This window comes from Dermacentor andersoni, chromosome 9 (genome assembly GCF_023375885.2).
Source record: "Dermacentor andersoni chromosome 9, qqDerAnde1_hic_scaffold, whole genome shotgun sequence".
Lineage (NCBI taxonomy): Eukaryota > Metazoa > Arthropoda > Arachnida > Ixodida > Ixodidae > Dermacentor > Dermacentor andersoni.
The window spans coordinates 48,465,316-48,747,500 of record NC_092822.1 but is presented as its reverse complement, the minus strand read 5'-3'; the positions used below and the strand labels follow the sequence as shown (position 1 = coordinate 48,747,500).

Here is a 282,185-nt window from a genome sequence, read left to right as displayed (position 1 = left end):
GGCGCAGATAAAGATTGTGTTTCTGTTAATATTTGCGCTGCAGCTAGAGATATATGCTTTGTTTGTCTGACTTGCGTGCAACCTTTCCTTTTATGTGCGATTTCATGTTTCTATCTAAAAATTCTTATTGTTAGTGCGATATGTTTCACTTACAGAAGGAATCGTAGCCCAAACGAACAATACTTTATACCTACAGTTCTTAGGATGAACTTTGTGTTCGAAGTAATGCCTGAATGTCACTTTACCCAGGAATACGCTAGAGGCATTAGCGATAAATTTTACTCAGTGAACAAGCGAGATTAAATAAATGTGGATTGCAATTAGTAGAGCGACCCCTCGACTCATAAATGTAAAATTCCAAGTTGAGTTTCCAACTGCTGATTGCATCTCACACATTCTCCGAGGCCGTTTACGAAAAGATAAGCTGATGTCGTCTGCCCTGCATGCATAAAACTTGAAACAGTTCTTTTGTTGGCGTTTATATAACCGTGGGGACAATTAAAAATTACTGATATATGTTTTCGTCAACCTAAGGAGTTAGCGTTGGCGAACTTATGTTCAGTAAAAGAAGACCGCTAATGAGCGCGTTTCCCGGAGATATAACACTACCCACGGCGTCCCAACTCTGGTAGAGAAGCGGGGGAGGGGAGAGGAGGGGGGTCGAATTAACTGGCCGTGGTGAAAGCTGATCCGCTGCCCTCAGCTGAACCATTTTACGAAATCCACCGTGGAAAGTCGCAAAGTCAAACGCTTATAGGGTTATTATTCATTAAAACTCACATATCGCTTCGGTGATGATACAAACAAGAAAAAAAGAAGGAATAAATGTTCGGAGTTCTCGATGACACATTCGCAACGTATCTAGAGTTCGCTGACCTGTGGTCCCCGCGTGCGTAGATTATCGTCTCCCTCTAATGGGCACGCGCAACGCAAACGAGCTGTAGTCAGCGCAGGGTGAATAATAAAGGAGACTCTCCGGTGGATTCTACATCCCTGTGAAGAGTGTTCTTATGCTTATGTAATCGTTACTGCTGTGTTTCGCCTGGCTCATTTGTCACAGTTCACCGATGTACATTTATCATATATCATCGTTGCAATACCACGAGAATGCTGGCGCAGCAACCCTGCCCGAAAAGAGAGAAATGTGAAGCCTTCCATGCACGTTGCGCCAGGTAAAGAACCTCGTTATACGTAAGAACGGAATGAGAAACGGTGTACCATTCGATCGCTTCGCAGCACTTAATCACAAAACAAGGACATCTGTTCACGGTTTTACTGATGTGAAGGCTACGTAAAGAAAGCACTGAAAAACTGACAGACAGGTAAGAAAGGTTCTGGCTTTTTCTTTAAACATAAAAAAAAAAGGAATACGGTAAGCAATCACGCTGCATGGAACGTGTCATTATTGTACTTTCGAAGTTTTCTGGTTCTCCCCTATCCACTCTTAGAAAATGAAAACCGTGCATCGCAGCAGCAGCCGACAATTATTCTTGCTTAACCATCAGCATCCCCCCTCCCCTTCTTTTCGTTATTTTTTTATATTGATAGCTCTCATGCTGCACGCCTACAACAGGTGTAGTTATTGATCATCTCTTCGCGGTATCATTAGGCGGTGGTCCGATTAACCTTCGGATCCCAAATTTCACGATCTTCGCTGCATGCTTTAGGAGTTACATTTCCTCGCGTCTTTGCTATATTAGTGTTGCAAAAGCATCGCGTTCTGTCGCGAACCTGTCGCGCTGTCTTCGGCTCAGGTTCACTGAACTCTGTAGTTGGCGCTCGACCTCGACGCCCTAACTCTGTGATTTGGCTCGTCGAACTTTCAGACTCATGGGCATTCAGCTGTGTTCTCCAAGCTCTCTGAAAGATTACGTTTCGCGCCGTTCTCTATTCCAGTACATACCGTGTTACGTCGCTTCTCTTCTATCGTTACCGGATCTGCAAGAGCGTCCCGTCAGCAACCTTTATCGTTCTAACCAACGCCAGAATGAGGCAAAAAACTGATGCGCTACCTAGCACTCTGTTTTCCAGTTATTTCTTTAAAATGGCAACAACGCAGAATGTGATTTCGCGAAAATTTCTGCAGTGCACCGGATTCTAATTACCGCGTGTGGCCTCGGGGATGGAGGTCGACGGCTTTGAGTTTCGTAATCCCATGCCTGTGTTACAGAACGCTTACGAAGTTGCCATAATTACCTCCGCGGTGGTTTTCTAACCGTTGACGTGGCCTCGTTAGCATTGTGAAGGCTTTGCGGTGTCTCTACGACAGTGCTCATTACGTGGCGATGTGAGCTTGAGCAGTTCGACCGTGGGTAGGCTAGAATAGTGTAGACGGTGCTCTGACTGTTAGTGACGTAATGGAGGTTCACGTGGGAGTGCTTGCGTAAGTGCTGACATGGTGGCGCAAACAGCCTGAAGACCTCGTTTGGGTGCTAGACGCATATGGAGCGTGCATTCATTCACTCACAGACCTAGGTGTCTTACAAACTGATATAGGGTACCTGCACCAGCATGCGTGCAAAGGTACACCCTTCGATTACACAGGTTATGTGGTCAGTCACGATAGTCGCTAGCTTCTCTAATTACTCGGCAGAGTAGTAATTGATGGCAAAAAAAGAAAAAAAAGCACATTCAGCAATGAAGGCTCAGCTTGAATGTGCAGTCTCATTTCTGTGAAAGAATCGTGGTCAACCACCTGGACAACCATGGCTGCTTTTATTGTTTTGCACAAACGTAGAGTGATGCTGACAGATTTTAACTTATCGGCTCACGAGCTAGTCGTTTGTGGAATGACCTAGATAACCTTCTATCAGCGCGAGATCACGCAAAGTTGTGCGTTAATCTTAAGCATATATATATATATATATATATATATATATATATATATATATATATATATATATATATGCTCCAAAATGAGTGGTTTCGCGTATGCCAGTTTCACCATTGCCGTCGCCTACAGTACTGTTGCCGATATGTCTGTCTTTTTCTTTCCTTGCTTTTTTTTTCGTGAGAACGAGCTTTTCTCAATCGTTTTTTCTACTTCGTACTACTCTTGCCGTTGAGTTAAAATTGCTTTCTTGTTCGTTGTTGCGTTTTTATTTAGGTTTTTTCAACTTTGAATGCTCTTGTTACTCCCTTGCTTTTATTATCTCGTTAAGTTCTTGGATTCGTTCGCATCTTTCTGCACTAATGTACATTTTAGTTTGTTAAGGTGTTATTTCATTTTACTCTTTATGTGCGTATTTATCGTACTGCACGCCTTACACAATGCCGAGGGCTCTATAGGTACTTATATATAAATTGATTAAATAAATAAATAGATATAGCCCTCTTATGATGGAATAAGCAAAATAGCCAGGCATAGACTGGTGTCAGCTGGCACAAGGCAGGTAATTTGACTGAGGATAGAGTGAGATTGTGATGGCGACAACGACGATGATGGCAGACCCCTATTGTCCGGAAGAACGTATTCTATTCCTTCCCAGAGATATTGGTGTATTTGGATACGCATAACACGCACTTACCTGAAACTCGCAAGTATTATCACACTGAGAAATGAAAAACTTCCTCTTATAGGAGGAAGTTATTAATTACAATATTCCGGAAGTTATAGCACGAAAACGCCGCTATTGTAGACAGTGAGTTCCCGGGCACACAACCGCTATTCTTCGTTTGTGGTCTACTATTTCGTCTCTATAAACGCATAAATCACGAACGATTCGAGTTCATTACTACCGTGCTTTACTGCATGATGCAAGAAATCCTTCCCAGCTTGAACCTACGATTTCACGCTCAATCTAGATGTCTCCGCCTTCTCCTCTCTCACACAGACGCTCAGGCGTTACCTGTGTTCTCAGTTTTACATAAACCTAGCAATGTTCAACTGGCAACCAGCCATTAACCTAGGAACTGCACTGAACTGCAGAAATGCCATTTTGACACGAAGTATCCCAGTCTCTTCCCGCGAAATACTTCGTAACTGCTCGAGCAGTCTACTGCCTCAGCCACCACGTTAAGCTGTATTGTTGCCCGAAAACGAAAAATAAAAAAGACGCAGTTTCTCCCGAAAGGTGAAGCATCGCTTGGGATAGCAAATTAACAGACAGTCATATGAACCAAGGATAGCATTTTGGTCGGCCGTATATACTTGTAAATATTCGCTTACTCACTAAGTTAATAAGTATGGTGCCAGCGCGCACAGCAAACATGAACACATCACACTGGATGACTGCAGGCCCTTTTTTGTCAAAACCCTAGCGTGAGGAAACGCGGCAGCAGCAGCGAGCGAAGTGACATTCGGGCTGTCTATCGCTTCAACGCAAAGCGCGCGCCGAGGACACCCAGCCCGCACAAAGCTACGGGCCGCCGGCGCACCTAGACTGTGCTCCCAACGCAGATCCCTCTCAAGATAGGCCGCGCCACCGCGTACACTCGCCACATGCGCAGTTGCAACCGGAGTAGAACGCCACCCTTACCAGCCTCCCCTTCCCCCGACGCCTCGCAACGTTGGGTGCCTCGCGCTGGCAAGACTGTGCTGGGATCGTCGGCTCCCTTAGCACGCTGTCACTCCCACATACAACGTAGGACGCGCCGAGACAGTGTTATCGCCCTTGCACTTATACGGAACCTCACAGCGACGCCGACTGAAGAAATGCCTTTGGAGTGTCCGTATAATTGCTATCGTAATAAATGTCGCACCTTCCTGTGAGGTACAGTGAAGATGCCAGATTCCAACTCGGAAAGGCGAAGAAGTTGTGGTATTCGTTTTATGGTAATTTTTTTAGGTAACAACAGCAACAACATCTCTGGAATGCGACGAAGGGGAATGGAAAAAGAACCCCTCTAGCCGTGCGCCTATTGTTCTGATACAATGGGCATATACTGCCGGAGAGGAATAAAACCATGAAGAGAAAAAGAAAAAAAAAGGTATGGAGTTAATTGGGTTTTCGCCCAGGCAAGTCTAGGCTGAATGACAAGGTTATTTATTTTTCTGTGAGGATGCTTTTTTTGCGATACAGTAAATACAGCGATGCAATGAGCGAAAGTAATTAAACTCGCGCGTAATAGATGGCATCTCATCGTTACCGTTGTACATTTTCTTTCTGGCCATACCGTTCGCTGCACCACGTGCAAGACTCTCGGTAGTGTTTGTTCGTTGTGTATTGCGCCTCCCGCGGCAGTGATCAAAGCGTTTATTGTGTTCCTGTACCTCTCCTTTCAATCTCGACATATTTTTACCCTTTTTTTCCGCTACATTCACTCTGAGCGTTTGCGAGATACCGGTAGATTTCAACGGTCGATCGAATAAAACGAGAATAAAAGTAAAGTAAGCACAAAAAAATAGCACTCCGCTTTTGCCATAAGCCTCCCTTCTTTAGGAAGAGCCAACTTGATGTGGTAGCTCCGTGGCTGTGGAGTTCTGCTGCCGAACACCAGGTCACGGATTCGATGCCCAGCCGCCGCATACCCGCATTTAGATGGAAGCGAGGTGAAATTAAAAAAAAATGCCCATCTGTGTAGTGCCCCCCAGGTGCACGATAAATAACTCAAGGTGGTCGAAATTAACCACAACAACCATCTACGATACGCCGTGACCTCAATGCTCGTATGTTGCTTTGGCGCGTTAAAACCCACGCTTTAATCTGATTTACGATGAGTTTCGAATGAGCCTTTCTTGCGACTGGGGAGGGTCCAGCGGCGGTGTGGTATAAAGTAGTGTTACGTGCTGTATTCGCAAGTGTGCTTTACAAACGGACGTGTTACTTTCACGGTTAATTAAAATGCAATTCAGTGGTATAACGTGTGCCAGAAAGACAATCTGTTTTTGGGGCACGCCGTAGTGAGGCGGACTCCGGACGCACAGCCAATGCGTGGTACGCGAGTGTTCTGGCATTCCGCCCCGATCGGTATGCAGCCACCGGGGTCGGAATCGAACCGGCGACATTGTGCTTACCAGCGCAACGCCATTGCCACTGAGTTACCGTGGCGGATACTTTCACGGCCAGGATGTGCATTGTTTGTTATTAGTGCAATAGCAATTATAAACACAATCCAAGAGGATTTCTGCCGTCGCCGTCGCCGTGATGTTCCACATAAAGTCCAAAATTCATTACATCGTCGCCGCACGCTGTATGCGCTATGTGGGAGTGAAAGTGTGCGAGGGTGAGTCGACGATGGTGGCTCAATCTCTCGCCTGAATGAGGAAGAAGCATGCGGTCTTCCGTCGCGAAAAGGCACTGGGGAGGGGAACGGAGGGGAGTGTTTTACTCCGGCGGGTTCTGCGTATGGCGCGGCTGCGTGGGCCCCATCGTGCAAGCGATCTTCGGTGCGTGCGAGGTGCCAGGGCGAGGACAGAGATGGGGGGGGGGGGGGGAGGGGAGGGCTCTACTTCAGTGGCTGCTGCATATGTTATTGTGAGAGCAAACTGCGATGAGTACAGAGTCTAGGTGCGCGGGTGGCTCAAACCTTCGCGTGCGCGGTGTTCGCGATGCTTAGTTCGCGTTAAAGCGAGAGACAGCGCTAAGGTCAATTCGCTCGCTGCTTCTGCCGCGCTTCCTCGCTCCAGCGTTTCGACAGCGAGTTTCCGCGGTCATCGAGTGAGACGTGTTCATATTTGCTTGTTCGTGCGTGACACTGTGCTTGTTAATTTAGTGACTAAGCGACTGTTTACAAGTTTATACGGCCGCTGAAACGCTGAATCTACTATCCTTACTTCGTATAGCTGCCTACCAATTTCCTATCGCAATCGATACTTCGCTTCTCGAAACTGTGACTTTTTGTTTGTGAGGCTAACTACCGAAATGTTGCGAAGTAAAACGCTAACTGTGAGTGCTGATTAAGTAATTGATGGTGTTCAACATCAAATGCAACACAGGGGTTATGCTTGACGCTACATTGAAGTGCTCCACATTAATTCTGATCCCCTGAAATTTCCAAACGTTCATCCAAAGCGGCATGGTATACATGAACACTTCGGCATTCCTATACCATCTTGATGCGTCCGCCACGCTCTGGAACTGAAACCACTACTTCATGCTGGAGCAGGACGTCATAAGGGAGCCACCAGCGAACGGGATGCTTTGATCGTTTTTGTCAATCGAGATGCCCGTTAGCGGCAGAAGCGAAGGCCGGAACTTGGCGGCACGAATTACTATGTGAAACACTTTCGGGCTGAGGCCTTAACCAGAGATTGCGGTGAGGGCAGTTATGTGGCTGGGAATAATTCATATTTTTTTTTTCCTGTAAGGCGAACAACTTTCTTTGGCTCTTTCGCGTTGTTTTCGTCATCGGTGGTCGAACTGACACTGCCGATACGAATGCGCCGATGCAAATGGACGCTTCTCTCGGGCAACCTGGATCCTACGCAACGCGGCATTTGCAACGGTAAAAATAAATGAGTCGTCAGAGTTAATTGAAGGACTAGGGCTGTTGCAGAGGTTGGGAAAAATGGGCAATGGGGCGCGACAATGCGAAGGTACAACTTCGCTCCGTTTGTAGACACGCCTTCGTAACATTGTCTACGAATTTGTGCGCATTAAGCCAGTAGTGGATAGCACGAGAGTAGCCGCGTATCTGAAGGTTGAGAGAAGCAGAAATGTTGTGATTATGTGGTGGAGCCCTTGTAATGGAATGCCCTTCTCTTCTTCTGCTGTCTTCTCCCGTGTGGCGGTTGCAAGAGAGGGCTCCGACACCGATGCAGATGAAGTAGTTTAACGGATCTGTTCTCGACGGAATTACGCAACGAAAGAACAAACCCTACCTAAATGTCTTCACTGCAAGAAATATACACTTTCAAGCACATCATTCTTTTAACGAAGAGAGCAGGTTTCTAGAGGCGCGGCTGTTCGCTCACATTAACAATAGACGGTTACTGTTTATTTTTTGTTTCTATTTATTTCGCGCAACCTACAGCCCCGAACAGCTTGCAGTGTGCGCGCATTCAAACTTTATTTAGATTCTTCGTATTCGCGCTATACAGTTTTGTCATTACCTCTGCCATCATTTGTATCATTTTCATTTTTTTGTCTTGTGTAATCGGTGTTTCCTTCTCGAGTGACTTTCATCACTCGTTGCTCCTTAGCCCATGGAGAACGGAAATAGAGTAGCAGTAACAGCAAGCTTCTGATCTGTCCACCCGATCCCCCTATCTATAGGTCTATCTATCCACTGCACACGTTTCTGTTCTACCAGCTCAAGCACTGGTATCAATTGTCTTTCGAGTAAACTGTCTACAAAGTGATGCAATCCTGCGTTTCACTTAAGCCCTTAATAAAACAGCGCGATTAGACTAACTGATACGCGTCTTTGACGGTTCCGCATTGTTGATGACCCAGGCGCGAAACACGCTTCAGTGGCTACTTTTCTGCCAACAAGAAAAAGGTCTGTAACTTCTCCATTTTGTCTAATGAGAATTTGAGTGAAGAGAGTATCTGATTCCCTTAGACGTACATTTTCTAGCAGACACACAAAAAAAAGAACGGTTCTTTATAGTGAAACTGCCACTGTGTCATATTTTGCGTATCTTGTCTGGACAATAACAGAAATGATCATTCTGCTCCTCTGTTTGTAACAAATCTTCGTTTGAGTGATACATCCAATGCATAGTGCCTCCTTATTGTTTAAGATTCTCGCATGACTTATAGTCACCGAAAAACCAAGTCAGCATTGATCAAAAATTGCTTCCAGCACGCGTGAGCCATATATCTCATACTACTTTTCACGGATCAAAACCTCTCTGGCCGGCGACAAACGCTGCGACAGGTTTGGCCCGAGTGAGCTTTTCTTTTTTTAAGGAACAAGTGCCGTGTCAACGTTATGTTTGATTTTCTTGCGTCACTCTATATTATTTCAGTTTGTGCGTGATCTCACGTCTTAAATGCTATTACGGGCAGCATACGTCTTGCACTGTAACGACACACTTCATTCGTTTCAAGTTGTTTCGGGTTGCTTTCAATATTTCCTTCGTAAGAGGAGTACTGACAATCTCTTAAGAATTTCGAGAAACGAACACGAGAGGAATAGTAAATGTTCACTTTAGGCGACGCTCTCTTTTTTTTTTAATAACGGTTGTTGACACGTTGATAGATGCGGCTCTACGGTGGACTGCCTTCGCGCACTTTTAATCTCTTGGAGCAGACTTGATATTGCGGTTACTTCGACGCGGCTCCACCGCCACACGTGTCATCTGCCCTAACGCGGCTTTGGCTATGCAATACATCACCCGTGATCAGTCGAGGGCACTCCGACGATGTTTGCCGATAACTTGTTCCGCACACCGACGTAAGTCAGTCCCTCAATTCTCTAGAGATCTCTCTTCGCCACCAGAGGCCACTGATGGCTAACTCGATGATAAACATCTGCGCGCCTTGTAGGCTAAGGGGAAATGACGGGCAGTAACTGGTCCCGTGGCCGTTGCATGAAAATGAGCAAGTCAAATTCGGGTAGGTCGAAGTTGGCCGCCTTGAGAGGCACATAGATCCCTAACCAGCGAGAGTTAGAGGAGAGCGGACCTGTCAGCTGGATGGCGATGGTCTTGTGTACTGTCCCATAAACCTTACTATAGATCGTCTTCTGGAGAATGTAATTTCACGCAGTATTCGAGACGGCTGATCTAGGTGGCGCGTTGACCTTCCTGCTTCTCTCTTCTTCAGGAAAAGGAAACGAAAAAACAAGCAGATATTCAAGTGGTGTCTACAACTTGTGCCTGCGCTTCAATAAACCTCTTCAAGGTGGCAGAAAAACAAGCCCCGATGCTCACCGAGGTGTGTATGCCAAGGACGTGGATGGTTATAGTACGTGAAGTCGAGGAGAGCTGGGGGAGGAGGGGATTTTGCAATTTTGTTTGCACCACGTTGCTGTGGCAAGTACGCATCCTGTACTGCACAAGAACGACGCATACGACCACATTGCTTGCAGGTGAGCTTATTCTGCAGCCTCTATGTTAGTGAGTGGAGCGGCGTGGAGAGAGGGAGGCAGAGTGGGAGAATGGAAGGTATAAGTGCGCCTTGGTAAACTTTCACGTGGCTTCATCTATCAAGAATCAACGAGGCTCTGCAAAACCTATTCCTTAACGTTCAGGACTAGCTGGTGTGACTGTTTGGTTAGGATGGCCATAAAATCGACTTAGAGCTGATCACGAGTTAGCACAAATTCTGTTTGGTGTCATCTCTTTGCGGAATGGAGAGAGGAAGGAAAGGGCTAAAACAAAACACTATTTGAATTGAAGGGACATTAGAAACAACGTTCAGAAAGAAAACCGAGGTGTTTGTGTGAATCTCTCTGTCTAGAAACAACTTGTTCTGTAGCATGCACGAAAATTGTAGTCTCAACATGGTCTTTCGAGTTTCAGTGTGCAGATCGGGCCGGAAAAAGCTCACAGAAATGCTTCCGCGTTCAAGATGCTTTTAAGAGAAATCACAAAACAAAGCTGGCTGCTTCTTGCTAGTACGTTTACTCCTACTGACATCGATAACAACATGGCCAGCTCCTACAGAAGGGAAACAAGCCTACCGCTAGTATTTCCTAATCGTTTCTGTAAACGCAGTGTGAAATAACTTAGTCGTAATTATCAAATCTGAATGTAAGGTATTGGACGAAGTGGTAAGGCACATTAGGCATTGCGGCTCTTGTGTGGCGTTACGTACAAGATGTAGTGCCCGTCAATCTCATTAAAAAGTGAGTGAGTGAGTGAGTGAGTGAGTGAGTGAGTGAGTGAGTGAGTGAGTGAGTGAGTGAGTGAGTGAGTGAGTGAGTGAGTGAGTGAGTGAGTGAGTGAGTGAGTGAGTGAGTGAGTGAGTGAAGAAACTTTGTTGTGAATTTTTTTTTTGCTAAGTAGATGTTTACGGTGAAGTGAAATACAGTAAAGCTTTGAACCATTATATCGGCTGCGGGTTTAGGGACTTTTGGCTACAGTTGTATATTCCACAGCCTCCTGCAGTGTCAGCTACCTCTATAGAAGGCAAAATGCAGAATGCATACTAATTCGGCTCTATTAAGACAAGGTTTTTGCTGTTTCGCCTTAGTATTTCTGATTTGTCATGTCGTTGTGACTCTTTCCCTTGGATACGTTTTCTTTTTCCCCGCAATTTATATTTTTCTATTTCCGCCTTTCTAAGAGGAGGCACGCATTGTGCCCCATTCGGTGGCAGTTGCGAGCCTGCTTGCTTCTTTATTTTCCGCGCTGTCCATTCTAGGTTCTCAAACCAAATATAATTGACAATAAGTCGTATCTATAATAATGCTTGCCTCTGCATAGCGCTTTTCTGCTGCAGAACAACTCAACGGGGCGGTACGAAAATGCCCGCGAAGCAAGGTTTATAACTCTGGTTGTGTTACGCACATGTTGCTTCGTGAAATGCACGCATTGCTCGGAAAGCAATGCGACAGCCTGAAACGAATATACGATTTGCGCACTAGTGGATAGTGCACTCTAAATGTTTTCTCTTTTTTTTTTTTTTGTACGCGCCACGTTGGGATTTCGGGACCACTCCAGACAACGACGAACACAATGCGAGGAATGGCGTAGCCCGGCACGGCAAACGCTTCAGGCATTCGTAGCTTTGTGTGTGGCTATCTAAGTGACGCACTGAAAGTATCTGGCGGTCGAGTGCTGCCCTGAATACGTTCTACGCAGCCGTTATTCGCAAAGTTGCACGAAACATCCACACTTGCCTTAGGCTACCTCAAAATCGTTGGGCAAGATGGAACAATGGCAACAGGAAGTCACCTGGGCGTCCTGGTTAAGCCTCAGTAAGAGAGTAACTATTACGTTGGCCTAAATATTGCCTATGTTTCGTGCCAGAGAAACCACAACGAACTCTTTCGTGCTTATTTTTATATCCCTTGTAAACTTCGCTTGGAACACAATTTCTCACTAAATTATTATTTTTTATTTTTCTTGCAGCATGACCGTGCAAAAGTGCAGTCAGGGAACGCTACGGGTGCGCCGCGTGCTATCTCGGAAAATCTGCACTTGCTCCTTGATTTGCGACTGCACCTAACTGATAGAAGTCCTTGCATGAGAACTAAAGAGGTGGGCACTACACTGCGGAAGCTGACGCGTGGATTACCGCAAGCGGGACTTTTAAGCGTCATACAATTCAACATCTGTCTATTTGGTTTACAGAAATGTGCGCACTATCCTCCGTGCAGATTTCTCTCTCTCTCTTTCTTTTTTTTTTGAAGACATCTGCACTAGGAGTTCTTCACACAGCATGCGTGTTTTGCGTGCAAGGCTCCAGAAAGTGATTACCTGTAAAGAAAAGTTCCTGTCGAATGCTCTAAAGGGCGCCCGAGAAATGCACTGCGATAGCATTTACGAGAAGAAACATCCAACGCCATGGCATGAAAGTAGAAGGCACAAATTCTGGGGCTTGTTTTTTCACACATAGCCGCATTGGTCGCCACGTGTACGATATCTGAAGGACAAGCTCGCCTTGTTTCCTTGCACCTTCAGCATGCATTCCAGCAACACTGGCAGGTGCTGAGTTGAATCCTTGCGTAGACAGTACACATCACTTAGCGAATTTCTCCTTCGATACAGCCTTCCTGCCTTGCAAGACTTTCACCGAGCAAACCTCCGAATCTTGGAAGGAACGCAAGCGAGAATAGTAACGATATGTCTTCGGCTCCGGAGGAATATGTCAGCAATGGATAGACTAACAATCTCTCGCTACCAATTCTACAAATTGCAGGAGTTAAATCGCGCTTGTGTGCGATATGTTGGCAGAGTCGCTGGCACCCTCTTCCCTGCGCGTATCTTTCTGCAGTCATCGGCCTGCTTCCGCTTCTCTACTAGGGGCCTTCTGTGCTTTAACGGCCTCCTTGGAAGTTCTCAACACATCTCATGGTGCTACGAAGTCGTGCTGCCATCTTATTGTGGTGTAGCCGGCAATGTGCACGCAGACTGCGCCCCTGGCGCAGCACACAACACCCCGGAGACACTCCCGATACTCTTCTCTAGGAGTGATGATGAAGCTCTAGTGTCAGATATTGCATGGCGCGCGCAGCGTGGGGTCCGAACTGACACAGAAGAAGACAGCGCACGCCCATTCGCACTTATCATCGTCTGTGTGAGTTTCGCATGCCACGTCAGCTTAACGAACGCGATAGCGCATGTCTACACCGAATTCGTCAACACACGGAAAACGCAAAGCATCTCTAATTTAACATCAAATGTACGAAGGTCACCACTATGCTGCATGTGCGAAGCGCAGGAAGATATAGGCCATCTAATCTGCACTTGCAGGCTATATACGCAAGAAATTGTGTGTAGACAGTTTAGTATGGTTTTAATGCCTGAGCTCAAGGTTCCCCAATTGGCATCCTTTGAGCTAAGACACCTTGACCCATGAATTAGCGCTGTCTGTGCATCTTGGGCAACGAAGGCCCTTTTCCATTTCTTTAGAGCCACTGGTCTCAATGAGACATTGTGGTTGAGTGTTGAGTGCTGTGTTTTTTGTATAGTGTATCTTTGTTGGGAACTGCGCACGTGATTTTCATTTTTCATCATACCAATCTGGAGTGTTGGGCTAGACGTGTCACGTGGGAAACCTCTCCCGGATCGACTAAACCTCTCTCTGTCTTTCCGAAAGGGATTAATTAAGATTAAGCAGCTTATCACTAGCTGTTACACAAAGACACTGTTGCAACCTTTACATAAATAATTAGGTGCACAGTGCCCGAAAGGCATGTGGCATCCCTTCGTTGATGGCAACTTGTCTGGTCACAAAGACACGGCACTGAACGTAAAATTTAGCAACGCAGTGTACCATTCATTCACCCCGGTTCAGTGAGGTTCAGTTTTGTGCTTAGCGATCAGCTGTGAGAGTACTCTTACGACAGAAGAAGCCGCAAACCATTTTCTTTTGATTGTGGCTGTGGGTGATGTCACGCAGTCGTGCATCGTCTAAACTCTTCCGGGAAAACTAGATCAGGGTTAGCGCTGAGCGCTAGATGCCAGGAACTCGAAAAGTCGTATTCAGTATGCGACTGTTGTAAGCACAAACACTTCTTGGTAAGAGCGTATTCCTGGGTAGGAGTTGGGAGTTTGGTTTCACGCATAATTCAGCATCAACGTGGCGTCTACATTTACGAAGTTCAGACGCTTCAGTAAGTGCTGCGCACGCAAGAGCCTTCTTTTTGTTTATTACACGCGTGTTAGCAATGCTCATCGTGCGGTGATACGCGCGAACGTAAGAGAAGACAGACAAATCTCACGGGTCTAGTAACCGGACTCACACTTTGGTCACGGTACCTTAAGCAGTTTCTGCTCGTTGCATTACCCTGGTTAGACTTTGCTATACTGTTTTCGAGTTCGCATCGCCGGTTTCCAGCGAATAATTCTTGTCCTGTTTGTGCTCGGTATAAAACGCGCTGGCGATGCATCTATTCTAGAGAGAATTTACTAAACGTCCTTGTCTTTGGCACGGCATCACTTCATTTGTATTTGTTGTCGTAGGAACTTATCCTTAGATTTGTGTCTTTGAAGTGTGCCTTGAATAAATGTGGGTGCCCATCTGCCCAAACCAATTTTCTCCAATCCGCGGTTTCTTTCCTTTTATTACGCCTGAGCGTACAGCTTTCACTGTGCCTGGGAAGACGCCCTCTCGCGCTTTTGTGCTTGCAAAGTCAATAAATTTTCGCGTCGCTTGCCGTTTAACCAAAGAGCAGAAAACGTCGCTTGTCTTGCAGACTTTGATTGCGGCCTTAAACTATGATTTCTTTCTATTTTAGATTATAGCTTGTAGCATGCGCAGTGATGCGTCGGTTTCCCCCGCTGTAATATTGCGGTGCTTCCTGTGAGATATTGAAAAGTTTAGCGATAAATGACGGGCGGATGGCAACACGAATGATCACGTTATGATCGCGCAAAGTTGATCAGGCGCTGAGATTTCTGGTCTTGCTTGTCGAAGTGATCTCTGAGCAGTATTTTCTGCGACCCACACGAAACCGTATTCCGATCGATGGCGGAGATTGTTGCCACAGAATTTGAACGTAGCGCGTGTTCGAAATTTCAGTATCTTAACTGCATGGGGATAGAGGATTCGATTCAAAACGCGATACTAAATTATTTCAATATCTGACCATGATATTATTATAATGTCCTCTTTTCTGATGGCACACCTCAAAGCGGCTGTTTTATGTCACTATGCCAAAATAAAAAGAAAAGGAATAAAAAAAGCTGCACTGCCCCGTCGTTCTAACCATTAGCCGTTGAATGCTTCGTGCATACTTGAGTGACCAATATACCTGAGTGCTTCATAAAGGATGTACCATCTGAATATGATGTTTTAACAAGTGCGTTTGTTATATCTTCCAGCCAGATATTGCGGCGCCACCGAGTAAACGCTTCGGAGTTCGATGCTAGCAATCATAAATATGAATTTAAAGTTTCTTCCCTTTTTAAACAAAGCCTTTAAGGGGAGTACCACAACGTCTTTTATATGCGGGATTCGGCGTGCGGTGGCGATGCTGTGAATTGCAGCTCCGAATCGTTAGTGCTTCGCAACTCCGAATCGGTCATGTAGGTCATCGGAACGCGAACCATGCGCCCGTATTGGCAGAGCCGCTGTCATACCAGGTGCTTCAAAAAAAAAAAAGCTCTCTTTGCGAACGGCCCTGCGCTTCTTTTGCTGATAGTAGCTGCCGCCTGCTGCTCGTGCATTCTCGCCGAATAGCTTACAGTCGGCTACGACGCGGTGGCGCCATCTAGCAGCCGTGCTTTTCCCACAGCATTTAAAGGTATTGACCCTTCTGGTGAAGCAGTTTGTTCTAGAGAAACGAGATGGCGCTTTCGGCGGCGCGCCGCACGTGGCCTCAGCGACAGTGCAGAAATTCGAAACCGTTACCGCTTCTACCTTGCTTCTGTGCGATAAGCTGTCGGGAATGCAACTTTGTTTTCGCTAAAATATTGTGCTTCAATCATGCTAGATTGAATCATGTGGATAGAAGACGTGGGCAGTAGCTGGCTGCGAAAATAGTCACTGGTATATTAAATGATAGAATGCATCTGCGCGGCGAAGTTCGCCGAGCACTGCTGGAACTGGCCGTACGTGTTGCAGGTACTTCGAGATGTACGGCTTTCCTCGAGGATTGACAATTTGCTCAACCGCCAGTGTTGTATCGCTAACCTTCAAAGAGAGGGCTGCCGCCTCGGAGCGTTGCCAGAAGTGAGTACCGCTCGTTAAACAATGACAAAGGGAGTAGCACCGCTTCGTGTGGTGGTAGGTTTCGCGAACATTATATATGCACACCACCCCAAATGGCACGGAAACTTACGCCAATTCTATCGCCAATTTGTCAAGAATATGTGAATGGCCGCACACTTGAATATATGCGCACTATATATGCACAATCAACGACGGACTACACCGACAGCGCACGAATGGTGGAAGCTGAATGTTTCATAACGGTTCACAAGAATAAGCGAGTCACTTGCGATAATACATCTTTGCTATAAAGTATTAAAATGCACAAAGGGACTACGTTTCAAGCTTTGTGTGTAGAAAGCACAAATGTATCGGAAATGAGCACACCCCCGAGTGATTAGGCAGGAACTGATCAAACAGTGACCGCACTGAGGAACCTCCTATTTTTTGAAGCTCCTGCTTCAAAATATTTGCCAAAGAAAGAACGAAGAGCAAAACGCACTAATCCTTAATCATGAGCTGAAGGTTTGGATAGCTTGGAGTACATATTTAGCCCCGCTATAGAACAAGCGCCACATACGCTGCTCGCGCCGTTTGGACACAGCCTAATAAGCTCCGCAATTGTTTTTACATGTTCTCTCAAGCTGTGGCCAAAGCCTCTTGTCATCCACCCAATCACCATGTACGATATCTCCCGAAAGAGAGGTTTGCTAAGCCGCACCAGCCTCATAGACATACATCGTGAACACGGACACAACGGAGGCAGCTGAGGCAAGCAATGGACGCCTCACCACGGGATCAAACATGGCAGCGCCTAGGGGATCGCTGCGAAAAGGGTCGATGGGAGGGAAGCCGACCTGCGCATGTGGGTCGTTAGCCGCTAGTGCAGAGGGCGAGGGTGCGGCGACGCGAATAGTCACGATGAGACGTGAGAGAGGGCGCCGGAAAGAGATGGCCTCACGTTGCGCATGCGCTGCACCGCGTGGACACCACGTGGACGGTCGTATCTGCGCCTATAAGGGTACCCCAAACAATTGGTGCCGAAAGGCGTGCTCCTAGTTCAGTGCCGTACACCAAAGGGATGGACCGCCCCGAACACTTGTGACTGACCGTTATGTTGCACATATGTGTTTCGTTTGCAAGGCATTGCATTTCCTCTATAATTACCCGAATAAAAAGAAGCATTCGGTTTCACATCGCACTCACATTGGACGAACACAAACACGTGTTTCAGCACTCTTTAAGCGTTCACGGAAAGCTTCGTTGTATATGGGTACAGACAGGGTTCACTGGATCTGCCGCAATTTTCTTTTAGCCGAATCACATTTATAAAATTGCCGCTGACAGAGAGCAGAATTCTAACCCTTCAGCTAAATTACTCGGTGAGGTGGCCCATTACTTCCATTAGAAATAAGAATGTACGTTTGAATAATTGACATAATTACAATGTTACCTTTCTAATTAATTACGTTAAGGCACATACTTCTATTTACGAATCGCAGCCGGTTATTTCCCGACGCGTATCCACTTAGAACGAATTCTCAGGATTGCAACACTTTCTAGATATACATTCCCAATTTGTCCGACGAGGTGCATTTCCGTTCAAAATACTTTTGTGTTTGGATACACAAAACAACATACACATTTCCTTAAATAATTGGTACTAAAGTGCAATATTACCGCAAGTTTGCGGCGCATATCTCAAATCCCGTGCCATTCTCAAATTCGTTCCGAATCAATATGCTTCGCAAGCTCACTTCCTACAATGGTAGGTCGAAATTCTTGCGCTAGAATAATAAATAAAAGCAGGTAATTCGTGTAATTATTGTAATAATTCAGTCAAGCGCTTTGAATATTCGTCGAAGTATTGACCGCCTCGTCGAGTAATTCGGCTCAATATTTACATCTGTGTTACTGCCACGGGCATCCTTTTTTAATTTGTGCAATTCAAAAAAAAAAAAAAAGAAAACACGCACACACCCTAAAGGGAAGAGGACAGAAGTTATATAAGGCCAGATATACCGAATCGTTTGCCGTCTTGGTTAGATATCTGGCTTTGGAAAACCCAAACACGCCAGAGTTATAAAGAGAAAACAACACGAAAAGAGTGTGAGAACTGTTTCGTACAGCTTCGCTGTCTTTGATGTGTCAGATGCTGGGATTGCCGTAGATCCGTGGATGATGTTTTTCTTTTAACAACGTCGCCTACGCTGTCTCTACGTGGGTCCCGTGGGTCGTATCAGTGCACCATGAAAAACACTATGTCTCTCAAGCTACACGTCGGTGGTACACTCTCCTTCCGGAAAGCGGAATTTTTGGACCGTGGTCCCCGCCGACATTATTACTAGTTGATCTAAAAGTGCTAAAGTTTTTTCAATAGCATCAGCATGACTGAAAAACTATAGTCATTGTCAGTTGCCTTCATTGTGTTTGTGCGGACAGATTCTCGTGTCTTCTTTTCTGCTTACGTTTTCTTCTATTTCCTCTTTCTCCAGTGACAGGTAGCCAACTGGGTAATCTCTCTGCGTTTCGTATTTTTTTATTTGTTGTACCGTGGGATACCACAAGGGTTGGTTCTGGCACTGTTATTATTTATTGCGTTCATGACATCTAGTGTCTAAACTAACGTAAGGTTTCTCATTCATGGCAGACGCGCTCACACTGTGGTTCACTCAAAGAGACCTTGAGATACAATGCAAACAACTGCGGAAAGGTCTTGATGTGTTACACGAAAGCGCAGTCGATCAGCTAGACTACAGCTATTGACACATGACACAGAAATCTCGCTACATGCACGTTGCCAACAAACCGGGTCGAAAATCTGTTTGCGATATCGACTTCCATCTCAAGTTTGGCTCATCGCTGATTCCCGAGTCTCAAGAGCTCCAGGTTCTTGGCCTGAAAGTTCACCAGTCGAGGTCTAACGCGAAAGTCGAGCAAGAAGATAAGTAAAACATCCACAGAAACAGTTCACCTGCTTCGCTGAGTTGCGGCACGGATAGCGGGCCGCACACTGACGTGGCTCGTTGCCTCGTGCCCTGCGTCCTGCCGCTTAGCATCACATGTCAAGCGCAGTGCCTACAACCGACTGCTCAACAGTGCGATGAACTTGAGGGTATCATCAGATGTGCCATGAGCGCAATGACAACCCTTCCTCGTCAACGTCTATACCAACGCTCCAAGAGCATGCACAGCTTAACACCATTTCTGATATTGTTCAGCAGTGACAGCAAGCAAGAAAGCTTAAAAGATGTCATGTACCGACACTCGCCGTGCTCCACTCCTATTTCTATTGAGATTGTACCATGACTACGGAACCGTGCAATCGTCTACTGTGGAAGTATACATCACTAACCAATAGCAAGACGAGAAAGCTCCACCGAAGAGTTCAACCTGTTGCAAGAACTGAAAAGACCTTACCTACGGGACGCTGTGTGATGTATACACGGACGCAGCGGCTAACTCAAAAGGAGGAGAAATAGCCATCTCACGTCCTACATGGCCCGTGATTCAAGCCACTCGCAGCTATGCAATGGACTTTGAATTCAGACACCTTATTATTGGAGCTGCTTGCTATAAACGATGCGACAGGAACCCTTGTAAGCTTACCTAACATCAACGAAGCCCACATCTATACCGACAGCCTTCACGTAGTTAAGCATCTGAAACAAGCAACGAAAAAAAATGCGTATGGGGAGCAGACACGCAAAATTCATAATTATGCACGTGTGAACATTACTGTTCATAGAGTGCAGGCACGTGGTCGTGATCCCCAGAATGACGTAGTAGACCGCGTTGCTCACTCTTCATTGACACTCCTAGCTCCACCTCTTCACCCTCCACCCTCTGTGCCACCGCTCTGTTTTCATTGCCCGAAAATCCATCCTCCGGAGTGACAAGCTTCCACTCATGCTCGGGGGTTCCTCCTCCCTTCTTCACAATCTTGCTCGGGTGGAGAAAGGCTCTCTCCGCAGACTTCGAGCCGGGGCCCCCGTTACACCAGCCATCGCTTCCTGTTTGGAGTTAACCACACGAAGGCATTGTCCAGTGTTCGAAGTGCCCGCTTCTGCGTCGTCTGCACTTAAAGATGTGAAATTGAACAGTGATCGAGCTGATGAGAATGAAAGATAGTTCATGGACAACATACTTTAGAAGTCACTATTGCAGTATCTTTAAAAAACGGGCATGCATGCTTATAGTTTGTTCCATACTGACGTTACGCCGCGTGGTAACACAAGCGAAAAAAAATGAAAGTAAATGGACCTGGGCGTGCATTTACCAAAGAGCTTTGAGACACAGATAAGTGACGAAGCTGAAGTGACGTGCAGATTTTGCAGTAAACATAAATGGAAGCTTTCACTTATCACTGCATTACACACATGCCTGGACTCCACCGGATTCTACTTTTTCGAGACCCGCTGCCTTGCAGATAAATATAATCAACACCTTTTCCTGTGCGAAAGAGAGAATAGCATAAACATAATGCTTCATAACTATAATTTTATTCCAAAATCAGAGTCAGTGAATTCAAAAACAACGGAAAAAGAAACTTTTTATGAAGCCTCGCCGAATTGATTTCTTACTTTGGGAAGGTAGGTTGTGTATGAGTCGTCTATCCCAAGATGTCAAATTCGTTCCTCAAGCAACCACGTCGTGCTTATTTATTTATTTATTTATTTATTCAAAATACCTTACAGGCCCGAAGAATGGGCATTGGGTAAGGGAAACAAAATTTTTACACAGTATAAAGAGCAAACAATTCTACAAAACTATACAATTATACAATGCTTTGTTAATAATAATACAACGAAGAGTCAAGTTTACACAAACTCTAAAATTCTAAGATACAAAGAAGAAAAGCATACAGGAAGCAACGCAGACAAGTTTTTTTTTGTTTTAAAGTAAGAAATGAATGTTTATGTCGTGACGGAATTTTTCTTTGTTAGCTTCAGCTACCAGGATATCGGGAAGGTCATTCCACAAGCGGATTACACGTGGAAGCGTAGATGAGTTAAAAGCGTCTGTTTTGCCGTAGATGCGCGTGAAGAAAGATGATTATGCAATCTTCGTGAGGTGAATGAGGAAACTTGCAGAGCTATTGGTGATGGCCTCGGTCCGTGAACGTACTTGTGAAACAGCAATATAAGTGCTACATCACGACGAGTGTTCAAAGACGGAATTGATAGACTGTCTTTAATTTGCGTTATACTTTCGTTCCAGTTGTAATTTTGTGAAATGAACCGAGCGACTCTATTCTGAACTGATTCTAGCATAGTGGTTAAATAAATGTAATGAGGGGACCATATTGAAGAAGCAAATTCAAGTTTAGGGCGAACAAATGTAAGATATGCTAATTTGCGGACATTTGTCGGCGTCTTACTGAGGTTCCGGCGTAAATATTCCAAGGATCGGGAGGCACTTCCGCAGATGTTCTTTATATGTGTAGTCCAGGAAAGGTTTGTTGTCAAGGTTACGCCTAGGTATTTGAAAGAAGTAACTACAGACACAGCATTGTTATTATTATAGTATGAGAAGTGGGAAAGGAAATGTTTACGAGTGAAAGACATTACATTTATCTGGATTAAGCGACATTAGCCAGGTGCTACACCAACTGTTAATAAGGTCAAGATCATTTTGAATTTTTTACGTGGTCATCAGTACTAGCAATTTCTCGGCAAACTACACAATCGTCAGCAAAGATCCGCACATGAGAAGAAATGTTATTCGGTAAGTCGTTAATATATATCAGGAAAAGTAGTGGACCGAGGACACTGCCCTGTGGCACACCAGAGGAAACGTAAGAGAGCGGAACTGCGGTGAAACCACGGTGAACTGCTGCCGATTGGTAAGAAAGTTCCGAATCCAAGATAGCGTTAGTGAATCTAAGGACAACGAAGACAGTTTAGAAATTAGTCGGCAGTGAGCTACGCGATCAAAGGCTTTTGAAAAATCTAAAAACATGCAGTCAGTTTGCAGGTTTTTGTCCAGATTAAAATGTAATTCAGTCGTGAACTCAAATAGTTCCGTGTCACACGATAAACCCTTTCCAAATCCATGTTGGTTTGCGATTGTCCTCTACTGTGACACTATGGGCTACCGAATGGCCAGCTATCTTAAATTTGTAGGTGAATAAAAAGAAACACTGAAAGAGATAGTAATATTTATAGACAAATATAGAAACAGTCTGAAACATTCGTAGCTACTTAGAGTAAAAGAAACTAGCTTGACTTAAAAGTCCATACTAATCGTGCGTATGCACAGTCAGCACATGCATGGCCTGAGACATCCATGAGTAGTCTCTACTTATAACGAAATAGTTCAGTTCACTAGAAATAGCATCTAAATTACTGACGTTGAAAAGTAATATGTCATAAAATTGAGATTAAATGAACCACACGAAAAGACAGAAAGTGTAAATGACGCGGGAGAGTCGTCACAACGTTACTTAGTGGTAAGAATGATGTTCCGGAAGTTATAGTAAAGCACTATTCACAACGAACTAATTAGTACCGACCTACAAGAAAACCGTTTACATGCGTTTAGAGCATCTCGTCGTTCATAAGCACAAGATTAGCGTCCGATTATTTTCTTTGCAGATAATGAGATAATGCAGATACATCAGATGTCAAGACGAACACTGAGTGTATTCGCATAAGGTAACTCTGGGTACCTGATAACGACGCGTTCCACGCAAAACTTAGGGGGGCCACATTGTACGCAGTCTGAAAATGATTGTGCTGAATAGCTGAGAATAAGAACAAACAGGAAACAAAATGGAAGACGGAGCTTTACACATTACAAATTAGAAACTTACATATTGCATTAGAGCCATTTCCATTAGCTGACAGTCTATATAGCCGCAATCTAGTGGCCTAACGACAGGTAATTTTGCTTCGACCTTAGAGGTCTAGGTATAATTTCGTTCAGCCATGAAGGGTCCATTATAAGTCGAGGCACAATATGTGCTTCTTTCGATGAGTCTATTTGACTTTCGCGCATGCACGGCACAACTACCTTTCTCGTATAGAAGCAATTCTATGCCTGCGGGCCTGTTCAGAGCTACGGAACCACTTCCCGTTCCTGTAATGTCAAAGAGTGAGACCTTAATATGCGGATTTCTTTTTCGGCTCTTGCTAAGAGTGACAGCATTTACTCTGCAAATAGAACCAACGGCCACACGCGCGAGCAATGTGCACATTCATTTTGGCTCATTTCGAGCGGCCTCGTAAGGCCTCGTGAAAATGGCATCCGCGCTGAAACATTTAAGGATTGATGAGGTCTGAGAAAGGGTCTGTTCACTCCGAAACAAATTCGGCTGTTCCACTCGGTAAACTCTGTAGGACGAACTGGGTGGCCGTGTAGTTAATGGCAAACATTTGCGTTTTGAGGCGCATCTGTGTTAAAATTGTTAAAACGTGGCCAATTTCTGAGCCAAATCGAGATCTCATGCGAAAGTGTAATGGCCGCCTCGTGCTGACTCATAGGTCGGGAAAGCTTAACCTCAAAAGCGTTGCACTGAAGCACGTTCCCGAAAACACATCATGTTCGCACAGTCTTTTCGGCATATATTACTGAGCGAATTTCTGCCTCGTTTGGAAGGTGTTGGCTATAATAAACATTTGCATACCCTAGAGATATAAAGACGGTTCTGAAGAGTAACGACGAGAACGGTAACGACACTGATGCTTAGCAGCGCGGGTGTCTATTTTTCATCTTGATGGAAGATTGAAACCTTAATTAGCGGTGTGGGAGTTTCGGGAATCTGATAGCTTCAAACATGAAGCAGATTGTTCGGCACAGGGAGGAGTGGCTAATTTTTGCGGCTTTCATAAAGAGTTTCTCCTGAAGAACGTGGGTAAGGGATGCTTAGGATGTGCAACTTCGCCATGCAATTTCCAGGTAACGCTAGTGTGATTGGAAGTATTTAGAAAGTAAATGAGCATGCAGCTGATTTGTAGACATCACCGGAAAATGATTCACTGTGGCTTCATTTATCGTTCCAAAAATAGAATCATGCCTAAGGCGTTCGTTAATTAGACATACGGGTGCATTTCGGTAGGGTTTGGAATACAACACTGGCGTATTCGACTCATTTATGGGTCCCACAGAGCTTCTCAGGTGGAGAAGAGTGGGCACACTGCCTTTGTGTGTTAATGCAGTAATCAGTCAGAATTTTGGTGATCGTACATTTCCACTAGAATTGTTCTTGTTGACATTAATCAAAGTGTGGTGTCTTTAGTTCTTCCAAATCTGATGTAGGATTTGAGGAGGGCTTCCGGACTTACAGTGAGTATATATGAAAACATTTTCATTTCGGCGGGTGTGTCTCATTTTTATCGCGGAAGAATCGCCCCAGGTGGCATATGAATTGTTGTTGGTGTTGTAGTGGAGCACTTTTTGAACGCCATGACTTCTAATATAAAATCATGGAGCCTTGAAACCTTTGCTAACTCTTTAAACATAGCTGGATCATTAGGTGGCTATTGGGGAGTTATTTCATTACTAACAGGTTTCTCTTTAATTTTATGCGTATCTATGAAGCAGTTTGAAGCTAAAGGAGTAATGGCATAAAATTTTAGTCCTTTATTTTTTTTCTTTTCTTTGATGGCCTCGCCCCCGTTATTATATATGAAGCACCCGATTCCCGGAGAGGGCGCCTTCGAATGGGACGATGCTCAATAAGCGCCCCGATTGCAGCGCGTCTTGGGACGTGACGCTGGTGGCTGCATGCGCTCGAGAAACCAGAGGCGGTGGTCACGTGACACCTACGCATCACAGGATTTTGCCCAAGTGCACTGATCAGCCGAAGGGATAAAAGGAGAGAGGAGGTGATGTGAATAGTCCCTGTGAGAACAAAAGCGACAGCAGAAGACCAGACTAAACCCATGTCCAATGCGGAGATGGTCCGAATGAAGTGCAGAATTGACCCACTGTTATCAGCGGGTAAACATTCGAGAGCCGCTAGTGCAGAATAAGGGACAACGGCTGTCTATAAACTGAAAATTTACTCTGAAAATTTGGACTAAATTACGACAATCTGAATAGAAATCAAGTAGAATTCTTAAGGTCGCATAATGAACAACGAAGTTCTGAGTCATTGATAAACTCGCTTGCTTAGCTATACTGCTGAAGAAGGGAAACGGCTTATTTGCCGGCGTGCGGCCAGCTGTCGACGACACAATTGTTGGGCGGCCTTCGACTACCGCATCGAACTGCGGGGCGTGCGAGTCAATGGCTTTCTGCGATGCCACGGGACCACAAGCTCCGATTTGTGTTACCTATCAAGACAGTCATATCGCAACACATTACGATGACTGCACGATCCCTTGCACTGCGCCCCCAGGTTTCTCCAACAATGTCCTCATCCCTCGTACGACGCACGATGTCGGCTAATATGACGGCTCGCTCTACAATACCGAGCAGCATATACGTTCGCAATGCCTTACGCTCGTGTTGTGTAAAACGCGCCGGTGTTCTGCAGTTGTCCCAGGGGAACGTATTCGCGGCTTCAGTGTCTGCAATTTCCCCTCTTCATATTTTTTATTTCAACGATGATCTCGACACCGGCGCGTGGGATTCCTGTTTTGCTGCCATATTGCGTAAGGGATGATATCCTTCCAATTCTATTTATTTCTAATCATCCACCCCTGAAGGATCCACCCCTGTTTTTGTGTGCCGAGGCCTCCTGCAAGTTGATGAGACAGAACAAAAAGAAAATTAAGCATCACAAGAACTTCCTTGAGTACGGCAACGTTCAACCTTCAGAAGTTAAAGTGAACTGCTTCCTGAAGTACCTGGAAGGTCAAATACAACTTCAAAAATCGAAAACTTCTGTGGACCGTTATGGTTTGCCGAATAATGACCGGCAATCTCCCAAATCGACTACAATTTCGTCTCTTCCGAGTTATTTCCGTTGAACCGCTGAAGCGAAAATTTTTCAGCAATTTCCTTTACCTTCGCCGTAATAAGTTACGTTTAGAAAAATGCTCTGCACGGAGAAGTTTCCGAATCCTTTTACGAAACATTAGCTTAACCGAGCGTTCCTGAGTGAATGAAGGCAATTTGCGCAAGCATGGGAGGTGACCGAACATGAACAGGTTAAAGTTGCCGAGTACGGTCGCACGCTAAAATTGCGTGCAACCCTGCGCCGTGATTTATGACAGCAGCGTCAGAAACTGTGCACCAGCCCTGTTAGCCGAGGAATACGTTGCAGGCGCGCCTGGCCATTTCGCTAACCTTCCTACTTCTTTACGGGAAATTTCCGGTAATGTTTAGTAGTTTACCTAAGTACGCCGATTAGATCTGGTAGCAAGACTGTAATTAAAAATGCAACCAAGTACTTTTTTTTTTTGCCTGACGACGCAGTTACCATTTTATTTAGTACCTGTGTTTAGTGAGTTGTTGCTAAGTGTAGACCGCTCCGGTGAAATATTGTATGCCGCAAAGGATGTAAAGTTTCAAAGAAAAAAAAACATGAAAAGGTACGTAATAACAACAGCACTAAACTTGACATACAAAATATACAACATATATGCATAAAAACAAATGTCCTTGAGCAGTAAACAGAATTTAAATGTTTGTGTTGAGGAAAAAATTACGTGCTTTGTTGGTGGCACGCGCTCTGTTCACGAACACGCACAGAACAGCCACGTAGCACGCAATAAAAGAAAAGAGAAGAGGTTATCTAAACAGAAATATGCGCCCATCTTCTTAAAAAAACGAGAAAGAAGAAAGAAAAATGTGTATGCAATGCATTCATGTGATCTAGAGAGAAAGAGAGGGGAATGAAGCAAAATGCAGGGACGGCCATGCAATGGAAAAATGTCCGGTTTCCTACCGTGGACTAAGAATGGGGAAAATAAAGGATGAAGAAATAAAGGGAGTATCAATGATCTGGGAGAGTACAGCGGAAAGTTCAAGAAAGTTCGATCAGACAAGAGGGGGGTGCCCCAAGGGGCTGTTCTGTCTCTGGTCCTATTTAAAATATTGATGAGTTCACTACCACTACCCCAGAATGTTAATCTGTATGTCTATGCAGACAACATCGCATTTTAAGCGACAGCAAGAGACGTCAATTCGCTTCGCCTATTTTTGCTAACGTAGCTTTGTACTCTAGAGACGTGGCTTCACAATCTGCATCTGTCACTTAACGTAAACAAAAGTGCAGCCCTTCGATTTCCGCTTTCCGAGCCGATACAGTTATCATTAGTGTATGATCAGAGAACCATTCCAGAGGTAGAATCGCTTAAGCACTTCGGTATCACATATGACGGAAAACTTAGCTGGCGCTCTCACATAGAAAATATTGCAACGAAGGGGACACGGGCCGTAGGTCTACTACGTAGAATCAGCAACCGGCGTTCTCGTATGCGAAGTGACGCACTAACTATTGTTTATCGTATGTATGTAAGACGGATTCTAAAATTTGGCTGTCTGTGCTTTGTTATACGTAAGTGCAAAATATACGACCACTGGTTCTTTTAGAAAGAGAAGCTCTTCGACTATGTTTAGATCTTCCTAAATTCGTTGCTAATAACGCATTATACCAGGAAGCGCGCCTACCTTCCCTTCACACGCGATTCCGCATGCTTACGGTTCAAACCTACTTAAGAGCTTATGAACCTTCGCTACGACTTGGACAATATGCATTTATCAGTGAACCAAATTCAAATTTTGAGAACGCGTGGTCACTGTTTACTCGCGTTCTCACATAGGAAATGTTGCAACGAAGGTTGTATTTATGCAAGCACAATTACCACTTTAAATGTTCTCCTTAGGGAAACATTCCGCTTGATAGGTCTCCAGGCTAGCTCAAAAATTTAATTTGCAAACATTTTTCCAAGAAATGCAAAATTCCTGCCCCCGACATATTGGAATGGCCGTTTACAAGAACATTTGGATTGCTTCCCAATAAATGTAATAGTGGCTGATATTTCTTCGTGTGAAGCGAAGGCAGGCGTGGGAATCTACTCACCATCCCTCGATTGGTCTTTTTCACTTCGCCTATCAGATTACAGATCAATTTTTCAGGCCGAGCTTGTGGCAATAGTTCTTGCCTTGCGGAAATTACCCTGTCATACTACAAAAGTCATTAGAGAGTTTTAGAATAGGGGCCCCAATAGTTTGGGGCCCCAAAGAGCTTTGCGGGAGTCAGCGTTGGGGCACGCAGGCGTGAAGAGTTTTAGAATAGAGATTTCTGTTTGCGGATAGCGTCTTGCGCTGACAGCGCCACTATAAGGCGTCAAAGAACAGCTATTAGAATTAATTGAATAAAATATACCATTTTATGATAGGACTAGTAATTTTGACTTGCGTGTATTCGAGTTTAATTACAATTTAGAGGTTATTCTGTAAGCAGCAAACAATTAGTTGCGCTTAGTTTTGAGCAAACCAACTTTACGGGCCTTCACCAGCCAATAGCCGTGTTAGGCCTACGAGCCATAAAATCCACAATCGAATTCGGAATCAGCCGCGTCTAATGAATCAATCTTCATAACACACGCTAGTTGAGAGAAAGCGATAATCGCCGTCACTTCTGCTAGCTTGCAAACTTCACGCGTTACCACGAATCGAACCCAGTTTTGTGCTAGGTTAGAGCCATCGTTTCGATGGGTGCCGCCATGTTTGCTGACACAAAGCTTTTGGGGCCGCTATTCGGGCTGCCGCTAAATCGGTGAAATAGCCTTCCCAACGCAAAACCCAAAATCAGTTTGCGTCTTGCGCATGCGCAGTGGCTTCGACGCCATTTCTTTGGGGCCCCAAAACGTTTGGGGCCCCTATTCTAAAACTCTCTATTATTGCCACTGATTGTCTATTTGTAGGCAGCGCACTTAATGCATCAACAAAGTCGACAGCATCGAACACGTTTTATACATTAGCCCCGCCTCGCTTAAATTTAGTTCACTTAGTACGGGTCCCAGGCCACCGAGACATTCATATTATTGAAATAGCCGATTCCTTAGCACGAGCTTCTTTAACAGGTCCGTTGATATCTGTGCTGCCGGCAACTGTGCACATAACTGCAGCCAGATATAGGCAGTTTTCTTTGACCGAAGACAAGAAAGCCCTGTCATTAGGAAAATCTACAGATTTTATGCAGCTAAATTTTCTTCGAACTGACAATGGTGTCCTAACAGGCAATTCGAATGTTCGTTTACAAGGCTGCGTTCCCCGTATTCCAACACTTCATTTTTACTTGCATAGATGTGGTCTGGCGGTATCCACTTTATGTTACCTCTGCGATGAGTCGGAATCTATAGATCATATTTTTATTATTGTGCCGACGGTTTTTCACTCACCTAAAACGATGCCTAGAAATTCCGCTTCAATATCTAGGATTGCCTTTAAGTCAGCACTGTCATACCCTCCCTTCGAGCAACGGTATTAGGATACAGCCACAGGAACGTTTGCCTAGCCGTTTATAATTTTATATGTGACACAGAAAGACTGCCTCAGTAATATTTGGTAGTTTTCAGAATTGATTTACTTCTACTTCAATTTAGGAAATTCAAGAAATTGAAAGCAGAAAATCTTAATCATATTATTATTCAAAATTTCACTTGCTCATTTCTAAGTATATCCTTTACTTTATGTATTTCAGTAACATGTTTTTGTTAGTATTCCTATCAATGCAAGGCTGACTATCGTATTGATCACTACTTTAGCTCATGTATTAACAGCTTATTTTTCATCTTGGGTTATACATTTGATGTCCTTTTTTGTGATGGTATTTATTAACTAATTTATAGTGGGTTTGTGTCATTAATTGAGGCTCCATCATCGTCAGCAGATGTGTAAAATTAAAAACAAAAACACGCTGAATTACGTAGTCGTTTGCACAGATAGTTAACAGAAAGAAGCCCACCAGCTGCCGCGTTATCAGTTCGCGAGGCCACACCTGGATTTTTAGCGCACGATAAGTGTGTATAGCTTGAGGATCGTTCCTTTACTCAAAAGGTGCTAGCACTGTAGTCAGTGTATCGAACGCGTGCATTGCACTTTGAGCGTAGGTAGCGCGCTGGTTGTTTAAAGCTTTATTAACGGCGTCCAATAAGGTACAGATATGACTAGTATATCGACAACTGGCGCCTTATCAGTACGTGTAGTGCGCGTCAATATGAGGGAAGTACACTGCGATTCCCGATAATTGGTACGTACGATAGTGCAGGCCATTCTTCTGAACAGTTAGGATCGTCGGCATCTGTCTGCACTGTGCCCTAAACATGGCTGTGTGCACCACTGTGGTGATACGAAGGATATAAACGTCTCCTTCAAGGTAGTCGTATAGTCTATCGAAAGACTGTCGGTGGTGATGTTGGTGACTGGACCAATTTTGTGGCTTCTTCGGGGGTCGAATTTTCCCTCCCCATGTCTTTTAATATAGCAGACTGGTTTTTTATTTAAAGGTCAATCTTTGGATGCGGCGTCAATGCAACCGTTGGGATCCGAATACCTGAAGACGGTTGCACGGCAGGTGTGTTTTGTATTATTTATCGTACACCAGGCACACGCCATTAAGCTTGCACAAACTACATTGGAGGAAACCGCCATCGCGGAACACATGCCATCCACGTTTGCAAGCTTCAGGCACCTGGGTCAGTGAAGCCCACTCGGAGTACATGCCGAACTATATTCTTCAAACGTGGGTGACTTTTACATAGACCTATACGGGCATGAAAACACGCTTAAATGTAGGTTTCACACCGAATATGTTCCCGAGGAAGCCAATATGCAGGTTGTGAATGCTCCGGGTAGCAGGTTTTATCAGTAGGTCCACTTTCGGTGTATCAGAATCATTTAGGACGCCGGCAGAGGTGACACTATCCTCTGCTAAGTTGCGCGATCACAGTTACAGTACCAGGATTTAGTAACGTTCAAACATTCCTGGTTCTTCCCTAAGATGCACTCATGTGCGTCCTGCACTGTGCTGCACTTTTTTTTCATGGTCATGTGTACCTTTCATTTATCTGGTGATATCCGCCTCCCATCTAAAGCATGTACTTCCACCATCACAATTAACCCCAGTGCGTAAGCGATTGGTACACGTCACTGTAAGTGCTACGAACCGGCACCGGCTCTGATCGGCACCGGCTCGCATGGGATAGCTGTCGACAATATATGTAACCGGTTGTCGCTTTGCTGACCCAGAGCATGGATTTTCCCGTAATGTTCATTAGAGGGAATTCTGTCACTGCGATTATTCAGCCACCATGGAAATGACGGTTTGTGCATGTATCTGTCTGATCTTCATGCTTGTGGCTTCAAACGTTATTGTGGCTTTCTTTGTTACACTTTATGTGCCTTCATTGGCCCAAATATTAAAGCAATGTGATCTTTTTTTTTAATGCAGAAGGCAATGAGAGTCTTCAACCAGGCTTAATCGCTGCTGATTGCATGGCTCCACTTATCCATGCATCGGCAGTGTTTCAATATCGGGCTTCTACGCTAGCGGCTTTGCTTGCCAGTCTTGTCTTCGGACCATTTTAGTTATGTTTGTTTAATTATTTACAACGCAGCACTTTCTTGAAAACGATGAGCTGGCGAAACCACAAACTCGTTTAAAGCTAGGAGGACGAAGTTTAAGCTTATCGGAGTGCCGACCACCACTGCCATGTTGGCTGAACCGCCCTGCTTGCCGCTGCCATAGACACTATAGCGTCGTAGCTGTCTGTAGTCATTGTATGAAACTCTGTGATTTAGAGATAGATGGCTGGTGCGCATTTCCATTTCGGCGACACTTGCCGGGTGGCCGCGTGGTCTCTCGAAGAGGCGATACAAACACGCTGCGTCAGCGCATGCGCGCTGCGTGGCCATGGCGGCCCAGTGGCCATCGCGACGACACAGAATAATGGCCGATGATTAGACGTCGGTGCTATAACACTGAGTCTTGCTTGAAAGGGGAAGCCACGCAGTCAGTTTAGCAGGCGCCTGCAGTTTGGAACGCACGGACCATTCCTGCCAGAGGGTCACGAGCGGAGCGACTCGCCAAAATAAGGATGACGCGTATAGAAGCATCGCAATGCGAAAGAGTGGGTCTGGGTGCCCGCCGCTTGTCTCCAGGTAAGTGGCCCGACAAATGGTTACATATACTGTCGACAGGCATCGGGTGCCCGACCACACTCTCGTCTTGTTTCCAGTCGGTGAGTTTTCGTGGCGCTGCATGATGGTCATGCGGGCCGCTGGCTACCGCGTTAGGGTTCAGTGTGACGGAGGCAGCACCTTTGAGGAAGGCATTGCCTGGTGAGCATCAGAATTTTTGCATTTATTATATGCTCCTCGCACGCCGCCGTCATATGCGTGAGGCTCCAACGTTGTAATAATACAGGCCCTTTGAGACTAAATTATTATTTTCGCAGTAAAAGGTTTATCGCCACGGTTGGGTGTTGTTGCGGTGCCATTTTGTGCGAACCGTTTATGGGTGGCAAAAAAATGGGGAAATGAAAAGGATCGCTACACAAAATAGGCCTATCTGGGAGGCGTCTAGTACATTACTTCTGGAACCGGAATCAAAAATATATTGAGCTTCTGAGCGTGCGCGAAAATGGGATCGCGATCGTACTGGCAAGAGCGGTCGCCAATTTTGTCTACTATATATACGACAGTGTGAACTCGTGCATTTCTGTTGGCAGGCGGTAACAGAAGCGACATCTCGACTGTATTGGGACCGACGTCTGGCACTGGCGATGATATTGCATTAAAAGAAGGAAATCTCGTAGAAGGGAGCATATCAAGAGACACTGAGCAGCACTGATCTGCACCGACATTTGCGCAGCGCCCAAATGTGTAAGTTGCTGTTTTTGAGCGTCATTTTGAAAGAGCTCGCTGATAGCGTCCTTCGCAAGCTGCCACAATGGCACGCTTAGTTTCACTCGCTGCAGAAAGCTCTTGCCAGCTCCTGTGTTCGGCGAACACACTTCGCTGTGTTGAAGTGTTGCAGCGTCGGTAGCAATTTTTAAAAGATAAATATGCAATTATTGAAAGCAGAATTGGTAGCAGAGGAAATATTGGAAGCAGAATCACTTTTTTTTTTATTGGGAAGGTTATAACCCAGTAGAATGTGATGTGTCGTAAAGAGAAAAAGCTAATTTACTATTCTTGCTGAAAAGCTGTTTACGCGTAATGACCGTGCAGTTGTCCATGCCTACCGGCGCATCCTGCCTGTGTCGGTGCCGTCATTTGTTTCTACTCTAACGGACGGAAGTACTGCATCGATGACGACTTCGTCGGATGACGAGAAGAAGGTATTCATACGTACGGTGCCTCGATAGTACCGCTTCTTGCCGTTTAGGAGTGGTGACATGTTCGTCGTTGTGGTACAAACGCAATACATAGCCGCGCTGTTACTGGTAATTGGAATCGGCTGGTATTCCCGTTCACGGCACGCTCAGGCGGCGCAACGTTTCATCGAGTGCGTGCAAAGGTGGAGTGCGCTCTTGCTCATCTGACGAATAAATTGATAGAGCGTGATGGTGCGTCCATTTGGCACGCGGAGGAAGGAAAGAGCGGACGGAGCATACCGCAACGCGATTGAAGCCAAACCTGTCGGCCCAACACGTGATCGCACGTCAAAGTGCGCGGTTGGTTTTAGTGTTCCCGCTCTGCAGTCAGAACCACGGAAGGGCAGCTGAACAAACGCGCGACGAATAAAAGTTACTGGCGTAGCTGCAGGGAACCGAACATTTCAGCGAATCTCGATTCTTGCTCCATTATTTTCAATGCATGAAGTCACGTGTTTGATCACCACTGTGGCTTCACGGAGCCTTCTCTTGCCAAGGCTGGCCGCGTGACGTAATGCCCACTCCAATATTTTTCTTTCCTCCATGATTTGGTGTTTTTTTTTTCAAAAGGATGGAAAGTTGGGCGAGTTGGTACGGTAACATGACACTTCGCGCTACAATCCAAGATCATGTTGGTGTTTTTTGGCGTTGCACAGCTAAGCTGGCCGCGCGTCGCTCGGGTCTTTGGCAGACGCGCGCTCTTGAAGATGCAAAATTAACGCAATTCTCCGTATTTCATTAGCGCTTGATAAGTCAGTGGCAGCTAGACGTTGGTCCTTGAACCATATATAAGTGCTGCCATAACATGCTCCCAGTTCTCACGATCCGTGTTAGTGCCACGTGTAACAGAATCCGGCATATTTCCTCGGTCACCTTTAATTCTACCTCCTTTGTCTTGGATCGTGATGATCGATAATGTTATTGCGGTTGCGATGAATTACTTCATTCGAACAACTTTATTCTAAATGCTGTTTTGAACTATAATGCGCTGTTATTTTGCAAATAATACCTAAAATAGTAATGAAAATAATAAGTTCTGTCTTCTGATTCAGCCATTCCAAATGCGATCGATTCCAAAGGCCATTTTCCTTCCTCGTGCAGCAGTACGCCACCAAAGTGACACTCGGTGCGTTCAAGAGATCAAAGTGAGATTAAAATTGCCCGTGTGACGCGGGTTATTATCTAAGCCTGAATGGTTCGAAGAGATGCGCACCCGGGGACATTTTCTACTCGTTTGACAGTGCAGGGAGATAAACAACGCTTCATCGTGACCATGCAGTGTTGACAGCCCGGGTAGGCTGACGTGCTTTCGGCTGCAGCTACCCACTTAGAATTACCCACTCAGCTTTAAACTACCTTGAACAGAACATAGAAGAGTAGAGAGCACTCGAAGGCGCTACTAGCAACTGAAAGATTTTATTACAACGACGCAAATAAATAGGTCATGGCAGACGTGACGCGTGCTCAAAGTTAGACAACGAATCAAGACGAATTTGTGCCAACTAGCCCAAATTTCACTTCTTATTCAGTACTTATAACCATAATTTATTACGGCGAAAACCCGCCGTAGTCGGTGGCGTGGTCTAACAATGGCACAAAAAAAAAAATGGACGACGGCGCAAAGAGTAATAAGACGTAAAATAAAATACTCGCATTGACGTCAAATTTCTCAGGGAGGTTCCCGTAAACAAAGTAAGTTAATTACATTGAAAAGAAAGACTGGCGCATTTCGGTGTGGGTGGGAATCGAACTGGGACGTCCGGCGTCCGACACGGTCACGCTTGGCCGACACCACGGCGGCTACACGATTCTCATTGACATTTTCAAGGGGCATACTTTGAAGCTGGCGTGAGTGTTGGGGAGCGCTCCCAAAATGAATGCCTATTTGGTGACTCATATTAATTTCGCATGCCTAAATGTACATCAATAAAAAGCAATAATCAAAAATTGCAGTCACTCTCTCTGAAATATTTAACAACGTTCTTATACCGTATACTTCAATATGCGTGCTACCACTAATGAAGTGCTGCTGAAATTGAAGTGGTGGCTTTATGTTTTCTTGTTTACGGGCCTTGAAAATCCATAAAGTCCAGACGACAGATGCGGATGCGGTCGAACAGATAGCTTGGCTTGAAAACAACAGCATGGCTGCATGGGACGTGTTGGCGGAGATCAATAAATAGATTTTACAAGAAAAAAGGCGAGAGCTTCAGTTTGCACTTGATGGTTCGTATTTGGCCCCGTTTCTTGTTTATATGTGTGCTGCTGACCTCAAATTGTAATTAGGTGCTTAAGGAGTATGGCTTCTTTTTCTTGGAGCAGTGATACATCTGCTCTAAAAAATCAATCTCGTAAGATCGCTGTATTCCTTTCCACAGGAAACAAAGAAAAAAAACACTCGCATATTGACATCGGGTTATTGTGAGTGAACTTCTCGGCATCGTATTTTCCATAGCCACTGCACCTGTTACTATTCGAGAAAACAAGTAGTCGTAAGCTAAGGCCGAAGAACGAGAAACAGGTCAGCAGCAGGAGCTTCATGTTCGCTAAAAAGAAAAAAAAAACGCCGTTCCCGGGCTAACATCCTAGGTTGCTGCAATCTAGCCCACGGGAATAACGAGTACGCTCACCTCGCTAATGTAAAAAATTATAATAATGTTAGACAAAATACTGCGAACTGCTGCGCAGGTCACCGCCCACAGACTCCGTGACCCGCTTTTTGTGAGACATAGGTCGCTGTGGGGCTGCTTGCGGGGAGCCGGGGCAGGATCCACCGAAAGCTCGACGTGGCGTTCATGCCAAATCCCGACGGGAGTGTCCGAGTTTTTCTGGCAGCAACACGATGGAAACGTACCTGCGACGCGCCTAAAATCGACAGAGGTTTTCCAAGATTGCCGCGCCGAGCCTTCGATACTTTTCGGTTGCGCCATCGTCTTTTGAACGGGAACGTTCGTTTACTTTTGCCAATGCAGCATCGTTCGGTGTTGCATTTTGCTTTTCTCGGAAACGCCCCCGTTAAGATTGGGTGGTCGTTCGCTGCTTCATTTCTTGATTTTTTTTTCTTGATCTTATTATTGCTCGGTTTCCGAGTCCTCTGCAACATTACTAATTTCTTTACTTTATACATCTGTGTTCTCATTTACCCTAATACTTATCTTCAATAGATCTTGGAGTAATTTAGCGTGCTTAGTCATCCTGTTCCTTCTGGTTTTCATTCTGCCCGCCATTTGCCGCATTTTAAATAAAGCAGTGATCGTCGAAAGATTTCGTTTTCAACAAAACGCAATGCGAAGTGCAGAAGATTCGTTGCATCATTCCCAGGATGCGTGTCAATTGACAGCTGTCTTCGTAAAATTAGGGCAGACAGCGTTAACTCAGTTAATATCAATGCATTAAACAAGTCAACAGTTAAATTGAGCCTTCGTGCTTTTCACATATCTTGTGTTTCTGTTACTTTAGGATCTCTTGATCTTGTGCTTGCTGTTTTGTGGCATGATATAGCTCTTTTTTTAGGTGACGCGGAACAGCTGTGATGAATCTGATGCCCAGTGTCCTCATCTCTTGTCGTTTTTCATAACTTTCTTCTTTATTTATATGACTACAATATTTATAGTTTATTGACTACATAGGCTCCTATGCCACTCATCATTTTCGATGGCTCTTCCAGGCCATCTTGAATGTTATGCGATGAGCATTGCGACCGCTGACAGTATCTGGGAAAGCATTTGTTATTGCTCAAAAAACAAAACGCCACATTTCCCTTTAAGCGGCGCGCCAAAGTCTGAGCGCCTTCATGTCGGTCTGACGTTAGGGATTTCAAAAGTATTTTCTTGTTTTCGAAATCTTTTGGCTTAGGAAAATTTCTCGAAAGCTGGTAGGTTCAATCTTTGGTTCTTTTTAAATGCATAAGCTCAAGTAGACGCTGTGGAAATCTGTGACGTCAAGGCGAGTAGGCGCTGAAACGTCAGCGTGGCGCATAGGCAGACGTATTTTGCTTGCGCCTTTCTGGCTTACTAAGTCACTGTCGGCGGTTAGACTGATCTGCGAGCTATTTCAGGAGCGGTATTCCAGCTCAGACCGCCTAAAGATTTCTTTTTCTGAACGGCCTGTATTTCAAGGTTTGTATGACTGGTTGGGTGAGTGGTGTCTTAGAGGTTCTTGCTGCTGGTGGGATTAGCCTGCCAGAGGCTGTGTCGGCAGCTGTTCCACAGGAACGTCTCTTTCCACCATTCTTAGACAAGTAACGTCGCCATCATATCTGTGTCACGTAGATAGGCGAGCAGAGGGCGCGGAACGTTCTTTCTCATTATTGTCGATTACTTCGGGGATATGCTGCGCACACGCATGTGTGGAGAGCCCCTTGCAAGCACAAATTGCATTGCACCTGACTGACGCACATCTTTGAACGCTTCTTTGCAAGCAGTCAAAACCACTCTTCTGCTCTACATTGAAGCATAGGAAGGGCCTAAATAGATGCTCCTCGTCACCGATTTCCTTGCATTATGTGCATAGCGTGTAGAGGAACCTCGGCCACGTTTGAATGCTCAAGGTGCAGTGTAAGCCTTTATCCCGTTCGTATTCTATAACCGAAAGCGGCTTTCACTCGGATAGGCGCTGGTTTGTTTAAGCGCTCTTGAAAGGCATTGCGATCTTTCACAATGACATGCACCCTAACCCGGGAGAAGCAGCCTGCGCCTAGTACTACTGTCCACGACGCCCCTTATACCGCAGCCTTTTGCGCAACGTGAGTGGACAGTGCAACAGGTCTTGCCTGGCGTTCGCTAAATTCCCGTCCGCTGGTGGCTGTTTGTTTAAAAGCTGCCTACAAAAAGCTGGGAAAAAAACATAACCTCATTGCCTCGGTTTCATTACAATTTCCCTTCCCTACTTCTCAAAGGCGGGCACGTACTGGCTTAAACTGGTTGGCCGCCTCCAACATAGGAACAACCAAGACGAAGGAAAGCTGGCACATGTAAGCATAACTAAGCATTTTTGTGTGTGTGTGTGTGTGTGTGTGCGTGTGCGTGTGCGTGTGTGCGCGCGCGCGCGCGCTCCGAGGGTGTAGAGCCAAGAAAGTGGCTTTCTGAAGTCCGAATTTAAAACAATGGGGAGGCTTCCCAATTACTACAAAGCGCCTGCCGCGACCTTCACAACCAAACGTCGCCAGATCTTCCGAGAAGCTGGCGCCCCTTTCATTGTTTTCGATGTAGAGGGGCCAAAGCGATGAAACTCGACCTCAGCATCGACCTATGAGCGAATCTGTAACCATAATTACTCACCCTAGAGTTCGTTCCAACTCGGAAACAGTCGAGGGGGCGAACGAGGCGTCCGATGCTTTTTTGTTTCAATCTTCCCTATAATTCCGTTTTCTTTCAGCGAGGCACGCAGTCGGATCCTACTCTGTGATTAAAATTTTCAGCTTTTTCTAACCTCATTTTTCTCTCTCGGTTTCGCTCCGAGCTTGCATTCGCAGCAGTGTGTGCGCTTCCCTTTCTTTTTTTTCTCTCCACGCGCAGAGCGCCTGGCGGCCTCTGGTGGCCGGATTGTGTACGAAGCGGGAAAGAAATTCGGGATGTTTCGGGAGCACGTGGAAGGGAACGCTGGAGGAGAGAGAGCGACGGCGGCTGGAAGCTGTTTTTTTTTTTTCTCTCCCCAAGACGGCAGTGGTGGTTCCGACCGAGGAGGGAGAGCGGCACGGTGGCGAATCTTCCCGCCCGAACTCGCATCACTTCGCGCCGACGCTCAGTCGCCCGCAGGCGGTGTTCGAATGCGTGGAGCACGGCCAGTGACTTCGCCCCGTCCCGGATCGCGCTCATCGCGGTCTCACTTAAGCGCGCGTGCTGTGCTTAAGGGAGCGTCGGGAAGCGTCCGCACGTGGCTCTCCCTCGGCGTCATCTCCGGTGCCCGCGAAAGGCCGTTCTGCTGCCTCTCGACTTTGACAACGCCAGTAGCACGTGCGGTTACGATATAGAGTCTCGTTTCTTTCGCGCTTTCGGGACCGCTGTTCCCTAGGAGGTCTGCTGAGCTTGCGTTTAGGGGACCGCCTGGAAAACCTCCCGTTTCCAAAAAAAAGGGTCCGCTGCAGCCCACAAAGGAAGCTACAAGTCTTCGTCTCACGTTTCTAAGAGGCCCCGATTTTCGTGGACAAGTACCCCAGTGACGCTGCAAAAGACGCTCGGGCGGAGCAATCGCCGACCCTCAATCGGCAGGCTAAACTCACCTGTAAGATTCAACACCCCACCACCGCGGGACCTTCTCGGAGCGCTTGACGTGTTGTCGGTCGCCCGATGAACAGTGGTCGAGGACTGTATGCAAGTTGCTAATTTGGACCTCGGTGAGCACTGGATAAAATAAGAAGCTCGGGAAGAAGTTCAGCAAAGCAGTTTCGATTGCTCCTGTTGTCTCCGTTAAACAGGTGAGCGTCCGGTATTTCTAATATCATTGTCGTGCTGTTGTTGAGATCACGATCCCTTTTGTGACATTCTGATGTTATTTTTCAATATACCATCTGCATTAGTTAAAGAGCTGCAATTTACGCGCCAGAATTGGCGGTGGCTCGAAAGACTGGTGTCGCGAAAATCGGAACGTTGCATTTGCAGCTGCTAACAAACTTACGTTGCACTTTTGTAGGGTAGATCTGTATTTTGTAGCCATGTAGCGCCGCATGTCTGCTGTATAACTAGTACAATTCGGGTGTTTATTTTTCGATTGTACAAGATTTTAAGAAATATGGCCTGTGTTCGATAGCAGAATTCTAATCACTGAACTGGATTGCTAAAGAAGGACATTACTTTCAAGAGAAATCGAAATGCATAATCAACTAAATAAGAACGCTTCTCTAATTAAATTATTCACTAATTATTTCATTACAAGTATACTGCAACATACTAATTGTAACCTCTGAGTTTGTAAGGCGCTTCCAGTGTAAATAAACTCTAAAGACGGCACCAGTTTTTAGTTATGCGCCGTCAAACTAGCGGTAAAAGTACAATGTTCCCCTTGTTCTGTTAGCAATACGCAGCTTTATGCGTTGAAGCGCAAGAGAAATTAGACCGCCAGTGTTTGTCGTCTAGAACTTAGGCGCTTAAAGAATGCAAACTTGTGTCATTCGCTTAATTTGTTCCAAGTGGATACTCCCTGACAACTCGCCAGCTACCATTGGTAAATTGCAGTGTCTTTAAGCAATTACTTAAAAAGTGAATTTTCGAAGTTTTGTTGATTAGTTGCCTATGCATTTCGACTTCTCCTGCAAGTTCTGTCTGCCTCTTAGTCTTAGAGTAATTTGGTCCTAGGACTGAAATCGTGTTTTCTGCGATAGGCGACTTTTAAAAAGTCTGTGCAGTAAAAAAAATAGAAATAAACCCCCGGTATACGTGCTTCATATCGTGTAGTTAGGTCACCGCAGTAGTTTCAGTGAAGAATTTAGCCCTCAGTTAAAGGCCATCTTTTTCTATTTAAATGATATATAGAAGAAGTTGGCGCCTTTATGGAGGCATCGGCTACTCCTTGTCACTTAGCAAAGGAAACAAATATGCTCAAAAAGAGCGAATAACATCACATAAAATGACACGCAGCAGAACATCGGATGTATAAACACAATCCATTGCAACAATACATGTATCAGAAAGTATTCTACGCGAGTTCCGCAAACATGTGCATATATAATGTTAAATGTATTGAATGGCCAAAGCACAGAACACAAGTAATTACACATAGCGTAAAGAAAAGACGATCACCATATAAATCAATTTTAAACATAGAAAAACATTTAAATCACTCATTTACCTTATTAGGATAAACTGAAATTGAATATTTCGCCAAAACGTTTGTGTCTTGGAAAAGCTTTTTCAAAGGAAGTGCTCTTTCCCAAGGGACCACTGTTGGCCATGCAACTAGCATGTTTTTTTTTGTTGTTGTTGTTGTGGGTGATCTTCTGTTTAAAAAGAGCAAGTTTGCTTGCGATACACTTCGTGGTGAATCATATTGTATGCACTTAGGTGGATACGATGCACATGTTCGTCTGGATGGCCACAAGGAGACTGCGGAATTGAGACATGTTTTGTCTTGTATAGAAAATGTCGCATAGATGCAGTGCCAAGCCGTAGGCGGCGCACTAATGTATCGAATTTTCTGTTTTCTGTCAAATTCGAAGTAACTGATTGGTTTATACATGAGTCCGTAAAATATAAATCTGCTTTCTTAGACTGCTGATCAAACCAGGTGTTTTTGTTGAGACGACAGGATATCTGCATCGAGAGCGGACGGGTTTCATTGCGCGAAACAGGAAGGTTATTTGCCTCTGCGTTATTGTGCACCAGATTCGCAGCTGTCTCTGCTGAAGTGCTACCAGGAATATTACAGTGTCCGGGTATCCATTGAAATACGATTACGCAATTCGTTTCCCTTGCTTTTGCGTGTTCTTTGAGTGTCTCATAGAATAGCTATAAATGTTTCTTATTGCCTTGTAGTAATGCGAGAGTGGCTTGTGAATCGATAAAGGTAAGCCGTCTTTGGGAATCTTTACTGATGTTATGAAACACAATGCATACACGATGACACATGGTTCTGCCACGGTGGAAGATGTCTCACGGGATAATTTAAGCGCTTGCTCTAGAGCGAAATGTGGACTTACGAATATTGAAGCCCAGGAATTTTTTATATGAACCGTCTGTATACACGTGGTTGTACTGCTAATATAATGAGTAAATTTGGGATAGCGCCAATTGCTGTGCGGCTGCCATGAACACCCCTCTCTTAGATATAACCCCGTTGACCGATAATACTATTTTATGACTTTATAACATCCAAGGAGGGTAACTAATATGGACTTTTCATAATTCAATTATGATGCGTTATGTTCTTCAACAACATCGTGAATACTGATTTTGTTTCGTTCACTAAGCGCAGGTTTAATGGCTTTTCTTCGTGTTAAGACGCGATAAACACGTTGCCAGTTTTCAACCGTTCGTGTGACTGAAAATGATGGATTGACGAGGTTCAGCAATTACCAGAGAACTCGAGGTAGCCTACGGTACCCCAAGACACACTCACAGCCCCCTTGCCAGTAAACGTTGAAGACATTCCTAAGAAGTTTACGATAAACCAAGGGGAATAGATGCCGAATAATCTTTTTTTGTTTTGTTTTACAAGCGCGCTATAAACTTGCAATAGTAAATAAACTGACCGTTACGTTACGAAACCGTTACGTTCCAGCAAACTGATTTACAAGAGGTATGATAAAAAAGTTTGTTTTAATATCTCTATGCGCCCATTCGCGTGCGTGTTTATAGATGTTGGATAATATAAACAGGAGAAGTATTTGGTTTCCTTTATTGTAATGTTCTTCAAGAATTAGGTTGTTCGTTTGATGAAATTTTTTGTACGGGAACGTTTGCGCGTATCAGCAGCACCTTTCGCTCCCCCGATCGGCAGTCTGTTACAAATAAAGAAATAAAAAAAAGCACTGAGCAGGGAATGAAGCGGCATCGCTATTTAGAAACCAGTTCAAGAAGAGCTTGTTATCGATTCACGAACTCTTACTTTCGCAAAAAACGACCTGTTAAAAAAACTTTCGCACTACGACCGTGATGAGAACATGTCTCATGGGCTAATTTATATATAGCGTTGGGCCCACCAGCAAGGGCGAGTGCCGTGCGTCATGCTTAAGGTACTGGGGAATCATGTGCATTTTTCAAAGACTCCTACTATTGAACTGGGAACTCCTCTGGACATTGCGACAAGTACGTCGTGCGCTGTGAAGAATACTTTATGTCAGCACTATCCTCATAGTATGCTGACTACGAGCACGTGTTCTAACTTTTGCGTTATAGTTCTTATTTTCTTTCTTCTTACTAACTGTGCACTTATGCGTGACATGACCCGCCGTGGTTGCTCAGTGGCTATGGTGTTAGACTGCTGAGCACGAGGTCGCGGGATCGAATCCCGGCCACGGCGGCTGCATTTCGATGGGGGCGAAATGCGAAAACACCCGTGTACTTAGATTTAGGCGCACGTTAAAGAACCCCAGGTGGTCGAAATTTCCGGAGTCCCCCACTACGGCGTGCCTCATAATCAGAAAGTGGTTTTGGCACGTAAAACCGCATAATTTAATTTTTTATGCGTGACATGCGCGTACTCGGTGAAAGCGATGGAAGTTGATTATCCCCATCAATACGCCAGAATATTTTCCGTAACCTAGTGAATTAGTCGGAGTGGTGTTCGAAGCTGTACCTGGTGCGCCTCAAATCTAAAGTCAATAAATTCGTTTCGCAAGAACAACAAGGTCACATTGCTTATAGAAAACATATAGTTCGAAAACCAGGATTCTCAAAGGAAGGAATTAATTAATGCTCATTCGAAGTCACAAAGGATTTATGCTGCACAGACATTCTGTGTTTTAATGACTGGCCCTGGGAGGCAGATTTGTAGCCATGTGCTCGCAGATAAAAGTGAAAAGAGGCTACGAATGCTGGAAGAAGGCTGGATGTAAGAGGGGAGAGGGTGAGTCCTGTACACCTAATTTCAACCGCGGTTCGTTGGCATGAAGTAAGTCCTAGGCTATGTCAATTCGTAAAAACAAGTGAGCACCAGCGAACTGTGACAGCGAACAATTTGTTACTGAAAACGGCGCGCCAATGATAAACAACTCTCAGAAACGAAACGCATTCTGCCATACGGCCATGAATACTCATAACACACTATGCAGCCATGTTTGCAGACCCGTAATATTTTTTTAGTTATTTTACACATCTGTGCCGAAAAGTTCGTGGGGCTCTATAACGCAAATTATGCAAAACTTTTTCAGAAAGGCCTTGTTTTTGTTAGACTTCAGGAAAAACCTTATCTAACAAAAGCAAGGATCATTTTTCGTTAAAGGAAAAGTCATCTAGCCTACTCTAGCACAAAGCTACAAAGGAAACCCATACGGTTTTCTCAGAAATAAAACTTCGTGTTGAAAAAAAAAATTCGTCCTGGCCTTCGAATAAAACCGGGAATCAGCGCACTCAATGGACATTCTTTTTTTTTTTGTTTTGTCATAAACGTTCCTTATTACTTGCCGGGCTCCGCAAAACTCACTTGCCTTATGTTTTTGCTCTGTGTTTAGATATTGCATTTCTTCACAGAAAAAGAATCGCAATATGTCCCCGCGCTGTTTCCCACGCGTTGAAGCAGTTATTCAATACGCCGTCTTTTTTTCTGTTTTATTTTATTCATATGTTTGAATGTGCACTCTTATACTATATCCGGCTTTTTTCAGAGATTTGTACAAAAAGAAAAGTCAGACTGTTTTTCGTGTAGCCAAATTAGGGTCACTGTTATGTGCTAAGAATTTCGGACCTTTAGTCTGTGATAACGTCTAGGCTGAGCATTGCAATAGCTTTGTTATTCATGCTTCTTGGTTTCTCGTATACTGCGGATCCTTCCTTACATGATGTTCCGCTTTTTGTTTCTCTTCTGTAAGAATACTGCCTAGCCAACGAACATCGCATGTCAGCGCATTTTGATATACGTGAAGCACTTAAACTTTCTCTAGATATCTGATTTAAAGGAATTTGCTCTTCTGAAGCTCTATAGAAGCTATCAAGAAAGAACGTGAATATGGGGATCATAATCAAGCATGACATCTATTATAGGCGCTAAGGCTATTGATTAGACCGCATTCTTCATTACGACGTTGTTCAGAAGACAACTTTGGACAGCGTGTGCTCATACCTATAAATCTATTATATATAACAGTGCACAAAAAACAAAAGTTGTTCTTGTTGCCTCAGTTTGCATAACAACAAATTGTCCAAAATAAATGAGGAACCACAAAGCGGTGCCTGCCTCGTTGTCATACTTAAAAAAGTAACAAGTAAGGCAAAATATAGTGAAATATGGCGGCCACGATACAGCTAAATAGTTATTTCTGGGCAGTTGATATATTTTTTGGGTGTTCGTGCGTTAAATATACGATGGGAGGGGCCGCATATATAACTGCACACTGTCGGCACATTGTTCAGAATTTTTGCTCCTTGGGTAACCCTAACTTGGGCAATGTGCACTACGGGAAAACCCGTTTCAAACTTTCATAAGAGAGAGAGAGAGACAAACGAAGAGGGAAAGGTAGAGAGGTTAACCAAGGACGTGGCCGGTTGGCCACCCTACACTTGGGGAGGGGAAAGGGAATAATGGATAAGGAGAGAAAAGAAATATAATTGTCAGGCACTCACAGTCAGTCGCAGAAAAATCTCCACTATCACAAGCGTTCATACAATCCAGTGTCCTTCAAGAAACGCAGAAGGGCTTTTCTGACCTTTTGCAGGCAAGAACACAAGGCCATAGCCTGAGGATCTCTTCTTCTGAGAGCGATCTGTTGTCTGGCAGGTTGAGTTTCGCTTGTAAAGAACGTCGTTGACTGTCAGAGGATGGGTAGTGACACAGAAGATGCTCTAGAGTCTCATCGCATCCGCACAAATTGCACGCCGCACTGTTGGCCACTCCTATCAGGAATGAATAAGAATTTGTAAGCGCGACGCCCAACCACATGCGGCACAGCAAAGTTGCTTCGCGACGGGAGAGTCCAGGTGGCAGGCGAAGTCCCAAGTCAGGGTCGAGAGAGTGCAAGCGTGAGCTGGTGAAACCCGAAGAATTGCATCGTAGAAGTGTGATGTGGCGAGCAAGTGATTTAAATTGTCGCGCATTATCAGTTCGCACAGAATTCTCCCGCGACCTCAAGCTCTGGACGACTTCGATGTAGAAACAGCGCTTTGAAGGAACGACGTTGTTGTGGAGGCGAGCGAAGATCCTGAAGAGTTCTCCACATGGGGGATAACGGCTTGCGAGGGTTCAGCGATTCGCAGGAGCTTTTCCATCATTGATCCTGGAGTTTGTTCATCTCAAGCTGAACTTTCTTCTGAATGCGTCGGGTTTCTCGCAGGTCATAAATGGACTTAGTACGCTAATATCGTCGTCTCTCGGTTGGCCGGCGGATCATCCGATGTCTCTCCAATTCTTGCTCGAAATCTGTGCGTCTTGAAGATGTTGCAAACGTCCGCGTAAAAGCCTGCAGATCTTGTACGACCATGTCTTCGAGGGGCATGGAATGATCATGTCTGCACTTTTTCGCGATCGAAATTTGGTACGCTTGCCAGTCTAGCTTTCTTGAGAGCACAGAATAAGGAGAACTGTCAAGGCCTCTGATAGTCATGTACGTAGAAATATGGTCCCTACCATGAGTTTCAATGTCTGTGAACCATTGAACTTTGGAACTTAAACTATGCGACACTGATGACAAGTCCAAGCAGCTGCTGTCACTCCTCGGAGATACGTTGGGCTGCCATCGTTCAAAACTCTTAGTCCAGGCTCGGCAGCGAGATCAACGAGGTTCGTGCCTCGTTGATTTGTCCTGAGGCTTCCCCACAGTAGATGATGGGCGTTAAAGACACCTATGGTTATCCAAGTGCCGGGAGTTTTTGTGAGTATGTCCTTTAGTCTGTGTCGATCAAGTCGACGCGATAGGGATATGTGGGATCCCATGTGTGTGAATTAAGCTTTCTTCTTTTTAACACGGAGACACACGTACTGATTATAGTAGTGAGGCTGCACTATTTGGTGAACATACGTGAGCTCCTTGCGCATACACACAACTTCACTACGTTAAATGCATGACGAAGAAAAAAGTGATTCGTAGCCCGACAGTCTAACTGTGTTTGAATAATGAGGCTCACAAATTATGATAATGGGGAACTTGTTCTCAAAAACAAAGTGCCGAAATTCTGACCTCCGTGACTGCAGACCTGTGGCATTCCATCGAAGTATGGATACACACTTGACTTGGTCCCGGAAATGCCTCAGTGTTTGTGGATTGCAAGCCACCTTGTTACTGTAGACCAGCAAGTACTGGCTCAAGGGAATCCTGAACTTGCAGTGCGCATTTAGCTGATAGCGTTTGCATAGTATTGAGGAGTGCTCGGATAACACTCACCAGCGACCCCAGCATAGCAATGACCCGCACATCTTGCGCAGCTTGATTATCTGTTGTCAAAGTTGCGCTAGGCGGTAGTCAATTCTGTCGCTTGCGGATAGGTGTGCCTGTTGTAGTGCAAGCCAAGCAGCGTCAGATTCGTTCCGAGTCTCGACATTCTTCTTGTCTTGAAGCTGTCGGGTGCTTGGCGGCGTTGGTGGTGTTGGCGGCGTAAGGAAACGCTCTGGAGGCAAAACAACACTTTTTTCTTTCTTGGAAGTGCGCCGTCGAAGGGAACGGCGTCTTTTAATAGTCGTTATAGCTTCCTTCCGTGACGAGCCGTCTTCTACCATTTGTCTGAAGATTATTTTCTCCTTCTTGATTAGTGGGCAGTTCTTTGATGAGGGATCATGATTTCCATTGCAGTTCCTGCATTTCAGGGTAGTCGCCTTGCAAGATTTTGCTGTGTGGGGTTCGGCGCAGCGCGGGCAAGCTGGCTTGTTGTTACGCATGTTACTCACGTGGCCCATTCTCAGACACTTGTGGCGTTGAAGGGACCTGGGAATATAGACTCGAACGTCGTGACGAAAAATACCAAACTTCACATAAGATGGAAGGCAGTCGCCCTTGAAGATCACCTTGACACAACGGGAGTTGCCTATTGGGCAAACTTGCAGTACGTCCGTAGCGTCAGTAGCTGGTGTAACCAGGACAGGTAGGTCAGCATTCAGTATAGAGATGTCGACATCATATATGACGCTCGTTGTCGTGCCTCTGTCCTGCGGAATCTAAGATCTCACTCTGATGTCGCCAAGCTCCGTAACAGTTCGAATTGTACGCAAGTGGCCGCGTGCTCGACGTCTATGGCCAGGATGTTCTTACAGGGGTTAATTCAAGTGCTTTTTGTCTCATTCGGCACGAGAGATTCAAGTCGTGCCGAGATTACTTGTTGATTCATGCTTCTCAGGTTGCCTGAAGAATCAGCGGGAACAAATAGTACAGTGTTGTGCGGCGGACCACAGGAAGCCTTCGCTGTTGACGTACTTGCTGGCGAAGACCCACCGGGGATAATCCTCTTTGCCTTGCGCTTCGCCACAGGGACGAAGTCGTCGTCGCTGTCATCGCTACTCACCGTGTACACTTCAGTGCTGTCACTGGTGGTGTCATCTCGGCTGTTCCGCTTCCTTGAAGCCGACGTTGAAGGCAATGCCATGTCGCGCTGCTCTCCAGGCATCCTAAATGTGCGTGGCTTGCTTTGGACAGGAACCACTGCATACTGCCTAGCCTGAGCACGGCCCTATTGTGCATACGTACGTTGCTGTTCCCCTTGCCACTCATCATGTTTACGCTGCTCTTCGGGAGTCCTAACGCTGCGTGGCCATTTCATAGTCCTATGAGAACACAAATGAACTCAGTTGCTAGGCAGGTTCGTCTTTTATCTACGAAAGTGTGGTTACGTTACTTCCTGCTTCATATGCTACAGTTGCCGCTTAATTCCTGGTAACTGCTGCTAATGCAGCCGTAATATCTAGCTGGAAACGCTTGCGGCGAACGCTGTGGGCGAAGGAGAGCTTTATGCTTCATTTTATTGTGCGGTCGCCGCAGGGCATGCGTTGCCGCCGCCGTGGATGCACGGAACCTGGCGTCATCTGGTGGTGCCACAGGGAACCCAGCGGAACACGGCGCGCTCCCTCCCGCGTTGATTGGTTGAGCTTTTGCCCGCGGACACCACAAAAGCATTGGGAGTAGACGTACACAGCTTTGCTTTTATATGATACTGCCTCCAGAACAGGCGTCGTAAATAAAGTTTCTTAGTAATATGAAAAACATTTCGTGTACAGCCGAATAGGGAGGACCATATTAAAGCCGCAATATCAAGCAATCCATTGGAGGCGTAGTTCGTACAAAGTCTGATACGGTTGTGCCTTGACTATGGAGCCACAGTGTATAACTCTGCTACGCCTAGTGCCTTGAAGACGCTAGGCTCGATTCACAACTTGGGTATCCGTCTTGCTACAGTTGCTTTCAGGAATAGTCCTCTGCAAAGTATGTTCGTTGAATCCAACGAATGGCCTCTATATCTCCAAAAGACATGCTCAAATTTCTCCTACGCCCTGAAAGTTAAATCAGATATTCAGCATCCATGTCATTCTGATACTTGCAACATGTCCACTATCAGGCTGTTCCATAACCACCCAGCCATTCAGCCTCCTGTCCATCCTGTTGGAAGCATTGTCATAAAGAGCAGGGGTCCCTGCTCTAGATTACCCTAGCGGCTCCTACTCGGCTTCCACCACCTTGGGAGTAGGGGACTTTTCAGTATGACATCTCTGTCATAGAAGTATCTGAACGAGCGCCTGAGGCACATATATATTCACATTTCCTTGAAGTTCAGGAAAAGTATTCTTGTGCTGAATTTTAGGGAGATGCTTCGAAGCGTCCTGCTGGTGTTACTTACGCAGCCCTCGCACCGTGATTTTCAACATCTGAGGCACTAAACCCAGGCACACTATCTTTACAGCAGAAACACACGCTATGCTCTTCGCTATTCAACACATAAGGCTCACAAATATCGCTAAGGCGATTGTGTTCACAGATTCATTAAGTGTTGTCAGAGCCCTAACAAGCCTACGAAAACACAACTTCGTTTTTAATGAACTGTCCAGCTTGTTGTGCTTTGCATATATGTGCAAACAAGTGATTGTCCTTTGCTGGGTGCTTGGCCACAAAGGCATAAAAGGCAACGTAGCAGCTGACGGAAAAGTTACGTCAGTAAATTATGCGCTCAGCTAGAAATATCCCCACGCATGAGACAGACCTAAAATCTTTTCTGCGCTCTAGGCTGATGAACCATTGGCAGGGATAATTGGATACTTAAGTATGGAATAAGCTACACATGATCAAACCAAAACTAGGCAACCGGGCAAGTGAGAACACACCACGGAACAACACTCGTAATTTTTGTGATCACTGAAAGAGCAAAGGTGTAGAAAAGTTATTGTTTGCCCCCCCACGACAACCCAGTGCCTGTGGCGTTGCGCTGCTCAAGGTCGAGGTCGGGAGTTCGATTCCAGCTGGAGCTGCCATATTAAGATGGAGGTGGAATGCAAAAACGCTCACGTGCCGTGCATTGGGCGCAGGATAAAAAACCGCGCCGGTGGTGAACTAATAAGCCCTCCATCCCCCGTCATACGACGTAACTCATGATCAGATAGTAGTTTTGGTACGCTGAAACCGCAGAAAGGATTTGAAAGTCATGTTCTGTCCTCTAAGCTCAGTAGCAAACTACATCGCGCGGGACGCTCAACTAGAAGGTTTCTCTTGTTAGGCCTAAAAAGCTCAAAGCATAACGTCGGATTCGTACAATTTTAGCCAGACGCTCCTGACCAGTGCGCAGTGAACTAGCAGCATGGAACTAGTCGCACTTGCAACATTGAACACTTAACAGCACGTAAAGCGGTATTGGTACTGAATTTTATGTGAACACAGTTATTCTCAAATGCGTACGAGACAATATTGCGAGTGTCTAAACGAGGTTTGTACCTGCGTACTCATCTGTGCTGTTACAGAATAATTTCTGCTGCCACACTCAACATTCGCATGTAGTGTTCCTCCTCTGTCTACGTGGGTTGATAATGATGATAAATAATGATCGCCATCAGCAACAAGCACATAAAATACGATTGTGCTGCGCCTTCCTCCTCATCCTTTACCTGCTTTCTTTTTTTTTTTTTGCCCTTTTAAGGACAGAATTTCTATTTGCTGCTGTTTCCATGCTTCTCTATTTAGATCTTGTGTATGTCCATGAAATAATAACTCGCATCAATTGCGTTCATTGTAAAAGCTGCTTGTGTTAAATTTTCTAGCGTTGGGGTTTCGACGTGTCTTCGATTATCAGCCGGCGCTGAATGAGAGCCGAAAATTACGCTTCCAGCTTTCAGTATGAGACACCGACAACAATAATCGCGGTTTATCCTAGGTTTTTCGTAATTCAGGTATGTATTTATTTTATGTTTAGCTTTATGTATTTTCTGGCTTTATGTTTATTTATTATTTTGTGTTTTAAGTTTGGTGCTACAGATTACCTTCTGGAAGCAATGTCTGTGTGGTCATCACGAAGGCGTAGCCGAGCCGAAGTCGATCCTTCGGCCGTCATGTTATTTCCCAGTTTGTCTCAGCTTCTGGAGGGTTTTTTTCCCCCAGTTCAGCATTCTCTTTCTAGATATGCGACGCTTCCAAAACACTAAAGGAAAATAGAACGCTATGATCACTGTAATTTCATAGCGCCCGGCTATTTATTATTTTGAACCAAAATGGCCTCCTATTGACGCCACCGGAGAACTGCAATGAAGAGAAGGCAAGAAGGCTTCTAAATATTTCTTGCTTATTGTGCATTTTTTAAAGAAATCGCCTTGGCAACGTCAGTGGTAACATTACTAGCTCAGCCCACGTTTCTACATTTCGTTGACAAAAAATAGTAAACTTTGTCGCTCTTTAGTACAAGAACGTTGGACGTAAATGGTTGCTACGTGCTCGCACTAGGTAATTCTGTGAACCTTTCCGACATCGCTATGGCTAGAGGTTAAACGCTTCCATGAACTTTCTTCAAAGCAGTATTTCTTTTCCCGTGGTCTGCTTCAAGTTTCGATAGCTGGCTGACACCAGGATGAAATATGGAAAAGGCTCCTTGGAGTGAGTAGAGAAAAGGATTGTGAAATATGAAGCTTCGAAACCGACACCAGAGACCATTGTGTTTACGTTGACTTGGATTACCTCTTGTCAAAGCTGACAAGACTACATTGTAGCTCCAGCTTTTTCTTTTCAGACTGGTATAGAAGTTCGGGAATGGTCGTAACTTGACGGAGGATTGTAACAGAGAGAGAAAAAACGTTTATTTTTACGCCAATGTCTGGCGCTCTGAAAGCTGTAAAGGCAACTAGCGTTTATTGCTCTTTTTTGGCGTCCATACGGCGGTAACCTTCAACTTGGCGCTGGTTATGGTTACCTCGTTTACTAAAGCCAGCATGATTGACTGAAGACTCGCTGGTGGTGAGCCATTATTGGCCGTTTGCCGACCCACCTCGGTGATGTGATGGCGCAGGAGGTCAAAACCTCGCCTCTTTGTTGTTTATTTTTTATTGCTTTTTGGCATTCTAGGAGCGACATCACGTACCAGAGTGTTAAGAGTGCCTTTTTTTTTGTTAATGTTTCATAAATACTTCTTTTCGACTTGAAAACGGCACGATTATGACCACTGCTTGTTACTTATGTATGTACAAACGCTGTAACGTTTGTAAAGGTGCATGTAATGGTTATTTTTTGTTTAGCCATTAGGTAGCGTGAACCGAGGTAACAAGGGCGTTATGAACATTTGCGGGGACGACACCAACACAAGTTCAGTGCCAGGCGTCATGTTTTCAAATTATGTTTCATGATAGCTGGCACCACAGTTACGCGTTGTTGGCTCCCGGAAATTTTAATTGGGGTCGTCTAAACTCTAGGTATTTCATTACTTTAGGCCTCGTAGTAGCATCGTTTAGGTCAACCACTGCAATTTATAGCATATAACCGCAGTTTAAAGCAGAGCGTCGACTACTTATAACCTTAAAGTTTGCACTTCTTTGAAAGCTAACGTCTGTATATCTAAGTACGACCTACGATGGCAACGCGAATGCAGGTTCACATTTAATATGTTGCATGAAAAAAAGAAACGCAGCATTGCTTCCACACCGAGGGTGTTTGTTTATTTATCTTTATTTGGTTATCACACATAAAAAACAATCGCAGAGAAGAAGGGAGCTGGCTGGTAACTTTAGAGTAAAGAAAGGCGTTTTAAACCACTGCTGTCACCCGGCTTTCGCCGCAATTCACATACTTCACGTCCGTACAAAGCACACTGTTTTTCTTTTTTTTGAGACCATTCTCAGTTTCCGCAGTAGTGGTAGGCGCAAATCATGCCCAACGTCTAGTTTGTGCTGGCGCAGTGTAGGGCTTTATGAAGTTAACTTTCTTAACTTTTAAATCCCTGAACGGCAGCTCGTGCTAGCCGCAGTTTCTTCCGTTCCTTTCCCTTTTTAAGCCTACACAGCTGCGCCACTTTGACGGCACTCAAACCCAAGAGGACACGGCTAAGCCTACTAGAGATTGCCAGGCACCTGCCCACTCTGTTGGCTTACGTGCACCTGAGCTGCGCGAGAAACACCTTCAACAACGGATCCAGTTGTTGGTCGCGGTGGGGCTATATATACATCCAATAAAGCGCGAAGCGGGAGCTCTGCGTTTATACAAAGCTCTCCCCACGGCAAACTGCATTAGGTTAGGTGGAGTTTGCGCGTAAAATCCTGTTACACGTACCTTGGCCTTCAGTGAGAGAAATCTGGTTGCAGCTTATGCTGTCTGCTCTTGTTTACAAGCTAGGCACCATGAGCCAAGAGAGCGAATTAGCATCAGGACAAGCGAAATAAATAAATGTTATTCCCGGGAGCGGCAGTCGTTTAGTAAGAAGAAAAATACGATTTTAGCCAGCTAGTATACCTAAGAAGATAAGATGGTGCGCGGTAAATTCGTCATCCTTGTTCCTCTTTTTTTTTTTTCATCGAGAAAAAGCCCTCCATTTCGCTCCCCATAGGACGTTGCCCTTTCGTTTTGCCAAGTGTTTTCGTGCGAAGCAATTGCAAAACGCTAAGCAAAACGCTAAGCTAAAAAAGCAAAACGCTAAGCTTTGCGTTTATACAAAGCTCTCCCCACGGCAAACTGCATTAGGTTAGGTGGAGTTTGTCATCCCCCCCCTCCCGTTGGCACCTGGGCATTGAAAACGTCACAAAAGTAATTTAGCTTGGTGTGGAGCTAGCACCACGTCTTAGCACACCTTTGCTAAAGCGCTTCCTGTTGAGTATGCGAAGAAATTGTGCAATTTAGTAAAGTACATCTACCTTAGACGCTTATATTGACTATGCATTCGCCTATGTTCTGGTGTCTCGTCACCCGACGTAGTGTACGGTGGAATGAATCTGTTTCAGAAGGACAATCTTAGTCTATAGCTGCACACGCGTACAGTATAAGGAAATGATACGTAGCTTATCCTAAAGTAAATAAAGAAATCTGCTTCTTGAAATAAATGCCAAGGAAAGCTGTTTTGCAGGAACTAGAAGTGAGGGTTGGAGGGGGAGGGGGGAAGAAGCATCCTGGCAGTAAAACGTCCACTAAACGAAGAAGGCGCGATAGGCGGCAGGCGCTGATTCCATGTTTGGCTAGCCGACCATCAGTGCACCGACATTTCGAAGGTTCAATCCTCACTGTTAACGTTATTTTGCTGTTCGTGAAACAACAGTCAGTCGGTAAACAACATTTGTTATATGCACGGTAAGCTTTCGAAGACCGTTTCTCCCACTGGCGCCTAAAAATAATGTTTCAATGATGCGCTCGATATCGTCGAGTAGTATCTTCCAAAGAAGCGGCAATGTATACTATACGACCAACTTATTAGTTTTCTTTTCCCCGAGCTCTCAAGCGGAAACTTGTTCGCTTTCCTTTTCGTTCTGGTCTGCCTCACATCTTACACGAAGCCCAATACGCGAGAAGGCAATATTGAGGTAGAATAGCAGCTTGGGCTTGTTGGTTTTCCATCCTGCTAGTAACAGCGCAAAATGTAGACAAGGGACGAGACAAGAAGACACCACAAGCGCTGACTTTCAACAACGTTTATTCCAAAAGAAACACGGCTTCTTATAAACATTGCCCTCACGTGTCGCAGTCACGTGATCACACATCATGTGAAACAAGCACTTTTTTTCTCCTTTTATACACTCAAGATAGCGGTTGCACGTGCAAAAGCTCAAGTTCTTTTTTTGTCAGTAACAAGGACGGCGTGCTAACGCATTGGTCACGAAGTCTAGTAATCTCGGCCGCCTCAATTATCTCCCGGACCAGCTGGTCATTGTGTTTCTTCAGCACTTCACAGCGTCTAAATTCTGCGGCGCAATCTTTTGAGGGGCAATCCCTGATATGTATGCCAAGATTCCTGTTAGCCTGCTCGACGCTAAGTTTGTGTTCCTTCAGTCTCTCATTTGTGCATCTAGAAGTTTGCCCTACATACCTTTTTCCACATTTCAGAGGTATTGAATACACAACGGCTTCCGTGCACTCCACAAAACGATTCTGGTGATTAGTCGTGCACCCTTCCTGGTTTGTTTATAAGAAGCCGTGTTTCTTTTGGAATAAACGTTGTTGAAAGTCAGCGCTTGTGGTGTCTTCTTGTCTCGTCCCTTGTCTACATTTTGCGCTGTTACTAGCAGGAATATTGAGGTGCGGCATGGGGCGTGTGAGTAAGCAAAGTGAGAATTCAAGAAGCTACAGAAGGGCAGAGACAGGGAAAGCCGGGGAAGTTGCACCCCTGCCATCGGTGTCGAAAGAAGCGTGCGAATGACAGTTTATGCCTCGGTCGAGAAACATACGCGAGAGAGCCGGAAAGATCTCTCGATATACGAGGGGAATTTCATATCATTTTAGGCCGATAGGCCACGAGACATGCATACAGTCAAATTGTAAAGTTATGCTTCTGGTGACATGTTAGCTCTACGTCTGCGAGTCGTCTGTCGTACCGAACTCTCTGAGGCGGGTGCGTATCAAGGCAAGATTTATCTGAAATGTAGCGTAGAAATTCTTCAAATAGAGCTCTGTACAGCTGAAACAAAACACACAGATGTGCCCCTTGTTTTCCCGCACATGAATCTCAGTGCATGGGCAACCAACGACAATTTCTTTTGTCGTTGGGCACGCGCAATGTGGACCGGACGAGAGATTTTCAACGGTTATTTCCCCCAAGAGTCGATTGTTGCTTCAAAGATAGACATCTGCGGGAACAATGCTATTTGCTGTGCCTACACCAGCTACTGCTTGCGGTGCCAGTTGCTAGTGCTATTATTTTGATTTACGTTGAGGATTAGCGTCATTCCGCGTTCACTTCTTGATTAGGCATTTCATTTGCTGGTTAGGCTAGGTCTATCATAACTTTATATTTGTTGTAAGCGTTCAATTTGTGTTCCGCATCTCGGATTCTTTCTTTTTTAGATACTAATTAGAAATTTATCATGGAACTTGCCAGAACTGCTGGAATATAATTTAGAACGTTCAAAGCACACTCGTTTTGTGCCATAGTTTCCTACAAAAATAACTAGAGCAAAATGCGGCGCTAGTGTCTAACGGGCGCAGGAAGCATGGAGGTTGAGCCAGCCTGTGAATGAAGGGCAATACATGGATGTGCCTCGACTTCGTCCTTCTGGCTTCAAACGGAGTTGCGACTTTGCAAGCGGATCATTTTTAACGAATAATCGCGTTCTGGTGGACTAATTCCCTATTTTTATGCTTGGGTACAGAGACTCATCACCGAACTTACCCAACTGCTTGCCTACTGATTTGCGCGGATTTGTCAATGCAGTTAGAGGAGGCGGGAGTATGTTAGCCACTGTTTGACGCAGCCATTGATAGCAGGGGAACAGCACAACGCACTCCCTGTTGACCGGCTTTCCTGAAGGCCCGTCGGGTGGTAGATAATGACGAGCTGCAGAAACCGCTGCTTGACTTACGCAATCTCTTGCGTGCATATGAGCGTGGAGTTTTCGATGAGATAGAGAGCGGTGGGGGTGGGTGAGCAACTCCTCGAACCAGCTGTCGATAGCAGGCAACCCTGCAACGCAGTTCCCGGGGACCGGCACTCTCAGAGGAGGGCGCATTCATTGACAATGAGGTACTGCTGAAATCATTACTCCTTGGCTTCTACAGTGGCTCGACTAAATATCGCGCCATCACCGATTAGGAGTGCCGTGCCCATCATTCGTTGAGAATATCTTAGGCGGGCCTAGACATTACTACGCAGTGTTAGATAATGGTAAACATATTTAACGGGCCATATTTTGCATACGGATACCCTTGTACAATTCTATTTAATTCCAATCAGCCGCGCCACCTAGTACCCGATCCCAGTGATAGCGGTTTGGCTTATGACGATGGATGAAAGAACTGGAAAAAATCATCTATAAAAGAATGTGACTCCAGCTCTCCTTTTGGTGACAGCTCTAGATTGTCGGTAGTAGGGCGCGGTCATTGCTTAAGGGCGAGTTCTGCGTCGAAGCAACGCCTTCACTGCTGCACCATGGTGCAGACAACGTAGACAAGTTGCAACTTGTCTACGTTAATAAGGAGATGCAATGTGAGGCACCGACCAAGCTATGACTTAGTGGCAGCTGTCACTCGTATTGACCACACACTAAACATCTTAACATAGTTGTGGGCGTATGAAGGCGGCCTAATTTTTCTAATGGCTAGCACCCTCACCTTTCAGTAGGACATTGGAATCGTCGATCGGGTCAAATAATTGGGTGCATTCTTGTGGCTCAATAAACAGGTTGGCAGCTGCCACAGAAGACACGATAGGCGCATAGCATGAACTTCTATATTTTGTTGTTGTGAAGCCCTCATGCCAGATATTTCAGCGCCCACCATGCGGTCAGTGTTACTACACTGTTTTGTACTATGCCTTCTGTCACCTCTGGTAAACTTTGAGGTTGCTGTTGCGCAGAAATGCATATCAATATTTGCGGCCTTAATGGTAAAAGTGTTAGCAACTGGACAAACATGTCCCTTTAAAAGCTTAAAAAATATTTTAAAGTGCTAACTGTGGTAAGCGAGCAGCGCAAGCATTGTCGAGAAAGTTTCTGCGGGTATAACAGCCGGCAGCTAACATGATGACAACAAACGCACTTGTTCCACTGACCTGCTATTGACCTGCGGTTGGAACCGACTACGCAGCGTACTACTCCCATGCCTCAGACAAGTTTGCTCGCAACGTACGCCGTTTCTATCTTCAAAGCGAAGCTAAGCATTGTCGATGAATTATGTAATTTTTCTGAAGCAAACCAAAAGAATTGCATTACAGCTGATGTAACTTAAGTTTCTTCGTGTATTTGGAGAAACGTTGCTGACATAATACCCTGTGGTGCATGTATTTGCATGTATATGTATATGCATATGTATGTATATGCATATGTATGTATATGCATATGTATGCATATGTATGTAAATGTATATACATGCATTTGCATGTATTAAAGACTGGTCCGCAGACTTCGACGCAGCGTTGACCCGCCAGTGGATGTCAATAAATTAAGTGAAAATATTTCTCTTTTCAGAATGGATTGTGTTGTACATTTTCAAAGCATATCTTGTAAAGCTTCTCAGCATCATATTGCTTGCAGGGAATGCTGCTGCAGAATTTTTCTTTTTTTAATTTACCACAGCACCAACAAAAACGACAAGCTGCAATAATGGCACACGGAACACCGGAAATAATCGTTCGATATGAAACTTCTTCCCCGCATGAATCAAGCTTGAATAATACGTAGTTTAAAAAATACGGATGGCAATAAATGACAATCTTCTCCAATCAATTGAGCTCTGTAGAATTCCGTTGATCAATATGACAAAATATCTTTCAATTTATCGGTGTCACATGGCATAAAGCGCTTTTATTGGTGTCGTAAGAGAAGGGCGTAGTTAAGGCCCAAGTAATGTCGTTTGAAAGCTCGTAACCGGTAGGGACAGTGACTAAATAAGTGGGAAGGCACTTGCGTATCTCTCTTCCATACTCACGTGTACCGGTTAGCTAGCTAAACCAGCCATTCAATTTCTTCTCCCGGAGATAACAGTTTGTTGTGTGCGCGCGAAACCAAGCACGCGTGTTATCGCGTGCTGTCTGCGCATGCTCTCTGCCCGGCTATCTCTTATCGGGTAGCCCGTGCTGGTTTTAAAAGACCGCTCGCACGGGCCCACCGCGCGCAGTATGTAACCTGTTGGCTGCCTGTCAAGTAACAGGAATAAACGTTCTTTCGACGCTACGTCTACGCCGCCCAGTTCTTGGATGCCAGACATGACATATTGGCGACGAGGATGGGATGACCGCCGTACGGAATTCGCAGTGTGAAGAACCTGGCCTCTGTGTAAAAGCTTCCCGCCACGAAGATTTCCCTGCGGTGAAATTCCTGAAACTGGCATCACGGCAGCCGAAACTTCCAAGTGAGTCATGAGTCACATCGGCCACATTGAACCTTTCGACGAGACCACGAGTGACTGGCGCTCGTACGAGGAAAGGTTGAAAGCCTATCTTTTGGTCAACGATGTTCCAGCAGCAAAGAAGGTTCCTGCGTTCCTGAGTCTCATCGGCGCGAAGACCTACGCGCTGCTCAAGTCGCTGACGGCACCGGACGCACCGTCGTCACGAGAGTTTGACAATCTCCTGAAACTCCTGAGCGATCACCTGGCACCGCAGTCGTCTGTCATCGCAGAGCGTGCTAAATTTTACAAGCGGTCACAGCGAAGCGGTGAGTCCATTACCGAATTTGTCGCGGAACTTCGAAGGCTGGTGCAGAGTTGCGAATTTGGAAGTTTCTTGGATGAAGCGCTCCGGGACTGTTTCGTTTGCGGCCTGCTCCGCGAGGACATTCAGCGTGTGTTGTTCACGGAAGACAAAAAGCTAACCTTCCAAAAGGCCGTAGATAGAGCTCTTGCCATGGAAACCGCAACGATTAGCGCGGCGTTCACGCATAACAGCGCATCCCCGGCGTACGAAGTGAATAAGGTTCGAGGCGAAAAGCAGTCTGTGATGTCGGCAAGCTGCTTCCGTTGCGGGTCACCCAATCACTCTAGCGAAGCATGCCCTCATATCGGCGATACATGTTACAATTGTAACCGAAAAGGGCATATTCAACGCGCCTGCAGGAAAGGAAAGAAAGCTAGGGAGGCAAAGCTCCGGAAACGTGTGAAGATGCTCACGTCCGTCCGAAACGAGTCGTCTGTCTCACTTAAATCATTCAACGCAGACCCATTTACTGTACCCGTGAACGTTGACGGTGTCCTACTGACGATGGAGCTTGACACCGGCGCAGCCGTATCCGTCATATCATGGCGCGAATTCCAGAGGTTGTTTCCACGTAAGCGACTTCAGCCAGCATCGTTAAAGCTGCGCACGTATACTGGGGCCATAGTAAAACCGAAGGGTCTGGCGAAAGTCGTCGTGCGCCACAACGACCAGTGCGTGGAGCTTCCCCTGTACGTCGTGGACTCTACAGGACCGGCACTCCTCGGCAGAGAATGGTTGCAAGATATTCGTTTGGATTGGAAGAACCTAGTTTTTTTTAATCACCTTGGTCTCTCTCGAGAAATATCAAAGCACTGGCAAGAAAAGCTGGAAGCCATGCTAGAAAGCCATTCCGAACTTTTCAAGGATGAGCTAGGTACCATCACGGAAGAGCAGGCCGAGCTTGTCCTTCGCGAAGGGTCACAGCCGAAGTTTGTAAAGGCAAGAAGCGTTCCCTTTGCTCTGCAACGTGCAGTAGAAGCGGAACTTGTGAAAATGGAGAAGCTTGGCATCATAACGCCTGTTGCTACAAGCGAATACGCAACGCCCTTGGTACCGGTAATGAAGAGGGATGGAAGCCTCCGACTGTGTGGCGATTATAAAACCACCGTCAATCCCTGTCTAGAAGTAGACCGCTACCCGCTACCTCGGATAGATGACCTTCTCGCAGCGCTTGCAGGAGGGGAGGAATTTTCGAAGATTGACCTGAGTAGGGCCTACCAGCAGGTAGTTATGGCGGAAGGCTCCCGGAAACTACTGACGATAAACACGCATAAGGGCTTGTATACTATGAACCGTCTGGCTTTCGGCATTTCGTCCGCCCCAAGCATATTTCAAAGAATTATGGACAACATGCTGAAAGGGTTGGAAGGAGTCAGTTGCTACCTTGACGACATCCTGGTCACAGGCAAGACCAAGCGAGAGCACTTCCGTAACTTGGAAGCCGTCTTGTCAAGATTGCAGGAACGCGGTGTGCGCATCCGGCGCGATAAGTGCTCGTTCTTTCAACGAGAGCTCCGTTATCTGGGCCACGTCATCAACGCCGAGGGTGTTTGCGCATCGCCTGAAAAGGTACTGGCACTACTAAATGCGCCTGCTCCAAAAGACAAGCAGCAACTGCAGTCATTCCTTGGGATGGTCAATTATTACGGCAAGTTTGTTCAGCGTCTCTCGACTTCGGCACAGCCGTTGTACAGGCTGCTAAAGCAAACAACGGAGTGGACGTGGGATGCGTCATGCCAGCTTGCTTTCACGGAGATAAAAGCAGCTATGGCTTCCCCTCCAGTTCTTGCCCATTATGATCCGAAGCGACCGCTTCAACTTGCCTGCGACGCATCTCAGTACGGTATAGGCGCAGTTCTTTCGCAGAAAATGATAAATGGATCAGTTCGACCGGTTGCCTACGCATCCCGCACCTTGTCAAGTGCCGAAAAGAACTACAGTCAGATCGAGAAAGAAGCCCTTGCCCTCGTATTCGGCGTAAAGAAGTTTCACTTCTACGTCTACGGTAGGTTCTTCACGCTTGTGACTGACCATAAACCACTGCAAACAATTCTCGGCCCGAAAACAGGCATTCCTGCGATGGCAGCTGCCCGCATGCAGCGTTGGGCGCTGACGCTGTCAGCCTACAACTATGCTCTTGAATTCAAGAAATCTTCCGATAATGCGGAAGCAGACTGTTTATCGCGCTTGCCGCTCGACAGCAGCGAAAAGCAATCAGAAGAAGAAAGCGAAATTTTTTATTCGCTTCGTTTGGAAACGCTGCCTGTCACAGGCCAAGACATCGCTCGTGAAACGAGGCGTGATCCATTACTAAGCAAGGTACTGAACTTCACAAGTGCTGGCTGGCCGTCGCATGTCGCTGAGAAGGAGTTGAAACATTTCTTCGACAAGCGTTTGGAGCTCACAGTTCATCAAGGGTGTTTAATGTACGGCATGAGAGTAGTTGTGCCTTCAAAACACCGAGCCTTCTTGCTTGAGGAACTTCATCAGGGTCATCCCGGTATCGTAAGATGCAAAGAACTCGCGAGGAGCTACGTCTGGTGGCCTGGTATCGACGCGGACCTAGAGCAACACGTGAAGAAATGTGCAGAGTGTCAACAGCAACGGAACGAACCAGCACCGGCTCCGCTTCATCCATGGTCATGGCCGACTTCGCCGTGGCAAAGAGTTCACTTGGATTTTGCTGGACCCATGAAAGACAAAATGTTCCTTGTTGCTGTGGACGCACACTCAAAATGGCCGGAAGTTTATGTCATGCAGAGGACTACGGCGTACCACACAATTCAGTGTCTCCAAGACCTGTTCTCGCGTTTTGGCGTACCCGAGACCATCGTGACCGACAACGGACCACAGTTCGTTTCCGAAGAATTCAAGAGCTTCGTCAAAGGCTTCGGTGGTCGTCATATCGTGAGTGCAGCGTACCATCCAAGCACGAATGGCCTTGCGGAGAGATTTGTACAGACAATGAAATCTGCGTTGCGGAAAGGACGACCCCAAGACTCCTTGCAGGCAACCTTACAGACGTTCCTGGTGACGTACCGCAACACGCCGCATGCGACTACAAGAGAAACTCCAGCAAACCTTTTCATAGGTAGACGACTGCGCACGAGACTCGACGCAGTCAAGCCTTCTGTCGGGGGAAGAGTGGCTCAACAACAGCTCTCCGATATGGTGCGACGCAAGGCACGTGAGCGACTTTTCAACATCAATGATGAGGTCCTCGTGAGGAATTACAGAGGTCCTGAGAAATGGGTCCCTGGCACTATCATTCAGCAGTCTGGCCCCGTTTCATACAAGGTTCGCGTTAGAACGAATCATGGGGTGCTCATTTGGCGTCGTCATCAAGACCAGCTACTGCTCAGCATCGACAGCTCAAAGCAGAGCATCACGGAAGATTTTATTCCAGACTTCAGGGATCCTGAGAGCGCCAACGAGCCATTTCCAGCTGCGGCCCCTGCGACAACGACCGACCCTCCAGGGGAGCGACGCTATCCACAGAGGGACCGGCGACCTCCTGACAGATATCAGCCATAGCATTAGTTGCATTGTATAATGTGGCAAAAGGACTTTGTGCTCATTAGGAGGAAGGAGATGTTGTGTGCGCGCGAAACCAAGCACGCGTGTTATCGCGTGCTGTCTGCGCATGCTCTCTGCCCGGCTATCTCTTATCGGGTAGCCCGTGCTGGTTTTAAAAGACCGCTCGCACGGGCCCACCGCGCGCAGTATGTAACCTGTTGGCTGCCTGTCAAGTAACAGGAATAAACGTTCTTTCGACGCTACGTCTACGCCGCCCAGTTCTTGGATGCCAGACATGACACAGTTGACATCTTTGCGTTCGAAAGCCTTTCAGCGTGCGCCTTGCTTCCCAAGTACGCATCTACGCTGTTGTGTGCACAATATGAAAAAAAAAACCATGCTCTGTCTTATCCATTGTCGGCGCCGCATGTAGAATCATTAGCGACTAAGTGCACTAAGAACAAGTATGTGCGTGGTTCCATCTTCATAAAAACTAACGCAAGCGCTGTCTGCGATTCGCTTTCTCCGCCGCGAAAGTACACCATTATCACTTCGATCGTTACAACGAGTAGAAAAGATCGCGCGCCTGCCAAGCAGGAAACGTTTTTCACACAAAAACAAAACAAGAAATGTCTCGTAAATGCTGGCCCTGAACATTTTTTTCGTAGTGAGCGTTTGTTCCCCAAGTTGTCGTACTTCAGCTGTCTGGGGAATGTGCAGCACTCACTTTCAGTCCAGTAGGAGTAAACACTGGTTCTGAATGAACACATATCCACTCACTGTGTACCAAAAAAAAAACGTAAAGAGCTTTTGGCCTGTTTCCCGACGGCACCCTCTATTACACAACCAGGAAATGAACAGAGTGAGTCGTTAGGCGCCAGCCCGCTGTGGGACGGCAACCTTTCAGAAACGGAGCGTTCACCGCTGCTTCTGCTCCAGGTTAGTTACCTGAATCGTTCTTCTTGCCTGAAGAGGAGCAACCACTGTCATTCTTTGGTGTCGTGCCCCAGCGGGCTGCCACTTGTTATCAAACGCTGTAAGCATTTGTTGGGATTGCTCGTATGTCGGGTACGCTTACTTCATTCTAGAGATGTTGAACTAAATCCTGGTCCCAGGGACCTAGGTACAAACTTGAGATTGCTGTGACGCATCAGAACCGGTCATGAGGAAATCCTAAAGGACCTGCGAGCACTGAAAAGTTGGCAGGCATCTGTCGACGATCAGCTGAAGCAGTTATCTGTCAGGCCTTGGGACTGTTGAGGGCGATCTTGTATCGATTAGAAGTTCTGTGAATAAACCGTCAACAGAGTCTCCTGAAAAATCCCATGATATATGTAGAGAGCTAAAACAATATAGATACGTTGTGAGGACGCCGAACATAGACTTCGGTGGCGTAATTTATTCTTCTTTGGCATCCCTGATTATCTAAACTAATCATGGTGATCATCTGAACCAAAGCAGAGTATAATACCATTAACCGTGATTTACAATGCTTCTCATCTAGCTTTGTCGCAACTTTTTCTCAGCGATCAATCAACGAAAACTGGTGCCCTTTTAAAGAAACACTACTAGGTCCAATAAATCAATACTTGCCTCACATCTCATATCGAACTAACTGTTCCAAACCATGGTTCAATAAAGCTTTAAATGGGTTAAAAAGACAAAAAGGAAAAGTTTATATGGGCAGCCAAGAGTGGCAACACGATAGATTTGTGTAATGAACATAAAGCCGGTGAAAAAGACCTACTGCAGTTCCCTTCGTCAAGCTAAGCGCAAATTCTCCTCCTGTGACCTCCATTCATTCGTAAAAGATAATGCTAAGAAGTTCTGCAAAACCATCTCTCCTTCAAACAGCACTGACACTCCCACACTTCCGGATAACGCTGGTCTTCCTATTCCACAAGATCACTGCTTATCTTTTTTTAACGACTACTTCATATCCACGTTCACAAAGGAAGACCATTCTGGCATCTGTGGCATATTGATGCCACAGATGCCAGACTTTGATTACCGGTATATCACTCCTATCACCGTAACAGCCGCTGTAATCGCTGCTTTGATTACCAATCTCAACTGATAGACTAGTTATGAATAGGATGCCATTAACATTAAGATCCTAAAACATAAATTAGTCCTTTCCAGTACTATACTTAGTCATATGTTTCAGCAGTCACTGCCAACAGGGGAGCTATTGAATGATTGGAAAGTCGTCAAAATAATTCGAATCTTCAAGTGAGGTGACAAGAGTGATGACTGTCCCATATTACTAACTAGCCTTCCCTGCAAGTTACTCGAACACATCATGTTTACCAATGTAGTTCACCACTTAGGAAGCAACTTTTTTTTTAGACATCAGCATGAATTCAGGAAAGGCCGTTCTTGTGAGGCACATGTAATCGAATTCACTATTTCTTTTTTTCAAACTGTGGACGACAATGCTCAGACTGATTCAATATTCATGAATTTGTCTGAAGCGTTTGACCACGTTGCAAATTGTGCTCTGATTTCTAGAATCTCTTGCTTAAGCCTTGATGAACCAGCAATTTCTTGGATAAGAAACAATTATCATTTCGAAAGCAATCCCTTGTTCTTGAGCAGTGCTCTTCCCTTTTCAGTAACGTAACACCAGGCGTACCGCAAAGAAGCGTCCTTGGGCCCTTACTCTTTCTGATTTTCATCAATGACTGGCTATTAAAGATTACATCCAGTGTTCGAATATTCGCGGATGACTCCGTTATTCATCATCAAATCATCTCCCTTGCTGGCCAGATGGCTCTTCAATACGACCTTCAATGTGTCACCAACTGGTGCTTCGATTAGCTAATGACCCAGAACGCTAAAAAATTCAAACTAATGAAATTTACTCGCAAACATTCCCAATACAATTTCAGTTATCCACTTGAAGAGTATCTGGTTACCCTGGAAGCATAGCGCGGAAAGGACGATCGACAAAGAATAGACAAATCATACAGAATAGTCGATCGTCCTTTCCGCGCTATGCTTGCAGTGTAACCATGTATTACTAACCAGCCAAAGCCTATACTCTTCTGAATAGTATCGTCGCTTTCGCATCTTCATAAAAGTAACTTACCATTCTTCTAACAGCGAGCCTTTCATGGTGTTTGCACATTAAAAAATAACGGCTCAAGCATCGTGCACTCTCTGATATCTAAAACGTAACCTTCGCAGCGCTCATTACCTCACCAGAAAGATTGCCTATCAAACATTACGGTAACCCCAGCTGCAATTCGCAGCTTCTAAACGGTCACTTCACCATGTATATCTAATCTACCTTCTTGAGTCGATCCGAAACCACGCTGCAGTTTTCACTGCCAGAAATTATAGCCCATTTTCGAGCGTGACTAACATCAGGTTGTCGGTGTCAGTTTCATCTTTGGAATCACACACGAAGCTAGCGTTGCTTTGTCTTCTGCACAAGATCATGCATAATGTACAGAAGCAAGGTTTGGGTACGGGCTAGTTGGTATTCCGTGGTAGCAATCGTCACTTACACCGCATACATACAAGCGAATACAAGCGCATAATGTACAGCCGTCTACTTTCCACTCGCTCGTCCCTCCCGCACATCTCGACAGCAATCATCTCAGTTTCCAGCGGATCTTCGCTCACGTCAATGCATTCAAACGGTCTTCTTTGCCACGTGTCATTGCGCTTTGGAATGGTCTTCGTGATAACATCGCTAACATTAACGGTCCAGCAACGTTCAGACAAAAAAAAAATATCAGTGCAATATTTGCCTTACTTAGCTAACAACCAGAGAGAGAGAAAGAGAAAGAGAAACGAGAAGGCAAAGTTAGGGAGTTTAACCAAAGACTGGCCCAGTTGACTACCTCACTCTTGGGGCGGGGAAAGGGGAAGAATATACAATAAGCAGAGTGAAGAAAAATAATGCAGAGTCAGTCGTTCGCAGGGTCAGTCGAAGAGGAATGTCCGCTGTCATAACAACCAGCATTTATTTTAGTTCTTAAGTTATTCATTATGTGTTTATGTAAGCAACTGTGCTAAGTTTATTCCTTTACTGTATACTGATCAGCTCACAACTGTCAGTTTACCTTAATTTGTTTTATTTATTTCACGTTCTTTGTTTATTCTTAGGCTCTCGTTTTTTTCTCACATTTCTGTAAGTGCGTAACATGTATTTTGCTCCACAAATGTTGTTACCTGTACCACCCTCCTACCGCAATACTCCTCCTGCAGCCTGTGCAGTATATGTAGAAATATTAAGAAAATAAAAAAGCCCTGAACATACATGATAACTGTTTAGCGCATTAAAGCAAAAAAAAAAAAAACATACAGATACAACGCGTACTTTTGAATCGGCGTAAAACGAAGCATTCCTGAAGCGAATAATGAAATTATGTAAATTTGACCATTTCATTCCTGTGTCTTTGGCGTAAGGGAAACTGTTGCACACACATATTCTCTTACGCACCAGTGTCATACGCAATGTGACAACTCCTACATTGGCTGGTGTTTCTTCAGTTCTTATTTGTTTGAACTGTACCAACCGGACATGGACAATCTTAGGTCATGAGTTTATATTCCATAAAAGAGGAATCATCATCATCATTATTAACAACATGCTGTGATCATATCAAAGAGGTAGTTTGCGTTGGCACTATATAAATGTACGTGCGATCGTGGCCTAATGGAAGTAGGTAAAGGAAGGTTCAAATGCTTGCTTGATTACAAGACTTGTGCTCTCGATGTCGTGTATTCGTCGCAAGGAGAATATTTAGCTATTATTATCTTTAGTACTGAGTAATGTTGTAGATAACAAGGCTAGCAGCCTGAACACCTAGAACGGTACTAAATGTTGTAGTGCTGTCCCGCGCGCGAGCTATTCGGCAGCACTGCAGCAGCAAGCAGCCAGGGTCAGGAATATTATTGCTCTAAACAGGACTATCCGGGAGATTTCGCAAAGAAAGCTTGGCAACAAATGCGAAATGTGGGCCCGCATTCAGGAAAGCTTCCGAAAATGGCATCTGCCACGGCATGGATATCGCCGCTCTGGTGCTCTCGCTGTCAGGCTTATCGTTATGGTAAGTGGCGGGCGCCCAAGCACCAGCTGATGAAACTCGCTAACGCAAAAGAAGATTTACGGGCGCGGGCGTTGGATCTTAAATGCGTAGGTTTTTCTATGTTTACCCAACTAGAGAACCCTCCGTCCTGTAAGGCGATCGCTTTCAAGATGGAGACCGCAGCACCGAGCGACTTTACCTTCGTGTTGCCTGTCGCTTTCACGCGAATGAAGCGGCGACAACACTGCGCTCACGAGGGTCTCAGCACACGCCGCATCTTGCCCCTTTCACAAATCGCTTTTATGGTATGGGCCCGCACGTCTCTCTTGTTCGATGTCCTAAACCGATGTCCTATTATGCTGACTCAAGATTGGGCATACAATTCTGTTATTATTTTCTATTATTTTTTATTATTTCTGGAAAAATAAAAAATAAAAAGATATGGTACTCATTTTTTTGCTGACCGGTGGTGATCCTCCTACGTGTAGTTTTGGTGAGAAGTTGCCGGCCCTCCATGTTTTGATAGAATGTCAGGAAACAGAACTTCAGCGTAAAAAGTACTCTCCTTAGCCTACAGACATCACCGTCCTCTTGATCCAGCAGTGTTTATTGGTAGACTCGATTTTTGACATTAAATCAGTTTTAAGCTTTTTGCATGAAGTTAGCACGGGCACCACGTCATCAGCTGAGGAGATCGCAGCTCGACCTCTCACTGGAGGCTGCTGCTGCGATGGTATTTCTTGATATAGCGCGTGCCTCCACACCCTTGCGTTTAAGGACGGCAGGAAGTAGTGCTATTGGCGCTCTTATTTTAGTTCATCATTTTTATAGCTTACCTTTTATGCGCGTAGCGCACCTCATATGTCATCGTCATAGTTTTAATCAGATGTAGCATATTTTACGCTATTTAGAGCGAATCCACTATAACAGCCATGTCACAAATACTGTTTTTGATTGACCACACTATCGACTACATCACACCATCTGTTGGGGCTATTTGGCCATCATTGGCCCTTGCGCCATGAAAACCTACACATCATCATTACGAGAAGTGCGATAAGAACTTTTGCTGGCTCCTACGTAAAAGTGAGCGTCGATCATTTGATCTTTCAGAAGGTACACATATGTAAGAAAAAGCAAAATGTGTCAATAGATCTCTCTTCTTAACAACAGAGATAGAGCTTTGTCAGAGACAAACGACCAGCATTGGGAGGGAAATAAAGTTTGGTGAAGATAGATTACCGCGTTCGGGATCCATCTACATGAAGCATCTCCATCTCCATCTACATGTGTCGAGGCCGTGCATTACGGAGTTTCTATGCTGGAACAAGAGCCGAAAGGAAGACGCCACTTCGGTGATAACTGGAGCCGATGGTGTACGACAAAAGTAAGAAATAAACAGCGTAAATAAACTTAAAATAAATGAAAAGAGGAATGATGTCTTTGCAATCAGAAATGCATTTGGGCCAGACCTTTGTCCCGTCGCTTGCCTTTTGGTCTGAGTATCGGAAGTGCTTCCCGCATTATGCTTCTTCAGCCATTTCGCTCAGTCGGCGCTGACGTGCTCCGTCCTTTTTGTTTTTTATCCGTCACCTCTCCGTGTCAACACTCCAACCCGCGGCGGTATCGGCACGAGTACGAATCTATCACTAGCTTGGATACCGCGTAGCCAACGAGCAGGTGTTTTAGTGCAGGTAGAGTTGTGGCTGATTTGTTCGTTGTTACGGCGTGTTACACTTGTCGCTTGAATGAAATCTGGCGAAGACTGGATATTTATGCGAGATATGTTGGATAGATTTATGGAGTGTTAATGATGAGCAATGTGGGAAAGGAAGCAGGGTGAACGGGAATAGATAACGTGCTACCGTGACGGATCAGATCCGTACTCGCTGTTGTTGTTAATGCCCCATACCTGTTTTGACGTGCATTAAACTCTACCTCGCTTGATAAGAGGCGCTCCAATGGAGCTATTATCGAAAGCTTTTCGCAAGGCTGTAGGTTTGCTTGCAGCAAGCAACAGTCCTCCAACAGTCCTCCGAAGCAAAGGAGGAGTCCTTTGCTTCGGTCAGTGCTACACCGGTCGTGCAAGACAGTTTTAAAGCTATATTCGAAAAAATAAGTATCTAATTGTGATAATAATTTATCCCCCTAGGCGCACGCTTATGCCCGTAAGAAATCTTAGTCCTTGTCCCTTGTTTTCGTTTGAGGTAGCTGCTTTAATGTAAAGGGTTAAAAAGAATTTAAACAAATCGATGTGACTCTGCATGGGGCAGGAAGTCAAGTAAGCCTCTGAAAAAGACTCATCTCGAATGCACGTGCTAGTTAGAATGCAGCAGAATGTAGTTGAATCCAGCAGGCTAGTCACAGCGGAGGCCAGACCGTCTGAGCAAGCGCTCTCGAATACGTGGTGTGCCTGGGGAACTCCACAGTAGTTGGTGCGCTCCGGTGTGTGTCTGGCGGCAGGGTCGCACATAGTCCTATACGGACCTTCTGTCTTCCACGGCTTTTGAAGCGCAGCCGAAGTTCCCGAAGACCACTTCTAAAATATACTGCCCATCATTTGAAAATGAAAGACAAGAACTCTGCACAGCTCTCAACCAGTTAGATAGAAAACCGTTCACCTTGAACAAGATCTTGGGACCATGGCCTCGCATATCGCAGCTACAAAAGGCCACAAAAGCGCTGCTGCGATATTTGAAAGATACAGGGTTGAGTCAGCGTCTGTGATCCGGACTGAGTGACTGAACGATATCCCCGGTGGACTTTCTCTTCTTTCTTTAATCTTTCCGTCCCCGTTTCCCTTTCCCCAGTGTAGGGTAGCCAACCGGGCTCAGTCCTGGTTAACCTCCCTACCTTTCATTTATCATTTGCTCTCTCTCTCTCTCTACTATTACATCTAGGCAAAGATTTTTAAAAACTTTGTCATTTGTGAAGGGGCGATTCTCCAGTTTTTCGAGCGAGGTCGCGAGCACTTTTCTTGACACATTGTGACGGGGACAGTCCCAGAGGAGGTACCAGTAAATTATGCATCTTGTTCCTGCTTTCCTTCTCCACTCTTAAAGCTCCCGAGTTGCACACCCGACACTGAAGCAATGCCTAGAAGGCCTGCGCATCCTTTAGTAAGATTCGGTGAAGACCATTGCAAGGTGAAAAGATTTAAGCTGTCTTGCAATATTTTCTCAATTGTCGAACTGAATGCGAACTACCGGGAATGTCTCCGTTCATTTACCTACGAAAGATGTTCTCATTGAAGTATAGTTCAGGTGTGTAACGAAAAAGATGCAGATCACACGCACGTGGCAATTGGTTTGAGAGGGAGAGAGAGACAAAAGGGGAGGAAGGACAGGGAGGTAAGCCAGTGTAAGTACCGGCTGGCTACCTTGTACTGGGGAAGGGGGCAAAGGGAATAAAATAACAGAATCGAAGGGTATGTAGAAAGATTCACACAATAATGTGCTGCTAAGCGCTACAACATTCAAGGACGGTCGCACAATTCGCAATCCCTTAAAAGCTTTTTTCATTTATGAAGGGGCGATTGTCCAGTTTTTCGAGCCAGGTCGCCAGCACATTTCTTGACACATTGTAACGGGGACCGTCACAGAGGAAGTGCTCGATGGTCTCCTCGCAGCCGCAGGCGTCACAAGTAGGGCTGTCGGCCGTTCGAACGCGGAAGCAATAAGCATTCCTGAATGCCACGCCGAGCCGTAGGCGGCACAGAGATGTTCTCATGGGTTAGCGGCGCGAAATGACGCATTACGACAAAAAAGTGGGCCGCAGATTTCAGCGACGAATGCTTCACTCAGTCAACGTGGTGGACCTTGCAGAGCAATTGGAAGTTTTATTCATCACTAAAACGGTGTTGAATCACAAGACGCACACTATGTTCTGGAAATTCGCCACAGCGCCACAGTACGATGAGATAATCAAGCGCTGCAAATTCTGGCGACGGCGCGTTAGCCAGCTTCTAGATTCATCATCAGCTGGAAAGTGCGCGTGCTCACCTTTCCTAAGTAAATTGTTGCTACGTGCTGCTGCTAAATCACGAAGCTTGTCAATGCGCTCGCTTGCATGGCGGAAATTCGTAAGGGTGTTCCATTCCTTCTTTTAATCCCTGATCCCCTCTCCCCGTGCAAGGTAGCAGCCGGATTCCCGTCGGGTTAACCTCCCTGCCTTTCTTTATTTCTCTCTCCCCCCCCCCTCTCTCTCTCTCTCTATCTATTTCTCTGTATCTCTCCCGTTCTCCGTTTTATTGCGCCTTTTAAGGCGTGCGTTCGTGGCATCTAATGGTTAGAGGATCGGACTACTGCTCTGGAGCACCGGGTGCGGAACTAAGCATCGTACATTTAATGATTTTCTTTGGCTCTTTGTCCCGTTTTCGTGGTTGGTGGTCGGAATCCCGCCGGAAGGGATTCCTGTTCTCGCGTACCGACTTGAGCAGCACGGTCGCCCCCAACAATAAATATATAAGGTGAAATTATCTTCGATGCGCGCGTATAGTGTTCACGACCTCCCGAATTCTGTGTACGCCATTTCCAAACACAAAATAAATCTTTGGTCAAGTTTTATTGCAAATGAAGTGCTCTTCCGGAGGTCCTGAATATAGTCAATGGACGACGATGTGAAGGTTCAGCTTCCTTCCGTTCAAAACATGCTTTCGGGATGTCGTCGTACTGTGGCGCTTTAGATGCAGTGGTGGAGCGCTGGAGAAGGATCGCCTTCCTATAGCGCACTCTAACGCGGGGCTTTTAGAGTGCGAGCTGCCACGAGGAAAGAGTACGGCGAAGTGGACCGAGGCGTACGAGCCGAGCGTTTCAAAGAGCTGGCTGGCCTTGGAACGGTGGAAACATGCGCGCCTAGGGGTTTATTCCTGGAACGCATTACAGCGCACAATGACAGACGAATTCCTTTCAAGCTCCCAGGATATCAGGTATCAGGTAGATTCCCAGCTCATATGTATTTCTGTGAGCACATTAGTAGCTTTAGAGACGTAATTGAAGCGCGCTGTTGTCCTCCGATATAGCTGACAAGCGTGGAACTACTGGTATCCTTTAAAACTTATTAAATCGCTATGTCAGTCTCGATGTCATGCGGGCTTTAGGTACAACCTCTCTGAGAAGTCTATTATTTCGTCTTCACTTGCAAACACTCTTGCATACGTTATTTAGTTCCCGATTTGTGGAAATCTGCCAATAAAGAAATGGAAAGTCGCAGTTTCGCCCGGAAGGTGAAGCATCGATTGCGATAGCAAATTAGTACACAGCTATACGAAGTAAGGATAGCAGTTTTATCGGTCGTGTACAAACTTGGAATCATTCGCTTACTAATTCAATTAACAAGCATGGTATCACGCGCGTGCGCACGAGCGAACATGAACACATCACACTCGACGAGCGCGCACAGTCTCTGTCAAAACGCTGACGTGAGCAAGCGTGGCAGCAACAGCGAACGAAGTCACCTTCGTGCGGTCTTTCTCTTCAGCGCAAGAGCGGCGAGAACATAGCGAGCACAAAGGTATGAGCCGTTTGCAGATCCCTTTCAATATATGGCACTCGCGACTGTGCAACTTACGCACTTGTTGGCGGAGTCGAAGCTGCCCCCTCCCCTGCCCCCCCGCTCCCTCTCGCGCTGCCTACCCGCTTTGTTCCACATAGGGCGCGCGAGATCGAGCCGCGATCGTCTATTCCCCTTGCGCCCGGCGGGCTCTGTACACGTCGCGGATGGCTTTCAAGACGCAGCAAACCGGCCGGGCGCATGACCCGCCCGGAGGAAAACGTGCTCCCCCCTCCCTCCCTACCCTCCCCCCGGAGCGCTACACGTGAAGGAGACGGCGCGCTTCCTCTCTTTTGTATGCGAGGTTGAGCTGCGATTGCCGGCTCACCCTCACAAGCTTTCATCACACATAGAGAGAAGGGCACGCGGCGCGCGGCGACGATTTTATTGCCCTTGGACATTATGCGGAACCTTACGGCGACGGCGGCGACAGGAATGCGCTTGGAGTCTCCGTATAATTGTTACCGCCATGAAAGTGATCGAGCACCCGGCTGCTATGCTCGACGGAGGAGGCTCGCTTCCTACATCGCTCAGATGTTTTATTTTTCTTAAAACGAGGCGATAGAGCAATCTACGTACCTGGCGCAAAGTATCGAGAGTTAGGAGAAGAGTGCTGCGCATTAAAAAAGTTCACGCAAAATCCTTCGGGAGTTGTCGAATACGCGAAAGCATTGTGCCACTTGCTCATCTACACACAGCCCGGTGTCATTATCAGGGTAATGACACTTGATCTGACCAGTCGAAACCCTTATGAACCCTCATTGGTCGTTATCAACGTTATCAAACATGATACGACCCTCGTGCACTCTCTTTATCAACCTGGATGTCAAGAAGCTGTTGCGAAACCACCACCACCACTATATCTATTACGGGTGGTACGTAATGCTTTAATGGTGGTTCGGATGATTTCTTTAGCTTGTTCTTTATTGAACCGTATGCTGTTCTGTGTGTTGTATGGGTGATTTCAGTGAATGTATGTACTGGTCGCTTCATTTTTCTGAGCGCTTGCAGCCTCTGCCTTGCGTGGATTTGCGCAATTGCATTTTTCGCTTCCTTACGGCGATATGAGTCGTCGCTTAAGGGGGTATGAGCCATTCATTGACTTACGTGACGGACAAATTTCTCGTTGGATAGGCATAGAAATGCTTACGCATTTAAAAGTTCTCTATCTAAACCTGTCCGTAAGGGAAAATTCCAACCAATCGAGATGGCGGGTATATCACTCCGGAACGCGACCAGCCCATAGCGAAGAGCACTTAGGAACGAAAGAATTCGTGAATTCGGTTCTAGGTACGCAGGGCCAAGCGATAAACCTTGCCATTGAGTCCGGATGCTTTTGATCGCGCGCGCTGCTTATATACAAGTTTATTTTGGCGTTGCAAGGTTGTTAGTTACCGCTTGAGCTATTCACTACGTAGTGCTTACCCGCCGTGGTTGCTCAGTGGCTATGGTGTTGGGCTGCTGAGCACGAGGTCGCGGGATCGAATCCCGGCCACGGCGGCCGCATTTCGATGGGGGCGAAATGCGAAAACACCCGTGTGCTTAGATTTAGGTGCACGTTAAAGAACCCCAGGTCGTCTAAATTTCCGGAGTCCTCCACTACGGCGTGCCTCATAATCAGAAAGTGGTTTTGGCACGTAAAACCCCATAATTTAATTTTTTACGTAACGCTTAGCCAAACGTTACAACGCACGGTATTGGCGCGTGGGAAGCGCGCCATCGTCTCTCCACATCGTCGCGATATGTCTTTCAATAACGCCGTATTTCACGCTTGCTATCCTCCGCCCCTGCTTCATTATGCAACATGTTTGTGACGATCATGAATATTTAGAGCGCCCGAACGATGCTGTAAGAAAATGTGTTTTTATAAGCTTGCAAGGTTTTGGGCTTTCAACATATGTGCATTCAAGTTTGAACGCTCGTAGCTTACTACAGTCATACCAAAGGCAATTGCAATTTACAACGACGCGATTGGAACCCTTATTTTGAATGTATAAGGAAAATCTCACATCTCTAACCATAACTTCCCTTAGAAGATGCCAATTTCGCGAAGTTGGCAGAATGTTGTTTTGTAATCGATGTAAATCTAAAAAGTAAGTATTAAATAGCGAACAATACTTTTCTTTTGATAAGTAGATAATAATATTTTAAAATTTTGAAGTATCACCACGATATCACCTAACGCGTGCACTATCAAATTTGACCGCAACGACAGCATATGCAAGCTCTCTTCTCCACGTTCTCTCACTTTGACTACTTGCAATTCGATGAAATCGTTCATGGCCAAAAGAATTTCGACTTGGTTAATATCGGTCATTCGGTAAGGACGTATAAAACTATTGAACAAACAGAAGAGGTCGACCAGCCGCACTTATCTGAAACCACCTTATAGATAACTGGGCCTCTACGCTAGAGTTGTACCGCTGCCTCCCGCGCATGTTTAATTAATTGACGTCAAGTGCAGTTCGGCCAGTATTACGTCACATTTAGTATAAACGTATTCTCACTTGCTCAATAGGTGCCTACAGGGCCTCCAGATAAATCGGTTGCCGTGGCAACCTTTTTTGATCCGGAGAAGCAGAGCAGCCACTCCCGGCGAGATATAGGTTTGTTTGTCGCCAGCTCGACAATGTGTCGTAAACTTGCCTTGTTTCGAAAGAGGCAATGCCTTCCTAAGCACTCGCTTGTTTTCACTCAGTCGAAAGGTTTGGACAGAGGGGCAAAAAAAAAAAAAAAAAAAGCAAACGGATAACACGTCAGTGACTATTACTCGTATGCAAAGTTGGTTTATTTGTTCTTTGCCACTCATCCTAAATTCCTAACATGGAGTCGTATTTCCTTAGGATATTGAAAAAAAAAAAATAAGACTGCGTTGAATTTTCCTTTAGTCGCACAGTTTATCGTACGATGCCCCACCGGCCTTATCGCTGGTATCGGTCGCTCGACACGACGGACCGGAAAATAATGAGCAAGAGAGAAAAAAATATACAAATTGCAAAATGTGGGCTTTATATATGAATGTATATATCTGAAGGTATTTACATTTCAACGTATATAGGGATGTTATACTAGACTTCTGGAAGTATTTCATTATCATTGTTATATGTTGTTTCTTTATGCCTGCGATTTTGGGAAAGGAGGCCCTATATCTTGCCCAATTTCTCATATTTTGCACTTATTATAATTCAGGGGGCATTTAGTTATCCCTACGTAGATTATTGCGACAGCACTGCAACCACCGCGCTCTGCTTACACCTTACGCCACTACGCAAGGTCGTGGGTGCGACGCCCACCGAAGGTCTAGGATTCGGGTCCCCCCCCCAAAGAAAGGTGGTTGGTTCGAGTGACTCAATTACCGCTACCCTAATTCTCAGTGCCTTAATTAACTTCGCCTTATTTAACGCCAAAGGTCGTTGGTTCATCTCCCAGCAAAGTTCGAGGGCGTGACTCCGACCAAAAGTCGTGGGTTCGACTCCTCCCAAAGGTTATCGGTTCGAGTGCCTTAATGAACTATACCTTAATTAGATGTGCCTTAATTAATTTCGGTTTAATTAACAACAAATTCCGCGGGTTCGACTCCCACCAAGGTTCGGGACTTCGTAGCCTTAATTAACACGAAAGGTGGGGCGTTCTACTCCCACCGAAGGTCAAGGGTTCATAGCCATTTTGAGCCATTCTTTGTTCACGCCGACAACGCCGAATTTTCCGCCTCGTGAGAATGGAAATATGTTTGAAGGTTTTAAGGCATTATTGAAAAATATTTGAATACAGGAAAGTATATGGTAAATATTAGTACAGAAGGAAGCCCCAGAGTTTAAACTGTCGAGGGGACCCCCTGGGCTAAGTACAAAACATAATTACATACAGACAGGCAGTGGTGTTGCAGATCAGTGAAACAGTATTATCAAAGATAAATAACTAGAATGCATAACTTCATTAGAACATCATTATACAGAGTGGCGGGAAATCGCCATTTTTGTCTCTGAACGATGCGCACTCTTGATGAGCAAGTGATCCTTGTGTCCTCTTTTCATACTGCGTATTTATCTCGCTGTTCTTTACGTAGGCACTATCTCGGAAAAGATTCTAAAAAAAAAATAACAAAGATTTGCAGGACGCCTAAGCTTCACCATTAACAGTGGAACACGATAGATTTCAAGGATCCCTGACTGCTTGTCACGCTTCCCAGCGACCGCAGTTTTCTTGCAGTGTGCGGAGGCAAACGCAATGATGATGCTGCAAGGAACCGAGCAGGTAGCGGCACTCGCAAAAGGGGTTTGTGTTTGAGCTTCTGCGTATAACAGAATTCCGTTTTATTGCATATTCTCATTAAACTCAAACGCTGTCGTGTCTGTAGGTTGTGTTTAGGTCGTACTTTACGCTTTTTCTGACGTACTTTGAGGAGTTCAATTAGCCTAGTAACGAATCTGCGCGCCACGCGGAGGGCGTGTGTGGCTGTGGTGAGGAGTGATTTTTCGCCGAGCGATGTCCGACGCCGACAACCAATTTTTGCGACGTGGGGCCCTTAACGCTGTCGCGTTAATAACGCGAAAAGGACGTATAGCTGAACTGAACTTCTGCGGGAAGTTTTCGCGTCTTGTTCGGCTGTACTGTGGTGCTGCTAACGCGTAGCCTTATTAGAGGAATCGTGTCCATTGCTCCTCTAGTTTGCGTTTCACCGTTGTTGCTTTCTTTTTTTCCAGCAGAGCGTAAGATAGAAAATGGCGCCGTTTTGGGCATGCAATAAAATGAGATTGGATCATTTTTTTCTTGCACACTTGCATACGCACAAGCGATGTCTTCCCCGAAACTACGGGTCCAAAAATTGCCATAATGCAGTGATTTCTACGGAAGGACGCACCAGGTCATTGACCCTTCACATGAATGCTTTATAAATCACGCAAAACAGTGCCGGCCGAGGAGCAACACCGACCGGGGTCCGCATTCAGAGGTTTTCTTCCATAACTGTTGTTTACCCCTTGGCAGCAGCGTTTGCTAATAATCTCTGCAGCATCAAGATTGGCTGAAATTTTCACTTACGAATAATTCTAGTGTAAGAGGTTTTTGAGAGCACAGACTAGGGAGCAGAGCTCACAAAGTACTTTTTTTTTTCTTTAGTGCTCGTTGCCAATGCTATACCGGCTTCGCTAATCATATTGTCGAGGAATTATTTTCAAAAAATTTCTTTTCAATAAGTCCAGCATCAGGATAGGCTGACATTTTCTGTTACGAACAATTCTAACGTAAGGCTTTCTTTTTGTGAACCCGCACCGAGGAGCCGAGTTCGCAAAGCTTTTGCTTCGTAGGTACTCTTTTTCATTGTTCTGCCGCCTTCGCATAGCAATAATGTGTTCCCTATCACGTTCGGCTTACATCGGCTCTTACGAAGTGTTCTAGGGTAACAAAAATTTTTTTCGACAGAGATCCAAATGACTAAAACAGATCTTGCTTCGGTATATTCGTGCGGGCACTTCCACGGATCATTACTTGTTGTGAACACTGTGGAATGCTTCGTAATTAAATTCTCACTGACTGCAGAACACAACGTAAGAAGATACTTTTATTAATGCCTGTGAGAGAAATAAGTGCCCGATTTCACAAAGCCATTGCATCGTAAGTGCTCCTTAATATTAGCCGGCTGCCTTAGGTAATATTATCTTCGACATGGCGCTTGGCACTTGTATCTGTTCTTATGAACATTTTTTTGCGTAAGAACATCTTGTTAATATGGTCCAGGGATGCGACAAACGTGCGTTTGTGTTCAAAATTACATTAGCCATTTTACTTGACATGCATGGACAAGTACGTCATTCGCGTACTTTGAAATGGCTCTGCAATCCTCCTCCCCAAATTAATGAATTCACTAAAGCACCAGGTATTCACTAAAGCACGCGCCGGTGCAGTCCTTGATTACAACGCGTGGATGACTTCTTTTTTTTTTCGGTGGCGCCCAGATTCATAAATCCGATGTGCACCACCGCGTGTTACATGTCAATAAGTGTCGTAAGGACAGGTCATTGCACTTGGCTATTGCTCAAACTCCGAGCCAAATAATTTAGCCACTTCTTACCTTGTTCCCGCGTGTCATAAAAAGAAACGCATAAATTACAGTGCTGCAAACAGCTCCGGTCAGCCAACTTGAATTTCGTCAGCGCAAAATGGCTGAATCAAGGCGTTCTTTTTTGTAGCTAACAGATTTAAAAAAAAAAAAGAACACCAGTGGCATGTAGCAGAAATTTTATCTTCTTGAGCTTGATTACCCTAAGAGACTGACAGTTTAGTTTTGCACGCAAAATTGAAATGTACATTTGACACATTAATAAGTTTTCATTATTTACATTTTAAATGAATTACCTTATAGCACGTGCTGCACTTTTGTGATTTGTAGCAGGTGAAATCGCAAGTCACGTTCCCTTGTAACAAATTTTGAAGATGTCGCTAGAATCGCGATAGTGCGTGTTCTTTTGTTTTTTTGTCCTGATAGATAAGCAACTCAATTATTATCCACCGACAGAATAGAGCATTACTTTCAGCGTTTTCTGTGGGTACGCGCCTTCCATTGTAAACTTGAACGTACGCAAATTGCAGTGGTAACAATCTTAGAAATCTTATTGGGAGAGAGAAGGAGAGAAAAGCAAAAGACAGACGGGGAGGTTAACCAGAGATTATCTCCGGTTGGCTACCCTGTACCGAGTAAGGGGCAAAAGAACGCGATAGGTGCGAGAGAGAAAAAGAATTAAAAAAGAAATCATACACACACGCACACGCACACATACACACGATACAGAACTGTTTCTGTGGGCACTGCCACGCTGTCTGCAAAGGCGTTCCTAGTCCTACGCAGTGTCACCGTCCAGTCCTACGCCACACAGTGTAGTGCCACAATTTGTCACAAAGTACCGTGTCTTTTAAGTACCGCAGCAACGCATTCATAGTGGATCACGCTGATGGTCGCGTAGGGCAGTTTCCAAGCATGTTGTTTTGCGTTGTTGGACGCTTATCCAGTTTGTCTAGGGTGGCTGAAAGGACTGCTCTTTGCGGGTTGAAACGAGGGCACTCACTAAGAAGGCGCGCGATTGTTTCATTGCACCCGCAGAAGTCACAAACTGGGCTGCTTGCCATTCCAATAAGAAAGGAGTACGCATTTGAAGATGCTACTCGAAGCAATAGACGGACTAGAAGGGTGTAGTTACGTCGTGGAAGGTCGTGCGGAATACAGAGCTGTAAATTAGGGTCCAGGTTATGAAGGCGCGCACTTGTGAATTCGGATGAATTTTATTGAGCTAATGTTAGGTCACGCGCAAGTGCGGAAAGTTTTTTCGCTGCGTCGGCTTTCGAAATAGGAATGACAACGCAGTTGACGCCCTCATGGGCATACCGGACAGCTGCGTCCGCTTGATAATTGCCATTTATGCCACAATTCTTATTCTTATTCAGAATTATTATTCAACATTGTATTAACCGCAGCATCGCAGCACGCTATGGCCCACTGTGTAGAATGTACCGTTGCGCGAGGCTCTCTGACTGGTACCTCACTGGAATGCTTGCTACACATATAGCAGCGCCTGCGGTTTTTCGCCTGTGAGTACATCTTCATTCGTATCGAACGTATAGTTTCGGAGAATTCAACCTTTGTAGACGTCACGGTGGCTTGCGCAAAATATGAAGGAGCTATTCTAGAATAGCTCAGGGATTTGCATTTACGGCGAAGGCGTATTTCCCCAGGCCACATGAGCAAGGTAGCTGCGTGCTCTACAGCAACCTGCGCCGGCGCTGCTGCGTTATTGTACTTATCGCTTCTTTCGACGCTTCCATCGATCGGCGTGCATGGTAGGCAAAAATAAAAATAAAATGGGTGATCCCCATGGCGCATTTTTGGTTTCACCGGATGAAGGAACTGTGTTGGTCCTCTTGCTCTGCAATGTAGTACGTGTGCACGGGGACTCACGTGTCCTACCTCTGTATCGAGCGTCAGGGCGGGTGCTCTTTGGGCTGTTGCAAGCAGGTGCAGTATGGAAAGGCTCGAATTATCTGGCAGTTTCTTGCGAGCTCCAGCCATAGTGTCCAAAGGATCGTTGCGGAGCTCCGACGCGTTTCCCTGGTAATGTCTACACCATCGTCCAAATGTACTGAGATAGAACATGGTTTTTGTAACGATGACCACGGTATTGCCCTCATCCTGTACACATGGGAGACGGATATGTAGCGCCTCTGCGCTTTCGCGCTTGGTGGTCAATAGGGGTGATCAATGCCAAAATATGCGTAAGAAGATAAATAAACATACTACATTTAAGGTTTGGAATAGAGAAGTATATTTTATGTAGTTGAGCAGGACCTCAAGTAAATACTCAGGTAAACTCACTGAGTGGCTTGAACAAGCACTGTATGCCCAGCCCTCTTAATAGTCAAGTCTATTTTTCTTTTTCTTCTAAATTGTTACACGCTTTGAAATTCCTCTGTTTGCTGTTAATCGTTTAATTTCGGCGTGATTACGAATATTCGGGTACTTGACTGCAGGCACAGTCCACCTCGATTGTAATTTTCTTTTCTGGCCTTTTGTCCAAATTAGATAGCATGACTTTTTTTAAGGCGAGGCCTGTCTTATGTGGGACCATACGTCACCATAATGATAACTGATAAAGGGTGACGCCCTTACCGTTAGGACCTTACAAGATTTTATAGAGGACAAAAATGGAGCTCTAACTAAACGTACGACGACAAAAGACGTAGTTGAAGACTATGTAATCATTATGACAGCCTTGGACGCCCATAAATATCCGACAATATAATTTCACAGGCACAGACATGAAACTTCATTTAATGTAATTTTATGTCGCCTGTAACAGCTGCCATCAGTTTTACTTGCAAGAAAAACTCGGCAAACAAGATTCCATATTTGGTTCCCACCAACAATTTGACCAAACCACTTAAACGTGAGGGTGTTAGCCATGTGGCAACGAAACACCTCTTATACATCCATAAGTGTGTAAAAATGCCTAGAGTGATAGCAAGAAATAATTTGACAGGTAAGAGGAACATTTTTATTCAGTGTCTTCTCTGGCCTACTAATGTACAGCATACGCGGTGTCCCAGCTGTGGTTCCCTAGGCTTGGGAAGAAAAGTTATTCAAATCCAAAGCCCGTTCTGAACTCATGTAAAGCGAAGCTCCGGCGACGTAGTTAACAAAGTGCTATACAAATAAATGCAATGCATCCCAGTTGTGTTTCTTTTCTCTATATGCAACGCGTATGTTCACGCCATGTTTATGTTACCCGCCGTGGTTGCTTACTGGCTATGATGCTCAGCTGCTAAGCACGAGATCGCGGGATCTAATCCCAGCCACGGCGGCCGCATTTCGATGCGGGATAAATGCGAAAATACCGATGTACTTAGATCTAGGTGCACGTTAAGGAACCCCAGGGGGTCCACATTTCCGGAGACCCCCACTGCGGCGTGCCTCATAATCAGAAAGTGGTTTTGGCACGTAAAACTCCATAATTTGATTATGTTTGATCGGCTACTCGGTTCACGAGCTATGCCAAAGATGCGAACATCATATCAAGCGGATGCCCAGTGCAGACGTCGATGTAGCGAAGGCACTATTACGAAGGCGATGTGTGATGCTTGTCGAGGAAGTAATAGGGATGAAAGGTGTGCGAGAAGTACGACACCGGCCTAAATTTAGAACGCTGGGCAAAGGCGACTCCAAGCATCGGCTTGGTGTTGCCATCGTCGCTCTCCAACTAGACAGAGCCTTATCAGCTTTAATGAGGTAAAGCATATAGTTTTTCGTCGCAGAGTGCTTTGTGAACGGAGTTCCAGTGCGTTCGACACCACCCCTACAGCGCTGCCACGTTGGTGTGGGAGAAAATTGCGGCGTGGGAAAACCCTTAAACTTAGAGATTGAAAAGTTCATGCCCACGGTGCCGCATTCAATTCCGCTATTACGTTGAAAAGGAGGTGAGCTTGCTGGCGCTACTTTGTCGGTCAGCATACTCGGATTAAGTACGGTCGTTTGCTGGCGCTATCATTCGGCAAGCCTTTTCTGACGGATAGGTGTTCTTATCGAAACGTTTGGCAGCCTTTCTGACGCACGTTATCCCCGATTATAACCTCTACGCCACAGAATACATGCCATAATTAGCTAAAACATAAAAAAGAGAAATCCTATGAATTTATAGATTAGTGATTTTTGCTTTCTTGTGCGCATCTTGAGAAGATCTAGCTCAAGGATCGGAATTGTGGTATCTGCTCAGAAGCTTTCTTAAAATTTCGTTGCAGTCTCAAAATGAAACACCCTGTACAGCGTCAACACCGTTGTGTACGACGTGCGCAATGGAGGAGAGTGTGCTGGTGAAAGTGGCAGGAAATAAGACAACGAACCCCTCCTGAAAATAGAAACACCCTGGGCTGTCCAACATCTTATAAAGGTCTCCGGGTCAGGTCCATTGCTAAAACCAAAAAAGTTATCGGAATAGACTGCTTTACAAATCAATCGTGCAGCCTGAGTCAAGTGTAAAAAAATCTGAAGCGCCGAGTGAGCTGATGAGTTTCTGCAGAAAGACCATTGCAAAAAAAAAAAAAAAAAAAAAAAAAAGAAAGCATCGCTGCTTTCACGCGATGAAGTCAATCGCAGGAGAAACCGAAAAGCATGATTTAGGAGTTCACAGGTTTTAAACACCGGTTCAGGACTGACACATTTTGAAAGTGATTCTGACAGTCGCTACTGATAGCGGGCTCACGGAGCAAGACGACACTATTTTTTGCGGACACATTGATCTCACTGGTAGCAGGCTTCTTGTTTCAGTCCTTCCTTCTTTATTCTTTTTTTACATTTTATATCATCTTGTAGGATGACTTTCATGAATGAAAATGGGAGTTTATGTGTGCCTGCCCATCGATTTCAGCCCCAGACGCATTATAAAAGTTGTCGTTCGTTTCTAATATATTATTTTTCTCGGTAAGCCCATGTAACTTGCACACAACTGTTCCTGTACTAATTTACTTATGAATAAAATTGAACTGACTGGCGGATTCATTCATTCGTTCCCACTGTCTCTGCCAGTGTTGGTCACTTAGTGAGAAAGTGGCTAAATTCAGTGAGTTTCCTCACTTTGACGACAACTTTGCCTCTTTTGTACCTTAGCGACTTTCTTTAAAGGCGTAAATATCTACGGTAAAAATATTCAAGAGACCTCGTCTAGGTTCAGTGCTTCCCCGTCATTGTATATGCTAAGGGTTATACGTAAGCCTCCGAGTCCCTATCCGCAATAAGCACTTAAGCCAAAATTGTTCGTAAGAAGAAACTCCAACCAATCGCAATGCTGGCTATATTATAGCTCACTTACGAACGAATGGCTTTGTAAATTTCGGACCCCCATTTTTCAGCTTAAGACAGCGCGAAAACTGGCGAGAAACAATGCGGAAAATGAGGAGCAAATGTGAACGGAAATTTCCACGCTGTTTCAAGCATAAAGATTGCAGATTAGCTAGGCAGCGCAAATTAAATTGCTATGTGCCCCTCCGTCGGAAGCTAATGCTGAAGACATAGCGAAGAGCTTAATGAGCCATGTAGATGCAAAAAAAAAAAAAAAAAAATAAAGACCCCTTTCATGGCACAGCACAGTCGTAAGGTATGATGCCGTTATGGAAAATCACGGTTGTTCTCCCGTTTCTTTTATTAAAAAGGAAAGCTAAAAGCAAATAAAGTATTAAAAAAGAAAAACTCAGCAAGTCATCATCGAGACCTTAATCATTATTTAGCCAGTTTTCGCAAAGGTCTTGACTATTCTGGGCCCAGATCTGGCGCCCTTCTGCAGTAGAAGTTACCAGTACTGGTTAACGCTGCCACTCGGAAATGTACTCAGCAAGACTCTCGTATGCTTGCCTTTGCGTGCATCTCTAAGCCATCTAGCTGATTCGATGGCACGGCATGTTCTTACTGTACGCTGTTCATGTGACGACGAAAACTCAAAATATGCCCCGATGTACCGGTTATCTTCAGGCCCACTGGCGGAGAATCCCCATACATGCGCGCAGTCTTTTGAGATGCGTTCCATCTATTGCCGCGAATATTATGCGCATCTATTCATCTAGCTGTGAGGAACGCTTCGCGCACATTTGACGCCCTTCCTATGGCTTCGACTCTGAAGGAAGCCATTTGCGAGCGTGAGCAGCTTAAGGTCATCCAGCTGACTCCACGAAAATGCGCAGTACAAACCGAAGGCGCACTAATATAGTGGTGCTGATCCGCGGAAAGAAGTAGTTCCAGATTGGATATATTCATACCGAACCTGACTTCTCCGAACAGCACGCCGACATACTGTAAGAAGTACAAGTTTGAATAAGGCACCGAATTCGTGGCCCGGACTAGCTATGGATTCTGATTTGCGGGGTGCCGAAAATGATTACCTAAAGTAGGTCGAGTTAGCGTCATTCATTTCATTTGCGACCGCAGTGATTCTTTTCTCCACGTGATGCTTTGAAAATAGCGAGGAACTCAGACACGATCGAGGCAACAAGACGTTGGCATCATCTTCACCCGAAAAGCAAGTGCATTGAAATGATCGACTTTGGCTCCAAGTTCTCACCTATATGTTCTATTTGAATGTCAAGGGAGCCGCTCCCCTCAACTCGATCTATTACTGTGTGAAATATTTGAAAGGACTCGGTGACGTCCACAAGTGTACCGGGCTGAACTGTTCTACCAACTGTAGCGGCTGAGAATGTGGTTTCATTCAAAGCTTGATCAAAAGATGATGTCTAAAGAACCTTGATGCGTTCTCAACTGTCAGAAAAAAACAAGAGGTCACCACCCCAAGAAAATTTTTTTCGGAGGGGGGGTGAAGGTTTTGCTTGCTGATTAAGCTGAAGACGGAGATTTATTAGAACCTATTGTTACTTCTTGGCGCACAGTCTCCCGTTAGGGGCACATTTAATTATTGAAGGTTTAATTAGCTAGTCCTTTCTTTAGTTTCTAGACTCCTGTCAAAAAATGACTCAATGCGAACTGCTCGCGAGAACTGGTTCCTTCTATTGCAACATATTAAACGTACCAATACGTTCTGGCGGAAATGCAGAATCTAGACGCCCGCGAAACTCACTGACTGAATGAACCTATTTTCCTTTTTTCATGCAGAATGGAAACAAAAACTAAAGGTTGTATGGCCTGACGAAGTCTTCTGCGCGTATCTACAACAATTCTGCATGCTTGCCCTATGCAACACAGCAATCACACACAGACGTGCCAGTGCCCGAATCCAGGAAATTTATTTAAAAATAAAATATGTCTACAAAAACCTGACGCATCACACTAATGAAGTGTCTTGTTTGAGCTAGCTGGTCACATATATTTAAACTCATGCACAGCTGCATGTGGAAATATTATGTTGCGCAGTCTCCGCCTCAGCTGCAATGTGAAACAAGTCAATTGTCTGCAGTGCATGGTGTCACCAGCGTGTTTCATAAGTTTTCAAAATCACCCGCAGGTGCCATTTAATTCTGTTTACTGAAAATACAGGTTTCCCAAAATTTTCTGCTCCCTCTGAATCCTAATGAAAAAGAACGACATGCAGGAGGCAGAATGGGTTATCAATCTACGTTAGTAAGATCTTGATGAGGGCTAGTTGGTTCATACTTAGAACTGAGGTGAAACAGCGCGAAAAAGACGAGGACACAAGGAAACAAATACCTTTTCCAGCATGCCTATGCTGAAAGAGGTATAAATGTCCGGTGAATTTCAAATAAACTTCCAGTTGGCAGTCAGCGCTTGTCTGTGGTATTTGTTTCCTTGTGTCCTCGTCTTTTTCGCGCTGTTTCACCTCAGTTCTATCAATCTACGATTTCGGTGAGTACTGTCATGCCTCTAAATACGCACTCTGCGCTTCCATTCTGACAAATACTTCCCGTGCGGCAATTAAAACCACTAAATTCGCTTGCACTGCGCTTGGAAAATAGCGAGCCACCACAAAAACCTTGCTAGTTACAAATGAATACTGTCAAAAATGAGTACGTATCTGAAAAGAAGCCACCAAAAATGAAGATGCTGCCGATGTCAAAAAGCACGCAGACATCTGTTTCGCGAATTCTCTTACAAGCACACTAAACGGACGCTGATGTGTTCAGGGTTACGTGTGAGCACCTAAGCATATCTAATCACTTCTTTTGAATCAGCATCATAATCACCTGAAGTGTAACGAATTGTGAAGTTTCACCTGCCAAAATCACGCTGTGACTATGAGGCACGGCGTAGTCCTGTTTCGTTATGAGCACCACGGGATCTTTGACACGCGCTCATTGCATGACATGTGGGCGTTTTTTGCATTTCGCCCCCATCGAAATGCGATAGCCACCACCGGAGTTTCATCCCGCGACCTCGTACTTAGCAGCGCAACATCATAACCGCTAATCCACCATGGCGGGTGTCACCACCTGTCATAAGTTTTCATATAAACAATCTAGCTGTCATCCTATGTCACACATTTATGAATAATATATCATTACCTGAGCCATGCACCCCCAACTTCTTTAGTGCCCTTCAAAGGACTATCTTATAACTATTAGCATATTCATACTTTTGACCGGAAACTCTCCCAGAACCATGCAAAACCCGTCAACATAAGCTGAGGCGCTTTTTGGGCAGCGATTGCCCTTGCTCCTTTGAGAAACGTCAATCATCATCAAAGACATTTGGCTTACGTTAATATACCTCAGAGGACCGGTGTAATCTCAACGCTCTTACGACGCACTAAGCGTGTTTAATGTATTTCAGTTTCAATTATTTTCGTGAGTGCGCGTGACTTTGAAAACTTCTTTCGATGCCCAATGCCATGCACACAGCACCCAAAATATATATACATAGTAGCAAGCGTAATATGCAAGGCTGACCTATAGAGGGCGTCTTCGACGCAGTTCAACGCAGCGCTCTCTTAGCAATTCATTAACCGCAAGCGACCGAGATGATGGATGGTGCGCCACGTATAATTAGATGAAGCGAGAACCAGCTTGACAGTGACCCGAATACAGCTCCCTCTGGCTGCAAGCCAAACTGGGGCGTCGTTCCTGCACTATAAGCGATGCATCGCTGGAGAAAACTCGAGCACGCTCGCCTCAATAAATTGAGCGTCCCTACATTGGCCCACAGATGGATGTTGCTCCTTCGCCGCTGAGAGCACCACAAAGTTCATTTCCTTCGCAACGTTGGCTAGGAAGTCATACATAAGATTCTCGAGGTTGAGGATCCGTTATTGAAACAGCATTCGCCCTGTAGAACGAGCAGTCGGAGAATTCAAGCCAACCTCTGTAGCTAGGGGGACAGCGCGTTCTATAGCCAAAACTTATTGAAGAAACGCTCGTTGTGCCAAAAACGACTCAAGAGGATTCTCCGCGAAAAAAAAAAAAAATCCTTGGAGCGCGACTACGTTCTTGGCAAGCTCAGAAAACGACAATGTGCATTGCTTCAGTTGAAATCCATCAACCTGAGTGACCTACTGTAGAAGTCTCTGTGTGCAAGTCCGTGTGAACTCGCCCTCAGTGCTCTCCAGTCAGTCTGTCGGTCTCTTACTCGTCTTCTCCTTGCGTAGGTTAGCCAACAAAACGTGCGTTTTGTTCGCCTCGCTCAATTTCTTCCTCCTTCTCTCTCTCTCTGATTACCAGTGTTTCTAATACTGCTACGACCCAAATAATTTCGTCGTGTACAACACTTGGGTAAAGCGTCCTAACTTCAGTTAGTGCTAATAGGCGTTATTAAAAGAAACATCGATTTAGTGACGCTATCGATACGCTCCTCACGCTACGCTTCCACTCTGTCTAAATTTTACATTACGACTGGCCGCTAAGAGCGCCTGCGAGCATGGCCCGCGTGATGCGGAGACTATATATATATATATATATATATATATATATATATATATATATATATATATATATATATATATTCGTGACTCTACCTAACAGGCAGACAAAGATCCATATTTGCCTAATTGCCACAGCTAGGCTCCTGTTCCTTCGCAGTATGGTTGCAGAGCCTAATCAACGAAATCGCGGTGGAACCCAGTAGGTTCAGTCGATATTTGAGAAAATGCTGGCAGACGCTCACTCACTGGCCGACTGCGAGCTAGCGACTTACATTGAACTGAATGGGGCCCGGTATAGAGATCAGCATTGAGGCCTGCCACATACCTACTGCAAACGAGCACAGGCGTTTGCGCAACGCGCTCTATTTCATCCGAGCAGTTGTGATGCAGTTAACGTCGCGATACGAGCACCCGTATTTGCATTGAGAGGGTAGAGTGAGCGGAAGCTTTAATATTGAATGTTCCATTGTCGTTGGTTAGGTTGCGAGTCTCTATAGCCCTTGAACGACAACGAGGCATTAAAAGTGTAAATAATATCTGCAATAGTTTTTAAGGTTTATCGGCTATTCTTTTGTAATCTGTCGCGTACGGACTTGGTCCAGCGCTGCCGAATTACGTAAGTGACCAAAGCCAAAACCCACCATTGACCCGTTGCAATGATTGCGGGAGGACGTCATACTTACAGACCAACAGTGATTCGTGTGACCAACACTATTTCGTAGGAAGTCAGGCAGGAGTACAAAAAAAAAAGGGGGGGGGAAGCGAAGCTGAGGGGAAAAGTGTCTCTGGAAAAAAATAGGGCAGATAGACCTCCATTTTCTTTTATGTTATCGTCGTTTCACGGTATAAGTTTGTTCGGGAGTGGTAATTGGAATACTCTGCCCCGTTATAGCTTTCCTGAATGTCGTTGTACTTTTTTTTTCCAATTCTAATCTCATGGTACACCGCTGTATATTAGGCAAGCCACAGCATGCTTACGCGCATTTCAGTGCTTATAATGACACAAGGTACGATTTAATATGTGGCTGCTAATGCAAACTGAAACAACAGGGAAAGTTATATAGGATTTTCTAGGCCAATTCAAGCCTAATTGCTTTAAACGGTTGACGCGCGTATAAAGGTAGATTCGTGTCTAAGTGCCAGTACGCCAATAAGCCAATCTGCATTACGCCAATAAGCCTGTAGCTACAACAAAAAGTACGGACATGTGCTCGAAATGCTATAATGACGGCTTCATGCAGTGACCTGTCCCCGTTCTTAATGTTTAGTCTATTTGTTTTAGTGCGACAGCAGTTAAGTGGCCGCAACTGTGTTTGCCTTGCGCGTCCGTCCGTCCCATCCGTGCGTCCATTGCGTTATGCTGACGAAGACTGCTTTCGTCATCGGCGATACATAACGATAATTTTTTTGTCCCCCAAAGCTTCGCCATTTCTGCAACGGGAAGAGAAAAAAAATTATTCTCTAGAACAGACATTTTTAGCTCTTTCAGGGAAACTAAGTTCTTGATCCGTTAATTTTCCTTCATTTCTTCCTTTAAATTTTTTACTAATTTTAGTAGCAATTCTTCTGAATTGACTTGTTCATCGCAAGAAACAACATGGACCACAGAGAAACACACGCGGACAATTTTCGTTGCGCATGCGTATTCTCGTTCGCGTTTACATCGGGTTCAGTAAATATTCACTTGAGAGTCAGCGCTGTCCGTGTGCGCTTCTCGGTTGTCCGTGTTGTCTATTGCGCTGAGCAAGTCGATTCAAAGTTGGACCAACTTGTCTCGATTAGTTTCGATTCATCTTTGAATCGACTTGTTATTTGTGATTGCAATTTCCCACTACCATCCGAATTTCGGCCAATCCCCCACTGTGGGTGTGCGTCATCATAGAACGGAAACGAAGTGAAACGGAAGCGCGTCCACTGAGATTTGAACCCACGCTTGTGAACCAATGTGCATTTGGGAGTTGGGAGTTGAGCGCGCGAAGCATTCAGCTATCGCGCAACTTCTTTTTGTTTATTACGTGTGAGTGAAATATCCTATAAAAAAAAAGAATAAGGGACTACTGAAATTGAAGGTGGCTCCAAATAACACACAATGAAAAATTCACACAAGCAAATGCAAGCGTACTCTCAATAAATGGAGTGCAGCGCCGGTTATTCAATGGCGCACATACTGTGAACGTAAGCCACCGATTGCGGGAAGAACAACGGAGTGCTTCGCGGTGTTTCAGCATGAAGGAAGGAAGGAAAGAGAAAAGCAGAAGGCAGGGAGGTTAACCAGAGTAACGTCCGGTTGGCTACCCTACACCGGGGGAATGGGAAAGGGGAAAACAAAGGTGACAGGGAGAGAGAGGAGGGAAGGAAAGAAGGAAATTAGCGGTGAGTTCGCTGGTGCGTGTGTGCTAATAGTAATTACACTAATAGTCGTCCTCAAATTTTTTTTCAGCGTGCCTGTCGCGCATTTGGCTGCTCCAAAGGCTGTACAGGCCAAGTAATGTGAACGTTCGTGTGGTGCAGTGTGAAAGTGAAAATTTACCAATTGTACAATATAGAGAATTTATTTAGATCATTAATTGCTTATCAAAATGTCCTTAAATAGCAATATTTCAAGAAAATCAAGTAGCGAGTTTGCAACTACGTCCCTGCGAAATTAAAAACGATATCGCAATTCTATTAGTCCTCTTAAAGTGAACACACTTTATGTAGGCTACGCAGCTCTGTAATACACCACTAAGTTTAGCGGAGTCTGTCCAAAACCGCCGTAAGCACTTGCATTTTCAATGAATCTGTAAATTTCTATATCAAAGTGATCCGCTTTAGACGCTTTAGCAGATACAGTTTTCCGATATACGCTATGCTTCACTAGTGCGGAGTCATGAATGTGCAACCCTAGGGTTCCATTTCTGTTTGCTTATGTACGACAGTTTTTAGAGCGCAGCTTTTAGGCGCCCATGCCTGCGACGAGCGTTGGCGTAGGCCTCGGCGTAACCAAGTGAACGAGCTCGGCGAAGAATGAAAGAGCGAACGCGGAACCCAGCGGTGGATGAAAGACGCGAGATGGAAAGCTGAGGAGGATGGTATGGCGAAAGCGAAAAGCGTATTGAGGCGACGATGGCTACGAGATGGCGCCAGAGTAGTAGCGCGCGTCGTTCTAGGATGTCTATCGTTGGCGACAGCTGTGAGTGGCGTCCGCGCTTCACCCACGTGCTGCCTCTCGCAATCTACGAGGTAGTAGCGCCGCACTTCACTCTGTTTGCAACGTGCCGCATGAGACAGATTGTCCACGCAGGCAATATATCCCGAAATCAAGACACGTATAGTGCTGCGTTTAAATATCGAAGTATGGAGTATATCGTTAGCGTCGGCGAATTTTCGCGAGAGAGCCATAGATACTTAATCAAAATTATGTTAATGCATTCGGTAGAACTATGCTTTCTTGCTTAAACGCAACAAACTTCATTCCGATTGGTTCAGGGGTTATGTAGTGATAATATTTCTGGGCTTTAAACTCATTTGAAAAGCGGAAGTCACAGTTAGCCCTGCAAGCACGCAATGAGATAACAATTTAAGCTGTACTCTCGAAATTTCAGCTTCTCCCAATCAATTTTAACGCTTTTAGCGATGTTCTCGCTTGAAGGTTAAACTTCATCAACACTGAGGTGAATGCGAGTTGATCATTGCGCCGCCTGGAACTTGAGGAAGTGCAAGAGAGACAGAACTATACGAAGGTTGTCAGCGATAAACTTAGCTACACCAACATTCAAAAATTCTCGTTGTATTCGCAAAAGCTTAGGTTAATATTTGCTTACTGTGGAATTAGTATACGAAAAGTACGTACTCCACACTTATATACCTTCTCAGACGTTAAATCGGGCGATATTATCTCGGTGCGCAGTAGGTACTTGGGCAGACATGATGACATTCCACCAATTGCCACTCATTAGGTATTAATGTGCCTGTTGTCTTGAGAATCACAATCGGATCGCTCGTGTATCGCCGCGGGCGAGAAAACTACAAGTGAAACCACCATGCTTGTTGGCTCAAACCGTTCGTATGTTAATAAGAAAAGTGGTTCTTTGAAGTGTTATTGTAGATTAGTACAGTTAACGTATTTCTTTTGTCATGTGTAGCTGTTTAAACCACGGCTACACATTGCACGATTGAGAAAAAAGAATAGTAGAGAAAACTACTTGCAAGGAGAGAGTCAGTGCCCACCCTCAAGCCCAATTTTAGACTTGCGAATCTTGAAAACCAAGACAACCTTCTCCTAACGGCAGCAGTAACAGCAGCAGTCCTAACAAGATTCATTCATATTTCAGGATCTTTATGGCTACGCCGGCAACGGAAAGGAATATGCGCCCCATTGCTTCAGTACAACGTTGTTCTTTGCCACCCCTGGGACGTTTACAGCCTACCATAAACTTAACGAATACGCCCTGCTGATGTGCCAAATCCAATCTTGCGTACGCTCGTGTTTTTCTCTCCTTCAATTATTGCAGCAAAGTTTAGCTTGGCAGCAGGGAAGGAGAGAACTTACATACGACAGCAGCTCGTTACTCTTTCCACATTCAAATGAGCCAATGTGGCGCGGGAATTCTCTCTGACGCATATTGTTAAACTGCGAACCTTGACGTGAAGCTTAATTTCTTATTGCACTGGCGCTGGCATTGCGTGCCCTCTACGACCGAGGCGTATTCTCGCGATGTCACTAAAGAGCGTCGCTTGTGCCGCCGTGATTATCATTCCAATCGCGCATAGCTCTCATTACGTACGTAGCTTCATTTACTGCGCAAGTTGGTCGCGAATGTGGGATTTGCACGGAATGGGACTAAAGCCGCAAAATGCAAAAGGATGACGCGCATGCGCGCCTAGTAACTTATAATGTAATCTTGGTTCTTTCCTAGAGTTCGCCTTTCAGCCATTTCGCGCGTCGTATGTATAAACTTGACGCCCTCTGTCGGAGGTCCGTGAAATCGAAACAAACGCATCTCCTGCCAAGGCCATTTGCGTTTGAAATTGCGAGCTTGCGTGCTGCGTAAGCAAACGCGCTTAATAATACGTTGTTTCTCCAGTCTTTTTTTTTTTTTTTTTTGATAACGCCACTTGGAATTTGCAAGCGCCGGCCAAGAGGGCATGCGGCTTCTGGAGCCAATTTTCATTACTTTTCGCAAGAAAACATAGGCAACAGATAAAGTCAATCTGACTCGAAAGAAAGTCTAATTCGATTAAATGAACTCTTTTCGTAGTCACTGCCCGCGTCCCGCTAAATTGGGCGGCATCTGCAGGATAATGAGGCGTCGCCAGAAATCTCTTCCGGTCATCACGTTCTTCGTGGCCGTCGTATTAGCAACGCCATTTCTCCGTTTAGTTACCGTTGTCGACGCTTAGCAGACATATGGGAAAATTGGGTGTCCACGGTTTTATCTCCAAAGCGGACTGGACACTGCGGCTGCTGCCGACTTTTCTCCTCTGCAAACTTGGACAAAGCCCGAGCAACGGAACTGGTTGGGACGGACGTGTCCAGATTAGCGAGTCTTGCTTCAGCAATGCATTCTGACGAAGCGCAGGTCTCACGCATTGTGAGCCCCGAAAATGCGTTATTCGTGGGACCGTTGTTAAAAGTCAGAGCTATTATAAAGATTGTGTGTCCGACTGGACGCGATGCCCGAAAAGGCGCCATCAAAGATACGGACCAAAAGCGACCTCTGCCATTTCGTAGCGATGCCTTTTCTGATGCACTTTCCTTTTCGCACTTTCCGCGCATCGTCAGTGCATGGTTCGACGCTCCGCCCACATTATCAACGGGATCAGCTGACCGTGAACAGTGCATGAGTCGCATAGAATCGAGAGGAAGGTCATCGCTGCATTAAGACGTGCCTGCTAAGCGTTTACCCACGTACATCGGACAAAGTGATATATTGAACAGATATTTCCTATGAAGGCATTTTCATTTTCGATTTACACACATTGCGCCGTACAACCGTTAAAACCAACGACACCCAAGTGTGAGATAAGACACGAACTGTTTTCATGAAAGTGCCTGCTGGCTTTATAACAGTTATCGTCAAAACGGTCGATTGCCCATTATAAGCCCTAATGAAACCACTGGTTTTCTTGTCCCTAACCAAAACCCAATCTACATGAGAGACGTTATAGTGGAAGAATGCTCCGGATTAATTTTCATTACTTGCAGTTCCTTAACGTGCACCTAAATCCATGTACAGTATAGCGTTCTCGCATTCCTCGTCATACGAATGTGGCTGCCGTGGCCGGTATTCAAACCGGGGACCTCGTGCTTAGCAGCAGATCTCCTTAGTCGCTGAACTATACGACGGGGGTCATAGTATATGCCCGCTGCACAAACTAGACTCGGTAATGCGCTAGTGTACTAGTGCGCTTTAATTCGGCCGAAATATTTTACAAATGTCATGCCATGAACGCCCAATTCGTCTGTGTTACGAATACGTTGCTGGACATACGAATACCCGATAAATATATATTTAGACAAACGTCACAGCTCCGAGAATTCTGATGACGAAAATTACTAAATGAGCTGCGAATTTATCGGTCCTAACTTCAGCGGTGCAATAATAGAAGCACAGCAGCACCTCTTGTGTTTCGCGAGAATTTCCATGTTCTTTCGTGCTAAATTTATATGACCATAGACAGAAAAAAAGAAAAAAAAGGTGGAAGCCGCTTCTTGGCATAGCTTAAGCTGCAGTGGCATTTGTTGAAGCCCTATTTGACCCTGACCTTAAGGTTCCCCCAGTTGCAACATAACTCTTACTGACAAAGCTACAGTAGTGAACAAAAAGATATGACATTTCGAATTTTGGCTCCTTCGAGCTAAGCTAAGCATAAAGTTGGTACTTCATTATGCCACACCTCTAGCCTGTGGAATAGTCTCTTGAATACGCACTGCCACTTTACGTTATTCACACAAGACAGCCCGCCCACCACGCAAAAAAAAATTAAAATAAAAAAAAGCTTGCGTATTCCAAGAACGTTTCCCGAGAAAATTGTATACGTCAACGAGTTGGCGCTAGTGAGAAAAAATTTTAACAACTGTAGATGTCAGCCATGTAAAACGGTTGGCGTGCTACTGCAGGTTTCATATATCCCCAGAAATCAAAGAAGGAGATTGAAAAAAAACGCACGCACATTTAATGACGGACAAACTTGGAAATGTCGGCATCAGTCAGCAACATGAAATGAATGAAGTGGTAACTGGAGCTTCATGCCACAGTCAATAAAGAAAATCAAGTCTATCTCGGTCGCTTTAGCTACAACAGCGTACACCATGTTTGATGTTATCAAAAAATAAATAAACAGCAACTAATAGCTTAGAAGCATGGGTGATGAATTTTTCACCGGAAACCGTAATATCCGATCCTTCTGTTCACTATTCTATATTCATAGTATGCAGTACAAAAAGACGAAGACTATCAAAGATGGGACAAAACGTCCCTTCTGCATTGGACATTTTACTTATATTTCGCATGTGTGCGTAAAAAGATGCGTAATATATATACAAACTTCACAGGAGCAATATTTATGCTTTATAACACCTATAGCATGTGGCATACATAATACATTCTATTATACACTCTTAAAAAAGGTCGTTGTTGCTCCTACTTATTTTCGCTCCATTATCTTATCTAGGTATAACTGCACTTGGCAATGGTAGAGTTAATAACTATTACTAGTAAGTCTCAGCTAGGAAATACATGAGGGCTGGTTCGATATATGCGTTAGAGCCTAGAAACTTAGCATCCGGTTGTGCTAACTGCGTTTCAAATTGCTAGCGGAGACTCACTAGCGACTGTTTATTCAGTAATGTTGCTAACTCTACCGTTACCGAGTGCACTTATACGAAGGTGGCAAATAATGGGATAATGAGTAGTAATTATACCGTCCATTTTTGCCAGTGTATTATCATATCCTAATACAATAGACTTCTGCGCTGCATTCCAGTAATTTATATTTACACTCGGTATTATACATATATATCATAACAACTCTGTTGAATATTAAGAAACGAGGCGCCGGTTTGAGGGAAGCGCGATGCAGAAGGAGGACGAATTAGAATGATTACTCAGCCCTTGGCGAGCAAAGACTTGTTCGGACGCTAAGGCCTTTGGCCTTCGTTTGTTATATTTTTGGCGCCGTGAAAGCCAGTAATCGCCATTTCGCGAACACGATGACTTCGACCAAGCGTCTTCAGAAAGTGAGTGCAACAATCAGGGCTAGCCCCTCTCAATATCTTACGCTCCTGACAGAACTGCCGCAGAAACCCGATTCCGAAGCGTGCGAAGTAAACAGGTAGGTTGACTTTTCGAAAGTGCAAGGAAGCTGAGTTCCGCCAGCTTGAGATCCTCGTTATACCTGAAAACGACACTGTAGAAAACAAACTTGTGGTTGGACTGCAGCGTGTGGGAAGCTTTATGTTATCTCTCATGACCAGTTCGTCTTGGAACGGGCGGCAGCAGTCTGCCAAGCTCAGCGAACCGTCTACTAGGGAACAGTCAAACTACCAGGGACAGTTCGATTACTACCAGCCAGAGTTGTAACGGCAAGCTTGCTGGTGTCTCAAGGCCCCCAGGTTACACTGTAAAATAACTTACACGCTTAAAGGTGAATAGGGGTGTAAGTTTGTACACAATTCACACCCTTGCATTCAAAAAGGGTGCAAATGTGCTAATTATACACTTATTTACACCATTATTTACTGTAAACGCGTAAATTATTTTGCAGCGTAGAGAACCGCGTCACTGGTCAGTCATACTGCCCAGGCTTCAGGTGCCAAAAATTGTGGGATCACTGCACGCAGTGCGACGATTCACCAAAACCTCGAGTTACCACAAATAGAAAAAAAGTTCGAATATCGACGTATCTGGCGGGAGCTGCTAAACGAGCGATTTAAGTAGATCAGACTGGCCAACGGCAACCTCAACGTTGTTATAGTGCCTAGAAAATATAACGTTGCCCTCAAGGTTCAAGAGTCGACCACGTTGCGGTCAATCAGCGATCGTTTGTTGCGGTGCCTCTCCTCCTGATGCTTCATCTCCGCTGTTAAATTGCAGGAGTCAGACGGGATTCTCTCTTACTATACGCACCACAGTTTCTCTGCTGTTCTCTGCTGTTATACAAGGACATCCATGTGGGAGAGGTTTCTGCTCGTTTAAAGCCACAGACACGTCGGTCCATGGTGAACATGTAGCTTTAAACCCTGCCGGCCTACCGCTCCAGGTTCGTGAATCAGTGGCGCACATGCAATCGTCGACTTCTGCGCGCTCTTCTACTGGGCCTCCTCCACGAATGTTGAAGATAGGCCCAGTGCAGTCGAAACTGTCCATCTCGAAGCTGTCCTGATGTTGGAGAGAACTTTTTCTCTTTCAGTGGCGTTTCCGATCTTTCTGATGAAATTATGGGACCCCTTCAGAGGGAGGCGGTCTACCGGTGCACCATTCATTCTCGGCCTGCTATCACAGCTCTAAGAATTTCTTCCGAGGTCTTGTCTTCTTTTGGTTGTTGTTTTCTTTTTCACCTAATAAGTGTCCTCTTGTGTCAATTCAATTCAAACGTTCTTTCTCTTGCGCATGCATGTTCTGTTGTCGATTCGGTCCGGCTTTTCTTCGCTTCTTCGGGAAAACATTCTCCACGCCTTACGCACAGCTTTCGCGCCTAGCATATCCGAAACGATTGATATCGAATCTTCTTTTGGGCATTGTTCCTCTCGTTCTTGCAGAAGTAAGCTTGGAGACTTTCTGGAGCTTCTTCGCTAGTGGCCAAAGAAACGTAATTCGTTTTTATCTTGTCGGCCTCTTGCAGAGGCGTCCCATTTGATTTTTTTTTTCTTTTTCGATTCCCCTTTTTTATGCATTACATGGACTATTCGGTAAATTCGCAGGAATAACTGGCTCCTCGATGACCGTCAGAAAACCACCGTAAATATCTTCACAGCATTCAACGCAGTCGTGGGTCAATGAACATGGAAATGAGTCTTGTCTCCCGCGCTCCCTCAAATTACGCTAATCTGATCACAGTGTGTCCGTAGCACTTACAATCAGGTCCTTTCTGAATGCGGGCGCTGAAGTCACCTTATCTGACGGAGCCGCCATGATCTCCGTAGGAGTGCTGTTACTTCTGAATTCAGTTACGCTTGCCGGCGTTTCGTAACTATTAACGCACATTGAGGGACTTCTAGAGACAACTGCTGTAGTGCACGGCATATCTTTCATACACATTTACAATACAGCTTTTGCGTAACAAATCTCCAGCCTGAACTTATTGGGTTTTTCTATATCGATCTCGAGTAGGTCAATATCTGGCTCATGCCAAGTCCGTTTGTCTATGTAGATAAGAGCGGCCTCTTCTGACTGTAAAGCTGGTTAGCCGTTGGTGAGTGCAGATATTTTGGGTATGGCGATTGGTCTCCATAATCAACCTTCGAGTCTCTATACGTAATATTCCACGAGAGCAATGTAGAATCTTGATATCTTGATTTTCGGTTCCTTTAGGGGTCACATCAACGGTAAAAATTGAATCAAGCGCTGTGGGGAATCCTTTGCAGTCATTAATGTCTTCGTATGGTGAATGCCATCGTGTATCTGTAGGCATAACACAGGTATATTCCATCATCGTTCCTTTTGATGGGTACTTGTCACAAATCTCTTCATTCCAGAGTTGCGATCCTGGAAATCGTCATTTTTATTGTGCTGTGACACACCCAGATTCAATGTCATAGTCACTTCGATGGCTATACCTATACAGCGCAGATATCGTGGCACAACTTCTTCCTCCTGAACTTGCGAGCCTCAAAGTTATCACCGAAGTGAAAATCTCGTGGATAATTGGGCATACCGTATCTGCATGATTCTATCACGCCCTCGAAAGTAACGCGCAGATATTTTACCCCTCAAATATAAAAAAAAGTAACTTGGTGCCGAACTTGGTGCGCACACCAAGTAACGAAACCTGAGTCGACATGTAAAGTGTTGAAACGATCTTATGTAACATACAAAAGCACACAGACACGCACACGGCTGAATCATAGGGGCTAGTCGTTGTGGAAGTCCGACGACACCTACTTTTCGCTGTCTGCCGATCACAGAAAGTCACCTTCAGTTCTATATAACGTATTAAAAGTTACTTTGCCGCTGCCAATTGCTGACTCATGTCTCGGGAACGCCTAACACAGGTGACCCTGCCTGGTACCCGCCGTGGTTGCTCAATGGCTATGGTGTTGGGGTGCAGCGCACGAGGTCGCGGGATCGAATTCCGGTCACGGCAGCCGCATTGCCATGGGGTCGAAAACACCAGTGTACTTAGATTTAGGTGCACGTTAAAAAACCCCAGGTCTCAGAAATTTCCGTAGCCCTCCACTACGGGGTGCCTCATAATCAGAAAGCGGTTTTGGCACGTGAAATTCCAAAATTTATTTTAATTTTCAACCCTGCTTGATTAGCCTGTTCTTCTGCCAGAAGGATCGCCTTACGCTTCAAGGTTACCTCGTAATGAAAACGTCTTTTTTTTTTTTTTCATTCTGCCACTGCACTACATCCACAAAAGGCGGTTGAGCATAAGCGCTGCAACGGGCGTACAGCAATGTGGAAAATGGCGACCGCAAATCAAGGCTTAAAACAACAACGTCTGTTCGATGGCAGAGTGGCTAGCTACCTTGCAATGAGCTTCTTTTTTTTTAGTGAGTATCTGCATTCTTTTTTTATTTTCAGTGGAAATAGCTATGATTGTAATGCGCAGGTGAATTTGAACGCACCTTTTTTTTCGAAAACTAAGTGACCTTCCACTCTGTGAAGAAGGATGACCAGCGAAGCTGTGTATGGGGGCCCCTTAATGGCGAACTGCACCTCCACCGCGGGTCGGCCCAGCATTGCACTATCTTTGGGATTTTTTTCTACACGCGGGCACATTGTGGGGAAAGTAGCACTTGACAACTTTGCTGTAAAAAAATAAATAAATACATAACATGCGCGTTAGAATCGTGCAAATGTGGTACGATTGGCTGCTTCTAGGGCTGGGCTGACGCGATGTTTCTCGCGAAGCTCTGTTGCTCTGTGGACATTCCAGCCTTGCTAACAACCTTGTGCCATCGTGCTGAAGGAAAACGTCTGAACGGAGCCGAAGTAAATGGAAGATGCTCCTACCTAGCGTACCTCCAGATGACGCCTGCATCCACGTCGATGCATGGAGTAGCAGTTCTGGCCTCAGTCTCAGCCGCAGTCCCACCGCAGTCACACACACGATTTCTGGCACCAAATTGAAAAGAAAAACCGAGATGAACGCGATGGCTGCGCCAGTTATCTTCCTTTAGTTGAACTCTTGCCTAAAGATGATGTTACGTGTGCCAGACGCGGATGCCGTCATGTTCTATTATTCTCATCTACCACGATGAAAAGTTTTCGCAATACCAAATTACTGTTCGCCACTGAAATGTTTAGGACTCACAGTAAGAGAAATGAAGCGTTCTATTAACTGACTTAAGGCCAAGTCCAATATTGCCAAAACAGCATTACGATATATATAGTACTGTTCATGAAAGCACCAACTTATCGTGGTATCACATACATTACTAGCGAAGGCGATCGCCAAAGGGAGACTGCCCTTACCGACAAATGTCTTTCCCAGTTTTGCCTCCATGCAGTTTCCACTTGGTGTCGCTGTAACCCTCAGCGGGCAAATTATATTTTGCGAGTGTGACGTTCGACGCAACAGAAAAAATAACGATATCTCGTGCATGGCATAGAGAGCCCCTAATTCATTTTCCGTAGGTACGCAGACTGAATCGGAACATTTTAATGGAGCCTCACGGGTACCATGCTCAGAAATTGATCAGCGGCTTTTTACAGCGCATTGAAAGAGTCGAGTGATTTCATGGGTGATTTCATTTATCGTTACTCTTGTAACCATGCTGGCGGGACTCCTAAAGTTCAATACGCTTGCTTGGTTTCCCGAAAAGTTTTCTCTGTTTGTGCAAAAAAGAAAAGAAATAAAGTCATTTGCGCCTATTGACGTTGTTTGACAGATATGTTTCCAAAATTTCACGATATGACTCCGTCTCTCGGTCCGACGACATCCTTATGTGGTGGCGCTCATCTTCAGAGACGAATAATGAAGCATCTGGTGGCTATGACGAGCGCCGGCGCCTGTGCCAAATGATCACTTTTTCGCGTTCTTCGCGTTCTAGGTTCACCAGTGCCCCGAATGTATGTCGATGACCATAGCAAGCGCACGAGCAAACGATCCGCAAGAAAGAACCTCCGACAGTCTAGCGAGATGGTAGCCGTCCTTACGAGAGCTAAAGGAGAAAAAAGAAAACGTGGCAGCTGAACGAGCAAGAAAAGTTAATTCAGTTAGACACACGATTAACGGATGGCGCCCCACTCAGTTGCGTTCGGGTGTGTGTGGCTGGAGCTACAGCTGTATATTTTGCCAGCATCTATATATGTCTATTATCGCCACCTGAGCGCAGAGAAACCTCCACTCAGGTCTGGCATACATTCCAATCTGCTGGTTTTCAGCGAACAGTGAGATTCTCTGTTTTTTATCGGCTGTTGCAGCAAACCTTGTGTTCAGGACGATGACATTACCGCACTTGATGGCGTCCATGTAATAGGCTTCCGAGTGACCTAACGTGTAGCAAGACATTTCTTTTTTTTTTTCTGGCCCTTGCAAAGTGCAGGCGCCTCTATTTATCTGCAGGCGTGGTAGCCTTGTGGCTACGACGTTTCGCTGCTCAGCTCGAGGTTGCGGGTACAATCCCAGTCTTCGCGGCCGTATTTCGGCTGGGACGAAATGCAAAAGCCATCGTTTACTTAGATTTAGGTGTGCATTGAAGAACCTCTGATGGTCAAAATTAATCCGGGACCTCCGCACTACGGCGTGCCTCATAATCAGAATGTGTGCGTGTTTTTTGTTTACAGCGAAGCTGTTTATGCGGACCCTGAGCCGTAGTTGTCGGACTTCCCTAAAAGGGCCCATGTGACCCAGCGGGAAAGAAAAAGAAGACTTCAACAGGGGGAAAGGGGTTGGGCGACCCCTTTCTCCCTACGCGAATCTTATACAGTTGTCACACGGTGCATGTTCGGCGACCGAGACAGATTGGCATGCAATTTAACGACGATTGATTCCCTCGCGAAAGAAACAAATGTTATGCTGGCGGTTTGCGGCCAACGAACAGCGCCCAGCGATTGAAACGCGATACTAGGAGCGCGTGGAGGCCGACACTTCATGCTGGCGCAAGAAGTGCCGGCAGCCACGTCAATCGTCAAGTCAATGCAACCAATCGTCAAAACGATTGCAGCGCCCGCATCTCCAGTGGTTAGCCTTGCGCCTTATATACAGAGCTCTGGATTAGTGGTCCCGCACATTCCGTCCCAGCTACAACTTGGGAAGACCACGAGTAGTGCGTACTCTTGAGGAAGAAGAAGCTGCCTACCGCGAGCGTCAGCGAAAGTTGGCTCGTGAACCGGCTCGTCGTTATAGGGCTGACCCGAAGCTGCGCGCCAGAGATGATAAGTTAAAACGGCATCGCCTGGAGGCCGAACCCGAAGTGCGCGCCCGAGATTCGGTGTATCTAATACAGCTTCGCTGTTCGACCATCTTCACGGACTGGAAGGGGCGGTGATTTTGGAACGTAGAACCCCAGTAACTTTCTTTTTTTAATCTGCGGGGAATGTTCATACTTTCACCTGCACATCAACAATTTTCCAAGGAGAGTGAAACAATGTAAACTAAAGACGGGGATGTTATTTCGGTTGTACCCAGTTTGAGATCATAAAGGAGAAAGATGGCAGGAAAGAAAAAAAAACAACATGCATGTAACGGAATGAAACGTTATGCGCACGCCCACCACAGCGTTCTTCATATTCAAAGGAAGTCACATAGCCCAGCCGTCTTTACAAAACTGCAACAGGGCTCTGCTGGCTGTCTGTGCAGATGACGGCCGAGTCCAAGGTCCCAATATGTTTTCTTCTGCGCACGGTCTCTCGTTAAGTGGGCATGAAGTATCAGACAAGGTGTATTTTTTAACATAAAACGGTGGGAAGTAGAAGACAAGCGGTATGGTCTCGTCGCAATCAAGAAAGCCGCCCTACGCACCGTCGATACCCCTGATGCGAGAACGGCAGGCGTTCTTGACAATGTAAATTTCTCAGGCACTACAAAAAAAAAAAAAGTCTGCAAGGTGCGAATCTTCTAGCAGTAAAAACTAGGCTTGTGTAAACTATCTTGCACCGTGGTACGTTTACATACCTGTATTTTTATGGAATCTTCGGCTGGTCGTTTTGGAGTGCTCGAGACAGCTCTCGCGAGAAACGCTTCCTTCGGTTCGTTGAAAGAGAGAGCGCCTTGCGTTCAGCTTGTTCGCTTTGATCGCTCTCCTACAGCGTCGAGGGTTCTCATGCACTCCGTGCCTTCTCGTCGTGGCAGTCGTAGAGACCGACAGGATTTGCGGTCACGTGATCGCGGGGCAACGCCGCGTCGGGTGCCAGGGCGGAGGGCGGGCATGTGAGGTTGCAAGCCCAAAGGTCTGTATCGACACGATGCGTGCGGTTTTCACCCTACGCCCGCTGCTGGAGGCCACGTGATCTGCTCGGTGCAGGAGGCGCAGAACAATTGGGATGAGAAAGCGAGGAGCAGCACGGAATGATCGCTTTTGTACAAGCACCTTCCCTCCCCTCATTCGGCGTTCGTCATAACGCCAGCGCTGTGATTACTAGTGCTCGTGGTCATCGAAGGAAACGCATCCACGTGTGCGATTGTGTGCGAGAAACCCCACTTTATTTAGTAAGGCAAATTTCACCGCCCGCAAAACTCTTAACCATACTTCGTGTAAGAGCCAAACACTTTGCCATCTCTATCGATGATTTGCATTCCGGGCGAAAAGGCGACTTTATTTTTTATTCTCAAACTTCTCGGATCAAATTTTGTCCGCCTCACCATTGATTTTTTTTTTACTTGATTAAGGACGTGAGCAATATCCAGCTATACATCAAATCTAGTATGAGCAGCGCAGGGGTATGGTACGTGCAGCAGTATCGATTTTAGCATAACCACTCTCGTAACGCATCATATGAATATTTAAAGCACAAGCGCGATCCACTGCGAGCGTCTATCTGCCACGCAATCAATATTAATGACTTCGTAAACGCGAACGGTTCTAGATGCAGCCGGCGGCATGTTTATAAAGCACTAACCATGACACGGTTGGATATAAAGCGCGCTGCTGTAAGCGCGTACTCGGGAGTGAAGTGGAGCGTACTCGCCAATATAATAAAACAAACCAATTAGAAGGCTAGTGGACGACCATAAGAGAGAGGACGAAGGCATGTGTTAGTCTGCAATCTTCTTAGTGTGTCTAAGAGCGTTGTTAGTACACTGCCCACAAAAACGCGCATACGAGCATCGTGTGTATAGAGAACGTGTCGAAGCTAGATATTCACTTGTTTGAAACAACCCAGACAGTTCACAGGCCCTTGTCGAGAACCTACGCTGGGAAAGGTATTAGTTTGCTTGCTAACACCAAGAGGCAAATTTCTTCGAACACGCCGATTGTTCTCGAACCGTCGCCTCATTCTCGACGCTTACATGAAGCCGCAAAAGCCATTGCGCCTTTCCCGCTATTGTGCAGGCTTACTCTCCTGCCTCTGCATAGCGGTGGCTTTTACGAAGGCTTGCTCCTCCCTTAGAGGAATGGCGCAGCCTTCCATATCTGACTCTCACAACTATAAAGAGGCAATCGAGTCCGTTTAGAGCTAGTGTCGTCGTTATACCGTCGAACACGATATATATATATATATATATATATATATATATATATATACTTTTTCGTTTTGGCTAAACAGGCTCGATGGTCGGTACACCGTTTTCCGAGTCCAATATTCTTGAACTATGGGTCTCCTGCACCGCAGGCTTTAATCGCAGTGTGGGCAGCTTGTGACGTTGACTTTAGTGGACTGTCCCACGTGTTCGCTCTGCCACGGCCCGGGTAGAAGGTGTTTTTCTTCTTTAATCCCCTTCCCCTGCATAGCGTAACAAACTGGGCGCGCATCTGTTGGAACTCCGCACCTTTCCTCTTTCTCCCTCTGTCTGTTCGTTCGTCAAGTATTGTCGCACAGAGAAATACTGGTTATTGTGGGAGGCCAGGCTCGACCACGCCACCACCATGAGCCGCGCCATGACCTCAACCGTCTAAACATTGCAATGTGCACGTTCCGACTACGGCACAACAGTGGCGTGGGTAACCGGCTTCGACCAATCCAAGCACGAGATTAACAATGCTGCGAAAAAATAAAGTAAGACACGTGAGATCCTTAACGACGAAACTCCCATTCGCGTCACCGCAATGGAATAAGTAATGTAGTCGAAGCGACTTGATCAGGCGCCCCCGCCAGCGCTTATTAACAAACGACTTTGGAGGGCTGCCTACGTTATTGCGCTTGCAACAAAAGGTTGTAAAGCTTTACGCTAACGCATAGCAGGAAAGACAGTTGTTCAACAAATACGGCCGCTCCACAAACGTCCTTTCCGTAGTGGAAAATTTGTACGGAGATCCTGACTCACACGCCATGCATACGCTAGTTTTTTTTTGGCAACAGCATGCCCATGGATTGTTTGCGTCCTGCCCCATGCACGTCGACCATTTTGTATTGTACATTTCAGAATCGATTACTCGTCTTCTACACGTGTATGGCTTTGCAGTACGTGTGAAGAAACCCTTGTCTACTGTATTTTGCCTTATGCTGTTTCACTGGATAGTTTTTTTTTATTTTCGTGTCTCTCTATGTGTGTGTTGTGTGTGCGTTTGTGTGTGCTCATATGTGTGTCTTTATTTGCATGGGTGGGTGGGGGCGTGCGTGCCTGTGTGTGATGAAAAGAGGAAGGAGCTCGCCGCTATGTTGCTGTACCAGTTTCTGGTGTTTGTTTAGACCTGTTCGTCCATTTATTTCTTTTCTTTCCTTTTTTCTTTTTGCTCCTGCCCGTTCTTGTCACGCTAACGATTTCAGCCTGGTGTCTTTCTATTCTGAACTATAAAATATTCTGTATTCAATTAGTCTAGAACTAAGACGCCTAATTGTTCTTCCACGTATAGCACACGCTTCAAGTTTTAAAAAGGCCCGTAAAGAGCAGAGTTTGTTCTTTGATGCGAATATATCGAGAAATCTTGTCACCGCCCCTAAACTTATGACTCGCAATACGCAGAGAACAGCTGTGTCACGCTGTTTACCCACTGAAACAATCCAATAAATATTTCTTATTTTCGATAGCAAAATAAAGCAAATTTCGAAATAAAGAAAATTACTTGTTCGCAGCCATTAGCTGGCAGCCTTCCCTAAATTATTTCGACACTGTGATTGGCCGATATGTGTTTGTGTACGCTCTGATCAATCATGAAAGCTTGTTTATAAACACAGGTGAACGTGTTCCCGACTGTTTTTCTTTTTTTTTTGCGCGTCTTTTCCATGTTAAACAATAAATTTTTATGGTACCCAATGCTTTGTTCTTCCTTTTCTTCAGTGCAATGAAAAGCTTACCGATAAGTATCCAATTATACAGTGGTAACGCGGAAAACGCAGTAGAAAGGTAGAAAATTCCTATCAGAATTTTTTTCAATATGCCGTGAGGATCTAGAGTCCTACGTTGAAGCGCGCTGGCAGCAGTGATACCTGAGCGCGATAACGATTATATGCGCCATTATTTATGTGAAACACGAGAGAAGTGCGGGTCTAGCTATAAGAAAGAATTATTTCGTTTATCAAGGCCGACGTTTGGCGGTTTTATGTGTGTTTCTTTTAATACTGATTTCTATAATTAGGGTGGTTACTTAGGCTAGTTGGTAATTCATGATCAAAAATAACGTACAGCGCAAAGGACAAGGACAGCGATAGACGACATACACAGCGCTGTATATGCGACATACAGCGCTGTGTATGTCGTCTATCGCTGTCCTTGTCCTTTGCGCTGTACGTTATTTTTTATTATTTCTATAATATTAGCTACGTGATTACCTGGTTTCGTGTCCAACTGCTTTGGTCATATATACAAGCCAAAGCTTTTCCTTACTTTTTTTTTATTTAGCCACACCGTATAGTAGTGCACCCTTAGCTCTGCACCTAGGCTCTCGATTGCCCGAGGTGTACAGTAGCGCCCCCTGCACTCCTGTCCTCAATTGCGAGGGTTGCAAGGCAAGGTGTAGCCCCGGTACAGTGCACCCTCGAACCTTGCACCAAGTGGGTGCACCCTGGCGCACCACAAACAGCACCTGCTGCACTTTTTTTTTTCGTTTGTGTTATGTGCGTTTTCTATATCCAACAGACCTACCTTCTAGTGCTGTTCCCCCCATCTATGGCACGGTTATACCAATGGCATTTAGTTTCTCGCAGAGGGACGACAGATCTCGGAGTACTCGCTCCTAAATTGGCACGCGTATACAAAAGCGCTCATCTGAGTCGCCATGCAGTGAGAGATGACACGGCTCTGCCGTTCCACTCGATACCGCGAACTTGGTGCCTCATGTTGGCGTGGACATTTTCTTACTTAACACTACGCGTATATAGAATAAAGCGCAACTGCATATGTAATGCGAGAACTAGGATTTTAAACGGTAACTATGCGGCACTTGATAACAGCCAACGTTAAGTGTACAGCGTTCTCATTTCACCAGTCTCCACGCGCCAAGATTTCACTAACATTTCGCGAGTCTTTCTTTTGCCTTTTGCGACTTTCTGTGACAATTTAAAAGTGTAATTTTCATTTACACTGCCAACGACGCGCCTGTTTCTACGGCTTTAAATCGCGGCCTTTTCTTTTTGCACTAATAAGTCGTGACGCCATCTGGGCGGCTGTCCCTCCTTTTCATATATTCAGAGGTATCGTAAAGGCATCTGTTTTATAAACCATTAAACTTCACGAACAAAATGTGAATCTTTGTTGAGTTGATTTCTGTAGAATGCCTGTCGTCTCGCAAAAGGAACAAAATTTTGTGTTGACGCGAAGGGACTGCTCTTGCCGTAGCACCAATATATTATATATGTTTACGAGGGAAAGAACTCTGCTGCGACATTTGGGATTGGCTTTGCTGAGACGACCGGGAGGCAGGGGGCCACTACTGAAATTGGTGTCACTTTATACAACAGAAGTTTCGGCCATAGCGACGGCTTTGCGATCGAAATTACGACAGAACAGGCTTTCAGTTTCAGTTTATTATTCTTTATATACAATTAATTGGGAACAGACAATACACAGACGAGACCTAAGAGGTGTTTCCTTTAATGCTTTTAACCATGTACGGTCAGCATAAGTTCAAATAAGAGCAAGAAACCACACATCGGGCCTGCTGCTACGCTTTGTTGCAATGAACTGCGGCAGGTAATCCCTCCGTGGTTCTAGGCATTGCGTAGCCTCAAACGTATTCAAATTGTAGCCTGCAATTGATCAATGTTGCAAACACAGGCGATTATGCAAACGCAACGTAGCATGGTAGTCATTTTCGACTAGCTTGCATTTCAATTTAAGCTCACATAGTAGACAATGTGATTTTATAGTATACCAGCAAATGTCATCGGTGGTAATCTAATCAACGGTGAGAGTCCAGTGTAGCCAGATACACAATAGCAAGGAGTTTTAAGATTGTCCGTAAGCTTATTACTCTTAACGGAATACCAGTTTACCGAGCCGTGGACAGTAGTGGCACCTCTGGTAGGGACATCTTATCACACTTTGTGCAACTACAATGCGTTTGAAAAGTTTTCGTGTGGCGCGATGTTCTCAGCGAAGGAACATAATAAAACGATGGCACGGTAACGATAATGTCCCTACCAAAGTTTTACACTGTCAGTTAAGTAGAATATAGTGAGCCACTGGCAGGATTAGCTTTGTGAGGTCTCTGGTTAAACTCATTGTCACGAGGTGTCGCTACCAGCATTTTGTTGCTACCATTTACGTCATCGGTAACCCGGCGTTCTGCAAAAGTGTCATACTTTCACGGGCAAGCTAGAACTCGGAATAATTGCATCACCGCGACACCAACACCATCGCCTCCTTGAAAAGTAGGCACAGGAGTTCTGTCTTTGTAACCTGATCCTTCCTCTCTTTTGTGTTTCTTTAAAATTTGTATGTGTTATCACGCCAGATAATATTATTTAGCCTTTCAGTCATGATGTCCACATTTCTGGGTACTAATATTTTTTAGCCAATTGTGTCCAGTAGCGGCTAGCAAATAAGAATGCAACCTGAGCAGGGGACTCTTGAACCCACTGCTTACCGAATGTGACTCTAGTTCACTGCAGACGTTTGAGAGCTGCTTCACGTGACCACTTTAATAAAGACACGATGCTATGTTTTACGGGTTGTTTGACGTGCCGCATGCCACAAGTAACGGTGAAGGGGTAGTTGCTTTTTTTTCGTTCCTCGTTATGCCTTCCGCACACAATTAACCTTTTTACGTGTGGTTTGGGCTGCCGGTGATTTACATATTTTTAATTTAATTAAATGCGACATTATTGACTGTACTGTATGTCCAATTTTATATTATGTAATTAGGAGGACTCACTATGAAGTGAAAAAAAAAAAGATCTTCCCTCCATCTTTGCTTCTTTCGCTGTAGTCGGAAGCATCTTGGAATAAAATGTTTTTACTTTGACACATTTATTGAGAGTGCACTGTACAAGCTGCTTAGTGGCTATTACGTTGCTCTGCTGACCTCGAGGTCGTGGGTTCAATCCCTGCCTCGTCTGCCGCACAAAATTTAGGTGCACTTTAAAGAAACCAACGTGTTCGAAATTAAACCTGAGTGCGCCACTACACGACATACCTCGTAAGTGGATCGGGGTTTTGAAAAGTAAAACGCCCCAATGTATATTTTCTTTACTGCATCGTTATTTGAGAGGGCGAAGGTGATAATAAAACAGGCTTTGCCGCTATCCATTCTGATTGAAAATGAGAGCAAATAATTTTCTTTTGTCCACGAATCATTGCACTGTAAACAGATTTTCGCCATTAAGGCTTCGTAATGCAAGAACATTTGAACTATAGCTTACACCCTGACGTTCGTAGTGAGTTTAACGGTGTGAGTTATAGACAGCACACTCTTTAGAGTGCAATTTTTTTTTATCGCACTAGTTAAAAGATTCTTATCATTATGCTTCACACCTTGTGTGTCCAGAGCGCCGCAGTTGTGGGGCCAATGGAACCGGTCAGCGGTTAGCATCGCTATGAGATGCTTGCGTGCCGCCCTGCTCCAATGTATGCTCTGCCTCAGCATGGAACTAACCAGGTAGGTTTTGCTCTCGTTTTTTTTTTCTATGCCTCTTTCTTAAGAATTAAATGCATATTTCACACTGTGAAAGATAAAGGCTTCATGCATTGAGCCTTGCTGCATACTGCTTTTAGCGTCTGCCGAAGATCAGTGTATAAATTATGTTTCTACCGCCGTTATTGTTTGCTTCTTGTCATTGTCGCTAAAGCCGGCCCTTTGCTAAGGATCTGTTGGCTTTTATGACCCCGGGTCTTGCGCATTACAGTCAAATTGCCTGCTGCGTCATAAATGTTTCACGTATCATTGCATGATTTGTGACAACTGATAATTACAACGTCTTCACTGAATTAAGGCACATCAGAATCTGTGTTGGTTGTTGCAAAGGAAACAGATTGTTGCAAAACAAGAAAACAAAATCTCATGTGACGGTAGAGTGGGACACGTTGGTCCTTATAGCGTGCAACCTATTCCAATCTGTTTTTATAACAGGCTCATAACATCACATTTACCCAACCGCCTACGCATGCATCGGGCACTAAACCACAGCGTTGTTTGAAAAGCCCAATCAAACGCGCTCTTCATTTATAAGAGGTAACTCGTTTGCTTTTAATGCGAGTGGCGTTGCCTACACTGACCCTTGGCAAGAAACTAGACCATAGTCGACCATATCCACCTCGCCGTTATGATTGTTCAGTGCCGTTAGAAATAACAGTTTTATATTTCATCCAACCATAACAACTGAAATTAGAAACAATGGCGATAGGGCTAAGGTGACGTTGGACTACCTATTTCCCTCGCTTCAGTGGCTTAGAAATGTTTACCAAAAATAAATGCAAGACGCAATGAAGAAAGGTGTAAGTAGAGATCGACACTTACACCAGGAAACCTTGAATTCCTTCATCTACTTGGATGCTCTGGAGAAAGCCTCACTTGTAGCCATCCTAGCCGTTGTGTGAAGGTTAAATTCAATTCTTTCGTTTTAATGAGTGCAGAATAATTTGTCTACTCATCTCTCGACCTTCTTAGCTTTACCTCCCCCCCCCCCCCCCCCCCCAATTTTTCTGGCTCTAGCCTTAGCAAACGAGTACTACCTTTGCGATCTTATTGCCGGGGAAGCGAGAATTGAGGGAAGGGTCAGTCTCGATGGCACCTTTGGACAAAGGGAAATACGTTGGTCAGTGCCCCTTCTCCAAACGTTGGTCTCACGTTTAGCCTTCCTATGCTCACCCATTGCTGATGACTTGATGTATCCGAAGCTGCGAAGTGGCGGGTTCAAACCCCTTCTGGTGTATCTTGTGAACCGACTACCGGTGAAACCGTGATTACGTGCAGATGTACTTCGCGTCTCTGTGTGCATCGCACAATTAGCCGCACGGCGAACTGCCTTGGATGTCATAGATAATAGTGAAGACTGTTCTACACGGTGTCATTTTGATTGCGTCTGAAGAGTGGAATCTCGGCAGAACAACGCCCGTGGCATTTGGGTAAGAGACATTTGGGGTGGGAACAGGTGACTTGATGTGTCGATCCTCCTGTGAACCTTTTGTCTGGTTTCAATTTCGCGGTCAATTCTTTAACCATAGAGCAATGCGTCTGAAAGCGCTTTCCAACAAAAAAAAAAGTATTGAAACGAGCAAAAGCTTCCTTATCACGAATCGTAGTATAAGATTGTTTTATGTTTCGAAAGCGCGGAAATGTCTTTAATTTGATACTTACAATGGGCCAAGATTTTTGAATCATGTATTATGTGGCGAACTGACATGGTATGTTCATATTTAAAAGACGGCCCAAAGTAAAAGGGGAGTGCTTCGTCTGCTAGCTGCAGTATCCTTCTTTTTTTCACTGACGTAATTATCCACCTGCCATAACCGTGGCTTGTTTCATTGCAGGCAAGAACCTTTAGACTTCGAATCAATTCTGCCCGAGAATCCAACCGAGTACGACAGCCTTGATCCTCCAAAGGAAAACGGTGAGGCTTAGTGCTGTTATATTTACCCCCTTTAGCAATATTCACACGGTACTCGAACTTCCATAAGAAAAACTTAATTTCCTCTGACAACTGCGTATCTAGTAAAACGATAAGGGAAAACACGGGGAACGCGGGAGATGGAAATTCAAGGCGATGAGCAAAACGAGAACAAGGTGAAAGCAGGAGCTTTCACCTTGTTCTCGTTTTGCTCATCGTAGTAAAAAGATAAGAAGCTCAAATCTTAGGCTTTCATTATTGGAGGAGCCTAAGCGTATGTGGGAGGATCGCGGTGTTACTGTTATGGAACGCAAATTCAATTGACTCTGGCATTGGCCCACGTGGCGCTAATGTTGTGAATTGGAAGGCCCTATGGCGATAGAAACGCTCTTCCAGCTTTAGATATGCACAGAAAAAAATGGCAAACAGTGAAACCTTATTCTAAAGCATCACAAAAGAATTTATGCAAATCAACCGGCACCATAAAACATTTGTTCACTGCATAATTCAATAAAAAAAGTTTCCGTGTGTCGGTTCAGTGTCGCACTTGTTCCGAAAGATCGGCGCATGCATCTTAGAACTGTGTTCTTAACAGCCGCTTCTGTGATCGGCGGCTTCACGCCGCTGTGTTCACACAACACCACCTAGATAGCGCAAGACCTTTCACTCCGATCCATGACGTCATCCTAGTGGCCCGACTGCCATGGAATCTAGGTGCTCCCGAGTAAGCAACAGTGATTTTGACGTCACCGCTTTCGTCACGCCAGCCTTGGCAATGGAAATTTCGGGCCACTAGCATGGCGTCATGGATCGGAGTGAACAGGCCTTGCGCTATCTGGGTGGTGTTGGTTCATGGGGCATTTGGTGCCTCTGCCGCGATTTCTTATCGCGCTTATAGTGGGCGTGGCAGAGGTAGCTCAAGTAGCCGGACGAGAATGAAAGTTGGGCGCCTGCTTCGCCACTTTAGCAACTCTAATCGTGAATTGCTGCGAAATGCTGTGATTTGATGTCGCCGTTTGCATGACATTGAATTCATAGCATTTCATACGCTTGCGTGGCACTGCATTTTGTTGCTCGTTGTACATTATTAGGTACGGCCCACCGACACCGTGAACACGTCATTACAGGGTATTGGGGTACAATAATTCTGTCTTCTTAAAGTGTTTATAGTGTTTCTCACTATCCTGCGACTAGGGAAATAGCCCGCACAATAGCTCGGAACTACGACTGCTGCTGCTTTAATAAAAACAAGCTTTCATTGAGAGGTATTCTCAACCATGAGATTGCTTCGCGAATGCTTATGTTCCATCTTATTCTCCTTTTGCTTGGTGAACAATCGAATGTTAGTTTTAAAAAAAAAGAATAATAGCTATATCCAAGAAATTTACTAGAAAGAATTTTCTCGCAAGCTTGGAATTGAATCCCTTCCCTTGTATATCTCTGCTTGTTCGTTCGCTTTCTATTCACTTCGATCGATTTTTGTCTTTGGTGCTTCCTTGAACTTTATTGTGGGAATGCGAAATTCCAACACGGTAATTACATTTCTCTCTGTAAGACGAAAATTTGGTAGCCACCAGTACAACATTTTGCAGTCACAACAGCGTTGTGTCCTATAATGCGAGCACAATTTTTTCTTTCACACAAAGGTGATTGGTGCTGATTGTTTTCACGGTGACGGCGGCGAACCGCATGCTTCTGCAATAGATTACAAATAACAAGAAAGCAGAAGGTACTACGAAGTTAAAAAGAACAATCTTTCCACGCCCAAGACTGATGAAACGATGGACAACTTGTTTTATTCTCTTCTCAAATGCTCTCGTGGTTGTCCTCCATTTCAGGGTTTGGGGAGTGCTAAATAGAATTTTTGTCACGGTCACAAGTGCGCCCATCTCACAGCCTTACTAAAACATTGTGGAAGATTTTGCAAGCGATGACAAAAATTATTCAGTTTATCGCAGGTTTTTTTACAAAAAGATGATACTTCGCAATCCCACATTTGCATGACAGGAGTGCTTGTCATTTCTTTCATTTGCTCTGCCAAGACTGCTTGACAAGTACACGATTTCCCGACGCGGTTTCGATCAATTATGTCAACGTCAATTTTTACGCACCTTTTGCGTTTTCCACATTGCCACTCTCGACATGACTCTGTCTCTCCCATGCGCAGGAAAGCCTACTGTAGTCAGCTTCCACGTGACGGTGCTCAGCTTGGATTCCATCGACGAAGGATCAATGGTGAGTCAGTTGTTGCTAAGGGGTCACAGGACGACGGAGACGGTGTGGCGGACAGTGAAAGAGCAAGGGAGACATCAACCTGGAGCCAACATATTGACGAAAAGACGTTCGTGAGGTTGGCAGCTACTGTGCTTGGAAGCGCTTGTGCCGCTCACCCTCTTCCCAAGTGCGACTCCTAAACGCTAAAAGCCTAGGTGTAAACGCTGGCTTCAGGCTGGTGCTTTTCTTGTATGCACACTTGCTGCTTGCGCCTGGAGGTAGAGCGAGCTATGTTAACACTGCTACGGAAAGCAGCTGTAGCCCTTGCGAACACTAATCGCCTTGCGGGAACGTTGGCTCAAGGCTAAGGCTTTGCTAAAAGAAAACAAGAAGCATCCTTTTTTTCTCGACCTTTTAGAGGACTACGTACCCAATATTTTCAACGAGAACATTGACATGCTGACATGCTGCTTTGCATAAGGAATCAAAGAAATCCAGAATAGGGGCGCCAAGATGAACCTAAGATACTAGGTAACGTTAGCGGACTGTGGAAATCATGTCCATCCGGTACTAAATATGATATATCTAGTTACAGTATGTGGGGCACTCAAGTATATTGTTTGTGTTCCATTGCCTCTAAGCTGCCCCAGTTATAACTGTAGGTTTCAGTGGTGCGCCCAATGCGAGATGGGTAATTGTTCCTCAATGCTACACTAAGTACAATGTCTCTGACGGGCGAGGAAGTGGTCAACAAAGCGATTGCGAAAGAATGTTTTGTCGTCTATCGTTACGCTTCCAAACAATAATTAAAACGTTTAGACGCCTTAAGCCAGTCACTTGGTTCACCTTAATAAAAGAGAAATCGACATGAAGAAATATGCACCAAATCAAAACTTATTTACTCTGTGCTTTATGAGTACTGAATCGAGAATGCGCAAGGTGTCATCTTATTGCCTTGACTATACTTCTAGGAAGTCAGCAGCGTTTTGGAATAACGTAACGTTGAGACATTTGTCAGCAGGTAAGCACGATTCCTAACTGAAGGAGATAAGACATAACTTTGAAAAGCCGTGCTGACACGGTGATGCAGACCCCTTTGTTAGACCTATCGGCGCAATACATCTGCTTAGTTACAAAGAGAAAGCAAATAGGTGCTAAGGTTGGACAATCGAACCAGCATGCACTTTATTGGCAAACTGATTTCGCGAGTGTGCCCGATGTAGCTCAGGAATCCCTGCACGGTGCACAGCTCAATCGGGACGGGCACAATGGACGAACTAGTAGATCAGCTTGTCGTCCTCCATCAGACACCTCATAACCCGCAGAGCTCAATAACACCCATGCCTGTCACCTAGCTTTATTTCGATAGCAATGACAGGGACAGTCCAGGTGAATGCCCGCCGTCTTCATTGTCGTCGGCGTCACCACGGGTTTCGTATAATCCTTGTTCCCCTGCTAAAATTGCGATAAGACCCTACGCGACCGGTGCACCGGATGCTGTAGGTGTTAGGGAACGCGCGCGGGGGCGAGCCGAGAAGGATGATGCCTTGATGTGCTGCGTCTTCGCTCTTGCTCAATGTTGCGCGCGCAAGGAAGGGGTGGCGAAAGAGGGGCGGGGGGCGGGATCAGCGCACGGTAACGTCATAAATCGCACACTATGGGGGAGGAAAGAGGGGAGAAGGGGGCATTTCTTTGCAGTGCATGCCATGGTTTAGCGTGGCCCCGCGATAGAGAGAGAGCGTAAACTTTATTTTCAAATCAATAAGATTTGAGTCCGGCGTCTTTTTAGTGGGTCCGGCCACCCGCCGCGGACGAGGTTCGGAAACCTTGTCTCGAAGCGGCTTTCTCGGCTCGCTGGACGGCCCAGAGTTGTGCTTTCAGGTTGGAGCAGAGCAGTGCGGTCTTGCAGCGCGAGCGGATGCTGGCGGAAGAAGAGACGGAGGTGTCGGCACTGCCAGACTTGTTTGTTAAGTGCTGACATTCTCCCGCGAGAACATTAGTTTTCGAAACGCGTTGAAGCAAGGGGCAGCCCGAAGCGTTCGCTCCCTGCTGGCGGTGCTCCTCATGGTGCCAGCGTTGGGACAATAAGTGTTCGTGGTCATCGCGTAAGCTGTGTTCATGTCTACCTGTGCGTGCGTAACACCGTGGCTCTTAATTTATTTATTAGGCAAATACTAACTTCAATTTATACGGCATATAACGCTACGTGTACATGTATAATATTGCTATCAATGTCTCACCCTTCGGGCTAAATTGCGACTTCCTATTTTTGTCGAGGTACCGAAGATGATTCTTTAATCAATAAAAGAACAGAGTAACAATGCAAATCTTTTCTTGTATCCTCATTAGGAAAAGAAATAGAAAAGGAAGCAAATACACCGATTAACAAGTCGCTGAACAAAAATTCTGCGTTATCTGTACCTAACGCTTTACTGTGTGTATCGCTGTGGCGGGGCGACAAAAGGAAGTCGAATCTTTTTTCGAGTGCGAGTCGCGTACGTCACGCTGACGTACCGAATATGGAACTTGGACAGTGTGGTGGCGTCAGTGGTTCGATTTTGTGTTGGTACACGCAAAAAAAATTCTTCCTCCTTTCCCGTTTACCACGCAGACGTACGTGGCGGACATCTTCATGTCACAGACGTGGCGCGACCACCGGTTGCGGCTACCACGGAACATGACGGCCAAGTACCGCCTGCTTCCCGTCAGCTGGTTGCAGCGAATGTGGAGACCCGACACGTTCTTCAAGAACGCCAAGGGCGTCACTTTTCAAGAAATGACCATCCCCAACCACTACATATGGCTCTACGCGGACAGGCGCATCCTGTACATGGTCAAGTGAGTGCGCAACGACTTTTGTCATTATCGTGACGATAATGACAAACACTCTACTACGATAACATAGCAACGATGGTGCTGGGTGGAGCCGTATTACGCTATCGATTAGACGGTCATCAATGTATTTGTGCGAGTCATCGAATATAAAGCTTTTTTTGGGCTTGCGTGGCCGCGCGAACGTTTTACACATGAAGTAAAAATTTTCAACGTCGTTCTCAGGCGGATAAAGAAGAAAACACACAAAAGGCGAACCACACAAAGCCATTCCTTCTGCAAATGTATTTATGGTATACTTTCAGCTACTGTTTCGTTGAGCCACTTGCAGAAATGAACAATCGAGTGGACGGCCCCGCAGGGGCGTCTGCGTGAACAGGCGTTTGGTGTGTTGCGACACCACGTACCCGAGCACACGAGGTTTGGGCTCTCCCGCGGCTAACTGTGCGCGGCTTAACTGTGTCTGGGCAAAAGTGGATCCTGGGGTTTGTGCAAATGCCGAGTGTTCGGGCTTTGAGGCCCCCCGACGGAGGCAACCCACCTCTTTGGCCTCCGCTTCACGTAGACGGCGCCCCTGGGCTGACACACCCAGGGGAAATCGGCTGGTCGCCTTTTTCTGCCCCCCCCCCCCCCTCCAAACTTTTTTCTTTCCTGTATGCTTTCTCAGCTGTCCTATCTTGTTTTCTCTTCTGTTACTTCTACATTTGCGTAGGCGGCTTGGCTTAACCTTGTCTATGTGCCATCTCTTGGGTATGTTATATTAGGTTACAGTTGCAATGCACGGCTGGCGTCTGCAGCCTTACACGTTAAGGGCTACAGCGTCCCCCCAGTTGGGCTCCGTGGTCGGTGGCCGTAATTGCCGCCGAAATAGACCGAACTATTATGGGAACACCTGCATTTCCACGTTTACTTGATCGTCACCCTGAAAAGAGGGGGCGCACCGATTAAATTCTAATCCTTTTCAAACCAAAACAAATTTTCCCCCGATTTCAAGTTGCACTGAGCGCAAAAACTGAAAACCCAGCTAGAACCGTATCCCCATTTCTTGTCGCAAAAGGCTTGACTGATGCTGTTGGCCCAGGTTATAAGGTCACCAAAATGGCGAGCGGGGACCTCCTACTTGAGATCCGTGGTAAATTACAGCACAATAAAATAAACAAAATTGTGGCATTTGGAGATATACCTGTTACCGTTTCACCTCACCGGCCTAAATACAGCACGCGAAGCAGTGTCTGATGCAGATCTGATCGACTTGTCTGAGACAGAACTATTGGAAGGCTGGAGAGAGCAAAATGTAACCTACGTACAGCGCACCATTATCAGACGAGAAAATAATGAAATTCCTACAAAGCACCTGATCCTCACCTTTGCCACTTGTGATTTCCTCAAACCATAGAAAATGGATGTACAAAGGTAGCTGAAAGACCACACATCCCTTAACCCAGAAGATTCTCCCAATGTGAAAGATTTGGCCACGGCTCGCAGAGTTGCCGTGGTAGACTCACATATGCGAAATATGAAGTCCAAGGTCACGCCTCAGACAAGTGTGAAGCGACACGTCGCTGTGTAAAATGTGATGGTGAACATCCAGCATACTCCCGATCTTGTTCCAACTGGAAAAAAATTGTTACTCTAAAAGTACATGAGAACATCTCTTTCAAGGAAGCACGTAAAAGGTACTCGCCATTCCATACCACAGCGTATGCCGATGCGACGCATCAAGGGGCAGCGCCGCACCAGCTTGTGCAACCAGCCCGCCCCACGCACAGCGAGCCGTTGGCTTTCGCCCCCCCCCCCCCCCCCCGCTCCCGTGGTGGTAGCAGTCAAATCTGCTCCACCCACGAAGACACAGAGGCCGGCTACCTCAAGTACCTCGGGCCTCAAGACCACGCCTCACAAGGCAAGGTCAGACAAACGAACTAGCAGTCCGCAAAAGCGGGCATCCAATGCCTCCCAGGAGGCAATGGACACAACACCAGTACGTTTGGTGCCGAAAAGCTGGCGTGGCTCTCTCGAGCGCGCCAAAACAAACAAGAAACCCATAACGGATCCAGACGACAGTCCTGGTAATTGAAGTACAGAACCACACACCTGAACAAATAACATTTCTCTTTGCAACAAAATGGCGCTACAAATTATTCATTAATATGCCCGTGGCATATTAAACAACTTATATGACAACAATTAAATAATACAAGAATTTAGCCCTAGGCTGTGCTGTGTTCAAGAAACATACTTGAAAACATCAAATGCAAATTTCTTAACACACCGCACATTATCCCGCAAAGACTCGACATGGCCACTATAGCTCAGAGGTCAGTTCCTTGCCAACACCATCACCATCAAATTAATTTAGAGTCAGTAGCAGTTCGAGCAATTCTGTTCGACACGCTGGTTACGGTCTGTTAACTCTACGTACTACCTGAACATCGTTTGCAACTTAAGGAACTTGAAATACTTGTCGATCAGCTCCCTGGGCCATTTATTTTACCCGGTGATGCGAACGTCCATAATACGCTGCGGGGCGACTCACGCTGCGATGCAAGAAGGCATACTGTAGAAGACTTCCTTTTATGTTCCGGTGAGGTTTTGCTGAATAAAAAGGAACCCACCTTCTATAGAGCCACCCATGTCATATTCTTCAATAGACATAACCATAGCGTCTCCATCTCTAATGCCGTACCTTGATTGGAAGGTCCTAAAAAAACCGCGGAAATGACCACTTCCCTATTCTCTTAAATTTAACTAAAGGAGCTGATTGCCCTCCACAGGTTCCTCGATTAAAAGCCAACCCGTCGAATTGAGAACTCTTTAAAAAACATTACGTGTTTGCAGTGGGATGATTTGGTTTCTTTAAACATAGATGATGCTGTGGTATATTTCACAGGTTTTATTATTGACGCCGCTGAGAAATGCATAATGCAAGCTAACGGACTTGGTAATAAGCGTCATGTACCTTGGTGGAACGACGAATGTAAAGAGGCATGGAAAAAACAAAGTAAAGCTTGGGGCCAGCTTCGTGAATCTCCAAGTGCGGAGAACCTCAATAATTTCAAGCAGGCGAAATCACAGGGCAGCGGACCACGTCGACGTGCTAAGCGAGAAATCCGGGAAAGGTATATATGTAGTTTCAATTCTTATAAAGATGAGGGTAAGGTGTGGAACAGGGTGAACAAATTAATAGGCAGGAAAGCACAACCGCTTCTTTTATTAAACGCTCAAGGCGACACCATGAAAGATCAGGCAGATTTCCTGGGCGAGCATTTTCTAGTGTATTTCTAGTGTATTTCTAGAAGTATTTCTAGTGCATCACACTACGCGCCAACTTTCCTAAAGCTCAAGGAACGCATAGAGAGAGAGCGTCTTGAACGAAAGTGCCCAGCAGGTGACCCTTACAACCGTCCGTTTAGTCTCGCTGAACTCAAGGCTTTTCTTGCAACAACTCAGCACCAGGTGGGGACCGCATAATGTATGCAATGATCAAGAATGTGCACCCATAAACATCAAACACACTTCTGTCTCTCTACAATACCATGTGGATATCTGGGCATATTCCGTTCTCATGGAAAGAAACGATTGTCATCCCAATTCATAAACAAAGAAAAGACCATGCATTGGCCACCAGTTATAGGCCAATAGCACTAATAAGCTGTATCTGCAAGTTATATGAAAAAAGGGTCAATCGGCATCTGATTTCCTGGAAATCAACCATCTGCTTGACCCACTTCAATGTGGTTTCAGAGAAGGTAGGTCAACGATAGACCACCTTTTTTGCGTTGAGGCGAACATTAGCGATGCTTACATGCACAAACAATTCTTTCTCTCTAGATTTCTCGACTTGGAGAAAGCCTATATCAAAACATGGTGATTCGGAACATATGAGACCTATCTGCGATAGGCGTACGCGGCAACATCTTAAACATGATAGAAAATTACTTGCCGAACCGCACGTTCCTCGTTAGAGTGGGCAATGCCCTGTCCAGACACTTCACTCAAGAGGCTAGTGTGCCACAAGGGGGCGTGCTTCGTTGCACCCTCTTCATTGTGAAAATGAATTCCCTCCACAGAGCCATTCCCTTTTCAATGTTTTATTCAATATATGTGGATGATGTGCAGCTGGGATTTAAGTACTGTAACCTTGTAGTCTGTGAGCGCCAAGCCCAACTCGGACTGAAAAAAAGTCTCAAAATGGGCAAATGAAAATGGCTTTAAGCTAATCTCCCTTAAAAGCTCCTGTGTACTTTTTTTCTAGAAAGAGAGGCTTTATACAAGATCCTCATATAATGCTGCATGGACAACACATACCACTCAACACTGAACATAATTTTTTAGGCATTATACTGGACTCAAAAACTAACCTTCATTCCTCATATCAAGTACCTGAAAGCTAAATGCTTGAAAACAATGAACAACCTGAAAATACTGTCGCACATAACATGGGGAAGTGACAGGACATGCCTCATGAACCTCTACAGGAGCCTTGTACGATCGCGGTTAGACTACGGTGCCGTAGTGTATCATTCTGCTACCCCCAGTGCCCTCAAGATGCTGGACCCTGTACATCATCTTGGTATCCTCCTTGCCACCGGTCCCTTTACGACAAGTCCGATTGAAAGCCTCTATGTTGAATCAAATGAACGTAACCTTCATATGCAGCTGCCATATTATACTTATGTTTTCTGAAAGTACGTGCTAACACAAACCAGCCTTGTTATGCCACCATTAACGATACGACCTCAACGACGCTCTTTCATAACAAACCTAGAGCCAGAGAGCTATTCTCGCTTCGTGTGAGAAAGCTGACCAAGGATGTGGATGTTCTTATTCATGAAAATAGTTTGATGACTTCTGCTAAGCCGTTTCCGCCGTGGTTGCGGCACAACATTGACTACGACATGTCCGTTGTGGAGGTAACGAAGCAGGCTCCAGAGGCTCATATTCATATGCATTTCCTAGAATTGCAGTTTAAATACTCGTGTCCAGAATATTACACAGATGCGTCTAAATCGCATGCTGGCATGTCGTATGCAGCCGTCAGCCCTTCCTTCTCGGAGTCCGATGTTCTTCACCTTCAAACAAGCATCTTTACAGCTGAGGCGTATGCACTATGGTCGGCTGCAAAACACATCAAGCAGCCAAATCTGCGTAAGACGGTCGTATACACAGATTCATTAAGCGTTGTAAAAACATTGATGTCGTGCTGTAACCACTAAAATTGAGTAATTGTAGATATTTTCTCTCTGCATTGTACTATTTATGCCTCAGACCAGCATGTAACATTATGCTGGGTGCCTGGACACAGATGTATTGAGGGTAACGTCCTGGCAGACCGAACTGCTCCCTCCTCAGATACGAAAGCTTGCAACGTAACCGTAGCTGTTCAGTCATACGGAAAAAAACTGAGAACCTACTGTGAGAATAGGTGGGACGCTGCAATCGTCAATAAACTCACGTAGTTAAGCCACATTTAGGATACTGGCCATCACTGACCAAATTCAGACGAACTGATGTCCTGTTCTGTCGTCTCAGAATAGGGCACACTTATGGTACGCATAGTTTTTTGTTGACTGGCGGTCAACATCCAACGTGTAGTAGATGTGGGGAGACACTCAGTGTTCAGCATGCCTTCCTAGAATGTTGTGAATGTTGTGTGCTGTGAATGTTGCGAAATATATGCAGCGTATACCACTTGGCACAGTTTCTAGGCCGAGAACCACTATTCGACATGAAATTTATTTTAGCCTTTTTAAAGGACATTGATACGCTCCACGTTTTCTGTCCAACAAACTCGTAACATGGCCTCTTGTGATAGGTCTCTGTAGCGATGTCAACCTTTGCTATAGCACGTGCCTCCGGGCCCTTGTACTCAAGGGACCCATTGAGGCTGTTGTGCTACCAGTCATCAGCAATCACCTTGTCCATTTTTATAGATATAACGCTATCACAACCTTGTTGCACATCCTGCACTCATAGCATACGCCACCTCAGTCATTTTCATATTTTTATTCCTTATATACTTTAAGCAATTTAAAGGTCTTAATTTTAGACCTCTATATAGCCACGTCAAATGAGCCATTAGTCCATTGAGTACTCATCATTGCTGCCTTGGCGCTCTTTGGCCACACTTGGCCCTTGCGTCATTAAACACTATATGTCATCATCAAGGGATGGAGTTCTTTTCTATTTGTGGTCACTTCACACGGCGACTGAAGCAAGCGCTCCGTCCTTTGTGGCTTTTAGTCGCTCCGTCATCGTCTCGGCTAGGCACACCAACCCGGCGGGTTTTGGTTAGCCGACATTACAAAGCATTTTTTTTTTTACTTTAACTTCTCCTTCGGCTCCGTAGAGTCGCGCCAATAGTTTCTGCCGCAGAGACAGATGGTACAAAAGGAGAAATAATGGAGGCCCACTCTGGCAACACTCTTGTGGCGCTGAGAGATGGGGGGCATTTTCAGAAAGTCTCGTCCTCGGTGAGCACTACATTAGCCGCGAAACATTAACTGGCTTAGCCGACCGCGATAGCTGCTTCCACGGGGGCCACGTATGGTGGACGGCATTCTGCGGCTTGCTTCTGGCGCACCATAGTGAGCATATTGTTGCGAGACTGGCATTCCAGAAAGCGAGTGCGTTGGTTTTATACGTTCTCGCAATGCTGAGGAATTCACCCGGCTGACAAGCGTGCGGGGACGTTCCGACAAGCATACTACTGTCGCGACGGAGGAAGCGAAAGGCAGGTGTGTGTTGTGCGAGCACGAATTTGCGTATTTATGCGCATGATATTGCTCAGCGCCATTGCAACGGGGATTTAGTTGCCGAGGAATGCCCACAGAGGCATGTCGCGGGAGAAGTGTTTTTGCGCCGAGAATTCGCAGTAATTGCCCTGTTTTTGCGCCGAGAATTCGCTGTGCCACCGGTTCGCCCCGCAAACGCTTACACGCCCGAGCACAATAGCTGAAAGTATACAAGAGGTTTAAATTTCTTTTAGTTTTCGTTTCTTCTACTTTTTTTGCACACTCTTCAAACCAGCATTCAGTGGGTGTTATATGAACGCTGCTTTGAACCTTCACCACACGGAGGGCCCGAGAAGCCGGGCATTTTATGACAGCAAATACGAAATGAAAGATAAATGCATACGTACAAATAGACGCAGCCGCAACTCTTCCATATTCTCTTCGTGATCCGCAGGTACTAACATCTTTGCCATGTTGACATGTGAGCGGACAGTGATGAAACGGGCCAGTTCAACCGCGCACGGTCATTGTTTTATTTTTTTTTCAATCGTGAACGTGTATTATATTATTATATGAATATTCAGGTGGCCGTGGTAACGTTCAAAGTTTCACTCGCACCAACACATTACAGATCTACTTTTCAGTAAGGCAAGCAAATAAATAAATTTTGGGGATTTACGCGCCAGAACCACGTTCTGTTTATGAGGCACGTGGCAGCGGGATACTCCGGGTAATTTCTAACCAGCTGGGGTTCTTTAATGTGCACCCAGTGCATGGCACGCGAGCGTTTTTTGCATTCCGCCGTCATCAGAATGTGACCGCCGCGGCCGGGACCTCACGGCGCAAGAAGAAATTTTGTAACATCTGATGAAAAATTACTTTTCAAATGTTTGAATTATCAAAGTACATACTGACGTCCAAGGCCTTTCCTCTTCTCTTTTCGTCGTTTAAAATACCTTTTGGTGATTTTTATAGCATATACGCCCATGAAATAAGCATCGGTAGTGCATTTCCGTTAAACTTGCGCAGAACTAAATCATGACACGTCTGAACGTGAGGTCGCTGATTCGATTCTGGCCGCGGTGGCCGCATTTTGATCGCAGCTAGATGCAAAAAATGTCGTGTATACTTAGATGTAGGAGGAGGAAAGAGAAAAGCGGAAGGCATGGAGGTTAACCAGAATAACGTCCGGTTGGCTACCCTACGCCGGGAGAATAGGAAAGGGGAAAACAAAGATGGCAGGGAAAGAGAGGAGGGAAGGAGAGAAAAAAATTCGCGATGAACTTATCATCCTCATCCTCATCAGCCTTGTTGCGCCCACTGCGGCGCAAAGGCGTCTCCCATACTTCTCCAACTACCCCGGTCATGTACTAATTGTGGCTATGTTATCCCTGCAAACTTCTTAATCTCATCCGCCCACCTAATTTTCTGCCGCTCCCTGCTACGCTTCCCTTCCCTTGGAATCCAGTCCGTAACCCCTAATGACCATCGGTTAGCTTCCCTCCTCATTACATGTCCTGCCCATGCCCATTTCTTTTTCTTGATTTCAACTAAGATGTCATTACCTCGCGTTTGTTCCCTCACCAAATCTGCTATTTTCTTATCCCTTAACATTACACCTCTCATTCTTCTTTCGATAGCTCGTTGCGCCGTCCTCAATTTAAGTAGAACCCTTTTCGTAAGCCTCCAAGTTTCTGCCCCGTACGTGAGTACTGGTAAGACACAGCTGTTATACACTTTTCTCTTGAGGGATAATGGCAACCTGCTGTCCATGGTCTGAGAATGCCTGCCAAACGCACCCCAGCCCATTGTTATTCTTCGGATTATTTCCCTGTCATGATCCGGATCCGCGGTCACTACCTGTCCTAAGTAGATGTATTCTCTTGCCACTTCCAGTGCCTCGCTACCTATCGTAAACTGCTGTTCTCTTCCAAGACTGTTAAACATTACTTTAGTTTACTGCAGATTAATTTTTAGACCCACCCTTCTGCTTTGCCTCTCCAGGTCAGTGAGCATGCATTGCAGTTGGTCCCCTGAGTTATTAGGCAAGGCAATATCATCAGCGAATCGCAAGTTACGAAGGTATTCTCCATTAACTCTTATCCCCAATTTTTCCCAATCCAGGTCTCTGAATACCTCCTGTAAATACGCTGTGAATAACATTGGAGAGATCGTATCTCCCTGCCGGACGCCTTTCTTTATTGGGATTTTGTTGCTGTCTTTATTTCGCTGACGAGTGTGGTCTAATAGAAATTCCATTAATAGTCACGGACGTTCGCACAAGCCCGTCGTCCTCAAGAAGCAGAAAAGCGCCTTAACCGCTTTATGGGCCGGCGAGCAATGGGGGCAGTGTTCCAGCAGCACCTGCACAGAAAGCGGCCAACTGTCCAGTTTTTGGAGAGTGTTAGCAAGTTCTTGTCTTTCTGGGGCACATCCTGGAGAGTGGCACAGCAGGTGGTCGACATTTCTTTTGGGGCCCCAGACCTCGCATGCTGCGTTGTCGGTCGCTCCAATTAATGTAGAGTATGCCTTTGTGAATGCAACTCCTAACCAAAGGCGATAAAGAAGCGTAGCTTCACGTCGAGATATAGGTGCGCGTTAAAGAACCCCGCGTGTTCAAATTTATTCTGGAGTCGCTCGCCCAGCTGCGTGCCTGATAATCAGGTAGTAGTTTTCGCACGTAAAAGCCACAGCATTAACTTTATTTGTTCATTAAACGTAATTCTCGCATGTAAAGGCTCCAGAATTTTTTATTTGTTCATTAAACATCTATTTGTGGTGTTCCTTTTTTCTAGATTGCGCAAATGAAGACACATTCAATCACGTGTGGGAGGGGGGCGCGAAGAAGTACAGGTTTATTTAGGGCGGCCATTCATGTCGCAGGTGTATCTCGGGAGCGACGAACACCGCGGCCGCCCAGGTCGAGCGCGCTGCCAAGTTCTTTACTTGGCTACCTGCACGTGAACCCATCTTCATCTTCGCCTGCTTTGGAGGCGACAATCGCGCCGCTACATGGCGCCGCGCCTAATGCAAAGCGCGATTGAAGTAAAGTCCAGTGGTAAAGTCCAGGTAAAGTGTGCACATGGTGTCGTCGTTTGTAGTGCCGGGTTCACGCAATCCGAGAGAGATCTACTAGGCAGCACTGGCAGCGTAGGCTGTGAGTGAGGCGCATACAGGATGATACCGTAGTGTGAAATCGCGACCTGTCGCAGGTTCTCGTAGATGCCCGGGCCTGTAAAAGTCAAAGCTCCAAAAGTAGACCGTCTGGCAGCTCGGAACTTGCGTGGAGATAGTGCAAGTGTTAGTCACCCATGCTGTTGACTTAGAAGTGATTCTCGAGCTAAAGAAACCAGACGGCAGAGCTGCTCCGGCAAAACTTTGGCAGGCCATGTTTCCGCGGCAGGTGTGGCCACATAACATCGAAATGCTGGCTTGCTGCAGCTTGAGGTGAAATTTCGAATCCCGACAACATCAGGGTTGCGGGGGTCACTGAAGGCATCGCGAAGGTTGTGCTCGTGGCGTCGCCGTGCCTGCGAGAGTGAAATTTGCGCCTAGTGGAGCCGGTGGGAGAGCCTCTGTATCGGCGATGAGTGAGGTGGCCCAGAACGGAAAGCGGACAGCTTTCGGAAGCGCGCAAGGAAGGAAATGGTGGGCCGCAGAATAGCCGAAAGCGCTTACGTTTCGCCCAGTGAATTCCTTGGAAAGTGTCATCGCGCAACTGCCTTTAAGGTGGGGAGGAGGCTCCCGAACCGAGTAGAGGTCTGTTGCTGGTGTCGGCGGGTGCTGACAGTCGGGACAGGTGGACGCAGGTGATATGACATGGGACGACAAGACGCGGAATGACGCGACGGTTCACATGGCGGGAGCGTTCGTGACTGAGCGCCAGCTGGAGGAGACTTGAGTGGTCGAAGGGACGTATACTCGCGGACAACTTTTTGTGGGGTGAAAGGAAAGCTACGGAGGCAAAGCGCGCACAAGTGAGAGCGCTTCTGAAAAGAGTTCCACGTTTTCCTCCACGTTAGTTTAACATGGGGAAGAAAAAAACATAAACACCTTATTAGAAACAGTTAGACAAGACAGAACACACCTTCGAGTGAGAAAGTTTGCTTATTTCACGGCTTTTCCCTTCCGCGTCTGCGCAAACGCGAAACCGTTGCACGGGGAAGCTGCATCGATTCAGCGTCTGTTCGAGCAACTAAAAGCACTGTCAACGTTGCCGGACTACTTGGCGCCGCAACACTTGTGCAGCAGCCACGCTTTCCCTTCGTTGCCACAGAAAGTTGTCCGCGATTATAGTGAGCAAGGACGGCTGCCCGCAAGCCCTCGTAGAAGTCGGGCTCGGGGGTTGACAGCCGGAGCCTGGAACGCTGCCTTAGCCTGGAACCTTGTTGAGAAGGAAATGGCTGTCCAGCTGGATGAACCAGATGTCTGGCATGTCGATGTGGAATTGCCGGGCAGCCTACATTCACAGGACGTCTGCCGGACCACGCGAAGCCACGTCACTACTCGCCTTGGTAGAGTCGATGCGCTGACGCTGGCATGGCTGGGCTCGGCGATTCTGTGTCACGAAATTGTGGAAAGCAGCGTGAAGACGAAGTCGCCGTAGCCACGGTTTATTTAGGCAGCCAGCCACGTCGCAGTGGGATCTCGAGGACGACCGACACCACGGCTGCTCAGGTTGAAAGCGCTAGCGTGTTCTGTTCTCGCGCTACGTGCACCTGAGCACATCTTCTTCGCCTGCTTTGAAAGCGACAGTCGCTCCGCTACACATCGAATGAATGCCGTAAGCAAGGGCATTCCCAGTGGCGCCCAGAAAAGCTTCTTGTATATGATATGCTTGTTTATAACTACAAAAGTGTAGTAAAATTTCCTCTTCATCTGCGTTTTGTTGCGTTGATTGGGATTATTTTGTGCCTGCTAATACAACGAGCACACTGCGCCGGAAAACCACATAATGGTTGCTAAGAACTTGAATCGTTTACGCAAGGCCTTTCACCACTGATCCACGCCGTACCGCAATTTCCACTGCCAGTCAAGCTCCACAACCACAATAGGCGCATGTTTGAAATGTTTCCTAAAGCTGATTGCGAACGCGGTCACTTACTGTTGTCACTGAGTCAATATTGACCTAGGCCAGAAGCGCGGAGCTCAACATTACCCAATCATTTAGGAAATTCTGATGTTTTTCACCCGTTTTGTTCAAGCTGCATGTTTGTGCAAACTCCCCTGAACTGGACAATCGGAGTCAAGTCACGAAGGCGTGTTGGGTACAGGCAGCACATTTAAAAATAAAAAAGAAACACACAGCTATCAGTCTCATCTTTGTCCATCCGTTCGACAAAATCAGCCTAGTAGGCTTTCCATGCACCAATACATATCCGTAGTCTAAGGTCACGTTTCCTCCCTACTGTAATTCAGCTTTTTTCGCACTACTCTTTTCACTCACGTACAATGTTGGCATGCATTGTTGTGGTAAAATACACTTCAGTCAAAACATAAGAAAACTCCAGAAAGACACAAATGAGCTCCTACTGGATTAACTATTGATTTATCTCGCTTCGTAGCGGAACAAAACCTCAGTAATGTGCTTACCTAATGATACATTTGCGTCAGAAGAGTGAACACTTCTTTTAAGATCTTCACAGTATATGCACTGCAGGCCCTCTTCCCTGAAACATTTGGTTTTTCTGTATGTGATTCTTTGGATGGTTTTGGCTTAGTTGAAAATGTACCAACTCTCCAGCACTTAGCCTTGTTGCGTCAAAATTCTTCTTCTCTGGACTGAGTTATATGTGAGAAAGTTCTAGCCCTGACTACCCTTTTGGTTATTTTCCCGATATTACATCTTAAAGCGTAGTAATACATATGTAATACAGCACCAGAAGCTCTGCCACTTTTACTTGACATGTATGTCCAGAACTGCTTACCGAGCTAAACTGTTGCGTAACTCATCGTGACTGTATCCTTCGTTTCCAATGCATTTTTTTTCTCCACATTTCTGTTTTTGTCTCGCTATATCCTAAGCCACTTGATATGAGAATTAGTTGCATTAGTATCTTCTTGTGACTTGTTCGGCCTCGTTTATAGTTTTTTTCTTTTCATTATCATGCGGTTTGCTGCATGAGCACTACGCGTGGCTTTTGTAGTACAAAACATCCTTCCCTCAACCCCCCCCCCCATCCTCGACTCTCTTTTTCCTATTGCTCATAAAGGCGTTTAGCGAATCATACCACATATAGATATCCCTCAGCTAAAGAAAATATGCCTGCGCCTGTATTCTCAGAAACACCCTTACGATAGAATCCTTACGCTAGAAGAGCAAATTCGAGCCAATCCTGATGTTAAGCACTCGCCCAATGGCAAATGTCAATTGGGAACAAAAACGTTTTGTGCTTACCGAGCCCTGAGTTTTCGCTGCGATTATTCCTAGTGTTCATCACCCTCTCGTGAAGCTAAGGTGTCGTCCTCCATTTGTTCCTTCATGGCGGCACGTTCGCTTCACGAAATATCGCGCAAACATCTCAGCATTTCACAAGTGAACTCCATTTCAGTTCGGCCGATCCTATTTTTTTTTTTCTTTTGAATTGCGAAACACCCCCTCTGCCTGTTTCATTATGAACAAAGACCTCTTTGCCGTGTGCAGGTTGACCCTGTTGCTGTCATGCGCAATGAAGTTCGAGACCTACCCTCACGACACCCAGATATGTACGATGAAGATTGAGAGCAGTAAGTATACGCTTGACAGCATAGCGCGATAAGGTTTGTTCAACCGACTAAGTGACAAGAAATGCCGAGCTGTTCAGCTATCGAATGGTCAATGGCTGTGTTACACGACATGTGAGTATTGTTAAAGATTTCCACAGTGGCATATTTCGGAGCACGCCAGCGCCACATACCCGATGTCTTTCATACGTTTCCTTGGGCTAGCTGGTTGTGGCACATAAGGTGCGTGTGCTCGCGCTTTGCGTACTTGCGGTACTGTTGGTTTGACACAGGTAGGTCTTGAGCTTATGGTGGCAGACCGATAAGCCACTATCTTAGCCCTTTCCCATCCGAGATATTTCCAAGGCTGCAGCAAAAAAAAGCAAACCAAATAGATGAAGAAAGAAAACAAGAGCGCCCATGGCATTGTCTTAACGTGGTGCTGTTGCCTGTGCTATTTTGACTAGTAAGTTGATGTTCAACAATCTAGCTGAAATTAGCACTCTTGTGCAGAAAAGAAGTTCAGGACAGGACTTATGTCTATTTATCAAAGGTATTTATTTCTCCTCTGAAGCACTGGAAATATCTCTGGTGTCAGAGCTACATTTAGCTGGGCTTTCTGAATTAGTCCTAGTTGGACAAGGAGGACGGTTGCAGAGGTTTGGCCTCCATGTAAGTCCACGCAAAATGAATGAGGATATTGCAAGGGAGCATTGCTGGATTACAGTTAAATGGCGACAGATCATACCCAGTTTACTGGAATGTCGTTGCCGTTCAATAATTCTGTAACTAATAGTAGTAGATGGATTTTTTTTTTTTTTGTCGTTCGGTTGTAAGGTCATCGTATAAGTGGATGTCAATTGGGTATGCTTCATTCGCTCGCGAAGGCAACCTTGAAACGCGGAATGCTAAATCGCGCCTACTCGTGAAGCGAGGCTAAACCCGGGTGATCACGCACAACGATTGGCTCGAAAATACACTCCGATTTCATTTACAGTAGAGGTACTGTATGGGAAGCATACACACTAACCCTATCACGAAGTAAAATGGAGCGGCTCCTCTCGATTCAAAAAGACAGCGTGCCTCGAAAATGGTGATTCCTACACCAGAAGACGTTGGTTAAGTAACACAATTTCTTCCTGTGAAGCGCCCGATGAACATATATAACATCTCTTAAACTGTAGGCGAACGTTCAGGCTGCCGTGAAATGCTGTCAAGAAAATTGCAGATCCCTGATGTAAGACTGCTGCTCTAGAAAAACAAAAGAACTCTTGGGTGCGGTGTCAACGGAAACATCACGGCGGGCAACGCATGCATTGGCAGAGTTTCTCTAAGAAACGGCAGTGCCAGAAAATTAGAGGTCGAAAATAATTTTGTAGGCGTTGGACTTTTTATTACATTTATTGACACTTATTCAGACATGTGCATTTATGTCTGCTATACACCTGAGGCTCCGCTGAGCCCGTAACTATATTCATCGATGTGTTCTTGTATGTTCAACGCTTATTGTGAGTTCTTATATTTGTGTGCATTGCGTGCTGCGGTGGTCTTCGTATTTGTCTTTTTCTTCACCTTCTTTTTTTGCCTTCTTTCACAGGGACTGCTTTGGGCTTGCGTTGCGGCTTGCGAACTGGGATAGTGAAATTGTGGCTCTCCTTTTACGACGGGTGAACTATTCGCGAGGCTATTCGCGTTCTTGAGTAGTGCTTTCTGTGCCGCTATAGCTTTCGTCTTCTCGGGGCGTTTCTATTTCTTTTGCACGTCAAAGCAGGGGAGTAACCGGCGCCATTACGAGGTGCCAACATCTCCTTGCATCCATTTAATGTAATAAACAAATACGCCTTCACTCCAGTGCATACGTATCGACGCTGATAGCTCACAGCATTTTCTACCAAGGAGGGAGAGCGGCACAGAAGTAATTCGAATTAGGTAGGAACAGCGCCAACTAAGATGATCACGAGAAAGAGCACGACACAGGACAAGCGAGAAGTAATGCTAGTAAATATAGGGGGTTCACCAGAAGTATAGTTCTCGTTAGCTATTCTGCGCTGTTGGAGCGTCTAAGGAGTGTTAAGAGTTACCCAGTAATCGCAATGTTGTGTCAATGAAGTGCCGGGATCTATTCAATTTCGAGGTGATGATGCCGCCTACATTTCTGAGTCGAGGTCAACTATGAATAAAGAAACGTTTTAAAATACGAGGTTAACATTATGCTTTCTATTATCAGCGGCCTGTGTTAAGATCCCGTGTTAAGCCATTAGTCCCTGCGCTGTAGATAATTGTTATGGCAGCGAAGCACCCGTGATTGTTCATGCCGTGGTCATCGAATATATACTGATCCGAATTTATCGATGCACTTCACGGGCTGGAAATGCAGCCGTACATTATTGATCTACTTTTGCTTTCACAACGTCACCAGAGTTAAATAAGGATAGAGACGAACATATCTACAGGTTTAACGAACAGAGCACCCGTGATCGTGTTACTGTATGGTGCCTGCACCTGATCTTTTGCAACTTCACATAAAACTCATGTGCCATCATACCAATACGGCTATACGCGTATTTACTTCCCAGGTCTTTATCTACTTTTCTCCTATGTTGATTTGCAGTTTTTTATAGATTATTCTTGCCACAATTATGCGCTTTAATGAGCTCAGGTTGTGTACATTTATCTGCTACATTTTTGTACCATCTTCGATGTCATATGGTTCTATGGTGCTCTTCGCATCGGAAAGTATATTTTTAAGGTCACTGTGTCAAAGGTGCTTTATTTCCTTGCTAAGTTATGTCTCCCACTCCAGTTGACAGCTTTTTTCAAAAGGCTAGCAGTAGTGTAGAAGTAAATAAAGCAAATAGGTTTGACATAGGAGCGCTTACTTCAGCGAGCTTCATCCTGTCGAAAAGAATCAATCTCTGTAAGTTGTTTTATCTGTCAAGAGCATTGGATCCATTGGTTATACTAAGAATCACAATACCCCATGAGTGTTTAAAAACGTGCGCGCGAAAGAATATTTATTGTGGCTTAGAGAGCACACCGGCCAATCCCGCATTTAAAGCCGATAAAAGGACGACGAACAAAAATATATAAGTGCTGGTAGGACAAAACGATATTTAAATCTTGTTTTTTTTTTGTATTGACCCGTCACTATAGTATATTGACATACGGGCTTATCGTTTCCAAATAACCGATAACACTTCCTTCCGTCCAGCTTCGCATCGTGATCCCTGCGTACACGTCGTCGGCGACAGCCGGTGTCGTGAGCAGTAAATGTGTATAGAGCGGTAACGATTTATGTCGCGGCCGCTGTCCTATGAGTAGCGCACTTTATGTGCGGAATAGAAAACAGAAGAAGCTGCTGAGTGCAGTGGAGTCATTCACGTCGCGGCCAGATTCAAAATATGTGGCTCATGCTTTTTGCTCGCTGACCATCACTTCGCAGTCTCGTACACGACCGACGACCTGGTGTTCGCATGGGAGGACGAAGTGCCCCTCGTTGTGGACGAATCCATCGAGCTGCCCCAGCATAACTTGGTCTCGACAACAATGGGCGACTGCACGCAGCTTTACTCGACCGGTATGCTCTTATTCTTTTTTATACGTCGCTAATCCGCTAAGGTTTCGGCGCGTTGTCCCCAGGCGAACACCCTACAGTAGTGTCACGTGGTAGTGACGGTGAAGAAAGCAGCAATACGGTGGAATACAAAACTAGCTTTTATTGGGCGAACCTGTGCCCACAAAAACAGGCTACACTTATAGCACAACGATAGCGGCGAACACGGTCTGCGATCGTCGGAAATCTGATCAGCGAGTCAAGCGCGTCGGCTTTTATAGAGCAGTCGTCGAATGTTCCAGACTAATCGTTCGGACCCGCGTACCTTCCACAAAGTTCTACACCATTCGCGTTACACGATGAAATCAGATAACACAACGTTCGGCGACAACAGATAGCCGGGTAGAAGTATCGACAACTTTCCAGAAACTTCGGATACATGCAGGCGCGTCCCGCGCTGTGCGATTACATTTCTTAGGTGGCGAAACGTGGTCGCCCGACAAAGATAAGTACACGTGTCAATACCCCCTCTTAAAAAGCATCGTCCCGATGCTACAAATATAAGAGAGCGAAACACAAAAGGACCCTTATTAAACATAAGTAACAAAACAACGAAAAGAAATCAAGTCCAAAGGTCAGTTACGCGAAGTCCGAAAGTTCGTCAACGCTGGTGGTACGGCTTGAGTCGCACAACGTGGACAATTTCAGGTCGTGAGCGGCGCCGCTGTGACAGCGAAATGCCGTCTGGCACGACCTCATAGTCCAGTGCGCCAATACGTCGGATGATCTTGTACGGTCCGAAATAGCGACGCAAGAGCTTCTCGCTCAGTCCTCGTCGGCGTATTGGGGTCCAAACCCAAACACGGTCACCGGGCTGGTACTCGACAAAGCGTCGTCGGAGGTTGTAGTGTCGGCTGTCGGTCCTCTGTTGGTTCTTGATCCGCAGGCGGGCGAGCTGTCGGGCTTCTTCGGCGCGCTGGAGATGGCTAGCGACGTCAACATTCTCTTCGTCAGTGACGTGGGGCAGCATGGCGTCGAGCGTCGTCGTCGGGTTCCTGCCGTAAACCAGCTTAAACGGCGTGATCTGTGTTGTTTCTTGCACCGCCGTGTTGTAAGCGAAGGTTACATACGGCAGGACCGCGTCCCACGTCTTGTGCTCGACGTCGACGTACATTGCTAGCATGTCGGCGAGGGTCTTGTTGAGGCGCTCCGTGAGACCATTCGTCTGCGGATGGTAGGCAGTTGTCCTCCTGTGGTTTGTCTGGCTGTACTGCAGAATGGCCTGGGTGAGCTCTGCTGTAAAAGCCGTTCCCCTGTCGGTGATGAGGACTTCTGGAGCACCATGTCGCAGCACGATGTTCTCGACGAAAAATTTCGCCACTTCGGCTGCGCTGCCTTTTCGTAGAGCTTTAGTTTCAGCAAAGCGGGTGAGATAGTCCGTCGCCACGACGATCCACTTATTCCCGGATGTTGACATCGGAAACGGCCCCAACAAATCCATCCCAATCTGCTGGAATGGTCGGCGAGGAGGTTCGATCGGCTGTAGTAATCCTGCTGGCCTTGTCGGTGGTGTCTTGCGTCGTTGACAGTCTCGGCATGTCTTGAGGTAACGGGCGACGTCGGCGGTCAGACGCGGCCAGTAATACCTTTCCTGTATTCTCGACAGCGTCCGGGAGAATCCGAGGTGCCCAGTGGTTGGATCGTCGTGTAGGGCGTGCAGTATCTCTGGACGCAGCGCTGACGGTACAACAAGGAGGTAGCTGGCGCGGACTGGTGAGAAGTTCTTCTTCACGAGTAGGTTGTTTTGAAGCGTGAACGAAGATAATCCGCGCTTAAATGCCCTAGGGACAACATCGGTGTGCCCTTCCAAATACTCGACTAGGCCTTTTAGCTCCGGGTCCCCTCGTTGTTGTTCGGCGAAGTCTTCCGCGCTTATTATGCCAAGAAAGGCGTCGTCATCCTCGTCATCTTGCGGCGGTGGGTCAATGGGGGCGCGTGATAGGCAATCGGCATCTGAGTGTTTTCTTCCGGACTTGTATGTTACAGTGATGTCGTATTCTTGTAGTCTGAGGCTCCACCGCGCCAGCCGTCCTGAAGGGTCCTTTAAGTTAGCTAGCCAACACAACGCGTGGTGGTCGCTGACGACTTTGAATGGCCTGCCATAGAGGTAAGGGCGGAATTTAGCTGTAGCCCAAATGATGGCGAGGCATTCCTTTTCAGTCGTAGAATAATTGCTTTCCGCTTTTGACAGCGACCGGCTAGCATACGATATCACCCGTTCAAGTCCTTCTTTCCTCTGGACTAGGACGGCACCGAGGCCTAGGCTACTGGCGTCAGTGTGGATTTCGGTATCGGCGTCCTCGTCGAAGTGTGCAAGTACCGGCGGCGACTGCATGAGTCGTTTGAGTTCTTGAAATGCCTTGGCCTGCGGCGTTTCCCACATGAACTCGACATCACATTTGGTTAGATGTGTTAGCGGCTCCGCGAGGCGTGAAAAGTCCTTGACAAAGCGCCTATAGTAGGCACACATGCCAAGGAATCTGCGTACTGCCTTCTTGTCGGTTGGCTGCGGGAACATTGCGATGGCAGCTGTCTTCTGTGGGTCGGGGCGTACTCCTGATTTGCTGATGACGTGGCCTAGGAACAAAAGCTCATCGTAAGCGAATCGACACTTTTCCGGCTTCAGAGTGAGCCCTGATGACTTGATGGCCTCTAGTACTGTCGCAAGCCGCCTCAGGTGATCGTCGAAATTTCCGGCGAAGACGACGACGTCATCCAAGTAAACGAGACAGGTCTGCCACTTCAAACCTGCTAAAACTGTGTCCATCACGCGCTGGAACGTTGCAGGAGCCGAGCACAGTCCGAATGGCATAACCTTGAACTCGTAGAGGCCGTCTGGGGTGACGAAGGCCGTCTTTTCGCGATCTCTTTCGTCGACTTCTATTTGCCAATAGCCAGACTTGAGGTCCATTGACGAGAAGTATTTAGCGTTGCAGAGCCGATCCAGTGCGTCGTCTATCCGTGGGAGGGGGTATACGTCCTTCTTCGTGATCTTGTTCAGACGACGATAATCGACGCAGAAACGCAGGGTTCCGTCCTTTTTTTTCACCAAGACTACAGGAGATGCCCACGGGCTTTTGGACGGCTGGATGATGTCGTCGCGCAGCATTTCGTCGACTTGGTGCCTTATAGCTTCACGTTCTCGCGTCGAAACTCGGTATGGGCTCTGGCGGAGAGGTCGAGCGCCCTCTTCGGTTATTATGCGATGCTTTGCGACTGGGGTTTGTCGAATCCTCGATGACGTCGAAAAGCACTCTTTGTATCGTCGAAGTAGACTTCTGAGCTGTTGTTGCTTAATCGTGGGGAGACTTGGATTTATGTCGAAGTCTGGCTCGGGAACTACGGTCGTCGGGGTAGATGCGGCAGAATCCGAGAGGACAAACGCATTGCTGTTTTCCAGAATTTCCTCGATGTATGCGATCGTCGTGCCCTTGTTGATGTGCTTGAACTCCTGGCTGAAGTTTGTCAGCAACACTTTCGTGTGTCCTCCGTGCAGTCGAGCGATCCCTCTTGCGACGCAAATTTCACGGTCTAGCAGTAGACGTTGGTCGCCTTCGATGACGCCTTCTACGTCAGCGGGTGTTTCGGTGCCGACCGAAATAAAAATGCTGGAGCGAGGCGGGATGCTCACTTGATGTTCGAGCACACTCAAGGCGTGGTGACTACGAGGGCTCTCCGGCGGTATCGCATTATCTTCCGACAGCGTTATTGACTTCGACTTCAGGTCGATGACTGCGCCGTGTTGGTTGAGGAAGTCCATGCCGAGAATGACGTCTCGTGAACACTGTTGGAGGATAACGAAGGTGACAGGGTAAGTCCGGTCGTGGATGGTAATTCTTGCCGTGCACATTCCTGTCGGCGTAATCAGGTGTCCTCCAGCGGTCCGAATTTGAGGGCCTTCCCATGCAGTCTTAACCTTCTTCAACTGGACGGCGATGTGCCCACTCATGACTGAGTAATCGGCGCCTGTGTCGACTAAGGCGGTGACTGCGTGGCCATCTAGAAGCACGTCGAGGTCGGTGGTTCTTTGTCTTGCGTTGCAGTTGTGTCTTGGCGTCGGATCACGGCTGCGTCGTGTTGAACTGAAGCTGGTACGTCGCGTCGTCAAGTCGTCTTTCGTCGGTGTAGTCTTGGCTTCCTGACTTCCTCGGGACGGCGGCGTGTCGTTATTATGTCGTCGAGATGGTTTCTTCGGCGTCTTCGTCGGCGGCGGAGGATCTTCGTCAGTTCGACGAACAGCAACCGCACCTCCATCGGTTGCTGCTTTTAGTTTTCCGGATATGGGCTCGCTGACCGGCCCCGGGCTGGGCCAGTGTATGGTCGGCGCTGCGGCGAGAGGTAGCGGCCTGGTGATGGCGAACGCGACGGTCGTCGAGAGCTCCACTGAGTAGCGGCGAGGTAGTCGGCGATATCGCGAGGGCGTTCACCTTGCTGCGGGCGCGGAGCATTGACGGCGAAACCTCGCAGTCCCATCTCCCGGTATGGGCATCGGCGATAAACATGGCCGGCTTCTCCGCAGTGATAGCAGAGCGGGCGGTGGTCGGGGGCTCGCCAAATGTCCGTCTTCCTCGCGTAGGTGCGCTGGGCGATGGGTGGGCGTGCTGGCGGCGGCGGCGGCGGACGACGGAATTGCGTCGTTGCAGGGCCCTGGCGTGGTCGCGGAGGGGGACCTTCACGGCGTGCGACGGCGGCGTATGTCATCGCTTCTGGCTGGGGCTGCGGTAATTGTGGTTGCAGCTCGGGAACTCCAAGCGATCGGTGCACCTCTTCTTTGACGATGTCGGCGATCGAAGCCACTTGGGGCTGCGACGAAGGCAGGACCTTGCGCAGTTCTTCACGCACAATGGCCCTGATTGTCTCCTGAAGGTCGCCGGAATCCAGTCCTTGGATGGCGTACTGCGGCGTGAGCCCCTGGCGGTTATATTGCCGGGTGCGCATCTCCAGAGTTTTCTCGATCGTCGATGCTTCTGCAGAAAACTCAGCTACGGTCTTCGGCGGGTTACGAATAAGTCCTGCGAAAAGTTCTTGTTTGACGCCCCGCATCAGGAAGCGGACTTTTTTCTCCTCTGACATTTCCGGGTCGGCGTGCCGGAAAAGGCGGGCCATCTCCTCCGTGAAGATCGCGATCGTCTCGTTTGGTAGCTGCACTCTGGTTTCTAGTAGTGCTTGGGCTCGCTCTTTTCGCACGACGCTTGTAAACGTTTGCAAGAAGCCGCTTCGGAACAGGTCCCACGTTGTTAAGGTGGCTTCTCGATTCTCGAACCAGGTCCTGGCGGCGTCTTCCAGTGCGAAATAGACATGCCGCAGCTTGTCGCCGCTGTCCCAACCGTTAAACGTAGCGACCCTCTCATACGTCTCGAGCCAGGTTTCCGGGTCCTCGAATGTTGATCCGCGGAACGTCGGAGCTTCCCTGGGCTGCTGCAGCACGATGGGGGACGCTGGGGCTGCCATTGGGGTTGCCTTGTCCACGATCTTCTTGGTCTTCTCAGGTAGAAGTCCGTGCTCCGGGGGCAGCTGTTGAAGACGGCGGCTTGCTCGATGCTCCGGGACTACGTTGGTGTTCTCTTTGCGGTCCGGGCTTGGATCACGGCTTGTCGGGGGCGTCCGGTACATGAAAGAAAAGCACCTCCACCAGATGTCACGTGGTAGTGACGGTGAAGAAAGCAGCAATACGGTGGAATACAAAACTAGCTTTTATTGGGCGAACCTGTGCCCACAAAAACAGGCTACACTTATAGCACAACGATAGCGGCGAACACGGTCTGCGATCGTCGGAAATCTGATCAGCGAGTCAAGCGCGTCGGCTTTTATAGAGCAGTCGTCGAATGTTCCAGACTAATCGTTCGGACCCGCGTACCTTCCACAAAGTTCTACACCATTCGCGTTACACGATGAAATCAGATAACACAACGTTCGGCGACAACAGATAGCCGGGTAGAAGTATCGACAACTTTCCAGAAACTTCGGATACATGCAGGCGCGTCCCGCGCTGTGCGATTACATTTCTTAGGTGGCGAAACGTGGTCGCCCGATAAAGATAAGTACACGTGTCAGTAGAAAACGCGTCATTCTGAAGCGACAGCCCATGTTGCATTTTCTTGATTGTTCGCGAATGCATTGATTTCTCCTTGTATGGTAAGAGGAACCCGGTTATATATTCAGTTGTTTTTGGCTCTCGATGCTTACAGTTGAAGGTGTTGTTTTTGTTTTATGCCTTCCAAACATCTCGGCCTTCACGGGTAAGGAGATCCAGCAATGTTGCACACATGTGGAGAACAAAATAGGTTCTACTGGTTCTTACGAAAAACCATATTTTGGTACAAGATGATTAAGCCTGTATACGTCAAAGCGTTTGTCGCAGTGCTGCATAGTTTCTTAACGTATGTTCTCTACGATATCTCAGTAAGAGCAGTGAAAGTTGTAGCAGTCCATATAACGTTCTAAGGGGTCACTGCTAAATGGGGCAACTGGCATCAAAGGAAATAATTTTTCTCCTTCGCCAATGACTGCTGTTAACGCTTTAACTGGAAAAATAGGAACTGACTGATGTAGAACGTTTTTATTGCTTTATTTCTTCTTGATATTGTTCAAATACTTATCAAATGAAATATGAAGGGGTTTCTCTGAAAACTAAGTGCGCTACAGCGCGTCGAAAATATTGCTGACCAGCTGGTTAGAGGCAAATGTATGGTCTGAAACTTAAGGTTGGTACTTGCTTTGACAAGGTAAATGTGTGTTCTGTTAGCTTTCTTAAACAAAATTTGAAAAAAAGAAACTCATATTACAGATAATAGGACAACCACATCCACTAAGACGATAGTGACGAGGTCTTCGAGCTTTGCCACCAAAACATCTGTTGCTGCTCACGTTCAACATTTTTGTGATTATCACTGTTCAGAAGGTGCATAAATTAAAGTAAATTTAAGATTTGATGTTGTATAGCGTATGCAGATATTTTTGTAAGGTCAACAATATTGTTGAACTGCTAACTTAAAGGGCAACTCGGTGATTTTTCGATATCCGCTGATCGTAATAAAATTTAGAATATGCGCTCCCTTTTGCAACCTCATTATCTGTGCCAAATAATAAGGCTGCAAGTCATTTAGTTTTCGTGAAAATGAAGTTTAAAGATTGGTTGCGTTCCCGACCCGTGACTTTTTACTGGCCACCCTGTGTTTGTGACGTCAGAGACTACACAGCCACTGTCGCTGAAATCGCCGCCGTCTAGTTGGGGAAATATGTAAAAGCTCCCTGTGCCGTCAGGAGACATCATGAGCTTCGCTTCTTTGGCGTTAGCACTACGTGTACTGCGTGTTTAGCACGCGTTCTGCATGTTTACATTTTGGTAGTGTGGGATCTGACGTCATCGGCTCATCGCGACATCACACAAAGCAGCTACCCGTTTCGGTTTCGGTATATCGTTTATTTGACATTTAAAATTATTGATCAGTTTCTAAGCAAGCTGAAGCACCCTACCGGTGACAGGACTGTCAGTGCCATTCGAAAATGACAATAGCCTAATACGGTTAAAAAAACGCCGGAGTTACCCTTTCAAGGGTTAAAAAGTGATCACTAGTGTTGATTAGCTGATGTGAAATACCAGAACATAATGAAGAAAACATACTTTGCATTGTACATTTACTGATTCTTTTATTACTCGCCCTGCGACACGTGTTACGGGATTCCCACGTTCACATCAAATTAAATGCTTGCACTGCATAGTCCCCCTCTAACTCCCCCCCTTCCCCTTTCGCAGGCAACTTCACCTGCATCCAGCTAGTGTTCACGCTCAAGCGACGGCTGGGTTACTACATGTTCCACACGTACATTCCAACCTGCCTCATTGTCATCATGTCCTGGATCTCTTTCTGGATTAAGCCCGAGGCTGTGCCAGCCAGGGTCACCCTGTGCGTCACCAGCCTGCTCACGCTGTCCACGCAGCATGCCCAGTCACAGAAGTCCCTTCCGCCGGTGTCCTACATAAAGGCCATCGACATCTTCATGTCCTCCTGTACAGTGTTCGTGTTCGCCTCGCTCATGGAGTACGCGCTCGTCAACATCCTGATGGGGGAGACGGAGGGCGACGAAGGGGCTCGTCGCAGGAGCATCCGGAACGTCGTCATCTCGCCGCGAATGTCGGTGAGTGTTACGAGAAATGGTTGAAAGAGGGCAAAATACGCGACGACTAGAGCCGGCGCAAACGTTTCAGTGAGAGTGTCTTCGTCGGGCAAGCAACTGCTTTTGCTACACTGCGTTTCACTCGTCGCCGTGAGGACGGCAAATTTCTTTGCCACGACGTTGGCTCCAGCCACAGATTCCTCGGTTGGCCACTGTCGATGACTTCGTTTCCATCTTTTTATCTTTTTAAATCTTTGTCTTGTACGGTTAGCTTTGTTGTATTGGGGAATTGGGAAACTATATATATATATATATATAGTGAGATACTACTGTGAAACATCTTATCCAAGAGCCAAGGCAGCAGCACTTGGGGGCAAGTGTGCGCCTGCTTTTATTTCGCAGTATCTTTAAGGGCACTGGTTCTTTCATGGCTTTATTTCTTATGCAGGTGTCACACGAACACTTTTAATTACAATCGATCTCGGTTAGACTCGATCATGTTTGAGTGCCACCATGTGACTCCCATACTATGATGATTTTTTTATTGCCTTGCTTAATTCCGCTACGCGATGTTACTATAATGACACGCTTACATTGTTGTCTCTTTCTCGCATTATTTTACGCATTAGACTTCTTGCCGCGTATCACGTCCACTATTACTTTTCTGGTACTGATTTTTACAATTTTATTCTTGGTACATCATTGTGTAAATTTCCTGAAACTACGGAGCGGTACGTTTTTTTTGCTTGTTTTGCGATTTTTTCTGCGATTTTCAGTGGCTTCCACCGCAAATTTGCAAGAACGCGAGTAGTGTTACTGGAAACTCTCACATCACCATGCAACGAAATTCTAATAATATTTCAGCGACTTTTAAAGGGCCCCTGAAACGGTTCGGACTAATTTTGTAGGCGCGTAGGATACAGCTAAAGTTAGTCATTCGCACCACACTTTGTGTGAAACGTGCCATATTAAAAAAAGCTACGGACGATTATAAGTTACCCTCCTCCATAGTCATGCATTTTCCCCTCAACTCGTTGGCCGAGTGATCGGGGTTAAGCTCCGCCTTGACTGGTTCTGCGTCATGATGGCACGTCGTGTCGTCGGCTTCCGGTTCTCTAGGAGCGAGCGCGCGAAGCCTCTCCAAACTCTTCGCCAGCTGCCAGGCAGTCGACCCCAAGCGAGAGCTATCGAAGCCGCGTGCGCTGCGAGCATTCTGTCGCAGCGCCGAACGTGTCCGGTATTCCTGTAACCACAGGCGAGCTGGGCATTTCGACAGAACGGTGGAGACATAAAATCAAGCTGATGAAGGAACTTCAGCGTAGACGTCGGTCTCCACGGTCCAGCCACCCGTTGACGCAGAGCTTGACCAGTCAAACAAAGAGCTAATATTGATCTAACCAAGTTTAAACATCTTAAACATTTACAAAAACAACGTGTTAACGATTACACTCCTGCGAAAAATTTACGTCAGCAGCAAAGAATACATTTCGTTGCTGCTACTGTGTGTGGTTGAGCTCTGTGCCACCAGGTGGTTGCACTGTGCAGACCATTCACATTTGCGCTTCTGTTCATCCCGTTAACGACACGGTCAAACGGCCAGGCCCAGTTCCCTTGCGCTTGCGTTTGCCCTAATACCAGACTCCCGAAACCTTATGGCGTTAGTAATATTCTGAGGTAAAGTGACGGCCACCAACGCGCTAATTCTGGCACCGATCGGATAGCGACAGTCAGATGGGCTGCAACCACTCCGCTCGTCAGCTGCCTTGCAGAGGGACACGATGTCGCAGCTTGATATATTGTCAGTCGCTACGTTTGCAGTCCACAACGCAACAATGTCTAATCATAGGGCTCGCGAAAGGACTCAGACCAACTCTGACCGCGGAGCTCTCGTCAAAATGGACAGCCAATCGGATAGTTCGCCCTACTGACATCAATTAGGGGATTTACGTCATATGGGTAGGGGCGGCTCAAAATTCCGCCGAGAAGTGTGCTGCGATTGGCAGCGATGTACATTTCTAAAACTTTATAATAAATTAAACGCTTTATGCGGAGCACTTAGATGCGTCAATGAATGATCACTCTAATGGTTAATCTAAATTAATGATTACTCTAACGACTCAGTACGTTTCTACAATATCGTGAAAATCGTTTCAGGGTCCCTTTAAGGAATTCGAGGTGATGGGAATTTATCTCGAGGCCGTGCTGGTTCCTTTCTCGTACTCTTTCTCCCTACTGTATCATTGAAACGGGAAATCCTGTCCAGCAATAATACCGTCATTCAGCCAGCCATTGGTAATTTGATATAACGAACGCGTGGGACATTGCTACATTTGGTGCGGCCACAGACCGAATTTGATGAGTGCGTTAATGATGCCACAGTTACGAAGTAAAGAATAACACTAAGCACCACGATGGTCTACAAACAATACAAATTACTGCATTCTCATTTGCAGGAGAACAACGCTCTGCCCAACGGAACCAAAGTTCCGAAGCCGCCCGAAACAATTGCCGGAGAGTGCCGGCAGAGGGCAATGCTTGTCGACAAGATCAGTCGCATCGTGTTCCCGACATCGTTCGTCCTGCTGAACTGCGTCTATTGGTCTCTGTACATCGACTCCTGAGGAGCGCGCTCCAGCGACACACTTGTCGTGGTCGCGCCGCTTCACAATGGCCTCCATCACTTGACACCAACCGACCTCATCCGGGCAGATCCCGGTGCCGTTGGCCCGCGCTGAAATAACGGATGAAACCGAAGAACCACTCGTAGGAAATTGCCACGAGATATCTGTATGCCTGCTCGTAGCTGTTTTCAGCCGCAGTAACAGAGCGTATTTCGACATCCTCTTCTTGATATTTTCCCGCAAACTGTACATAGCAAAACGAACGCGGTAATCGCCTTATGATGCTGTGAAAGTGTTAAATACGCGTGCCTGTGTGACTGAGAAACTTTGTTCATGGTGCTCGCAGACGGCTCGGTGATGGGATTTTTCGGTGAATGAGAAGACATGTCTTTCTTTGGATTCGTCATTGAGGAAAGAAGCACTTCGACAGCCAGCTTTTCTTGCATCTCTTTTGAGACTGCTGTGAAAACGTGCCGGTATGTTCTTTTACGGACGCCTTACTATTTGGCGTTTACAGCAATGTCGGCGGTACAATTTTTAGGACTGTATAAGTGGAACTTACTTTGTAGAGTAAAGTGTTTTGTTGTGAAACGTCGAATAAGTGCACAACTTGAGCCTCCACTCTCGAAGCAGCATAAATAACCTTCGCTCCCAACAGTAATACCATTAAGAAACATCTCCCTTTTTAAACAATATCTGCAGGCATTTTTCTCGGCTTATCATTAGATGACTCCCGAGAGCCAAACCTAATCGAAGGCGAAGATTATTTGAGATTTATTTCAGCTTTTTGTGTCCTTCGTGTTCGTCTCGAGCTGTGTGTCTTACGTAATGTAGTGTTTTTGTGAAAGTGCAACAATGTGAACACGTCCTTCGTCCTCTAACGCATAGTTCACTGCGCGCTCTGGCTGACCTGTTAACGGTGTGTGAATATTATTCATATTGCTAAGAATCAAATGCAGTGTTATTTAACTCAAAACAAGCGCAGCAGACTCATTTCAACTAAAACCCTGGTTGGGTACGCATGAGGACCCACGCGCAATTGATGTCCGCCGTGCAAGCTGGAATGGCGCCAGCTACTGTTGTTATTGACAGGGGTGCGAACTTTCCCTTTACTTGAGCTGTTGTGGGTCCACTGGGTCTACATTTCGGCACACATTTCCCTCCACATTTTTGTTTGCATGGGAAGCGCACCAATCTCTGGCGCTCTTGCTTCTACCTCAACGTTTGTGTGTTGTCCTAAAAATAATTACTCAGGTTGTGCACACTCATTCTGCTTGCTTTGAAAGTTCCTGCATTACGGCGACAACGGAACATCGCTGCTTCACTTGACCGTCAGGTTTTTTATTGTTGTACGCATCACTGCAGCAAATGTAGAAAAATTTCGCAGTTTAGGCTCGTCAAAAGAGAATTCCTCCTGGAGAACATTTCAATTTTACGGTAAAATCAATTTTTATTTTTCTTCATGACCAGAAGGCTATTTCTTTCTCCAACTGCGCCACAGTAAGGGATAGAGCGCTTTCCAAGTGCATTTCTTTTAGCATTTAAGCTGCCAATATGACACTTTTCTATTTATTTGGAAACGCTAACGACCAAGAGCGTGCATCCTTATTCAAGATGCTCAGCTGAGCTCCAGAACATTTGCGTCGCACATCACACATCTCTTGCTGGCCCGATACAGAAGTCAGCTTGCCTACACTTTGGGTTTTGTTGCCCTATATATAGAGATGACGCCGAGAAACTGACAACTGGGGAGAGAATGCATACGCTGGATGTGCAGAAGTCGTTAGGAAAGCGGCTGTATGTTGACATACATATTTAAATATCCTTTGCGATGGCTTTTGGGTGGCCTTTAGGGGGCCTTCGTCAGAAACAGCACTGAAGCACGGGCAGAAACACGCTCTCTCGTTTCTGTAGTTTTTCTTTATGAAGTCGGTGACACAGAAATCAGAAACAGGTATATTATGACATTTCACGAGGAGTTAGTCTATAGCAATTCTGCCCCGTTCGCTCTAGCAGGAAAATGTACTTCGTCACACGCCCTTATGACTTTTGCGGGTCCACGCCTTTTAGCACGTGTTGACCTATTTTGTTTTAATATCCTGAATGACGACTAAATTAATGACGTTGCTTAGTCTTTCTCGTGTGGGAATAACTACGAGTGTAAAAGATGATGATATATCGAAGTTTTAGTAGGGCTAAACTTCAATCCGGTCTACTGCGATAAGCAGTATTGAGTCATCAAACCATGTCGGCGTTTCAGTGAATCGAGTACTCCGTTGCTCTCGTAGATGCTCACTCGCCTTCACGGTGATGTCACACCCGACGCCACAGTGAGCAAGTCTGCCTGGCGTGGAAAGCTAGTGCGCAGGGCTTTGCATGCGGTGGCACTGACTACAACACTGAATGAGTCGTTCAACTTGCACGCTCTAGTCAGCTTGTCTTTGGTGGAGCAGTGGTGACTCTACCTAAGAGACGAAAGTTAATAGGGTCTAATAAAGCGGAGGCATGGTCTATCACATCAGCTTAGCGAGGGTGAAGATAGCTGAGACGTGCCATGGTGCTAGGAAGGAACGGGCGGGTTCTTCTCGAAAATGCCTCACAATGCTTGCGCATCGTTGAGGCTGGCTCGGAAGGTGAGTCGTGTCAGTATTCGGACTTACTAGGGTGTGAGGAAGATAGGAACTCGTAGCCCAATGGATAGGATTGCTGTAGCGCTACTCAGGATGTCGAGGAGAGATTATGCTATAAAGGAATCGTCTAAAGTACGTGCTGAGGTGTGGCACTGAAAAGTTGAAAACGTGGCAAATGGCTCAATATTTTTCTGAGTATGTCGCTGTTTCTTCAGCAAGCACATACCATGCATGAATAGTATACCCTATATGGTAAGAAACCAGGTTTGGTGCATGCTTCTCTCAAGAAAAAGCAGTGGTGAAATATCCTCAGACTGATTTTTATCCCCACGAGTCAGCGGAGAAGTGGCCAAGCAAATGTGTGAATATTGTTGATTAAGGTTCACAAACCTCACTGTTGTGTTCTTTTGACACCAATGGTTGAAAGTTCAAGCAACAGTATTCCCGATGCCGCTCGTAAAGGCACATCTCGTTACTGGTGTGCTTAGGAGGACACATATGCAGTATTCATTTGTTTACGACTTGAGCCCTAGATATTTTGAAATAATTTCTCTAATGTAGGTTCTTAGCGCTGCCAGACAGTAAAATACTCTTCTGAATATAAGGAACCAGTGATTGAGAACTGAATACGTTTGTCATTAAAGGGTGAGCAATCAGGAAGTTCTCATTTCAAAATGGGAAATAGAGCAATATACAAAGCGCTTAGACCATAGCTGTTCTGCAGGGTTGTCACATTATAGGTTGAATGTTCATTTGCAGACTATACTACAAATTTAGTTATTGTGCAACCATAAAATTTCCATTCAGAGGTTGTGTATGGCGAACGGTGTTGCAGGAAACATTGGAAGTACGAATACTTCGGGGTGCCTTGTGTGTTAGCAGCCATTGAATATTTTTCGCTTGTGCGCAGTATATCTAATACTTATCACGGAATTTAGTAGTTGACGCCACTCTTTACCTGGAAATGTAGTCAGTTTACAGGATTATATAGTAACTTAGTTTTTACCATCGTGCCGTATGAAATCTTTGAAATTGTGTTATTATATATAAGAAAGCAGTGGTAATGACACTTTTCTTTCTTCCTAGCCCAGCTACTCTGTAGTCTTCTTAGAACTGGACTTATGTGGCTTCGATGCTCCTTACCGCACAGTCACATGACATGGTGAATTCGCCTACAAGTACATATCTAGTTCCATTCTCAAAATGAATACAAATACGCCTAAATGCGATAGCATCAATTCCTTCGTAAAACAATGCTATATCTCGTAGCGGGCACCGCTGTGCTTTCATCCGTGTTTAAATTTTAATATTAAACTTCCTGCATCAAATTTCACCAAGTAGATTTTCTTGACGTACTCAATAATAGCGAGAACCGTAATTGCCTTTCTTGTTTTTCCCTGCACATTATATCCTTTCTTACCTCCCTTGAATCTCATTAACCTAAACATGCCTTAAGTCTCAGAAATAGTCCTTTCAGGTTCTTCACTTCATAATCTTCTATTTAGTGAAACACTACGTAGAAATGGCTGTGCGCATCAATATATATTTAACGGTACCAGCAATACCTTAGACAGTGAAAACAGCGTACGTTTGCGTGCTGCTGAGGTATTTATTCAAGGTATGAACCAAGCGCACAATAAGAATATTTCTATTTTTCTGAGAAGCACAATCTTGGTGTAGGTGAGAAGTTAACAATCCCTCAATGGACATACACTTTGATCTTATATATGTCTGCTGCGTTTTTCTTTTCAGTACAAAACATTTTCTTGTGAAAAGCGCTAATAAATGCCTGTTCTTCAACTAATCTTGTCTCCTGTTCACTTGAAGTTTTCTTTTTTAAATAATTGATGGGCAATTAATTGAATCGTCAGCATTGATATAACTTCACATCACAAAGACAACGTTCTACACACAAAATGCACATAGTGTAAGAAAATCGAGCATAAAGCAGTCCAGCTTGGCTTGACAGGCTCCCTCTTCACCAGAAGACGTATACAGAAAGCCGTGTACCGAAACTTCTGAATAGTTAGAAGTAACAGCTTGGTGTTTCGCATCATAGAACACACAAAAATACAAGAAAAGAAGAATCACCGCGCAAACAGCAGCGCAGCGCTGCTAGTTTGATGTCCCATGGCCGGTCGTCACGTGGATTTGGCCGCCATAACCTGCACAGCCCCGCCAGGAGTTTGGCCCGGTGGCACCGCGGACCAGGTAGGTGACCCACTGGACTAGGTAGCAGCCCGAACACGTGAGTTTGTCCAGTATGACGGCCCTGGGAAAGGCGCCTGGGCAGACGAGGTAGTCGCCCACGCTCGCCCGCAGCACCGGTCTGGGAGTGCAACCCACAGGGTGCGGACAAGCGAACCACGTAGCCGCTCGCTCAAACCAACCTAGGTCCGACCTGAAGCAGCAGGGATGGGTGCCCGATCGGACAGGTTGGCGCCCGTGGCCAGCCGCAGGACTGAGTTGGCGCGAGGCTTGTTCTGACCGAAACCATTGCGCCTCATTTTCCGCCGATCCAACCTTGTCGCGCGCACTTCTCGCACGCAGTGTCGCCGGGCACCACCACAAGAACCTCTTCCTCTTTGGACTCCATCCTGTCGCGTTCCCTCGTGGTCTCGTGTCCGGCGCAATCGTCCCTGCTGGTCACAAGTAGTAATTACGTTAAAGAAGACAAGTGAAGCAGAAAATGAATATATCATGCAGATCCGAAGACTTGCGGGAATCCTTGTAAACAAAGCTTTCTCTAGTGTTTGCGTTATTTGACGGTAATTGGCGGTAATTGGTGGTAGGGGCGGTGATGTTGACGGTGAATGTTTAAGTCATTGAGCGCTTGGTACAATACGAGAGCGGTGAGGTGAAGTGCCCCTTGCATGCACCACTTGCGTTTCTTTTTCCACGTGGTACACAGAACACAGAGCGAGACGTGTTTGCTTGAGGCCGTGTTGTGGGCCATTGTTCCCATAGCCTGCGAGTGGCTTAGCACCGTCATTGCCTCACAAGGGGCATCGCATCCTGTCAGAAGTGTTAAACTTTGATTTACACATGGAGCTTTACGTGCCAAAGTGGGCGACTCCGGATTGATTCTGACCCGAGTTCCGTAACGCGCACTTGTATCTAAATACACGATCGTTTTTATGTACACTTTGCCTCTGTCTAAATGCAGCCCCCTCGGTCGGGCTCGAACCCGCGACCTAGAGCAACATCATAATAACTACGATACAGCGTCGATTATAGAAGTGTCGTTTTATTGGGCGGCCGCTTTGGTCGTGTCGTCTTGATGCTGCAGCGCTTTCTGCGGCTATGCCTCTGCACGCCCTGCGTCAGTTGTACGCTGGACAAGTTTGCTCGATGTTCATTTTTCAGACGCCACACCTTGAACTGCATTTTATAGACTCAGTCCTCATGTGTTCCTCATCTGTTGCCACGTGCAGTATAGTAACCTTTCCTTTATTGAAGAGGCCTAAAGCGACGCATGCCTCTCCCCCACGCTATGTAGGCAAGCTGCCACGAGAGAAAAAAAAAGGAACGGGAAAGTTGTTCACTCGATTCGCTTCTACGTTGGTGAATGAATGGGCAGGACATCCGGTTCTATGCATTGTCTGCCTCCTCTCTCTACTCCATCTCCAGACTGTTGAGCGTGGGCCCAAATGCAAGCGCTGCTACTTCCTCGATGCTTGTGCGGGGAGAGGAGATTCTGGCGACTCCCAGAGGGCTCCACAGGGTATTGCGGCTACGCTCTCCCCACACAAAGCATGCCTCTTACACTCGGCTCCTCTCCCGCACTGTTACCATGTGCGCTCAGCCGCATCCCGACACGGCGTGCAAGGCAGTCAGACCAGCGTCAGCAGCACTGGAAACTCAAAGAAATAGACAAAGAACATGTCACTTCGAGAATCTTGAAGTTCACGTACAGGCACACTGTGCACCCAATTTTATTATTAAGCTCCATTAGACTATTAGTGAAGGTGAAGTGGATGGAAGAAATTAAGTAGTTGAGATTATGTTCGAGAAGATTTGCCCATGCATGCACTGAAGCAGTGGACGTCTGCTTTCGCCCGTATGCAGCATTCGTTTACAAAAAAAAAAAAAAAATACTTTATCAAATCTTCTGTCACCGCATCCTAAGCAAACGTTACACCATTTTTCGATGTATAATAGTCCTTACTGAGAGTAATTTTCGAAGTTATACCCCGCAGATCTATCTCACAATAGCGCAATAACCATCGGATACTGGCCACTGGAAAGGGAAAGCACGGGATGGTGTCTCTCCGTGCTTCTGACTCACATTCTCACAAACGTGCTTTGGGATGAAGAAGAGTAAAATCAAGATCGTTCTCCCCTTACCCGCCCTTCACCCTGTCTGTAGCTAGCTTTTTTCCCCTTTCATAGTATTTTTTTCTGAGTAGATCCTAAAACAACGATTTGTGAAACCCGAAGTATCTTTGACAAGGATTAATGGGGTCGAAACATGAGAAGTGATTACACGGGAGTGCTGCCGCCGACTCTTTTAATGAGATTCCTTGCGATTTGCAGCTCTGCAAGTTTCTTGAAGCTTTCTTTCATGTATACACTTTCTCAGAATCCCGAGCGAATTCGTGTACTATGTTCAGAGTACCTGGCTCAGTTTCAAGTGTTCCGGCAGAGCGTAGATGCTTAACCCTGCCTGAGGCAATAAGAAACGCTGCGTTATAGCTAGCCAGAGCTAGCAGTAACAAAAAAAATTATGGGGTTTTACGTGCCAAAACCACTTTCTGATTATGAGGCACGCCGTAGTGGAGGACTCCGGAAATTTTGACCACCTGGGGTTCTTTAACGTGCACCTAAATCTAAGTACACGGGTGTTTTCGCATTTCGCCCGAAATGCGAAATGCATCGAAATGCGGCCGCCGTGGCCGGGATGCGATCCCGCGGCCTCGTGCTCAGCAGCCCAACACCATAGCCACTGAACAACCACGGCGGGTGGAGCTAGCAGTAGATTCTCAGAATTATTGCGTCGAAGGCTATGGTGGGAAATAGGACGACGGTAGTATTCCGGCTCCATGAGCTAGCCAGATCGCGTGGAACCCACGATTCGAATGAAAAGATGTTGTTGCGTAACTTTTTGCACGAGGCACCTCGGGGCATTCGAGTCTCTGGGACCAGGCGCTATTTATAGCGTCTCTCTTTCATCCCACGCAATGCGCCGGCACGGACGGCAATAACGTCGCTGCCCACTTCGCCGTAGTGCATATTATTTAACTCGGAATTCCAGGGCTATGGAGTGCCAAACTTTGCTGCGCAATGTGGAGGGTGAATGCCCAGCACCCAAGGCCTATGCCAGCATCTGTAGGGGATCTGCTCAATATTGTCAGATAACAATGACAAGTTTGGCTTTGATAATAGCAAGTGCAACTTTCCCTGTGAAAACGTACCGACGCGCATGGCAAGCTTTGCGAAGGAGCAACATTCTCGCTTTGCATTAAATGGCTTGTTGGAACACTGGTGATACTGAAGAGAGCATACCATGTTTGGTATGCTCTTCCCAAGTTTTTATTTGGTACACCACTGGTTCTTCATCAACTTTTTTTTTAATTTTTGTGCTAACAATTTAGAACCCTACGAACTTATGACAATTTACTGGAGAGCTCACGTGCTCATTTGTCTTGGTTAGTGAACATGGAAACTTGTCATATCATAGTAGTGCTAGAAACAGAGCGTCTTACTCTGAAAGACATAAATATCGAAAGAGCCAGGAGGTCAGATGGTGCGCTACTAAATTTGGAACTCGGCATTGCTTTGCGTATGATTTCTTATATCCTGGGAAACCACCGCGCTAACTGAGTAGATATGACGTTTTGGTTCTTGATATCAAGGTCACTGGTGCGATTCCCGATCGCGGTGGCTGCAGTTAGCGGGGGGATGGGGAAAATTGCAATAACACTCGCGTACGTAGGACTAGGTGTGCTTTAAAGAACCCCAAGGGCTCAAAATTAATCGAATGCCGTCCACCCCGGATTTTCTCATATCCCCAGAGTTTCTTTGGGACCTTAAAAACCGTGAATCAATAAGTCAACCAGTTGACCTAACCGTCAGTCAGTCAATCAGTTCACCAATTATTTTGCGCTCACGAGAAAAGAAAATGCTAGTTGTTCACATGGGTAAAGGGTGAATGATGTGTGCGGACAAAATCAAGACAGCGACAAGAAATTGAAATATTCCTAAAGATTACATTGCCATACACTGTTCTTGCTTAAAGAAGTGAACGACTTTTGAAGGACGCAGGGAAACACCTATAGCGAAGGGAACAGGCGAACAGCAAACATAGCTCCTTCCCAATGCCCTCAGCGCGAGTATTGGTAATGTTGCGAAGAAATCACAGATGTTTTCGCTGTGCTAGTTTTTTCTAACATGGCCCCTACTTGCCAGGAGTCAATAACAGCGGTTGTCCGCCGTCACGGACAGCCGCCCGATCTTGTATGGGAGCACACTACGGTGTGCTCTGGACCCCACGGGCCCGCAACCCATGGGAAGATGAAAGCTATAACCAGGGCGGTCGGCCCTTTAGTTCTAGCTTTGATCTCGCGCTACACTTTCGGGGCCCTAGAGATCCTGCGCCGCCCACACTATCATAATCTCAGGTGGTCTCCTGAGGCCTCCGCATGCCGGTATGTTTATTTTTTCTCCAGCTAGGATAGCAAACGAGCTCCTAGCAATATTAGCGTTACATGTAAAGGGCATATCCATACAGCGACTAATTCCCAAGGTACAAACCTGCCTGCAAGGTATTCTGCGCCGTGTGCTTTCCCTTCCTTCCGTGCGGCGGCGCCCCAGTAGTCAACTTGACCGGGTAGCTTAGATAAGCATGCAAATTGAGAGCAAAGGCTAAGAAAGCTTCGTTTGAAGAAAAGCGGCTTGTTGTGCAGCGAAACCGCCATTGCTGATGGACAGCGTATTCTTCCGAGTGTGACTGTTTGGTATGGTTACTGTGGTATTTTAGTAAAACGACGAAGAGGGGTCCCCACTAGAGGGCCGAAACAAGCAGACGTGCGTTATATTGGCTCCCGCTTTTTGACACATTTTAGGGTGTCCAATTCATCGCACGTCTCGGCTAACGGCCTGTCACGACTCGGCAAGTTTCATTGGATCGATTGAGACCACTACAGACCCTGTAAGGACATTCTTGGACAACTTACGGACCATCCAATAGCCCAAGCGACACGGCGGGCCCAGCCCTAAAGGCGCATAGCCGGCGCCATAGGTTCTCGACCTACACGCTAAGCGTAGGCGCGGTGGGAACCCCGCAGACGTCCGCGGTTCGTCGGGCTCATTGATCGAGTCGAGGCTTCACATCACCGACACCATGCGCTAATCTCCAACCAAAGAAATTCCAGACCCCCGTCCCGTTCACGGCGAAGCTGTTTATGCAGACCATGTGCCGTCGTTGTCGGACTTCGGTAAAACTATCATCATCAGCAATGACTCTAGCGTCGTCGTGGTCTTCCACAGCTGCCTCGCTGGCACGCCTCAGCGCTAGCGCACGAACGCGCTCCTGCCACTGCCCCCACGTTCGTCGCCGCCGTCGTCGACTTCTTCCACAGCTGGCTCAGTTGCCGCTCGTGAATCCAGCGCAGAATTTCACTTCTGTCGTCGTTATGGGGAGGCCACGTTTACGGGGTATGAGTATACTGTACGAGTATATTATAGTGATGGGTGACTTAAATGCAAATGGGGAAAAAGCAGGCTGGTGGACAAGCAATTGGCAACTACGGCATCAATTCTAGGAACACTAGAGGAGAGATGCTGGTAGAATCCGCGCAAAGGAATAAGTTGCGAATAATGGACGCCTTCTTCAGGAAGCGTAGCAACAGAAAGCGGACCTGGAAAGCCCCAGTGGTGAAAAAATGAATTGAAATAGATTTCATACTTTCGGCCAATCCTAGCATTGTGCAGAATGTAGAAGTATTAGGTAGGGTAAAGTGCAGTGATCATAGGTAGGTGATATCTCGGATTCACCTGAATTTGAAGAGAGAAACAGTAAAATTGGTCTGGAGGAAAGAGGCCAACCTAGACGCAGTAAGAGTAAAAGTAGATCAATTCTGTCTGTTACTTGCAGACAAATATGCAGCCTTAGAACAGTGAGATGAAGATGACATAAAGGTAATAAATGAAACCATGACTAGGCTGGCTTCAGAAGCAGCAATTAAAGTGACAGGTGTGGCACCAAGGCAAACAGTAGGTAAGCTCTCCCAACTAACAGAGTACCTAATAAAGAAAGGACAAAGAATGAAAGTGTAAGCTCAAGAGGAAAGATAGAATTCGGGGAACGGACAAAACTGATCAACAAGCACAAAATAATGAATATACAAAATTATAACGCGGGAAAGACTGGGGAAGCAGTGAAAAATGGACACAGCATGAAATCAGTGACAAGGAAACTACTCAGAGGACAAACCAAGATGTATGCACTGAAAGATAAGCAGGGTAATAGCATCAGCTATGTCAAGGGTATCGTGAAAGCAGTGGAAGAATTCTATACTGACCTATGCAGTACCGAGAGAAGGCACGACACCTCCATTCTAAGCAGTAATGAACAGGTTGAATAGACTCCTTCTATAGGTAGCGACGAAGTTAGAAGAGCCTTGCAAGACACGAAATGGGAAAAGTGGCAGGAGAAGATGTAATAACAGTCGATTTAATTAAAGATGGATTAGACATCTTGCTTGAAAAGCTGGTGGCTGTCTATACGAAGTGTCTATCGAATTCAAGGGTCGCAGAGAAATGGAAGAATGGAAACATTATACTAATTCACAAAAAGGGAGACGTTAAAGAATTGAAAAATTATAGGGCCCATAAGCTTACTACCAATACTATATAAAATATTCACCAAGATAATTTCCAACAGAATAAGGGCAACACTGGGCTTTAGCCAACCAAGGGAACAGGCTGGCTTCAGGAACGAATGCTCTACAATGGATTATATCTCTGTCATTATTCGGCTAATCGAGGAGGAGGAGGAAAAACTTTATTTGCTCTAATTGGTTAGAAATTAGCGGTGGCATATGTGGTCGGCCATCTTCACAGTCTTCCACCCAATCTGCGCAGGGTCAACGCCCCTAATCCAGGGCATCACTGAGGGTGGCTACTCGGTGAGCGTGCCTTACTAGTCCATGCTGGACTTTCGGGTCGCTATTGGAGAGCACCCTCTCCCACTGCCCCGCACTCGGCTCTTTTATTTGAAGAAATTGTTGATTGTGAACGCCATCCCCATGTAATGTGATATAAGGTGGGCTTGAGTTGCACCAGGGGCAAATGTCTCTATTCTGGGTGGGAAACATCTTGCTTAGTGTGTTTAGATTTGGGTGTGTTCCTGTTTGCAGCCTCCTCCAAGAGGTTGCTTCATGCTGATTTAGTCTCTTGTGGGGTGGAGGGTATTTGATTCGGACCCCCTTATAGTAATTCAGAATGTCAGAGTAGCTTGGGTCGACTGGTACAGGTTCCTCAGGGTTGGTGCTTGTGGCCGCTCGATTTGTGTAATCTCAAGCTGCCTTGTCCGCCCTTAGGTTCCCTTCTATTCCAGCGTGTCCCGTTACCCAGAAAATCGTATGCCTGACTTTGTTGTTAGCCCTGCAGGTAATCGAGTAATCCGCAGAGAACAAGGAGCCTCTTTATGTGCCTTTCATAGATTACTCAAAGGCATTCATTCAGTAGAGATACCAGTAGCCATAGTGGCATTACGTAATCAGTGAGTACAGGAGGCTTACGTAAATATCTTCAGCGATTCTACAGCTACCTTAATCATCCACAAGCAAAGTAGGAAGATACCTAAAAAGAAATGGGTCAGACAAGAAGACACAATCTCTCCAATGCTATTCACTGTGTGCTTGGAAGATGTATTCAAGCTTTTAAACTGGGAAGACTTAGGAGTGAGGATCAACAGCAAATATAAAATGGCAACCTTCGGTTCGCAGATGACATTTTCTTGTTCGCCAACACTTGGGATGAGTTACGACAAATGATTCAGGACCTTAGCAGAGAAAGTGTAAAACTAGGGTTGAAGATTGGTATGCAAAAGACACAGATAATGATCAATAGCCTGGCAAGGGCACGCGAGTTCAGGATCGCCAGTCAGCCTCCAGTGTCCGTGAAGGAGTATGTTTACTTAGGTCAAGTACTTACAGGGGACCCTGATCGTGTGAAGGAAATTCACCGAAGAATGAAAATTGCTTGGAGCGCATACAGCACGCATTATGAGATCCTGATTAGAAGCTTACCATTATAATTGAAAAGAAAAGTGTACCATCAGTGCAACATATGGGGTAGAAACTTGGAGACTGACAAAGAAGCTCGAGAAAAAGTTAAGGACCGCGCGAAGAGCGACGGAACGAGGAATGTTAGGCATAATGTTAGGAGACAGAAAGAGAGTTGTTAGGATCCGAGATCAAAGCGCGTCAGCCGATATTAGAATTGATATTAAGAGAAAAAAATGGAGCTGGGCAGATCAAGTAATGCATTGGTTAGAAAACTGGTGGACCATTATGATTACAAAATGGGTTCCAAGAGAAGCGAAGCACAGTCTAGGACTGCAGAAGATAAGGTGCAGCCAAGAAATTAGGAAATTCGCAGGCGCTAGTTGGAATCGGTTGGCGCAAGACAGGGTAATTAGTGATTGCAGGGAGAGGCCTTCGTCCTGAAGCGGACGTAATATAGGCTGATAATGATGAGCCATTGCTTAAGGGAGCATGAAACATTCACTGTTTTAAGTAATGGACAAGTTCAATTTTGAAGCAATTTAATTTACCAGAATCGCAAGCGGCAATGCCGAGCGGATGATACTAACCATGCAACCGAGCAAACTCGAGACATCATGCGAAACTGACAACGGTGGACTGCGGGTGTACATTGACTGACGTTCTTCTCGCCATCGCAGCCGAATGTGCGTGTAACCTCATTAAGGAACACGAAGACGCCAATCGTCAAACGAATCCAACCAACCATCAAAACAATTCCAGCGCCCGCATCCCCAGTGCTGGGCCTTGCACCCAATATGCGGAACTTTAGATTAGTGCTTACGCACATTCATTTCTAGCTACAACTATGGTAAAACCACGAGTAGTGGATACTCCTGAGGAAAAAGTTGCCTACCGCAATCGTGAGTGAGAGTTGGCTCGTGAACGGGCTCGTCTTCGTAGGGCCTGCCTCCCGCGCAAGAAAATAGCACTCCTTAAGCATGCGCACCACGTGAAGCACGCAAAAGCGAAAATGAGGTGAAAGAATGGTGAAACAAAAGATTTACAATATAGACTGCTTGCGAAGTTTGACTTGCATGGTGTAACACTAGGTGTAACTAACACAGCTTCGCTGTTAGACCACCTCCACGGAGTGGACGGGACGCTGATTTTTTTTTTTTTTTTGCCGAGCTCTCGCTTTAGGCACGACAGCGGTAATGAGCGTTGACGGCTCACTAGCTGCACCCCACTCTCCCAACATGAGAACGCCGCTGGCAAGTGATGACATGGAGGCGTCCCCGTCTTATCGATCTCATCCGGAAGACTGCCCCTGGGTTATAGTGCAATACCAACGGCGCCCATAGGAATCGGTTCTTCTCGAAAAAGCTCATTTCTCCTCGACCAGCCTTCGCACGCCACCGATCCCACGCCACATGCCACGGGAAGCTGCCCTTTCACAACCGCCACGATTCCCATAGACTACTACATGGTAATCTTCCGACCCCTATCCGGCCTCCACCTAGGGCTGTAAGCCAGTCCACCGGACTGCCCCCGACAGAGACAGACCATTCCCCCTACGCCTCCCTTCGGACCAAAATATCGCGGTGGTTAGTAAATCCAGTTAACATATTGCGCTCTCCATCTCAAAAATCGTTCACCTTCGCATGGAAGTGACGGATTTCTCTGTCTGCGTATATCACCGCCCCCGATAACTCCTGCGATGGAATCATAACCACGCCGCATCAGGGCACCAGCACTACGGAGCTGCTCGACCACCTCGTCGCGCCCGGTCACACGATCCTCCAGGCGCAAATGATGGAGCGGGCGAATAGATCCTTGGTTACTTTTGCTGGACTACACGTGCCGCACTACGTCCGATACTATGGAGCGGATATCGCTGCAACATTTACCGGGTACAGAGCACGTGTACACGGTCTTGATACAGCAGGGCCAAGGAGCCGACATGTGTCCGACACCGGAAACTCGCCACTGTGAGACCTCTGTGTCGCTGGCAGCCCAACACCGGAGTACGTTTTCAAGCCACACTGTCAATCCTGAGGTGGAGACCATCTAATTACGTACACCAACTGCACGTCCCACAACAACCCAATGCCGAACAATGACTGGCTGCGCTGCGCAACTCAGCAGGACCAAACAGCCAAGAATACATAATCAGGGTCGGCCCCACCGCCCACTCCAAAGAGGCAATCGCGGTTCCGATGCGGCGCAGCCTGCCAGTGCGAAGGTGCCACGCTCTGCTAACATAAAGATAGTGCCAGCTCCTAAGGCGCAGACCGAACACGGCAAGCTTCAAATCACTAAGCAAGGACTTGTGGACCCTCGGTTGGACTACGCGGCCCCCGCAACTCCTACCTTCACCCATTCACCCTTCACCATTCACCGTTCACAAACAAAAAACACTAGTCACGTCACAGCCACTTGATCACACTCACTGGTCAAGTACCGTCCGCGCTGCATGCGCAGTGAGATACAGCACGCTATTGCCATTGCACGTGAACAGCTCTGAAAAGAAATGCAAACCATGATTACTGAAGCCGTCACCACCATTCGCATCACGCCGATCGAACAAACAGTCGTAGAAATCATGGGCCGCATCAACAGATGCAGCAGATCGTGACAAAGTTCAAAGAATAAAATTTCCACGCGCCATCCACAACGCCCGGCAAACGAAAACATCCCTACACACATACCCTTTCAACCTAAAAGAATTATGGCTATGAATATAACTAAGATCAACTCGCGATATGGGGGTTCAGCACAAGTGGGACTCCCTGCAGCAGTTTGTTGCAACGTGGCCAAACGCACCCGATGTAATCCTCCCCCAAGAAACACATTCCCCTCCCATTCTCACCACTTTTCAAGCCTATAGCTACTATATCAGCACAGTAGGGCGTTTGTAGGCCCCGCAAACCGACATCATTTGACAAACTTCTACCCACCACCCTCACCTCATGTATCGACATGGCGATGGAACATGTCATCCTTAAACGCCTATACCTCTAAGCCAACCGCACACGCAATACGGCTTTCGCCCCCATCTTTCCAGCCAGGATGTTCTGGTCCAGTAAAGGAGGACATCGCGGACGCACCCCAGCGGGCGAGGACTAAGGCGATGCCAACACTATACCTTATCCGGGGACGCTATGGTCGACGCTCTTGGTGCCGGCCATAGAGTTTCATACAGTAATAACGAGAGGGAACTCTGACGCTGCAGTCGTTGCACCACCATGGGCATGATGGGAAGTACATGGATTTGTCTGAACTTCGCGCTTGTGGATTCAGACGACCTTGTGGCTTTTCATATTACGCAATATAAATATAATTGTCGTACCTTCCGCGCAAGCTATACCCTACGATGTGCAGAAGACGCCACGAACACGAGCAGTTGCTATTAATTGCAATCATTGAGTTTGTCCAGGTGGCTAAATCAAAACGTGCCAAGCTTCTCAAGGCACTGGCATGCCTGCGATAAATTCATAAGTGCGTTTCATTCGCTTCTCGATACATGTGTCCGTCCCTTCCGCAATCTTTTTGCAAAACCCACACAGTTTTAATTCCAAAAAGTGCAGATAAGGAGAAACTGCGTTCTGTTGAAAGCTACCGACCAATCACATTGTCAAATGTGGATTATAAAATTTTTGCAAAAGTTTTATTGAATAGATTGCAATTTGCGATGTCAATTCTCATTGGTTCCCATCAGACGTGTGGAATTAGGGGCCGATCCATTCAAACCAACATACATATCGCCCGTACACTCCTTCAATACTGTTACGGTTCCACTGAGCAGCTTGCAATGCTCCAGGTAGACCTTGCTAAAGCTTTTGATCGTGTCAGTCACTCCTATTTATTTACTCTTCTGGAGCATGCCAATGTTGGCTCCGTTGTGCTTAAAGGCGTTAAGCTTTGTTATACGTGTTGTACTACTCGTTTAGTTATTAATGGCCAACTCTCTAAACCCGTTTCCATTTGCTCTTCGCTAAAACAAGGATGCCCTATGTCCCCATTACTATTCGCCCTTTATCTGGAACCGCTATGCTTAAGTGTTATTCAGTCGAGTTACATCCATGGCTTCAATATACTGGGTCATGAAGTAAAAGTCTTAGCTTATGCAGATGATTTAGCGTTCTTCTGCACGGATAAGTCGAGTGTTGAAAAGGTAGTATCAACAATAGAGGAATTTGGCAGCGTATCAGGAGCACGAATGAACTCCGCAAAAAGCTTAGGCTTATGGTTTGGCTCATGGTGCTATACACCAGAACAGTTTGCAGGCGTTAATTGGACCGGTGTCCCGCCAAAGTATCTCGGCGTGCCGCTAGACGCATATAAATTAAGCGCACACTATTGGAAAGAACAAGTTTCGGCCCTGCAAAGTTACGCCCAGACATTCGTTCCACACCGACTTTCTATTTTTGGGAAAGCCGAGGCCTGCAATAAGTTCTTGGCAACAAAAATTTACTATGTATTGCAAGTTATACATTGTGCCAGGCTCTACATCCAACGCTTTCACCGAATCTTTGCAACCTTCGTATGGTCTTCAACTTTTGAGCCCATGAGGCGAGACAATATTTTCAGGCCCGTTAGTGAAGGTGGGCTGGGTTTAGTGCATCTTTATGTGCGGCAAATAGTGTCTCGTTTCTTCTTTTTTCGCGATACATCGCATCCTATACTTCGGTCATTCATGCAAGTCACACTTGTTAATGCGTTACCCGACTTAATTGTTTCTTCGAATTTTTCTTCGCGTTTATGCTTGTGGGGATTCATGCAAGAAGTTTACTTGGCGATTCGTTTCCTGACAGTTCGGTTTTCCACTGAATACTTGTACTCTGCGTCGCGTAAAACGTTATACAAAGATCTACTGTGCATGCTTTTTCCGCCTCCATTTTACCGATCACTATACATTCAATGGCCAGGTCACGATGTTCTAAAGCGAGTTCGTAAAATGTATGTATCCCCTTGCTGCAAAACGTTCTTTTATAAACTTCATAGTGAAACCATACCGGTTAAAACATGGCTACAGAAAAAGGGTATCTTTGTCTCTTCTGTTAACTGTCGCCTTTGTGACGTGCCAGAGACGATTGAACATTGTTTTATTAGCTGCACTGACGCCATACTATTTTGGGATGTCCTCCAACGGACTTTACAAAAAGACTTTGACATCAACGCTCATACTGTGCGATACCTGCTGCCGACCGCTGATAATAGTGCCCCTTTTGATATGTTTTTTCTGATCGGAATGCACAGTTTGTGGAAAACGCGAATGATGGACAGAAACGCCGAAACGGTTGTACCTACAAGGGTGAATTTCATCCAAATGACCCTACACCTAAAGCAGGTTTATGATGAACTTGATACCCAGCCGGACTGGTACCCCATTTTGGTGAGGTGCCTATCCTTACCACCCTTCTAAAGTGGAACCACATTTCTACCCACAGTATGCACGATGCCTTTTCTCTGAGTGACTGTCAGTGTGCTCTCCATTCTCTGACTATGCACAACTGGTGAATATCGGGTTCTTGCTACTGTAATAAATACCATGAAAGAAAGAAAAAAAAAAAAAGTGTCCGTGGCTTAATGGTTACAATACAAGGCTACTGTGCCAGAGTTCTTGTGTTCGAATCCTGCTGCCGGACAATATTAATGCTGTTTATTTAATTGTTTGTTACGTAGTAGACTGTTGAAAATGACCACTTTCCAAAGTAGCAATGCCTTTTCAAGCCAAAAAGACCAAGTTCACGCAAATCCATGTGCATCCCTCAATTCCCATGCTGGTACAACCGCTCTCACTGCAGCTCCCGAAGACACAAGCCCCATAGTTTCTATTATTTCTATGGGCTATAGGCTTACCGTTTTTTTCATTTTTTCCGAGAAAGTTATTCGGTGGAGATTCGTTTATTTGTCGCGTAAATGGGCGTCAGCGCCTGCGCGCGGGATGATATAAGCAAACAACCAGCGCTCCCGGCGCTAGTTATTTTACCTGGCTAAAACGATTATTTTCATGGGCTATTTTTAAAATTTTTTTTTTAAATTTTAGCGGGAAAATTATTCCTTGCCAAATCGTTCATTTATCGCGTTAAGCGGCATCTACGCATTACCTGGAACTGATATATGCGGAGAACAGGCGCATTAGGGACACTTTATTTTTCGTCGGAAAAACGATATTTTCATGGGCTATAGGCTTACCATTTTTTCAATTTTAGGCGGAAAATTATTCTTTGCCAAATCCTTCAATTATCGCGTTAAACGGCTTCTGCACATTCCCTGGGACTGATATATGCGGAGAACCGGCGCATTAGGGACACTTTATTTTTCGTCGGAAAAACGATACTTTCATGGGCTATACGCTTACCATTTTTTCAATTTTAGGCGGAAAATTATTCTTTGCCAAATCGTTCTTTTATCGCGTTAAACGGCATCTGCGCATCACCTGGGACTGATATATGCGGAGAACCGGCGCATCAGGGACACTTTATTTTTCGTCAGAAAAACGATATTTTCATGGGCTATATAGGCTTACCATTTTTTCAATTTTAGGCGGAAAATTATTCTTTGCCAAAACGTTCAATTATCGCGTTCAACGGCTTCTACGCATTCACTGGGACTGATATATGCGGAGAACCGGCGCATTAGGGACACTTTATTTTTCGTCGGAAAAAGTATATTTTCATGGGCTATAGGCTTACCATTTTTTCAATTTTAGGCGGAAAATTATTCTTTGCCAAATCCTTCAATTATCGCGTTAAACGGCATCTGCACATTCCCTGGAACTGATATATGCGGAAAACCGGCGCATTAGGGACACATTATTTTTCGTCGGAAAAACGATATTTTCATGGGCTATATAGGCTTACCATTTTTTCAATTTTAGGCGGAAAATTATTCTTTGCCGAAACGTTCAATTATCGCGTTAAACGGCTTCTACGCATTCCCTGGGACTGATATATGCGGAGAACCTGCGCATTAGGGACACTTTATTTTTCCTCGGAAAAACGATATTTTCATTGGCTATTGGCTTACCATTTTTTCAATTTTAGGCGAAAAATTATTCTTTGCCTAATCGTTCTTTTATCGCGTAAAACGGCATCTGCGCATCACCTGGGACTGATATATGCGGAAAACCGGCGCATTAGGGACATTTTATTTTTCGTTTAAAAAACGATATTTTCATGGGCTACAGGCTTACCATTTTTTCAATTTTAGGCGGAAAATTATTCTTTGCCAAATCGTTCTTTTATTGCGTTAAACGGCATCTACGCATTCCCTGTGACTAATATATGCGGAGAACCGGCGCATTAGGGACACTTTATTTTTCGTCGGAAAAACGATACTTTCATGGGCTATACGCTTACCATTTTTTCAATTTTAGGCGGAAAATTATTCTTTGCCAAATCGTTCTTTTATCGCGTTAAACGGCATCTGCTCATCACCTGGGACTGATTTAGGCGGAGAACCGGCGCATTAGGGACACTTTATTTTTCGTCGGAAAAACTAGATTTTCATGGGCTATAGGCTTACCATTTTTTCAATTTTAGGCGGAAAATTATTCTTTGCCAAATCCTTCAATTATCGCGTTAAACGGCATCTGCGCATCACCTGGGACAAATATATGCGGAGAACCGGCGCATTAGGGAACTTTATTTTTCGTCGGAAAAACGATATTTTCATGGGCTATAGGCTTAGCATTTTTTCAATTTTAGGCGGAAAATTTTTCTTTGCCAAATCGTTCAATTATCGCGTTAAACGGCTTCTGCGCATTCCCTGGGAGTGATATATGCGGAGAACCGGCGCATTAGGGACACTTTATTTTTCGTCGGAAAAACGATATTTTCATTGGCTATAGGCTTAGCATTTTTTCAATTTTAGGCGGAAAATTTTTCTTTGCCAAATCGTTCAATTATCGCGTTAAACGGCTTCTGCGCATTCCCTGGGACTGATATATGCGGAGAACCGGCGCATTAGGGACACTTTATTTTTCGTCGGAAAAACGATACTTTCATGGGCTATACGCTTACCATTTTTTCAATTTTAGGCGGAAAATTATTCTTTGCCAAATCGTTCTTTTATCGCGTTAAACGGCATCTGCTCATCACCTGGCACTGATTTAGGCGGAGAACCGGCGCATTAGGGACACTTTATTTTTCGTCGGAAAAACGATATTTTCATTGGCTATAGGCTTAGCATTTTTTCAATTTTAGGCGGAAAGCTATTCTTTGCCAAATCCTTCAATTATCGCGTTAAACGGCTTCTACGCATTCACTGGGACTGGTATATGCGGAGAACCGGCGCATTAGGGACACTTTATTTTTCGGCGGAAAAACGATATTTTCATGGGCTATAGGCTTAGCATTTTTTCAATTTTAGGCAGAAAATTATTCTTTGCCAAATCGTTCATATATCGCGTTAAACGGCATCTGCACATTCCCTGGAACTGATATATGCGGAAAACCGGCGCATTAGGGACACTTTATTTTTCGTCGGAAAAACGATATTTTCATGGGCTATAGGCTTAGCATTTTTTCAATTTTAGGCGGAAAATTATTCTTTGCCTAATCGTTATTTTATCGCGTTAAACGGCATCTGCGCATCACCTGGGACTGATATATGCGGAAAACCGCCGCATTAGGGACACTTTATTTTTCGTCGGAAAAACGATATTTTCATGGGCTATAGGCTTAGCATTTTTTCAATTTTAGGCAGAAAATTATTCTTTGCCAAATCGTTCATTTATCGCGTTAAACGGCATCTGCGCATTCCCTGGAACTGGTATATGCGGAAAACCGGCGCATTAGGGACACTTTATTTTTCGTCGGAAAAACGATATTTTCATGGGCTATAGGCTTAGCATTTTTTCAATTTTAGGCGGAAAATTATTCTTTGCCTAATCGTTATTTTATCGCGTTAAACGGCATCTGCGCATCACCTGGGACTGATATATGCGGAAAACCGCCGCATTAGGGACACTTTATTTTTCGTCGGAAAAACGATATTTTCATGGGCTATAGGCTTAGCATTTTTTCAATTTTAGGCAGAAAATTATTCTTTGCCAAATCGTTCATTTATCGCGTTAAACGGCATCTGCGCATTCCCTGGAACTGGTATATGCGGAAAACCGGCGCATTAGGGACACTTTATTTTTCGTCGGAAAAACGATATTTTCATGGGCTATAGGCTTAGCATTTTTTCAATTTTAGGCGGAAAATTATTCTTTGCCTAATCGTTCTTTTATCGCGTTAAACGGCCTCTGCGCATCACTTGGGACTGATATATGCGGAGAACCGGCGCATTAGGGACACTTTATTTTTCGTTAGAAAAACGATATTTTCATGGGCTATAGGCTTAGCATTTTTTCAATTTTAGGCGGAAAATTATTCTTTGCCTTATCGTTCTTTTATCGCGTTAAACGGCATCTGCGCATCACCTGGGACTGATATATGCGGAAAACCGGCGCATTAGGGACATTTTATTTTTCGTTTAAAAAACGATATTTTCATGGGCTACAGGCTTACCATTTCTTCAATTTTAGGCGGAAAATTATTCTTTGCCAAATCGTTCTTTTATTGCGTTAAACGGCATCTACGCATTCCCTGTGACTAATATATGCGGAGAACCGGCGCATTAGGGACACTTTTATTTTCGTCGGAAAAACGATATTTTCATGGGCTATAGGCTTACCATTTTTTCAATTTTAGGCGGAAAATTATTCTTTGCCAAATCCTTCAATTATCGCGTTAAACGGCATCTGCGCATCACCTGGGACTGATATATGCGGAGAACCGGCAAATTAGGGACACTTTATTTTTCGTTGGAAAAATAAATATTTTCATGGGCTATAGGCTTACCATTTTTTCAATTTTAGGCGGAAAATTAGTTTTTGCCAAATCGTTCATTTATCGCGTTAAACGGCTTCTACGCTTTCCCTGGGACTGATATATGCGGAGAACCTGCACATTAGGGACACTTTATTTTTCGTCGGAAAAACGATATTTTCATGCGCTATAGGCTTAGCATTTTTTCAATTTTAGGCAGAAAATTATTCCTTGCCAAATCCTTCAAGTATCGCGTTAAACGGCTTCTACGCATTCACTGGGACTGATATATGCGGAGAACCGGCGCATTAGGGACACTTTATTTTTCCTCGGAAAAACGATATTTTCATTGGCTATTGGCTTAGCATTTTTTCAATTTTAGGCGGAAAATTATTCTTTGCCTTATCGTTCTTTTATCGCGTTAAACGGCATCTGCGAATCACTTGGGACTGAAACATGCGGAGAACCGGCGCATTAGGGAGACTTTAGTTTTCGTTGGAAAAACGATATTTTCATGGGCTATAGGCTTACCATTTTTTCAATTTTAGGCGAAAAATTATTCTTTGCCTAATCGTTCTTTTATCGCGTAAAACGGCATCTGCGCATCACCTGGGACTGATATATGCGGAAAACCGGCGCATTAGGGACATTTTATTTTTCGTTTAAAAAACGATATTTTCATGGGCTACAGGCTTACCATTTTTTCAATTTTAGGCGGAAAATTATTCTTTGCCAAATCGTTCTTTAATTGCGTTAAACGGCATCTACGCATTCCATGGGACTAATATATGCGGAGAACCGGCGCATTAGGGACACTTTATTTTTCGTCGCAAAAACGATATTTTCATGGGCTATAGGCTTACCATTTTTTCAATTTTAGGCGGAAAATTATTCTTTGCCAAATCGTTCTTTTATCGCGTTAAACGGCATCTGCGCATCACCTGGGACTGATATAGGCGGAGAACCGGCGCATTAGGGAGACTTTATTTTTCGTCGGAAAAACGATATTTTCATGGGCTATAGGCTTACATTTTTTCAATTTTAGGCGAAAAATTATTCTTTGCCTAATCGTTCTTTTCTTGCGTTAAACGGCATCTACGCATTCCCTGGGACTAATATATGCGGAGAACCGGCGCATTAGGGAAACTTTATTTTTCGTCGGGAAAACGATATTTTCATGGGCTATAGGCTTACCATTTTTTCAATTTTAGGCGGAAAATTATTCTTTGCCAAATCGCTTTTATCGCGTTAAACGGCATCTGCGCATCACCTGGGACTGATATATGCGGAGAACCGGCGCATTAGGGACACTTTATTTTTCGTCAGAAAAACTATATTTTCATGGGCTATAGGCTAACCATTTTTTCAATTTTAGGCGGAAAATTATTCTTTGCCAAAACGTTCAATTATCGCGATAAACGGCTTCTACGGATTCCCTGGGACTGATATATGCGGAGAACCGGCGCATTAGGGACACTTTATTTTTCGTCGGAAAAACGATATTTTCATGCGCTATAGGCTTAGCATTTTTTCAATTTTAGGCGGAAAATTATTCTTTGCCAAAACGTTCAATTATCGCGATAAACGGCTTCTACGGATTCCCTGGGACTGATATATGCGGAGAACCGGCGCATTACGGACACTTTATTTTTCTGCGGAAAAACGATATTTTCATGGGCTATAGGCTTACCATTTCTTCAATTTTAGGCGGAAAATTATTCTTTGCCAAAACGTTCAATTATCGCGATAAACGGCTTCTACGGATTCCCTGGGACTGATATATGCGGAGAACCGGCGCATTAGGGACACTTTATTTTTCGTCGGAAAAACGATATTTTCATGCGCATAGGCTTAGCATTTTTTCAATTTTAGGCGGAAAATTATTCTTTGCCAAAACGTTCAATTATCGCGATAAACGGCTTCTACGGATTCCCTGGGACTGATATATGCGGAGAACGGGCGCATTAGGGACACTTTATTTTTCGGCGGAAAAACGATATTTTCATGGGCTATAGGCTTAGCATTTTTTCAATTTTAGGCAGAAAATTATTCTTTGCGAAATCGTTCATATATCGCGTTAAACGGCATCTGCACATTCCCTGGAACTAATATATGCGGAAAACCGGCGCTTTAGGGACACTTTATTTTTCGTCGGAAAAACGATATTTTCATGGGCTATAGGCTTACCATTTTTTCAATTTTAGGCGAAAAATTATTCTTTGCCTAATCGTTATTTTATCGCGTTAAACGGCATCTGCGCATCACCTGGGACTGATATATGCGGAAAACCGGCGACTTAGGGACACTTTATTTTTCGTCGGAAAAACGATATTTTCATGGGCTATAGGCTTAGCATTTTTTCAATTTTAGGCAGAAAATTATTCTTTGCCAAATCGTTCATTTATCGCGGTAAACGGCATCTGCGCATTCCCTGGAACTGCTATGTGCGGAAAACCGGCGCATTAGGGACACTTTATTTTTCGTCGGAAAAACGATATTTTCATGGGCTATAGGCTTAGCATTTTTTCAATTTTAGGCGGAAAATTATTCTTTGCCAAATCGTTCATTTATCGCGTTAAACGTCTTCTGCGCATTCCCTGGGACTGATATATGCGGAGAACCGGCGCATTAGGGACACCTTATTTTGCGTCGGAAAAACGATATTTTCATGTGCTATAGGCTTACCATTTTTTCGATTTTAGGCGGAAAATTATTCTTTGCGAAATTGTTCTTTTATGGCGTTAAACGGCATCTGCGCATTCCCTGGAACTGATATATGCGGAAAACCGGCGCATTAGGGAAACTTCATTTTTCGTCGGAAAAACGATATTTTCATGGGCTTACCGATATAGGCTTACCATTTTTTCAATATTAGGCGAAAAATTATTCTTTGAGTAATCGTGCTTTTATCGCGTTAAACGGCATCTGCGCATCACCTGGGACTGATATATGCAGAGAACCGGCAAATTAGGGACATTTAATTTTTCGTTGGAAAAACAATATTTTCATGGGCTATAAGGCTTACCATTTTTTCAGTTTTAGGCGGAAAATTATTCTTTGCCAAATCGTTCATTTATCGTGTTAAACGGCTTCTGAGCATTCCCTGGGACTGATATATGCGGAGAACCGGTGCATTAGGCAGACTTTATTTCTCGTCGGAAAAACGATATTTTCATGGGCTATAGGCTTACCATTTTTTCAATTTTAGGCGGAAAATTAGTCTTTGCCAAATCGTTTATTTATCGCGTTAAACGGCATCGGCGCATTCCCTGGGACTGTTATATGCGGAGAACCGGCGCATTAGGGACACTTTATTTTTCGTCGGAAAAACGATATTTTCATGGGCTATAGGCTTAGCATTTTTTCAATTTTAGGCGGAAAATCATTCTTTGTCTTATCGTTCTTTTATCGCGTTAAACGGCATCTGCGCATCACATGGGACTGATATATGCGGAGAACCGGCGCATTAGGGACACTTTATTTTTCGTCGGAAAAACGATATTTTCATGGGCTGTAGGCTTACCATTTTTTCAATTTTAGGCGGAAAATTATTCTTTGCCTTATCGTTCTTTTATCGAGGTTAAACGGCATCTGCGCATCACTTGGGACTGATATATTCGGAGAACCGGTGCATTAGGGACACTTTATTTTTCGTCGGAAAAACGATATTTTCATGTGCTATAGGCTTACCATTTTTTCGATTTTAGGCGGAAAATTATTCTTTGCGAAATTGTTCTTTTATGGCGTTAAACGGCATCTACGTATTCCCTGGGACTAATATATGCGGAGAACCGGCGCATTAGGGACACTTTATTTTTCGTCGGGAAAACGATATTTTCATGGGCTATAGGCTTACCAATTTTTCAATTTTAGGCGGAAAATTATTCTTTGCCAAATCGCTTTTATCGCGTTAAACGGCATCTGCGCATCACCTGGGACTGATATATGCGGAGAACCGGCGCATTAGGGAAACTTCATTTTTCGTCGGAAAAACGATATTTTCATGGGCTTACCGATATAGGCTTACCATTTTTTCAATATTAGGCGAAAAATTATTCTTTGAGTAATCGTGCTTTTATCGCGTTAAACGGCATCTGCGCATCACCTGGGACTGATATATGCAGAGAACCGGCAAATTAGGGACATTTAATTTTTCGTTGGAAAAACAATATTTTCATGGGCTATATAGGCTTACCATTTTTTCAGTTTTAGGCGGAAAATTATTCTTTGCCAAATCGTTCATTTATCGTGTTAAACGGCTTCTGCGCATTCCCTGGGACTGATATATGCGGAGAACCGGCGCATTAGGGAGACTTTATTTCTCGTCGGAAAAACGATATTTTCATGGGCTATAGGCTTACCATTTTTTCAATTTTAGGCGGAAAATTAGTCTTTGCCAAATCGTTTATTTATCGCGTTAAACGGCATCGGCGCATTCCCTGGGACTGTTATATGCGGAGAACCGGCGCATTAGGGACACTTTATTTTTCGTCGGAAAAACGATATTTTCATGGGCTATAGGCTTAGCATTTTTTCAATTTTAGGCGGAAAATTATTCTTTGTCTTATCGTTCTTTTATCGCGTTAAACGGCATCTGCGCATCACATGGGACTGATATATGCGGAGAACCGGCGCATTAGGGACACTTTATTTTTCGTCGGAAAAACGATATTTTCATGGGCTGTAGGCTTACCATTTTTTCAATTTTAGGCGGAAAATTATTCTTTGCCTTATCGTTCTTTTATCGAGGTTAAACGGCATCTGCGCATCACTTGGGACTGATATATGCGGAGAACCGGTGCATTAGGGACACTTTATTTTTCTGCGGAAAAACGATATTTTCATGGGCTATAAGCTTAGCATTTTTTCAATTTTAGGCAGAAAATTATTCTTTGCCAAATCGTTCATTTATCGCGTTAAACGGCATCTGCACATTCCCTGGAACTGATATATGCGGAAAACTGGCGCATTAGGGACACATTATTTTTCGTCGGAAAAACGATATTTTCATGGGCTATTGGCTTACCATTTTTTCAATTTTAGGCGGAAAATTATTCTTTACCGAAACGTTCAATTATCGCGTTAAACGGCTTCTACGCATTCCCTGGGACTGATATATGCGGAGAACCTGCGCATTAGGGACACTTTATTTTTCCTCGGAAAAACGATATTTTCATTGGCTATTGGCTTAGCATTTTTTCAATTTTAGGCGGAAAATTATTCTTTGCCTTATCGTTCTTTTATCGCGTTAAACGGCATCTGCGAATCACTTGGGACTGAAACATGCGGAAAACCGGCGCATTAGGGAGACTTTATTTTTCGTCGGAAAAACGATATTTTCATGGGAAGCCTTACCATTTTTTCAATTTTAGGCGAAAAATTATTCTTTGCCTAATCGTTCTTTTATCGCGTAAAACGGCATCTGCGCATCACCTGGGACTGATATATGCGGAAAACCGGCGCATTAGGGACATTTTATTTTTCGTTTAAAAAACGATATTTTCATGGGCTACAGGCTTACCATTTTTTCAATTTTAGGCGGAAAATTATTCTTTGCCAAATCGTTCTTTTATTGCGTTAAACGGCATCTACGCATTCCCTGTGACTAATATATGCGGAGAACCGGCGCATTAGGGACACTTTATTTTTCGTCGGAAAAACGATACTTTCATGGGCTATACGCTTACCATTTTTTCAATTTTAGGCGGAAAATTATTCTTTGCCAAATCGTTCTTTTATCGCGTTAAACGGCATCTGCTCATCACCTGGGACTGATTTAGGCGGAGAACCGGCGCATTAGGGACACCTTATTTTTCGTCGGAAAAACTAGATTTTCATGGGCTATAGGCTTACCATTTTTTCAATTTTAGGCGGAAAATTATTCTTTGCCAAATCCTTCAATTATCGCGTTAAACGGCATCTGCGCATCACCTGGGACAAATATATGCGGAGAACCGGCGCATTAGGGACACTTTATTTTTCGTCGGAAAAACGATATTTTCATGGGCTATAGGCTTAGCATTTTTTCAATTTTAGGCGGAAAATTTTTCTTTGCCAAATCGTTCAATTATCGCGTTAAACGGCTTCTGCGCATTCCCTGGGAGTGATATATGCGGAGAACCGGCGCATTAGGGACACTTTATTTTTCGTCGGAAAAACGATATTTTCATTGGCTATGGGCTTAGCATTTTTTCAATTTTAGGCGGAAAATTTTTCTTTGCCAAATCGTTCAATTATCGCGTTAAACGGCTTCTGCGCATTCCCTGGGACTGATATATGCGGAGAACCGGCGCATTAGGGACACTTTATTTTTCGTCGGAAAAACGATATTTTCATTGGCAATAGACTTAGCATTTTTTCAATTTTAGGCGGAAAACTATTCTTTGCCAAATCCTTCAATTATCGCGTTAAACGGCTTCTACGCATTCACTTGGGACTGATATATGCGGAGAACCGGCGCATTAGGGACACTTTATTTTTCGTTAGAAAAACGATATTTTCATGGGCTATAGGCTTAGCATTTTTTCAATTTTAGGCGGAAAATTATTCTTTGCCTTATCGTTCTTTTATCGCGTTAAACGGAATCTGCGCATCACCTGGGACTGATATATGCGGAAAACCGGCGCATTAGGGACATTTTATTTTTCGTTTAAAAAACGATATTTTCATGGGCTACAGGCTTACCATTTTTTCAATTTTAGGCGGAAAATTATTCTTTGCCAAATCGTTCTTTTATTGCGTTAAACGGCATCTACGCATTCCCTGTGACTAATATATGCGGAGAACCGGCGCATTAGGGACACTTTATTTTTCGTTGGAAAAACAATATTTTCATGGGCTATAGGCTTACCATTTTTTCAATTTTAGGCGGAAAATTATTCTTTGCCAAATCGTTCTTTTATCGCGTTAAACGGCATCTGCTCATCACCTGGGACTGATTTAGGCGGAGAACCGGCGCATTAGGGACACTTTATTTTTCGTCGGAAAAACTAGATTTTCATGGGCATAGGCTTACCATTTTTTCAATTTTAGGCGGAAAATTATTCTTTGCCAAATCCTTCAATTATCGCGTTAAACGGCATCTGCGCATCACATGGGACAAATATATGCGCAGAACCGGCAAATTAGGGACACTTTATTTTTCGTTGGAAAAATAAATATTTTCTATAGGCTTACCATTTTTTCAATTTTAGGCGGAAAATTAGTCTTTGCCAAATCGTTTATTTATCGCGTTAAACGGCATCTGCGCATTCCCTGGGACTGTTATATGCGGAGAACCGGCGCATTAGGGACACTTTATTTTTCGTCGGAAAAACGATATTTTCATGGGCTATAGGCTTAGCATTTTTTCAATTTTAGGCGGAAAATTTTTCTTTGCCAAATCGTTCAATTATCGCGTTAAACGGCTTCTGCGCATTCCCTGGGACTGATATATGCGGAGAACCGGCGCATTAGGGACACTTTATTTTTCGTCGGAAAAACGATATTTTCATTGGCTATAGGCTTAGCATTTTTTCAATTTTAGGCGGAAAATTTTTCTTTGCCAAATCGTTCAATTATCGCGTTAAACGGCTTCTGCGCATTCCCTGGGACTGATATATGCGGAGAACCGGCGCATTAGGGACACTTTATTTTTCGTCGGAAAAACGATATTTTCATTGGCTATAGACTTAGCATTTTTTCAATTTTAGGCGGAAAACTATTCTTTGCCAAATCCTTCAATTATCGCGTTAAACGGCTTCTACGCATTCACTGGGACTGGTATATGCGGAGAACCGGCGCATTAGGGACACTTTATTTTTCGGCGGAAAAACGATATTTTCGTGGGCTATAGGCTTAGCATTTTTTCAATTTTAGGCGGACAATTATTCTTTGCCTAATCGTTCTTTTATCGCGTTAAACGGCATCTGCGCATCACCTGGGACTGATATATGCGGAGAACCGGCAAATTAGGGACACTTTATTTTTCGTTGGAAAAATAAATATTTTCATGGGCTATAGGCTTACCATTTTTTCAATTATAGGCGGAAAATTAGTCTTTGCCAAATCGTTTATTTATCGCGTTAAACGGCATCGGCGCATTTCCTGGGACTGTTATATGCGGAGAACCGGCGCATTAGGGACACTTTATTTTTCGTCGGAAAAACGATATTTTCATGGGCTGTAGGCTTACCATTTTTTCAATTTTAGGCGGAAAATTATTCTTTGCCTAATCGTTCTTTTATCGCGTTAAACGGCATCTGCGCATCACCTGGGACTGATATATGCGGAGAACCGGCAAATTAGGGACACTTTATTTTTCGTTGGAAAAATAAATATTTTCTTGGGCTATAGGCTTACCATTTTTTCAATTTTAGGCGGAAAATTAGTCTTTGCCAAATCGTTTATTTATCGCGTTAAACGGCATCGGCGCATTTCCTGGAACTGTTATATGCGGAGAACCGGCGCATTAGGGACACTTTATTTTTCGTCGGAAAAACGATATTTTCATGGGCTATAGGCTTAGCATTTTTTCGAATTTAGGCGGAAAATTTTTCGTTGCCAAATCGTTCAATTATCGCGTTAAACGGCTTCTGCGCATTCCCTGGGACTGATATATGCGGAGAACCGGCGCATTAAGGACACTTTATTTTTCGTCGGAAAAACGATATTTTCATGGGCTATAGGCTTCGCATTTTTTCAATTTTAGGCGGAAAATTATTCTTTGCCTTATCGTTCTTTTATCGCGTTAAACGGCATCTGCGCATCACATGGGACTGATATATGCGGAGAACCGGCGCATTAGGGACACTTTATTTTTCGTCGGAAAAACGATATTTTCATGGGCTGTAGGCTTACCATTTTTTCAATTTTAGGCGGAAAATTATTCTTTGCCTTATCGTTCTTTTATCGCGTTAAACGGCATCTGCGCATCACTTGGGACTGATATATGCGGAGAACCGGTGCATTAGGGACACTTTATTTTTCGTCGGAAAAACGATATTTTCATGGGCTATAGGCTTAGCATTTTTTCAATTTTAGGCAGAAAATTATTCTTTGCCAAATCGTTCATATATCGCGTTAAACGGCATCTGCACATTCCCTGGAACTGATATATGCGGAAAACCGGCGCATTAGGGACACTTTATTTTTCGTCGGGAAAACGATATTTTCATGGGCTATAGGCTTACCATTTTTTCAATTTTAGGCGGAAAATTATTCTTTGCCAAATCGCTTTTATCGCGTTAAACGGCATCTGCGCATCACCTGGGACTGATATATGCGCAGAACCGGCGCATTAGGGACACTTTATTTTTCGTCGGAAAAACGATATTTTCATAATTTTCATGCGCTATAGGCTTAGCATTTTTTCAATTTTAGGCAGAAAATTATTCTTTGCCAAATCCTTCAATTATCGCGTTAAACGGCTTCTACGCATTCACTGGGACTGGTATATGCGGAGAACCGGCGCATTAGGGACACTTTATTTTTCGGCGGAAAAACGATATTTTCATGGGCTATAGGCTTAGCATTTTTTCAATTTTAGGCAGAAAATTATTCTTTGCCAAATCGTTCATATATCGCGTTAAACGGCATCTGCACATTCCCTGGAACTGATATATGCGGAAAACCGGCGCATTAGGGACACTTTATTTTTCGTCGGAAAAACGATATTTTCATGGGCTTATAGGCTTACCATTTTTTCAATTTTAGGCGAAAAATTATTCTTTGCCTAATCGTTATTTTATCGCGTTAAACGGCATCTGCGCATTCATTGGAACTGCTATATGCGGAAAACCGGCGCATTAGGGACACTTTATTTTTCGTCGGAAAAACGATATTTTCATGGGCTTACCGATATAGGCTTACCTTTTTTTCAATATTAGGCGAAAAATTATTTTGAGTAATCGTGCTTTTATCGCGTTAAACGGCATCTGCGCATCACCTGGGACTGATATATGCAGAGAACCGGCAAATTAGGGACATTTAATTTTTCGTTGGAAAAACAATATTTTCATGAGCTATAGGCTTACCATTTTTTCAATTTTAGGCGGAAAATTTTTCTTTGCCAAATCGTTCATTTATCGGGTTAAACGGCTTCTGCGCATTCCCTGGGACTGATATATGCGGAGAACCGGCGCATTAGGGAGACTTTATTTCTCGTCGGAAAAACGATATTTTTATGGGCCATAGGCTTGCCGTTTTTTCAATTTTAGGCGGAAAATAATTCTTTGCCAAATCGTTCAATTATCGCGTTAAACGGCTTCTACGCATTCCCTGGGACTGATATATGCGGAGAACCGGCGCATTAGGGACACTGTATTTTTCGTCGGAAAAACGATATTTTCATGGGTTATAGGCTTAGCATTTTTTCAATTTTAGGCAGAAAATTATTCTTTGCCAAATCGTTCTTTTATCGCGTTAAACGGCATCTGCGCATCACTTGGGACTGATATATGCGGAGAACCGGCGCATTAGGGACACTTTATTTTTCGTCGGAAAAACGATATTTTCGTGGGCTATAGGCTTAGCATTTTTTCAATTTTAGGCGGAAAATTATTCTTTGCCTAATCGTTCTTTTATCGCGTTAAACGGCATCTGCGCATCACCTGGGACTGATATATGCGGAGAACCGGCAAATTAGGGACACTTTATTTTTCGTTGGAAAAATAAATATTTTCATGGGCTATAGGCTTACCATTTTTTCAATTTTAGGCGGAAAATTAGTCTTTGCCAAATCGTTTATTTATCGCGTTAAACGGCATCGGCGCATTTCCTGGGACTGTTATATGCGGAGAACCGGCGCATTAGGGACACTTTATTTTTCGTCGGAAAAACGATATTTTCATGGGCTATAGGCTTACCATTTTTTCAATTTTAGGCGGAAAATTATTCTTTGCCTAATCGTTCTTTTATCGCGTTAAACGGCATCTGCGCATCACCTGGGACTGATATATGCGGAGAACCGGCAAATTAGGGACACTTTATTTTTCGTTGGAAAAATAAATATTTTCTTGGGCTATAGGCTTACCATTTTTTCAATTTTAGGCGGAAAATTAGTCTTTGCCAAATCGTTTATTTATCGCGTTAAACGGCATCGGCGCATTTCCTGGGACTGTTATATGCGGAGAACCGGCGCATTAGGGACACTTTATTTTTCGTCAGAAAAACGATATTTTCATGGGCTATAGGCTTAGCATTTTTTCGAATTTAGGCGGAAAATTTTTCGTTGCCAAATCGTTTATTTATCGCGGTAAACGGCATTGGCGCATTTCCTGGGACTGTTATATGCGGAGAACCGGCGCATTAGGGACACTTTATTTTTCGTCGGAAAAACGATATTTTCATGGGCTATAGGCTTACCATTTTTTCAATTTTAGGCGGAAAATTATTCTTTGCCTAATCGTTCTTTTATCGCGTTAAACGGCATCTGCGCATCACCTGGGACTGATATATGCGGAGAACCGGCAAATTAGGGACACTTTATTTTTCGTTGGAAAAATAAATATTTTCTTGGGCTATAGGCTTACCATTTTTTCAATTTTAGGCGGAAAATTAGTCTTTGCCAAATCGTTTATTTATCGCGTTAAACGGCATCGGCGCATTTCCTGGGACTGTTATATGCGGAGAACCGGCGCATTAGGGACACTTTATTTTTCGTCGGAAAAACGATATTTTCATGGGCTATAGGCTTAGCATTTTTTCGAATTTAGGCGGAAAATTTTTCGTTGCCAAATCGTTCAATTATCGCGTTAAACGGCTTCTGCGCATTCCCTGGGACTGATATATGCGGAGAACCGGCGCATTAAGGACACTTTATTTTTCGTCGGAAAAACGATATTTTCATGGGCTATAGGCTTCGCATTTTTTCAATTTTAGGCGGAAAATTATTCTTTGCCTTATCGTTCTTTTATCGCGTTAAACGGCATCTGCGCATCACATGGGACTGATATATGCGGAGAACCGGCGCATTAGGGACACTTTATTTTTCGTCGGAAAAACGATATTTTCATGGGCTGTAGGCTTACCATTTTTTCAATTTTAGGCGGAAAATTATTCTTTGCCTTATCGTTCTTTTATCGCGTTAAACGGCATCTGCGCATCACTTGGGACTGATATATGCGGAGAACCGGTGCATTAGGGACACTTTATTTTTCGTCGGAAAAACGATATTTTCATGGGCTATAGGCTTACCATTTTTTCAATTTTAGGCGGAAAATTATTCTTTGCCAAATCGTTCTTTTATCGCGTTAAACGGCATCTGCTCATCACCTGGGACTGATTTAGGCGGAGAACCGGCGCATTAGGGACACTTTATTTTTCGTCGGAAAAACTAGATTTTCATGGGCATAGGCTTACCATTTTTTCAATTTTAGGCGGAAAATTATTCTTTGCCAAATCCTTCAATTATCGCGTTAAACGGCATCTGCGCATCACATGGGACAAATATATGCGCAGAACCGGCAAATTAGGGACACTTTATTTTTCGTTGGAAAAATAAATATTTTCTATAGGCTTACCATTTTTTCAATTTTAGGCGGAAAATTAGTCTGCCAAATCGTTTATTTATCGCGTTAAACGGCATCTGCGCATTCCCTGGGACTGTTATATGCGGAGAACCGGCGCATTAGGGACACTTTATTTTTCGTCGGAAAAACGATATTTTCATGGGCTATAGGCTTAGCATTTTTTCAATTTTAGGCGGAAAATTTTTCTTTGCCAAATCGTTCAATTATCGCGTTAAACGGCTTCTGCGCATTCCCTGGGACTGATATATGCGGAGAACCGGCGCATTAGGGACACTTTATTTTTCGTCGGAAAAACGATATTTTCATTGGCTATAGACTTAGCATTTTTTCAATTTTAGGCGGAAAACTATTCTTTGCCAAATCCTTCAATTATCGCGTTAAACGGCTTCTACGCATTCACTGGGACTGGTATATGCGGAGAACCGGCGCATTAGGGACACTTTATTTTTCGGCGGAAAAACGATATTTTCATGGGCTATAGGCTTAGCATTTTTTCAATTTTAGGCAGAAAATTATTCTTTGCCAAATCGTTCATATATCGCGTTAAACGGCATCTGCACATTCCCTGGAACTGATATATGCGGAAAACCGGCGCATTAGGGACACTTTATTTTTCGTCGGGAAAACGATATTTTCATGGGCTATAGGCTTACCATTTTTTCAATTTTAGGCGGAAAATTATTCTTTGCCAAATCGCTTTTATCGCGTTAAACGGCATCTGCGCATCACCTGGGACTGATATATGCGGAGAACCGGCGCATTAGGGACACTTTATTTTTCGTCGGAAAAACGATATTTTCATAATTTTCATGCGCTATAGGCTTAGCATTTTTTCAATTTTAGGCAGAAAATTATTCTTTGCCAAATCCTTCAATTATCGCGTTAAACGGCTTCTACGCATTCACTGGGACTGGTATATGCGGAGAACCGGCGCATTAGGGACACTTTATTTTTCGGCGGAAAAACGATATTTTCATGGGCTATAGGCTTAGCATTTTTTCAATTTTAGGCAGAAAATTATTCTTTGCCAAATCGTTCAATTATCGCGTTAAACGGCTTCTACGCATTCCCTGGGACTGATATATGCGGAGAACCGGCGCATTAGGGACACTGTATTTTTCGTCGGAAAAACGATATTTTCATGGGTTATAGGCTTAGCATTTTTTCAATTTTAGGCGAAAAATTATTCTTTGCCTAATCGTTATTTTATCGCGTTAAACGGCATCTGCGCATTCATTGGAACTGCTATATGCGGAAAACCGGCGCATTAGGGACACTTTATTTTTCGTCGGAAAAACGATATTTTCATGGGCTTACCGATATAGGCTTACCTTTTTTTCAATATTAGGCGAAAAATTATTTTGAGTAATCGTGCTTTTATCGCGTTAAACGGCATCTGCGCATCACCTGGGACTGATATATGCAGAGAACCGGCAAATTAGGGACATTTAATTTTTCGTTGGAAAAACAATATTTTCATGGGCTATAGGCTTACCATTTTTTCAATTTTAGGCGGAAAATTTTTCTTTGCCAAATCGTTCATTTATCGGGTTAAACGGCTTCTGCGCATTCCCTGGGACTGATATATGCGGAGAACCGGCGCATTAGGGAGACTTTATTTCTCGTCGGAAAAACGATATTTTTATGGGCCATAGGCTTGCCGTTATTTCAATTTTAGGCGGAAAATAATTCTTTGCCAAATCGTTCAATTATCGCGTTAAACGGCTTCTACGCATTCCCTGGGACTGATATATGCGGAGAACCGGCGCATTAGGGACACTGTATTTTTCGTCGGAAAAACGATATTTTCATGGGTTATAGGCTTAGCATTTTTTCAATTTTAGGCAGAAAATTATTCTTTGCCATATCGTTCTTTTATCGCGTTAAACGGCATCTGCGCATCACTTGGGACTGATATATGCGGAGAACCGGCGCATTAGGGACACTTTATTTTTCGTCGGAAAAACGATATTTTCGTGGGCTATAGGCTTAGCATTTTTTCAATTTTAGGCGGAAAATTATTCTTTGCCTAATCGTTCTTTTATCGCGTTAAACGGCATCTGCGCATCACCTGGGACTGATATATGCGGAGAACCGGCAAATTAGGGACACTTTATTTTTCGTTGGAAAAATAAATATTTTCATGGGCTATAGGCTTACCATTTTTTCAATTTTAGGCGGAAAATTAGTCTTTGCCAAATCGTTTATTTATCGCGTTAAACGGCATCGGCGCATTTCCTGGGACTGTTATATGCGGAGAACCGGCGCATTAGGGACACTTTATTTTTCGTCGGAAAAACGATATTTTCATGGGCTATAGGCTTACCATTTTTTCAATTTTAGGCGGAAAATTATTCTTTGCCTAATCGTTCTTTTATCGCGTTAAACGGCATCTGCGCATCACCTGGGACTGATATATGCGGAGAACCGGCAAATTAGGGACACTTTATTTTTCGTTGGAAAAATAAATATTTTCTTGGGCTATAGGCTTACCATTTTTTCAATTTTAGGCGGAAAATTAGTCTTTGCCAAATCGTTTATTTATCGCGTTAAACGGCATCGGCGCATTTCCTGGGACTGTTATATGCGGAGAACCGGCGCATTAGGGACACTTTATTTTTCGTCGGAAAAACGATATTTTCATGGGCTATAGGCTTAGCATTTTATCGAATTTAGGCGGAAAATTTTTCGTTGCCAAATCGTTCAATTATCGTGTTAAACGGCTTCTGCGCATTCCCTGGGACTGATATATGCGGAGAACCGGCGCATTAAGGACACTTTATTTTTCGTCGGAAAAACGATATTTTCATGGGCTATAGGCTTCGCATTTTTTCAATTTTAGGCGGAAAATTATTCTTTGCCTTATCGTTCTTTTATCGCGTTAAACGGCATCTGCGCATCACATGGGACTGATATATGCGGAGAACCGGCGCATTAGGGACACTTTATTTTTCGTCGGAAAAACGATATTTTCATGGGCTGTAGGCTTACCATTTTTTCAATTTTAGGCGGAAAATTATTCTTTGCCTTATCGTTCTTTTATCGCGTTAAACGGCATCTGCGCATCACTTGGGACTGATATATGCGGAGAACCGGTGCATTAGGGACACTTTATTTTTCGTCGGAAAAACGATATTTTCATGGGCTATAGGCTTACCATTTTTTCGATTTTAGGCGGAAAATTATTCTTTGCGAAATTGTTCTTTTATGGCGATAAACGGCATCTACGTATTCCCTGGGACTAATATATACGGAGAACCGGCGCATTAGGGACACTTTATTTTTCGTCGGAAAAACGATATTTTCATGGGCTTAGCATTTTTTCAATTTTAGGCGGAAAATTATTCTTTGCCAAATCATTCATTTATCGCGTTAAACGGTATCTGCGCATTCCCTGGAACTGATTTATGCGGAGAACCAGCGCATTAGGGACTCTTTATTTTTCGTCGGAAAAACGATATTTTCATGGTCTATAGGCTTAGCATTTTTTAATTTTAGGCGGAAAATTATTATTTGCCAAATCGTTCTTTTATCGCGTTAAACGGCATCTGCGCATTCCCTGGAACTGATATATGCGGAGAACCGGCGCATTAGGGATACTTTATTTTTCGTCGGAAAAACGATATTTTCATGGGCTATAGGCTTATCGTTTTTTCAATTTTAGGCGGAAAATTATTGTTTGCCAAATCGTTCATTTATCGCGTTTAACGGCATCTGCACATTCCCTGGGACTGATATATGCGGAGAACCAGCGCATTACAGACACCCTTTTTTTATCCGATAAACTACATTGTCATGGGCTAGAGGCTTACCGTCTTTTCGTTTTTCCGAGAAAATTATTCTGTGCTGGTTCTTTTATTTATCGCGTAAAGAGGCGTCAGTGCATACGTGCGAAGTGATGTAAGCGAAGAACCAGCGCTTTCGAGCCAAATCATGTTACCTGGCTGAAACGATTATTTTCATTGGTTATAGCCTTACAGTTTTTTTTCGTTTTCCCCATAGAATCAATCTGTGCCTATTTGTTTATTTATCGCGTAAATTTGCGTCAGCGGTTCCGTGGGCAGTGATTGATACCAAGAACCAGCACTTTCGGTAGGAATTATTTTACGTGGCTGAGACGACATTTCCACGGGCTTACCGTTTTTTTTATTATTTCATATTCCGATTGCTTTGACTTTGTTGCGGGCCGTCCTGGGGAAGAGGAACTCCTTTCAATGCCGGCATCTCTCAGGAACTACGTTTTGGAAAGCGGGGGGAGAGAGAGAGACATGCAGTGCGGCTTTGCGAGTGCAGCTTGTACTGAATTCATGAGTTGTCATGGAGTACCGATTGTTTCTTTGTTTTATCAGGGGTGCCATAGTTTCTGGAAGTTCGTGCAGGATAGTGAAACTTGTGTTGTCGTCGTAGCGGCGTCGGAGCTGCATTGACTCAGCTGTTCGTCACCGTTTCTGGATGATGCTACTTACCTAGCTTGTTCTGATGATAATAATGCTGACGATGACAACGACGTTGACAATTTTTGTTTCTAGTGCCGTTACAGCCTTAGTCCAGCGCGTTTTATTAACACATCTCCAGCTGAATTTCAGTCCTTATTTTGCAGCGAAGCTGTACGTACCTCTACCGTCCAAGGAAATTTTCGTGTCATTGTTGGCGCGTTAAGCAAATTTGCCCAGTCGTGGGCCGATCCCGGAGAAGGTGCAAAGCCGGGTCGACCCGCAGCGGAGGTGAACCAGGCATTAAGCAGTCCCCATACATGGTCCAATCCCTAAGATATTGCAATACCAGCCGGACCTGCGGCGGAGGTGAAGCAGGTGTTAAGCATTCCCCATACGTGGGCCGGTCCCTAAGATTGTGCGATGCCCGGCAGAACCGCGGCGGAGGTGCAGTTCGCCATTGGGGCCAACATACACAGCTTCGCTGGTCATGCTTCTTCACAGAGTGGAAGAGCACTGAGGTTGTTTGAGTTAATTACTCGCTCGCTTGCGCTGAAACCTTTACGGGAGATGCCATTTCGCTTTCGCTTGTGTAGTAGTCCAATTTCGCATTTGTGCGGCTGAGGGTTGTCGTCTTTCGGGCGGTTCATTTACATTTCAGGTGCAATGTTTGCATAAAATCGGAGCAGCTTCCTAAACAGAACGGAACGGTGAAATTGGTTCGCTCTTTATCCGCAGATCATCAAAGTGCTGATGCCTGTTCAGTTTAAAAGTGTACCGACTGCAGAGAATACAGCTACGATTTCAGCCTCCAGTTTTTTTAGCAATATTGCCGAAGGGTGAAAATAAAAATACAATAAACAGCAAGCTTCAGCGGCTTGCACAGGTGTGAATTCTATAATTGAAACAACAGTGACTCCTCCGACACAACGCCTCAACATTGTGCAGAACTCGTCCATTCCTCTGCTTTGTCCATGGCACATTAGTGGCCTTGTCTCACGGATACAAACCCCGTAATCACTGCTCTGTTAGTAAGTTACGATCCCATGTAATGTGCATTACTAATGCAGGAGTGTCACAGAAGCAACAAAAAGGCCGTTTCATAAAACACGGCACACAATGTTGAAATGGGAAGTATGTTAACCAGCACAGACATTGCGGCACAACAGTCCTTCGTAAAACAGGTCGATGCGGACTGCCGAGACCAGTGGAGCCCTGGACTAAAGGGGCTCTGACCATACCTCGAAAACACTTTTAAACAATGAACGTTTCTCTCTCTTTCTCTTTCTTCTAATACGCATGCGTATTTAACAGTACTAGTGTTGACGTAGTAAGCAATGCTTGCTTTTCTTATTTTATCTTTTCCTTTTTTCTTGCAAGTATGAGGAAAGTCTGACACGGGCTTAAGTGTTCATTTTGCGTTAGTCTCTTTTTTTTAATGAATGAATGAATGAATGTATGAATGATGTTTTAATATTAATAGACAACATATAGTACAAGGCAGTAATATACAGGAGGAAGTCCCGAGGTCAAAACTGTAATGGGACCTCCTGTACAGCGTGTAAGTAAAAATATCAACAACAACAGTTGTAACAAATAGTGTAAAATATTCAAGAGATAACAAACTTAGTATTATTTTAGGTTTGGCAGTACTAAACAAATCAGCTGCAGACATGCTAGTAAAAAGTAATAATTATTATTACATTTGACTAATTACAGACCTAAAACACCATTATGAAAGTAAATAGATAATGAGGCCTAACCAATTGAACTTTAATTTGTGTTGCGTAACCAAATGTACATTCGGAGGGGAAAATATACTTGTCTAAGTGGTTGTAGATGATAAAATGTGGTCTTTTAGTTGTTTAAATTGAAACAATTTGCATGACTTGATAGTAGGAGGTAGTGTGTTCCAGAAGGAAACGGACGAAAAATGGACACTCTGCTTACTATAATTTGTGCGAACCATGGGAAGAGTAAAGTTATTGCTTAGTGCAAATCGCGTAAGATTAGTATTCATTAGACAAGACTGAGGTATCAGACTGTTGCGGTAAGCGTTATTTAGTTGTCGATATAAAAACGTACCAAGACCAAAGTTAATAAGCTCGTCCACAGTAAGAATATTATAGTTATGTAATAAGTATTTGGAATTGAAAATGGTTAGGACCTAAATGTTTAGTCTTACAGTCAGTGGAGGTGCAGTAGGGCCAGGAAAGACGCAAGAAATTAAAGCTTGGTAGCGATACTTCCTCGCAGAACCCTGAATTGCTCATGATGACGTCATAGATTGAGAGATCATCTTCTCGGGGATATTTATGTTTATTGGTAAGCAAGAACTACATTGCCTCCTGAAGCAACCTCAGACTCGAACTGACATCGTTCGGTAAATTCAGCATAAATAAAGTGGGGGTAGGCTCAAAGAAAGGGAAATAGTGAAATTCGTGAGAGCAGCGGGACTGCAAGTGAAAATAGACGTTTTGACTTCAGTTCCTTCATCGTAATAACCTGTCATCAGTCGCCAAGTAAACAAAATAATCAGGATGCAAGAATGCCTTAAAGAAAGTGTAAATTAAATAAATAATTGAATGCTGGAAAACAGACTTTAAATGGTTGCAGTTATCACACGACACAGAAATTGGCCATGCTCTAAATTGCCCTTTCTTGGTTAGTGTCCCCTCCGAGTTTGGTTGTGGAAAGGACAGCGTCGTTTACTATTGCTGCCCATCGAAAAGGTATCCCTACAAAATAAACACTACCAAGAAATGGACATAAGAAAACACCTTAGGCACCTGCCGCTTTTACACGACACAGGCAATGGTGAAGCTTTAAACTGCACGTTCCTGGTTTTCCCTCAGTCTTATTCGGGTAAGGGCAACGTTGCCGGGGGTAAGGTACCGCTGGACATTCGAAGATAGCCGCGAAATGAGAGAAGTTCCTCGCCGGTACGTTGCATAGGTGTGACGCCTGGGGGTATTCCTTAGCACAGAACCCGATGCAGGCAACGACAGAGAAGAGCTTTTCCTCGCTCGCGGACTCCAAGGTCGGCAACATCGGAGGCCTCGCCCACTCGGAGTGCAGGTCAGCGAACTCTTCCGCGACCTTGGCGACGAGCGCGAGGGGAGCCAGAGCGAAGTCCCGGGCCCTAATTTGCGAGGCAATTCAGCCACGAGTGGTCCAGGTGAGACGACTCTGCCAGGGCCGCCGCTAGGTTTAGGCCCAGCCCACCGTCGCTGAGCGCGGGAGGCATGTCTAAGCCGCGGGAGCAACCAAGTTAGCAGAACTCCACTCTTCCCGCTCCTGCTGACCTTTAGAGAGCACAAAGAAAAGAATATAAAGAAATCTTCACAACGTAGCCTTCAAGATATTGACGCAAGTGCTGCGGATTTCTAAGGGCACGCCAGCAAACATAAGGTTTCCTGCCAAATTACAGGAGGCAACTCCAGCGCTGAACTTATTCAGCTGCCCGTGAAATGATGGCCCGAACTTGGATTTGTCTAATCGTGTTTGTGGCTTCAGACTTCCATGCGGCTTTATTTCTTTCACTTTACCTTCTCAAATCTCCAAGCCCACGCCGTGGTGGCTTAGTGGTTACGACGTTGCGCTGCTAAGCGCAATGTCGCGGGCTCGATACACGGGCGTGGGCGGCAGCATTTACATGAAGGTGAACCGCAGAAATGCTCGTGTACCGTCCATCGGGGGGTGCAAACTAAGGAACCTCAGATGGCCAACATCATTCCGGAGGCGTACCGCATAATCAAATCGGGGTCTTGGCAAGTGAAACTGTAGAATTAGGAGAAAATAATGTTAAAAATTTTGAGGAAATTACATGTGCCTAGGCGTATTAGGCACTAAGCTTTTTTGCACTAGCATAGTCATTGCAAACTTTGCATCTATTATGCAACATTATGTTGAAAACTATCAAGCTCCCAAGCCACAAAGCCCTTTGAAGCCAGAGCGACAAATTTTAAGCAAGCCCATGTACTACTACGTAACGTTCTATGCTCGATGAACCGCTTCATTTAGAGCTACCGCCGACGCAACAGTAGCAGAGTTCGTTTTAATACTTTTAGTCGGTTCAGTATTCCAACTATAGTTTCCTGTATATTTACACCTTTTTCAGTCTCTCCGCAGTGCATGAGAACCAGGTGTTAAATTAAATTGTCGGGTTTTACACGCCAAAACCACTTTCTAATTATGAGGCACGCCGTAGTGGTGGACTCCAGAAATTTCGACCACCTGGGGTTCTTTAACGTGCACCTAAATCTAAGCACACGGGTGTTTTCACATTTCGCCCCCATCGAAAGGCGGCCGCCGTGGCCGGGACTCGATCCCGCGACCTCGTGCTCAGCAGCCCAACACAAGTAACTGAGCAACCACTGCGGGTCGAGAACCAGGTGTCTATTGCGGCGGCACTAAACCCGACACCACAATATTTCTTGTTGATAGAGAATGGACAACTTTCGTCATGCACTGCTACCACTTTGCTTTCACATAATATTTCAAAAAAATAGAGTGGACGTGACCTAACAAGGCCCGGTGATCTATGTCTTACTACCGGGAAAGTGCCACCCTCTAGGTAGCTTTCGGTTTTGGCATCACTAGACAAGAATTGAAAAAAAAAATGCGGAAAGATACAACCGGTTCATCCCAGCTACGACGTTTCTAGCTGAAAACATTACAGGGGAATCTGGCATTAATGCCTGTGTTTGTGCCTAGCACGGCAGATAGGCCGGCACGCAAGAAGCACAAAATTTGCATAACGCCATAGAATATATCGTAAACGCGAGTGGATAAGGACAGGCGATACAGCATTTATCCTGTGTCCTGGTCTGCTTATATTTCTCTCATTTCTGTTTCTATATATAGTCTGTTTCTATATATAGCATAGCTCCCCCAGCTAGCTGTCCAGTTCAAAATGGATATACAAGTGACAGACACAAATGTGTCTTTCTGACTAGTTTTTGGCCTGCGTGTCGTCTTCGCGCTGTATATAACCAATCACCTACTAGCACAACGAGTGTCTTACCAACTTTACTCATGAATCCCCAGCATCAGATTTCCTTCCATTCGTATTATTGAAACTGTAATTCTTTTATCAGCTCTTTCGAGATTGGCTGGCGTGAGGTGCACGTTAAACATTTCGGAGGTCATGCTTCAACTAACCTGTGCTTTTTAGCTTTGCGGAGGGTGCATAGGGTAGGTAAACACGGCGTCTTCGTGGGCGATGCTGAATATCTCCTTGCTTTGTATCCGGGACACCGTGGTCAGATACATCTCAACGGAAGGCCGTTGCTGCTTCGATGTCTCGTGCAGCGGGAGTTCACCACAGAAGGTGTCTGAATGGCTCCCCATAGATGAAGCTGACGTTGCTGCACAGGCCGCATCACCATTCAATAATTCAGAAGTTTGTTTAACCACGGGAAGTTTTATTTAATTAAATATACGCAACGGACGGACAGCTTTGGTGGTCATCCATAGAACCAATATTTATTAGGGTTGTTGCTTCTAAGAGAAAGGTTGTAAGCGGCGACTGGCTGTTGGGAGACTTTTCTTAGGCCTTCGATCTTTTCCCTACATATAAAGTCAGAATATTTTTGCAGAATGAACGTGACACCATGCGCACACATGTAGTAAAACTAATAAATATCGCTATGAAGCCAACGCTTCTCATGTCACTTTCTTCCGTGTGTCCACATCCGTTATCTCTCTCTCCCTGCGCAGGGTAACAACCTGCCCATGTTGTCATACTGGGGAAGTATAGTGGGAGGTTACAATCGCGTCCCCGACAGCGGACAAAATGCAAGAGCAAACCAACACGTTTGCCACATTCTGTATGAGGGCGTGCACCGTGCTCATAGGCTAAAGCCGCTCTCAGGAACAAGTATCGACCACTTGCGATAGCAAGGGAATGAGCGAAGCGAGCCGGTGTGTAAGATGTTATTGAAAACCGAGACGCTTTCTCAATCCCGAACCCGTCTTTTTGTTTTTATTCATTTCTTCTTTGTACGTTTTTCGCAAAATCAGTCGTATGAGATCTATCTTCTCACGGTGATCAGCTTCCCTTCAAATGTCGGAAGATCGGCTTTAAAAATGGCGCAGTTTCTCTGTAAAGGTGAAGCATTGATCGAGATAGCAAGTCACTAGATGGACAGCTATACAAAGTCAGGATATTGGCTTTGTCGGTCTGATGAACTTCTAAACATTCGCTCACTAACTCAATAAATAAAAATGATGTCACACGCGCACAATTAACATGAACACATATCACTCAACGACCGCGTCAACTCGCTGACAAATCGCTGGACCGAGGAAGCGTGGAAGCAGCAGCGAGCGAATCGACCTTAGTGCTGCCTCTCGCTTCAATGGGAACTAACCGTCGAAAACACAGCGCACACGAAGGTATGAGCCATTGCGCCCCCAGACTCTGTACTCATCGCCGATTGCTTTCAAGATACGGCCCGCGCAGCCTCGCCATACGCAGCAGCCGTCGGAGTAGAACACGCGCCGTCCTCTTTTCACGGTGCCTTGCGCGCAACGGAAGACGGCGCGCTTACGTCCTACTTTCACTCGCATATACAACCCCAAAGAAAAAAAGATAGACACATGTCATAGGTGCTAGTGACAGTGCCTATGTTTCTTTTGTTTGTGTTTGTGTTGCGCTGCTTTGGGTCCCCAATTAGAAAAGCTTTCTTGCCAGCTTCAACGGCCTAGCACTGGAGGAAGCCACTGATTAAGCCTTGCGCAGATGTCAATAATGCCGTCGGCCTAATTTAGCCTAAACATGTTCGTCTCTCACGAACGAGCACACAAATGATGGAGCTACGTCTACACTACAGAGAGAGGGTCGCTGTACGTAATCTTGTCGAGCACATGGTCGTTCTTTGCTTTAGCAAGGCGCCACATGATCCGTGTCAATTTGCTCTTGCACCCGCCGTGGTTGCTCAGTGGCTGTGGTGTTGGGCTGCTGAGCACGAGGTCGCGAGATCGAATCCCGGCCATGGCGGCCGCATTTCGATGGGGGCGAAATGTGAAAACACCCGTGTACTCAGATTAAGGTGAACGTTAAAGAACCCCAGGTGGTCGAAATTTCCGGAGTCCTCCACTATGGTGTGCCTCATAGTCAGAAAGTGGTTTGGCACGTAAAACCCCATAATTTCTTTTATTTCCTCTTGCGCTGACCTAGGTATGAGCCGTTCGGCGATTTTTGTCGAGAGCTTGCTGGTCTAGCATTTAACTCCTTATTTTGCTTTTTTATGGCAGCAAACCTTCGTAATCTTAGCAGCCGAGATATATCGTATTTTAGTAGTTTCTTTCCAGCTCTCATGATTTGCTTTTACAATTGAGCTATGGTTGGCGCATCATTATCTCACTTGCTCTTGCCCCATTAAACCCTACATAGCTATAGTTTTACTATTTAGCATTGCTTCCTTTAAGCCGCAGGGGCGGCGTTCGCAGCTTAGCGCTACATTAATGTGGATGACAACTTTCGTTTGGTTTCATCAATCAAGCTCCACCCCGCAAGCTGCTGCACAATTCATTCATTCAGTGGCGGCTGTCAAACAACTTTGTTTCGCATTATCGCAAGATCTCCTGGCTACCGCATTCTTGAATGTGGCACCCAGGCAGCTAGGCTTGTTTGCTTGTACGAAGTAGGCCTATAAATAAGATGTCAAACCCAAAATGCTCACTTTCGATCCGCCAGCGAACCAAGCTGTCGCACAAGCTATCATGTGACGAAGCCAGACAGCTTCGATGCAGCCATCCTGGCTGCCACAAAGTCTTCTTACGCCATCATGGCAGGATGTCCAACGGCCGTCTCGCGCACGATATCAGCTTCCGGTGATGGAATCGCCGAAAGAATTGAGCAGGTTTGCAGTGAAAGGTCGACGATGGCGTAATACAGGCCTGGGACCTCCTCGGGCTACACCGACGAAAGCGTGAGCATGGTCTGCTCCGAGGTCACGATACGTTGCACGATGTTGTCCATGCTGCGCAAGCCGTTCGCACTGGCGTCCGTCACGTTCTCCTGCGAAAATAAAAATACACTCAGCGACAATTTTCATCGTAGCATCATGACTAAGTTTTCTTTTTCTTCCTTTGGCGAGGCTTGGGGAGCGGGATAGTTCGTAATCCATGAATAGAGTTGAAACATGCGATGGCGCAGGGAACAGGTTGGTTATATCCGGTTCCCTGTCCCCTGTGCCATTTTGCTCTCCTCTAATCATCCTTTGGTGCATTTAAAACACCTTAAGTGAAGCGCGTTTCACCTTGTCGCCAGGCAACGATTTACAAATTATATATGGTACAAGCACTGCTTGCAAAGCAGTTATTATCCCAGATATTTATAGAAGCTCACCTAAATGACACCAAACGCTCTGCAGAAAGCTAGTCATTCAATTCAAGTACAACATAGCCAATGTCTATAAATGTGATGCAAATATTAATGATGAAAAAGAACACCTTGTTTAGCTCACACTCCGGCGCAGTGGCTGATTGAGTGCTTGATCCAAATTATTCATAATTGTTTTTATGAAAGTTCAAGGGGAGGCAAGAACTTGTGGCATGCATGCCGCACTTTTGCATGCATGTCAGAGGAAAATGTTACGTATTTCTCAGTATAGTAAGTGCTACTAAACCAGGCATAAAACAATGTAGACGTGGTCTACTTATGTATTAGGGTTTACAAATATTATGCGCGAGCAATGCACGAAACCTAAGTATTCACTGAAAAAAAGGCTTAGCTTGTTAGAAATTTGTAAAAGCGACACACAAAATCGTCCACAGGGATCTAAATAGCGATTTGTTTGTTGCACCCCCCGGAGGCAAAGAGGTACGCGACGCTTAGGGATGTTTACGTGCATGGTATATATTAGCACGTGCCGTTGCACGTGGTAAAGCCTCCTCTTAAGAATTTATCACTCAGAACTCAGCGCAAATGAAACCAACACGTGCGTGTGCCAGTTTTCCAGTTTTATAACCGCGATACCATGCTACTCTTATGTAATAAGCTCTGCCAACTGACTACACAGCGCGTAATGCACGGATTCTCGGAGGCCCATTCGGGCAAGTTAATTCCACCGTTCCTGCCTGTGCGTCTGTCTTGGTGCTCTGGAACGTGCGGAGGCGTCCAATCCACGTACATGGGTAACCATGACAGCGACGTATTTCCGGACAAATCCGGCGTAAGTCTCGGTAGCGGATCATGTGATCCCTGTACGTGGCGCCAATTTTGCAGGTCCGGCCGTGGGCTCGGGGACACCAAGGGCGGGCCGTGCAGTAGCGTCCACGTTGGGTGACGTTGCAGGTTCCACAGTATCTGCGTGCGGATTGATCAGTGTTGTCCGTTAGTTTTTTCACACCTACTGCCAATGCTAACAGGGATTATATATTACAGCAAGGGCACGCGCCTGACACATTACACAAAATTAAGTCAGCGAGTTAGTACAAAAAGTAATCGAGTTTGTAGTATTAGTTGAACTTAAACCGACGGGAATTACCTATGGTAAAACGCAGAAGAAACGATATGAAACAGTAACACGAAACCTAATAAACATCTAATGCATAAGCGCATATGTCACAAGATAGGCTTACAGTTCACCTCTTGTAAGCATGTAATTTGTTTTAAGTTAACGATAACCCCGCCGTCTTACATCACTGCTACCCGGGCTTGTATCCAACAGATGCCTGTAAAGCTCGCGGACAGAGAGCAACGCTGCGACACATGCTCTGGTTATGTGCCGGCAACCACGGTAATGAACACCTCCGTTCGCGACGCGTCCGTAATTGCGGCCGTTGCCACAGTACGGGAAGCCTCGAGATCGCTTCTTCCCGACGCCGCCTCGGCTGTGGGAGCCGCCGGGGACCTTCTCCATCGGCGTCGCCGCCGCTGGGAGGCGGCTCTCAAAAGTTCAGAGTTGGCAGACCAGCTCTGGGCCGTCCGGCAAGCCGAAGACGCCGCCCGAGTCCAAGGACTTCGAGCCGCCACCTGAGGCCAGCACAACAAAAACTGGCGGACCATTCATTGATAAAGTTTCTTCTTCTTCTAACCATAGGAAATTATCTAACTTGTTACTAGTTAGATGTGTATGAAAACAATTCCATTCCCATATAGCAATTGGAAAGAAGAGTATTTGGAGGAATCAGTGATAAAACCGCATTGCTATAGAGTTCGGCAATGTTTGAAGAGTTGATGATGTGCGGCGTTTATTGGCGCAAGGACCACATGTGGCCCATGTTCAAAGGGAAATTGTCTAGGTTCTCAGATGTGCATCCAGAACGATCTATGTTAAGGCGATTCTGAAAACCTTATTACGTCACTTTTACGCGTGTGAATTTAGCACGACTACTTATAGCGGGAAGATCCAGAAGCTTCCCTTAAAGAAATTGACAGTCACTATGCGAAAGCGAGTAAAGGCGAAAGCTTGCGCGCTCAAGAGACATTCATTAAGTTACTTGACATTCTTATTGGAATGCGCTATTTCTTATTGTTTTCTCACACCATAGGTCGTTGATTCGAGCGTCTTAATTGACGCTACCCTAATTAACTGTACCTTAATTAACTTCTGCCTAATTAGCACCAATTCTCACGGATACGAGTGCCATAACTACCTCTATATTAATTACCTTTTCATTAATTAACTTAGCCTTAAAACCAAAGGCACTGGCTTTGATTCCCACATATGCCTGACGTTCTGACTCCCACCGGAGGTAGCAGTTTCGAATGCCTGAATTAAGACTATATTAATTAACTTTGCCTTTTTGGCATGATCAACGGCACCGGAGCCAGCTGTGCAAGGAGACGACGACGAACGCGCGAGCAGTGGCATGAGTGCGTCTGTGCGAGAGGCGAGCTCGCATGACTTTCTGTACCGCACGCTGCGTCTTCAAAGCCACCGTCTGATGAGGCATGTAAGGCTTTCGCCTTAATAAGTATAGAGAGCTGCCGGGACGCAGGTAATCTGCAATCTGCAGGGGCGTCATCGCTTGCACCGTGGCACTTCCCTGTAACATAATTTACGCCCTTAAACTGAAAGAAGACTAAATCTGTATATAACTCACACCCTTACACCCAAAAAGGGTGCAATAGTGTGAGTTATAGACCAATTTGCACCTTTGTTTGCTTTTAAGGACGTAAATTATTTTACAATGTTCCCATGAATGTCGTGCTCTGGGCTGAAAAAGCGTCGATCAACGCACAGGGCCCGAAGGGAACAGCCTCCCGACATACTGGCAAAGTTGTCGCGGAAGCAAATTTATGTTTCTGCCGTGTGCCAGCGAGAGGAAGTGCCAGCAGAATACTCGACAGAGAGAGTGATTATGAAGATGAAGTAGCGCTACTTTCTGCAACGCCCACCTGCTGCACAGTTGGTCGCTCTCGCTTTTACGCAAAGAAACTTGTTGCCATGCGAACCCGCACACGCACCATCCATCTGCATCCACCCTATGTCTGCCATAAAGGCAGAATTACGCTAGAGCCACCCAGCGCCGCAAGCCGCAGCGCACACGTGCGGTGGTACGAAAAATCGCACATGTCTGAACACTTGTGCACAAATTTCGCTTTACACTGTGTGTGGTTTACACTGGGCACACAGTGTAAACCGAAATTTGGGCACAAGTGTTCGACATGCGCGATTTCTCGCACCACCGCACGCGTGCGGTGCGGCTTGCGGCAATGGGCGGCTCGAGCATAAACCGGCATTAAGGAAGTGGAGTGGAGATTTTGCCAAGACTTTGCGAGTTGTATTCTTTACGTCGGTGGCACATTGGGTATACAGCATATATCCGCACCAATGGGGCGGGTCTCCGCTCTCAATCTAAACTCCAGATTTTTTTACATTCCAACACATCTCAAATGAGGTTGGACAGAAACCTACCGACCGGAAGGTTTAATGGTAACAGGCAAACAAGGTTTCGCCATTAGGCTTCGTACTCACACGTGGGGCTGTCGCTCGGGTGAGCGAGCGATATCGCTCGCAAAATGCTTCGGGGCATTGGGCGCTCGCCGTGAAAGCTGCCTACACGCGCATATTCCGTTCTCGTTTGTCGGCGAGATCTGTGCACATCTAGCGGGCGTAGCTGTGTGTGGCGTTTCGGCCAAGCCGAAGTTACATATTCGAGCGCAGTTACGTCCGTACGGAACACTCGGCTCGCCGACAAAGGCGGACGGAAGGTGTTGCGAGTGCGCAGCCCTCCAGCGACACGATAAATAAGAAGATAAGTGATAGGTGCACGAGTGATAAGAGGAAACTACGCCCATTTACAACCCAAGAATTCAGCAGAGGCTTCGCCCATATAACCGTACTGCATATGTTCTCCGTGCATCGGCGCTCCGTAACGTACAGCTCCCAACTGGCACCAATATTTAAAGGACTTTGTCTCCGCCATGACGCCACGGAAATTAGCTATCTTAAGTGGCGGACACGAATATACAAATGATCACTTTGCTCAACTGTTGTGTAGATATGACTACATCATTAGGTTGGCACCGACTATACACATCAAAGAAGAATTTTTTTGGGAAGGAAAGCGACAATTATGAGCGGAATAAAAGATATCACTTGCTTTGACGTTGTAGTACGAGTCCAGTTCGAGGACCCTCGTCACAGGGACCTCGACACGTTCGGCGAATCCCAGGCCCACGTCCTTAATGAAAGCGATCAAGGCGTTGGCGCAGTAGTCCATGGAAGTTTTGAGGCACTCACCGTACAGCACCGCTGCCTTCATCACCGAGCTTGACAACGCAGGCATGCTATTGACTACGCCTCCGAGAAAAGGTGAAACCTGCGGCCTGCGTTCCAAAATGCGCATCATGAGTAAAAACAGTGGCACTATAAATTCGTGTAACCGCAAATTGATATGTAATCTACTGTGAACGCAACAAGAGAAAATAATTTTAGAAATGCAGTCCAAAGCGTATCACACGGGAAATATTTGGAGCGCTTGAAGAGCCTGTATAGTTTCAGATAGTATAGATATGAAGGAGCAGACGTGCAAATTTCAATTATGAGCGGACAGGTCACAAAAGCTTGCAAAAGCAGACGTTTTCGACAGCAAAAAAAAAAGGGGGGGGGGGGGCGAGAAAAGGCTACCATCACTGCTCGCCGGAAATGATGCCAAATCAAGAAATTTCAGAACTATTGCGGTTATGAGACATGACCTCCGATACCGGAAGGGGCGAATCTCAGAGGTCGTGATCTCGGTTATGCGTCATAACTGTCAAGCACTCAGTACCTGCGGCGGCTGTTAACGTGCCAGCTAGAGACCGCCAATAAATAAATTGTAGAATTACCAGTTAAGCTTGCATACAGCTTTGCCAAGATTTGTTGGATAATATATACTACTCGTCCTTAACCAAGTTAACAATAAGGTTCTCTTGCCATTGGCCGTTCAGAATAACGTTCACAAATCACTGCGGGTCATTATAGGTTGACGCTAAGCGCCCTCCAAGTAAATGCATAGCAAGAACGTTTGCGCCACCACGGCCTCCCGAGATCGTCGAAATTCACCGCGCGCTCTGTCAACTCTTGCAGGTCATGGTAACACGAAAGCAAGAGCTGTTACGCCCACTGCTTGTACCGCGGTTTAGCTGTTTCATTGCGCGTACGTCGCAGATCACGTGCCTAAGTACACAGCTTTCGATAAGGCACCAAAGAAAGAGTAAAAGTCGAGCCCATGAAACGCACCACAACTTGTGGGGACGGCGGCTGTAATGGCCGTGCTTTGCTACGATCCGGAGCATTGAGCGCACATGCGCCGATAACAGTGCCACCTGGGAATGGCCCGCGCTGATAAAGGACGGTCGTTGCAGCCACGCCGAGCAGACGTATGCGCAGAAGCCGTCGCATGGGTCGTCATTGCCCACCGTCTCCTGCCGAGAATAGAAAGACCAAGATGACCAATGCTGCGAAGCAAGCTGGTCTACACGGTCGTCCGCTTCAGCCTTTTAGCTCCCAAATTTTCTTTCTCTCTTTCTTCCTTTCTTTTCTTCTTTCTTCCTTTCTTTCCTTCATACTTTCTTTCCTCCCTTCTTTCTGTCTTTCCTTCCTTCCTTCTTTCCTTCCTTCCTTCTTTCTTTTCTTACTTCCTTCTTTTCTTACTTCCTTCTTTCCTTCCTTCCTTCCTCGTTTCCTTCTTTCTTCGTTCTTTCTTTCTGGTTAGTTAGCTTATACTGCCAGCTAACATATCAAAACAGGAATGTCCGTGGTGGGGAACAAGATAAAATAGCCATAGCAAAGTCGTCTTGTAAAAAAATTCAAGGGGCACTTAGTTATCCTTGCGTGGATGAATGCGAAAGCAGTGTGACCACCGCGCGATGCTTAGACACTGTGCCGCAACGCAAGGTCATGGGTTCGACTCTCACCAACGGTGGAGGGTTCGTAGCCTTTGTGTACCATCGTGTTGTCACGCCGCAAACGCCTTATGTTCTGCCTCATGAGCAGTTTAATGCTTTTGCATTTAAAAATATTACGTATATAGTATAGCTTCAATACGTTAAAGCGCACAGAAAATGCCAAATTAACGCACTGCAAATGAAGATGACAGTACATTCGTGGACAAGAAGCTTACTACAGCAAGACAATTTGAAGGCATATTTACACGAAAAGTTTCACTCACACAATATTAAATGTAACAGGTAAGCTTCCAATTTTGTTACGTTATTGTGCATTATATCAGGTGGCCAGCCTGTTCTACGCATCCACAGTTCTTACAAGAACAAATTGTTTATCAGGTTTTGTTCAATATTTTAAAAGTGTCGTGTGCTTCGAGTGCTTTGTAAGAGGCTGTGTTAAATATCTTAAAATGCTTAGCTTGACATTGCCGAAAAGAAATGTGTGAATTTTTTTTTTACCTAGGCAGCTTACTACCCACAACATACATGTGCAAAAACAAACTCATTGTTAGGCTGTCGCTTGCAATCAATGAATACTTCGAGAAAAAGTCTTTGCTTTCGTCTTAATCAAAGTCTGCCATAATCGCTACACGCGTATGTAAACCAGAAAATTATACGTGAGAATCCGCAAGACCAGCACTTACCGATGGCGTGCATGATTATTATTTCGTCCACACATACCCGTGTTAAATGTCACATCGGCCAAATTGTCGCCTCAAAGTTGAAGCCGAGTAGTAGTACGACATGGTTTATGGAACCCTAGGGTGTGTGCGCGCGCGCGCGCACACACGCACACACACACACACCCACACCCACACCCACACCCACACACACACACCCCCACACACACACACACCCCCCCACACACACACACACCCCCCCCCCACACACACACACACACACACACACACACACACACACACACACACACACACACACACACACACACACACACATGCCGGCCGCGGCGGCCGCAATTCGATGGGGGCGAAATGCGAAAACCGCCGTGTACTTACATTATGGTGCACGTTAAAGAACCCCAGGTGGTCGAAATTTCCGGAGTCCTCATACTGCGTGCCTCATAATCAGAAAGTAGTTTTGGCCCCTTAAACACCATAATTTAATTTTAATATATATGTCTACAAATATATATATATATATATACTGGCAGCACCTAAGCTGCCTGCTTCGATCCTAACTCCACCCACACTGCTTGCTCCCCGTCACGACAGCAAGAAATGAATAATACCATCAGTCATCGCTAAGCCTGGTTTTACGCCGAGGACAAAATATAAGCTGTACTGATAAGTGGTGCAGCGTGACACAGGGCGGAAGGACGACAAATGGACGCGCAGAGTCCGCGACTGGGGCGTCGTCGCAGCCGGTATCGCTAACGATAAAACGGTAACGATATATGTTGAAACACTCTCATCCTTCTATTTTGTTTCGCGCATGCACTACTTGCCGCTATGAAAAGCCAAATATAGCCCAATCCGGCACACTTATAAATCCTGTTTTGGCGCTATTATGCCGATCGGTTGCTTGTTTGACGCCGCTAGGCCTATAGGGACGGCATGGAGATGGAAGAGTTATCTCAATTTCCACCTATCCGATGGCGCCACATGACTGTGCAATGTCGATCAAGGTCAAAAAACGGAGACGTATAACAGCAAAGTTCGCAATAGTGGATCAGAAAATTTGGTTGTGGGAGTTCATGGTCTTTTTTTTTTCTTTTTTCTTTTTTTCTTTTTTAACCGAGGCAGGACATTTGGCAGTATATTAGGAAGAGCTTGGTGGCACAACCCACCGCCCCGTTCCGAAGGGGACGCTCATAGCATCCATCCATTCATCCATCCGTCGGCGTTGCCGCAAACGTTTTAGGTACTTACCTTTTTTTTAGAAAAGCTCATAAAGGGACTTTATTGCTAATATTGTAGTAAACAAGTTTATTCTATGTTTGTATGGTAGAGCTTAGGGCCACCAGGTGACGCGGCTAACCCGGCTGCTCTAGGGTGCCTCGATGTCCTCCTCGCCCGCCGCTCCGTTCAGGGTGGAGACATCCTTTGACGGCGCCGGTGCCGCCAGAACCGGTTCGTTCTAGCCACCGCCGCCATGTTCATGCCCGCCGCGCGCGCTGCACGGAGCAGGTGGTAGGACGTTGCTGCGACGAGTTCGCTGGGTGTCGTCGGCACAAAATGCCCGGCTGCTGCGTGCCGTTGTGCAGTAATCACTCGAGGAATGGTTGGCGAATGTTTCAGTTCCCAAGAGATACAAAAAGAAGAATTTTGTGGACTGCAAGGATCAAGCGGGACAAATGGCAGCCCACGAACACCTCGTGCATATGCAGTGTGAGTACTGAGGCGCTTCGTGGGAATTATTTTTCCGACGTGGACTTTCTTAAGCGCTAGTGATGATCGAAGTAGATTGCGTATAATGTTTCCTGGTAGTTAACATTGGGCTGACAAGTAGATTACCAGTTAAGCAAACTAGTAGCAGTAACATTAAAGTGTTTACAAAAAATAACATCTTGACTGTCCCCGTCATGTTCCGAAAACCTATGTGCGCGTCTGTGTTGTTTATGGCGTGGTGTGTTGCGCGTTCGTTGATGTTTTTCAGCTTTTCGGTGCTGCATGCGAATCAATTTGAGTCGTTCCTCTCGCCCTTCCGGACGGTGCAGGACAACCAGGAAAAAGCTGGTTGGAAAAAAATGGTGCGCCCAAAGTTCGACAGTGTTCTGGCAGCCTGTAGTATAACCATTGCTAATTAACGTTACTTGGACGTTACTCGCACGTGTGGAATTGTTTGCATAACATAATAGTGCGGTTTTAAATGTAGCAGCTGCAGTAAAGTTCGGAAAATGTTTAGGAACGTACGAAACACAGCAATTGTAGGCGTGTGAACATTGGTCATATCTTGCGAAAAAAATAAATTTTACGACTTTCTATGAACGCGCAGGCTCATTTCGAAGAGGACAGCTTCGAGCAAAACAGAGCAGACGGATGGAAAAAACTAAAGCCAAATGCGGTGCCGACAGTGTTTTCCTTCAGACGTAAGTTGTTCAATTTTTCAGCGTGTTCCATTTTCATCTCTCGGTAGGAGGTGGGGGAGGGGTCGTTCTTAAGCTGTTGCTACGTAACATATATATATATATATATATATATATATATATATATATATATATATATATATATATATATATATATATATATATATATATATATTATATATATATATAAATTAGTGACCCTGACCTAAAATGACATTTTGTCGCTCTACAGGAGTTCTAAGCGTGTAACGAATGTAACAAGCGGTGCTTTCGACAGAAAAGTGAAAAGACATTAAGAAAGTCGTTCGTGGCATGTACCGCTGTTGCATAATGCTGTTTATGGGATGCATTTTGATGATATCCTTTCATTTCGCAGCTTTGCCTCGTCACAGAAAGGCACCAAAGGATAGGACCGGACCCGCTGTCCTCTCGGCCCTACTTGAAGATCAACACGACATAGCCACTGATGATCATGAAGCTGCGATGGACCCAATGTCGTCACCAGGCAGGTTTGAGCTGACTCAAGGACAGAATTGCAGCCCACACGACGCCAGCTCAAGTGCACTGGTAACAGACGAAGCAGGTCTGCAAGTCTCAGCCAGTGGAATGAATGCCGGGGCCTCTGACCTGCAGTCTGCTTGTACCTCTTGCGCAGAATTAAGTAAGCAGCTCGCAGACCTGACACGAAAATACTGCGAACTTCAAGAATTGCATACCCAGGCAAACTCAACAATCCAAGGTCTCCGAAAAAAAGTTAAGAAGCTCGAAGGTAACATTGAAACATTCGGAAAGAACATCAAGTTCCTTAACGAAGACCAAATACAGGCACTGTCGCGCAATAGCAACAAAGGGAGTACTTGGTCTCTGCAAAGTGTTAAGCAAGCACTTCAAATTAAATTTTCATGCGGGACGTCCGGCTATGAAACCTTAAGGAAACTCGGGTACCCGCTGCCAACTAACAGAACTCTGGCGCGTCGCCTACAGGCACTCAGTTTTCTGCCCGGTATCCTGACTGACGTGATCGACCTGCTAAAAACGAAAGCGGAGGGTATGCAAGACATTGAAAAAGACTGTGTTCTGCTACTAGACGAGATGGAGATTGCCAGGGGCTATGAGCTTGATCGCGCTGAAGATGTTGTTCTTGGGGGAACAACTTTACCTGCAAAGCCGGATGAACCTGCCCACCATGCCTTGGTGTTCATGATAGGGGGTCTTAACCGGCGGTGGAAACAAGTGATTGCCTATCACTTTACTGAAAGGAGCATAGACGGCCTTATTCTCAAAGACTACATATTGAATATCGTGAAAGTTTGCGCAGATATCTCCCTGAGGATCCGCGTCGTCACTTCGGATATGGGTTCTTCCAACAGGGCAATGTGGCGTGAATTTCGCTTCTCTAGCCACAGGAACTCCAACACCATATGCTCGATACCACATCCTTGTCTAGAAGACAAAGAACTCTTCTTCACTGCAGATGCTGCACACGTACTTAAGAATATCAGGGGCCAACTTTTGAGTTCTGTCGTTTTCACCATTAGTGATGCAACCAAGTGTCAACATGACCTACCCTCAAGGGAAGTAAAACTTGAGCACGTGCGCGCAGTGGTAGACTTTGACAAAAAACGGGAGCTGAAAGTCGCGCCAAAGCTCTCGGACATCCACGTGTCGAACGGGCATTTTACGAAGATGAAGGTGGGAGTGGCCGTTCAGTTTTTTCGAGAAGCTCCTGCCGGGATTCGGTACTTGATAAAGCAGAAGATCTTGGATCCGGAGGCGGAAACTACAGCGTGGTTTTTAGAGCTTGTCTTTAAGTGGTATGCTCTTATGTCATCACGACACCCATCAACTGCCTTGAGTCTTGAACACATGGACAAATATCACGCAGCCATAGACGTATTGTGCTTGGCGTCTGAGACCATTCGGGGAACAAACATGGGGAGCACATCCCAATGGAAGCCCTCACAGGCGGGTTTCTTGATAGCCACATCTGTGATCATTCGCCTGCAGGATGTCCTTCTAAGAAGTGAAGGCTACAAGTTCTTCCTCACGAGCCGATTGCTCCAGGACTGCTTGGAAAATCTATTTTCGGTTATACGTCTCAGGAAGCCTGTTCCAAGCGCCTACGATGTGAAGTGTGCGTTGAAGCTTGTTTGTGTCAGCCAATTCTTCCACACACCGTCAACGACTAGCTACGATGTCGATGACGCACAGTACCTGATCGACCTGCTGTCGGCAGGTATGCAAGAACAAACGGCAGCCGAGATTGAAGCTATCGATGACTCGGAGATCCCCTTTGTCGAAGAGGTAACATCAGCTGAGTGCGAGATTTTGTTTCATATCGGTGGGTTTCTTATAAAAGGGATCCTCAAATCTATTGGCCACTGCGAGCAGTGCAAGCCCGCATTGTTAGGCTCAAGCAGCAGTGAGCATGCGTACTTGACGTCCCTCAAGGAATACGTCTCTGAAGGCAGCAACCTTCATTACCCAAGCGATGCAGTCATGCTGGTTCTTAAATCTTGCGAGGAACATTTTAATGGTATCACCGCCTGGACGGAAAGCGTTTTCACCATGAAATCTCCTTTGAAGGCTGTAACCGCATACTTGACAAAGATGTTGCGGTGGGGCGTAACGTGCGCCTGTCAGGAACACAAAGAAACAGTGGAAAAGCTCCTTGTGTCAAACTACGCGAGACTGAGGCTGCGTGTGCACCTGCGTCAAGCCGCGGCAACGGGACTTGACGGGCATGCAAGCAAGACGTGTGCAGGAGTGAGCCTACAGTGAACACTGAAATTAAATTTTAATGCATATCGCCAGAATTCAAAAACTTTCGTTTCATTTGTGTTACTCTTTTAATATAGTTTTCATTCATGTGTTTATTCTTACTTTGCTGTGCGTGCTGATTTTTCACCTTATGTCTGTACAAGGTATCCGCTTTTTTTCCAACTTATCAAACTGAGCTGCAAGCTGACATTCTAATTTATTTTGTTCAAGTTAATTCAAGGCTTCATTGTAGTTTCTGGTCATTGGTCTGAGATCTACGAAAGACCTGTGGCAATTGACACCTCCTGACAGCTGACATAATAAAAACCTGCATGGCGACCCAAACATCGTGACCGAAATCACGTATCTACTCGTCACTTATTGACCTCGTTTTTTTACCGCCGGCATCTTCTTATGCAATAGGAATTTCCAGGGCTGCATACCAACATGCTCACAAGCAACACAGGCTCACGGCGTAACTCTTCGCGAAGAACAGAAATGCAGGCAGCGTAGCAATTTTTGCATTCCTCTATGAACGCTTGTGTTTAACGGATCATTTCCCACTGTAAAACAAAGGGATTCCCGCGCAACTTAATTTCTGTATTTACAGTTCGTAAACAAAACACGCCAGGACGCTGATCAATGGTTGCAACGCGTTTTACGAGGGTACTTCCAGACGACAGCATTAAAACGACACTAAATAGAAACAGGAAGTTGAGCAGGCATAAAAGAGGGACCCTAGGGAAGGCGCACATATTTTTTCGGTGCAAAAATATTTCTTAATAGTAGAGAAATTCGTAATCGAAGTAATCAAACAAGCGCATTGCTTCCGTCAAACCGCTCATCCACACGCGCGCCAACAACGCGCCGCTCGCAGCGGGCAAGAACATGGCGGACGCCGTAGCAGACGACGCACTTGTCTCCACCCTGAACGGAGCGGCGGGCGAGGAGGACATCGAGGCACCCTAGGCTGCTCTAAGGGCATTGGGGTGCTCGAATGCCGTTAAAAAAAAAATTGAGCCACCTGCTCCTTCTGCGCCGGCGTCGGCTCCCCCTACGCGGTGCTGAATTAGCAGATGCTCTCCGAAGATGCTCTCGGCGCGACCCTGTTCAACTCTAAGTAAGCTACCAGAACACGAAGCCTAAAGTAATATCAACGGTCGGCACTCTTTGTCGGCATCGGGGATCGCTTTCGAGGTACGATCCGCGTGGCGGTGGCGCCACCCGAGTACGTTTGGTCGGTTCATAACGAAGTTCAGTGTTTGACGGAAGCACGTCTGGTCGGGATGAAACATGATGAAAAGGCAGGCAAAAACCCACGACACTATGCCGACCAAAGTGAAATTAAAATGAAAAGACGTTTCGGCTCCCACACGGGAGTCTTGTTCACAGATAAAAGAAAATAATTTTTTACCTGTGAACGTTCAGAAAAAAAAAGAATTTTCTTTTACCTGTGAACAAGGCTCCCGTGTGGGAGTCGAAACGTCTTCTTTTCTTTTAAATTTTACTTTGGTCGGCGTAGTGCCCCGGGTTTTTGTCTACCTTTTCCCCGCGGTTCATAACGGTTCGACACAGATTGATAAGTCGCAAAAGAGCGATAACGGTTTATAATGATCGGAACGTCATCAGCGCTCCTGCTTGCCTGCGTACCGTCACCGCTTCGTAACGTACGGCGATACACTAAAAAGGTGCTGTGCGCATACATTAAGGCGAAACAAAGACAATGCCATGTAATGTATTAATCAGTCGACAAAAAGCACCTGCGTTTGAAGGCGACCTGATTGAAGTCGGGCACGCAATTTGCAAATGAACGCAGCGCGAACATGCGGCGCTTAAGAGAGCAAAAAACTAACGAAGCCGCGTACAAGTGGCAGCATATGGAATTATTGATGAGCGAAGAATCGCCCGCTTACCTCAGAGAGCCTGGACCATCGCGATGGGTTGAAATCAGCCCGGCTGATTCCGTCTGTCGCGTCTCGCTTGGGAGATGGAATACGGAACAGTCGATTGCCGTCTCTTTCACTTGTGCTGCAGCCGAAGGCACAACAACGCGGCATCGCGAACATGGAACAACGCTACAAAAGCACAAAGGAGGCACGAAACGTCGAGTCTGCGTACACCGCTCGCAACTTTTGGCACCACGATAGCGGCGTATGCAAAAACAAGCAAGAAAAAAAGCGCGTGATGGCGTCCGGCCAATGGGAATGCCAAGCGTCGGAGGAAAGCGCAGGAGAGGGGGACGGCGGCAATCTTGGAAGGATGGCCCTACTTTTGTTTTTATTGAGGGGTTTTACACTGCTCCCTACCTACCTGGCAAAACCCCAAATGAGGCATTGCAAGGGGGGCTGGGTTGTGCCTCGTTTAAGGTCAAAAAAGCGCAGAGCACAAATAGTTTTCAAGGACGACTCAGGAACATGGATGAAAAGAAACGGGCGGCTAAAGTGCGCAAGTATCTGCAACTAAAAAGAGCGCACTGATAATGGAGGAAGAGGTCAAGGAAGTTGAGAACCAAATACAGGGTAATTTAGGGTAACCTAAAGTGTAAACAGACAACCAGGAGGAATCAAAAAGAAAGAAAGAAAAACAGAGATAGTGAACTGGATGAAAAGAATGGAAACGAAAAAAGACCGTGCGAATTTACAAGAATAATAAAAAAAGAAATTCGAAAGGAAAATTTGTACGTTAACGCGAAGAGAATTGCCTTGCTCTTTGAGGCTCGAGCGGGTTGCCCAAGGACACAAACATACAACAGCAAATATTTGCAATTATATGAGACATGTGTATGCTGGAAAAAAAATTTATATATATATACACGGAGACCACTGAGTGCATCCCAATGGAATGCGAAGGGATACACCCAGCGAGACCAGCGTGCACCTTCCAGACGCGCTTGGATATAAAGTGGACTGAAGCATCAACCGGTCAAAAGTCACGACAAGCAAGAGACTTTTAGGGTATTAGTGGGGAAAAAAGCAGGGAAGAGATTGATACGACCGGATCGTGTACTGGCATAGGTAGCGGAAGAAGCTAGACAGAGAAATCTTGAAGAAAGAAAGAGATTAAGGAGGTGTATACAAAAATGCTACGATGGAAAATATGTATTGCATACCCGACCAAATCAAGCAGGCAAGGGCTATTTGTCCTGGCCCGTTTTAAAGGTGCTGCCAATCAATCATCAACCCATCATCGTTCCTCCGGTTTACGCCTCCAGTAATCCGGCACTCCGCCAACAGTAAGAAGTTTGCGGACAAATTAAACTCTCTGCGGTTAGGCACACCTGTCTCAGCACAGCAGCATAAAAACGCTCAGCTAGTAACAATTAAGATGTGTAACTGGGGATATTTTTATCACGTAAGTAGGCGGAATAACATCGGCGACATATTGGCCGCGTTCACATTGGAGTTCTCGTTCTTTGCGACGATATATTCATTGGCACCCGCCAACTCTCAAGAAATGCGCTGACGAGTCGCTGTACTCTCAGGCTCACTCATACTCAGACAGACCCGTAATTCTTAGTCTGAGTCAGCACAGCTTGAATGGACTATTGGTGAGCCTGAGTTCTAGTTAGCACTGCTGAGTAGAACTTTCATGAGTGCGAGTTCGAACAAGCCTTGAACAAGAAATGTAATTCCTGAGTGATTCTGAGACAGGTTCATTTATTTGGGCTAGTCATGGCTTGGCCCCTACAGGTTACCCCGCATATTCTTCAATCACCACCTGAGGAATTTTCAGTGCAGCACTAAACATTGCCATCCCGTTCAATGCTTCTACCTTCGGGCGAAACTGCACAATCTTTAGCTTCGAAGGACAACTGCCAACAAACTTTTCAACCACGTATAAAGCATCGTTTCGGAGAACGTAGATACAGACCAGCCTTCTTGCAAAATTTCACGTTTCAGAAAAGTATTAGATGCGTCAAGAAATGCTTGCAAAAATGGGCGTTTTCGAGACAGAAACTTAATAAAACGCTGCCATTTCCTCTCACCGGAAGTGACGCATGATTTATATCGCTTGACTCCTTGGCATGATTTCCGGTATCAAGCATCGCAAGCGGCTGCCCGCGCGGCGCTTAAAATATTTCGGACGCGACGGGCTGGAACTCACGTCACAGCAGCTAATTATCAGGTGCACGCGCGGTCAGCCTAAGCGTTATAAAACGCTGATGATTAGAAAATTAGGCAGTTTCCAGCTCTACAGCTTTGTCAAGATTGCTTAAACAGCATACAGGGTGATAATTTTCTAAGCTTTATGAAATCTATAAAAATAGGAGATAGTATAATTCTAGTCATCTAGCTAGATTACTCAGACAGGCGGGCATTACTTGCACGAGAGATCAAAACACATATTCAACTAGCTAAAAAATTCATTACTTACCTCCTTAAATTATTACATTACGGCACATATCGCAATTTACGAATTGTAGCCTGTGAGCCTGCAAGGCGTGTCAATTTGGAATGATTTTCCGGAATGACGCCACTTTAGAAACATGCGCCATCAAACTTGCCACGCAATGCACTGTTGTACCGCTTTTTTTTTAACACAATGGTCTTTTATGCATTGCAACACAAAGGTAACTTGAATGCCCGTGTATTTCGTTCAAGACTCTTGGGAATAGTATCTTGAAGCTAGCAACATCCTGGAAATTCATTTCCAGTGGATAGTCTTGCAAGCTCACCGGCTAAAATTCGTAAATTCCAATGTGTGCTGTAAAGCAATTAATTAAGGTAATTAGTCAACTTTTGTTTTTTAGTTGAACATACGTTTCTATTTCTCATACTATAGTAATGTGCGCCTCTTCGAATATTCCAGATCAAGGAGATGAATTACGCTATCTGCCTAAGGCAATTTTTAAATATTCCCTAAAATTTAGAAATGATCCCCTGTATAGCGCTCATTTATCACTAATTCAGCCTAAGTGAAATGTTGGAGTGAGCCTTAAAACGCTTCGCTCTAAAGCTGCGGCAATCCAAATAACGTTTCTAGTAATTCCCAAAGGCACATACTTGAACTGAGTAATACCGTCACAGGGTTTGAATTGTAAAATGCCAGACGCGTTTCAGAAGCGTTTGAAAACTCCAAGAAAATGAGGTGTGAGGTAAACATGCATGAGATGCTTGTTCACACAGCGATGATAATTAGGGTTGAAGCAATCTTTCCTAACTTCTCTCAAAGATTTTGAAATAAGGTGTCTTGCTATCTTCGGAAAAAAAAATACTTGAGGAGTTTGATATACAAAGAAATCATTCAGTTAAAACGAGTATTTTGAGAAAGCTGTAGAAAAACCTTGAATGACTGTTGTTGCTAAAACAATAGAGGTCTGCAATGGAACTCTTGAATAATTGGTTTACGTGGTGGCAGTCTTTTTTCTTCCTTTATTTCCTAAAAAGAAGACAACGTTTCGACTAAATGTTGTGCAAGGATACCCATGCTGAGTTGAGTGTTATCTTAAAACGAACACCCGGCGTGGTTGCTTAGTGACTATGGTGTTGGGCTGGTAAGCACGAGGTCACGAGATCGAATCCCGGCTACGAGGGCCGTTGTTCGAAGGCGGTGAAATGCGAAAACACGAGTGCACATAGGTTTAGGTGCACGTTAAAGAACCCCACGTGGGTAAAATTTCCAGAGTCCTCCACTACGGCATGCCTCATAATAAGATCGTGGTTTCTCGCGCAAAACGCCATCACTTAATATTAAAGTGAGAGCTTTCTTTCAGAAGCCTGTCGGACTTTACTGGCAGAGACTTCAGTGGGCTCATGCTGTTAACTAGCATGATAGCTGACACACACAGGTCGACAGCTCCGAGAGGTCGACAAATTGGATCATGAGTCGACTCGAAGGGGGTTTAAAAAAAGATTCTAATTGCGATATCAATTATACGGACACTTTTCGCATTTCTGCCATCGGCGTCGCCGTGAGGTTCCGTATAATGTCCAAAGCCATAACACTATACCCGCGCGTCCTACGCTGTATGTGCAAGTGAAATCGTGCGAGCGTATATAGACGAAGATGGCGGCTTAATCTCACCCGCGCGAAAGGGAGGACATCGGGGAGGAAGCGCACAGTCTTCTGTGGCGGGCGAGACATGCGACGTTGCGAGGCATATGGGGGAAGGGAGGGAGGGTGACGGCGTTCTACTCCGGCTGCAACTGCGTGTGTGGCGGCTGCCAGCGGTCGCGCTGCCGTATCTTAGAGCGATCAGCGTTGGGGGCAGAGTCTAGGTGCGTCGGCGGCCCGTAGCTTTGTGTGTGCTGTGCGTTCTCGGCGCTCAGTGTGCACTGAAGCGATAGATCACTTCGCTTGCTGCTGCTGCCGCGTTTCCTCACGCCAGCGTTTTGACAGCGAGTGTCCGCGCTCATCGAGCGTAAAGTGTTTCTGTTTGCTGTGCGCGCTGACACCATGCTTGTTAATTTAGTCACCAGGCGAATGTTTACAATTTGGTACGGCCGATACAAGTACTATCTTTAGTTGATTAAATTATGGGGTTTTACGTGCCAGAACCACTTTCTCATTATGAGGCACGCCTTAGTGGGGAACTCCGGAAGTTTCAACCACCTGGGTTTCATTAACGTGCACCTAATTCTAAGAACACAGGTGTTTTCGCATTTTGACCCCATCGAAATGCAACCGCCATGACCGGGATTCAATACCGCGACCTTGTGCTTAGCAGCCCAAAAACATAGCCACTAAGCAACCTCGGCGGGCACTATCCTTACTTCGTAGGGTTGTCTGCAAATTTGCTGTCGCATTCGATGCTTTGCCTTTCGGGTGAAACTGCGATTTGGTCGCAGTTTCGCGACCTCATTGGTCTACTCACACCGTGAGCTTGAGTGAGCCCGGCTGAGTAGAATTCTGATAGGAAAACAAGAACGAGGGTTAAGTATTAATTTCAACACTTATAGTTGAGCCAGAAAAATGAAATTATATATATATATATATATATATATATATATATATATATATATATATATACAACATTAAGGGACACTAAAGCGAAACAATAAATCAGCTAGACTAATAAAGCATTGTTTGAAAACGCTGCAGGCAGTCACCTCACAATAATAGTTTGATTATTAAATGAGAAAATGAAGGTCGAAGTATGAGTATTTGAATTTCGCGCCGAAATCCCGACGTTGGTACGACAGTGTGACGTCAGGGATACTGAAGTATGTTTTCGCATTTGGGCCACGTTAGCTGAGTTAAAGTTCCCGAAACATACTATGCTTAATATTTGGTCCGTTTAGAACTCAATGTAGTCAATCTGTACCGCTGTATAAGTAAGTAGGCCCTAGAAGATGCCATCAAAATTCATGAGGTCACAGCTACCAGGTGCGAGAACTTCAAGGAGGCGTTGCCACCAATCTTTCGTTGTTGCGTTTTTTTCTGGCTTATCAAGCGTCTTATTGTGGTAAGACTGGTGTTTTAGTGCCGCTGAAAGGTAATTTACTGACCCAGATGAAGCCATTTTTCTCTTTAGTGTCCCTTTAACATTACCTCAATGTTCACAAAATTTAAAGGTTGTGCCTTGTACAGTTGTTTCAGTACTCAGTGAAATGTCAATAACGGAAGTATGGCACAGTTCAACCATTGATTGATAATTTTTAGAGCGCAGCACTTAGGCGCCCGTTCCTGCGGCTAGCGTCGACTTAACTGAACGAACAAGCATTGCGAAGGATACAGAGCGAACGCGGAGCGCAGCTGTGGGTGAAAGACGGCGATAGCAGGGCGAGCGCGAAGAGGAAAGCGGAGGAGGAGGGTATGGCGAAGACGTCACAAGAAAAGCGTAATACCGCGCAAGACAGGCTCTGCGGCAATGATGGCTACGAGATGGCACATGTTCCCACCGCGCCTGCAAAATGCGATTTCGTTAGCTATTCTACTAATGCCAGGGCCGCGTGCTAAATCTTGCTCCTCTCGTAAAAAAGGCCCACTGCGCTCCGGAGTACTTGCATGTGTCATTTAATGCAAAGCCACAATCAACTTACACACATTTATTTATTTTTCAGTATCACTGATTACCTGATCTTTAGATTCGCCAAATATGTAGAAAATGTATTTTTGTGTCCACTGAGAACACTTGGAGAAACACATGCAACGCATAAAGAAAAACAGAAAAAAAACGAGAGTTCAATCAATATTTTTCCAGCATCTAATTGAGCCAGAAACATGATTTTGCGACAAATTTCGCACAATATAACCCTCATTTTATTGAATATAAAGTTTGTGTCACGCGAAGTTCTTTCGGGACATCGAAAAAACTATGTTTATAACGGGTGCGTTGTATTTTCTAAACGTTTATTAAGAATGTTTTTCGCAGAAGCTTTATTTAGTCCCCAGGCGTTTCACGTCGCACACTGATTTGCTATAATATGAAAATCCAGTTTGCTAGCTTTACCTTCCCGGCACGTGTTGATATGTCAGGGCAATGTGGTAAATTTGGCACCTCTCATAAAATGCAGTCATTGCATGCGCGGTGGAGCACGTGTATGCCCATTTTATTCCAAAGGCCACAATTAACCAACGCACTTTGAGCCTTGCTGAAGCATAACTCATAACGTGACCCTTACTTTCGGAAAATATAAACGAGGTGCTTGTTTAATTCACCGAGTACACCGGAGAAACCAAGTAGAAACAGTTTATGATGCATAAAAATAGCGGAAAAACAAGCGTTCAGCAATTATTTGCAGCGCTTCTAATTAAGCCAGGAACGAGAAAATTTCGCGAGACAATAAGCCTACCATTTCTGGTCAGCGAAATTGAAGTTTGTGTCTTGTACAGTTTCTTGAAGATTCTAGGAAATATTCCGGATAATGGCAGTATCTCACTCAAACGATTGAGTAGGTAACGTCATACAATCGCTGTAGTTACCACACAATTTAAACATTAAGCTCCCGTCATTTACAACATGCATCCTACTTCAATTAAACATAAAACCCTGGCTCGAACAGCTCATCAAGGAGAAGGGGAAAGCACATGACTAACCGTATAACGTACAAAAAGCATATGACTAACCAACATACTTCAAATTTTCGGTACACGTCACTTGTAAAGGGGCTGCCATTTAATATAAATATAAAAGGTCTGCTGCTTTTGTTCCTCGCAGCAAAGAAGCAAAACTTCTTAAGCGTTTCATATCACGCCTCTAAACATGCTGACAATGAAGGTTTGGCACTTTTCATTTAACCGCTAATTGGGACCCAAGCTACAAATTTTCCTTGCGTATATCCACTAACCTTTCCCACATTTACTTAAAACCTAAACTTCGTGAATGATAGCTTCTTTAGCATACCGTGAGAACTGCCATATAACAATTTTGAGCGCTTCTAGTCGCATTAGTAGATTCGCTTCAAAAATATTTGTGCAAGTGAGCTTTAGGGAGTTCAGTTTATTATTTTTCTTTACCTAAGGCTGTGCATGCATTCAAGTAAGCCCCAGTGTTTTCATGACAAAACCACGATCTTATTACGAAGCATGCCATGGTGGGTGGCCTCGGATTATTTTTGTCCGTCAGGGGGGTTATTTAACGTGCACCGAATGCAAGGTACACACACGTTTTTCGCATTCCGATGGAATCGAACCCGTGACATCGAGAGCTCAGTGAGGCAGCGCGGAAGCTAGTGGGCTACCATGTCGGATATCTTATGTTTGTTGCGTATATGTTAAACGTTCTAGGGTATATTTGATGTGTATGCACGTACAGAACAAACACAGACAGTATGCTTTACGTGGGCAAATATCGGGACTGCGACAAAGCTTCCACAAAATACATGAAACACACTTCCGTGTCCCTTCGCTTCGCGCAGCTGTAGCATCACAAACACCCGCACTGTAGCTAAACAACGACGATTTACTACAGCGAACAACGCCGCATTGACAGCGCACTCACAGCTGCAGTGCGGGCGTGACTACGCAAAACCTCAGTGGCGCGCAACAGCTGCATCACATCACATTTCTATATACACAGTGCCAAATAGGCCATCCTCTCATTTGCAGATCGATTAACGCTGCAGTGGGCAGGATTGAAGAAAAAAAATTGCACCGTACTCACTTTGAAAGCCCGATTCGGCTGGTACCAATACTGCAAACCCACACACACGCTTGCTCCAGAGTTATTTTAATGTACAGTCGCAGACAAAATGATGCGGGATCTGCGACCGCGTGCCAAACAACATTCTTGCGACTTTTAGCGAAGCAAGCGCCTTCTTTAGAGAAACTGCATTGCACATGCGTGCCCTTTCATGCTGGCGTGCCTGCCGTTGGGCCCATTTCTTATCAGTGTGCTGTCGGTATTGCGATTATTGGAGAAGATTACGCTAGGGGGAGCAGTGCCGTTCTCCGGCATCAGGGTGCGTAGTGCATTGTCACACATCGCAATCTGCCGAAACAAACACTGATCTTCTAGTGTAATCTTCTGCAATGATCGCAATTCCAATAGCAGGCTGGAAAGAAATGGGCCTACTGGTAGGCACTGCAGCATGGAAGGGCTGCACATGCGCAACGCCATCTTTTGAAAGAAGGCGCTTGCTTCGTTAAAGGTCGCAAGAATGCAGTTTAGCACGTGGTCGCCGATCCCGAAATATTTTCTCCACGACTGTACATAACGACCATGTGGTACGCCATGGACTTACTCTGCAGGCTTCTTTTCACACAAAGCAATGACATCAACTTACAAAACACCAGCAAAAGATACCTGCAAACAAGCGACGCAGCCCACCATGCCTCTGCCATTTTGCAAAATGGTTGACCGGATGTTTGCACCCCATAGCAGCTTCCGCGCTTATTCTATCCTCCGTTCTCTCGTAAATCAGCGTTCTGATTGGCTTCCGACAAGCAATGATTTTCGTCCGGTGACGAAAGGTGGTCTGAGACCAATCGGCGCGACGTGTTTTTTCGTTTTTTTCAGTTGTACGACGTATTTACCTGTCGGCGATCTTGTCACCGAACGAAAGTCCCCCAGTGTGAGCTGGTGGCGTCGTAGGACAGTGACACTCCTAGGCATAATCATATGTTCTTTATGAAGCTGTACAACATTCCCAAAACATGGTTATAGGAGCGCGACAATCTGTTACGAGCAGATTCACCGTCAAGTTAGCAACAAAACTCGTGGAAAACTCATCCTTGTCATGTCAACTGACACAGCAACGCCTCCTAGGTAGCCCAAGGCCGGTGCACTGCGCCATGCTACATTACGTTCAAACGGTTCTGTTCTAACACTTCTTGCCCGACTGCCACAGATTATAATGGAGATGCCCCCGAGTACGCCGCTGTGATTTTGACACTTGAGGTACAAGGAGCATTAGGTCACAAAGCAGAGTGAACAGGCCTGTTATCTAGGAAGCGTTGCGACAGACTGAGTGCATCGGACAAAGTAAACAGGTGTAAGACTGATAACGCTTTCAAGCTGACTGGCAAGAACAATGGAAAATAAGCCAGCTTCATCGATTGCACCGCCTGTGCGTACATTTCTACGAGAACAGCATGTGCCCAGGCCTCCCTATTTTTCAACCTGTATGCGATGCACGCAAACACGGGGATTAATCTTGCAAGTACTTCGCAATAAAAGATCATCGCAAACAGTTGTGCGAGGGGCAGTATAGGTGTTGGCAAGGAAATTCACTGACCTTGAGCAGCTTTGCGGCCAGGCGGCTGGTGGTCGCGTCGGAAAGCGGTGCCGCGGCACGTACCCGTCGTACGTCAGGAGACAGCACCATCGGGGGTAAACAAATTGTCCGTCTAGCGCCCGTCAGCACCAGGGCGTCGGTGGCCAGCACAAGGGCGGTCAGTAGGACCAGCCCCCAAAAGGGCCAGGAGGGTCTGCTGATGAAGACTCAGGTGAGGGCTCCGTCAGGCGAAAGTCTATGTTTGCTGTCCGGTGACAAAGTAACAAAACTCGTCATAAGAAAAATGCGGTCAAATTTTTTTTCGGCGCTGCATTACGGGGAAAAAATTGATATCGACAGATGTATGCATATGCCCAGTGGCAAGTATAAAGAACAACTTCACCTGTAAGCGAGCCAATTAAGGGGATACCAAGTGTACACGGTGGTCCTTTTTGAAAAGGAACACGCGAGCCCGCGGCCCGCGCTCGGCGGATGCTGCTTAGAGCGCCAGTAAGTGGCAGCAAGGAGACGCCCGTCAGCTTGTGGCGTCATCTATTGGCGGCCAGAATAACCAGGCAAGGCCGATAAGCAAGCGCCTGCTAGAATTTGGTAAAAGACATCTTGGAAAAAAAGGTAAGCCCAAGAACATGTCCGTATAGCTAGGCCCACTAGCTTCTCTGGCGAGCGTTGGTTTGGTACATACATTACTTTCCATGCTAATGCACTTGCTGACACTGGTTCACACGATGAATAAATCGATTTGTGTAGACTGACCTTTTTGGAAAGAAAGGTAAACCCAAAAACATGGCCGTACAGCCAGGCCTACTAACTTCTCTGGAAAGCGTTGGTTCGGTACATACATCACTTTCCACGCTAACGCACGTGCTAACACTGGTTCACACGATGAATAAACACCCGATTTGCGCAGATAGACATTCGTAGAAGAAAGGGCAGGCCTATAGCCTAACAAGATGTCCACACAACCAAGTTCACTCGATTCTCTGGAAAGCCTTGGTTGGGAGCACAATTCGCTCTCGATGATAACACACGTGCTAACACCGATTGACACGATGAATAAACCGATTATTTACTTTCAGGAAAAAAAACGGTAAGCTCTTAACCCAATATCATGTCCGCACAGCCAGGTCCACTAACTTCCCTGGAAAGCTTTGGAATGACACATAAATCACTTTCACGTGCTAACACTGGTTAACATGATGAATAAACCGATTTGCGCAGAGTGAGTTTAATTAAGGCAAAATGAGACATCCCCCCCAACGTAGCAATTGCTACAAAGAAAACGTAAACGGGTTCTTCGAAAGAAAAGCCTCGCAGTTGAAGAAAAATTCATCTTGGTCCGGGAATCGAACCCGGGACCATCACTGTTCCGGGGACGCCGCTCTACCACCTGAGCTAACCAGGTGGCTAGCCTATGGCAGGGCGAAGACGAATTTGTCAACAACTCGAAGCAAAGGTGAGAGTTTGACGTATTAGTTCTGCGGAAATCCGCAAGGTGGAGAGAAGTAATTAACTAAGAGAAAATGGGACATCCAGCCAATCGTAGAAATTTCTACAAAGAAAACCCAAACGGGTTCGTCGAAAGAAAAAGCCTCGCAGTTGAAGAAAAATTCGTCTTGGTCCGGGACTCGAACCCGGGACCACCACGTTTCCGGGGAAGCCGGAAAGTTGGTTGACAACTGGAGTTCTTGACAAATTCGACTTCGCCGTGCCATCAGCTAGCCACCTGGATAGCTCAGATAGTAGAGCAGCTGCCCCGGAAAGGTAGTGGTCCCGGGTTTGAGTCCCGGACCAAGACGAATTTTTCTTCAACCGCGAGGCTTTTTGTTCGAGGAACACGTTTGGGTTTTCTTTGTAGCAATTGCTACGATTGGGTGGATGTCTCATTTTCCCGTAATTATTTACTTCTCTCCACCTTGCGGGTTTCCACACAAGTATTACGCCAGATTGACTTTAGTAGAAGAAAAGGGTAAGCCCACAGCCCAATAAAATGTCCACACAGCCAGGTCCACTAACATGTCTGGAAAGCGTTCGTTCAGTGCGTACCTCACTTTCCATGCGAATGTACGTGCTAACGCCGCTTCACACGATGAACAGAACGATTTCAGAAGATTGACTTTCGGGGGAAAAGAAAGGGTAAGTCTACGGCCCAATAATATACCCGCGCCACCAGGTTCGCTGACGTCTCCGGAAAGCCTCGGCATCGCACCTTCGTCCTTCAGCCCAACCACCTGATGCTCTAACCATTACGCCACAACGCCCGTTTCTTTCAACGGTGCCAACTCCAACTATAGCATTTGAGACGATCGCCGCGTGTGCCACATTGCATGGCCCCGGTACGCATGAGCACACGAGCGTGCTAGTTTCCTTTACGCTAAACACGAAGGAATGATATTGGAACATTTGTAGCATTTGATTAACCACCTCACGAAAGCGTCGCTTCGCATTGATTCCAAGCTTGTGCATTGCACCTAGGTAATTCGTCTAGGACACTCTGTATAGTGAATGGGAGCTGCTCTATCGAGGCAGCACCATCGAAAGTACACGGTTACCGTATTCCCGAATAACCTCGCGCGGACGTTCACATATATATATATCAAACGCAGATCGCGTGGGTGCTTCCAATGAATCGCTGACGCGTTCGGAATTCTCGTTCGAATCAGGCTTTCGAAGAAGAAGACGTCACACTTTGGCCACACAAAGATAAGCTCAGGCTAAAAAAAGAAAAGTAAACGTCCAAAAGGAGGCAAGCCCTGCCGAGTCGCTTAGGTTGCCACTGCTTCTAACTTCAGACATATAGTTCAGAAATTCTTCGTTCCTTTTTCTATCGTGGCTAAGCGTATGCGCTTTGAAGTCTCGCTGCGTCTTTGACTCACTTCTACCTCTGAATTCCATGAGCAGCGCGCTTATTCCTTTGACTTCTTTGCTTACCGTCTTACGACTGGCGCAGAAAGACGAGGCAGAATAACCCCGATGGCTAGAAATAGGCTCATGTGCTGCATATAGGAACCAGCAGTGAAACTTCAAGTGCAGACAGCACGGCCGTGACACACAGCATACAGCAAGCGGAGTGAACAGGTTTCGCTATCATATGCTGCAATTTTGCGGCGGTAAATTCACCGTTCATCTTGACGCACATATGTCTAGCTTCTGACCTGACTGGAAACCGGCGAGGCATACAATGCATAGGAGCACGCAGGCTTCTCGGAACTGAGCGGGGAAAGCTACGTCGGGGGCCAGCAAGCGTTGGTAGGTGTGCAGCTGCTTTTGATCAATTTGTCCGGTCATTTCCGTGGCCTTCCTGGCGGATGGCGTCAGCGTAATATTTTTACACACCTTAAACTGCAGGGCCGCTTCCCTGTCGGTGCTCGTTTCATATTTCCTTTAGCAGTTTGAATATCGACATAACAATGAACCTCGATATAACAAAGTCAATGAAGTCGGCGATTTTCGTCGTTGCGTCAAAATTTTGTTGTATTGAAATCACGTATAAGGACACTTCGTTATATTGAAGTTCTAAATACATGGTGTTTACATAGCGCAACATCTTCCCTCTGAGAAGCTTTTGCAAATGCTTCCGCACAAGCACGCATAGTCTAGTGTTAAGTGTTAACAAATTTCAGCTGAGAAAACACTTGCCGAATTGTTTAATTTAGCTGCATATACCTTATTCAGTCTTAAGAACCCCACCATATGAGCTATGTCTAATAAAAAAATAAGCGCATCGACCTCGTTAAGCCTAACGAAATAGTTAAGATTCCAATTAAAATCAAGAATCGAAATTCTTCCCGCACGCAATGCTTTACGTATAGGCTGCCGATTGACTTTGGCCGAGCACATGCATTGAGCAACAGAACGAAAGCGGTATTTCCTTTGCCTACGCGTAGGAGCGGAGCGGGCCACAGAGGAAAGCCACTGCAGCAACGTAGTGTCTATGCGGCGTTCTGCTGTTGAGAAACAGGTCCCGGGCTCAATTAAAGATAATGTCTAGCTTGACGCAGGTGCATTCCTCATCTTCATACCACAAGTTTTATAGCCATTGTTGTGACTTAGGGCTGGAGTACGAGAGACGGACTCTCTGAGCAGACGAAGAGGAAACAAAAAGTTTTACACAATCTGTACAGATATGGTCGAAGATAGTGCACACGTAGCGGCAAGAGCGCACCAGACCGACGGGGCAGCTGGTGGCGACTGTCTCCGCGCGTCTCATGCAACTAGGCATGCACAACACCCTATCAGAGGTGATCGAGGCCCAACGAGTGGCTCAAATAATTCGACTATCATCATCGCGAGCGGGGAGACGCATTCTCGAATCCGTTGGATGCGGTCACCAGGAAATCACGGAGCGCAACGTGACCCTATCACCCATGGTCCGAGATACGTTCAAGGTAGATCCCATGCCACGTAACGTCCACCCTCAATACAATGTAGGGCGCCGGGTAGCCAGGGCTCGTTCCCTGTTAAAAGCGGCTGCTGCCACTCCGAATCTGGCATGTTTCGTTGACGCCGCCCAGTACGAGTGCTCTGATCACTATGCCGTAGTTTCGGTTGACTTCAATGGCACTCTGATTAATTCAGCATCCGTGCGGAAGGTTTCTTCAACAGTAGCCGAGCAGGTTGCTATAGCTATAGCACTGAAGGACCCTCTACGTTCCAATATCTATACAGACTCCAGATCGGCAGCCCGAGCTTTCGCCTCCGGCTCGATCTCAAAGGAGGCGGCGGCCATCCTCGGCAGTGCGGGGGCTGCTGGTTTTCATAGCATCAAATGGTTCCCGGCCCATATGGGAATCAATGTACACTCTGAGCTTGTTAACGCCAATGAGTTGGCCCATGACTGTGCGCGAGGTCTTACACACCGCGGCGGTTCAGGTGGACTCACGGGCGGCGACTTAGGGCTGTACAGAGATTCGCTTCTCACCTTCCATGAAATCTTGAAACATTATCAACTTGCTCGGCGGGCCTTTCCGCTACCACACCCTAAACTTAATAGACCACAATCGTCGTCGTTTCGCATGCTTCAAACGGGGTCATTTCCCTCCAGGGGCAGATTCAGTCACTTCGCGCCTAATGTAGAACCCCACTGTCCAGACTGTGGGGAGGCGTACTGCTCCTTGTCCCATATGCTCTGGCAATGCCCTGCGTTACGCAGCTCATCGCTAACCACTCTAACCGACTGGGAGGCAGCCCTTAAGAGCGGCGACCTCTCAGAGCAACTACGGGCTGTCCAGAGGGCCTGCGACAGGGCGGAGGACCACGATCTTCCGACCCCGACGTGGGTGCGGCCCGCGACGGCTACGGGGAATCCCTGAAAAGGGAGGTACCCTAACGCCGGTTCCTCAGGACCATTAATAAAGTTCTTTGTCTGTCTGTCTGTCTGTCTCTCCTAAAAATGGGCCGGTTCTGCCTTAAATCCCTTTGGCGACGCGCCGTCGGCTGGAACGAGGCGGGGTGAGTGCTGACATCACCCGCGTCGCATTCCTTTTTCGTCGCGGTAGAAGTCCCGGTGTGGCATACCACCGGACTACACGGGAGGGGGTCAGCAATTCCATGGAACTTTCAAGGCTATCACCGTAGTTGTCTTGGTGCTGCGCGCCATCAGACTCCTCTGTCCGACTCAAGGGAAGGGGGGGGGGGGACGTCCTTCGCCTCGATGACAGGCATGCAGTGTGGCGCAACACTACATGGGGGTAATGTCCTGAAGTCCACGAGGTCACAGCGTTGTAGTACAGCCAGCAATATGAAAGACTATGCGCTCGCTAGATCCACCTATCTCCAGCAGCCACGGTAAGCTACAAATAGGGTTACAAAATAGCACATGACTTAATGTGAAGACTGCTTATTTCCTAGTCTCCACAGGCACGTTCATTCAGATTTCACCTAGAATTTTCCACACCGAAGGTTCAGGCAGCATAAGTACGGTTCTCATAAACCAATACAAAGACACTGATTCACACTAACAAAACGTGTTCAATGTTCTTCTAGTATTTACAGCTCGCTACACACGAGTAGTTGCCATTGGCAAATGTTCCGACATGATTCCCCCAGAACTCGATCTGGTTTCTAACTGTAGGTAGCACTGCCTTTAGAAATATCAAACTTCGCCTTTTGTGATGTCAGTGGGCGTGTATAGCACTGACAGCACAGCCACACAACCCAATGCTGAAATCAACGCATAATTTCAAATTAAATAATGAGGTTTAACGACCGGAAGCTACAAGGTAGCCTCCAATGAGTGGCGCGGTACAGTTGATGGCTCAGGAATAATTTTTGACCACCTCAAGGTTCTAAACATGCACCCAAAGCACAGTACATCGCCATTCTTTTTTTTTTCTTTTGCCTTTAACCCCTCACCCAAACCCCCACGTCTGAATATGGCCACCACGACAGAGGAAATCAAGCCCGCAACTTCGCACTCCGTAGCGCTACGTCACGGCTACTACACTCCATGCCGCCCGCAAGGTTCTTACGAAAGAGAAGAGAAGTATCAAGAAGTATTGATGCTACCATGCTCGGTGCAAGAACAGCATGGGCGAAAGTGATCGTGTTACGCCCGCCACCTAACAAGCTACAGAGACTTCAGGGAACGCGAGAAGCTAGCTGCGGTCATGGGTGCTACCGTGTTCGTCGCCGCAAATTTGCAGCGAGAGTGGCGACCGCACGCTAAGTGCATTGCGGATGTGCGCGAAACCGGAGTCAAAATACATATCGCGACGGCATGGATGGAAACATGGACTTCTCTCTAGGTTATACCTTGCGGCCAGTGAGGAGAGGCGGAAACAAGGCGACGGCAGCTGGCCACCGATAGCTGCACACATTCGCGAAGGGCTCACGCAACTGACCTTATTACGAATCCTTCACGGCTCCGACAGGGTACTCATCTTTCGCGGCCGACGTTGGGCCCGATGCCTTCCTTCCACGCTCGGTCCGCTAATGCAGCTCACACCCCGCCTTATACAACCTAGTTCTTATCAAACTTCGTTATTTCGTCGTTACTTCCTGCTGCATTTTTCTTTGACGGCAGGCGTCATGGAAATAAAAATGCGCACAAAAAACCCCGGATTGTTTCTTTCATGTGCTCGGCTGCTAAAGCAGCGCAACTACATAACCACGATGAAAAAAAATATCGTCTGCTAAATGTATTATGCGGGAAGACGACGCGAATTGATTGGATACGCTGGCAGCCAGTGAGAGCTTTCCTTTTTTTTTTTGTTTGTGGATGCGTGCGTGCGTGAGTCCGTGGATGTACGCTAGCAGCTCTTTTTGTCAGCGTGCAAACTTCAGAACATCTTGCCCTTCTTTCGAGATCACTACACACTATCATATGTATTTAAACACTACTACATGCCTACATACAGTCACCTAAATGAAGAAGAAAATGTTCATCATTCCGCCAGAACTTCGTTTGTAAATCGCCACTGACAGCTCGAGCCGAGTGTCGTTGATGGGATTGACCACGTCGGCCTGTCTGGAACGCTTCTTTGAAGTCTCGACCGGAAAACAGACAAAACAAAAATGTCAAGCGAGAACCCAAGTCCTCTATATACGGCGCAAGCTACGGTGGCCGAGTGTTCATATATAGGTTACCGCGTTCTTCCAGGAATTCTGCTGGTCTCTTCTTTGTTTTCGCCCACTGGAGAAAGCGTACGGCTCGGCTTCCCAAAGCAACAGTCGATCAAGCGTTAGCACATGACAGTTGTGTGCAGTGCCGCCAGGCAAGGGAATGCGGGAATAGACTAGGGGTGCTTATATACTGAAATTTGCGAATCGATTGAAAGACGAATATATGAAGAAAAAAAGTTATCGCCAAATGTCCAATCAAATAACGAACATCTTGTGGTTGGAAAACCCCCCAAAAATATTTATATGTGAAGTTCGCGTAGAGTACGTTTGGTTAAAAAATAAGTAGAGAGAAAGAGAAATACTTGCACATGCCAGCAATGTCATTCGTAATTAGACGTCAGGGCAGGTAAGAAATTTGCAAATCATAAACAACCGCTTTCGTTTAGCTGCGACCGGCGCACAAAAGCATATATAAAGAAGGAACGTCATATTACCAGATGGACGTGCAGTGCTGTGTTTGAGGGGGAACAGAAGAGTGATACTACAGCACCACACATCGTTTCAAAGGGATGCAAACATGGTGAGAATATTGAAATAATAAATTGAAACAAATTCTCACATAGGTTGCCCAAAACCTAGTCATTATTTATTTATTTATTTATTTATTTATTTATTTATTTATTTATTTATTTATTTATTTATTTATTTGTTTATTTATTTATAAAGGGAATTTAGTAAGGGGGTGTAGTTATTACAATCAAAACACACGCAAACTCGTAAGGAACAGGTTTACGAAGCAAGTGAACAAGGAAAAGCAGCGCTGCAAGATAACTTGGAAAAACACCTCGCAAAATGAACAACCACAAAAAAAGAATGGTTCCAAAGCAAGAGAACAACGCAGCACAGCAGCACAATTCAACGCAGTTTCAAGGATGCACAACAGTATACGTTCGCGCTTTAAGCACTAAAAGAGAGTTTCACTGCAAGTGAAGAAAAAGCAACACATCGCAAAAGAAACAAAGGAAAAACTGTTACAGTGCCACTGCAAGAAAATGTACCTCAAACTCGTGGCGCAACGCATTGAGATTATTATCAGAGGCAGTATCAATCGGGAAGACCATTCCACATGCGAATAGCTCGTGTAAGTGCGGATGTGTTGAAAGCATTCGTGTTGCCAAATATGCGCGCGAAGCTGATGTGGTAATGCAGCCTCCGTGACGTGTAAAGTGACGTGTAAATGTAAATGTAAGTTTAAATGAAGTGGCGTGTAAATGACGCGTAAATCTTGAACGCCCCGCTCAAGATTTAACGGGGATATTTTATTGCTGTGGACTTACTTGAAACAGGAATTGGAGAGAGATTTGATGGCGAATGGCCAATTCTTGAAGGGAATGATAGAGCTTGAACTGAGTCACTTGAATGAATGTCATAGTTGCTTGTGATGTGACGGACGGCTTGGTTCGGAACTACTTCAAGCATGTTAATTTGATAATGAGCGGAATGTGACCAAACAGATGTAGCACATTCGGGTTGTGAGAGGACGAAAGTTAGATGGTATAATTTGCGAACATTAATTTAAGTGACAGTGACCGAGGTTGCGGCGTCAATACCCTAGTGTTTTTGAGGCTTACGCGCAGGCAGCAGTGATTACATCAAATCAGGAGAAGCCTGGTTTAAGGTAAACACCGAGGTATTTATTTATAAGCAGGTGCCGGGGACAACTGGTCACCTTGTATGGGGTAGGAAAAAAATTTCAAACGTGATGCTTACGTCCAAAAGAAATAATTTTACATTTGTAAGTATGTAGGGTCATCAGCCAGGTGTTACACCAGTTAGAGATAATGTTAAGGTCATCTTTAAGGATAAGGCAGTCGTCGGTACCCCTTATTATGTCACTTTATTACACTTTATAAATATTCTAATATGTTATGATACGTTATTTGGCAAGTCATTCATGTAGATGGAGAAAAGTAGAGGGCCTAGAACACTGCCCTGTGAGAGGAAGAAGAATTATTAACCCGCGCGGACTGTTTGAGAAGGGAAAGGAAATTCAGAAACCATGACAAAGTATGTAAATGTACTCGAAGGGCAGATAATTTAGAAATAAGTCGGCGATGGGCGACACAATCGAAAGCTTTGGCAAAATTAGGAAAGATGCAATTTGTCCGTACGCCACTGTTTAGGTTGTATTGAAAGTCAGTGGTGAGTTCCAGTAGGTGTGTTTCGCATGACAAGCCCTCCCTGAATCCATACTGGTTTGGAAAGAACAATTTGTTAGCCTCCAGGTGACTGTAGACGTGGGAGGCGATTATATGCTCAAGAAGTTTGCAGCAGATGCATGTGAGCGATATCGAACGGTAGCGTTCAGGCGAATTCTTATTTCCGTATTTAAAGGTAAGTAGTACTTCAGGAACTTTCCAGTCGTCTGACAGTTGTCCGGGCAACAGTGCCTGTCGAAATATGGGGTATAACATAGTGCTAGATATGAAAAGGGCATTTTTTAGCGTTTTGGAGCCAGTATCATTGATACCGGCTCATGAAGATGCCTTAGGCTACTTAATTTGACATTCAATGTCATCTACCATGATTTCGGTGGGCATCATGTACTGGTAGTTGCGTTCAGAGACATATGACATGTCGGAATTATCATCCCGAGTGAATACAAATGCGAAAAATCAACCAAAATTATCATAACACTCTTAATAGTAAAGAGGAAGGTTGTTTTCATTCAGTTATGATACCTGGTTAGAACCTTGGTCAGGGGATGTCAAGCGCCACAATGTCTTTGTATTATTTTGCAAAAAGGAAGTCAAGTGGTTGTGGAAATATTTATTTTTTGCATTCGATATCGCAGAACAGTAATTGGTCAAGCGCTGTATCCTTCCAACGCAGGTGTACCAGCGGGCTTCGCGTTATAGCACAAGCTTTTTTTTTCTTTTTTCTTGTTTCTGTGTTCACGAAAGGAGTTGGGAAACCATGGGTATGATTTATCCTTAACAACTGGGACAATTGCGATTGTGATAATTATTATCATATCTCTTGAATTTATTGCGCAGAAGTTATCTGCCCCATGCGTTCATCAGTCTAGTACCCCTGGTGCATGAACTGCAGCTATACTGCTGCAGAATCATTCGGAACAGTATTCGCATCCATCTTGACTAAAGAAATGTGCGCAAAGAAATAGGAAGACGAATTAAGAAAGCACTTTGGACACACCGGCGCGCATTCTTTTGTCCTCGTAGTTCTCTCCGCTCAACTACCTTTAATCAAGATGTAGCAACAAAGCCACATTGTCATTTTTGTCATATTGATCGTTCCGTCTCCCTCGAGACCCCAATAGGTGTTTTTATTGATAATACATTATAAAGAAACAAATATTCGCCAACTTCAAATCATGAATTGTCGAATCGAATGTGAATTGAAGTTGATTCGTATAAAAAATCTCCAATATTCTTCATCGTGTAGAAAAAGAATGGTATACGTACTTAAGGCAGGCCTGGACGGTTACGAACGTAACCCCGTCACCCCCGTTTTTTTTATGTAATACCACAATTAGATGATGAAACTAGAAGATAGAAAGTAGCTCTCTCCTTACTTTTCTTGCCGTACAATCCGTTGCTATTGGTCTAAATAGAGAAATGAAGGTGCATCATAGTATGTAAGGTTGGCATCTTAGTGTTGCATCTTGTATTTGCATGTAAACTCTTGATATTGCGCAATTCTCGGTTTTCTTTCTCATTTGGCATGGCGACGCGATGGTCACATTTAATTGATGACAATTTTCAGAAAAGATAACGGCAATAATGCGTTTCAGCTACTTCCATGCATTTGTACATGCATCTGAGTTCACATCCAGCATAAAGGTTTTACGCAATCGCTTCCGATATGAGTTCGAAACAGAATTAAAGGCAAGGTAGCAAAATGGGTACCAATGAAGTCGACAAATTCATGTCAAGCAATGCCGGTGGTTGGGAAGAAAGCACTGGCTGTGCAACTTATCGCACTATATAACTCATAACGTAGGAACGCTGGAACTACCGAGTTCGAATCGAGTGCTACTATTTCAAATCGAGTTGTGTCAATTCAGAGAATATTCCATTCCTTCGAGTATTTTCGTTACGTTGATGCAATTGTGACCTAAATTACGGAGTTGCCGTGATTACTAAAGCATCTCTTCTGATTCACGTAGCCCGTCAACCGCTTCAAGCAGCCGATGTAAGCCAAGCCAGTGAAAATGGTTGCCTTTAACTTCTTGCTCGTTTATGTGCTGATGTGCCGTCAAATGGACTGCTAAAGGAAATGGCACCACATGTATCAAAAATAAAGAAAAGCACCGTTCAGTAGTGTTATAGAGCATTATATTATACTACTATTATACTTCTTGAAGCATAAAATATATCTTTCGGGCTTCCAAGCAATACTCGAAGCGTGCCCTAATATATTTTTTTCTAAATACATGCTTAGTCTACTATATGAAGGTTTTCACCTTTGGAAGGCCCTTACCTAGAAGCAAGCTATTGACAAACGTAGAGGTGCCGCTACGATGCAGAGCGTTGTCACAGGTTAGGCAACTACTTCATTAATGAGCAAAGAAGCAACAGCGGCTTTCCCAGCACTACACGGTAAGCCTTGGCTCGGAGAACAAATAGGATTCAGTAAATCTTGCCGTGGCGCTTCTGTCAGCCGTCAAAGCCAAGGGGCTGCGATGCGGCGAAGAGGCGTTTCCAAGAGGCCCTTGTTTATCGCCACGCGTTTCCTTAAGATGACACAACATTGTTTTCGTAATGGAGGCCATGCATCTTCTTACGTGGGAAAGGGTTCGGCCGAAGGAAATCCGGTGCCAAAATGAGTGAGCGCTAAGAGGCGAGACTGAGAGAGGTGCTTTCGCTGCAAGATGTCACTGTATACGATGCGCAGGATTCCACTCAGACAACCTCGTCTCCCGATTAATGCGTTCATGATCACGATGATGATATGCGGTGTTTTGTGGGGCAAGGGCTAAATATGACCGAAGAGCGGCAGGCTAGCGTTACATGAGCTCTAAACGTAGCGATGAATTACGAGAGTTATATATCACGTGGCTGTATAAAGAGGCCTTAGGAAACAGTCGCTGTAAAGCTCGTAAAATGTGTTTGTAACAAGACAGTGGCAATTACTAATGAAGCGTATGAGCGTAAAAGGGACATTGTGAGAAGATGAGCTGATCTACTAAAGTATGCCGCGTGATGTGGCATACTTTGGCATGCATTCGCATTAAAACACATGGAACGGAAAAAGTCATACCTGCTCATAAAAATTGCACGGGGGCACCCCCGTCCGGTTCTTGTCATATAGTTTCCTATTAAAATTACTAGGGGAAACTCTGCCATTGCGATCATTATGATAACATGACAACGATTGTTAGCCCACAGATTTGTCGGATGTTCTTGTGGATTTGTTTAGTATACTTCATCCGCCTGTACAGGCCTATACATTTCGAAGCAGTTCTATTTTTCTTTACGCAGAAAGGCTGTTATTAAGACTCCGCGCGCTCGCGTGACTACCGCGAATTCTTGCAAATCTAAATAAAATATTTCTTTTTCAAGATTCCCAAGCCGCTTGAACTCAGTACGGCAAAGTTCGGGCAAATCCACCTGCTAGAGAAATAAAATTTCAGCTGTGTTAAGGAATTATCCTTCTACAATATCGCAAAAGCCACTCTAAGCCCAAAAGTTGCTTAGTAAGCACGAAAGAAATCGCAAATACAAAAGACACGTCGCGACAGGCCTAGAAGTTTCCGCACCAGCGCACCGTGACGTAACTAATAAAAAAGGTGCTTGATGTGGCCCTGGGTAAATCTTTAGTAGTATAACTGGCCTATATTGTATTCTAAAAAAAAGCAATAGAGCAAACTTGACAAGTTTCGAAAAATTTTACTTATCTAAATTGAGAAAAAAAAATATATTTTGAGATCTCTAACGTCACATTGACATATAAGCTCCGAAGTTTGGGCGCGAAATACGAAAACCTGAACTTTCACCCTTGCTTTGTCTTCTAATTATCGACCTGCTCCTGCGAAATTAACAAAAGCAGAGCTATCCAACAACGCTCTACCAATTATTATATATTCATAGTTTCGTTTTGGAGTGCTCTTAAGCGTCATGATTGCTTCTCTCGTAAATACACATCGTGGTGGTTATTGCGTTGCGCTGCTATAGGCACGAGGTCGCGGGGGAGATTTCTACCGGGGCGGCCGCATCTTAATGGAGGCCAAATGCAAAAACAAAACACTCTTGTGCCGGACATTGAACGCACACTAAAGAACCCCAAGTAGAAGGAATTAATAAATTAATTATGCATGCCGCGTAATAGGATCGTGGTTTATGCCCGTGAAGCCCCAGATCCTAATTTCTTGTAGCTCCCGTAGATATAAGGGGTGTTTGAACGAACACTTTCAAAATTTTTGCAGGTTCCCTGTGGCAGATAGCACAATTCTTGTTCGTGAGGTGGTGTACTCGAAGCGGCGGACACTACTTGAAATGCATTATCGATTAATTAACAAAATTCCCTTATTAAGTTTTTAACTAATTGCCTTATGGCCGATATTGCAATTCACAAATTCTAGCCGAAGAGTTCGCAAGGTGGATCCACTTGTAACGAGTTCTTAGGATGACACCAGTTTCGAGATATTTTTTGCCGAACTTGGCGAAGAAATGAGTTGGCGGTCCAGTTATGTTGTGCTGCAATGCATAAAACGACATTTTTCTGAGAAAGTAACTGGAACGCTAGTGCATTTCTTCACAAAGTTCGGGAATTACTATATCGAAGCTGGTGTCATCCTGATAACTCGTTCCAAGCCTTGCGAACTCTTCGGCTAGAATGCAGAATTAGTGAATTTTTTGTAAATTAGCTGATTATGAATTTCAATTTCTTGTGCGAGTAATGTCCGCCTCTTCGAGTAGACAACGTCATGAACTAACATTGTGCTATATACCACAGGTAACCTTTAAATATATGTTTAAAAAAGTGTTAGCTGAGACACCCCGTATACTAGCGCCAGAGTTCCCCATAGTAATATTGAATGAATGAATTCTGGAGATTCACGTGCCAGAACCACGATTTCAATACGAGGCACGTGCGTAGTGGGGAACTCCGGAATAATTCTGACTTCCCCCCGGGGATCTTTCCCGCATTTCACGGGAAACGGGGTTTTTTTCACATTTCGTCCCCCACTGAAATGCGGCCGGCGCGGCCGGGGTTCGATCCCACGACCTCGAGCTTGGCAGCGCAGCAGCACAGCCGCTAAGCCACCGCGGTGGGTATAGTGATTAGTAATTTTTGAACGAACTTGTCTGCAGTTTGTACGGCTTGTCCCGTCGTCTGGGTTGCTCGTCACAATGAACGCAAACCAACTAGACCGGCCTATACCCGTCCCACAGAACTGCTCTCGCCGAGGAAACAAGATATAGGATTGCGCCTGCGATTCCCCTTTCGCGCAAGGGGAGACAGGAAATGATCAACGCAGAACGGGAGGCCACATGCTATCTGAGACGATGTATAAAAGAGCCCTCACTTTTATTCTTTTTACGCGCGCGACTGACTGACCTCATTGTGAGGAGTGCGTATACATTTCAGAACGCGGTTCGAGTTGTCATCGTGGGTCGTGCGGAGTCCGGTCGCTCCGCTTTCAGATTGTAGTATATAGAGACCGTCGTGAGCCAAAGCAGGTCAGGTCGTGGCTATCGCGTATTGTTCCCTAGAGAAGGCTTTCCCTGGTGACAAAACGTCAGGCCGGCGTAATATTGGAACAAAGGACACTGTGGCACCGTGGGCATACTCGAAACCGAAGTCGACGCAGTGTAAAATTACTGAGCCCCATTTCGCCGAACAGACAGAGCCCCGTGTTATACCAGTCGCTAAGCTTGCCAGGACAGAAGTCTGGCCACCACCTCGAATATATTTGCCACGTGCCGGCTCTGCCCTCAGTTGCGATGGCCTCGTTTTTCTTTCTTTTTCTTTGTTGACCTAGATAGGACATTATGCAATATAATAGCAAGAGCTTGGTGGCGCACCGCCCCGTTCCAAAGGGGACGCTCAAAACATCCATCCATCCATCCGTACAATCAGGACTCGATGGGAACCAAAGGAAAGTGGGACCCCTCGCACTGGGTGCTCAGGGGAAGATTACAGGTGAAGCTGTGCCGGGTGACATGGGCTGGACAAGTTTTGAAGTGAGGGAAGCTCACAGTAAAATTAATTATGAAGAACGAGTGAGGAATATGCGAGAATGTAACTGGGCTGGGAGAGTGTTAGGTATTTGTACATGAAAAACGTTGATTTACAGTGGAGGAAAAGAAATAGGAGGCTTACTAGTGAGTATGCGGTTTGTATGGCGAGCAACACAGCAGCAAACAACGTCAAGCGGAAAGTCAGCGAGGCTGAAATGATCTCATGGGTAGCGGCAATGGAAAAGGAACCTGCCATGAGTAACCACTTAACAGGGAAAAACGAAATCAGGAAAGAACGAATTTATGATAACTCAAAGAGAATCTTATTACTTTTCGAAGTGAGATCAGAATGCTCTGGGTCACACACCTATAAAGCGAGATATAAGAATGAAGAAGAAGCATGTGCTTGCTGCGGTAAAGCTAGGGGAAATGATGAAGCAGGTTTTATTAGATGGGAAGATATCTGCCCAGCAATCGATTTAGGAAACACTGGCCTCCTTGAAGCCCTTGGGTTCAGCGAGAGCAGGGGGAAAGTAAACATTTCCGCAATAGAGATTAGTAAGAGGTGGTTCGAAGATTGGTGGAATAATAGTAACGGAAACGGGGGGGGGGGGGGGAGGGGGGACAAGCAATGAAGGCGTACCAAAACGAAGTTCACAATGGGGGTTCAAAAACTTTTGTTATGAGAATTCATCGTTTCTTTTTCCTTTTTTTACCTAGGTAGGACATTAGGCAATAAAATAACAACAGCTTCGTGGTGCAACCCACCGTCCCGTTCCAAAGGGGACGCTTATAACAATACATCTACCATGGGATTGATGGTCAGTATATGGCTTTGTCTGCTCGATTCGGGCTTGCCTTCCGGCGACCTTGTGGTTTCGATTAGTAGGCTTCATCGTCCTTCATTGGCCTAAACATCAGAGCCATCCATGTTTTCCTTTATTTTTAATTCCAACGGTAATAAGGCTCTGCGCAGACGCACATTCACCTGCTAATTGCAGCTGTCCCGCTTTGTCCATGCGTCCGTGGCAGAGGTCCCGTGTTCGATTCCTGCCGTCGGACAACTTAAATAATGTTTGATTAATTATTTAAAACTCGGTACTTTCTTGAAACATGATATTCAGCGTCCCGAAGCCGTTCAAAGCCAGATAGACGAAGTTTAGGCAAATCCATGTAATAAGCGTTATTCCCACGCTGCCCGAACCGCCCTACTTGCAGCTGCCGTGTACACCAGCACCCTATAATTCCCCCTAGTAAATTTATTTAAACATCTATGATGTGAAAATGCTAGGATATGCAGGTCTGAACGGAACTGACCGTAAACGGTGAAGTTAAAGCTGGCGAGGTTCACAGGGTGGGACGGGTCGCCGATTTAGTGCGCCGACAAGTGTGACGCGGCGGAGCTGAAACGAATCGCGCCGCCAGCAACTCGTTGTGTACGTTTTTTGAAAGCACGTTTATACAACTTCTTTACCGATTGCCACCTGAATGAGTGCCATGACCCTGCCTTAAGCATGGATGTTACAAAGGAACCTTACGCTACCTGTAAAAATAAGCAACTCAGATTTTCAACCTGCGTGATTACGTCTGTCCTCTTTTCTGCCCACTAACATCCTCCCTCACAGCTGCGCTGACCAACCGCTTTAGTGCAAGGTCACCACTAAACTAAGGACCTGTTTCTTTTAATTTCTGATTGTCTTTTCTTGCGCGTCTAAAAGATTACCACTGCAGGACAGACATATGCCACCATAGATTCTGTTCAAAGTCTCTTACGATCATGTAACACCACGAATTCGACAACTGTGAAGCACTCAGTTTAATAACAATAAATCGAAATGCATAGTGCGAGCAATCCTGCCCAGATGTTCACGCTAGCACATTGCTAGTTCTGGATGGCATGCCGTTGCATTCAATTTTACTGCTATTCACAGAAGGCTTTCCGACGTGTTGTGTTTCTTTCTGGCCCATGCACAGCGGCGTTGTCTTGAGCTTGCCGTCTGACGTCACACGTGCTTTGATAAAAGCGTTAAGGTTGTGGCACGAAACACATAATGAACACAACGCATGATGAGCTCGTGCATCGTGTTATGAAAGAAACAAACAAAAGGATTGCAAATTGGGAAATCTGCTAACGATCCACACTGTAGCAGCACCATTTACACGAGGGACAAGCAAACAGAACACGGGTCACATGCTCAGCACAACTGTGTCTATTAGATACGCTACGGCAGCATACATACTCCGCAATGCAACTCCTGCTGCCCGACCCTGCAAGTACATCAGGTGGGTTTTCTCCAATGTGACAGCAGCTTATCGTTCCCGCCTTTCGTCCCAAACAAGTCGGCACCTACTCATGGCGATTTACGTTCCGCCGGCTACTGCATGCAAGATAGCACAGGCTGGCAGCCGTCTCGCTCTCTTTGTCTCCCTCAATGCGATGCGTTGGCGTTTACACGCATCTCCGTGAAATGGCTTCACCCTTCTTGAACTGCCCTCTCCGTACGGATAAATGCAATTAGCCATCTCAACGGCTTGATGCCGTGTACGTGAATACAGTTCTGCAAAATTGTTATGCGATGCACCTCTCGTCGCGTTCATGCAAGCGCCTCTACACTCTGTGATGCGAGGTCACTACGGACACAATTGCAATCTTACGACGCAGCCTCCCAACCAGCATCAGCTGTATAACGGGTTAACTACCCTCCCCAACAGAGGGCGAGGCGCACAGAGCGAAGAAAACGCTGGACAGAACGCGTCCTGTATTTTCGTCCATGTTTAAGGTGGCGATGCTGCAGCACAAAGCAAAAAAAAAAAGAAAAGGAAGGAAAGGAGAATAAGCGTATATGCAATAAATACAACCGATATTTATTTACTGCTTCACTGCTTGCTGCGGTACAGCGGTAACGCAGAGGCTATGACAGATGCCGTAATAATTTTCACCATCTAGGAACCATCAGCGCACACGCAAAGCTCGGTTCACGGGCATGTGAACCGAACCTGCGACGTCGTGCTCAGCGACAGAGCGCTTTACACACTGAAAGCCGAACTACACGTACGCTTGCCGGCGCGTGAAAGCTCGCGCCAGCGCACCTTGCGTTTGCCGCCCCTCGCGAACAATGGCGGTTTGAAGCTACAAGACGCGGCCAGGGCGCGTCCGCTCGCCTCACATTTTAGCCTTGGTAGACATCGTTTCGTATTTTTGTGAGGCAGCCAGGGCACCGGTATTTGTCTGGAGAAGCTAGACGGCTTTAGAATAGCGTTTCTCGCCTAACGTATACATTAAACACAAGCAGCTCTGCGGGACGTTTTGGTGTGCGTCCCTTCAAGTATTTTAGTTTAACTTAAGGGGACGCAAACGCAGGGAAGCTTGATTAAGCGTGGTGTTAAAAACTAATTTCGCTCAAAGAGAAAGTGCAGCAGCCATAGAACCTTCCAGTTCCAGATCCAGTGACCGAGTACGATGCACCACGTACGCAATGACAAGGTCCGCATGCAAGTGCCAGCACAGAAATCATGACTTCGTAATTGGCGCAGGGTTCATTCGCAGCTTGTTGCTCTGCATGATCTCTCCGAGGATTTGCGGTCGTAATCACGTTGTGTGATCACGGTCCCAAAAATGTTCCCTCTAATTTTCTCGGACATCATATTAGAGACACGAGCGGAAGCACCATATTAGTGCAAGTTTGGTAAACATTTGTTAGTCTAGAACATGGGTGAAATCGCGCTTGAGGAACTGTTCCTAAAAGCGTCCTTCGCCAAACAAGTAGTGTCCGCGGCCTCTTTTGTCGACGCTGCGAACAATGCTGCTTTAGTCCCCGTGATTTATCGTCCAGAACGAAGAAATAAGTGTGCTTGTTGATCTTCACTGAAGCAGAAATACCGCCACTATTTGGTGCGGGCTCCACTTTTTCGTCATTCGAGATGAGCTTCCGCTAACCTTGCTGATGAGTTTTCGTTGTGGAAGCTTCAACATATCTTAGCAACTTTCAAACACGTAATAACAGAGACATGTAGAGAGAGAGAGAAGGGAAGACGGAAAGGCAGGGAGGTTAACCAGACTGAGTCCAGTTTGCTACCCCCTCACTGCACAAACTGGATGCTGCCGATCAGTTTTTCACTCTGCTGTAGAGACATGCACCTCCTCACTGCACAAACTGGATGCTGCCGATCAGTTTTTCACTCTGCGTGCTTTATTTGTTGCGTACCGTCCGCCACAACTAACGAGGCGTTCATTTGAGGGATCGCCAGCCATTTGTGCGCAGGCGTGAGTGAGAGCGTGTGCGAGAGAGAAAATCTGGGGGCTTTTGCTCCTTGAATGTATGGCTCTGCCCTTGGCACTACGGAGGAGGTTTCTTAGCGTGTGTTGTATGCGTTTGTCCCCTAGACATGCCGGCATTGCGGAGTGCGGTCGAGTTTGGTTTACGCTCCGCCGCTGGCTGTCCGCATTGTGATGCAGTGGGCACGGGCACCCCATTTATTGATCGCTGCGTCTGACGGGCAAGGTTCTGACTGGTGTCGTATAAGTTGCGGGTCGCTTTTTTTGTCGCGACGATAGATTGAATTTTTGCGAGGACTGCTCCAGGAGGGCACATGTAACCGGCCAACCGAGGGCTCAGGAGAGCACCTGAGGTTATAATAAAGGAGGCGGTGCAGGATCTCCAGGGCACCCAAGGCGTAGCGGGGCGGATCAAAGCTGGAAGCAGCGCGGCCCGTGGGTTGGGGCTGCGGAGGCCAAGGGTGTATAAGACCGTCTGTCCGCCATCGCAGACAGCCAATTCTTTATGCGAACACCCCCTGGCACGCGCAGGCCTCGGCGAGCCCCAACCCCCGGACCCGTCCGGGTTCTAACTTTGGTGTCCCCGATGCTGCTTTGGTGTCCTGGAGGCGCCGCCAATAATGCGAAATAATTGCACATTGTTACGAATGGTAAAAAACACGATTGAATAAATATAATTACGTCCAGCCGCCAACTTGTGACGCTAAGTTATGCACTACTGCACCCCGCCACTTCTGCAACACCAATCAGAACTTTGCCTCTGAAGGTACGTCGGACAGACTTTCTCGTACCTGCTGCGCTGGTGCGAGTCAGTCATCGTCACCGGCGGCCTTTCAGCCAGTTGCGTTCAACCGTGGTTGCTCGGGTGCTCTGCCTTCTAGATTTTCAATATATGCGGCCCGGTCTCTACTACGGTCGCTACTGCTCCCATAGAAACATCTGTGATGTTATTTACAAAGTACATTGCCGTAAGGCGCGAGAAAGCTATGATCCGCCACGACTGGCTTAGGCCGAGCGCCACAGGTGCGAGACAGTCTGTCTGACACAGCGGTCGCCGGCTCGGTAAAATAGGTGATATTTTACCGCGCGGGCAGCCAGCGTCCGAGCGTAAGCAAACTCGACCGCACTCCGCAATGCCGGCATGCATAGAGACAAGCGCCTGCAACAAGCTCTGAGTAACCTCCTCCGTAGTGCCTAGGTAGAGTCATGTATTCAAGAAACAAAAGCCCCCGAGATTTTCTCTCTCGCGCTTGCTCTTACTCGCGCCTGCGCACAAATGGCTGGCGATCCCTCAAATGAACGTCTCGTGAAGTTCTAGCAGTAAAAAAATTTAATTATGGGGTTTTACGTGCCAAAACCACTTTCTGATTATGAGGCACGCCGTAGTGGAGGACTCCGGAAATTTTGACCACCTGGGGTTCTTTAACGTGTACCTAAATCTAAGTACGCGGGTGTTTTTTCGCATTTCGCCCCCATTGAAATGCTGCCGCCGTGGCCGGGATTCGATCCCGCGACCTCGTGCTCAGCAGCCCAGCACCATAGCCACTGAGCAACCACGGCGGGTTGAAGTTCTAGCAGTCGGTGCTTTCTATTGCTTCACTATAGCTTCGCTCATAATTCGGCAAGCAGAAGTATGCGACTTCCTTTTTACTACTGATGCACATGCTTGTCTTTTTGTCAGCAGCGAGCACCGAAAACGTAAAAGTGTGCTCGAGACCACCCTTCGCAAGTGGCGCCACCGCCATAGTTCAAACGACGGCTGCTTCCCATTGGTTCGCCGATCATCCGGCAGGTACAGAAGTTATCTAGAAGGCTATGTCTGTCCACATGGCTCGATTCAATGCGTGTGACCTGTGCTACACCATCTGCGCATGCGTCAGGCGCGTGAGCGCGAGCTTCTGCGTGCCGCCACGCGTAGTACGTGTCGGCAAGGCGGTGGTTTAGAAGTTAGGCCACCTCAGAAGGGGCCGTGATAGAGCAAAACAATGCGGTGGTCGGAAGGCTATGCCGCACTCACAGCACCTTTGCTATGATAAACGGCTTGCGTGAGGAAATAGATTGGGTTCCGTCAGGCATACTGCAAGTGAAGGAATGCAACATCAGCGCGCATATGAGAAAAACAATTTTAAGGCTTGCCCCGAATTACATCGTACTAACTATAAGTGGAATCGAGTCTGATTTGAAGGGTAGCACTCGGTCGAGTCGAGTATTGAGAACTCAAGCCACTGCATCGAGTGCAATGGCTGACGAAGCCATTTCGCTCTACGCAGTCGGCGGAATCAGTTCATACTCCGGGTCCTCTGTCATCGCTTCGATTGTATGCTTCTTCGAAGAACATGTAGTCCTGAAATTTAAAATCGGTGTATGAATGACTCCAAGTGGCATCACTGAATAACATGGAACTAAGGACTGGATTCAAGCGTGCGCACGCAAACATGAAGTCACCAGTTCTCGCAGTTTGCTTGTTACTGATCAGAAGTTTGAGAAAAGGTCTCCGCTCTTGATGCGCAGAGTGAAGTTTTTGTTATAATGCTGGCTTCAGTAACGAGCGAGAAATTCTTATCGTTTTCAGACAGTTAACCGATTTCCCTCTTCCAATTTGCGGAAGTAGCACGCTGGAAACCAAGTAAAATATTATATCTTTTTTATGTTTTGACCAATTAATAAATTCGTAGCAGCTACTTACAACTGCTGACCTCGTCCTTGTGAAAAAATGTATTTTTGCAATTTTTTACGCCACTCCTGCGATAAGAGTTATCGAAGCAGTTGCAGCATGTACAAGTAAATTAAGTAAATTAAAAAACGCGATAGCAAGCTTAAAGAGAAAAAGTAAAGTAGCCTGGTATCGTGTATCCGTCTACAACGCAGTATACGCAGAATACGAGTTTCCAATAAAGTATTTTAGCAAAGCATAATTGTTCTTTCATCCTCGCACCAACTGTATGTGCGTATTTGTTTGAGCGTAGGGGCACTTGGGAGGAAATTTACGGCATCTGTAACGGTAAAAGGCTAACGCTACGCTACATAGACAAACATCAATGTCCAAGGATAACCCACTTTGTAAAATAAATGCGCCGACATCGCGGCGCGGATGCACATAAGTGTTTTTGCTCTTGCGTGCAGGCATGTATTGAGATATGCCACTTACTATGAGCATTGTGGCGGCGATGAGAGCGGCCTTCAAATGCACATCCATGTCCAACGGAAAACTGACGCCGAAGGTGTCGGCATCCGTGAACAACTCCTTCACTAACCCGCTCCAGTGCTTGCTAATATTTCCAATTGCGTGGCCGTTGGTTGAGTAGACCTACGAGACATTGGGAAGTTTTGAAAAGTGTGTAACATTTGTTCCGACCGTCGACAGATAAACTTGTCTCCATCAAAGAAACACAGATATAACCAGACACTCGCACATCATACTGTGATCATATCGCTACTAACTAAATGTGTGTGCGACAATATTCGATTTCCCCGATGGCAGTGCAGATTCAACAGCCGCGTGAATCGAATACCAAAACTACCGGAGGACGTTCGCGGGACGCACAGTTGCTGTCTACGTCGCTAATGACCTTTGAGGGACACTAGGAACAAGCAAATATCGGCTCCATTGAGAAATTACCCTTTTGCAACATCGAATGTCCTCAAAGAAAATGATCAGGCGAAATCTGACGTCACAGAAACTTAATGATAATAATGATGATGATGATGATGATTATTATTAATGGAGTTTTAGGCCCAAGAACCAGGGAAGGCCAAAGAGCGCCAGAAAATGGTTTAATGTAGTCGATGTTGTGCTCATTGTCAGAGTGCATACGAGCACCGCAGTATAGAGGCCGAGAAACATTCGCTGTAGAATGCGTAAATTATACGTTTAGGTGAAATTATTACAGTGATGCACAAGGTGTCCAGTGACATGTTGGTCAAAAATAAAATATACGCTACGAAGAGGTGATGTACTAAAATGTGTTGTTGTCAGTAGCCGTACTGCCACATCAGGGTCCTTTGAGAGCAAGGGCCTGGAGGCGTGCGCTATACAAAACGCTATCATCGCAACGGCGGCTTCACGAGAGAAGCCGCGTTGCGAAATTTTTGGGGCTGATAGCACGCAGCAAACGGACTTGGTTGAAAATATATAGTATTGATTTCATGTTGAATAGTGGTTCATTGCCAAAAAACATTGCCGGTTGAAGTGGTAAAGGTTGTGTGTGTGTGCAAGAGGAAAGCTTTTTTCCTTTCAGCGTCTGCTTCCCGGCTCTAGAATAAGACTTAGATGATGGTCAATCTCTCGCTACATTTAGCACACATCGGAGGTTCATCGCCAGTCAACAACTAGTTGTGCGTGAGTGAGTGAGTGAAATAACTTTAACAGGTCCAGAGAAGACGCAGGGGAGACCCCGCGCCACCCGGCTAGTCCCACGTAGGGAACGCCAAGCCAAACTTGACGGCGCGATCGCGCGCACTCTGGACGGCCAGGGTTTGGTGGTTGAGTTCGGTGCTGCCCAAGAGCGCAACCCACCTATCCTCGCTGAAGAAAGAGCCGATAGCTTCGCACTCCCACAACACATGGTCCAATGTTGCCGTTAGTCCACAGCCAGGGCAGTCCGCACTGGAATACCTTTCAGGTTATATTGCATGAAGAAACGCAAGGTTAGGATACGCACGGGCTTGTAAAAGTCGAAGGGTCACCGCCCGCGCCCTGCATAAGGCGGGGTGCGGGAGGGGGAATGCCCGTCTTGACAGGTAGTAGTGTGAGGTAACCTGATGGAACGTAAGCAAGGGTTCCTCGCGGGGCAGGGGGACTGTGGAGGCGGCGCGGTCAGTGAGTCCTCGCACGGCCTCATGCGCACCCTCGTTAGGGTTAGGAGAGCCCTCAGTCGACCCCAAGTGAGCGGCAAACAAAGAGATAGAATGTGGAGATATGCTTTTGGCGCTTCGGAGAATGCGGAGGGCCTGAGGGGAGACCACCCCGGTTTGGTGGGCCTTAATGGCTGCCTTTGAATCGCTATATATTGCCTCACTGCGACCATCAACAACAACCAGCGTGATTGCAACCTGTTCGGCCACCACGGGCCTCGAAGTGCGTACGGTAGCGCAGCAAGTGAGCCTGGAATTGGAGTCGATGATGGAGACAGCGAATGCCTCGTGATGGACATACGCCGCGGCATCCACGAAGCTTGCCTCAATGTGTTTGTAGCGGACATGCTCGAGTAAAGCTGTACTCCTCGCCCGACGTCTGCCGACGTTGTTTGCAGGGTGCATATTCGGGGAATTGGCGGGATGTGCAGTTGAGGCCTGATGTCGCTGGGAATGCGCATGGCGTCGGGGCATTGCTCGACAGGGTTGAGGCCCATCTCGTCGAGTATCTTGCGGCCCACCGGGGTGCTGGATAGCCTGAGCAGCTGTGAGCGCTGTTGTGCCTCGATTATTTCTTCGAGCGCGTTGTGGACTCCGAGCTTGAGCAGGTTTTCGGTATGGGCGCTGACAGGCAAGCCGAGGGCAAGCTTAAAGAATTTTCTGATGAGAGAATTGAGCTTGTTCCTCTCTGCAACATGCCAATTATGCATAAACGCCTAGTATGAAAGGTGGCAGAGAACAAAATCATGTATAAAGCTGATCACATTGTCTTCCTTGATTCCCCGGTGCCTGTTGGCAATCCTCCGGATGAGACCGAGAGCACTCTTCGTCTTGGCGGTGACCTTTCTAAGTGCGGTTCCATTGGCTCCGTTAGACTCGATATTCATTCCCAATATTCGTAGCGAGTCCACTCTGGGCACCGGGGACCCGTCACCAGTGAAAAGTCGTATTTCGCATTCGGACGCCGGTTTCTAATCACGATGGCCATCGCCTCTGGGTCTTTTATTGTAGAGTAGTTCAGATTTGGTTGGAGAACATCTGAGCCCAGCGGGGTGGAGGAAGCGCTCGGTCGCATCCATGGCGCTCTGCATGGCGGCCTCAACATGGCCGTCGCTCCCGCCGACGCACCAGATGGTGGTGTCATCTGCGTAGATGGTATGGTCGATTCCTTGAATCTTCGCGAGCTCCTTGGAAAGTGCGTGCCGTAAATGTGTCCTCTTCTCAACCGTGTTACGAGGACATCGGCTGCACGTGCTTTCGTTGTTGACGGCCAAGAGCCTAATTGAATTTTAATTAGGTGAAGCTTGTTAGACGTTTCAGCATCCCAAAGGTGTTGCCAATGGCTTCTCAGTTTTCTTCCCAAGAAAGGTTTCAGGTCTATATCTGTGACAGGTATGGGAGCGTTGCGAGGTTTTGTTGCTGTAGATGTACCCAGTTCGTCGGCAAGCACATTCCCCTGGATGCCTCTGTGGCCAGGAATCCAACATATTACGATACGATTGTCACAGAAAGAAGCCACAGAAACTCTTCCGCGTCGCCAACATTGCCACCGACGGTCTTCCAGGCAGAATACGGCGGCTGTGAAGCCGTCGTCTATATGCGCAATGCTTTCTACGTCTCCAGCGCCGCACTCATCCGAAGTTGAAGGCACATTGGAGACCGAAGCTCGTAAGGTCAACTGTTCGGAAGAATGGCCTGCTCTGTAGTACTCGAAGATTGGCAATGAGTCACAGCGTAATGCCACTACTTTGACATGCACTACACTTGCTGATGAGGCATCAGTTGCAGATCGACAAGTCATATCCGTGCTAGTGTCATTAATGGACGCCATCCATGTACTGTTAAGCAACCAGTACACTAGATCGGCTCAAAGCACGGTGTATGTATTGGATTTAGTGAATGTAGCGGTGGCACCATTGAGTGGAGGAAAAGCATGATGTATGGGGTTTTATGGTGCAAGGGCCAGATATGGCCATAGAGCGCCACACATGGTGATGGGTTTTCAATGAATTGATTATGAAATGGGGAAATGTACTTTGGATGCTGCATGCGGCATGGCTGTAGATAGGCTTAAAATCAGTCGCTATAAATTGGGTAAACTATATACGTAATAAAACAATTACAATTATCAGAGATGTGAACTATGACCCGAAATGTTTTGTTATGCAGGGGTGATATTATAGAGTGTGTAGGTCAATGTAGTGCTGATGCCTCAACAGGGCCCTTGAATGCAAGGATCTGTAGACACATGCTATGCTAGATGTAACGAACGCAGCAGCAACCTGTGGTACGAGGCCGTAATACCTCACATATGGTCTGGTAATGTGCAATGTAAAATGTCCTTTAAAAAAGTTAAAACAGATTTTGTGTCGAATAACGGGTTCGTGCCAAGAAACTGCGGTGGATGCAATGAGATATGCTGTCGATAAGCCAAAGGAAAGTGCCTTTTCCTCTCGCATTCTGTTTCGCGACACTCCACAAGGACGGGGATGGCCGTCAATCTTTCATCACGTCTACCATATGTCGGAGGAGCATTCCCAGCCAGCAAGAAGTTGCGTGTACCGTATGTGTGCCTTATCCTCAGTGGACAGAACAGGACACCGGTATCCCTGATTTTATTATTGATGGGGCGTTGCTTAACTGTGGCATAATTAAATGAAGATTACTCGAGGTTTGGGTGTCCCACAAGCCTTGCCGATAGTCTCAACGTTTTTCCAAATGAAAGGTTCCAAATCTATGGCGGGGAGAGCTATGGAAGGGTTGAAATCTTTTGTTGCTGTGGATGTGGCGATTTCGTCAGCGAGCACAATACCCTCGATGACTCTGTGCCCGGGCACCCAGACTACTATGACACGTTGATTGCATGCGTAAATAGCGCACAGTCAATAATCACATGAGTTTTGTGCTTTCTAGCGATATTAAGGTTTTCACAACGCTTAGAGAGTCGGCAAATATAATTGACATCCCTAGTTTTAATTGTTTTATGTGCTTCACAGCCAACAACAGTGCATAGACTTGAGCCGTAAGGATACTCATTCGCGCATGTAGAATGCAGAGTCCGAAAAGGACGGACCGACTGCAGCATAAGAAACGCCGGCTTGTGACTGAGATGAATCGGTGTAAAACTCCGGGCAGCAGTATTTCGACCGGAGCTCAAGTGCAATCGAATATGCATCTCAGGAGCACGCTTACTGACTTCAATAAGCGACGCGTCATACTCCACGAGCTGCCACTGCCACGGCGGTGACAGCTTGGCTGGAAGCACTAGATGGTGTTCTAGAAGTGGGACACATTTCTGCACTGAGATTCCTAACACGCAGCGAGAAGGGATCTCTGGTTGTGGGCCGATTATTAAAGAGCGTGGCACAGGACACATCGTTTACATTTGTGTAACAACGATGTTAAGGATTCGAGTTTACTTTCAGGTAATGTGCGAAGTTTGAATATGACCTCTGTAGTCGGAGTAACCACTCGTTTGATTCTACATAGAGACTTTTTACAGGGCTTGTCTTGATAGCTCCGGTCGCTAGGCGGATACCTATGTGAAACACATAGTCTAGGATTTTTAACACGCTTTACGTTGCAGAATGATAGATTACGGCACCATAGTCAACGCGAGAGTGTACAGGGCTCTTGTACAAGTTCAGGAGACATTTTCGATCACTACCTCATGTTTTGCGCGACAGAATTTTTAAAATGTTCATCGTCTTCAGATAGTTTGTCTTCAGAAATTTAATTGGGGGGTAAAGGTAAGCTTAGAGTCTAGAATTGTTCCCCAAAATTTGTGTTCACTGCTCAGAGATTGTTCCTTTCCATTGATGGTGAGTTTTCGCAGTGGTACAATGCCTCATTTGTTTGAAAACAGTACACAGGTACTTTTCTGGGCATTTATTTTAAACCCATTTACATCCACCCATTTAGAAAATGTTTAATGCAAGCTGCACGTGTCGCTCGCAGATCGCAATGTTATATCATTTAAAATCTATGTGCACATTATCGACATACAAAGAATAAAAGACGATTCGTGGAATGACTGTATACAGGGAGTTCATTTCTACAATAAAGAGTGTGCAACTAAGCACACCCCCTTGCGGCACGCCAGTCTCCAAGGTGAATGTCCTAGATAAAGCAGTGCCCACTCTTACACGAAACGTGCGGTTGCACAAGTAGCTTTCGACTGTGTTTAACATATTTCCGTGGACCCCCACCGCAAACGAATGTCGCAAATCCCGAAGCGCCATATCGTATCGTACGCTTTCTCTAAGTCTAGAAATACCGAAAGTAAAAACTGCTCATGTATAAACACATATCCAATGTTTCCCTAGATGAGAACAAGATCGTCTATTGTTAACCTACCTTCTCGGAAATAACACTGGATGGAGTCTAGGATTTTTCTATTTTCTAGGAAAGAGATTAGGCGCCGTTTTATTATTTTTTATACACTTTGCACGCAGCTTGCTAGTGCTATTGGCCTGTAGCTGCTGACTAAGGATGGATCTTTGCCTTGTTTAAGTATCGGGATGACTATGGCTTCTTTCCACGAGGACGGAATGTGCCCAGCCGCCCACATGGCATTGAAAAGAGATAGGAGCGTTTTCAGTGCTTCGGGATGTAGGTATCTTATCATTTAATACATAATGCGATCGCCACCTGGAGCCGAGTTGTTGCAACAAGTGAGACAAATCAACAAGTTCAGCTAAGCTAAATGGGCGATTGTAAGCCTCACTCGAAGAACTTTTGTGAAGAGAGGCAGCCCCTTTAGGGACTGCCTCTCTTCACGTTCTTTGAACCTCAGGAAAGGTTCCGTATAGTGCGATGCACTCTAAACATATGGAAAGTGTTCACCTAAAAAATTCGCCTGATCTTCCAGGCTATCCCCTTGCCTACTCATTAAGGGTGGAGGGATACCATAGGATATGACGCTTATTCGACAGTCCGTTAGTTTGACGGTTGTATTTCGTGGCGGCCTCAATTATAAAGCCTGTTATATACGCCACAGCATCGTCCATATTAAAAGAGGCAATATCATACCGAATTATATATGTAAACTCTCGGAAATATTCCCATTTAGCTGATCCAACCTTCCAGCGGGGAGCGTGTGGCAAGCATCCATCTTGTTTTGTTAAGCTTAGCATAACTGGGAAGTGGTCTATGGAGGAGAATCTATGGAGGAGAATGTGTTACGTGCCACGATGTGGTACGTTGGTTCTTTTTTATTGAGTATACATGCTCCCGAGGAAAACAAGACAGTTTTCAATTAGGCAACCTCTCGCGTCGCAACGAGAGTCTCCCCACAAAGTGTTATGTGTGTTTAAATATCCGACAACTATATATAACGCCGAAAGTACATGTATGAAGTTTTGAATTAGTAAGATCTTGATGAGGGCTAGTTGGTTCATGTTTAGAACTGAGGTTAAACAGCGCTTGTCTGTGGTATTTGTTTCCTTGTGTCCTTGTTTTAGTTGCACTGTTTAACCTCAGTTCTAAGTAGTTTTGAAATAAGGTTTTAGTAAATTTGTAATTAGGCGGTATGTATACAGAGCTGATGGTGACTAGCTTGTCAAACAACACCCCTCGGACAGCAACTGCCTGTAGGGGCGTACGAAGTTTTAAGTACCGGCAAACAACTCCTCTGTCGACTATGATAGCGACACCACCGGATAACACGCAGTGCCAACGCGGTCTTTACGAAAAATAGCATATTATCGGAGGAAACAGCGTTGCGTGCGGCTTTAAATGTGTCTCTTGAACACACAGCGCTTTTGGATTATACTTATATAGGAGTTCTTTAATCTAGTCGAGGTTTTGGAGGAGACCTCTGACATTCCTGTGTAATGTTTGTGTATTGATGATGAATGCGGTTTTAGGTGCTGTGTGTTTAAGAAAAAAACTCACAGAGCCCTTCTGGGCGCCATGGTACGAGGTTTGTCTTTTTTGGAGCAGTCGAGAGATTCTCGCCGTTCTGAATTAATGTTGCGTCCAACATCTATTCCAAGGCGCGGGACACCGCTCTTTCGAGCGTTCTGTTTGGCTTGAAGGCGTCGCCTCGGTCGGGAGACAACACAGTGGAAGTCGCCAACCAGGAAGTCTGAGACGATGGAGCAGCGCTAGCTGCATCCGCCAAGGGAGTGGATGGCGGATGGGTGGACGACTCACTGTGTACGGGCCGGACAGCCACCGGAGGCCGCAGTGGCGCTGCCTCCTGACGCGTCACTTCGGAAAAACTTACTTTAGGCAGGTAGGACACCCGCCTGCGTGCTTCCTTGAATGAGATGTTTTCTTTTACTTTTATTGTCACAATTTCTTTTTCTTTTTCCCATGATGGGCAAGACCGCAAGTGCGTGGTATGCACCCTATCACAGTTTACGCAGTGGAGAGAGTTTTCATATGATTCAGAGGAGTACTTACGAGCACTGCATTTAGCACAAGCTTGGGAGCCTCGGCAGTTCTGTGAGCTGTGGCCAAATCCCTGGCATTTAAAACGGACATACATATGGCCTGACCTGGATATTCACGTACCCTGTCTCAACACTCTGAGGGAGCACATTTGAACCAAAGTATTAGATGCTCTGTATTAATCTCTTTTCCATCGTGCCTTAGCAGAATTCCCTTAACATTGATGATACTTTGATTGCTCCAGCCTTTTAATATTTTAACTTCTGTAAGCTCCATAGTCATCATCGGAAACAACACCACGGGTGCTGTTCATCGTGCGGTGCGGGGTAATTCTCACTGGGACATGTCCAAATGATATTAGGTTATGCAGTTTCTCGCGTTGCTTTTTGTCACGTTGTTCCAAAAGGAGATCGCCGCTAGCTATCTTTGATGCTTTTTAGCCTGGTCCAAGTGCCTGAGTTAAAGATTTCGAAACGACAAACGTGAGATTGTTCGTACTTGCTTTCTTGTTTTTTTTTTTTTAGAGTGGATGACATGAAATCGGTGGAAGGTTTCTTTTTGGCGACCAAAAAAATTCGATGACTTCATCAGTGCGCCCCCTCTTTAGGGAGCGATCAGGTAGGGAGGTAAGGAACTAGCCATAAGTCAGAGTGTATTTTTCGGCAGTAACGCCAGCCACCCACCATAGAGCCCTACAGGGGGACGCTGCAGGACCTGTAAAAGAGGCCCTGCAAAAGGTAGCTTTACGTTACCACAATAACCAAATATTACATAACCTAGTTTGGCTACTCACCCCAGGTGAATCCTTGCTCCTTGGAAGATCGTAAGTAATAAATAAAAAAGTACGAGACCACAAAACTGGCAAGTGAGAAAGACTGAAGAAAATTGGAGAGGAGGATAGAAAAAGGGAACTACCGATTTACCCCGGGTGGGTCAATCCAGGGGGTCCGTTTTCATGAAGCCGACGCTAAAGGGGCGTGTTGCCTCCGCCGAGGGGGCCTTAAAGGTCGAAACTTCTGGCATCCGCTCAACCCCCAGGATCCCATTTTCGCGGACACGGCTAAGCCACGCACGGTTAAGCGCAGGAGGGTCCGACCCCAATGTGCTTGGGTACGTGTTGGCACAACTCACCAAACGCCTGCTTACGGAGACACCCCTGCGGGGTGAGTAGAGGAAAAACCCCTCGAGCTAGCCTCATTTCGTGCATAGAAAATCCAAGTGGCCTCACAGATTGTCAGCACAGCAGATCGGGCACTTCCTTCGAAAAACTGCCCAGGCGAACGACTACAAACACTTCGGTGTGTTTTCACTTCGCGCATGTGTTGTGCTCTTTCTGACGTTGTCTTCCTTTTCTCTTGGTCTTTTATCCTCCCCTTTCCCCTTCCACAGTGCAAAGCAGCTAACTGGACATCGTGATCTGGTTCAGCTACTTGCTTTCCCCCTTAACTTTCTTTCTCTCTCTCTCGACAATATCAAACAAAAACAGCAACTCTTCATCGTAAGGAGGTGCTTGGTGATCAAGAAAAGCCTCAAAATCGAGCGTTATGGAGATCCAATGTGAAGCTGTTACTTAAATGCTATAAAACTAAATGCGACGTGTACGACTGTCTTTATTTTCATGTTTCCTTCGTGTAATTTCATGCGATGCCCATGCTCATGCCCCGTACCCGTCAGAACTTTATTGCGACGCAATGTTCACGTTTTTACGCTACACCGTTCACAACTTAAGCCAAGATGCAAAAAGCAGTTCACTTACCGTGAAATCGACATCGCATTTACAAGGTATGCTTTGAGTGCACAGCGGTCCCACTATGTCCAGCACTCGCTTCTGGTTGCGGTCGTATATACCGAACGACGGATAGCATAAGGACCACTGCTGATATACGTATGCGATGGTATTTCCAGGAGGTGCTTGAACTTCCATTTCCTGTCGTACAGGAAAAACCGAAGACGAATTGTGTTACCCTGTGAAAGGATACTGATGTAACAGAGTCTTAGGGCCGCGTGCTTTCTTTCTTTTTTTTGTTCATTGGACACCAATACACGTTGTGTACGTGCGAACACCACGGTTCACACAGCGCGCATGCGCAGAACGCATCTAGGACAGAACAGGATGCGCACGTGGCCGGCGTGTACCAAAGGCGCATATAGCATCACTGCTTGCGTACGTATCTGGGCTCAAGTGCTACTCTCGTAGTTCTCACCTTGTTCGGTACAGCGTGAGACTGTTCTACTTTACCAAAAAAAAAAAAGACAAAGATTACGACAGATCCAGCGCACTCACTGAGACCTATGTTAAGCTAAACGAAGCATTCTTAAACAGTATCGATAAAGTGTCATGCAGAGGCACGTGTCATGCTCGCACTATTTTATTTCGAACTTATAGAACTAACTGCCTATCCGAGCTACAGCCATGTGGGAAACCCTAACACGTGAAATCATCGACACGGATGCCAAACAAGGCGAAAGAGGCAAGAAAGGCAGGTACAAATTTTCATGTCTGGGCGACTGAAATTTGCTAGCAATATCAAATTTATCAGGATTAATTGTACTGCGTTCAGGTACTGCTCGCAATAAACTCCAGAATAAGATCACTGCGGGGTCACATTACGCACTGGTGCAGGATCGGTCAACCAAGTAACCCTCTTCGATTATACAGTTGCCAGGATTGGCCTATATTACTCCGCGATACACCGTACACCGGACCAACAACGGCAAACCCCGGTGTTGTATAGAGACGCACACCTTCAATTTAAAAAAGCGTCAAATGCGACGCGCGCCTTGTAATTCTACCTTTCGGTGGCTTATTATTTAGTTCACGTACGTCTGCACCCCATTTTACTTTAAAAGCGCTGCCGTGACACCCACCGTCAGGTTCCGGAAAGCGCATGCCTGCACCGCATTACCGGTATCATGGACACAATACTGAAACATGATGCTAATGCACTCAGCTAGAAACTTCATGCAACAAAAAAGCTTGCAATAACAATCTAGGTGCCGATGCTGTGCACAGGCATGCACGAGTCCAAAGCCTAGCGGCCATTTCCTTGGAGTAACAGAAACAGATATTGAAGGCATTGCTTTTGCGGGTAGAATGCACCGGAAGCACCATCAGAGCTGCGAGCACGTCATAGCGGCCATCTTCTGAACACCACTGACAAGGTATTGCTGAAAACTGGCCTAATTGTGTGCCGAAATTATAAAACATGGTTACAGCGCTAAAGAAGTGAAGACGTATACGCGAAATTCACAGAATTGCCGCTGGCTCAAATTTCATTGACTAGTTTACCACGCTGCGAAAATGTTGCGGTAGGGAAAGAAAGGTCACTTTTTTCTGTTACAGTTGTTCATTGTTGTTGAATATTGTTCTTAAGCTACCAGCCATGACAATGACGAGTACTGTTTTCTGCTAACTCGTCTGCGGGGTAACTACAGGCAATTGTGCCAACTTGATGACTGGCGCATGGCAGGTACACCCGCGCCTTAAGTGCGTGGGACACGGTTATGAAATTATCTTGTAACGTGACTTCATAACGAGTTCCCGGCTTGTATAAAGCATTTGCGTTTCGTTAAATTATTATTTGCGAGAGCAAGTCAGACGCACTTTGCGAGAGCGAAACACCAAGTCCATACGCCTGCAAAAGGATAAAAGAAAAAAAGGGACGAGGGGGTGTTAGAGTAGCATGTTTTTTTTTCAGTCCCATTCTACTATAATAATTCTCTACGAACGAGACAACGAAGCGTCGACCTGTTTGCTCCATTCACTCGCAACAAAGCCTCCAACCACATCCCGAGGAACCAGCATATCATTTGTCAGCGCACTCAGTAGCTTTCTTTCTTTTTTGAAGCGATGAACTCCCTAAACAAGAGCAACTTAAATTTCTAGGGAATAAATGGAGGAAACCTTCACCGCTAGCTCATTTCAATGCTGGAGAAAGTTTATGGTCGATAGTGTGGTTTTGAGGAGAAGTACGCAAGTTCCTCAAGCAATGTGCTTTATAGATTAAATTGAGTGAACCACGACGGCCGTAAGAACGAACTTTAACTAAGTCGATGACTCATTTATTATCGCGGGAAGCAAGCAAGGATAAGAACGAGAAACCGCGAAGTGCTGGAACTGCCGCTTTTATGGGAAAACGACTAATGCCTTGGAACAGAACGAGCACCGCTCAGCAACAGGGATTTGAATGACAGTGATTAAACGACCGTAAAATATGAAACAGCTCCCATAAACGAAATACATTGGAACAGGGACAGAGTTCACGTTGATCTTATTACGTAATCTGTGCTTCGCTTCCATAGTTATAACCCGCCGTGGTTGCTCAGTGGCTATGGTGTCGGGCTGCTGAGCACGAGGACGCGGGATCGAATCCCTGCCACGGCGGCCCCATCTCGATGGAAGCGAAATGCGACAACACCCGTGTACTTAGATTTAGTTGCACGTTGAAGATCCCCGGGTGGTTGAAATCTCCGGAGTCCTCCACTACGGCGTGCCTCATAATCAGAAAGTGGTTTCGGCACGTAAAGCCCCATAATTTTCTTTCCATAGTTATAAACACGAGTTCACGTGAGCTATATACACAGGGTGTTTCATCGAACACTTTCAAAACTTTTAAAATATTCCTGTGGCAGATAACACAATTCTAGTTAATAAGATGGTCTGCTCGAAGCGGTGGACAATACTTGCACAAAAAATTCAGATCCAAAACCAACTAATTAATGAAAATTCACTAATTAAGTTTGTAACTTTTCAGGAACAAATATACATGATCTCGTGAATCTAGCTAACTTGACATTAGAAAAAATATGCAGCTGGACATTTTGAAATTCTTTAGAAGTTAACTGCTCACAAACTAACGCTGTTCTTTTTTGGTCTTATGAGCTCACTCTTATTTATAATCGTATGTTTCATGTTGAATAATAATAAAATTTAATTTTCTTCTATATAGAAATTTCTACGTGTAATTTTTCACGAATATATGAAATGGGATCACCATACGAAAGATTAACAAAACAAACTTTGCAAGGTCTTGGGCGTACTGAGAAAATGTCAGCGTGTATTGGCAGTTCCTCAAAAGCTTTCGATATTTAAGGCACTCTTCACAACTCATCTGCGTTATTGTAACCTAATTTGGGATAACGGAACACAGCAATCCATGAATAATCATGTTATCCTACAAAAAAGGCCCTACGTTCTGTTGCAATCTTACCATTTAATGCACATACTTCAGAACTGTTCGTTAAACATAATGTAATTAAATTAAACGTGCTATATGAATACACGTTATTACTTTCGTTTAGATCTGCTACTGTAAAAAATCGCGGTTATATACACAGTGTAGCTAACTTGCAACTAAGCCCTTCTTCGCGCCTAAACAGACACTCGGAACAATGGTATGCACCACGGCAGCGCACAAACTTTGGCCTTCAAACATTATGTTATTGCTTGCCGAAGACATTAAATAATTTCGAGTTTTCTTATGAATTTGCGCACTCTCTAACACTTCTGTTTTAAGCATGCTGTGTTACATGTGTTCATAGTTAAATTTCCCTTCTTGTAAAATATGTGTTCTCATTTGACAGCGACGTTGAAATGTGTTTTTCTTTTACTGCCATGCTGCCCTAGTGAACCGGTGGCGTGGGGCTAGTCAAGCTGTTTTTAATGCAGCTTTTTCTCCCTCGTCTCAGCCACTTATGTGAAACTCCATGTATGTGGTAAATAAATTAACTTGAACTTTAACTAATTACAATACGGCCAATATTGCAAGTTACAACTTCTAGCCGTGGAGTTCGCAAGGCAGGTCCACTTGGAACGAATTTTCAAGATGACACCAGTTTCGAGAAATAAATTCCCGAACATCGCGGAGAAATTCATTGGCGTTCCAGTTAACTCTTTAACAAAACGTCGCTTCGTGCACTGAAGCACACAAGTAACTGGAACGCCAATGCAATTCTCCGCAAAGTTCGGGAATTTACCATCTTGAAACTGTTGTCGTCCTGAGAATTCGCTCCAAGTGGACCCGCATTGCGAAGTCCACTGCTAGAATTTGTAAATTGCAATATGGGTCATAAGATAATTGCCTAAAAACTTAATTCGTGAATTCTTGTTAATTGGTCGACGTTGCATTTCAATTTTTTGTCGATGTAGTGTCCGCCGCTTCGAGTAGACCGGCTCATAAACTATAATTCAGCTATCTGCCCCAGGCAGCCTTTAAAAAATTTTGGAAGTCTTCGCTGAAACACCCTGTATATAACTGGACGTCTCAATTCTTTCTTCGTTTTCCCATCCACTTTCTTTTTTGTTGTTGACTTCTCGTAATGTGCTTATTAAAAACATCAGGCCCCCCGGTTAACCCCCTTTTTTCTCGTTTATTACATAACGAGTGTTTCGAATTTGGCAACATTTATGCCGTCAGGTAGCATGTAGTGTGTTTATTGACCAGTTCCCTTAACCCAAGAAGATCACGTACTCGTGACGCCTGCGGCACAAAGGATGTCCTACATCCGCCGCCAAGGTTTGTGAGTGGTGGCGCTGGCTAGCACTTCCAAGGTTAGTTCAAGGAGAAAAACATAAATACCCAAGAAAGTGGATGGGAAAACGGCGCCGCGGTAGTTCAATTGATTAGAGCATAGCGCGCGTAATGAGAAGACGTGGAATCGTTCCCCACCTGCGGCAAGTTGTTTTTTCATCCACCTTCATTGGCATTTATCGTTTCTTTAATTAAATTGGTGAGTACTAGTAATTTCTCCTATGTTGTCCTTGGTGTCTTTGTTTATTGGCTTCTCGTGATACACTTATTTAAAGACGCTGTGCTTAGGACTATGAAAGAAATTGTTTTGTGTGAATGGCTGGAGATTGTTGGTTATTTCTTGTTAAGTAAGCAGTCACTTGAAGAGAATAGGATGGTTTCTATTAACCGCCCTCTCGCATCACAGTGAGAGTCTCCCCACAAAGTGTTATGTGTGTTTAGATCTAGGACAGCTACGTTTGGCGCCAGAAGTTCATCTGAGTAGTTTTGAAATTTGGCTTTATTAACTTGATGATTAAGAGGAACGTAAACAGAGCTAATAGTGACTAGCATGTCAAACAGCACCCATCGGAGAGCAGCTGCCTCCAGGGGCGCTCAAAGCCTTCATTCCCGGCAGGCAGCGCTTCTGTCGACTATCCACGCCACCGGGTGACGCACCAGTGTCATCGTGGTCTGTGATGATGATGATGTGTGGTGTTTTAAGGCGCAAGGGCCAGGTTTGGCCAAAAAGCGCCATGACAAGTGGTAAATCGTGGTCTGTACGAAAAATAGCACATTGTCGGAGAAAATTTGCTTGCGTGGGCTTTAAATGTGTTTCTTGAACGCAAAGCACCTTTGGATCATGCTTATATAGGAGTTCTTTGATGCCATCGAGGTGGTGGAGGAGACCTCTGGCATTCCACCGTAATCTTTGTGCATCCATGTTGAATGCGGTTTTTGTGCAGTGTGTCTGAGAAAAAGGACTTAATTCACAGTGTCTTTTATGGGCGTTGTTATGTGAGGTTTGTGTTTTTGGAGCGGTCGAGAGATTCGCGAATGATCTGAATGGATCTTGTGTCCAACATCTCTTCTGAGGCGTTGTACACCCGCTCTTTCGAGCGGTATGTTTGGCTTGTTTGGCTTGAAGGTGTAACCTCGGGAGACGATACCCTGGAAGTCGCCAAACCGAAAGTCGATGGCCCCTTCTTCTGAGACGATAGAGCAGCGCTAGCTGGAGCCGCCAGCTGGATACATGGCATCACTGCCGGCTCACTTTGTGCGCGCCGGACAGCCGCTGGAGGCCGTGCCGTTGTGGCGCTGACCCCTGACACGTCACTTCGGCAAAACTGACTTTAGGCAGGTTGGACACCCGGCTAAAGCAACCGTGCTTCCTTGAATGAGACTTTCTTTCGGTTTTATTGTCTCAATTCCTTTTTCTTTTTTCCATGATGGGCGCGACCGCGAGTACGTGCCGTGCTCCCTACCCCAGTTTACGTAGTGGAGAGAGTTTTCATGCGATTCAGAGGAGTGCTCATGAGCACCGCATTTAGCAAAAGCTTGGCGGCCTCAGTAATTCTGTGAACTGTGGCCAAATCGCTGGCATTCAAAACATCTCAGGGGGTTTGGGACATATCGTCTGACCTGGATCTTCACACAGCCTGTCTGAATACTCTCAGGGAGCACACTAGAAACAAGGCTAAGTATTAGGTGTTTGTTTTGGTCTCTTTTCCATCACGCCTGCGCAGGATTCTCTCAACATTGATTACGTTTTGTTCGCTCCAGCCTTCTAACACCTAGGGTGGCGTTCATCATGCGGTGCGGGGTCACTGTAACTGGTACATCTTCAAATAATGCTAGGTTATTCAGTTTCTAGTGTTGCTTCTATCGCGGAGTTCCAAAAGGAAGTCGCCGCTAGCCATCTTTGATGTTTTCCAGCCTGGTCAAAGTTCCTCATTTACGGATTTCTAAACAACAAAAGGTGAGATTGTGTTCGTGCTTGTTTTTGTTTTTCAGAGTCGATGACATGAAATCGGGGGAAAGTTTCCTTTTGGCGACCAAAAAATTCGAAGACTTCATCGGTGCGCCCACTCCCCCTCAGGGAGCGATCAGGTAGCGGGGGGAAGGAACTAGCTATAAGTGAGTGTGTATTTTTCGGCAGTAACGCCAGCTACCCAGCATGGAGTCCTACAGGGGGACGCTGCAGGACCTGTAAAATAGGCCCTGCAAACGCCAGCTGTACGTTGCCACTATAACCGAATATGACATAACCCCGGTTGGCTACTCACACAGAGTTAAACCTCGCTGCCTATAGTCGGGTACAACTTTACAAAAAAATGGGTGTTTACTTCTCCAAGGCGGATGCAGATGAGCAAGCCTCCACCAATGGGCGCGCACTCTAGACTGACGTCACGAGCCTGACGGCCGGTGACCGCGCCGATGGAGAAGATGGCCGCCCGCGCTTCGAACTGAGCCGAATCGCGTCAGTCGTGTGCGTCTACCCCTCGTCAGAGTGAATTCCCCAAACTGTTTGTGGTGGTCTATCATGCCTGAATTATTATTGCGAGCTTACAACGCACCATTTGTGCCGCGTGCGTTGATTCGGAGCCGTGACCCGGCGATGAAAGATAGCAGCGAGCATCGCTCACGCTACGCTACGCGAACTGGCGAGAGTGCAGGTTTGGAAAGAAAAGAAAGAAAACGTGAAAATAAATGACAAACAAACTATCACTTTCTTGAAGGCGAGCTTGTGAAAACACAAAACCAAAAGAATATTAAAATCAAGAGTACTTATTTAAAACGATGAACGAAGCATTTTTGTACCTTTCCTGCCTCGATCGTCTTCTCGCCCCAGGTTTGTAATGGTCTCGATATATGCGTTGTTTTTTTAGGTACTTGTTAAATAGCAACTGATTCATCTTAAGCTCTGAAAATGAGTAGTAAACGTGCCATGCACATATAAACTCGCACAAACGCCATGCAGATCTGCTCTTTCTACTTCTGTCTCTTGCAATGAAGCAAAAAAGCAGAAGACGCGCAGCATTGTAGAAAGCACGTGGTTATTTTTCTTTCGCGATCCGGCATGAGCTGTAGCATAGAAATCACGAGACCTCTACCAAACCAGTGGTCAAAATACAAAAGCCTTTATTTATATCGAGAATTATACGTTTTAGAAGCACGATTTTTTTTCTGGGACTATTTTAGTCGCGGAGGCAAACGGCTGTCGCACTGATTCGGTTATCTGGGCGGGGCCTCCCCTTTTTTCTAAAGTTGTACCCGACTATGGAAGATAGGAATACTGAAGGGGGGAGAATGCAGGAAATATTGAAAGTGAGACTGAAAGACGAAGATTGGAGAGGGCGATAGGAAAAAGGCAACTACCGACTTCCCCAGGGTCGGTCAGTCCGGAGATGCCGTCTGCGCGAAGCCGAACCCGCCGTGGTTGCTCAGTGCCTACGGTGTTGGGCTGCTGAGCACGAGGTCGCGGGGTCGAATCCCGGCCACGGCGACCGCATTTCGATGGGGGCGGAATGCGAAAACACCCGTGTACATAGATTTTGGTGCATGTTAAAGAACCCCAGGTGGTAGAAATAATCAGAAAGTGGTTTTGGCACGTAAAACCCCATATTTTTTTACGTGAAGCCGAGGCCAAGAAAGCGTGTTGCCTCCGTCGAAGGACCGTACAAGTTCAAACTACCCGCATCGGCTCAACCCCCAGCATCCCCTTTACCGCGGACGCGGCTAAGCCACGTATGGTTAGACGCGGGAGGGTTTGACCCCCATGTCCTCGGGTACGTGGTGGCGCAACTCGCCAAACGCCTGCTTATGCAGGCGCCCCTGCAGGGCTTGAGATGCTCTAACCGATGCCGTTTATAAAACTGCGATATCTGTTTTCGGTGCACAGTTACGACATCGTACACGTCGTGCTTCAGCTGGCTCGTTCTTCTAGCTTGCCGAATTTCAGCAATTTCTCTAAATTAAACAAACGCTTTCAAACAAGTATTCCGCTTCCTACAGAAGCCATAATTCCGCTTTTCCTTTTTTTCTTTTGTTTTGTTAAGTGCAACAAATTTCACGCAAATAGGTTACGCGATTCTGCAATGACAGCATTGCTACGTTTCACGAGTAATCTTCAATAGGGAAATCGTAGTTGGCCACGAGGTAGAGTTCGCTCTTAATCTTAACGAGAAAACGCGCAGTTGCTCACCTGCAGGCAGCAACACCAGCAACAGCAGCAGCAAAACATCGTGTGCACACACCGCAGTGGCCGCACGAAGTGCATCACCACGGAGCTCGTGTAGTCGCGAACGTCCATTTCCAGGCATCGCCTCGGCCCGCAGCAACACCTTGCACAACAACCCGAATCTGCACGAGATAGGGGCAGCTTAATGCACGTCACAAAGAACGATATCTCTATCTCATGCTGTGCCGGGGTGCGATTTGAAGACGACGACAGAGTGAGGCACACAGGTAAACACGCGGGTGCGATCTAGCGAGTGACGTTCATTGAAACTTCCCGTGTTCACATATGTTCATAATCGTGCAAGCCACCTGACGCGTCCTGTCTAACTTACTGACGAGTTTATGAGCAAATATCTTTTTGAGACAACAACGGTGTTGTGCTGACACGCTTGGCCGCTTTGAATGCATGAGCCTTGCGCCTCTGTAATTTCACGCATGGATCTATTTTTTGTGCTAGGGGGTCATGGCGGCAGTTTTAAAATAATGGTGGGCACCCACAGTTATTGTAATGTGCTCACTGTGGAATAACTATATCTTTTCTGCACGCAGAACGCAGAACAATTTCAGTTCTGCGTTTTTATAAGAGGTTTGTTGTCCATGTTCATTTCTCCTTCAATTGGCAAGTTTAAGGACTTTAAACATTGTATATGTACGTATTACCATTTACAGAAAGCGTAATTAATAAAACTAATGCCCCCTCCGCCAACCCGACCCCCGTACACGTTTGCGGCGAGTTTGGTAGAGCCATCTTTTTTAATGTTTAACATGGCATCTGAAATGCGGTTGCTAAATCTCGGACGCCATGTACAGAGCTCTAATTGCAAGGACCAACTGTAAGCTAAGTTGTAAGCTAAGTAACTAAGTAACTAGCTAAGTAACTAGCTAAGCTAAGCTAAGTAAACTGTAAGCTAAGTGGCGTAATGCGTCGGCAATAGCATAACCGTCAACGAGCAGTGTTACAAATATGCAACGCAACATTATCTCTAACATGTGGTTCGACAACGCGTCACAGCGTCTCACTACCAGCGTTGATTCTGGAAGATGTCCCTCCAGCGAGACTCGTCGGGAGTGCTCACCTTCCCGAAACGTTGGGATTCCAAGAAGAAGGAAGCATTAATCGGTCAACAGTCGAGGTAAGTAAGACACGATTAGAGTATCGGTGGAAAAAGCAGGGAAGAGATTGGGTAGAACTGGAGTCATTGCAAGCGTAGGTAATGGTACAATGTAGTGATAGCTGTACTCCGTTTCATACATCAGGTGCAACACTGTGGAAGCTACGCAAGTAGTACGGTCTCCAAATTTTATCGCTCCGCGCGTTCCGTCTGTGCTTCGCTGGACGCCCGCGGCATTTGCTCGCGCGAGCATGCACGTGAGGCTGCCGCGACGGGATGCAAATAAAAAACAACGAAAAGAAATTGGCGTAAAGCAACGTGTTAGCAGCCAAATAAGCGAATGGTTTGTCTGCATCTAAAAGTAAATTCATATTTTCATTCACAACTGACCTTATATAAAGAACATTTTCAGAATAAGCGGTCAAAGGACATCGAACTACTTCTAAGCGCGAACGTAGACCCAGCAAAAAGTATATCTAGCCTCAACACCTTTGCATCTGATGGTTGAGACGGAGTATAGGGGTTTTAGATACAAAAGTTAAAGATCGAGATCAGATAGGCAGAAGGGTAGATCGTGATAAATGTAGTAAAACCTGATTAAATCGAGCGGGCTAGGTAACCATTTGCCTTCGCCCTGTTACAAAGGAGATGCCAATAAACATAATCAATTCGCCGCCTGCACCTCTGGTGTTTCGCAAATCGTAATACATCTTCAGAACTTGCTATGGTACTTCCCAATGTTCAGGTTTACTACACATAACATCGATGACAAACAATAAATCATCGCATGCTCTTGCTTCTGTGGAGGCGATAAGTCTACGAGCGTTTGGTGGGTGTAGAACTAGGATAAGCGGAGTTTATCGGGAAGTAGAGCTCGAACTTTCTATCTGCACTATCTTTCGCGCCGAAGCGGATGCGCCGATACGAACTTCAAAGAACTTGAACTTGAGGTTGAATATTTTTTCTCCGTACAATGCGGATGTCCGGCACGCCCGTTTTACACATCGTGGTGGCGACGCTGTATATATTAAATTTTATAAATCGCGCTACGGACAGGACATCACATTCGCCAATTGTACAACAAGCACTTGCGCTGCTTTCTTTCCTCGTGTCCTGTCCGCAGCACGATTTTGCAAGTTTAGTATAAATTACCAACATGCTCAAGTTCACACCCTGTTAAGGCCACGGCATAAATGCGCTTCGCATGCATAACAAATAAATCTAAATTTATTTAGCGCAGAAAAATACAAGGAATGCGACAAGGTCCGGAACGCAACCCACGGGATACTTTTCAGCTGATTATTACCTGTGCTGTTTCGATAGATAGATCGATCGATCGATCGATCGAGCGATCGATCAATCAATCAATCAATCAATCAATCAATCAATCAATCAATCAATCAATCAATCAATCAATCAATCAATCAATCAATCAATCAATCAATCAATCTTATTTTATTTTCAATGTCTCTACCTAATCCACGTTACTGCTTTTTTTTTTCAGCGCCGGAAAGTGTTTTCTGTCCATTCATTACTGTCGCGCCCTATAAGGTACAACGTGTTGAAGTATCAGGGCACATTTCTCGCGCTAAAACTGAAATTACGGTATAGTTTTCGTGCCAGAACCGCGCTTACATTGTGAGGCGCGCCGCTTGGGAGCTCGCCAGGCTAATTTTGACCCCCTGGGTTTCTTCACGTTTACAGAAATCTAACTATATACCCGAACGCCTTGGCATTTCGCCCACACCGAAATGCGGCTGCCGCGACCGAACCCTTCCACCCCGAGTCAAGCAGCGCAACACCATAGCCACTAAGCTGCCGCGGCAGGTCACCGCCCTCATGCTAAGAACTTGTGGCTGCATCATTAAATGCAATGTTGTAAGCGGTGAAACGCTGACACCCTGACGCCGAGCAACGCCCGAACCGAAAATGCGTCAAAGTGGGTTCGGTACGTTTGACACTTGAAATACAGAAATCACTGCGTTCCACTAATCGGAATGGGGCATCGATATTCTTTCTGCCAGCAACGACAATTCGGGCCACGTTGATAATTCGGCCTCGTCATCGAAAACGTCCCAACACTCGTTCACTTACTTTCGGTGATGTAGTATATAAACTGGCCCATCGAGTTCTTAGCTTCGTAGGAGTTGCAAGTTTCGATGCCAGTGATAACTGCGAGGCAACATAAAGATAACACGAATAAACATATGATTTATTCAAAAAATTATTTCTGTCGAATCTACCTTTTCTTTCTCCGACAAATTTTAGCATTCATCTAGATAGGAACTGCCCACCCCTCGTTTAAACGGAGGCAGTAACATTTATAGCACACGGTTTCATCACTTCTGTATGTGTGCCGAATGGGGCGCTTTGACCTGCTTACCTGTATAGGCCGCGAAATTTGCAAGAGGCACTCGATATAGGCGTGGAAGTAGCTATTATGTTGTACGGTATAGCATTGTAAGATTAGCTATAGTGCGAAACCTGAATACATGTTCATTATACGCTCGGTGTCATTATTATGCTTGTTGCGGCATTTGTGTGTGCTTACACTATTTTCTGTTTATTCTATTACAGGTTTTTTTTTTTTTCTCTTAGACGAGTTTTTTTATAAGAACTGTCTTACGTGCATCCACTAGCCTTGCGGCTGAACAAAAAATGCAGCTGTGGCTTCGTGAAGTTCTACAGAGCAGCTTTCTTTCTGCTTCTCCTCTGTTACGAAAAGAATCGAACTAAAAATTTTGATTCGATTTGTTGTCGTCTTCTTTAATTTTTTTCAATTTAAGACTGCACCTGGTACTATGCGTCCATGGGAAGCGACATCAAAGAATGCTGCACAACCCGCAGTGTTTACCTTTAAAAAAATTCAACAATGCGGTTTTACGAGCCAAACTCGCGATTTGATTATGAGGCACGCCGAAGTGGGGGACTACGGAGTAAGTTTAACCACCGGGGGTTCTTTAGCATGCACCCAAATCCAACTACACGGGCGTTTTCGCATTTTGCATACTGTTCACTATGCTTCCAGGCTCAGTGGCAAATCAGTGAAGGGATTAAACGTTTTCATAAATTCCGTACTCCGAGGGCTTTTGTACTCCGCTCGTTTATTCTTCTCGCGTAGATGTACTGCCTTCCTTGGAAACTTGCTGCGTCGTTACAACCCCCAGCTTTGTTGGTTGGTGCGTCTTGTCGTGTCAAGACCACCCAGATAACATAAGGCCTGTTCACTTCCATCCATGACGTCATACTACTGGCCCGATCGCCATAGAATCTAATGGCTATGCGTCCAATTAAGCCGCGGTGATTTTGACGTCACAGCTTTCTTCCCGCCAGCCTTGGCAATGGAAATTTCGAGCCAGGAGCATGGAGGTCATGGATCGTAGTGAACAGGCCTTGTGCTATCTAGGTGGTGTTCGTCGTGTACACTTGGAGTGACCAAGCCCAGTGCCTCGAAAATGTGTCAGAGATCATGGGTATTCTAGCAGTTAGTTGGGTTTAGATGAAATAATATAATTAATGACATGTCAAGAACACCGCGGGGAGTGTTATTTAGACTGAAAAATCTATAAATGAGCAAGTGAATGAATACAGCTGTAGTCCCTTCTTTTAAGTGTATATAGCGTTTAACGTAATAGTTCGGCGGAAACCGGCAAAGTGGAGTGAAGTAATTAATAATGGGAAAATGAGAAACCAACCGAATCGTGGAACCTGTTTGGGTTTCCTTTGTAGCAATGGCTAGGATTGGGTGGACGTCTCATTTTCCCTTTATATGTATAGCCTTGTCCGCGCCTTCGGTTTGCTCCGATGTTTCCTTGCCGCCAAATCGCTCACCCTTTAAGGGGGCAATTGATTGCGTCACCTGTGAGTAATAGGCCATTCAAAGGGCCATTCGATTCCTTTATCGTTTCCTGGTACGTCTCGACAGTGGAGCCCGTCCTCACACAAAGGCGGGTAGACAGGGTTGTTAGCGAGGAGATCTGTGCAGTGTGTTCAAGGCGAATGATATCCTTCTCATCGCCAGCCTATTTTAGGTCCACTGCAGAACGAATGTCTCTGCCCAGCGATCTCCAATGGCGCCTGTCTTGAGCCAGATGATTCAAAGTTATGCCCACAATTGTCGTAATTTCCCCAAATCACTTTGTTCTCTGCCGTCCTCGACTGTGCTTCCCGCTTTTTTACGCTCATTCGGTAACTGCAATAGACCAGTGGTCAACTGCCTTAAGCTATACAAAGACAGCGTCTATGGATTTCTTCCTCTCAATCTCAGCTATAGGATATAGTCTACCCCCTTTCGCTCTCTAATCCAGATTGCTATTTTGCTGCATGCCTCTCAAGGTAACCCGTTCATATTTAGTTCCATTGCCCGTGGAGCGGTGCCTTAACTTCTTGTTAAGCTTCTTCGTTTTTCTCCAAGTTTAGGCTACATAAGTTAGTACCGGTAAAATGCAATGAATGAACGCTTTTCTTTTCAAGGCTAGCGGTAAGCTGCCAGTCGCGAAATTGGTTTATTGCCGGCCGTATATATGCGCTCCGTCTTTCCACTACTAGAAATATTTCTACCGGGGCCTATTCCCAACGATCCGTTCGTGCGGTACGCGGGCAGTCGTCGTTCGCACGCTTGGAAATTTTAGGCCGCTGGCGCGTGCGGATGGAGCATGCGTTACCACGCTTGCTAATTGTTGCTGAACAGTTTCAGCTCTTCCGCTTCGGCTCGCTGGCAATTGCAAAGGAACGATTTCTCGGAATGCGCAACGGTGCATGGCCGGTGCATCACGCTTTCCTATTAAGTGGGTGGGGAGAAGGGGGAGGCAGGGAGGAAGTGCGCACCCCCTGCGGCACTCTTGACTTTTCGCTGACTGTATACGTCATTTCCGTTTCATCGTACACGCTCCCCATATAGTGGGAAAGAGTGAATCTAACGGCTTCTGCTCGTCGGCGTGTCGTGCGTCCTCACCTTCGAAGAGCTCCACTTGCTGCTGTATTATAATTTGATCGATGAGGGCCAGGTACTCAAGGCCGGGTGCGCACACGATGGATTGCCTCGGAACTTGCGGCTTCTGCAACGGAGCTTCGGGTTCACCAGCACGTGCATACGGTCAATTAACATTGGAGGGAGTGTTGCACTTCTTGTCATCTCTCCACTATGAAGAGCGTGATTTGTCGGCGCGGTGGCAACGCAGCTCGTACTAGAAGTTTAGCTTTCACGCATAGCTGGTACCGACATCTTGTGACGATTTGTACAACTATAATATGTCCGAATAATTTTTGTGCCCCCCCCCCCCCCCCCGTCAATGCGATCTTCGAAGAAAAAGCATCAAACTACAGTGCCTTAACGATTCAATCGTTGCTTTCAATGATTTACATAAGCAGGCAAGTAGATTATACAGGTTACTGCAGTATCAACATTGTGCGCTTTCCGGTTAGACTCTGCGTCACCAGATGTCGCTGCCAGCTTTGTTGGTGCCGCATGAAGTTGACGGCAATAGAGAGATGTAAGAGGTGATTGGAAGACAGGTGAAAGAAAAGTATTGACACGACAAAAAACGGAGACGTACAAAAGCAAATTTCGCAATAGGGGTCAGAAAAATTGGTTGTTAGAGTTCTTAGTGTTTTTTTTTTTGTCTTTTTTTAACTTTGGTAGGACATTAAGCAGTATAATAGGAAGAGCTTGGTGGCGCAACCCACCGCCCCATTCCAAAGGGGTTGCTCATAACATTCACCCATTCATCCATCCTGCCGCACACCTCTCCCGTGACCCGGTACTTCGCAAATGCGAATACGTCTGATGACAAGCTAAAACTCTCGTGTTTCGAGAGAACAGCGGCGAAGGCTTCTGGAATCGTTTCAGGCAGTTATCCAATTACTAGCAAGATGCTCTTATTGTGTACATCTGTAGCTAAGATATCGCTAAATTGCCCTTTCACGGCTTGAGAGTGTCTTCGAAATGATATCATTTTCATTACACATAAAATACGGTCAAAGGGTCTCGCCATTAACGCATGCTGTGTTCTTTCTGTATCTGAGAGGCAGTTTTAGTTCGGGCCCATCTCTGAGTTCTCTATTGAAATGTATGAAATGTAGATATGCTCACATTATACGACCGCTTAATCTATTTGAATTACATTTATTGCATTTAGGAGAGAAAGTTGAATGTCACCTAATTTTCGCAGAATTTTTATTAAGCACCTGAGAGTTTTTCCATGTTTTCTTTTTAAATGCGTAAGCTTAAAAGCATTGCAACATCAAGCAATGTTTAAAAAATAAAAAAAAACTGCACCAAGAACAAATATCGCGTTTCTGAATACTGCAGCTTGCAGAGTGTCTAAATCACGGAAATTTCATGCATAAGTTTACAGCTGACATGGAACGGTTACCGCGTTTACGAGAATTCTGCGAAAGCGTTATTCCGAAACTAGTGGTACATTTCTGAGAGGTGTACATGACATTTCTTGCACTTCAGATGTCTCAATGAGAGAAGTTACAGACTAGCCATATTCCTTTTTTAGTGATCAGATACAGCGTTGCATACCTGTAGCTTCTATTCTTCCAAGCTTAGTCATTTAAAAAATGTTGAAAAATATTGATGGATATATTAAGAATTCTTTCCTTGCAATCGGTAGAGGCTACCTTTTCTTTTTATGTGCGACAAGTCGGATTGAAATTGGTGCAATAGAAAGCGAGCAACACCAACTATGTGCCCATACAATGATTGCTTCGGAGAAATAAGAATGATCGTCAGTTCAGCATTTTCGTGCATCCTGCCGTCATGGCCACATCCACTAACTCGCATTTATGGTTGTTGCGAAGTTCAGGAACTCAACCGAATGTAGAGGTACTGTTAATTTCATTAGTTCAATGTTCACACTATTCAATCTAGATAACTAGACCAGTTCATGAATGCCCACTACGGACAGCGCGAACATAGCGCAATACGAAAAAGTTAGGCAGAACAAGCGCTAGCTGAGGTTTCATATAAAGGCAAAAGAGTTACAGACAGCCGGCCGGTGATGCTAGCGCAAAGAACGTATATACTGTGAGCTTACATACCCTGGCACTTCATTCGTAGATTTCATGTCGTTCCAGTCCTTCCTGCTTGTATTTTTTCTGTGTTACTAGTGGTAGCGATCGCATCCCTCTATGCTGTGTTGAAGTCGATGCTTCCAAATATTGGGAGGTAGGAGGGACGGGCGGAGAGGTCATATATTTCCGAAAAGCGTTCTTTTAATTTGGTACTAAAAGTACTTTATTTCATATCAAATAAGTTCTCCAAACAGCATGCCAGAAAGCGCAATAAAAGTGTCAAAAGTGGCGTCAAATTACCTTCCACCAGAAATTTATGCCGATTCGACACAATCCTGCTTTAAAAAAGCTATAAACTTGCAATAATTGGCTACTTTTTTTATACAAATGAGCCTGCGGCTTCAAAGATATTCTTATCTTTTCGGTGTTTCGAATGTTCGCCACAAATTACATTGATGATAGTTGGCGCCAGTGCGCTTGTTTTTATATCGGCGATTTCGCTTATTGTACATCATGCTTTCGACATCTTTGAAGACTAACAGCGTTTTGCCATTCACGTACTACATTCAGAAGACAGGGACACATCGTCTCTCAATAAATCCGAAGAAGCGCAGATTCTGTGGACGCTGGTTTGCTGCGCTGCGTCCACGAAGTGGTCAGCCCCCGCTCACGAGGGAGTCCCGTAAAGGTTGCTGGTGTCCCACTCTGTTGCTTAAACGCAAGCCAAATACAAAAGCTTCAGGGCCGGAAGGATTTTGCAAAAGCACGCATGTAAATAATCCTTGAAATACTGCCCCTGGTGCATATCACGCTCAACACTGCGCAAGTGAAATTCAAATTTTAGCATTATTGTTTTTGCTCACTAAAGAAATAATATATCCGCGACTAACAAGCTTGATGCTGCTCACGACGCGGCCGTGTGGGCGCCGTATCTAGAAAGCGATATGCGCCGTGGCCAAAGTGTGCGCCTGCGCGGGCCACGTCTTCAAAGCAATCTGCGATGCTTCCAGAGTGGGCGTAGTGCCGGTAGCTTGGTATGCGCTGTGCGTTCGAGGTTTCGTTCACGTTGAAGCGAAAGAAGGACGACGGTCAATTCGCTCGCTGCTGCTCCCGCAATCCCTCATTAAAGTGTTTCGACACCGAGTTTCCGCGGTCATGGATCGAGATATGTTCGTGTTTACCTGTGTGCGCGTGACACCGCGCTTGTTGATTTAGTTAGTAAGCGAATATCTACAAGTTTATACGGACGATAAAACTACTATACTTCGTATAGCTATCTCCTAATTCGCTATTGCAATGAATGCTTCACCTTTCGGGCGAAACTGCGACTTTCTTTAGGTTTGATCTTCACATGCTTGATAACACCTAAAGGAAGTGTAACTGTTTTTGAAATCATTTAAGGAAGAAAAAAATTTTGAGGCTGTGAAGGTGCCTTACCTCTCACTGCAGGAGCCCCTAATCTTTGTACTCCGCCTGCGGCTGCAGGAGCCCGTAATCTTTGTACTCCGCCTGCGGCTGCCGCTGGTCCTCCTTGCAAAAAAAAAAGGAAACATTCACCCTATGACAAAGAACAAGAAGATTTCCCAACGCAAGGATAATATTTTCCTGTGGAAGCATGTCATGTCACCCAGTTTCGCAGGTTTTCAACATCGAATTAGGCAAGATAGTATCCACCTATCAACACACAGTCATTATCATCGCCAACATCACCGTGCTCATTGCCATCAGGCTCTATGTACACGACACGGTTAGCGCATCTCCCTGCCATCTCCAGTTTTAAAACCCAGCAGCCCAAGTTGCTTAGTGAGTGTACTTGCCCATTCTAGGTTCAATCCCCCAGATTAGGTATGTGCCATTGTGGCACCATTGGTATAGAAGCCGCTAAGTACCTACATGTTTGTCGTAATTTTCGATGTGCATAGACCTCCGATCAACTTACTACCTTCGATGCGCATAATACATGGCCTACGTCCTAGTCACACAGAACTACAGGCGACAATGTCATGCGTGTGATGTATATATATTATATATATATATATGTATATATTCAAGAAGAAAAGTGCGACGTACGTTGAATTAGCACAGTATGTTTCACTGACGTTTCGGCTGGTGGACCAGCCTTCGTCAAAGTGCGTGATGATTTGACAAAGCTTGGACAAAGTCTGGTCCACCAGCCGAAACATGAGTGAAACAGGCTGTGCTAATTGAACGTACGTCGTGTTTTTTTTCTTCATTTTACTACCGGGGCCAGCGTGATTTCTGAAGCCATATATATGTATATATATATATATATATATATATATATATATATATATATATATATATGATAACGTGCTCCTGGCTGCTGTTGCGGCTTGTAGACGGATATGCGTCACTGGGTGTGCGTCCACTGTCGGCCGGTCACACAGAAAGAATATGCCACAGTGAAGACTCAAATACACTAAAGCGGACCCTTCTTTACCTCTTCAACCCGTAAGCCAGTCAAGTGGTCTAGGAGGTCGCGTGATCGCCGAGAACTGCTGCGCCCACGCGTGCATCGTCAATGAGGGTGCAGCAGTGGGCACGTGTCACGGTAGCGAAACGAGCTCTAGTTACCGTAAACGTTGTGTCGCGAGACGTGAGGCTATACTTGTGTACCAACACATCCCGCCGATCCTACGCGTATGTCAGAATCTACGTGAGCTTCGCCCGTGCACTAATGACCCCTCGTGCACTGGTTTCGTAAGCACGTGCACCAACTTAATCGAGACGATCGCTAAACGGAAGCTCAATCACTAAACGACGCTCCGCTTCACACAGATTCCAACGTGTCCGTTCGATGCGCTTTTCGATGTCTTTCAAGATTGGCATTCACGGAACAAAAACCGCTTCCAAATCGGTTGCCATAGTTACGAAAGCGTAATTTCGCGTCAAACACCTTCCCGCAGCGACAAGCAACCACAAAGCGGCTGGGCAAGACATCCGCACTCGCCCGATCAGGGACAACCGAAATGCAATGCAAACAAGACTGCGAGCTGCGCGGAGCGTTATGCCCACCAGGCATTTTGGTGTAAAACGTACAGCAAGAAAGGCATTCTCTACGGGCACTTACGCCGAGCCAACGCAGGCCTGATGGGTGGCATAGCTGGTGGTTAGTCAGCTGCTGTGCTTCTTGCTCGTCGTGTTGATGTTGCTGTTTTGTCGATATATTGATTCCTTAACGAATGGCACCTACCCACTAGGGGCATTGGCCGCACGTCGGCAATTGAAATTGCTGGTAACAAATGTCAATAAATTGAAAGAATATAGAAAGTAAGATACTACTGTGGGTCTTCACAAAAGAATACACAGAAATATCTGGAAAAACACGTGACAAAAGCAAATTGCAGCAGGGACGGTATCCCTAGCAAGATAATCTGCTGGACGCTTCAGTAAACTTGCCAAATGCTACACAAGCTACCGTGTAGCTGATGCCAAACTTTGCAGATGCAAACGACTATGCATTCAGAAGGGTCATTGAAACTGCAAAGTCACCTGTCGTGTTTGCGTAGTGGCTATGGCGGTGCGATACTAAGCCCGAGGGTGCAGGATGGAACACCGGCCACGGCGACCGCATTTCGATGGGAGAGGAATGCCGAAACGCCCGTGTGGAGTGCATTGCGTGCACTTTACAGAACCTGAGGTGGTCAAAAGTAACACGGAGACAACCACCCCTCCCCCCCCCCCCCCCCCGCTACGGCGTGCCTCAATACCAAATAGTGATTTTGACATGTAAAAGCCCAAAATATTATTTCAATTTAAACTGCAAGGTGGGGTGAGAAACAGATTAGGTACAATATTGCGCAAGGTGCTTGCTGCAGCGTCCTGGTAATCTTTTCTTCGTTTCCTTGATCTCTTAGACTATCGACGACATTTTTGCTTCCTTGGAAACAACGGAACCAATGAACTTAGCAAAAATAAAAAGCACCGATAAGGGGTGACTGGCTAGCTTTTATATAGATTAAAAATTCAGACTAGTCCCGTTGGCCGTTGTTGCACTGAGCGCAACCGAATTATCATTGCCGAGATCCAGACCATGTGCCTCGTATGAAAGCAATTGCTTGGTGCTGAATCATAGATGTTCATTTTTATGTAGGAACAAATGTTGGGCAAGTTGTGTTGCGACATTGCCAACATTAGGATGGGTTACCGCAGTTGCTCCATTAATTATGTCGAGTGGTACACTGACTGTAGTACGGGTGCTGTGTACAATTTGCCACTGTCGTTTGTCGAAAGAAAAAAAAAGACAACAAAAAGAAAACGGCAAGCACGAAATTCGGGTGTGACCTATATCTCGAGGGGAGCTCATAACTTAGCAACGTTGACTCTGATTCGGCACAAGACGAGAAATAGTAAACGCAAGACCGCACGATTGCCAATATACCTTCGCAAATGAAATAAAAGTTGGCAACACTGTGTTCAACAACTCATCGAATATTTCGCAGCTGCGGTAGGTCCTTGCGAAATGAGAAAAATAAATAAGAAAAAGAAAACACCGCGGAGTTGGGCTACATTGCGGATTCGCATCCAAACTTTCAGCGAAGCTCTTGCTTTCGAACGCTTCAATCAGCCTTTTTTTTCTGTGCCAAAAGCCGTCATTACGAGCACACTTCGAGCTATGTTTGCTCAACTCTCATAACGCTACTCCCACACACTACAAATTTGCAGTCGCTACCACATACAGCCCTTCCAGGATGCCGAGAAAAACCTCTGCGTCGCCCTTTTCACGATTTCTAGTGTGTTGTATTAGTAATTTCGGTGCGAGAAAATGTTTTGGGAAAGTGAAAGGTGTCTAGAAATTTTCTACTAACTAAACCACCATAGAGGCTTCCATAAAGCCTGATCGATTACTTTTCTCGTCGAAGCACTGGGCGACGCCAAAGCAATCTCTGGATCCCACTAAACGTCCGTGTAGCACCGCATCTCCCTGAGGACGAACAGGCGAAGCCATCATTAGAGTATGCTGGAAGAGGCGCTCCTGCAGGTGTTTATTTTTGCGTCTCAGAAGATTTCTCCATTTCTTGGCTTCAGCTGTGAATGATGATAGGCAGGACGAGGCGTAATGAGTATCGGAAGGAACTTTTGATAGCGAAGGTGTAGCTGCGGAAAAAAACAAGACGGAAGCAAGAAATAAATCTAGAAGAAGTTTCTTTTCGGCTCCAATGTAGGAATTAGGTATAGATGACAGATACGCTCTGGGTGGCACAACATGTGTATAAGGCAGGAGCTGGAACACCGGCACTATTTAGTCTGCTTGCGCGTGCGTGCCGTTTGCTAAGCCCTCTGCGCCGAGAAAGGCAAAGGGTGTCTGCTGATCACACCTCTGGGGCTCCGCGTCCTGTTTCTAGGACTAGTCGCTGCTGCTTCAGCTGTCAAAACAAGTAAAGGACTCCGTGTAGGCTGCCGTAGATTGTGTATCCGGATGAAACTCTAATGCGGCCCCGGGTTTTTTCGCTTCTCTCGAGACTGACTACGACGTGTGCTGGTGATATCGATTGCATTCTTTTATTGTTGGTGAACAGGTGTGTTAATGACTGTTATCCCTTATCGATAGCGTAATTACAGGCCGATTTATGTGCAGCACTGTTTCAAAGAAACCATTACGTAATTCCTAAGCAATTTCAGTGGCACAAGTGTAAAGCGTTTGGTGTCACATTCTCACTGGTATATGGACATAGGAAATTGGAATATGGACAAAGGAAATATCTCCCGCTTAAATTGGCCCTTCTATCTTACTAACGAATATTTTATGATCAAACTATGGGACTTTACGAGAGAAAACCACTGATTACTATGAGGCACACCATAGTGGTAGATTCCGGAAATTTGGAACACCTGGGGTTGTTTGACGTGTACCTAAATCTAAGTACACAGGTGTTTTCGCATTTCGCCCCCGTTGGAATGCGGCCGCCGTGGCCATGATTCGATCCCGCGACCTCATGCTAAATAAGCACATTAGCAGAATTACTACTGCTAGTACCATATTTGAGATATCGATACCCAATATCGCCACAAAATGCGGTAAAGTAACACTTAGTTTTCAGCCATTGCGGATTAGAGGGAATCGCAAAAAGAATAAATGGTGGGGTTGCCATAGATTTTGCCTTAATCTTACGGACAGTTATAGCGGATGTAGTACTAGTAATAGATGTAGTACGAACAAACTTATTGTCGTAATGTGTGGTCGTCGTGGCGATACAGGTATGCACACACATTCGCGTATCACCTGTAGTAAATGTGCCCGTCATGTAAGACAATGAATTGCTGGTCGCAAACACTGCAAGACGGGAGTCACCATCGACAAAAAACATGGAAGCACTCGGTCTGACCGCTGAATGACTCTGTAAATTAGAGCAATAAAGTGTATCGTATCCTATCCTATACTTTCTTAAGCAATGGCTGATACCCCCGTAAACGCGGCCTCCCCATTACAACGACAGAAGCGAAGTGAAATCCTACGCAGGAATAATGAGCGGCCCCAGGGCCAGCTGTGGAAGACCACGACACTCGAGCCAGTGCTGGTGATGCTTTTTTTTATATAATGGGGCAAGCTGCGGAAGACGACGGCGACGAACCCTGGGAGGGTTTATGACTCAGGCCTGCCCAATCCAATACCTCAGGCTTGGCTAATCCACCATCGTCGGTTGGAGCCACACGTGTGACAGGCTACAACAACAACACTCAGGCCTTGATGGCGGGTTCGCCAGCATGCCAAAGATTCTGTGCGTCGAAGCCGTTCTATGTGACCGACCCAGTGACCGATGACACGTTTACGCAATAGCATCAAACAGTGCAACCTTAGAAGACAAGCGTTGTAGTACCAGGTATATAAAAGGTGCAAATAAAAGGAAGAAGCAAGAGCACCGCAAAGCCTCACCGTACTGGACGATTCGCGGGAGTCAAGTGGCCATTAAACGCGGTTGTAACCTTCCTTCTTTCGCAAGACGCCAGATTCTAATCCTCTTTCGGCAGGGCTTTCTGTCAGATCTATTGTTGAAAACTCTAGCAGACAAACTGAAGCCCTCACGTAACAATTAGGTAGTCTTTTCTTTAGCCTAAATCTCTTCGTAAAAAAACGTTATAAAATTACACTTTATTATTTCCGAAGCTTCGTCAAGAATTGCAGCTAGCATTTAGTATAGAATTACTGCAAGCGCTCAGACAAAAAAGAGCTAAATATTTTGATGGTTCTCGAGCATGACAAGCGTCATTCCATAGCTATATGTACCGTGCCTGATGAGATCTCGCATGGGACGCCCGCCAAGGCCTCCCTCAGAGCTAACACAAGAAAATAGCTTGCTTCCACAGAAAGAAAAAAACGCTCTTTGAGGGAATTTGCAGTGTAAGGAAGGGTCGTAGATTAGCTGCTGTGTGTCAGGAAAGACAATATCTTAGGTAGTCGAATGCTCCTCAATTGTTTACCTGCATTAGATGTGGCTACGACGGAACCCCAAGTGAAACCAGCAACAAACATATCAGAAAAGCATATATTTTATTTATTGTGAACAATCTGCAGATTTCCCTAATTTCATATAGGTATCACAGACAGCGAATGATGTAAATTGAGCACACTCGTTTAACAAAGTCGGTGGTTCTCTGACTGTAAAGTCGAAATTACTGACTACCACTGTAGCATCAGCCATTCCAATCGCGACATTCCATTGAATGACCAAGGCACGACCAAACAAGTGCTACAGCTGTTATTCGAGTTCCACGTTCACATACAACGTATTCTTGTATACGAAACCCTTGCTTTCAATCTCCTCCCAGGTCACTGGCTGACTCTGATATCCTTTGTTGCAGCATCCCGGGGCCGGTTTCTTGACCATTTCGCTCTCGTCGCTTGTTGATATCGGCAACTTCAGGTCTTTAGCTTGGCCTTCAGTATGCGAGATGATCACCGTGAGCTTCTTTGCAAAGGGCCAGTCCAAATAGCTGTCCCATTCACCAGAGCGGAGACATAGGATAAAGGACGCGCTGATCACCCCTTTGTCGTCCTTTTGCAGTTTACACTGAATTTCGACTGCGTAGCCACCCAAGGTAGCAGCTTCGCTGTCTATTGTCGCCTGGGTGTTATCCTCGCTGAGTGACTCAAGCTTGTCTTTCACGTCGCGCAGCTCGAAGAAGGTGACAAATGCTCCTGGCTGGGACGCATAGCGGTGCGGTCCTGCGGTGACTGGCTCCGTCTTGGCAAAAAGAGCAGGCCACTTCCATTCCGCAACTTGGCTGTCATCTTTCGCGGCTTCAAAGTTCTCCACTTGTTCCGTCATGTTTCGGCTTTAGAGACCGGTAGTGTAACAGCCGAAACAACTAGGGAGGCGAAGCTACGGAACGACCGGCACTGCGCTCGGGTGAGTTTGGTGCGAAAGAGCCTTCGCCGACAGATAGTGACGCGAGAAAAAGGGACTCTTATACAAACTCCTGTTATCGCCCTGTGTTGGCATGGCCAACGCGAACGCGAAATTGTTCGTGTTTGTGACGCATAGGTATCAGTCGTCAGCTCAAATATGACTCAGTAACCTGGACACGATGAAGTGTGTTCCATCTGAAAAGTAATTTTCTTTTATTGGTTCGATTACTACGATAAGCGAAAGAGCGCAAATCAAAAAAGAGCCTTCAATTTTTTGCATTTCTTGCGTTATATTGTTTTTGCGCTGACGGAAATAATGTCGATGAATGAGCTGATAACCAGAACATGTTCAATGATAAACTTTTATGGAAGCTTCCTGCTTTTGACGGTTTGGCTTTTATTGATGCGCTAATATCAGCTCATGGAAGACACCTCTTATGGCAGGAAATAACTTGCCACCTTTGGGGGCAATAAGTTCTGACACAATCTATTCATTATCAGTAAACGAATGGCGTCATCGAAATAGCTGCAGTGTTTGTTTTGTTAGATTGCTTTCTTCAACTGCCACAATTAATTGCTATAACCGGCAGACATGCACAACGCCCCCCCAGGCTAATTAAGAAGTACTTCCGCCTTCATAATTTTGCTATTGCGGGAGAGCAAGTTGAGTAGGAACGAGCGCAAGCTGAATCACACAAGTGTGAATCTGGTGACAACTAATTGTTTTGTGCAACATTTCTGCGAAGCCATTAACTTTCTTCTAACACAAGTGAACTTCAGCCTCTCACTTTGTGAAGACGTACCCTGTTGCACATTCCAAGGCTCGTGTAGCCCACATACAAATGAGTCCCGGCTTTCGATTGAACTTGATTCAGCAGTGTCAGAAATAGAAGAAGAGAAATAATTGCAAGCCGAAACTCAAAAGGTACTCTAAAGACAGCACATCAGGACATTACGCTACAGTTTGTGGGAAGCAGGCTGTTGGTTGTCGTTTATTTTGTTTCAGAACGAAGCGTGGAACCTAATACAAGCGATAGCGCGTCAGGAGATCAGACATGCGCCGAAGACGACGGAGCGATATCCCAACCACGGCAAACTGTGGTAACGAGCTTGCTGATTAGAGCGTATGACGAGGTGGCTGTGTTGTTCCGACAAACTAACTCAATTGTATCAAAGCTAAACAAATTTGCACTGTGCACCGTGCAGATTGAAGGTGCCAGCCGCTGTGATACGCGTGTTTTGGTCTGTCTCGAGATTCTCTCAACGCATACCCGCCACTGTGGTCGTTATCGGGGTGGTGCTTGTATTGGCAGTAGCGGTGAAACAGGTGGCGTTGTCCTGGCAGCTAATGCAGGCAATTGTTCTACCCGCTCCGTACTTTCTAGAAATACAAATTTGCATAGAGCTACGTCTGGATTTGGCGTGCCATCATAAGGGGTAGAAGGCTTGAAAAGCGGGTGAGTTGGAACCTGTCTTTCTTGAGGAGCCCCTAAAAGCCAAACACGAAAAAGAATACGTGGCACACGCAGGACTAACTGATCGACATTTTTATTGCTTAAAAAAAGATTTTAAAACAGTTATTGCGAGAGGTATGTGAATGGCATATAAAAAAATTATCACACAATTACGAGCTGTCAATAAGCCCGATCTCTCCGCGTCAGAGGAAAACTGACAGCTTACATACGTACATGTTCTTGCTCTTGAGTATGTTATTTTCATGAGCAATTTCACGAGTGCGCTGATTGTAGTGTTTCGTGATGACTGAAGTATGGGTCAACTGTCATCGTCATTGTCGTGATGATTACGACAACGGCTGATAAGATACGATGACACTACTTCCTTTAAGAAATTTGCATGCTCGTGCAACCCGATACTTACACACGGCCTGTCTGTCCGATGTAGACCCTTCCACCCATGCTATACACCACTCGAAAGGAACAGTTAGTGCATTCATTAACCTGCTTAAAAGAGGATGCGTGATCACGCGCTCCGGCGCAAGTCCTTGCGTGCTTATCAATCGCCGCGCACAGATCACTTTCCTTGCCAACAGAAAAAGTGACGCCAGCGCCGTAATGGCCGGCAACTCCCCTTAACCTGCGCAAAATCGAGTGTGTATAAGGAATTCCAACTCTTCTGCGCTCACTCTGCGACGCCACAAGCTGATTAACTGAGAACGTTTTACAGCTTCTTTAGCAAATGCTCAGAAGGAGTTACAAGAAAGGAGGCGGGAAAATCGGCTGTCTTCAGGCGACCAAAGCTTTTTTTCTGCGGCATGAAAACAGAATTTTGAAATTGCTGGTTGGGAACACGATGCTGTGAACCCATTTTTTACTCACTTTAAATGGGCAGATTCAAAATTTAACTGCGGTTTCACCAATCTTGGAGCGTACATCCAACAAAAACTGTGCAGGTTGAAATCGCGAACACAACTCAAGGAACTGAAGTTCTTTTTGTTTAGAAACCTCGCACGTGAATGGAAGTCCATGGCCCCTTTCCTTAAATGCTTTGAGGATATTCACCATGCTCTGGGTGTAGTTATCGCTGTCAACCAAAAACTATGTATTCATCAACAAAACGAAAACATTGCGTCGCCAAACCCTGAACATCGCATGCAAGGCTAGGGCCTACCTTCTTAGAAAAATATCATTAAAGCCGGGTAACTCTACATCTTGTACAGACAGCTGAGGCTTGAACAAACAAACTCCCTGCTAAGAAAATAGGGTAGAATCAAGGTAAAAACGGAGTAGTTAGGGAAAGCTTTCCAAGAAAATACCACACTTACCAATAAACCGGGCTTCATTATTTAGGTCCGTAACAGTTCGTTACACATAAACAGAAGGCAGGCATAAACACTGAAGGCGGTACGCTTTCCAGGATTGTGATTAGTTGAGAAACATGACCTCCTCCGAGTTACCAAAAACAGGTCCACAATGTTTACCGGACTTTAATGGACCTGCTGGTTCCCTGAGACTACACGCTACCACGAGCCGCGATCTTATATATTGCTTGAAAATGTACTTCAGGTATACGTGTCATGGCCGTAAAAAAAGCTCCAACTCAAGGTTTTTGGAATTCACTACAACGGAACGTAAGCATTCAATCTCAAGTTTCGATAACAAAGGCGTGCCTGTAGTCGTGGCAACTTCTAGTCTCGGTGTTCCTACAGGTTCGTTTAATTTCGTTAGACATTGTGGAATCATTTTGTCCGTAACTCGGGGCAGGTTGTTAGTTTCTTAACTATTCAGAATCCTGGAAATTGTACCGCCCGCAGTGTTGATCTACAAGACACGTTTAATTCTGTTACGCATAACTTTCTGTTGCAATGTGTAAAAGGAACTATTACTGGCCTGAATAAGGAAGCTCGGTTTATTGAGAAATGTGATATTTTCATCGTAATCTTTCATGAACTCCTCTATTTTTACCTTTGATTCTACCTCAGTGTCTTTGCAGGCTGATTTGTTTGCTCACGCCTCAGGTATCTGCATGAGCTCTAGAGTTGTCCCTGTTTTAAGCGGCATTTTTCTAAGCAAGGCAGACGTTAACCTTGTATGCCTTGTTGGGGGCTTGGCGATGCGAATTTTTCGTTTTCTTCATGATTACATAGTTTTGTCGGCAGAACTAACCACACTCAGAGCACGGTGAATGCTCTCAAAGCAATTAGGAAAAGACGTTATGGACTTCATTTCACGTGCGAGGTTCCCAAGCAAAAAGAGCTGCAGTTCCTCGACTTTAATTTACAATTTTAACCTGCACACATTTGTGGGATGCTGATCCTAAGATCGGCCAAAGTTAAATTTTGAATCGGCGCATTCCAAACTAGTAAATAAATGGATCACAACATTCTATTTGCAAACGGGGATATTAAATTTTGGTTTTCATGCCGGAGGAGAAAGACTTTAGCAAGCAAATGGGGCGCCTCAGGGCAGCCGATTTTCCTGCTTCCTATCTTGCAACTTCTTCTGAGCGTTGGTTAAAAAGTTAGACCACACCTTGCCCAGTATTCTTTCTCGTTTTTCGTTTTTTTTATGTGCACCTCCGGGGAATGAATATGGTTGAATCAAAATTAGAAGAATATAGTTTTATGGTAGCATTAAAGACTGCACACAATGATGAGGCAATCTTTTCTTCCGCAGAGAATTAAGCAGTACCTTTTGTTCCGTAGTGTGGTGCCTTCGAAACTATATGTAAAATATTTCGCTTCGCAACACTCGCACCTCTATGCTACGAGGGAAAATGACAAGCACCCTTTCTTGAAACCACTGCAGTGACTCAGTGCTCGAATGAATGTGTGGTTTTTATTTGCGCAAGGGCCAGGTATGGCCAAAGAGGGCCAGGCCAGTTAGTGATTTCGCACTGGAGTGATGGATTCTTTAATGTAGATGTAGGGTGGCTGTGAAAGGGCCTAAAAATAGTACCTGTAAAGTTCGTTAAATCTACGTGTAATAAGACTATGGCGATGGATAATGACGTGTACTGTGAGCCTTAAATTACATAGCGAAAATAATATCATACAGAAAACATGTCAGAATAAAAGGCTGGCCACAGTACTATGGCCCCAACAGAGCCCTTGAGACACGAGGGCCTGGAGGCATGTGCTATACAATACTGCTATCGCAGCGGCATCCTCTGAAGAGAGGGAGCGCTACGAATTTATGTGACTAATGAGATGTATAGGACATCATTCAAGAAACCGACAACTGCTTTGGTGTTAAAAGGCGGTTCTTTGCCAATAAACATAGCCGGGTAAAGTGGGATACAATAGCTGTTTACCAGAGGAAAATGTTTCTTTCTCGCAGATTCGGCTTCCCGATATTCCAGTAGGACGTGGAGGACGGTCAGCCTCTCCCAGCATCTACCACAGGTTGGAGCTTCATTTTCAGAAAGTAGAAAATTATGTGCCCCAAATGTGTGTCCTATTCTGAGATGACAGAATAGGACATCTGTTCGCCGTGATTTTGTTGCGGAGGGCCAAAACCCTAATTGTGGCTTTATCACGTGCAGTTTATTATCTTTTTCTGCGTCCCACATGCGTTGCCAGTGGTTTCGCAGTTTCTTTCTTAAGAAAGGTTTCAGATATGTGACAGGGATTGTAGCGGTAGGAATAACAGCATGTGATGCAATTAATGTGGCCATCTTCTGGTCCGTCAGAACGTTACCCTCGATTCCCCTATATCCAAGCACCCAGCGTATAATCACATGCTGATTAGATATATACGCTTTACAAAGGGCGCAATAGAGGTAATTTATTACTGGATTTTTGTGCTTACAGAATGACATCAAGGCCTTCACGACACTTAGGGAGTCCTTATATATCACTGATTTTTGGAGTTTTGATTTCCTATATGCTTCACAGCCGACAATAGTGCGTAGGCTTCCGCCGCAGAGATACTTGTTTCCGGATGCGGTACATCGTA

General features: G+C 45.6%; 2 protein-coding genes across 2 annotated transcripts; one reads left to right on the top strand and one right to left on the bottom strand.

Annotated features, from left to right (window-relative positions):
• Positions 1-38,837: 38,837 nt before the first annotated feature.
• Positions 38,838-151,247, top strand: LOC126528013 (glycine receptor subunit alpha-2-like). Its single transcript, XM_050175857.3, has 9 exons — positions 38,838-39,842; positions 111,924-112,034; positions 113,906-113,985; positions 116,150-116,217; positions 118,808-119,034; positions 132,403-132,485; positions 135,904-136,038; positions 143,831-144,213; positions 146,646-151,247. Exons 2-9 carry the CDS (start codon positions 111,973-111,975, stop codon positions 146,811-146,813), a joined length of 1,206 nt encoding a protein of 401 aa, XP_050031814.1. The 5' UTR covers positions 38,838-39,842; positions 111,924-111,972; the 3' UTR covers positions 146,814-151,247.
• Positions 151,248-240,382: 89,135 nt separating this feature from the next.
• Positions 240,383-271,565, bottom strand: LOC129383949 (phospholipid scramblase 2-like). Its single transcript, XM_055068990.1, has 8 exons — positions 271,495-271,565; positions 269,841-269,933; positions 266,338-266,451; positions 263,478-263,555; positions 260,237-260,394; positions 251,280-251,450; positions 241,422-241,580; positions 240,383-240,617 (listed from the first exon to the last, which is right to left on the bottom strand). The coding sequence occupies exons 1-8, from the start codon at positions 271,523-271,525 to the stop codon at positions 240,558-240,560; spliced, it is 864 nt and encodes a 287-aa protein (XP_054924965.1). The 5' UTR covers positions 271,526-271,565; the 3' UTR covers positions 240,383-240,557.
• Positions 271,566-282,185: the final 10,620 nt, after the last annotated feature.

Bases quoted from the DNA above. Each gene is read 5' to 3' on its own strand.
- LOC126528013 (XM_050175857.3), top strand. From the start codon at position 111,973: ATGAGATGCTTGCGTGCCGCCCTGCTCCAATGTATGCTCTGCCTCAGC. The intron at 119,035-132,402 runs GTGAGTGCGCAA...TGCCGTGTGCAG, and splicing joins CGCATCCTGTACATGGTCAA to GTTGACCCTGTTGCTGTCAT. The intron at 136,039-143,830 runs GTATGCTCTTAT...CCCCTTTCGCAG, and splicing joins CACGCAGCTTTACTCGACCG to GCAACTTCACCTGCATCCAG.
- LOC129383949 (XM_055068990.1), bottom strand. From the start codon at position 271,525: ATGCCACCCATCAGGCCTGCGTTGGCTCGGC. The intron at 269,934-271,494 runs GTAAGTGCCCGT...TTTTTTTGCAAG, and splicing joins CAGGCCTGCGTTGGCTCGGC to GAGGACCAGCGGCAGCCGCA. The intron at 260,395-263,477 runs GTAAGTGAACGA...TATCTCGTGCAG, and splicing joins TATATACTACATCACCGAAA to ATTCGGGTTGTTGTGCAAGG.